The 271874-nt window shown below is 36.7% G+C and overlaps 3 protein-coding genes and 3 pseudogenes across 13 annotated transcripts in view; 4 read left to right on the forward strand and 2 right to left on the reverse strand.

Moving 5' to 3' along the window:
• Positions 1-11330, forward strand: part of KCNG3 (potassium voltage-gated channel modifier subfamily G member 3) — a 33185-nt gene extending 21855 nt beyond the window's left edge. For both annotated transcript variants that reach the window (XM_039887297.1, XM_039887298.1), the window contains exon 2: positions 6023-11330. In XM_039887297.1, coding sequence (XP_039743231.1) covers positions 6023-6668 — 646 coding nt within the window. In that variant the 3' untranslated portion in view covers positions 6669-11330. The remainder of the gene's footprint in view (positions 1-6022) is intronic.
• A 2046-nt stretch (positions 11331-13376) lies between these two features.
• LOC120622278 (uncharacterized) lies at positions 13377-13495 on the reverse strand (annotated as a pseudogene).
• A 47288-nt stretch (positions 13496-60783) lies between these two features.
• Positions 60784-117010, forward strand: COX7A2L (cytochrome c oxidase subunit 7A2 like). Of its 8 annotated transcripts, XR_005658267.1 has the most exons (5): positions 60785-60963; positions 70642-70773; positions 85799-85927; positions 87069-87206; positions 90596-92875. XR_005658267.1 is itself a non-coding variant. In XM_039887310.1 (4 exons), the coding sequence occupies exons 1-3, from the start codon at positions 60892-60894 to the stop codon at positions 85901-85903; spliced, it is 309 nt and encodes a 102-aa protein (XP_039743244.1). In that variant the 5' UTR covers positions 60784-60891; the 3' UTR covers positions 85904-85927; positions 107178-117010. The 8 variants fall into 8 exon arrangements, 7 of the variants coding, with proteins under 7 accessions (XP_039743244.1, XP_039743243.1, XP_039743242.1 ...); XM_039887310.1 differs by lacking the exons at positions 87069-87206; positions 90596-92875 and adding an exon at positions 107178-117010 and having other exon boundaries at positions 60784-60963; XM_039887309.1 differs by lacking the exons at positions 87069-87206; positions 90596-92875 and adding an exon at positions 98769-102559 and having other exon boundaries at positions 60784-60963.
• On the reverse strand, positions 87475-220614 carry EML4 (EMAP like 4). Of its 3 annotated transcripts, XM_039887303.1 has the most exons (25): positions 220301-220614; positions 163583-163765; positions 147147-147276; positions 143641-143814; positions 141674-141799; positions 141167-141192; positions 140934-140966; positions 130898-131021; positions 130412-130561; positions 128159-128228; positions 126972-127082; positions 124951-125046; positions 120892-121026; positions 120650-120785; positions 114390-114541; positions 112763-112888; positions 112551-112682; positions 111760-111827; positions 102811-102899; positions 101329-101426; positions 93726-93813; positions 93175-93273; positions 90862-90992; positions 89828-90203; positions 87475-88431 (listed from the first exon to the last, which is right to left on the reverse strand). In XM_039887303.1, the coding sequence occupies exons 1-25, from the start codon at positions 220323-220325 to the stop codon at positions 88421-88423; spliced, it is 2889 nt and encodes a 962-aa protein (XP_039743237.1). In that variant the 5' UTR covers positions 220326-220614; the 3' UTR covers positions 87475-88420. The 3 variants fall into 3 exon arrangements, with proteins under 3 accessions (XP_039743237.1, XP_039743235.1, XP_039743236.1); XM_039887301.1 differs by lacking the exon at positions 87475-88431 and having other exon boundaries at positions 88476-90203; XM_039887302.1 differs by lacking the exons at positions 87475-88431; positions 140934-140966 and having other exon boundaries at positions 88476-90203.
• Positions 220615-224650: 4036 nt separating this feature from the next.
• LOC120621531 (E3 ubiquitin-protein ligase RNFT1-like) lies at positions 224651-233117 on the forward strand (annotated as a pseudogene).
• Positions 233118-237028: 3911 nt separating this feature from the next.
• LOC120622107 (high mobility group protein B2-like) lies at positions 237029-237819 on the forward strand (annotated as a pseudogene).
• The last annotated feature ends 34055 nt before the right edge of the window (positions 237820-271874 follow it).

Consider the following 271874-nt stretch of genomic DNA (forward strand, 5'->3'; position numbering starts at 1 on the left):
TCTTTTAAGTGGTTTTGCAAATTTATGCTGCAACCAGAAGTGTATGAGAATATAGGCAGAATTCTTGAGAGAAGAAAGATTGAAAGAATGGTGCATTCATTCTTGCCTTCTCTTTGCACTCAGAAAGGTATTGAACTGACCTCCTTTTGCATGTTGAAGTGAGGACTATGAACCCAGAAATGGTTTGTAATAATGATAATTATAGCCACAATTTATTGAGCACCTACTATTTCATATTATTTCATTTAATTTTTATAACAACCAGAGAGATATGTTCTATTATTATTATCACCATTTAACCAATGAAGAAAATTTAGGAAAAGAGACTAAATCGCTTGTCCAAAGTTCCACAGTCCCTAGTAACCTCCGTTCTACTTTCTGTTTCTATGAATTTGACTACTTTAGATAGCTCATGTAAGTAGAATCATTCAGTATTTGTCTCTTTGTGGCTGGCTAATTTCACCTAGCATAATGTCCCTGAGGTTCATCCATTTTGTAGCCTGTCACAGATTTCCTTACTTTGTAAGGCTGAATAATATTCCATTCTGTATATATACCTTGTTTTGTTTTTTCATTCATTTGCCAATGGCCATTTGGGTTGCCTCAATCTCTTGGTTATTGTGAGTAGTGCTGCTATGAACATGGGTTTGCAAATCTCTCTTCAAGACTCTGCTCTCAATTCTTTGGATATATACTCGGAAGTGGGATTGCTGGATCATACAGTAGTTCTATTTTTACTTTTTTGAGAAAGTAAAAAAAGTTTTTCATAGTAGCTACACCATTTTATAATCCTACCAACAGTGCACAAAGGGTCCAGTTTCACTACATTCTCCCCAACACTCGTTATTTATTTATTTATTTTTATAGTAGTCATACAAATGGGTGTGAGGATACCTCATTATGGTTTTGATTTGCATTTTGGAGATGATAAATGATATTGAGCGTCTTTTCATGTGCCTGTTGGCCATTTGCATATCATCTTTCAGAAACGTCTATCAACTCCTTTGCTCATTTTTTATCAGGTTTTTGATTTTTTGTTGAGTTGTACGAGTTCTTCATATAGCCTGCATATTAATGCTTTACCAGATATATGATTTGCAAATAGTTTTTCCCATTCTGTAGGTTGCCTTTCAACCCTGTCGATTGTGTCCTTTGAGGCACAAAAGTTTTTAACTTTGGCGTAGTTCCATTTGTCTATTTTGTTGTCTGTGCTTTTGGTGTCATATCCAAGAAACGATTGCCAAACCCAATGTCATGAAGCTTTTCCCATATGTTTTCTTCTAAGAGTTTTATAGTTTAGGGCTTACATTTAGGTCTTTAATCATATTGAGTCAGTTTCTGTATGCGATATAATTGAATTCAGCACCATTTTTGATGGCAGACTTCAGTTATACCTTAAAGGTTCCAGAAGAACCAACAGACTTCTTGTGGCTGTGGAGTGGCCATCCCAGGCCTTTGAGTTCTAGCAGAGCCACTTACAGGTGCTAGACAAACATCTGTTGAGCACTTGCTAAATGTCTGATGGGTTTGGAAGTGAAGGCAGGAGATACAAAGATGAATAAGTAGGGAACTCTCTAGGGTGATGTTAATGCTCTATACCTTGACAGGAGTTTGGATTATAGAGGTTATGCATTTGTCAAAACTCAGTGAATATACACTTAAGGTTTGTACATTTCGTTGCACATAAGGTTTACATCAGAAGAAAAAAATGAAACAAATACTGAACTCTAGTTAGTGATATGCACTCTGAAGTTTTTAAGGGAAATGTACTTATGTCTGCAATTTGCTTTAAAATGCATCCAAAAATTAGATTAATCGATGCAGGAAGGGGCGAATAGGTGATAAGCAGGTCTATTTAAACTATTGATGAATTTGTTCCATGTTTGAAATTTTTCATAATAAAATGTTGATGGAAGAGTATGAGAGGGTAACACTTACAGGGGGACTGATCCTTACCTCACACTGTTAATGGCCTCTTATGTCCTGTCCTAGTCTTTTTCGGGGGAGGGGACAGGTAGGAGGATGTAGGGGTAGATCTGGTTAACACTGAAAGCATTTGCTCCCCTTTGGAGGCTGTTTTGAAACCTCTGAGTCATTCCCAGATGTGCCTTCCATAGTGAGGGATCTGTGAGAGTAATTGTTGAGGTCCTCCAGTACCTACAGAAAGGAATACGTTTTACATCGTTACTTAGTATACAATTATATTTAACTAAAACAAAGTTTCATGAAACTATACTTTGATGCATTCTGATATTTCCTATTTAATTCTGAAAAAATGTCAATTTTGAATCATTAATGGGCTAAGAAATGATCGTTTGAAAAATGCTGCTCTAACATGTAAACCGTGAAAATCAAGAGATTGACATAGATCATTTAATATCAACAGTGAACAGTCATAAAAATTATTGGCATTTTTAAATGTTCCTTAGAGCTTCAAAGCCCAATATTTCCAAGTTTCATTATATGTGCCACTAAAATTCTTAGTAGTGTGACTTTAGAAAAGATGATTAACTTTTCATTCTCAGTTTTGTCATCTGTAAAATGGAGATAGTAGAGGAGCTACACACTTCATGGAATTCTTGAAAAGGATTAAATGAGATGATGTCTGAAGTGCTTAGCACAGTGCCCAAATGAAATGCCTCAGTAAGTGGTAAATATTTTTATTAGCCATGAATTCATGAACTTCTATATGTGTGAGCCTCAAAAGAAATCAGAATGGACTTCAGAAAAATAAGTTGTCTTTCAGTACCTTTTTTAGTTCTTTTTCCTTATTTATTTTTTTATGGAAGTAGCCATTGGGAGTACCCAATTGTTGGCTATAGCGCTCAGTAAAACAGTGCTCAGTTTTGCAGCAGTTGTCTGTGGGGGCATTGGCAAGAGTGTCATTTGGAAACGGTGGTGGGGGGGAGGGTGGATTTTGGCAGGCTTGGTGGTTTTTGCTGTTGAAGACTATTTTGGCATAATCCTAGGTGAGAGAGATGCCTGGGGCTTCTCACTGATCCATCCCTTTAGCCTGGAATTCTGAATAAGCCGAGTCTAACTTGGGGAGGTGGACAGGAAGAGCCCAGAGGGCTTTATTAAAGGGGAGATCACCTCTTTGAAATTCTCTTACTGAGGGATTATTCTGCACCATTTGGATCTCTTCCTTTTTTTACCTTAAGAAGTTTGGCTTCTGGTGAAAATAATTAAACAGAAAATGGTCTGGTATTTTGGGCACAATTAAAACTTTTACTCTTCTTAATTTAATAGAATATTAAGATTTTATTGCTGGAAGAGCCCTGAGGAGAATCAATGCAACTCTGCCACTTGGTGGGTGAGGATCTTCCTTCAGAGCCGGAGTAGCAGCGGGCCTTTAGGCATCAGGTCCAGTGCTCTTGATTGTGTCTGGCTAGAGAAGAGACAGTACTTTAGCTGGAGAACTGGTACATTTTAACCACAGCCAATCTAACAAACCTATTACCATTATTACTGTATGTTCCTGCAAATCCCTTTCGAGTGTGCATCTTACCGCTTACTATATTTACCAGTTTATTACCTAGGATAGCAACCCACTTAGAAATCTCAGTGGCTTAACACAACAAAGATTTATTTGTTGCTCACATATTATGTCCAATCAGAGTCAGGCTAGGGAATGTCTGTTCTCTGCACAGACAATCAGGGATTTGGGCTAACAGGGACCATGTTGTAGCCATTTAAGACACATGCTTTCCAGGTTGCCATGGCAGGGAAGAGAACTAGCATTCACTCATCTGTGCTCCTGCCCAGAAGTGATAAAGTCATTTTTCTCACAGCTTATCTGTCAAAATTGGTCATGTGACCCTGCCAAACTGCAAAGGGGCTGGAAATACAGGGGAGCATATGTAATATTTAATGAGCATTGCCCGGGAGAAGTGCTACATGGTAATATATATGGTAAAACTGTATATGGAAAAGAAAAGCCGTTTCCTGTCCTCTATATCTACCAAGTTTTATTACTCTCCTAGTTTTCTAAGCTTCAAGGTTCATAGAGGCCATCATGTCTTTTATGGATAGTCTGGTGGAGACAGGGAAGCTGCTGCCGACCACAGGGTAATGGGGTCCGTGAGCATAGCAGCAGATAAACACAGTGGAGAAATAGTGGGGGTAGGTGTGATTTCATCTGCTGGGTTTGTGTGGTAGGCTGAAAAATATTCCCCCTCTCCCCTCAAAGATATCAGGTCCTAATCCCTGGAACCAGTGGATGTTATCGTACATGGCAAAAAGGATTGTACAGATGTGACTAAATCAAGGGTCTTGAGATGGGGGATTATCCTGGAGTACCCCAGTGGGCCCTAAAGGCTATCACATGTATCTTCATAAGAAGGAAGCAGAGGGAGATTTGACACAGTGACAGAGAGGAGGAGGCAGTGGAACCATGGAGGCAGAAATTGGAATGATATGGCTATAAGCCAAGGAATGCCAGCAGCCATCAGAAGCTGGAGGAGGCAAGGAGGGCATTCTCCTCTAGAACCTTCTAAAGGAGTGGCTCCCTCCTAACGCTTGAGTTTTGGCCCAGTGATACTGATTTTGCACTCTGGCCTCTGGAACTGTGAGAAAATAATTTTCTGTTGTTTTAAGCCACCAAGTTTGCGGTAATTTTGTTATGGCACTCACAAAAAACTAATACACTTACATTCCCAGTTTCTTGGTGGTCAACCACCGTTCTAACCAGTGCCCTGAGGAATTGGTGACTGGAGCAAAGACTGAGAACCTGGGTGAGAATGTTCTCTTTTTTTACCTTCTAAATTTGAACCATGTGAATGTACTACCTGTTCAAATAATAAATAAAAATAATCTTTACAGCCCTGGGAATCCTACAGGAGGGGGACATGGTTAATTTTATGTATTCATTTCCCTGAGCAACATCCAGTGCAATCTGTATTCTGTGGAATGCACTTGGAGTAATTCTTTTCAAAAGGTTGCCCCACGGGCTTGCCTATGTCACCTACTCCAATCTTTCTCTCTCCATTGTATTTCTGATGTTTGGGTCTAGCTCAGTGATGGGAAAGAATTATGTGGAGAAAAATGAATGATGGTGTAATAATTATGTTATTTATATAAAGGTAATTTAAGTAAAAATGACCTCAGAATCCCCTGTCACTGTGGATCAAGGCTTCCTGACCGGTGTGGTAGCCAGAGTACCCAGGCTGGTGAATTCTGCTTCAAGAATATAACCCCTCAACACTAGTGTGCTATGTAAATATTATTATTTTCAATGTGTGCAGTGATGAGGAAAGGCTGGTAAATACTGCTCTAGCTAAAATGAGGCCATATATTTTTAAAATGTACGTTGAATAAAAATAGCCATGGAAAACAAACTAGTTGGGTCTTTGGGAAAGTCGTAGTGATTGTTTTGCCCTAGTATGGGACTCCTCAACCTTTCTTCCAGAGTGACACTCATGGGAGATGGTGGCACTCTGTTGGTGAGGACACTGGCACTTCTTCCAAGCCCCCAAAGCTGGCTCAGCTTCAATAACTTCCGCACAAAGCCTATAGGAAAAGAAGACAGAGTAACATTTTAGGGAATGACCTTGAGTTCACTCTTATTTACCAAGAAATAAATTGAAAACTTGAGTATGTCAACTCTATAGGAACAAAGTCCTCTGACCTACCTCAAACTGATGTCACAGTTGAGAACCATTGTCCTCACAGAGTAAGTACCACTTCATTTTGTGACTAGCTGAGTATAAGTTAATTTCAAACCACCAAATAAGAGAATCTTTTTTTAAAAAAAATATTAATACAATCAAAAACAATTTTAATGGTATTACGTGCAGTATGTAAATAAGAACTTTATCAAATTCAGCTTTCATTTAAACTGTACTATTTGTTGTTCTGTTATGTCCTAGTGGGTCTGATGATGTTGGTAATGCTGTCTGTTCTTTATGTTTTCTGGAATAAGTAACTGAATTAATATGTCAGTGTAGTACTATCTGAAAAACTCTAAGAGCTATTAAAATGTTTAAAAATAAAATGATCAATTCTTCTTTTGTTCTCTTGACAGGATAATTGAAGCTATCTGCATAGGTTGGTTCACTGCAGAGTGCATTGTGAGGTTCATCGTCTCCAAAAACAAGTGTGAGTTTGTCAAGAGACCCCTGAACATCATTGATTTACTGGCAATCACGCCGTATTACATCTCCGTGTTAATGACAGTATTTACAGGCGAGAACTCTCAACTCCAAAGGGCTGGAGTCACCTTGAGGGTGCTTAGAATGATGAGGATTTTTTGGGTGATTAAGCTTGCCCGTCACTTCATTGGTCTTCAGACACTTGGTTTGACTCTCAAACGATGTTACCGAGAGATGGTTATGTTACTTGTCTTCATTTGTGTTGCCATGGCAATCTTTAGTGCACTTTCTCAGCTTCTTGAACATGGTTTGGACCTGGAAACATCCAACAAGGACTTCGCCAGCATCCCTGCTGCCTGCTGGTGGGTGATTATCTCTATGACTACAGTTGGCTATGGAGATATGTATCCTATCACAATGCCTGGAAGAATTCTTGGAGGAGTTTGTGTTGTCAGTGGAATTGTTCTGTTGGCATTACCTATCACTTTTATCTACCATAGCTTTGTGCAGTGTTATCATGAGCTCAAGTTTAGATCAGCTAGATATAGTAGGAGCCTCTCTGCTGAGTTCCTAAATTAATGCACTGCAAATCAAGTCTTGCATACACTTTGATTGAAAAAGTTGATGCTACTTCATATTCATGTGTTTCTTGCTCGGCGAGCACTGCAGTGGTACTGTCATTATCTTGGTAGGGTGAAAATTATCCTTCCCAGCCGAAGGGATAAAGCAATTTACTTATTATGGAGTAAATAAAATTGAGACTGCAAAGGAAAGATACTGTTTCTTAGAGTAAATTTTAGAATCTTGTTTTATTTAGACTTGTCTCCTCCTTCCTTGCCTTGAACAATTAGACTTTTTGTTTTAAGGTATATTATCTGAACATTTTAAAATGGAAAGCTGTATTTTCCAAATGTTTTTCCATCTTATGAATTCAGGAGAAGCTTGGAAGTTAGTGTTGTTTTTTGTTGGAGAGTGACATTTTCATTTCTAAATGTTTTATAATCTCTCATATCAATGTCAGAAGTATCCTGGAAACATATGTCACATGCAGGAACTGTTTAACAAATACTTTAAAAATTTGGCTGAATTTAAACTGTATAATGGAGCTAGATACAAGCAAGGATAGTATTTGGAAAACGTTTCCAGCATATTTCTCAATTCTCTGACTTATTTTTGTTCCTATTATTCACCTTATTATACAGCTGCATGGAAGCTTGAGTATGTAGTCCCCTTTCCATTTTGCATTTCTTTTATCTCTTTACTGAAATGACTCTAAAGAGTATTTTAGAATGAAGAGAGTTTGTATTGTTTAGCATTTTATTGGAGTTCATTTTATTTGAATTCTTTGCTGTTACTAGGTGATAATTGTCCTAACATTCAGCTGTCCAAACAAGGTTTTGACATAAAAATCGATAATAGAAGTAGTTTGATGTTACAACCCATATTTATCTTCTTCTCTCCTCCCGCCACCCCACAAACAACGTGGGTTTAAGTCTTAGATGAAAAGATATTTATGTAGCCTTTTTGTACCAAAGTCAGATGTTGTCACTGGATTATCATAATGAAAGAAATGAAATATTTCCTTACTCTTGGTTGCTGTGTAGCTAAGCCAATTTTAAGCCTGCTAAAAGCAATGAATATATAATTATTTGATCTAATCTTTACCATCATGAATTATGGCTATACCAAATCTTCTTGCAACAGTATTGAATAATATGTCACATTAATCTCAGTAGATTATTAAGACTAGATAATGTAAAACTGTTAACTGTTTAGTGCTAAATTTTGGCAATGTGAATTAAGATCTTTGTTAACCACTTGTTGTGTATAGATTCATGATGTTGTACACTGTAATTTAGTGGAGGAGGAGGGAGTGGAGAGAGGGGATGACACCTTGATATATTTATCAGAGAAAAGGTTACCAGAAGTGTTTATTAAAGGAACTTTAGCCATCATCTAGTTCAAACCTCAACTAGTACAAGTAGAAAACCAGGGCAAGAGAGGATACGATTGTGGAGTTGGGGCTAAAACCTAGATCTCTAGAAACCAAGCCCAGCAGCTTATTCTTAATAAATCTCTGGGTTTTGAGAAGAGCTTTGCGAAGCCGTAATTCATTGCCATTGCCGAGGTAATAGCAAAACTGTTCCTTTTCCCTAATTCCCTTTCCTGAGTTTGATATTTTGGCCATTAAGAATATCACCCCATATTCAAAATAAAGTCTGTTATTTATTGTATATTTATTATATTTTACTATATTTGAAATAAATGGCATGGATTTATTTTTTCTTACCTAATTGGGGTAAGGCTTTGTGATTCATGCAAACAACATGTAAATGACAGTATCTCCGTATTACTTACTAAAATATGATAGCCATCCATTTTGCTAATACTGGGAACTCTTCATGGGAGTATTTCTTATCTCTCCAAGGAAATTATAACAACTATCTTGAGGACTGGACCCTCTTTCCTGCATTCACCTTGATATCTCCACAGTGTCTCAGACAGACTTGGGCACAAACTATTGATTGATTTTGGGGGAGAAACTTCTGAAGAGGCAAGGAGAAGGAAATTCCTATATGTGTACATGTGTGACTATACATGCACAGACTTTGAGGCTGCCCTTAAGTAACCAGTAAGAAATGTCTTATTGGTGATGCCAGACTTCTTAGGAAGGAGCATGTTGGATAAATTCTAATGACAGTTTAGCTGCCCTTTGCGAAGAATGATGACCAGACATGATAGAGTAGTTCAATCATGAGTGAAAAAAAATCACAGGTATTGTTATGTTTTAGAACAGGCATTTTCATAACTTTCCCTGAATGTCATTGCCTTTAAAAAATCATTTAGTAGGACTTCTTTCTTAGTTGCGCTTTTAGACATTTTTCATAACTCAGTCTTCATGGCAGAGATGCTTTCATTAGGATCCTTATTAGTAGCAGTAAATCAGATATTATCCTAATTAGAATGCCCCATGAGGAAAGAAGAAGCCTGAATGTTTTGTTCTGATTTTACCACACCTGAGATTGTGACTTGCTCTTATGTAGAACTTGTTTTGTATCTTCTAAAATGGGAGTATGTGTTTGAAAGTGAACATACTCTAACTCAAGGCCTTATTTATCTTTTGCTTTTATGACCCTATAGTTATTCTGGGTTGTTAATTGAAACATTGCATTTGCTTTGCTCAAGAGTCTTGCAGTTACTTACAATCACACCTTTGTAAGGTCTTTCTTACAAATATAGAAATATATTCTTTCACAGTGGCTGTCAGTAAGTCAAAGTAATATTTCCTATTTTTAAACTTTTGTCCAGATGTCTTGCCTAGGTCTCCTGTGATCTGAGAGTAGGGTACATGGGGATAAGTTGGATGTGGGTGTTGGGAGGATTTTCTTTGCTGGCTTGATATTTTCTAGAAGCAGCTTATTTTTCCTCTTTGCTATAGAAATGAAAAATAAAAAACAGAAAACTCCTAGCTCTGTTTTACTATTAAGCTTATATAACTCCGAACTTAATGCATAGCTTCACAAACTATCTCCAGAGCTCTCGATCCTTCATAAATATACATTCATTTATGGTATACACTATAAAATGCAATCAAACACAATGTAAATATTTCACAGGGTCATAGGAAATTAGAGCTAAAGGACCTTGGAGACCTGAAGATCTCTTTCCTAGGCCCTTTATCCCATCCGAATGTCAGCAGCCAGGGAACTGTGCTCCCAGTGGGTTGGAATTTAGCCATTAACACTCATAGGGAGACAAACTTGTCCCAATTGCCTGGGACCTTCTTGGTTTTAGCACTGGAAGTCCCCCATTCCTGGGAAATCCTCCTGTCTCAGGCATACTGGAAGAGTTGGCATCCTAGTATCAGGTCAGGCCCCAGAAACCTGGTTTCCAGACTTTGGGTTCAGTACTCTTTGGATATACTTCTTTTTTATTTTGTAACATCAAAAGGCATGAATGATTTCTTTTTAAAATATTTTCCTTGGGGCCCCTTTTTACAGGTCAAATAAAAAGCAAATGTTGCTTTTAGACACCCTAGGTGTCAGGAAGGAGGTCTTGGGACCAGTATAGAGAACTCAGATTTTCAATAGAGTTTTCGAATTGCAAAACTTTACAGTTGTGCATCCATTTACATATATACGAGTAAGTGCGTTCATAGTTATTGCAGTATTTAGAAAGTGCAGGCTGAGAAATGACATAGCTGAATGGGAAGTAACATGAGTTGACGCTCTAATGGAAAAGTTCCATTTTGGTCAGGAAAGGTTGCATATACTTCTCTGTTTAACATGCTTTCATTACTTCCTGTCTTCTCTGACCCATCTGCACTTAGAGGACTGGGCATATCAGTTTGGCCCCTGAAAGTAATTTAATGATTTACTGCCCCATACTGTGGAGCCTTCCTAAGATTTATGAAATGTTACCCAAAAGCGTGATCATATTGTCTCATTCTGTGATTAACTATTTTCCTTTTAGCAATTGACCACTTACTTATGCCTAAACTTTCAGATTTTTCAAATTCTACCAGACATTCCTAATAAATGAACTTTTGACCATTAGTGCAAGCTCAGTTGTCAATTTATTATTTGTCTGTTTAGAAAATTGAACTTGATAATCTGCATTTATGCTGTAATTTAAATTAATTTTAAGTAGCTTTGGTGAGAATCCTTTTATTTATATTTAAAAAAGCACCACTATATCAAGTATAGTGAAAGTATAAATGACCTTTAGTGGATGAAAGACAGAGGGAATAAATATTTGGATTACACCTTATAGGACTAAATCATGCTATGTCATTTCTATCTGAAGTAGTACTCTTCATTTATGCAACATTTTATTAAAACTAAAACTAAAATTTCCTATAATTTTGTATTAGGTTTTCTTTCTATGGATTTCAGTTATTTCAGTTGTTTTGAAATAATTCTATAACTCTGCCCATGACAGAGTAGAGGCCACTTGCAGGGTGTATTGTTACAAAGTGTTTTGTTTTGTTTTTTAAAGAAGGGAAGCATCAGTAAGGACAGGTATTTTTGCTGTATTACTATATAGTGATTTGTTCAACTTACATATTGCTTTTTAACTGTATGTTACAAGCTTGATCTTGCAACTTTGATGGAATTCCATGCTTTCCAGCTCTACAATACAGAGGGCATGAGAATTTCACTTCCTTAGTGGAGAGCAGTATTTGAGTTATAAATCCTGAATTCTGATGCAAAAGAAGTGTGCGTGTGTGTATGTGTGTGTGTGTGTGTGTGTGTTATAGCTATACATATATTTATTTTATTTTATTTTATTTTATTTTATTTTATTTTATTTTATTTATTTTATTTTATTTTATTTTTTTATTTTATTTTATTTTTTTATTTTATTTTATTTTATTTTATTTTATTTTATTTTATTTTATTTTATTTTATTTTATTTTATTTTATTTTATTTTATTTATTTTATTTTATTTTATTTATTTTATTTTTAGCCATACTCAGTCTTTCATATGAAACACTTGGAAGTAAAATGCAAAATCATGAAATTGATATTAAGGCTTAGCTTTCAAGTCCATGTGAAAGCTGTTTAGTTTATGAACAAATAAGACAGAAATGGAAAGTTTAGATTTTTTGCTTTGAGATAAACTGCCTAACTTTATATCTGTATTTTTTTTTAAGTAATTCTTATAATTTGGAAGGTTTAAAAAGATAAATAATACAGGTATACCCTTGAGAAGGTATGGGATCATAATCAGATCAAATTATTGAAAAACTGCTACATGTGAAATTAAATTTGAGGAATTATGATAACATTTGACTTAATAATGAGGATTTTTATCAACTAATATAAGTGTGTGGTTTTCTGGTACCCACAAAAGTTTTCTAAGGGGTAGCTAGGGATGGTAGATGGATACCTTCTTTTTATTACCTATTCTAAATCTTTTCTGCCTTTCCCTCTCTCAAATTAATGACCTACATCTTATTCTGTTAAAAACCACACAAGTGAGGTTAAGCATGCCTTTTGTTAGCATTGTAGTTTTGTCGATAAATTTTAGGCTATTTTGGAAGACTAGTTAGGGAATTTAAAAGTTAAACTAAATAAATAAGAAGTGACTGTACCGATGCATTTTTTTAAAAACTGAGATATAATTTTTACATACTATAAAATTTATCATTTCAAAGTATACAACTGTGGTTTTTAGTATATTCACAGAGCCTTGCAACCATCATCACTGTCTAGCTCCAAAATATTTCCATGTGCCCATACTCGTTAGCAGTCACTCCCCGGTCCCCACTCACCCATCCCCTGGTAACCACTAATCTACTTTCTGTCTCTATGGATTCACCTTTTCTGGACATTGCATAGAAATGAAACATGTGATCTTTTGTGTCTGGCTTTTTTCACTTAGCATTTTTTCAAGGCTCATCCATATTGTAACACGTTTCAGTACATTGTTCATTTTACTGCTGAATAGTATTCTAGTGTATGGATATACCACATTTTGTTTATTTCTCTGTTTGTGAACATTTGGGTTATTTTGGCTTTTTGGATGTTATAAACAATGCTGCTGTGAACATTCATGTACAAGTTTTGTGTGAACATATGTTGTCAGTTCTCTGTATATATACTTAGGAATGAAATTACTGGATCATATGGTAATACTATATTTAACTTTAAAGAACTGTCATACTGTTTTCTAAAGCAACTGAACCACTTACCATTCCTACTAACAATATATGAAGGTTTCAATTTCTTCATGTCCTCCTCAACACTTATTTTCATTAAAAAAAAAATAGCTATCTTAGTGGATGTGAAGTAGTATTTCATTGTGATTTTGATTTGCACTTCCCTAATGGCTGATGATATTGAGCATCTTTTAATATGCTTATCGATTATTTGTATGTCCTTTTGGGAGAAATGTCTATTCAAATCCTTTGCCCATTAAAAAAAAAATGGGTTATTTACCTTTTCATTGTTGAATTGTAAGATGTTTTTTATATATTCTGAATACTAGACCCTTAGCAGGCACATCATTTGCAAATATTTTCTCTCAGTTTGAGGGCTGTCCTTTCACTTTCTTACTGATATCATTTGCAGCATAGTTTTAATATTCAATGTAGTCCAATTGATTTTGTCTCTTGTCTCTTGTGCTTTTGGTGTTGTATCTAAGGAACTCAAGGTTATGAAGATTTATTATATATATATATGTATATATATATTTTTTTCCTTAGGTGAAGCAGCCCTTGGTTGACCTCACAGATTGCAAGGACCTTGTCAGTTTACAATCCCTTATTTTGTTATTTTTTATGCCTACAGCACCTGGTCTTCCTAGGTGGTCTCCCATCCAAGTACTAACCAGGCCAGGCCCTGCTTAGCTTCCAAGATCAGATGAGATCAGACTTGTTCAGGGTAGCATGGCCGTAGACTTCTCTTATAAAAATTTTGATAGTTTAAGCTCTTACTTTTAGGTCTGTGATCCATATTGTGTTACTTTTTGTATATAGTGTTAAATAGGGATCCAACTTCATTCATTTAGAGGTGATATCTAGTTGTCCCTGTACCATTTGTTGAAAAGGCTATTCTTTTTTTAAATAATTTTTTTATTTTTAAATTATGGATGGCATATGATATTATATTAGCATGAGGTGTATAACATAGTGATTAGACACTTATATAACTAACAAAGTGACCACCCAATAAACCTAGTACCCACTGACATTATACATAGTAATTACAATATTATTGGCTTTATTCCTCATGCTATACTTTACATCCTCGTAACTATTTTGTAACTACCAATTTGTACTACTTAATCACTTCTCTTTTTCACCCACCCCCCCTCCTTCCCATCTGGCAACCATCAAAATGTTCTCTGTATCTATGAGTTTGTTTCTGTTTTGTTTGTTTGTAACTTTGTTCTTTAGATTCCACATGTCAGTGAAATCATATGGCATTTGTTTTTCTCTGTCTGACTTACTCCACTCAGCACAATACCCTCTAGGTCTATCCATGTTGTTGCAGATGACAAGATTTCATTCTTTTTTATGATTGAATAACATTTCATTGTATATATGTACCACCTCTTCTTTATCCGTTCATCCACTGATGATTGCCCAAGTTGCTTCCATAGCCTGACTATTGTAAATAATGCTGCAATGAACATATGGATTCTTATGCCCCTTTGAAGCAGTCTGTTAGGGTTTTTTGGCTACTCAGAAGTGGGATAACTGAGTCCTTTTTTGGTCTCTTGTTATAGCCTTTGTTTTAAAGTTTATTTTGTCTGGTATAAATATTGCTTTTTGTTTGTTTCCATTTTCATGAAACTTTTTTTTCCATTCCTTTATTGTCAGTCTCTATCCTTCAATATGAAGTGAGTCTCTTGTAGGCAGCATATGTAAGGGTCTTGTTTTCTTATTCATTCAGACACCCTATCTTTTGACTGGAGCATTTACATTTAAGTAATTGTTATACATATGTAATTATTGCCATTTTATTATTCTTTTTTTAAAAATTTTTTTCTTAAAGAAGTCCCTCCAACATTTCCTGTAATACTGGCTTGGTGGTGATGAATTCCTTTAGCTTTTTCCTATCTGGAAAGCTCTTTATCTGTCCTTCGATACTAAATGATAGCTTTGCAGGTTAGAGTAATCTCGATTGTAAGTCCTTGCTTTTCATCACTTTGAATGTTTTCTGCCAATCCCTTCTGGCCTACAAAGTAGAGAAGCTCCAGAAATCAGCTGACAGTCTCATGGGAGCTCCCTTGTAGGTAGCTAAATGCTTTTTTCTTGCTGCATTTAAGATTCTCTTTGTCTTTAACCTTTGGCATTTTAATTACGATATGTCTTGGTGTGGGCCTCTTTGGGTTCATCTTGTTTGGAACTCTCTGCACTTCTTGGACTTGTATGTCTATTTCCTTTGCCAGTCTAGGGAAGTTTTCCGTCTTTATTTCTTGAAATAGGTTTTCAATTCCTTGCTCTCTCTCTTCTCCTTCTGGTATCCCTATGATGTGAATGTTGGTACGCTTGATGTTGTCCCAGAGGCCCCTTAAACTATCTTAATTTTTTTGGATTCTTTTTTTCTTGTTGCTGTTCTAATTGGATGTTTTCTACTACTTTGTCTTCCAAATTGCTGATTCAGTCCTCTGCTTCATCTAATCTACTGTCGATTCCTTCTAAGATTTTCATCATTTCAGTTACTGTATCCTTCATTTCTGACTGGTTCTTTTTTTGTTTCCTATCTCCATTTTTATGTTTTCTATCTCTTTGTTAAAGTTCTCACTGAGTTCATCTACTCTTTTCCTAAGTTTGTTGAGCATCCTTATAATCACTGTTTTGAACTCTGCATCTGGTAGGTTCCTTGTCGCCATTTGTTTAGTTCTTTTTCTGGAGCTTCGTTTTGTTCTTTCATCTGGGACATGTTTCTTTGTCTCCCCATTTTGGCTGCCTCTCTGTTTCTATGTATTGGGTAGGGCTGCTATGTCTCCCAGTCTTAGTAGCATGGCCTTATGTAGTACGTGCCCTGTGGGGCCCAGTGGCACAGTCTCCCTTGTTAACTGAGCTAGGTGCTCCAGGAGTGTTCATTGTATGGGTTGTGTGTGCTCTCCTGTTGTAGTTGAGCCTTGGTTGCTGTTTGCATGTCAATGGGAGGGATTGCCCCTTGGGCCGATTGGTTGTGATGACTGGCCGATTACAGTGGAGGAGCTGTTATACAGGGGCTGATTCACTTTAGCAGGGCTCTCGTGCCTGCCTAGTCTGCCCTTTGGGTGTGTCGTCCTCGGATGTGGCCCCAGGTTGTGCTCTGGCTCAGACTAAAGCTGGTAACTTGGCATGCTGGCCCCAGGGCCTCCTGGGAGGGGTCCTACCAAAGGCCAAGTTCAGCTGCAGCTTGTGCCCTGCCCTGGGCCACCTAGCATGAGCCACCAAACAATTCATAGATGGCTACCACCCACACTGGGCTTGGATGTGCCTTGAGAAGCCAAGCTGCAAACTGAGGCTGGCTGTCTCTAGTACTGGGCTTGGGGCTGCTCAGCAAGAGGTATGGGACACACTGAGGCCAGATGCTACTTTTTAAGGTTTTGCAAATCTTTGAGAGAGTTTAGGAAAGTTTGCAGCATGAGCCAAGACAGGCCATTTGTATGGAAAATCCACTAGAAGTGGCCTGAGTGGGCCCACAAGTTGGGTGGGGCAGGGTCTCAGGGAATCACCTGGGCAGGACAACCAGTGTTAGCCAGGCCGATGAAGATTCAATATGGCAGTCGCATATGTCTGCACACAGGGTGTGAGGAGGATTCAACAAAGGAGTAGTGGCCTCCACCAGCACTTCTGTCTCGAAGAAAGTTGCCCTTTCAACTCTCACCCTCAGAGCGAATGAGTCCATCAGTGAGTAAGTCCATGTGTGGGCCCCTTGAGAGGCATGTCTGTGACTCCAGCGGCCTTCTATCTGGTTTTCACAGCCGAAAATAGTGGAGACTTCTCTTTCCAAAACTGGAACCCTGGGTTGGGGAGCCTGGTGTAGGGCCAGGACCCCATTCTCCTCTGGGGGGACCTCCACAGCCAAGATATTCCTCCTACTTCTTAACTGCCACAGGTGGGTGTGGTACTAGCCCATTCTGTATTTTTGCCCTACTACCATCAAGTGACTATAGATGTATGGATTTACTTCTGGACTCTCAAGTCTATTGATCTATATGTGTATCCTTATGCCACAACCACACGGAAGACTATATGTAGCTTTGTAGTAAGTTTAGAACTCAGAAGGTGTGATTTCTTCTTTTATAAGATTGTTTTGACTATTCTGGATCTCTTCTACATGAATTTTAGTATTAGCTTGTCCAATTCTGCAAATAAGGCAGTTGGAATTTTGATAGGGATGGCATTGAATTTGATAGGGAATTTAGATCAATTAGAGAAATATTGTCATCTTAACATTAAGTATTCCAATCAATGGATATAGTGTGTGTTTTCATTTACTTAAGTCTTCTTTCTTTCAGTGTTTTATAGTTTTCAATGCACAAGCTTTGCACTTCTTTGGTTTAATTTATTAAGTATTTATTCTTTTTGATGTTATTGTAAGTGGAATTGTTTTCTTAATTTTATTTTCAGATTGTTCATTACTAATGTATAGAAACACACTGATATTTGTATGTTGATCTTGTATCCTGCAAGCTTATCGAACTTATGTATTAGTTCTAATTGGTTTTTGAGAAATTTTTATGGTTTTCTATGTATAAGGTTATGTCACCTGCAAAGAGAGAGAGTTATCCTTCTTCCTTTTATGTCTTTCTCTTGCCTAATTACCCATCTAGAACTTCTATTACAATGTTAAATAGAAGTGGTGAGAGTGGACATCCTTGTCTTATTCCTGATCTTAGAGATAAAACTTCCAGTCTTCCACTGTTAAGTATGATGTTAGCTGTGGATTTTTCATAGATGCCCTTGATCAGGTTGAGGAAATTTCTTCGTATTCCTAGTTCGTTTGAAGTTTTCATCATGAAAGGGTTGTTGGATTCTAATGATGTGTTTTCTTGAAGAGATAGACGGATTTTGTTATGAGTTGAGTCGTTGTACTGTCTGTGTCAGGAAATACATTTTGTTGAAGTGAGTTTCTAAATCTATACAAGATACTAATAAGATTGAAGCCATAGAAGTGCTTGTTGATGGTTTTTACAGTTTGTCAATTGATATACATTTAATGGATTCTAAGAGTATTAAACTGATTCTCTTCATTAACCCAAGTTAATTTGAGTTTGTGTTCACTTGCCTAAAGATGCAGAGACACACATGTACAAAAGAGATAAGATCATTTGTTTCTGTTGGTTGCTTTATTTTAATTCCTGTTTATTACCTAACCTAGCTTCTCACACTCAGATATTCCAGGAGTACTAGGAGAATACCAAACTGTGGATAAAGGCAGGCTTCATCAAGACCTGTGGCATCACTGCAGGAAATTTTTTTTTATTTTTGTTAATCCTTTGTGTGCATGGAGTAGGAACATTTGCCTAATAAGTGTCACTGCTGTGCTGTGCCCTGTGGGGTACACAGAGATGATCATCGGCTGGTTTTGCCCTGGCAGATACCCTTTGAAAAACCCCTCCTATTCTGCCCCAAAGTCCCATTCTTTGATTTAACTTGAGGGTCCTTTACACAAATACTAAACCCAGAGTTTTTAATGTAATCTCTCGCTATGAAAATAATAATTCTGAAATTCCTCTAGGAAATTATGTCAGTAAAATAATTGGAGAATAGTTCAGTGTTATCTGTAAATAATACTTCCCCAATGGGTTTGGAAAATCACCTGCAAGATCGAGTTTTCCAGTCTGACTTTTGTTTTAAATAATATTTTTTATTTTTAAATTACAGTTGACATACAATATTATGTTAGTTCCAGGTGTACAACATAGTGATTAGACATTTATATAACTTACAAAGTGATCACCCTGATAAATCTAGTACCCATATGATACCATACATAGTTATTACAATATTATTGACTATATTCAATCTGACCACCTTTGAATGGATAGAGCCTTACTGGCAATTTTTTTTTTCATGAGTAATATTGCTAATGTAGTATTTGACTGGATACTTACAGTTTTCTGATTTTGTACATACACTCCAAAAGCCTATGGCTAATGGTTATATTTCAAATAAATTTCATGAATGTGCTGGGCAAATGTTAACAATCTTCAAACCTAGTTACCACCCAAGATTTGGAGTATGCTACATTTGTAATGTTATATTTTTACAGCAAATATTTAGGAAAAAAGGTTTTAAAGAGAAGTATACTTTGCTACAAATGTAAAATAAGTATTTTCAGTGCTATTCATAGCAACTATTCTTAGGAATAGTAGGATTCCCAATTACTAGTCATTGAATGCTTGAATAATGGCTACAATTTCTAAAATCTATAGAGTAATGAAAATTATGGCAACTTTTTCATAAAAAATAATGTACTCTTGTTTTACAATTCTTTTATTTTTGCTTAATGCTTTTATTAAGTAATCTGAAAATAAATCTGACCCTAATTGGTCATCCAAAAAACCAAAATTTGCTGAGGAAGCAAAATGTATAACTAGCGGTAACTCAAAAATACATCATTTTTTTGTATTTATAGGTTCATTTGTTACAGGGAATATGTAGGTCACCAGAGGCAATGGGCATTTATTATAAAGACACAGCAGCAGCTGCCTGACGTCTGATGTCTCTCTTCCTGCCTCTCGGAGTTGGCATCACTTTTGGCAGTGTGGCATCTCTGCACCTCCTCCATTATCTTTTCCACTTGACATCTACTGGTTGATTCTCTTTCTTTTTCCTGTTCAAATTCCAGAGGAACATTAGCTTAACCTTACCACCACCTGAATTGAGAAGCAGTTTTTCAAGCCAGTCCCCCTGGCTTGGGGGAAGCAATCTTTTTGAGGTGGGGAAATCGTTGTGGGCAGGGCAGTTTCCTTTAGAAGGAGATGTTGGAAGTGCCATTATGCGGTCTGCAGAGACAATGCACAAAACCACACCCTGGGCCACCACATTTATGGTGTGTTGCTGATTACGCGTGAAGAACAGGAGGTAGCAAGTTCTTTGTGCTTGGCCTTGTCTGGTATACTCAGAGTAGAAAACTGATTTACCCAGAGCTTCAAATTGCTGTTGTGATTAGCCACAGTTACAACAAGAGTGACTCATTCAGTGGGCAGAAGCTGTGGCTGATTTGTGGCTGTCTCTAGAAGTACGGGTGTTCGAAGTCAGTGGCCTATTCAGTTAATTACTAAATAAGCAGATTTCTAGATTGCTTGAAATGAAGAAGCACTTGGTATTTAGACTTATGGCTCCTCTTTTCCCTCCCCCACCTTTAACCAATGTTAGGACATTTTTGCAAAGGAGCAACTATCTGAGTTTGGTGCCAGTGAAAACTTGAGGGTGCTCGTGCCTAATCCGTAGGAGTCAGCAGGAGACCCCACAACCCGTAAGCGCACGATGCCTGACATCATTATAGAAGCGGAATTTGGGTTGTGGATCTACTTCTGTACAGCTGTTTTAATGGAAACTTACATTCATCCATCTACAATCTTAAGTTCCTTTTCATCTTGTACAATCAATAATGAGGTTACCAAAAAGTTTGCTCTTGAGTTTTCCAAAGTTTGGATTTCATTTGTCTCTATTGTTATAATTTATTCAGTTACATAGTCTAATCTTCTGAATCCCATTTTGTTTCCCTTATTTTAATCTAATTTGGAAACTTAATATGCAATTTCTGCTTAACTTCCCCTCAGAACAGTATTTTTCTAGAGTACTTGATTAAATTATTAGATGAACATATTTACAGTTTTTTTCTCTTAAAGTCACTAGAAGTTTCGCAGAGGAAGCAAGTGCAGTAATTGTCAAACTTTTCAAAAATCTCCCTTGTCACTAGTTTTCCTTTATATTTAGGCATAATGAATACTACCTATTTTCATTTTAAGAAAAACATTTTTAATGTGAGTATAATTAGTAATTGTACATTTTCACTGAATGACATTGCTATCAAACCGTTCAATAACTAAAAATACACATTGACTATAAGTTTTTGGACTAGAGCAGAAATTTGGGGTATATTTTTTCCACTTTCTGTAGTATCAATCATTTTTCACTTTTAGGACCCAAAACGGATGGCTTACATGTTAATGTACCTAATGACCTATGACTTAAATTTATCTTTTCTTTAATTCTATATAGCCATTGACTAGACATATCCAAAGATAAATTGTTAAACTGTTTCTAACTTGAAAGTAAAGAATAGATCTACTTTTGTAAAGGTCACAGAATGTAGATTTTTAAATATAGTATACATGCCAAGTTAGGGATTATATTTAAATTACTCAGATAAGGGGTAAATATGTCTGTTTTACACTAAAAAGTACTTTACACATTCAAACATTTTTATGTCACAATGGATCAGTTTTATGGTGAAATATGATAAGAAAAATTTTTATTTGATGTGTTTTAAACTTTGCTTATTGCCTTGTTTCAATTTTGCTCAATAAACTCATCTAATGTTACTATCTCTCATGAGACCAATTCCTCTCTCTTTAGTTTAGAATAGCTTGAATTTTGGCACACATTTTTGCTGTTTTCAGGAACCAAATTGAAGTAGCCTTATATCAAAGGTTAGCCTTATATATAGAGCCTTACTGCAAAAATTTTAGAGTATTTAATTTCTAGTATATTTTCTAGAATTCAGAGTCTCGGGTATTTCTGGACATATAAGAACTTTGAGAAGAGTTCTCTATTTAGTTATGAGTAAAATATGTTAAGTACCTTAAGGATGTCTTTATACTTTCTGACATTTGTATTTATGTTGTTATACCTCAGTTTTTTGTTGAATTTTGTACTGTCATGTGATAAAGTTCACTAATGGATAAATTGCTATGTATGTATATGATAAAGATACTTGCCTTAAAATAGAGCATTTGTGTTTTGCAAACAGTCAATGGTTAAATTGTCTATCCAGTTACTCACGTTTCTGTGTGTCCAGTGAATGCAGGCCTGCCAAAGTCCGTGAAGGTAAGAATGAAGATGAACGTTTTTTATTGTTGATGATCTGAACCTGTATTAAAAAGGGTTTTTGACACGTAAAGATTTTATGGAACAAATAATATGTGTGTTGTGTGGCATTTACTGCTAACGATAGCAAGCGGGTGAATAGATAAAATGTGTATTGTTTTTAACCATTATTTTTATTGACCTTATTCTCCATGGGAGTAGTGATTCAAATGTGTGTATGATTAGTTCTACTGCTTCCACTATGTATACATAACTACTGCTAGTTGTCATCATTAATCACCACTGCATATATCATGGAGGGATCAGATGTACTGTATCAACCAAGATAATTTGAATGGTAAAGATTGTGTTATAGCTTGAGATTTAAGGTAATAACTTTATTGTTTGGAAGTCTTTTAGGAATAATGATTTAAATGGACGTAGCTTTTATCTTCTAACAAAAATATTCTTAAAATCTGCTCAATTTATGTGGCATAATTTTGTTTTCTACTTTAATGTGGGATAGATCAAGTATGCAATTATAGGGGTCATAGCTTTTTTTTCTCAGCTGTGTGACTTATGTATTTATGTCAGATCTTTAATAATACCTATAATGTATATCGAATATTTAATTAATTGGTGGTTGAAGCTTTTTAGCATCTTTAGTCCTTAAGGGAATAACATTTTATAAAAAATTAACTTCATTATGATATAAATATGTTGTAAGTACATCTGAAAAAATCTGTACAGCTTGAAATTTGAATAGTTAATAAATTTTGACTTTGAGAACCACCTACTGCTGATACTAAATACACGTTACTATCTGTTGAGTTGACTACATTAATTAGTGTAATTCATTCCTGGTGGACTTATTTCCCCTTTGTTCTGCCAAAACTTCACTTTGCAATAAACTAATGGTCGATGAAGCATAACAGGTGTCTCCTGGCTGTGACAATACCTCTGATGGTCGCGTGGCTTTGAATCAGTCATTTGATCTTCCTCTGACCTGCTTTCACATTCTTTTTCTCCCTTTTTCACTACTCCTGTCCTCTGTGGTAAGAACATAATCTTCAGGAGGTAAGTTTCTAGGCGATAATGATGGGTGGTACCTATAGACAAATAACATGTGTTGAGTTGAATCAAAAACCTTGGAAATTGTACCTTCTAAATGCTGTTGCCTGTGTACAGTATGTTCTCAGTAACACACATGCCTGCCAGACCCTTTCAGTTTTCCTAGTGAAAAGGCTGCGCGACCCTCCCATCCTTCCCTCCATCCCTCATCTTTTGCCACACTCTACATCCCTGACTTCCTGGAGGAAGTGAATTCAGATTTGACGTTCTTGTACTCCAGTGGCTCTTTAATTTGCATGATGTTTCATCCTCACTCTCAGAAGCACCTTGCTCTGGCACTGCCGACAGCGTGGTAGAGTCATCCCCAGGATGGAGGCCAGTGGCACATCAGGCAGGGATTTCTTGCTTGTTCTGATTGTCTCAGTGGGCCCTGGCAATAGGCTTAATTGTGATAAGAGCCCCTCCAGGAGTAGATGCAAGGACTTCTGAGGGTAGAGATGTAAGTACCTTCCTGGACAGCTGTTGAGCCAGGATCCAGTGTTTCACTCCAGGGTCTCTGCTGACTGAAGTGGAAAGTGGTCCAGTCTGTCCAAATGCTGAGGCAAGATTTCCTTTTATTTATTGCTTTTAAAGTTATTGCTTCAAGGGTTGGGCATAAACTCTAGAGCAGTAGGGATCACAAGGAATTTGTGCTAATTACATTTAAGATAGGAATCCATTCGTCAGGTAATACTTATGTGCTGTTAATTAGAGTGATGATTTCTAAGCCACAGGGTTTGCTTTTCAACAGAGTTTTTCTTTATTTTTGGAACTAATCAGGATTTTGTTTTAAGGAAAAATAGTAACAAATGTCAGACTGAATATTACATGGTTGGATTATTTTTCACAAGTTTAAAAGAATTACAAGCCAATGTGCATGATTGAAATTTTTGATATCTGAAGATGTTTTGGTAAAAGAAAAAAAGAAAAGAAAAGAAAACAAATGAAGAATTTTCAGAGGGCTTTTCACCCCCTATCTTTCACTGATGCCTCAAGTTGAGAAGGTGATATAGATAAATCATTCAGAAGTTCCATTGTCTCCATCCTACATAAATCTTACGCAGGTTCTGTGAATGTACTTCTTCATTTGTGTTAGGCTGTGAGTACAGTGAGGTTCTGATGAATGTTTGGCCAAAAATGGGTTTTGGCACTCAGCTACTAGAGCAATGTAACCTTTTCAAGGCCAAAGAATTTTTTTGTGTGTGGGTGGTCCTTCTGTCTACTAAAAGTGTTGAAGTAAGTGTTTCTACTTTGCTAACTTCTAAAGAATTTGTGGAGCTTGAGGTGGGGGGTCTTGAGGAGCCAGAGGGGCCTGGGGAGAGAAGAACTTAATTTCACTTAGGCAGTGAATTCTTTTATTAGAGCTATGTAGGAGAGCTTGGACACAATTTAAAAATAAACAAATTTTTTAAATGTATAAAAATAGTGTAATCCACATAGTAGAGAATATAGAAAACAGGAAGAGAAAAAATAAGCACATGCTTCTCTATCAGTATAACAATTTACTGTCACCATTTGGCTTTATTTTCTTCCTCTTACCTCATGTCTCTTTGTGTTGGGCCCTAGACACACATGTGGAAGACATATTCTCTGACCTTACAGAGCTCCTGGTGGGGAAAGAGACCCGAAAAACCGTTAAAGAGGTCTAAAGGTGGGGTAAAAGTTATAAAATGGATCCTAGAGGACAGTCATTTCATTCAGCTCAGGAGTCAAGGAAAGCTTCCTGGAGGAGTGATTTTTAAATTTGGTTCAGGGAGACAGACACTTAAGGATTTACAACACTTACAGGGTTCAGTATATACCAGAGCAAGAGAATGTGGATTGTTCTGGCAACTGCACTTGGTTTGTCCTTTGCCCAGAGAAGAGTGTGTGAGGACCAGATTAGGAAAGACCTCATGTACCAGCCAAGGAGGTGAGCTTTACATTGAAGGCAGAGAGCCATTGTAGGACCTAAGTCAGGGGAATGACCTTGGCAGGGGTTTGTCCTTGAGGAGGATCACTCTTTCAGCTAAGTCAAGGGTGGAGAGACTGGGGACAGTGGGACCATTTATGAAACTATTGTGGTCATCATCCAGGTAGGAGGAAGTGATGAGAGAGGATCTAGTATCAAAGAGGTACAAAGAGAGAGTAAGTATCTTTTGGTGGGAAAGAGTTAGTTCCATTTGAGACTTACTAAATTTGAGGAGCCTGGGCAGCATCCAAAGGGAAATATCCAGCAGGCTAGTGACTCTGTGCCTTGAGCTCTAGGGAGAGGTTTAACTTAGAGTCATCCAAATGGTCAGGATTTGGAAATCCTTGACACACAGATGGAGATAGAAGCTGATGTGGAATAGGATATGAAAGAAATTCCTCTGCAAGAGAGTACTAAGAGAACAGATGCAGTAACCTGGGCTCAGGTCTAGGAGACTACCAAATAGGGCGAGAGGAGGAAAGGAGGTTAAGGGGTCCAGCAGGGAGGAGATGTTAAATGCTTTCCCACAGTCAGGTGATTGGAAGACTGAAACATAATCATTGTATTCAGCAACTAGGCTCCCTGGTGGACTTTGGAGAAAGCCACTGTAGTGGCTTAAGACACAGATGCAGGTTATAAGCTTCTTCATAAACATGGTTGTAAGTGCTGTGGGTGTATAGAATGGCATCAACATTAGTCTGTGACCTTTCCTCCATTATTGTCAAATCATAGTCATGACTTTTGACATCTCCTTATTAGTGTACCAGAATTTATCTGTTTCCTTAGGATAAGGTTGCCTATTTTTATGGCTTCTGTAATACACTGCTGTGCTGATTTCTGATTGGGGTGTACTGATTTGCAGTGTTATCATCAATGAACTGATGGGCTCAATTTCACCACACCCTCATGAGCATGGGATTTTACCTCATTAAATTATTTTCCTAATGTAATCGATGAGCAATGGCTACTCACTGTTACCAATTGCCATGTCTCATAGTCATTTTTAGTCTATAGCCAATCATATCAAAAAACACGTATTAGAGGATTGCAGGTTTCAGAATGAAACAAAAAACAGACTTGTCAAATCATTCTGACTGGTGCTGGGGGGCTGGCTACTCTTGCAGTGTTTTCCTAGTTAAGATGCTTCATCTCTCTGGGTCTGTTTCTGAACTAAGAGAGTTTGTTGATGTTTCTCAAGGTTCTTTCCAATTCTTAGATTTTGGGCTATTTAACTCTGTTCTCCTTTTGCCTCTTCCAGTGCCTAAGAATATAGATAAGGCCTGCAGCTGGCCTCAAATAAATACCAAACTAAAACTTTGGTTATGATCAGAAAATGTATTCGGCCTCAGAGTACAAAGATATTACCAACAGAACAATAAGGACTCTTAAGTATGTTCATTAAGAAAAATTATAAATTATAGATAATCAAAAAGAAGAAAATCAAAATCATCTATATTGCTGTTACTATTCTTCTGCCCTTCTCTCCAGCTAACTCCCACTTACCTTTAGGTGTTAGTGTAAATGTCCCTTTCTCAGAGGGTCTTGTTGACCCCTGTAATAGATTAGATTCCTTAGATGTACCATCATCCTATTGGCCCTCCTTTATTATAATCATTTCTGAACTATATATGCGTCATCAGAACAGTGACCTTATATGGGTCATTAATTACTGTATCACTAATACCTAGCACAGAGGCTAGATCAATATTTGTTGAATTCATAAACTCAGGTAATTCTTTTTTAAAATATTGTGGCATTTTCCTTTTGTGCTTTTTCTCTGTGTATATATATATATATACCAAGATGTTTTTTCTTTCCAAAAATGAGATCAGTTTACACCACTGTTTTGTTGTTTTTCACTCTCATCGAGTCATTTTTGCACGGTCGCCTAGTTTTGTGATGACCTGCCCTTATCACAAAATAGTCCCTTTGTTTCTAGTAACACACAGTTGAGCAATGGCTGGTCTGAGTTAAAGCTGAGACTTAAAGGATTTAACTAATTGGGCATTCAGTTAAAAAGGGTCAAATTGTCTAAACTGATCAGTTGTTGCAAAGGTCAGAATGATTTGTCACTGTGGATGGTGGTCCCACAGGGTCCCAGATCAAGTGACCAAGGAGTAAGTATAATGATAACCAGCCTTTCCAGTTCCCTTTCACATACATGATACTGCTCTGTCTTTGCAGTGATCCTGTAAGGTGGGCATTATTAAGCCCCTTTTCAGATACAGAAACTGTCTGAGGGTAGTTAGATAACATGTCCAAAAGCACACTAACTCTTTGTGGTTCAGCTAAAATTCAAAACTAGATCTAACACCGAATTCTTACTTTATGTACACCGCCACATAGTAGTGTGGGAATCCCTGGTTACGATGGCTGGCGGCCTCTGCTCTTGTGAGTCACGTTGGCCTGGAAATCAGTTCTGGGATGTAGCCCCAAAGCTCATGACTGTTGTCTCCTCAGTGCTGCTGTTGGAGTAGTCATTTATACTGTTGCCACTTTGTCCAGGGAGCCAAGAACATGAAATAAATGGGTTACCTTTTAATCAAAGGGCTGAAAGTTCAAGTTGTATTGAATGGAAGCTAAAAGTAGCTGAGTGCTAAGGCCAGGCTTTCCAACTCTGATTTAGCAAACCTTTGATTCAGAATCTCCATTTCCTTGAGTCTAACCTTTTCAAAGGATATTAAGAAGTACCATTTGAACTTTATTCTAATCACCTGGGAAATCGCAGCACATGAGAACTTCTGTGGGCCTGTCAGGAACAGTGTTACACAGTTTGAACAGCTAAAATCACAGTAGCATTTTCAATTAAAAATCAAGGGCTGATACACAAAGATGAAGCTGAAACTGAGTGTATTCCTAATCACATTAAGAATTGGGAATGTAGCACTGTAAGAAGCTTAAGCTTTGTTCAAAAAAGACCTATTACTAATAATCATTAATCATTATGAGCCATAAAATCTGATACAGGAGAACTAAAAGAGAAAAAAAAATGATAATGTTTTGTGTAAGAGTCTTGGTTTAGTTGTTTACAGCTTCCTGCAGTGTGATTTTAATTTTTAATAAATACTCTTCATTTATGGAGATTCTGCAGCTGACTGATTAGGGGAGCCACCCTAAGTTTTCACTAATTTTTAAAAATGCATTTGCAGTGATTCATTATATCTCTTCTTCATCCTCTTTTTATCAAGAGGAAGTATTTATTTTAAGCTCTTTATTAGCTTAAAAATTGCATTAAAATTGTTATGACAAATTTAAATAATGTAGGAATATATAAAATGAAAAGTAAAATTAAATTAGACCTAAAGGCACCTACTGGCAGTGGTTCATTGTGTAATATTTCAGGCCTTTTTCTATAATAGCAAGTATTTGGCCACTACTCGATCAAGAAAGTACAGTGATAAAAGCCAGGAAGGTAGAAACATCTCAAATGTCCATCAACAGATGAATAGATAAACAAAATGTGGTACACACATAAGGGAACATTGCTCGTCCTTAAAAAGGAATGAAATTCTGACACATGCTACAACATGGATGAACCTTGAAAACATTATACTAAGTGAAATAAACCAGACACAAGAGGACAAATATTGTATGGTTCCACTTATAAGAAGTTCCTAGAATTGTCAAATTTGTAGAGACAGAAAGTAGAATAGTGGTTACTGGGGACTGGGGGTGAGGGAGAGAAGGAATGGGGAATTTTTGTTTAAGGTGTAGAGTTTCTGTTTGGAACGATGATGTTCTGGAAATGGACAATGGTCATGGTTGCACATTTTGAATGTATTTCATACCACTGGAATGTACACTTTAAAATGGTTATAAGGGCAAAGTTTATGCATCTTTTACTATGATAAAAAATGGAAAGCACAGTGAATATGTAACTTTCACATCTTTTACACACTTAGAAATGATATAAAATACATGATAAAAGTATTTTTTAAATGTAGTTTAAAGCTTGTATCAGTCACCTTGGACTAAATTATGCAGCGATGACTAACAACCCCCAAATCTTATTTTTTTACAACCACAAAAGTTTATTTCTTGCTCGCATTACATGTCTTTCACAGATTGGCTATGATTCTATGCCACATCCTCTTCATTTTGGGGTGCAGGGTGAAGGAGCTGTTTTTGTCTGGGATGTTGCTATTCTTGTGTCAGAGGAAAAGGAAAAGATGGTGGAAGCATGCAGACTCTTAAAGTTTCTGCTTGGAAGTTTCACGTTTTATTTTTATTCCACATTTTATTGACAATGCTAGTTATATGGCCCAGCCTGACATTATCGGGGTGAAGAAGGTGTCAGAGTTAGTTGCAGCCATGGCAGAAGCTGGAGTCAGATGTCTTGGGCTAGTCACAACTCAAGGGTTGGGAGGAAGTTTTAGTAGTGGCTCCCTGACCCTGGGTTGCTGCCATTATGATGTGTTTTTTAATTCTATTGTCCCTGTGGCAGCATCTGGCTCCCCTCCTTCCTGATGGTGGCATAGTTTGCAGTTCTTCCGAAGGGTCAGTTCTAGACTGTTCTGGGAGTCATTTCTGGGGGACCCATCCAGCTTACTCCTCCAGCCCTTTCAATAATTTTGTAAGCACCAAGTTTTCTTTATTAAAGCAGTGATTCCTATTGCTCACACTCAGACACAACTGATGAAAAGAATACTATCAAGAATTCTATGCCAAGAAATTTGAAAACTTTGGTGAATGGATAATTTTTTAGAAAATACAAATTACTAAAATGGACCCTAGAAACAATGAAAACCTGAATAGACGAGAATAATGAACTGAATAAGTAGTCGAAACTGCCAGCTTGCCTCTCAACTCATGCCAAGGCTACTAGGCCTAAACAGTTTTATGGACCAATATTTCAAGGAAAAGAGGACCCTCGTGTCATGCAAATTGTTCTAGAGAGAAGAAAAATAGGAAAAGTTACTTCAACTCGTTTAGTGAAGAAAATAGAACTGAATAAGGAGAGGACAAGAAAATTAAAGTCCAATCTCAAGAACATAGATGCAAAAATTCTAATTATTAGCACATTAAATCTACTATTGTATTAAAAAATTATTATGCAGGGTTTATTTCAGGATAATACTAGAATATTAATTAATATGTTCAATAATTAATAGAAAATATATTAAAATTAATTCATAGATTTTTTTTGGTGCTAATTTTAAATAGTTTTAAGACATCACATTTTCTACTTATAATACAGTGCTTATAAGGCGCAACGCTGTTTACTTTCCCCGTGCACATATTCCAAATTAAAGTATCTGGAATGCCCAGTTACTGCCAGAGCAGTTCATCTTTAAAACTGCCATGGAATTTGCTACAGATTTAGATCTTTCAAAGTTTTATTGGGTGGAGCGAAGTTAAATCTGTGCTCAGAGTGGCTTAGTCAACCTCTTCAGCAGTGGACGCAGAGGGGGCACCACCAGGCAGTAGAGCTCCCCTTCCCCGCCTGGGAAGCCCCCCTGCATTCCTCCCGGCCTGTCTGTGCTCCCTGGTGCAGCTTGGTAATGAATGAGAGGGTTGCAGACTTTCTCCAGCTCTTTCTCCTGATGTTCAAATTCTTCCTTCTCTGCAGTCTGGTTCTTATCAAGCCAGTTGATGATTTTATTACGCTTGTCAAGAATCTTCTGTTTGTCTTCCTTGTTGATCTTGCCTTGAAGTGTTTTATCTTCAACAATTGTTTTCATGTTGAGTGTATAGGATTAAGTGAATTCTTGGAAGACACTTTGTCCCGCTGCTTCTCATCTTCGGCTTTGTACTTTTCAGCTTTCTAGACCATACACTCAGTGTCTTCCTTATGGAGAAACACCATATGATTTAAATAGATTCAGTAAAGGCATTTAGCAAGTTTCAACACCCTCTCATAAAAACATTTCTTGGCAAACTAGGAATCAAAGGGGGCCTTCTTAACTTGATAAAGGATGTCTACCAAAAAGCCCATAGCAAACACTCTCTCTGGTTAAACTTTAGCAGCATTCCACTAAAGTCAGGAACATGGCAAAGATGCCTGTGATTATTGCTACTATATGGCAAGCACTGCACTAGTGGTCCTAGTCATACGATATTACCAAAAAATCCAAGAAGCCAGGAAAGCACTAAATGAGGGTTTTTGCGAGTTAGCTGAATTCAAGCTCAACATAAAAAAAGCAATAACATTTCTTTGCATGAGAAATAACCAATTAGAACACACGTAAAAAAGAGAGACACCATTAACATTAGCAAGATAAATAAGATACTTAGACAAGAAATGCAAACTCCCATTAAAAAACTATATAAATGCACTTAAAGGACACATAAGAAAAACTGAATAAATCATGTTTATGGGTGGGAAGACTCAGTAATCTCAAAATGGCCATTCTGCCCAAATCTATAAATTCAATGCAACCCTAACAAAAATTCCCAGTAGATTTCTTTTCGTGGCCCTTTGACAGACATTTCTTGAATTCGTATAGAGGATGAATGGTGATGACACACCAAACTCAATTTTGAAAAAGAAGAATAAATACCAGGAGTCCAGGCAATATACGTCTAGCGTAATTTAAATGGTGGATATAGATGCAGGAATAAGCTAGCAGATGAGTGAAAAAGAACAGAGAGCCCATAAACAGAGCTCAAGTACTGTGAGGTGTACTGTGAGATCTCCGTGTGTGATAGATGTGGTCTCACAGTTATAAAACGTGGATGTTTAATAACTGGTAGCAGAAAAATTGGTTTTCTGTAAAAAGAAAATAAATCCCTATTCCATACCAAACATAAAAATAAATTCCAGATGAATTAAAGATCTAAGCAAGAAACAAAACTTAAAACTATTAAAAGCAAAGCATTTCTTTAAAAAATACAAAAAAGAAAAACATTAAGGAGAAAAACAATAAATTTAACATCGAAATGTAAAACTTGTAAAAAAAAAAAAGTTTCTGCCCAGCAAGGGCTCCCAGAGATCGGGGCAGCCTTTGTCCTTCCTCTTTAGACAGTGTTGTTCATAGCACTATGTGTCAGAATCCCTTTCCTATTTCTCCAAGAAGCTCTGGGATCCTAGCGCAAGCAGGATTCCCGAGGAGCTCTCTTGTTGGCTTTGAATCCCCAGAATGAGCCCCCTCTTCTGCCCCCATGACACATGGGAACCTTTCCCCCTCCATATCCCATGTTTGTGAGCATGTCTGCAGTTTGTTGGCATATTGTAAATCCCTCACTTGCAGAGCAGAGGGGATAAACCTTCTACTGTTGTAAATTGTAGTGTTACAAGGCCATTTCAGAATTAATAAGCAGAGCACATGTGTCAAAAATACCCACTGTTTTAAATTGTAATGGGGTTTCCTTTGGAAGCAGCTGCTACTTTATTCTTTTTCTGTGGGGTTTTTTTTTTTTTTTTGTCCCTAAAGGTTTGAATTCTGCTGGAAGATTGTTTATTTAATTTGGAAGGATATAATAATGATCAAAGCCATTCTGAGTCTTCCATAATGTTGTGTGTCTCAAAAACTTGTGGTAGAAGTTAAATGTGTCATTTGGCAAAACTAAATGTCAGTTCCCAGGGCTCCTCCTGGGGGATGCAAGAGATGGCGATGGACCCTCAAGGCTGGACTGAGCAGAATAAAGGCCACCAGAATGATGGCAAAAAGCCATGGCAAAAAGCACTAACCTCAAGAGTCCAGCTCCAAGTGGTATTATTATCTCACTTTGATTTTTAAAGACAATATCTGCTTCTTAGAGTTGTCCTGCGAATTAAGGACTGGATATACATACAGGTAAACTGCAGATGTTAAAAGGGCCATACAAATGCAAGGTTTCCTAATACATAGCAGTTAGTCGGCCACGTCTTCTTAAAACTAGATTCTCTTTTTTTTTTCCCATTATTAAATGAATTTAGTCATGAAAGAGAGCTTTGAAAATATAAGCAAGTAGAAGGAGGAGTCCCACAATCAGAACAACCACATAGCACTGTAATGTATGTCCTTCATTCATTATTCTATGCAAAGGCTTGAGCTTATTTTTCATAGTGTTATAAGTATATGGAACATAAGGTGTTGCGTGTCACCTTTATACCTAATATCACAGTACTTTCTCGCGTTATTTAATTCTCTGTAAATCTATTTTTTTCCTTTTCAATATAATTTTTTTGATTCTGTAAAGCATGATTACAAAGTCGAAACTATATAATAGGTGTATATGTATGTGTCAATCCCTTTCCTCTCTACCCTGTTCCCTCCTTCCACCATTTGCAGCCATTTTTATTTGTCTATGATTTGTCTTTCCAGTGCTTACATATATTAGTACTTTTTACTCCTTCCCACCTGAAAAATAACATACCTTGCTTTTTTTCCCATTGAACAGTGTATCTGGAGACTATCGCATATCAGCATTTACAGTTTTTCCTCATTGCTTTTTATGGCTACCCAGTACTCCATTGTGTGGCTGTCTTTTAGTTTATTCAACCAGTTCCTTAAACAAGGGACATTTAATTCCTTTAAATGTTATACTATCACAAATAATGCCCCAGTGAATGACCTTGTGTAAACATAATTTTGAATAGTTACAGAATGTGCCTAACCTCACCTGTCATCAGTTTTTAAAGCAGTTGTGTGAAATCTCATTCTGTATTCTTCTGCTCTGAATTCTCTCTGCTGAATCATGCCTCAGTGACCCCAACCTCAGTCTCCCTGCTCTGAATTTGAGGCTTGGGCATGGGCTCTCCAGGATTAGAATCTTGACTTTCCCAGGGATCTCAAATTGGTTCTTCCCAGCTCTCACTACCCACTGTGGACTCAGATAGAAATGCCTGCAGGAAACTCCCTCCCTCACCAGCTTCCTTCTGGAGGAATTTGCAGAGGTCACACCACAGGGCTTTTTTTTGTTGTTGTCATTATTGGATTGTTTTTTTTGCTTGGTTTGGTTTTTGGTTTTACTTTTTATTATGAAAATTTTGAAAACACAAGAAAAGAGAAAGAATAAGAATGAAAGCCCAATACCTTCCCTCACCTAGATTAAAAAATTGTTAACATTTTGCTATATTTGATTCATCTCCGTATACTTTTCCTGAGCTATTTTAAATAAAATTATAGGCATTATATGCTCCACATCTAAATACTGCTGCATACAACTAAAAAAAGCACATTCTCCTACATAAACACCATTATCACACTTAACGAAATAAACAATAATAAAAAAGTAAACTAATTTCCTAGTTTCCAATACCCAGTCCATATTCAAATTTCCTTACTTGTTCTGAAAGTATCTTTTTAACTTATTTTGTAAACCAGAATTTAATCAGGTACCACAAATTCCGTTTGGTTGTTATGTCTCTTTGTATCTAGAACAAGTACCCCTCACACCCCTTTTTATTTTGCATCAAACTGACTTGTTAACGAGGCCTGGCTAATTGTGACGTGTCCCACACCCTGGATTTGTCTGATTGTTTTCTCGTGGTGTCGCTGACATTGTTCCTTTATCCCTTGTATTTCTTTCCTTTCTTTTCTTTTCTTTTTTTTTAATTTTGTTCACCCAACATGGTCTCAGTTTGTTTTGCTCTCCTTCCTCTGAGAGGTTTCCTCTAATGATCCCTGCTGATTGTTTGCCTTTCTGTGGGTCTTGTCCTTGCTGGCTGGGTCCTATCCTTAGATGTCCCCTGATGTCAGTAAGTCTCATTCCCCAAGAAGATGTGTCCAGTTTCCTGCCTGGAGGGTATACACCTGAGAGCCAGTGGGGGAAGAAGTTTGGGGCTTTCGACATTCAACACATAACCATTCTTCAACCCCCTGTGTTCCAACTGAAAACATAGTGCTTGTCATTTCTCAGACAAGAGGCCCTTTATTCTCTCCAGAAAACAAACCTCTAGTCTTCTGCTGGGGTAGGGGAGAGATTCCCATCTGAGAAAGGGGATCTGGGGGTTGAACTGCTTCAGCAGCCTGTCCTCAAATCCTCCTGCTTTCAGCTTTCTTGGAATCACCTATATCACTCACCTGTATCACTTTTCCATCTACTTTCCAGCTCCCCAAATTTTGTTCCTATTATCTCTTCCCCTGTCATCTTTATCCTTGTGGGTTTGTATACTTTACAAATTCCTTTACTGATGCTTTAGAAGAGTGTGAGGAGGGATCAGGAGTAATACAAATATTCATCCACCAGCTTTATCTGTTCTCTTATTTAGAAGAATGCTTTCTTTGGTCCGATGAGCATTTTGGTTGAGAAAGACTTGCCCCCAGCAATAGCAGGGCCCCTGGGCACTCATACAGGTGAGGGCATTGCCAAGGGGAAGCTGAATGGCCCAGCATCACACTGAGAAGAAATTTGAATTGCTGGAGAGAAGTCTGAGACTAGGATTAAAGAGGATAATGTGAGACAGGTGCAGGTATGACAAAGATCTAGAGAGACAGGAGCTAAAGTGATGCCAGTGAGTTAGTGCACAAGGAGGGAAAGGTAGCTGATAAAAACTTTCCTGTGCAAAGGTCTGGCCATGAACTTTGGAAAAGGCAAATCTAATATTCAACTTTAGGTTGTTTGTTGTGCTGTGGTGGTGTGGCAGAGCCTGATATCTCTCCCTACATTAACACTTCCCTTTCTTTTTCATGGTTTTTAGCTGGACATATTATCACCTGGAATAAAGAGCACATTTCCAAGCTCCCCTTGCAGCAAGTCATGACCATGTGACCCAGTTCTGATTAATAAGTTATAAGAAGTGTGACCAAGTTCAGGCCAACAAATATAAGCTGAAGCGTTAGGTCGAAATCCTAGGAAGGCTAATTAAAGGGGAGCTAACTCAGCTGGGATAACTTCTTTTTGCCCATATGCCTCTCCTCTTTCTTTTAGACTGCGATTTAGATGCAATGAATGGAGATCGAGCAGTTATCTTGTGTTATGAGGCAAACTTAAGGAGGGAACAGAAAGATAGGATTCTGGGTCTAATAATACCACAAAGCTGCCATACCAGCTCTGGACTGCTTACCTTTGGACTTTTTTTTTTTCTTTTTAATGTGAAAGAAAACTAAAAATTTGGGGGTGTTTCCTCTTGTTTTATGGTAACAATCAGGTATCACATGCCAAGTAGTGTTCAGAGTGCTTGGGTTATATACTAATTTAATCTTTATACAACCAACTCTATAAGGTAGGTATTATTATCTCTGTTTTACAGATGAACAATGAGACACAAAGAGATGAACTAATTGGCTTAAAATCACATGGCTAGTAGAGGCTAGTCAACTAGACAGTAAGCCACCCCCTCTCCAATACCCAGTTCCCACCTGTCTCCCAGTTACCTGTCCCCTGATGCTGGCCGATTTGAAGACAGGAGACCCTGGAGTTTCAGGTTGTGACTAGGATGGTGTGAGCAAAGGCCCAAGGAGAAGCAGAGACTGTGAGTAGGAACCAGGTAACCTGGAAGGGCAAGGAGATGTGGGCTGCAGCATAGACCAAGAGCAGATTTCCCCAAACACATTAGAGGAAGGCAGTAGAGACACTCGCATTCATGCCCAGAAAGCATTTCCAACATTTAGCATCATTTCCTCAAGACCGATTCCCAGGCGTGAGCTCTGATATATCTTGACTTCATCTGAATTGAATCGATGAAAGAATTCTTCAGCAATTTTAGATGTTCAACTCATTATGAATAAAACGATCCCCACAGATTCTGCTGTATTATCCCTGGTAGGTAAAATTAGGGGCTAAATTTCAAGATGCTAATAAGACCGCACCATAAAGTCATCTTTATTGATCGAATTTATCAAAGACAAGAGATATAAAGTGTTAAAAAGAGATATTCACTCCTTTGACAAATGAGGAGGCACAGAGGTACAGTCTTCCTTCCTTCCTTCCTTCCTTCCTTCCTTCCTTCCTTCCTTCCTTCCTTCCTTCCTTCTCTCTCTCTCTCTCGCTCTCTCTCTCTCTCTTTCTTTTTGAGGTATAGCTCTCTTAGGAAGCCGTCATGAGAAATTTGGGCTGTTCATGTTGCTGCCTTATCTCTCTGAAACTTTCAGTACTCAGGGGCATAAGTTCCAGTCCTGGGTCCCCAAGCTGATTTAAGTAGGCCAACCTTAAGGACAACTTTGCAAGCTAGAAGGTGCTTAGGACTGAGTTTGAAAACTCAGCCTAATTAGCTGCGAGTTTTGGGGGCTGAGTTAGGTGAGTCAGTTTGTCCCGGATCCTTAGGCAGATCTCAGGGGCTTATCTCCTGGTCACAGAAATGAGGAGAATTGAGGAGGGTGGGCTTTCAGTGAGGGATGCCATAAGGAGGATATAGGGTCAATAACTCCATCTTAGAGATGCTCTTCTGCTCTGATTTCCCCCTCATTCTTAATAAAGACACAAAACACAGTGAAGCAAATAGGCCCTGCATTTGGAATGTAAAACACATCTGGTAGAGCCACTCTGGGAGAAAACAATGGTTAGCAGCTCTCACCAGAAGAGTCCTAGAGGATTCCCCAGGAGAACTGTGAGCTGGGCCCACAAATTTCCCTCTGAATGAGGGGGATGGCAACAGCCTGGGGGGAAATCCTAAGCCCAAACTGGACTGCCTGGAGAAATGAATAGGTGTCCCCAAGGAGCCTTGCTGAAGAGGTTCCAATTTGGACTCTCAGAGAAAATGAAAATATAGGTGAATCAGTCACGGTTTCAGATATATCTGGAGTTTAGAAGACAACTAGGCCTACAAATGCTGGTATAAGAGTTGCCCTAATAGCTCACTAAATATTTTGAATCACTTCAGAGAAAGGGGCCTTCCTAAAGAAAGAATAGATTTTCAAATAGGTAGTTCTGAGAAAGGAACAGAGCTGTTCCGCTAGATCTTATTCCGGGGAATATGATAAACAGCTCAGCAACCTTCTCTTCCTCCTGATCATTCTGTATTTCATGACTTCTTGTCCTTTCATTCACTTTTACCCCTGGGGATGGAGTCACGGAGTAATCAGGGATACATCCAGGCACAGATCCTTGTTCCGCATTAAGGAGAGCACATCGCAGAGCCATGGAAAATGAAGCAAATCATTCACCTAGGACAGCTTGGAACGAATCATTCCCTGAGCTCTGCACCCACCATTCATAAACGAATCCAGAGCCTTTCTACAGGAGCTTAAAAGATTTTATTCCTAATTCATTTTTTCCCCCAGAGCTTTGGAAATATGGTTCTATAATTTAATGATTGCAGGAGATGAGCAAAAGAATGAACTAAATAAGACAGCATCAGCCTGCTTTGTAATGAAGGGCCAAATTTTCCAAATATAGAGCAAAATCCAATTGTGGGGCTGTTTATGTCCTCGCATTACACTGGCGTGAGAGACCCTATGGGAACACACGCATGCCCTTTCCCACATAAAGGGCCTTCTTCTTGGCTCTTTATAAAGTTTGGGGAAATAAACCATAATGGCCAAATTCTCTAAATCACCCTCACTGCCCTGTGCAACAGTAACTTTGTTGATAGAACAAGCATAGGCTGGAGCAAGTCATGCCCTGAAGCAATGAGCAATAACCATTAGTTAGCATTAGAGACAGCAATCCTCCATAACACCAGGGATTTTCCAGTGGTCGATAAAAAGTAAGATTTAGAAGTGATGCCACATAAAACACAATGCAGTGTCCTGGATGGAAATCTGGAATAGTGAGAGGACCTTTGTGCAAAAACTGGTGAAATGTGAATAAAACCTGCAGTTTAGTTAACAGTAATGGACCGATGTTAATTTCTTATTATATTTTGATGAATGCACTGTTGGTTGGATAATACGTTAATTGCAAGAGAAATGGTGGAGGACATATAGACACTGTCAGTATTCCGTACTATCGTTGCAACTTTTCTGTAGACAGACATTTTTTCCAAAATAAAAAAGTTTTTTTAAGAAAAAAAAAGTGAGGCAACATTTTCATTTGCTATTCGTGGGAATATAAATGGGTACAAATATTCTGACACTACTCGTGAAAGGCTTTAGAAGTATACATGCCCACTGACCTATAATTTCACTCCCGGGAATCTGTCCTAAGGAAATTGTCGAGGACACTCATCCCAGCTCCTTCTGTAATGGGGAAAGTTGGCTATGAACCAAAAGGCCAAAATTAGGAACTATAGGAACCATGATGTAGCCACACTGAAGAATTTATGAAGTTACTAGAAGCAATGTTGGAGAAGTAAATTTGATGATGTAGAAAGATGGTCACCATATATTAAGTGAAAAAATCAGGTTGCAAAGTATTCCTCATGGTATGATCTTTTTTTTTTCTCTCTCTCTCCTTCTTAAATCTATGTACTTAGAAGAACGGGAGAAGATATAACAAAGTATAAAGAGCAGCTTTCTCTAAGTGGGTGAGATTGTGGGTGCGATGGATTGAATTGTGTCCCCATCAAATTCGTAAGTTGAAGCCTTAACTCCCAATGTGACTGTATTTGGACACAGGGACTTTAGAGAAGTCATTAATGTTAAATGAGGTCGTAAAGATGGGATCCTAATCCTACAGGACTGGTGGCCTTATAAGAAGATTTCTCTCTCCATGCGCATGCATTAAGGAAAGGCCACACAGCGAGAAGACGGTCATCTGCAAGCAAGAAGAGAGCTCTCACCAGAACCCAACCATACTGGCACCCTGATCTCAGACTTTCGGCCTCCAGAACTGTGAGAAAATGAAGTTCTGTTGTTTAAGCCACCAGTCTAGGGTATTTTGTTATGACAGCCTGTGTTGACTGAGACAGCGGGTATTTTAAATTTTCTTGTTTTTGCCATCTTGCTTTTCTGTAGTGAATATGAATTGCTTAATTATTTGACGAACAATAAATGTGAACATTTTATTCTTAGGGTTTCACTTTACTATTGACAGAAAGAAACACAACTCCCTAGGTCTCCTTCAGAAACAGTCTCTGAGAGGAGATAGTAAAATCACCCAGAGATCATTTTCCTCATTGAGTCAGCCTCTGGTCGGGCTCCTCATGTCCCAGGTCCTCAGGGAGGGCATGGACCCCTTTATTTCTGTCATGCCCAGTAATTTATGTTGTTTGTACATGACTTATAGCTTTAAAATGTAAATATATATATCAACTTAGTTGACTACCACATGTAATAAGCAAGGCAGGTAATGTCACCTCCCACGAGTGAGGTTTGTGGAGGTTACGGGACTTGCCTAGGTCATATGCCTAGTGGTGGTGGAGCCAGGACCAGGAACTTGGTCTCTTGATTCCAAGGCCAGTGCTGGTCTCTGCTATCAATTATTCCCTGTCTAGCTCTTTCTTTTGTGGCAGTCCTGGGCTGTATCATGAGTAGGATTCAGAGAGCTGGCTCAGTCCTCCGGAGTCCCATCCCAGGGCAAATTCTGGTTCTCATAAATTTCATATTAGAAATAGAAAGATGTTACATTCTCTCACTTCTGTGCCAACCACAAGCAATTTCTGGGTCATGTGTTTTCTAGAACCTCAAAGGCTATGCAGGCTTTGAAAGAATCTTGAGCAGCCAGGCTGGATTTATCCTGTGCATCCACCTGGCTGCAAGGTGAAGCCTGAACCCTGGGCCCCAAAAGGAAGTGGCACTTTCTGAAATGACTCTACTGGATCTGGAAAAGCCAGGATCTGTCAGCACTGGGATCTAGCTTCAGATCTATCTATGTATTTGTTTTGTTGGCAAGGATAAGCTTGGGTAAACATTTTAAAATTCTCCTAGGGATTATGCAGTTTTTGCATTAGTGAATGAGAGCAGTTGCAGACATCAGCATTATTTGCTAGATTTCTTAATGTTCAGAGAGTTAAGTAAAAATTTAAGTGACTAAATGGAAGAACCAAGGAGAGTTTATATTGGCATGGGATTGCTACCTCTCTCTTTGACTGTGGAACTTAAAAAGTCAGTTTATTTATAAAGTAGGAAAATACAAAGACACCGTACTGTATGTGCATTCAACAGACATATTAGTGCTTGAAATGTGCAAGGCATTGTGCTCAGCTTATAGGAGATGCAAAGCTAAACACAAACTTAGTATCTGCTCTCGAGGTGCATGAAGTTCACTGACAGACATGCACAGGCAGTCGGGTTTTCAATACCAAAAGGTGATTGGAAAAGTGAGGGGGATTACTTTATTTATTTATTTTTAAATGAGATTTTTAAAAATGGAAGTATAATTGGCATGTAATATTATATTTGTTTCAGGTGTCCACATAATGATTCAACAATTGTATATATTGTGAAATGATCACCACAATGAATCTAGTTAACATCAGTCACCAGATGTAGTTACAAAATTTATTTGTTTTTGTGATGAGAACTTTTAAGATTACTCTCATAGCAATTTCCAAATCTGCAATCGAGTATTATTCACTATAGTCACCATGCTATACATTACTTATTTATTTTATAGCTGGGAGTTTGTACCTTTGGACCATCATTGCCCATTTTGCCAACCCTCTATCCCCTGCCTCTGGCAACCCCCAATCTGTTCGTATCTATGAGGTCAGGTGTTTGTTTTGCTTCGTTTTGTTTAGATTCGACATATATGTGAGATCATGTGATATTAGTCTCTTTCTGTTTGACTTATTTCACTTAGTATACTCAAGTTTACATCCATTTTGTCCCAAATGGCAAGATTTCGTTCTTTTTATGCCTGAATAATATTCCCGTGTGTGCGTGTATTACATTTTCTTTTCCATCTGTACATCGATGGACACAGGTTGTTTTCATATCTTGGCTGTTGTAAATAATGCTGCAATGAACATGGGGGTGCATACATATTTTCAAGTAACTTTTTTATTTTCTTCAGATAAATACCCAGAAGTGGAATTGCTGAATTGTATGGTAGTTCTAATTTAATTTTTTGAAGAAACTTCATACCGTTTTTCATAGTGGCTTCACCAATTTACATTCCTACAAACAGTGAATAGGTTCCCTTTTCTCCACATCCTTGCCAACACTTGTAATTTCTTGTCTTTTTGATGTTAGCCATTCTAACGGGTGTGAGGTGTTATCTCATTGTGGTTTTGATTTGCATTTCTCTAATGATTAGTGATGTTAAGAACCTTTTCATGTACCCCTTGGCCATCGGTATGTGTTCTTTGGGAAAAAGTGTCTAATTTAGATCCTCTGAAACAGATTGGGGTTTTTTTGCTATTGAGTTTTATGAGGTTTTTATATATTTTGGATACTAACCCCTTGTCAGATATATGATTTACAATTATTTTCTCCCATTCAGTAGTTACCTTTTCATTTTGTTGATGGTTTCCTTTGCTGTGTAGAAGCTTTTTAGTTTGATGTAGTCTCACTTGTTGATTTTTGCTTTTTTGCCTTGCTTTTGGTGTCAAATCCAAAAAAAAAAAAAAAAATCTTTGCCAAGACTGATATCAAGGAACATACTGCCTATGTTTTTCTAGGAGTTTTTATGGTTTCAGGTGAAAAGGTTTGTTTTAATTGTCGTAGTCGCTAGGGGTCATCTCTGGCATTTGGGCATTCAGAGATGCTGAATGTCCTGCAATCTTGGGAAGAATTGCTTGCAACAAAAGTTGTCTGACTCAAAATGCTGAGAGTGTCTTGAGTGAGGATCTGGAGAAAGAACAAGCACAGGGCTGGGAGGAGAGGCTGAAGCTTCTGGGGAGAGGACACTGAGCTGATGCCTATAGGCGGTTAGGGTTCTGAAAGGCACATATGGGCACGGGGATATTCTATGTGGAGGGGCAAAGCAAACCAAAGCCAGAAGTGAGAACACACAGGACATAGTCTCAGAATGAGAGGTAGCTCAAGGTTTGAGAAGTGGAAATAAGACTGGGAACATATAACAGGTCTTGAAGTGCCATGCTAAGCAGTTTGGATTTTATTTCCTGGGGAGTCGGTAAACTCAAGAAGGAAGGTCACGAATAAGAGGAGGAACAAGAGCAAAATTGTACTTAGGAAGGATGAATCTAAGCGCAGTGTGTGGGACCAGGTGGAGATGTCTGCTCCACCACTTCTGGGGTCTATGATTTGGGCAGCTCTACTTCACCTCTCTTGGCTTCGGTTGTCTCATCTGCAAAATACCTAGCACGCAAGTTGTTGTAAGGTTTAAATGAGACATAATGTATATAAAATGGCCAGTACACATTGCACAAGCCCAGTAAACAAATGGTGGTTGTTACTGTTTGTGGCTTTGAGTTCATCGGTTTCTGTAGCTACTACTACCAGCTACTGGCCAATAAAACTAATCAGAGATGTGCACATCGGTGTGTCTTGGCACACAGGCATGTTAGTGGCTTTGAGAGGGCAATTCTGATCTTGACCTTCCTTCCTATCGGGGAACTAGAAGAGGCAGTGCCAGAGCCCATACCCTGTCCTTGTCCCCAAATGGGCTGTCCTTAAATCATGAGGGAGTGCTTGGAGTGGGGCAAACCTCAGACGTCAACTTGCTCAGCACTCTCATCTCCAGAGGAAGAGATTCAGACTGGAGGGGAACTGGCCTGGTGTCACACAGTGGGGCAGTGCGATCAGAGGCGGGAATGAGTCAGATGTTGGAACCCATGCCTCTGTCTCCCCTGCACTCTCCCATGGGAGAGGAGAGAGCTGGAGGCTGAGCCATTGGTAAGGCAAGAAGGCCTTCAGCAGGATGGTGGCGGGGAGACTTCAGTCAGAGAAAGCAGGAATTATCTGATGGAGGCCCTCCCCTGCTCTAAAACTCCCCGTGGCTGCCCAATATGGCAGAAGCAGGTTCAGTGCGGCCTGCTAGACCATTCCCGAGAGGCCCGACCTGAAGACACAGCCCATCTCTCCCTGCTCCTCTCCACACTGCCTGCTAGCCTTCCTTAAAACCCTCCTGCATGTTGCTGACGCTGGGACTTTCTGCATCCCATTCCTGTGACCTCTTTTCCCGGCTGAAACACTGTGCATCTTTCTCGGTCCAGCTCACATGCCTCAGTCTCCATTAAGCTTTCCTAGTCCCTGTCTTGGGAAGGGCTCCCTCTGCTGCCTCCCAGCACTTGGCCATGGCCCACCCTATTCTGCCTCGTGTCAGCGGGTCGACTAGCACCTACCATTTGTCTCTGGGGCTGTATGTTCTTTGAGGGTAGGGACTGTGTCTTTTGTCAGCATCTCAAAGGCAGATCTTGTGATGGAAATTTTGGCATCTTCAGGGTCAACCTCAGTATCTTACATATCCTCAGTAAAGATAAATATTTCTTCACTGGGATTAAATTTTTCTCTCCTCCACTGTATGACACTTAGTAACTGGCCAACAAATCTTTGTCGAATTGATTTGAGGAAGGAATGAGAAAAGACAGGCATTAGGGAGGCATTTGTTCCCTCATTTACAAGAAATAGCAGAGACCTGAAGTTATAAATGACAACTGGCAGCCCAGCTGATGGTCCATGTGTCCCAGCTTTCTGGAGTGGCAGTGACAGCCTTGCTAAGGACCACACTCCAGAAACTTCCGACACTGACAAGGCCGACACCCTGCCGGGATGGAGAAGGGCAGGTGGGCAGGCGGGGGAAGAAGCCCTGAAGAAGCACCCAGCTGCTGTATTTTTGGATGGGAAGTGTGCAGCTTAAGCTTTACGACAGACTCCTGCGACATTTCCTCTCATAAAGCCAGTAATAGAGTCATTAATGATGGATTTTAATCTAGGCAGTCCCTTTCACCGGAGCAATTCTGAGGTTAAATGACCAGTGAGCTGATGGCTTGGGAGGTTGCTCTAAGAACTTTATTTTTGCAAAATGAAAGAAAACGGACCCTAAGAACTAGATGGTTGTTTAGACAAGCTGCAAAGTAGGTTTAGAGTCAGACCAGACTTGGTGCTCCAACTCCAGCTTGCAATTCCAGGAAACCCAAAAGGCTGCTGTGGTCTGGAGGTTTAAAAGCTGTTGTCATATATCCTAAGAACTAAGAAGCATCGTGGTGTGCCTTGTACCAAATTCTCAGGCCTTCGCCCTTTCCCGGGACAGTCTCCAGAGAGTCCCTGAGGAAGAAACTCTGTGTGGTCCTTATCCCAAAGTGTCAGGCTGACAAACACTTTGGGTGGTGTTTCCATTGGTGTGGAAACACAAGTCCATGCCCAGCCCTTTATTGGTGGCAGGGATTCTGGGTTTATGAAGCCAAGAGGAGCTGACCAAGGCTTCAAGGGTTTCAGGATCCATTTATCTGACAAATTGGCTCCACACTGGCAGTGGAGAAGAGAAATGGGTTTAGGTCACAGAAATTGTCTTAAGTCACCAAGAGGTGACTGGAGTCACTGGAGACCAGAGAAGAGACTTGAGGCTGGAGAGGGGAGTGTGACTTCCAGCCTTCCTTCTCTAAGGACAGACACAGGGCAATGACAGAGCCATTGAAGTCTACCTTTAAACATCACCACTGATTTCCAGGCCAAACTGGCCTCTGCCACACACAAAGCTTGCCATGGATGGTAGCTGCATACTTCAAGGCTGTAAGAAAAAGTCATTTGTTCTAAAAAACAATAAAAATCTCTTTTTTTGAAGACTGCAGTGCATGCTATCGCCCAGGGCAAGTCATAGAACAAACGGGGTCTTTGGGCTCTGTGTCAGGCCATTAACTTAATGGTTTGTGGAAGCTCTGCTGAGGATAAGTCACCCTGTTACAAAAACATATTCATCTGGCAGAAAAACGTGTGTTATTGTTTTCTGAGTAATGGTCATTTTAAGTAATGCGTGTGTTTCTTCCCTTTTGATTGTTGTGAATATTATTTAGGCTCCTAATGGCCCCAAAAAGCTCAAAGAACCACAGACTTTCCTTTCTACCCAGTCAGATCGAGTATTGTAATCATTTCGTACCGGTTGAGGAAAGTACGGGGCCATCACTGCTGAGAAGATAATTAGGAGATAATGTCAGTGGCAGAAGAGTTGTCGAGCAAAGTGGTCTCCCACCCTCTCAGAAGGCCGAGTGTGGACGCCGGAGGCCGGGATAGGCGGGGGTGGAGGGAGAGGAGAGAAATCCTTAGTGGAAGTAAATGTGGAGGAAGAGCCAACTATTCCTTTGCCTCTGTGGAGATGATCATTTTGCAGCAATATTCTGCCAACAGCAAATTCTACCAAATGCCCAGATCACCCTCCCTTGGATAGATATGGCCAGGGTGGGTGGCGTCGCTGATTATTACAATGCACGGCTAAGGTAAGGGGCAGCTGATTGAGGAGGCAACCAGTTTTGTGCCAAAGCTTAACTTCTGATTGGTAAATATTTTACACTTGATTCTCATCCCCTGAAAACTGAATGCCTAATTGTTTTTGCAAAGACAGATTGTGCAGTTCAAGGGCAGAATGATGGGCAGTCAGAGAAGAGCTGGCAGGAACCCCAGACCTGGGCTCTAGATTGTATTAGTGGGTTGGCCTGCTCCCCTTACTGCCAGGGCCTGATGCATTGAGAGACACACTAATGACAAACCACGGCCTTCGAGGCAGGCTTTGTGATGAAACTCTAGATCCGAATTTAGATTTGCCAAGTTAACAAAGATGCAATACTCCTTCTCCAGTGTATGTGACGTGACGAGCTAGTAGAATATTCTGGTGTGTGTGTGTGTGTGTGTGTGTGGTGCTTATTTATAGAAACACCGTGCTCCTTAAGGTTTTAGATAGTATGCGATACCAGGTATTTCCAAACTTTGTCAGTCACTAGCGGTCAGCAGTCGGCTGTGACTCTAATGTTTCTTTTGGGTGGGGATTATTTCTCCCCCTCTCTTTTCTCTCTGTTTCCTCCCCACCCTTATTTGTTCCATTTTGGAGCTGACCAGATAACATCCCAGGCACCACATATTTTATTCCTTCTGGGAATAGTAATTCACATTTAATCTTTGATTGAGCATTTATCACAGTGCCTGACCCATAGTAGATGCTCAATAAGAATTTGTGAGATGAATAAGTGAAAAAAAGTTTTCTGTATTCTTCTTTCTCTTTAAGAAACTAGACAGGAGAGGTGATTCCAACACCTTTCATTTGCAATGCTTCTGATTTGATTCATGAAACCCTTATCCACCAAAACTGGGATGTCTCAGGAAGAGTTGTTATTCTGCATTTGCACCTAGAAGAGGCCACAGGGACTGCTAGCTTGTCCTCGTGGACCCCAAGGGGTAGCATTCCACTGCTACAGAGCCTGGCAGTTCGCTTGAGTTCTTCATACTCAGCAGGGTCTTGTCACTTACGGCACTAGTTTGACGGCCTTTTTCTTCAACCAAGAACCAAGGAGTGAATGCAGATACTCAAATAGCCAAGTCCCAGTGTGGGGTATTCATTGTCTGAAAACAGTCAGATTAAAAAAAAAATTAATTATACCAAGAAAATAAAAGAAAAAAAGTTCATCCTAATAGAATGAACTCTATGAATTTATAATTACTGAGATTTATTTTCTTTTGAGAAGAGACAATTAATTATCAGAGATGGACTCTGATGAACTGTAACTGGAAACTGAAAACTGTATAAAGATCATGCCAAGTGAGGGGGTGGGGGAGAATGGAGAATTTCAGTTAACCAAAGTTAGAAATGCCAGTGGGATCTTTTCTGTACATACATGAGACTAGCAGAGTCAAGGTGGCAGCTGTCTTGGAGACTGAAAACCGGTCATTCTTGAGGGGCCCAACCTCAAAGTAGGACCTTAAGGGATGGAGAATGTATATTTCTTATAATTATCTATATTTTTTTATGAAATGGAAATATTCCTCTCTTTTGTAAAATTTCATAAAAAATTTAAAATAAAGTAGACTATGAAACCCCATTTGTAGTAATAACCATGTGGAACAGACAATGTTGGTTTCCTACCATGTCCTTTTGGGGCCACCCCCCAGGTCACCTGTGACAAGTCTCATATGCACAGCCCCAGCAAGGGGCAAAGAATGTCCCTGTAGACCCATCTCTGCCGGATAAGTCTGAGGGGCCCACCTCCAGGAGGTGGAGCCCCAGGTGCCCACAACGCCCATCAACACACCCTTAGTTGGCTTTCTCCCTTCCAGTCTAATTACTCCACTCCCTCTCTGTGCTTCCTGGATCATCCCCCAAATAAAGTGCTTGCACCCAAATTCTTGCCTCAGGATGTGCTCGGTAAACCCTATCACACTCCTAACCTCCTCCTAGATTTACACTGTCTGCACCCAGGACCCAGGGAAGGGCCAGGGTTTGGGGTACTCCTGTCCTTCTATCTCATTCTTTTCTCTCCTACACAAGCCGCTCCTTCTGCTGCTCAGCTCTTTGGTGCAGAGACCATCTCTCTTCCCACCAAGTCACGTTCCCACTCATCATGGCTTTTTCTTGTTTATTTCCATAATGTAAATACATTTTAGAGTCACACCCTAATTTATAATTCAATATGTATTCAGTCATCATTTGCTAAAGCGTGTGTCAATCATCATTGTGTCAAGAGCAGGGCCGACTAGATGAATAGCTCTTGTTTCTAGCCTCAAAGCAAGGGAGTAGGGAGTCAGAGACAGACATTTGTAAAATAGTTACAGTACAGTATGCCAAGTGCTATTATACAGATTGAAGAAAGAAGTTGGTGTTGGAGTTCAGAACTCAGAATGCCTTTTGTAATAGAAATAATGTAATATGTGATAGTTGCCAGCCAGGTGTAATAGATTGAGTCCATGTCCTAATCCCCAGGATCTGTGAATATGTTACTTCACATGGTAGAAAAGACAGCAGACGTGATTAAATTACAGATCTTGAGATGGAGAGATTATCCTGGATTATCAAAGTGGGCCCAATGTAACCATGAGTCCTTATAAGAGAGAGACAGAAATGTTAGAGGAAAGAGAGAGAGAGAGAGAGCGAGAGAGAGAGAGAGAGAGATTTAAAGATGCTATGCTGCTAGCTTTGAAGACAGAGAAAGGGGCCATGAACCAAGGAATGGAGGCATCCTTGAGAATCTGGAAAAGGAACCAGCTCTGTCAACACCTTGACTTTAGTCCACTGAAACTGGTTTTAGACTTTTGGCCTCTAGAATTAAGAAAGAGTAAATTAGTATTGTTTTAAGCCACTAAATTTGTGGTAATTTGCTACAACAGGAATAGGAAACTAATACAGCTAGTTAATAAAAAAGTCTGTTACCAGATAAAATACAGGAGACCCAGTTAAATTTGAAATTCAGATTTGTATGAGGTGAGCTACAACAAGACTGCAAGCATCTTACGCTTCTGTGGTCTTCCCTTGGGCCACCTAGCCAGCCCTGGGGCAGGTGCTGGCTGTTTCTGAACAGAAAGGCAGATATAGTCAAGAGTAATTTCTTCTGTGCCCTTGCCACATAGGACATAATAGTTCAGTGGATAGGTTTCGCTTCAAACATTAATGGGTTGTATCGCTTGGTCCTTGCTCCTTGAACTTATTAGCTTATGAAATTAAACCTAATTGCAAATGTTAGCAAGGTTGTTTTTAAAAAAAAAAAAAAGTTTGTTTTACAAAAGCAACACATTTATTATAGAAATGTAGAAAAATACAGAAAAAAACAAAAATAATTCCACCCCCTCTTATCTTCCCTTTTCATGAAACTATATATAAAGTAACATAGGAATAGAGAAGATCCTCCCGCCATCCCAGAGCTTGACTTTTGTTTCTACGCTTATCATCTATCTACCTATCTTGATAGAAAGACAAACTTTTATTCCCCTACTCTCAGCAGTTCTTGTGCCCAGAACCCAGGAGTTTCTGCCATGCTCTCCCTTTGCACTTGATATCAAAAAGCTCTGTGGAAGATGAAAAAACGCCCAACATCACTAGTCATTAGGGAAATGTAAATCAAAACACAATAAGATATCACTTCAGACCCTTTATGATGGCTATTAAAAAACCAAACAAAATAACAAGTGTTGTCTAGGATGTAGAGAAACTGGAACCCTGTACATTGCTGGTGGGAATGTAAAATGGTGCAGTCACTGTAGGAGACGATATAATGATTCCTTAAAGAATTAACATGGAATTACTATGTGATCCAGCAATTCCACTTCTGAGTCTATACTCAAAAGAAGTGAAAGCAGGCACTCGAACAGATGTTTGTACACACCCATGTTCCTAGCAGCATTATTCATAATAGCTAAAAGATAGAAGCGACTTAAGTGTCCGTTGATGGGTGAATGAATGAAGTAAATGTGGTCTACACATAAAATGGAATATTACTCAACCTTAAAAAGGAAGGACATTTTGACATATGCTAAAACAGGGCTGCGACCCAAAGACATTATTCTAAGTGAAACGAGGCAATCACAACAGACAAATATTGTGTGATTCTTCTTAATTGAGGTTCCCAGAGTAGTCAAAGTCATAGTGACAGAAAGTGGAATGATGGTTGCCAAGGGCTGGGGTGTAGGGGGATGGAGAGTCATTATTTAATAAGTACAGAGTTTCAGTGAGAGAAGATGAAAAAGTTCAGGAGATGGATGGTAGTGATGGTTGCACAACAATGTGAATGTGCTTAATGCCACAGAACTATACATTTAAAATGGTCAAAATGTTAAATTTACATTATGTATGTATGTTTTACCACGTGTGTGTGCGTGCGCGCGCACACACACACACACACACACTCAGCTTTGTGAAGAAGTCATCAAGGGTGATGTTCTGTTCCACAAAGTGCATCTCTTCTGGTAATACAATCTAACTATTTTTGAGCATTCAATATGCGTTGGGCACCTAAGTAAGCAGTTTATATGCATCATTTTATTTTCTTCTCTCAGCAACCCCGTGGTAGGTACTACTATCATCTTCATTGCATAGAGCAGGAAACTGAGGCACGAAGAGGTTTCAATGACTTGCCCAAAATGCCCAGCTAAGAAGGTACAGTCAGGACTGGAACCCAGAGGGGTTGGCTTCAGAGCCCGGTCTTTAGCCCTCGTGCTAGACCTTTTTTCTAACAAAGGAGAAATCTATTGGCCTAGCAGGCCACTCTTGGTAAGGGGCGAAATGCAGATTCTGAAAAAGTGAGCACCAGTGGAGTCTTGCATTCACAAGACTTGGATAAATCCCAAGCATTTCTAGGGGTCCCAGTCCCTCCAAAGGGAATTTTTGGGCAGAGACAATGGTGGTTCCCTGTATTTTTCACAGCACACTATGTCACTAGTGCTGCCATTGTGGCCCCCCTCCCTTCTCTTAGAATCCACTGCCTTTTTGACATGAAAAATGTACTATAATGAGTCTACTGGCTAATTAATTAAAAGGGAAAAAAATCCCAATCTTCAAATATGAAATGATTAATTACATAAGCATTAACGCCTCTGCACACTCAGAACGGCACGTCTTCAATTTAAAACTTTCCAGCACATTATTTTCTGCCAACGTGTGTGTTTTCTGCTCATACGAGGCCGATTTCTCATACACCCCAGTCCATTTCACAGCAAATGGTCCCAAATAGTGTTTATCCTGCTCATTAGGAACCTGTATCAACCAAGCAAGCCTGGCTCAGCCTCCTGTCCAGGCCCCCATCTCGTGGGCCAGCCTAATTGCACTCTTCACATCAGAGAGCTGGCTGGGACATCCCATGACCCTCCCCACCACTTAGGGGCCCTGGTGCTTTCCACAGGCCCAGGGCAGAGCTCTGACATCAGAGAGTGTTGTTGTGCAGTGTTTGCGCTTTATGGATTTTTAAAAGCTTATCGTCTGGCTCAGACTCGAGGCTCCAAGCTGTGGACTTACTGGATCTTTCAGTTGTTTGCTTTTAACTAGAAGAGCCTCACCCGCTCTTATCCCATTTCCCAGCTTGTGCCCTTCTTGAGACACCTTTGTTCCACCTCACTCGTGCTGCCTCTACTTGACTTCTGCCCCTTGTAAGGGGTGAGGCCGGGACTTCAGAGCCTGCTTCACAGGGACTGCTGGGAGCTTGCTCCAGGGGATGGTGGCCGCAGGGAGGCCCATGTACTGTCTCTTCCCTGGTGCCCACTGTCTGTGTAGGCAGAGGCCACTTCATCCTCAGGGGATTTGCCCAGGCCCGGGGGTGGCACTCAGATCCAGGACATGAGCTGGTTGCTGAACCACAGTCAGTGGCATGTGAAACATTTCTCAGAGGAATAAGTTATCACTTCACAAGCAGAAATGTTGAAATGCAGTGAACTGTCGGATGGCGTGGTTGTCTAATTCAGGGTGGGAAACCTGACCTCTCATTAGCAATAGCTCTACGTGGCTAGAAGACAGAGATTTTAAAAATGATGGGCACATTTCCAAAATGGCACTGCCATTTTCCAGAAGCATAAAATGATATTTTTCCCACCAAACTTACGAAAAAGAGAAGCTATTATGGTTCAATATTTAGACAGACGTTAAAGCATTTTCAATACAAATTGAAATTATTTTTTCACTCCTGCAGCCTGAATTCATTAGCAAATGAGTTGGACTTCCCTCTTTAAGGACTTGGACAGAAAAGGAAGTTGTTGTTCTGTCTTTTCTCTTTCCCACCTTGATTCCCTTAAACCTATGTAATACCAAAGCCACTTGCTGTATGTGGCTATCAAAATTAAAAGTAAAATGATATAAAATTACAATTTAAGGTCTTCAGTTGTGACAGCCACATTTCAAGTACTTGATAGCCACACATGGCCAGCATAGACAGTGAATGTTACTGTCACCGTAGAATGTTCTATTGCACTGCTAATCTACATTTATTATCAAAGTTAATTGTGCATTTTTGGGTAATGTTTATTGAATAGTATTTTTGTATCTTGTAAGTAATTTAAATAATAAGTCAGTGAAACACTTTGGATCCCTGCCCTCCCCACCCCCCGCAAATCTCTTCTTCCCTAAGCCCTAACACACACAGACCCCACCGCTCAATGCCCCAGCTACATAGCTACATGAAGTTGTTTCTTTCTTATGTGGCCCTTCTTACACATAAAAAGTTCCTCTTGATTTTCTAAATCAGAGGTCTACAAGCCCAGGAAAGAGTATAAATGTCTGACGGCAGCAGACCAGCATCTGGCCATCCCTCAGCCACCGCTGCTGTCCCCCTTCCAACTGTCCCAGGAGCTACCAAAGATCCTTCTCAGTCTGACTCCACCCATTTCCCTGGGGACCCCTTCCCTTATTATTAGTGAGATGGTGTCAAAGTGGCTAAAACTCGGCCTGAGCAACCTGCTCAGGCTATAAAGGCGAAACTCCATTCGTGCCCATGGGGTGCTGCTAAATGGCTGCGGCCAACTCAGGTTACACATGGCTTCGTCATGGAAATCTAATGAAAGTGAGTTCTTCTCTGCAATATTTGCAATCAATAGAAAAGTAGGTTTGGTCTTTTTTGCTTTGTTTTAAATTCTGGAGCACAAAATCTTCACCAAGGGTAGTTATTCTTGCATCATTTAACTTAGAATCCTACCGGGCTGCTGGCCCTGAAGCTTGCAGGGTAAATGGCACTTTTACGACCCACCGGAAATTAAGTGTTGGTTGACCGACAGCATTCCAACTCTCTTGGAAAAGTCTGTGACTCTCATTTCTCTAATTTGACCAGCTCCTGGAGTGGCCCGGCTGGGGATGGGCAGCCCCCAGCACTCCCAAATCTTAAAGGAAAAAGGCCCACTGACCCAGTTAGCATTCCTGTAATTAAGACCTTGTTCTCGACACTGAATGTTGGCTGGACAGGCTGCAGAACAAAAGGCAAAGTACCTCTGTGGTTCTTCCTAGGGAGGGAAGGATGTGGAAGTCCATGACACATAAGGGGCCTCCTAGGCCTTCTCCAGGGTGGGCCCTGGTCTTGCTTCGCCCCTACCCCCAACCCCTTTCCATTTCTGGGCCGGGGAAGCTTTTCTATACCTGCTTGTGTTGTGGGTAAAGTCTTTAAACCCCATCTCTGGATGAAAGCACTCCGGAAATGCAGTCTCACTAGCCTATTGAAAAGTAGTAATATTCTATTATTTCTGAAAGAATCCTTGCAAGTAGAGCAGGCAGAAGAGAAATTATTATGGAATTAAGTTATTAGATCTGTTCCATGGAACATTTTCTTAAATGCCAAGCTCATTTTCCTGAGAGAAAATTTAATGCAATCTCTCCCTCTTTTAAAGCACCTAATGCCACCATTCTCTTGCCTCTAGCAGCAAGCCAGCTACCCAAAACAAGGGGACTTTGCAGTGATGTGCCACAGAGAACGTGTCTTGGGGGCGTGTGCCAGGTAGGACAAAGCCCAGAAGCCAAAAACAAGGAGAGAAAGAAACAGTAAAGTAAGACACACCCAGAAGGTACACACAGCACCAGAGTTCAACAAGCACACATACATCCCTTCTAGAGTTGGGGTAGTGTGGGGGGCAGTGGCCAAGCAGGTAAAGTTAGAGGTAGGCACAGCTAGGGTTGTTATCCTCATGATAAGTCTGAGAGCCACTATTTCTTGGGTATTGCGCTCTGTGCCGAGGTTGGGGAGGAGTGTATCAGACAAAAGGATTTGGTAAAAGCCTTCTCCATCCTTCTCCTGGCCCTTACCGCTGTTAGTAATAACAGTATCTGCTACAGTTCAATAAGTACTTACTATGTTCTAAGCATTGAATCCTCACAAAGTGATATTGTGCCCTTTTTGCAGATAAAGAAACTGAGGCACAGTGAAGTTAAGTGTAATTTTCTGCAGCAGGTGCATAATCCACTAATTAAATCCTGCAGAGAATTAGCACCACGGAACTTTCCTTTTAAAAAATCTTTAAAAATGATTTCAGTTACAGTTAACATTCAATATTATGTTAGTTTCTAGTGTACAGCATAGTTTGCAATCCAATACCTATTCGACACTATACATAGTTGTTACATTATTATTGACTATATTATTGGCTATATTCCCTATGCTGTACTTTACATTCCTGGCACCACAGAATTTTCAATTCATGGGTTAACAAGGTCCTCATTGCACAACAATGGAAAAAGGGAAGTGATTTTTATGATTTGGGAGCAGTTGTTACGAGCTTTTTAAACAATACACAACGTTCAAATTCAATTGTTACCTGTGTTATTCATATTACTAAAACGTTTATTTCAATTGGGTAAATAGAATTGGTTTAGAGAGACACTTAATGTAACCTATTCTTTAAATTTATGGAGATTTTTATGAAGCTCTCAATATTTCTTTTTATTGGGTGTGGGAGAGCTGGGGACAGGAAGGAAGGTGGGGTGTTAAAAGGCAAACAGAAAAGATTCTTCTTAAAAAGAGAAAACACATCTAGAAATGATTGCTCCATAAACAAAACATGAGTGCACACAGCAATTTCATGTTCTCGTTCCACCCACTCGGTTGTTCTTAATGATTCAAGAACAGAACTGCCTGGGCAGATTTACAGGCTTTGCGTTCCTGACATCTGTGCCGAAACAAGGTTACGTGTATTTGCAGAGTACTTGCTTTTGCTCAGGGGAGAAAACACCAACACCTTGATTTGATTTTTACCTTTACCGTGAGTTAAATTAAAATAGAGGCAGTCATTCTCCAATATCCATCCGTAGGCTGTTAGGATGTAAGAGTGGGCGCCAGGAAAGAGGACAGAGTAGCCTGGAAGTTTGGGAGTTGAATGAGATGTGACGATCGCACAATTAAAAAAGCCAATAATCATGTAGCCCCCCAGCTTTTCCCACTGTGAGAAAGCCAGGCTTCAACATTAAGTCTCTTACTGGAAGGCTTTGGGTTGTTTGGATTGGTGCTCTAGCAAATTCTTCTCCTGTGTCAGAGTCATTGGAGGGCGGGGCTTGGCTGGGGGGATGCCAGGCTCAGGGCCAATGCCACTTGACTTGGGCTTTCTGAGTTTCTCAGCTGTGGTTTTGGGAAAGTCTTATGCTCTCCAGTCCCCCACCCCCTTTGTTTAAGGGGAGAGGTTTGCCTTCTATTAGACACTTTCCCCTGAGTAATAACTTCCTCCTACCCTTTTTACCATGGCCTTCTTTCCCAGACTATAATAGTGATAGTCACAGGCCTGTCCATTTCTCAGAAGAGGACTCAGGCTGACCTTGCCAGTCCTCCTCTCCAAGTCAGCCATTCTGCAATCATCTGGTATGCTGAGCCCAGGTACTAGTGAACACGGGTTAGTACTTTATGAATCTCTCATAATACACTGATAATCCTGTGATTCAGAACCTTCATTTCACCTCTAAGAAGCAGAGTGGGGAAGTAACTTTTCCAAGGTAACTGGGCTTGTTGGTAGGAAGAACTGGGATTCAAACCCAGGCTGGTCTGTCGTTACAGCCCACGTACCTGTCACCCTCTTCAGAAGGTGATCTGAAGTTAGAGCTATGACTTTGAGTTTCTATGTAGCATAACTAAAGAAATGCCAAATCTCCACTGTATAAGAATCTGAGGCGGAAGAAGAGGCCAGTAAAATTATAGATCTGGCATTTGAAAGTGATGTCATTTTTTATTTTACTATGGATGCTAAAATGTTGGCTATTATTTTAATGGGACACTCGACTCCTCTCTTTGGCCTTTGAGCTTTAAAGATAGATTCCATGTCTTTGGGAGCTGTTTTCATGCTGGCTTCTACCTGACAGCTCTGGTCCAAACTAATATTTACTACTCTTGGGGAAAGGAGACAGGGAGAGGGAAGAGCAAAAGGGGCAAAGGGTTGGGGACTGAGGAAATGAAAAGATTTTTAGGTTACTATGTTTATTATTACCAGGTGACATTACACAAACAGAAAATCGAATCGACTTATGATTCTAATGCTTTATATCAGGCTAAATTAATTTTTGGTTTCTATCAGTGATTATAGATCCAGTTTTACTATTTTTACTGAATATTATTTCCAGATAGACGTTCATATATTTATGTATTTTCTTTTATCTTTTCAGTACATATCTTATTTAATCCTTACAATCACCCTGTTAAGTTGAAAATTTTATTCTGCGGCTGAGAGAGGTTAAGAAACTAGTCTAAGCTCACAAATCTAGTGCAGGGCTAGGATCTGGACGTATGGACTTTCAATGGCTATGGAGCAGCCTACGTATTGATACTGAATAGAGTTCAATAGGTTTTTCCAAAGACAAAAAGTTCTACTACCTCAAAAGAAAATGATCCATCAACATTCACCTTCTTGAAACCCAAGTGTATGGTTCTTAATTTCCTTTTCCACTTGATAACCAATTTTCATGGAATCAAGATAATCATGTAAATAATTACCCAGGATGGTTGTTTATTTCTCACAGCAATGTGTAGAGATGATGTTCCTTTGTCATTTGTTCGTTCATTCATATCTGCAGCAGCCTGGTGAAGAACCACTGGAGTGTTAACTCTGATAGACAGAGGGCCCCTTGATTGACCCTTCCTGTGGCTTAACACTTGGAGACCATCACTCAATAGGCTTCTCACATCTGCACAGGGGGTGATTAAAGAATATTCTAAATTAATTGGTAATTTGCGGTATAAGAATGTGGAAACATTTTTACAATTCTAATTTTTATGCCTTTTGGGGATTTTGTATTATTTGAGTTATGAGTATATGGATTCAAAAGTCACACATGCTCATTGTACAATATTCCAGTACTGCAGACACGTGATGCAGAGAGTGAGAATCTCCAGTAATGAGGAACCACCTTCTGACGACCCCAAACTGGGGAAGGCCACTGCTAATCTTTCATTCTATATATAGGACAACATTGCATATACTATATTTTTATAGATGATGTTAATGTAAAATTGCGTGACTCTTGTACTGGATCTCAACTTTTTTCTAAGCATAATTAAGTGTATTTGAAACGATTTAAAATAAATTATGACTCATACCTCAGCCTTTTTCAACCAGTGAAACGAAATGTGATGTGTCAAAATTGAGTTAAATCCATAATCTCTGTGGATGTGCTTTTGACTTGCACATAACGGAAAGCAGGCAGCAAAAGTAAGCCAGCTTCACACACCATGTTGACATTCAACAATGAGAAGGTCAGAGGAGGGAGTTGATGTCAATATGTTCATCTCATACTGCAATAAAGCTGTCCCAGAAACTGCAGTCCCAGCTGCCATTTCCCCTTCTTTGGCTGAGAAAAGCACCATTCAGATCCTCAGCTCCTTAGCTATGAAAATATCATTCTGTAACAAAGGTTTAATTGTTTTTTAATAATATTGATAGAATCTAGATTGCAGGTTCAAAGACAAACTTAATATTACCACACCAGATAGGGCTTTGTTTGACAAAAAGACTAAGAAACGACAGCTGAGATTTCTAATTCTCCCACATGAAAATTACCAAATAATTGCACGACAGGTGCCATTGTTCTGAGCATCATAAAGCGGGTGTAGCTCTCTATTTTGTTTTAAGATATTTTATTGGGGGTGCTTTTCTTGGGGGATATTACCAACAGTTTTAAATGTTGGGAAAAATGTTTTCCCTCACCTTCCTTTTTGCCAAAGAGAGGGTAGACACAAACCACAATAAAAAAGGTAACACTGCACTGTAACATGACACTATTATAGTCTGTTTTCCATCACAGAAACTACCTTAGAATGGGCAGAATCCACATGCACAAATGTGTTTCCCTAGGTTAGGAAAATTCTTCAGTTTGCAGATTTGGCAGCAAAGAAACAGTAAAAAGGGAGAAAGCAGGGCTTCTTGGAGATGCCTGCTGCATTAAATTAGCTCACTCATATTTCTGCTTCCAACTTGTGACACCAAAACCAGGTGATATATGGGCCCTTCTAAGGACAAGGAAAGATTGAAGGAATCAGAAAGACGAGCCCACAATGATCTCAGCTGCTACAGGGCCTACACACTTTAACTCTGTCAGACCCATCAAGCATCAAATTTTTAAGTCAATTCTGAGAAAATTGGAGAATTAAAAAAAATTAAGAACTATTTCACAAGAAGACAGTTCCTATCTATGCTCAGTACAACCCGATTTAAAATTTATATTGGTTTTCCATCCGTTCCCAAGTGCTCTCACAGAGAGGCCTGCCAGAGGCCAATTAGCACACAGCCCTTGTAAATGGAGAAGCGGCAGCATTTGCATTCACTGGAGCCAGGCTGGCATTGCACTCACACAAATCATATGGTGATTGACAGGCTTCTCTACATTGTGAATTGTGGTCACCTCCCCTCAGAATTGGATCTAGAGAACGACCTGAAGGGATCATAATATAAAGGAAGATCATACTTTGATGTTGGGTGGGATATGCAAATAAGAATGAGAATAGGATGCTTTAGTGCTGTCAGAGCGTGCTGCGTTTTATTTGGGAAATGAGACAAAATCTTCCTCTGATCAGCCACTCCATGTGACATCCCAACCCACACTCTGCTACTGACATTTTATCTCCCACTGAACAGCCCGACTGTTGTAACATTTTCAGGATTCTTAATTTATGTCTTGCAGGATCTAAAATCAGATGGCAGAAACTTTAAGAAAATAACCAGTGTTGACAGGCACCTTTATATTTCAAGAAGCTGGTACACCTTGGTGCTGCTAAAAGTTGGGTAACATTCTCTACTTTCTTCATCCAAAATATGTCTAGAAGACAGTGAGATGGAGATAGGGAGCTGTCCTAAATCATTTAATTTCTTTTTCAATTTAAACTCTATGAAAGAACTTTCCTTCCCAAGAGTTAGCAAGCTCATTAGCTTTTCTTGGTTTGAGTGATTCCAGCATTTAATTAATTCATTAATTAAATTAATTTAAATTAGAGTAACCAAGAAAAGTTAACTGAGATTCTTACATATAGCCCAGAACCATGAAAAAGTAAAATGACTCAAAGTAAGATCAGCAACGTAATATTTGTGTAAGCTTTATAACCTACTGAACCGGTGAGGGGCGATATTATGATAATGATGATTCCTACTTTATAGCAGAGACAGCGAGGCTCAGAAAATGGAAATGACCAGTTACGAATCACTCAGCCTTGAAGAAATGGCGATCAAACCCAAATTGTATGTTCTTTTCATTATATCACAATGTTATTTTGTATAAACAGCGACTTTGGATTGGCCGATCATATGAAGAAGCTGAAACTTTTGCTCTACAGAGCATTGGTAGTGCTGAACATGCACATGGGGCTCTTAGGCTTACACTTGACAAAGCTGAGATGCTGGTGTATGCCCCGGCTCTGGTGTACTCAGCTTCCTCTTCTCAGAATGGATTTATATTTATTTATCTATAATGTAGTACTTAAGAATACAGACCCTAGAGCCAGATGACTAGCTCTGCCACTAATAGATAACCTGGGCGAGATACTTAACTTTCCTAGGCCTCATTTTCCTGGACTGTAAGATGGGGATGATAATAGCATCTAACTCATAGGACTGTTGTCAAGATTAAATGAGTTTATTTATGGAAAGTGTTAGTATCACCCATCAGTTTGACACATGCTTTCATAAATGCACTATAAATGAACCTATAATATGCTGTGAAAACTTCTGGTTAGATGATAAAGCTAAGAAAAGCCTTGCTTCATGCCTGTAGATAGGAAGCTTGTATACTCTTTTTTATACAGTAACTTGAACATAGTGGAGGCTCAAAAAACATTTTTAAATTGAACTGGAGTGAATACTACTTGAACTGAAAGTTGTAGTCCTGAACATTTCAGGCTCAAGGTCCAATTTTTTCAAGTATTTTTAGTCCACTGTCCTCACCTCCCCACCTCATTTATCTCAAAGGGCAGAGGCTAGAAAAAGGATGAGTCAGGTAAGAGTAAAAAATATTTCTGAAAAACTGAAAAATTTACATCAGGTGCCTCAAGTTTTAGGTGTATTTTTTCTACACAAAGCCCAGGATATCTTTATATCATTGGAGTGAAACCCTTAACAGTCCTCGTACCAAACAGCTGTTAGTAGGTGCTTTCAAATTTTATTTGCTCCTAACTCCCAGGTTGCCAGAGGAGCCCGGCCGATGGGTTGATACTCCTAGTCCGACTCCGTACGAGGAGGTAGGTAGGGGAGGAAAGAAATAAGACTATGAGCAAGTTAAATATTGTAAAGAAAGAGAAACCTTCAACCCAAGGAACCAGGAGGCAGCCCTGCAACACTGGCTCCCCCTGCCACACTAGACTACTCACCCGCCCCCCGCCCCGCCTTTCCGCTCCCGGCCCCACCCTCCCGCTCCCACTTCCCGGTCCCGCCCTCCTTGAACGCTCCCAGAGTCCGCCCTACTTGACCCCCGCACATCCCTCAGGCCCCGGCGCGCTGGGCGCTTGCGCATTTCTTAGGGCGTCTTGGCACTGCCTTACTCCAAATATAGGCAAAGCGGTAACCTCGTATTTTCTAAAGACCCCACTACAGTGGCTTTTCGCTCTCTCTTAGAGACTATTTCTCCTTTCTTGGCGCTGCGCACCTGGCTTTTCCTTCTCTTATGTGACTTAAGAGGGCATATTTTAAGTTAGGCGGTCATCGGGCAGCCCGTCTCTTGGCGCAGGGTCCTTGGGCTGAGCCTGGGGGCGACCGCCGGGAAGGCAGGGTCCTTCTCTGGGGCAGTCGCGCAGGTAGCGGCTGCGGAAAGTCAGACACGGGGCATCATGTACTACAAATTTAGTGGCTTCACGCAGAAATTGGCAGGAGCATGGGCCTCCAACGCTTATACGCCACAGGTACGGGTAGTGCCGCGCCGGTTCGGACAGTGGTGGCGGCCCAAGCCTCTGCGCCAGGCAGTCGCGGCGCCGGAGCCAGCGAGGCTTCTGCCTGCGTTTTGGTTTAGTTCGCCCCGCACCTCCCGGCGTCCTTCTTCATCCACTTACGGCGGCCATAGAGTCTCCCAATTCTTTAGTTGCTCCCCCGGTGGGGCTGGTTCGGTGCGGAAGTTGGGCCTGGAAGTCAGGAGGAGTCAAGGTGACCCCGAGCTCCTTGCTTGTGGGTCATGGGGTGGCTCGTGGGGTCTGCGGGGCCCAGAATGTGACCCGACCGAGTCTGAAATTAGGTCCTGTCCATTTTAAGGAGGTCTGGCTTTCGGTCTCCTCAATGCCCATTGTCACCCACTGCCGCAGCTCAAAGGCAGCCTCATTCAAGCACGAGATTGGAGAGCTGGGATGACGGCACTGAAGGAAGGCAAAGGGCGAGGAGAGGCTGTATGATCAGAATTGGGAGAATTAACGGGTTCCTTGAAATGCCCCGGTGAGTGTGAACAGTTACATGCAACGAGCTTACACTTTCCTAACTGTAAAGTGGTTGACGGATGCCTATTATTTGAGTTGTCTGAAAAGTATTCGGATATCACTCATTTTGCCAATTGGAGTTTCAATTTCCAGCTTGTGTCGTAGAGATGAGACCCATACATTTAATTTGGGCTCAGATCTGGCTTTGGTGCTTTATTTTATGACCTTGATCAAGTTGCTTTATTGTGAGCTTAGGGCAGCGGTAGTACAGATTAAATGAGGTGTGTGTCAAGTGATTAGTAGGCTTTGGCGGTTGTTGGACACTGGATAAAGTGGTAGCTATTCTTCAGAAGCTGAGTCTGAGATATCACCGTATTTACTTCTCATCCTCGTAGTGGTGTGGGAAGAGTTGATAAGATACGCAGACTGGAATAGTAAGGGGCTCAGGTAATGTGTAAAGGATGCTCCATTGTTAACTCCTTTTTCTGTGGGACACGGCAACTTGCCCAAGGGGTGGGATAGTTAAGAATGATTTCAATCTAAGATTAGATGTGCTATTAACTAGGATAATGGAGGGCAAGAAAGGCAAGTTTTGAGGCAGGCATGGAGTCGGGGATTAAGGATCTAGTTTATAAATGTTGAGCTTGTAATATGTCTGGTGGCAGCCGGATTTATGAATATGGAGTATACTAGACCTGGGTATCTTCAGCCCATAGGTGGTAGTAGAATCTGTGGTGGGAATAAGATTACCCAGAAGTATATAGGGAGGAAAGATGGGAATATTATTAGGCTACAGATACATGGAGGGAGAGTGGAGGAGGAAAATCGATATCAAAAGAACAATCCAAGATTGGTGTCACTGAAACCAAATTGGTGAGGAAGTCTAAAGAATTGTCAACAGTGATTTTTTTTTTTACAGATTATAGGAAAATTTCTATCGTATATGCTTCTACTATAAAGTATATTTTTCAGTGCATGGATCTTAAATGTTACAGTTTGTTGAATTTTGACATGCATACACTTTGTAACCTATACTCTTATTAACATTATAGAATATTACATCGACCTTAGGAAGGTCCCTTCTTACTCCTGCTGTCAATCCCTGTCCACCTCCCTGTTTTGACTTTTATCACTACAAATGGTTTTGCCTATTTTTGGATTTCATATAAATGGAACCATACGGTACTCTTATGTAAGGCTTAGTTCTCGATATTTTTGAAAGTGCATGTTACATATATTAGTAGTTTCTTTTATTGTATGGATATTTAACAATTGGTCTTTTCTGTTAGTGGCTGTAGGTGTTCTTTTAGTAGAGTTTATCATAATCTAGGTTCTATTAGCTAGTAAGGAAAAAGTGAAGTTTTAGACTAAGACTAACATATATTGAAATTAAATTGGCACTCTGGGCAGAGATTACCCTGAGTTGCATTTGGAACAGGTAGGGCTTTCAGATTTCTAGCACCTCTTGAATGGTTTTTCTTGAGAATTTGAACTTCATAGTTACTAAGGACTTCTTGTTATGTTAAGTGATAACATGTAGGCTTTATATGATTTGTAGATTTCACATTGATTGTGGTAGGCATCCCCCAATTCAGGTGTTCTGACCTTGGTAATTAGGAGTACTTCAGTTTTGTTGGAAACATTAGCACTCTGGAAAATGTGGATGTTTGTAACTTTCAGTGTTACATAAAGTCCACTGAATAACCTAACATGCATCAAAGAATCTAATGTGGAAAAGCTAGTTCTCTTAACAATAGGATAGGTAGAGATTTATAAATCAATTTGATGGCAAGTAATTGTGGGAAGGGTATTTTCCAGTGGTTGATTGAAAAGCATTATCCTTACTTTCACATGCAGTGTCCAGTAAATTGAGGCCAATAAACATGTGAAGAAATAATCAGTATCATTAATCATTAGGGAAATGCAAGTCAAAACCACAATAAGATATTAGTTTACACTTGCTAAAATCAAGAAGACAGACAACAGTGTTGATGAGAATGTGGAGAAACTGGAACCCTACTACATTGCTGGTGGAAACGTAGAATGGTGCAGCCACTTTGCAACACAATTTGGCAGTCTGTTAAAAAGTGAAACTTAGTTTTACCATTTGACTCAATAATCCCTCTCCTGCTTAAACTAGTAGAATGATATTCTAGGTAAAGGGGACTGTGAGAGTGGGAGGAGGCCAGCAGGGGAATCATTGAATAAGTTTGGCTGTGGTGCATGGAGAGCGATCATGAAGGGCCTAGATCATAGGACTTAATTTTGTGAGAAATGAGTAGGAATTTACGAAGCAACTTAGTGTAGAAAGTTGTGATAGAGTCTTGTCCAGATGTTGAAACAAGGACATGCTTGTTACTTTTAGTTTCATGAAAGATTTATGATGGAGGAGCAAGTATCATGACCAGAGCTATGCTTTAAAGGATAATCTGTCTGGGAGAGACCAGTGCCAGGGATTCTTGTAACACATAAAATAGTTCAGGGTCTTCTGAGTAGGAATGAAGAAAGAGTCAAGAGGTCTGCGAGGTAAGGACTAATGACTGATGAGGGAAATTTAGGGACTTCAAGATCACTAGTTGATGGGAAGACGGTAGTGCTTTCCACAGAAACTGGGAGCCTCCTGAGTAGGCTTGTGAGAAACTAGGTGAATTTTGGCTGTACGAAGTGTGAGGTGTCAGGGAAAGATGGAGGCGGTGATACCTAGCTGTCAGTTAGAAATGAAGGGCTTGAGCCACCGTGGATTGAAACTTGTTTCTAGTCCTAAATCAGGGTGAAAGAATTCATAGGTTTCTGTCATCTAAAATTTAAAAACTTTTCACATAACTTATTTCTCCACCTTCCTTCCTCCTCCCCAAACCTAAAAGGTAAGAGAAGAGGAAAACTTTGGACCAGTCAACTTTGATGAGGAAAAAGCATCATGTTTACTTTTTTTTAAAAAAATGCTGGAGCAACTAAAACAGACTAGAAAATACTCAACTACTAAACGTGATTACAGTTTAATGGCTCTTAGTCAATTATAGAGGTAGTGATTGTGTAAAACAGCTGAGAGATTTGATATTAATAAGCAAAACCTGTGATTTCTATTTAGCCTACAGTCCACTTATTTTAAGAACAACTTTCAGTTTTCTCATTGCTGTGGGAGGTGTGGGAGGCATGGGAGGCTCAGCCATCAAGTGCTGATTTACATGACTTTGGTTCTGAAGTATTCAGATGAAACTAGACTTCCTTAGCTTATTTATATATTCAGTAAATACTTACTGAATGCACTCTTTGTGCCAGTTGCTTTTCTGAGTCTTGGGAAAGAGGAGCAGTAAACAGAGCATGCCAAAATCCTGCCCTCATGAAGCTTCCATTGCAGTAGGGGGAGGCACAGGAAACAAAAGTAGAAGATAGTATATTGATGGTGATAAGTGCTGTGGAGAAAAAGCACGAAAGGGGATAGGTTGTTAGCAGGTTAAGCGGGGAGGACATGCAGTTTTAAAAAGGGTGGCTAAGGGACAGTCTCACTGAGAAGGTGACATAGGGGTAAAGATTTGAAGAAGGTGAGAGTTCAAGCCATATGGATACCTGGAGAGGAGCATTATAGGCAGGGGGAATATGCCTGGTGCTTGGGAGGTTTTAAGGCAGTCCAGAGGCCTGGGGCAGAGAAAGGGGATGATGTAAGGTGGTAGTGGTGGTTGTGGGAGAGGGGTTGAGGGGTACATCTCATAGGGCCCTGAAAGCCATTGTAGGAACTTTATGTTTTGCTCAGATTTGAGCTGAGTAGTGACATTCTTTGTTTTAACATAATCACTGATTTCTGCATTCAGAGTAAACTGCAGGACAGCAAGAGTGGAAGCTGGAAGAGGCGTAGATGAAGGGATTTGCTCTAGGTCCCTTCCTGTAAATACAGCTTCCTGGTCAAGTCGACGCCTGAGAACCTTAGTGCTACTCCCATCCAGCTTGCCTTGAATCATTGGAAACATTGACCGCTCTTAATTTGTTAGGAGGTTTAATGAGGGGTAGGTGAAGTACCTTCCGATCACATTCATTCCTTTTACCTGTGGGGCCAAGACAGCTGAATTGTTGATAGTATGGTATAAAAGTGGGTTTGAATCCCATCTTTTGGAATCTCCGAAACTTTGTTTCAGTCATGTGTAACATGGGCTGATAATACCTCATTTATAAGGTTGATTTGAAGAGTAAATTTAGTAATTAAGATTGTGTAAAAATCTGAAAGAAAAAACTTATATTTGAAAAAAAGCAGAATGTAGGATTTCACATAACTATAAAGATATTAAATGTGCCTATGAAAAAAGATAGGAGGAGAATATACAATTTATAATTTACGAGATAAACTAATGAGATGATAGGTAACTTTAAAATTCTATATTCTGAACTTTTACAATATTATAAATGGAAATATGAAATTATTTAAAACTGTTAAGATGGTTGATACTCCTATTTTCATATGTTATTGATCAAAAACTTTGCTGTAGTTTTGAATAACTTAATGGGTGAACAAACAAAGCAATTAAGTATAATCCCTTCTAAAAATGCTTTCCCATTAGTCCTGTCAAAACATGAATTCAATTTCAAACTGTCTTTGGAGATGCTTGCTAGGAAGTGTTTTTTAAATTTTGCATTCTTTAGGAGAAAATGCAAATTGCAGATAAGGTGAGTGTCTAAAATTCTCCAGGTCAAAGAGAGGTCCTTTATTAGGGCCCCCTCTTCCCATATCAGACTCCTTCTGAGTCTTTGAATGTGTTATATATCAAATGTAGGCTAACAGCTTACAGACTAAACTTTCTCTTTAAGTGGATTGTTGTTTTTAAGCAGTAGTTGAGAACCAGTGGCTGAGACAGGTAGTAGAATACTTAAAAGCCAGGGCTCTGGTCTTATAGAGAGGCTTGAGTTTCGACACTTGGCTCTTTTTGCTGTGTGATCTCAGACAAGTTACCCTTTCTGACCCATCCAGTTTACTCCTTTCTAAGAAGAGACTAGTCATATTTTCCTAGGGTTGCTGTCAAGATTAAATAAGATGACAAGATATGAAATACTTAACATGTTGCTGGGCACATAACAAGGGCTCAGATATTAGCTGCCGTTATTTCTTAACATTAATATCCATATTAGCAGAGATTTTATCTGTCTTAATCATTGTGCATTTTCAGTGTAGAGTAAGTACTCAGTAACATGTTAATGTGTAAATGCAGTACAGAAATCAGTGATTCAGAACCGTTTATCGGACTGTGTCCGAGGAAATAGAAGCCAAGTTTAATACTTTTTTGTTGCTTTGTTGATCCTAATGCCTTCCTGGTGGGAGTAACATTGAGGTTTCAATATTTTAGAATAGGTTTTATCAGTTATAGGTAAACTTGAATTTTTTTTTTTTTTTTTTTGCCATGGTCCAGATGGGCCACTCAACATCTGAAATCCTGCGTCTGACACATAATCTGCAGGCTGCTAAGCCTGGGACTGGGTGGTTTTTCATCACTTCTGTAATGTGCCCTAAGAGTGTTTTAGCAGTTTTATTGAAGTACAATTGACATAATAAACTGCAACATTTATATTGTACAGTTTGATGTCTTGCCATATGTAAATACCTGTGAAACTATCACCAAAATCACATAATGAAAATAACCTTTACTTCCAAAGTGTTCTTCTATTCCTTGATGATCTCTTTCACACTCCCCTCATGTATATTCCACTACCTCTAGGCTTCCACTGATCTACTTTCTGTCACTACAGATTAGTTTTCAATTTTGAGATTATTTGGAGATACATCTATGTTGTTGCTTGTATCGACACTATTATTTTTGTTTGTGAATAGCATTTTGATCTATAGATATATTATGATTTATCCATGTACTTGATGAACATTTGGCTTGCTTCCAGTTTTTGGCTATTACAAATAAAACTGTGGACATTCATATACAAGTCTTTGTGTGGACTTAAACTTTCAGTTCTCTTGAGTAAACATCTGGGAGTACAATAGCTGGGTCATAGTATGGGTGCATTTTTAATTTTTCTAAGAAACTCCAGTTTTCAGAAGAGATTATACCGTTTCCATTCCTACCCATAGTGTATGAAAACTTCAACTGCTTGATATCCTTGTCAATACTTAGTGAAGTCATTTAAAAAAATTTTAGCAAATCTAATAGATATGTAGTGGTATCTTGTGGTTCTAATTTGCATTTTTATAGACTACTGATGTTGAGTGTCTTTTCATGTTCATATTTGCCATTTGTATACTTTCATTTGTCTGACCAAATCTTTTGCTTATTTTTTTAATTTGGTTGTTGTCTTATTATCGACTTTTGAGAGTTCTTCATATGTTCTGGATACAAGCTTTTTTTCAGATACGTGATTTGTGAATCTTTTCTCCTGGTTTTTGTCTTGCCTTTCCATTATCTTAACAGTGTTTTTCAAGTGCAGAAGTTCTGAATTCAATGAAATCCAACTTATTAATGTTTTCTTTTATGGATTATCGTTTTGGCATTATAACTAAGGAGTTGTTGCCTAATCCAAGCACACAAAAATTTTCTTTTGTTTTCTTCTAGAAGTTTTACAGTTTTAGGCTTCACATTTGCATATAGAATTCATTTTGAGTTAATTTTTGTATATGATTAGTGTTATGAATTAAAGTTAAACATTTTTTTGTTTGAGCATCATTTATTGAAGACTACATTTTTCCTACTAAATTGCCCTTAAACACTTTCAAAAGTTAATTGACCATACATGTATAAATCTACTTCTGGACCCTTTGTTCTGTTCCAGTGACTTTTTCTCTGTACACCAACACTACATATCTTGAATACTGTAGCTTTATGATCAGTCTTTTTACTTTTTTTAATTTTAAGTTTTAAATATTTTTAATTTTTTAATTATAGTTTATATATGATATTATATTAGTTTCAGGTGTACAACATAGTGATTAGACATTTATATAACTTAGAAAGTGATCGCCCCAATAAATCTAGTACCCATTTCACACCATACATAGTTAGTTATTACAATATTGGCTATATTTCTTATGCTATACATTACATCCCCATGACTATTTTGTAACTACCAATTTGCATTTCTTAATCCCTCCCCTTTTTTACCCACCCTCCCAACCTTCCTCCCACCTTGCAACCATCAGTTTGTTCTCTGTATCTATGAGTTTGTTTCTGTTTTGTTAGTTTCGTTCCCTAGATTTCACATGTAAGTGAAATCATACAGTATTTTTCTTTATCTGACTTTCTCCACTCAGCATAATACCTTCTAGGTCCATCTGTGTTGTTGCAGATGACAAGATTTTATTCTTTTATTTGTTTATATTTATGGCTGTGTAATATTCCATTGTATAAGTGTATCACCTCTTCTTTATGCATTTACCCATTGATAGACACCCAGGTTGTCTCCATATCTTAGCTATTGTAAATAATGCTGCAGTGAACACTTGGATGCACATAGCCTTTCAAAGTAGTATTTTGGGTTTCTTCAGATAAATACCCGGAAGTGGGAATACTGGGTCCTGCTTTGTCTCTTGTTACAGCCTTTGTTTTAAAGTCTATTTTGTCTCATATAAGTATTGCTACCCCAGATTTTTTTTCATTTCCATTTTCACGAAATATCTTTTTCCATTTCTTTACTTTCCGTCTGCATGTGTCTTTTGATCAGAAGTGAGTCTCTTGTCAGCAGCAGGTAAACTTAAATTTCTTTGGAAGAGATCAGACACCCAAGGGTCTGATAACTATTAATTTGGACAAAGGATTTCCTTTTTCATATGTAAAATGGAAGAGGCTGGACTTGAATGCTACTTTCTAACTTTAAAATTTTATTTTTCCTAGTTAGAATTTAATATAAAAGGATGTGACTTTATTGATTTGGAACTCTAAGTTCCTTATTTTAATCTGCAGGTTATTTTGGAGAACCATCTATGTATCTACTACCGTAGGTTCTTATAGAAAATCAGAGTTCCCCTTAGGTTCTTTTTTGTTAATAACAGCTTTATTGATATATAATTCACATACCATATGTTCACTCATTTTAAAGTGTACAGTTAAATGGTTTTTAGTATATTCACAGGTAATGTGCAACCATCACCATGTTAATTTTAGAGCATTTTTATCACTTCAGAAAGAAACCTATACCTTTCAGCTCACCCCCCATTACTCCAGCCCTAAGTAACCACTAATTTACTTTGTCTCTGAAGATTTCCCTATTTTGGACTATCATATGAATGAGATAATATATTATGTGCTTTTTTTGCGACTGGCTTCTTTTACTCAGTGTAATGTTTTCAAGGTTCATCTGCATTGTAGCATGTATCAGTATTTCATTTTTCTTCCCTCTTAGGTTTTTTTCTTTTAAGCCTGTGTTTGTCCTTTATCCACGTGGCTAAGGGAGCTGCAATTAGTAAACCTGTCTTAACCCCTAAATCTCATTCAGTTTATATTTATTGAATACCTGTGTGTGCCAGATGCTACTTTAGGCATGTATTATTCTCATATGCAGTCCTTTCAGTGGTAGATACTATTATTATATTCATGTCACAGATGAGAACACTGAGGTTCTCATCTTTTTTATTTTTATCCACTTAAAGCATTTTTTTTTAAACTTAGGGGTTTATTAATAACAGAAAGTTCAGTTACTCTATTTTTTTTTTTCTTTTCTAATTCTTAAAAGGCAGTCTCTTAACCATTTCTGGCTCTTCCGGATTGAGATATTTGATTACTGTGTGTCTGAAACGTTTCTGAAGTCCTTTCTGGGGTTAGAGATTCCATGTTAGTACATAAGCTCACCAAGAGGAGAAAAAGGACAACCGAATTTCTTTTTAAATCTACTCCAAAATTCATACAGATCATACATGTTTTACTGTTTTGATAACAAGATAGGCAAAATAGTTATTTCTACAAGTTCAGATTGGGCCTTTGTTGTTGTTTGCTCCTCTCTCCCTCCCCCATCTTAATGGCAAGGAGTTCTTGACAGGGTTTGCCTTGTGAAAGTGGATTAGGTTGTTTTGTTGGAAGTTTAAGGACTTTAAACCTTAAACTTAAAAAAATTAAAGGCCTTATAATGCAGAGTTGAAGAGACTTCTCATGTGGTTGAATGACTTTCTCAGCTATTTCTAGACAGCCTGCTTCTTGAAAGTCTTGTTCAGATGTCCAGACATTCTTTCAACCTGATATTTTCCTTTTTTTCCTACAGGGATTAAAGCCTGTAGTTTCCAAAGAAGCACCGCCTATCATATTTGCCACACCAACTAAACTGACTTCCGATTATACCGCATATGATTATGCTGGGAAAAACAAAGTTCCAGAGCTGCAGAAGTTTTTCCAGGTGAGAGAAGACACTCTAGAACAGAGAAGCCTATGAAATAATAGGTTTTAAAAAACTCTATGAAACCAAATCTTAATCTAGTTTTACTATTCACCTTCTCTCTTTTTACTTAAATTGAATTCTCTGGTTTTTAGTTTGAGCCCTAAACTAGTAGAATTTTATGTAGGTAATTTCCTCATCAGTTTTTGAGGGTATGCAGGTTTTCAAATTGCATATGAAGCTGTTGATCATCCATTGGATGGAGGAAGCAATGGCATGTATAATATATAATATTGTGAATAATCCAATATATATTTGGCTTTGTGACACATGCAGTGACTTTTGGCAATGAGTTTTCTTTTAATTGTTCTTTGCTTGCTTGATATTAAAATTCACTGAGCTGTTGTTACAAGTGGAGGAGACTTTCTTGGGTTTGATGATCAACAGAGAGAAGCCAGAATTGGATTTTAAAATATTAACGTTAATGTACATACAGATAATTGAGAGGTCATTGACTCAGCTATGTCTCAGGTTCTATGGGAGTGGTTGTGTCTGTTACTACTGATGCTGGAAGACGGTGTTCCCTTCCTCAAAAACAGTCCAGATTCAGGACCGGCTTGGGAACTTTTGATCAATTTAATTACTTTTTATCTGATATGTAAGACTTGAGTGGGTATCCGGGTTCTTGCATTGGCAGTGGGGAGGGATTTTGGAGACTACAAAATAATGGATTATATATTTTACGGAGGCTTATTAAATAGGTGTTTAACAGTTTAATGGACAGGAAGCAGTTGAATACAAAATGGATTTGAACCTATTAACTGACCCAGTGTGCTCAGACTTCATCCACTAATGATCAGGAAGTCATACTGATTGTAGAACTAAATATAGAGCATTTCTTGTGCCTACAGTTCTATGTTTAGCTGCTAATTACCTTTATGTTTTGAAGAAATTCACCAGTGCTTTTTTCCTAGTTGAGCAATGTGATAAATTCCTTAGAAATTTGAAATTTGTTGCATGCATGTTCCTGAGGCTGCATTTTGAGAATGACTTTGGACTTAAGCTTTAATTACATTTAGAAGAAAATATAGCAGTATTTCAGTTAGCATTTTAATGGATTAGGGCTTTTTCCATTGCAGTGTGTTGATGGATTAGATACAGAGACATTTGTTCTTTATTAGCCTAAATTGTAAATCTTTTTCTCATCAACTGTGTCCTTGATAATTCTTTCAAGAAATCCGATGGTGTGCCCATCCACCTGAAACGAGGCCTGCCTGACCAAATGCTTTACCGGACCACCATGGCGCTGACGGTGGGAGGGACCATCTACTGCCTGATCGCCCTCTACATGGCTTCACAGCCCAGAAACAAATGAGTTAGGCTGCAAAGGACTGGTTTACTTTTTGGCATAAACCCTTTGAATTTTTACTTTTCATTGTTTCTGTAAAAAAAATTTTTTTTTTTACTTGAATGGCCTACTTAACATTTTATAAAAAAAAAAAAATAGATATTAAGGCAATATTTTGGTTTGTTTATGAACTGCACATGGCCTGTCAGAGCTCTTTTGACAGTTAAAACTAGTATTCATGGAAATGTTGCTGTTCTTCCAGTAGGGCCTCTTGATTTCCCTGGAGGTTTTGGATGAAGGTTGCATACAGGCTCATTAATGGCAGTCTGTGCTGAGGTCATTGGGGACTTACGGTGGTATTTTTGAGCGTGGGGTACAGAAGCTTTTCTGGATTTGGATGTGACTGAGGAAGGAAGACAAAAGCCCAGGCCAGGAGCATAAAATGAAGGGTTTGAGTTAGTAGTTACTTTGGGAATTTTTCCATCTTGCAGTAAATTGTTAATAGAAATTATTTGCAGCATGCCTCTATTTATTGGGCAGTTTGTTTCAAAGGATTATTTGCCTCATCTCAGATTTTTAGTGAAATTTTATGTGTAATTGTTATGTATTTATTCCACCATGGGAACAGAATACCTGTTTAGTGCTGTACTTTAGACCGATGTCTGTTTTATTAATGCACAGTCTCCTTTACCTTTTAAAAATGTTATGGCTTTTAAATTATGATTTATTTTGATTGTGGAATAAATACATGAATGAAAAATCTCAAGTTTGAAGTCTTTTTAAGTGATCTTTCAAAATAATTTCAGAATACCAGAGATATCTTAAATCTGAGTGTAATTTCTTTCTTTTTATTTGGACACCAGATAATCTTTACAAAACTCTTCCTCAAAGTCAAGTAATAGAAGGCTGATGGCATATTGATGATTACCATATGGTTCCTTATATGAAACCTGCTTGCCCCTTACTGAAATGTGCCCATAACACACAGTTCATATAGACATTAATTTCCTGTGCTGTCACAGTTGGTAGACTTCATGTACCCTATATTGTCTTAAAAAGATGAAATTTCATTATTTAAGAAGTATCTTAAATAAAAGGTCTGTATCTTGCCATAGCAAAGAACAGTGACTTCTTACTGAGGATAAATATGGTGTTTGAAAACAATAGCATTTTCACAGGCTAGGAAGCCCTTATTTGTCTAAACAAGTCTAAACTTTATTCTTAGGTATTTCCCCCAATACCATAGTAAGAATAGTATAATACACACCTGTACATCCTTCACTTAGATTACCAGTTGTCAATATATTGCCATCATTTTCTTGCTTTCTCACAAACATAGACACACAACTGTGTACATACACACATTTGGTTTTTGCTGAAATTTAAGATTAAACTATGAAATTATTGATTCAGTCATAAATACTTTAGCCAGTATCTCCTAAGAATAAGGTTATAATACAGTTGTTAGACCCAATTTAACTGGTAACAATACTAATATCTAATATATAGTCTCTATTTAATTTTCCCCAAGTATCCTGATAATTTGTCCTTTGTAGTTGTGTTTTTAAAAATAATAGCTTTATTGGGATAATGATTCACATACCATACAATTCACCCATTTATACATTTCAGAGTTTTATATTCAGGGTTGTGCAACCATCACAAATCAATTTTAAAGCATTTTCATAACCCTAAGAGGAAACCCTAAGCCCTATTAGCAGTCACTTCCATTCTCCAGCCCACTTTCTAGCCCTACAGAACTACTAATCTATTTTCTGTGGATTTGTTTTTTCTGGACGTTTCATATAATTATTATCATACAATATGCAATCTTTTGTAACTGGCTTCTCTCAGTGTAATGGTTCATCCATATTGTAGTACATATAAGGATGTTCATCCATGTCGTAGTATGTATGTATTTCCTGTTTATGGCTGAATAGTATGTCATATGGATATATACCACATTTTGTTTATTCATTTATCAGTTGATGGATATTTGGGTTATTTCTACTTTTTGGCTATTATGAATAACACTTCTGTGAACATTGATTATAAGTTTTTGTTTGGACATATGTTTTCATTTTTCTTGGGTATATATCTAGGAGTGGAATTGCTGGGTCATATAGTAACTCTGTTTAACTTTTTGAGAATCTACCAGACTGTTTCTAAATCAGCTGTATCATTTTATAGTCTCATCAGCAGTTGGTTTTTGTTTTTGTTTTGGCTCCAGGGTCCACTCAAGGGTCATACATTGCATTTATTTGTCATGTCCCTTTAGTCTCCTTTTATTCAGAACAGTCCCCAATGTCCTTTATGTCATTGACCCATTTGAAGAGTTCAGGCCAGTGTTTTGCAGAATATCCTTTAACTTGGATTTATCTAATTGTCTCTTTATAATTGAATTCAGGTTAAACATTTTTTGTCAGGAATTCTTCATTATGGTGTGGTATCCTTATTATATCAGGTGGCATTTGATACCAGTTTGTCTCATTACTGGCAGCTTGAATTAGATAATTAAGATATTGTTTGCTAGATTTCTCCCTTGTAATTAATAAGTAATCTGTGGGGTGATAGTTGAGACTGGGAATATGCTATCTTCAGTAGCTTTATACCCAGTATTAATGTTCATTGGTGATTCTTTGAATCATTTATTACTAAGGTGGTTATAAAAAAGTAATTTTTTATTCTGTCATTCCTACTATATTGTTGACATTTTTCTGTGATGATGAGTACTCCCCCTTTAAAAAGTTTCAGTGTAATTTTCTCATTCAATGTAATAACGATCTCTGTTGTTATTTATTCTGATGCTCAATTCAGCCCAAATTGTCTTGTGTCCTGTTAACATGCCCCTACTAGTCTTTGAGCATTCTTCACTTTCTGACACACGAGATGCTTTCCATGCTTATCTTGTGTTTTCTCCATCCCACTTTCCTCTTGTTTACTTTCAGGTGTGTGCTATTCATATACATGTACATGTATTTTCCTTCTCTGCCTGCTTTATTTTTGCCAAAATGCTACTGTGCATTCCTACTACTCATAATTTGGATATTGTTCTCTGCCTCATTTTTCTGCATTGTATTCCATTTTATGAATCCACCATAGTTTATTTAACTAGTCTCCTTTTGATGGGTATTTAGTCTTAAATTTTTTGCTTTTACAAACACTATTTAATGTATAATCTTTTCATGTCATTTTATATATTAAATGTATTTGTAGAATAATTTCTAGAAGTGAGATTTATAAGGCAAAGGAAACGTGTGTTTCCAATTTCAATAGCTATTCCTCATTGAAAAAGATGGTGCTGATGTACATTCCTATCTAGCTGTGATGAGGGTGCCTGTTCTTTCTCCCCTTTGCCATCAGAATGCATTATCAAACTTTTTCATCTTTGCCAGTCTGGTAAGTGATAAAATTTCTTTGGTTTAAATTGCCTTTCTATTGTAATTAGTGATGTCGAATATCTTTTATTTAAAATTTATTCTTATTTTTTTAAATCTTTTTATTTTTAATTTTTAAAATCTTTTAAATTTTATAGGTAAGTTCTTTTTTGTACTTTGTACAGCTATTCATGTACTTTGCCCACTTGTGTACAGGTACTTTTTGTTAATGCCATAAGTGTCATTGTTCCATCAGGTTGATTTCTTCAGGAACAGTCTCTACTGACTCTTGTCTGAGCCAAACCTCTTTTGATTGCAGATCCCAGAAACTCATTAAAACCATCCTATACAGAAAGGGGAATTTTCCAGAACCCAAGTGCAGCTGGGCATTCCTTACAAGGACTACCTCTGGGACCAAGGTGGTGGTTCTTTCTATCACTCATGGCTGTGTAGTTGTTTAATTCTCTGTTTCTGTGGACCAGCTTTCTCTGTTTATTGTTGCACACAGTAGGAAATGGTGGTCTAGCTACTGGAAACCAGCCCCAAATTCCAGGAGAGAGAATATCATTGGCTGCCTTTTGGGTCAGGGGTCCCCCACCGGGTCAGTTAGCTGTTTGGTGCCAGGCTGTGGAGGCATGCAGAGAAAGATGTCAGGCTAGTCTGTCCCTGGGCCTGAACTGGTGGCTCTGAGCCTTTTGCTGTATTCTCAGAGGTTTATTCCACCTAGGCATGTTACTTTGCACCCTTGTCAGGTTGGTTGAGTTTGCTCAGAGGGGGACTATTCTCCTTGTCAATGCTGTTTGGATGAGAGGCTGTTAACAGAGGGACATTCACTCTCCTCACCTCCTCCAGGCCAGTTGGTTAGTCTTTACAGTACTGATTTGGGCTCACATGCCCCTGGGAGTAGGAAGATTCCACGGGGTACCCAGCCAAGGATAGTTTTAAGGGAATCACTTTTTAGTTCCTCAGCTTCCATTACATTTGCTAAAATTGAGCAGCCTGAGAACACACCTGGCTCAAGGGCCCTATAATCTTTTTCCCCTCACCCATTTTAGTCAGACCATGGCATGTTGCCCTGGAGTATAAAAACCATCTCTGAGGTGCCATGGGGATAATTCCAAATACTGGTAATGTTGAGAATGTGACTCTAATGACTAGGTAACACATCTTTTTGCAAGTTAAAAGTTTTCTGAGTCTTTGCTTTTAACAAAATTGAAGGAAGAAACAATTGTGTTGTCAGTTGGTCATTAAGAATAATTCTGATAATTGACATGACATGACTTTTAGTGTTTAACTCGGGTTCATAGAATTCAGAGACATGGCTATTAAAAAACTTACATTCCCATCTGTTTATGAGAACAAGTTTTCTTAGTGCTTAATATCTGTAAAAATAAAAAATAGGAATGGAATTAGTGCTGAAACTGCCTTTAACAGTCGAGAGGATCATGCATGGAAACATGAACCAGCCCCCTCTAATAAAATGTTGTTCATATTTTATAGCTATCAATATTTTTGTTGTTTTGTTCAGGTATGTACTAATTATAATGCAATCTAGAATAAAATATTTTTTAATACTTACAGCCTTATGGTCACAGGAAATTTAACCAAATTTAAATTGTAATATGTTATAGAGAATTGTAAGTCTGATCAGTAAGAGATTTTTGAGCCTAACAATATGCTACATTAGGGTAAAGTTTTGGGAGTAAATTCTAAGTGGAATGGAAATACAAATTCAAAATTGTAGAGTGAAATGGAAATACAAGTTCAAGAAGAAATTTCTGACTGTAAATAGAGATTTATAGTTTTAGCTTGAAGAAGTTACACGTCCAGTTGGGATGGCATTTGCATTCTACTGGATACATTTATAAGAGCGACTTGACAGTTTAAGCCATTATTTACAATATACCAGAAACTACTATTTTAACAGTGAAAAGTTTTAGATGTTAAACTTGTATCTGCAGAAGGGTACACACAAATTTTCAAAATTATTTTAGGGTGCACAAGAACAAGAAAGGTTGAAAATAACTACTTTACACTTCTTTCATTTCAAAGAAGTATCCACTTATACCTTTTTTTTTTTTTCCTATGTCAGCCAGATTCCCTTTTAGGGTTTGACTAGCTTTCCTTCTTCCTAGTCCCTCATCCAGTATGACTCTGGTTTGCAGCTCTCAGTGGCAGGATGAAGTTGGGAGTGGCTTTTGTAACACTAGCTAGCTTTCTTTGATTTATATACTTTTTCTCTCCTTTATGAGTGTGGCTCTGGGCAGCCTGCCCGGTTCTCTGGACCATTGATCTTCAAAGGCTAGAGGATACACCAGGGGCAGTAATGATTGATTGCTTAGAAATTCTGATACTATCTGGTCCCAGTGATTTAATACATTTATTTGACATTTGACTGCACATATCATGGGTTGGCTCACTCTAATCTGTCACCAAAGGCTGGCAGTGTAGGGTTGGTTGAGAAGTGGGGTCCTGTCTTTAGTGCTCCTCTAATCAAGTTCTTTGGTTGTCATCCTTGGTCATCCAGGGCCTCTTCTGACCCATCGTCATCAAGGAGTTCCACTAATCCTGTTTCTTCCAGATATTTACTTAATGTGCAGGGACCCAAAGATGAATCAGATAGCTTTGCCTTTGTAAGCACGCACTCTGATTATTTCAAAATTAGGTATTATTTTTAAAAATTACTTTAAAAATTATTTCTAGGTCTTTTTCAGGGTGTCTCATCTCTTAGGGTTGGTAAACCATTTGGCCAAGAAACTTTGTTATGGAGGAATTCCGCTATTACCCCTCACTTGTCTCAATTGGGGAGCTCCTTGGGACTGGTGGGGTTTGGTTACTTTAGGATAGGTTGCCCCTGGCTGGATGTGGATAGAGGAGCCTGGCTGAGGCTTCCGTTCTGGGAAACATGTCACACCTTGGCAGTGAGCAGCATCAGCTGACTGTTTCATTACATGAATAGACTGGGGTGGCTCAGCCACCTCCTGAGGTGGTATTGGAGTGAATGGGTCATTGCAGTCTCCTCTGCCATTAGCAGCTGTCTCTTGCATAAAGCTTGAATCAGGAATCCTGGCCTTGGTGTGGCTCCAGGGTGCACAGGGTGCTTTGCTGCTGCAGGATGTGTTGTGGTGGGTAAATTGAGACTAGATACTGCTTGCTTAGGATCTGGGGTCTGTGAGAGCTGATTTCTAAGGAAGCTGCTTCATGGCACCGATGGAAAGACATGAGCAAGCAGAGTGGCTAGGAAAAGCATTTTTTAGATAATATATTTTTCCTTGAGTGCTGACACAGCTACCCTGGGACATCGTGCCTATTCTTGCCCCGACCTTGTCTGTGACATGGAGCTTTGTCATGGTCACATGGCTGTACCTCAGGGCCAAAATACAGGCCTTTCACTCTACCCAACATATACTAGCTAGATGGGACTCTGCTAACTCCCAATACCACACTCCAAGGAAGTTGGCTGAACCTGCCCCAGGCTGTAAGAAATGACGGGGTAGCCTCCCTGTCAGCAGGGAAAAAGTTTTAGAAGCAGAAACTCATTGCAGAAAGGCCTTGGTATGCCTACAAAGTACAACTGACAAAGTCATGGACCTTGGTTTTCAAAGGCAGAGAGGAAGCGAGCCTGGGACCTGGGAGAAGTGCCAGAAGTTGGCTCAGACATAGGGGTGTTTCCTGAGGGCGCCTAGCTAGGCAGAAAGGCTGCACCAGGGCTCTTCACACATTTCAGCATCCGGGAGAGAGAAGTGGGAAGAGGGCAAGTGGGCAGGAGTAAAGCAGAGGCGCTTGGGCAGGGCTCTGCTGGCCTCAGGGCTAATTTCAGGGTCCAGCTGTGCCAGGCTTATGCTGAAGTTGTTGAGAGAATGGAGCCTGAGCCCAGGACTGTGGGAAAGCCAAGGAAGGAGGCGGCTTGGTTGCTCAGCTCAGCCCAGGCCCCTTTCCTTGGGGACGCCCCGGCACAGGTTATGGAAGTGCCTTGCCACTGGAGAGGGTGGGGAAAGATGGAAGATGTTCTAGAATTGGTTAAACCGCCAGGCTCCAAGTCCATCTTCCTCTCCCCCAGAGCTCTCCTGCTTAGGCCACAAAACCTCCATGTTAGACAGCAGATTAATTTGAAAATTGAGTTGCAGCTATGAGTTGATGTCAACTTCAAAGTTCAATGGCGTTTAATTAAAGCCATCCAGGGACTAAACCCGCTCTCAGGAAATTATTCTGGCCAAATAATTAAAGAGAATGAAGGTTAGATTTGAGTTTCTGGCTAAGTCTGTATTGTGTTTGGCATCACCAAAACATGAGTTACATTAAGCTTTCATGAACCAACCTTTCATGAACCAACCAACAGTTAGTTGTCAGTCTAATTAGAGTCACACAGAAGAGCCTTTTTTTATACTTGATATCGGTTCCCTTTTCTCCTGGAGATATGTCCTCTGGAAGAAACAGTCATTTGGAAAATTGATTTATAACTATATGTGTCTGCCCATCCCTCCTTTAGCTGGGTCCTGTTCATTGAGCATCAGAAAGAATTGTGCCGGAGGGAGTAAGCCACAGATGCAGCAGGAGGGCTCGGGTAAGTCACTCTTAGTGGTTGGGTTGAGGCCGTAACTTGCAAAAACGTGTCCTGTGGCTGTGGGAGATTAAGGAATAGTTAAGGTCGCCCACCCAACCCAGGCCAGCTTGGGCAGGCCTTGGGGGAGGTCCTAGGGAGCTGAGGGAAGTCATGGTCTGCTCAGGAGGACCGTGTGGTCGAGAGCGGAGTGTGTTGCCCTTTGTCATACTGTGACCTAGCTGTCATTGAGCCTTATGCCTTGAGAGTGAGTGGCCTTGCTCCTGCCAAATGATGGATCAGAGTCCTCACCCGGGCCTGTCTAGAACCACAGCAGGAGAGGAGAGGTAGGGGAAAATGGCAGGTAAAGCTATGTGTCCCTGCTATAGCACTTACCAGTACCTTGTCATCCAGCATATGTTTTCTATTTTTCTGAGTGATTGTGGATATGATGTATTAAAACCCAGAAAGAATTTTTAAGCCAACTCAGGATTCCTCAAAGTGGACCATCCCAGGCCCCCAGAACTCAGGAGATAGGGAAAAGAGATCTGCTTTCTTCAGCTCCAGGTTTGGACAAAGGTCAGAGGTGCTGGTTATACCCTTACTTGTATATCTTGGGAATGTGAGTTTGTGGTGGCGATACTTGCTGGTCTTTGCAGAGTTCTAGGCCGTGCTCTAGGCCTAGAAAAACCTCACTGTGGTCTGGAATCAGGGCCAGGTGCATTAAAAACAGAGCAGCCTGACTCCCTTTGTGAAGGTAGTCATGCCTTGGGCTTCATACCCAAGAGTGGTTTGGGCCTGGGGTTTCCTAGTGCTGTCAGCCAACCTGGGCACTTTCTGAACTGGGTCTTGAAGTCTTACTGGCCCTTATCTTTCTTAATTCTCTGGTGCTCTGGGCCATCTCTGGCTTCCTACAAGTTTTACTTTCTTCCCTTTTGGCCCATCAGGTTCCCTGTTGTCCTTTCCCATAGGGCTTTTCCATGAACAGATTTGGGGTTACCTGAGGATAGGCACCCTGTCTCCCTATCAGACTGGGGACTTGCCCCATATTCACCATCAGTAACCCTAACGGCACAAACCATTCATTCTGTAATCCCTGTGTGCCAGATTCTGTGTTGGACAGTAGAGCCCTAGAAAGATGACACTGTCCCTGGCTTCCAGAGCTCACAGAGTGATGAGTACAACCAAAGTGCAGAATTGTCCAGAGGCAGGGCTGGGGCTCATGAAGGTGAGGGGAGGAGTGAGGGGACTTTCTCAGAGGGGGCACTGTTTAAATTGCGTACGTATCACATGTGGAAGTAGTTTCCAGAAAAATACGGTGTGGAAGGACACTTGGCCTGAGGGAAGAGCATGCACTGACGTGTGAGAGAACCTTGAATGTGCGTGAAAGGATGGGGGAAGAGAGGAATGGCAGGACTCCGACTAGAGAGGGAGGCTTAGGCTAGCTCATGAGGCCGGGACTGGGCCAAAGAGAGCTTAGACTCTAGTAGGTAGGGTAGGAGGCAGGTAGGTGTGTGTGTGTGTGTGTGTGTGTGTGTGTGTGTCGGGGGTGGGCAGTGGGGGCAGAATCCAGTGTTCTTTTGTTTTTTTGAACCCCTACCAATATGGAGGACATACTGGGAGGGAAAAGGCTCAAGGCATTCCAACAGTTAAGAGTTATTAGAGTTCACTTGAGAGGTAATGAGGGCCTGGAGAGCATTGGCAGTAGGCCTGGAGAGAAAGGATAAATCCCAGGGAGGTTTAGAGGCAGAATGAACACAGTTTGACAATTAGTTGGACATTGGAGGTGAAGGTACGAAAGGTTTCCAGGAGTGCTCGGGATGATTCAGCTTGGCTTCTGGGTGAGTGGAGGTACAAGCCTAGGGGAACACAGGGAAGGGCATGTTCTGCTGGGAAAATGGATTGCCTGTGAGACCTGTAGGCACAGACAGAGTTCCAGTAGGCACTTGTGGCCTGGACTGGATAGATATAAATTTGAGAGTGGTAGAAATGATGGGTGTCTGTCACACTGTTAAGGAGTGTATGTAAAAGTGAGGAAGTAGAATGGGGGAAATACCAATATTTTCAGAGTGAGTGGAGAGGAAAAGAGTGTCATGGGGGCTATAGGAACGGAAGGAACACAGACATAATGTTGCATGAAAAAACCCAGAGGCAAAAGAAACTATTTGTATAAAAGTCAAAACCAGGCAAAACTAATCTTTAGAGATGGAGGTCAGAATAGAGGGAGTACTGACAGGAGGAGGGTTCACGAGGCAGACACAAGTGCTGGAGATGTTCCATGTCTTCATCTGGGTGGTGGGTGTGTATGCACATGCACACATGTACTAAGATTTGTGCACTTTGCTGTAGTTATACTTAAAAGTCTTTAATGAAGGAAGATGGCAGTGTAGGGGAGGAAAAAGAATTTTCAGTCTTTTGGATTCTTGGCTGAGACTCCTGTAATAAAAGACAGATTAATAGAAAAATATATTTACTAACACGTTTACCTTGTGTGTATGTGGGAGACACCCAGGGGAAAGTGAATAATCCCCTAAAGTGGCTTAGAATTTAAGCTTAAATCTTAATAGGGAAAGGGGAGAGGCCTTTTAGGGGGAGAATAAGTGGTTTTTGGGAGAGACAATTGGGCCCTTAGACGATGGGAAGTATGGCAGTTTGTGACGAAGTTTGGAATTAGTGTGGATTTCTAGTCTCCTCTCCTGTGATGAATCAGCCTTCCCTGGTTGATGAAATTGCCAGGGAGGGACTCTGACAATTGAGTTCCTTCTGGAGGATCTGTTTTAAAGTAGATAGGGAAAGTTCAGAGAAAGCTTCTCTCTGCATCTGCTGTTTCTTGGGTACCTACAGCTGAAAATAACCAGTATACCCAAAGTGGCATATTTTGGGGTGCAATGTTCTGCCACCCTTTGGAGGGAAGATAGAAATAAGGAAGACAGGAAAGAAGGAAAGGAAAGGAAAAGAAAGGGGAGGATGAAAGGAAGAAAGGATAGGATAGGGTTTTCAAAAAAGATGATGATGACTCATGTCACTCCCAGAGGTCAAGCCACTGGGCTGGCTCCATAGGGTGGCATAGGTATGGGCTGTGTCCCTGGAGGCTGCCCTGCCAGCCCTCCAATGTTCAATAGTGTATGTACCTAGTGCTGCTGAATGAGTGGCATAGAACAGACCCTAACATTGAATCAGAATGGGGAGGAGCGAAGATCCTCAGGTCAAGGGCATACCTGAGAAATATCCCACACTTTGTCCATGGCTCCAGCAGTACAAATGGTCATGTCTGTGGTTTCCTGAGTTCTCTCCCAGACAGTCCCTGTGTTTAAATTTGATAATGTTTAATAAAAAATGTACTTAACTACTGTAATTTAAAAGAACTTCCTTCTATTTTAATGTGAGGGTTCCCCATAGAAACCACTCAGCAGTGGCAGCTGTGAATGGCAGCTTTATTGATGGAGCCATCTGCAGGCTTTCCTAGTTTTCCTAACAATCTGTCGCACTGCTCATTGCTTCCAGTGCAAACATTGTTTATTGTGTTGAAGGCCTCAGCCAGTCATCTGGAGAAAACAGCCTTCTCTGCACCCTGATGCAAGCACAGCCAATCTCTTTCTCTTATGCTCCTTGAGTGCTGGGCCTTCACAGAGCAGGGGCAGGCAGAGCCCATGAGTTCACCAGGATGTCTCCCTGTGTATCAGGTGCTCTTGGTGGGCAAGGCCCTTATTCTCTCCTTTCAGACTGAGACCAGGAAGATGGGGCCCTGGGACAGCACAGATAGTACCTAAACCCACAATGAAAAATGCCTTTTTCATTGCAGCCCTTTGTTTTTTATACCAGTTTCCTTACTTGCCCCTAAGGAAGGCTGACCCATCATCACATGGGAATGGGGTTGGGTCTCACTGCTCCAGGGTCCTGTGAAGGCCTGAGTCCTAACATTCTTCCAAGAGAGAGGGGACTTTTGGCTCGGCTCAGAATTAATTCATATTCTAAATGGAAATGTCAAAGCCTGGCAAACAGCAGGCCACATAAAAATAGATTTTGTTGATGAAGCTGGGGGCCTGTCACTCTCATGGGAGAGAATTTGATCATATAACCTCAATTTTCCAGCAGTTTCATGAGGGCTCTGCTAAAGAGTGGAATTCTTTTCCTTGTCATTTTGTGAATTCTGAAGAAGGGAAGGTGATTTAGCCCAAGCAGCTGAGGGAAGGCAGCGGCAGGTGGCTTCTGGAGAGGTTTCCAAAAAAAGGAATGAGCACCAATGACACACAGAAGTGAAACATGTAGGAGTGAGAAGGGGACAGAATGCCCCAGCAAAGAGAGAGGATAGCAAGAGGCCATCAGTGGTTATATAGCAGGTACGTTTCAATGGAGGGCAAACCAACAGGTGATTTCTCAGTCCCTCAGGTTGTCTCATGCCCTGCTGTCCAGATGCTGAACTTTACAGCCACCTTTAACCAGCTCCTCTCCCTTGTCTGGGGCTCTTTCATGCCCACAGGAGAGCTAGAAATCTCTGACAGACCTCCCCCATAGGAGCAGAGCAGTGGCTGGAAGGGGTGTGGAGAGCATACAGTTTCACAATTGTTTTTTTAACCAATAGGTAGAGTACCTTATGTACACAAGGACAGAAGTTGTATAAACTTTTTTTGTATCGAGGCCCATTTTCTTTTCTACATTCTCTTCAAAAGAATAAAGGGAAGGTGAAGTTTCTACATTATTTTTTAAACTTTTAATTTTGAAGTAATTATAGACTCACAGGAAGTTTCAAAAATAATACAATTTTCTGGTGAACCCTTCCCTCAGCTTCCCCGAGTGGTGACATCTTAGATAACATATAATAGGACCAGGAGGTTGATGTTGGTACAATACAGTAACCTATACTGCAGACCTTACTCAGTTTCTTCCAATTTTGCTTACATTCATATGTAGTTCTATGTAATTTAATCCCATGTATATATTCATAGCTACCATCCCCGAGAGTTTCATACCATAAGGGAACCTCGTTGTGCTGCCCCTTTATAGTGATAACCCCTCCCCTCTGTATGTGTCCCCTGGCAACCACTAATCTGTTCTCTATAGTTTTATCCTTTCAAGAATGTTATGTAAGTGGAAATACAATTGTTAAACTTTCAAGATTGACTTTTTTTCACTGTGTATAATGCCCTTGTGCTCCCAATCCAAGTTTGCATGTATCAGTAGTTTGTTCCTTTTTATTAAGTAGAATTCCATTGTATGGGTTCTGCATTGTTTTTTGAATATCAAAATTTTACCTTTTGTATGTTATAGAATTTAAACAATGGATGGGTGGTCTCAATAGATGACCAATCTAAGATTCTTTAATAGGAATATTTTCACATTTCAAATCATACACTATTTATAGTATGTAGTTAGCATTTTTTAATTTTGAGGGAATTTGACTTTGCTATATTCTAAAATATACAAGATTGTCTTTACCAGGTTACTTGCCCCATGAAAGTAGGGCCTGTATCTTTCTCATCATTGGATTCCCCACTGAGCCCAGCTCAGCAACTTGCGTGAGGCAGGTTTGTAACATATACCTGATCAATGGATGTATTCTTTTGGATCCTAGTCCCACCAAAACTCCCTAGGATTCAGACTGGCTACCACTTTGAAGGTGTTGGCAGCATAATAGATTTTTATTGGAGAGACTGAAGTCTGCAGAAGGAAGAGGACCTGCCTTATCTGGACATCTGACTTAACAGTTGTTACTCGAAATAGAGTTCTACAGTAGATATGGTTAAGAGAATGTCAGCTTCTGGTTTTCTTGCCTCCAACTAGGTTTCCAAGTCAGCTCAAGCCAGTGTCGGCTGGATGTTACTGCGCAGAGGCAGGCTTGAGTACCCTGTGACCTTTCCCAGAATGCATTCTGGCTTGGCTATATGAACAAGGAGGAGACGGGATGACCAGGTATGAGGGCTTTGCTTTTTGTTATTTTTCCTCCTTGAGGCCATTTCTTCTAGCAACCCCTTTTTCAGTTACTTTAATGAGATCTGGTTAAACTGTCAGGAGTTGGATTTAGCCTCTGAAGCTGATTTCGTGTAATCTTGCTGAGATGTGTAGTCACATCTGTTTCTTGATCTGCTTTCCAAAATCTCCTAATTTCTACCCTCATCTTTTTTTCCTTGCTTTGTTTCTAAAGAATGTCTTTCTCCTGATGTAAGTGGAAGAAGCGCAAGCTCTGAAGTTATAAAATATGAAGTCCTAGCGTGGCCCTTTCTAAGTAAATGAATAGTTACTAAATCTCCGCCATCCGTCTCCTTGCCGACAGGGTAATACTCCCCGCATTGCTAAACAAGAGCCAAGGTGTTCCGGACACACCTGGCCGCACAGGTGCTTTTCTTGATCCATGTCCTACATAGCTGCTCATCAGCCTGTCGTCTTTGTCCTACGAATATTGTCTTGTCTTCACTCTCTTCATTTCAGTTTCAGCTAGAAGTTATACCAGTACCTCAATACATTTAAAATCAAATTCATAAATAAGTTATTTGTGTTGATCTTTTCTATTAAGAGGAAAAATCACATTGTTTAGTGGGTTTGCTCTGGTGCCCATTAGCCATTTTGTCTCAGAACTGGTGAAAGGAATTTTTAGCCTCTCAAGAGTTAGAACAAGCATATCTTGGAGCTACTGCAAGTTTAGTTCTAGACCACTGCAATAAAGCGAGTCACACAGTGTATATAAAAGTAATGTTTACACTACTGTAGTCTGTTAAATGTATAATAGCAATATGTCTAAGAAAACAATGTATCTACCTTAATTAAAAAATATCTTATTGCTAAAAAAATTCTAACCATTATCTGAACTTGTTGGCACTGACAGAACCTGCTTGATGCAAGGTTGCCCCAACCCTCAGTTTGTTTAAAAAAAAAAAAAAGACTATCTGTGAAGTGCAATAAAGCAAAGTATGTCTGTATATGTGAGTGGCTGTGAACTTATCATAGTCATCAAAGATGAATAAGGTAGTGATGAAAACCTCATCATTTCCATGACTGTAAAACGGGGGGGGTGTATGGAATACTCTAATTCTTCATAAAGAAAAATTTGTTGCAGCCAATTTGTTTCCAGTGTATACAGAATCCGTGTCTCTAAGCAACATAGGAGAAGTGGAGAAAGCAGGGAATACAGTGTCCTACTGAGTCCAAGGATTTCACAAAGGCTAATACGAGGGAGGCAGTGGCGTCGGGTCAGGTAGGTAACCAAGCTCACCACGATTAGCCAATGTAAACATTAGAGAAAGTATAGACACTAAATTTAAATGAAGCTATTCCTCTATTAAATGGAAGCATAAATCAGAAGTAATTTCCTCTAACATTATGAGATGGAGTTTGTTACTACCAGAATGGTGGTATCCATAGCAGTAGCCCTGGTCAACTGATAACTGTCATGTTTTCTGATGATTGGACAGTCAGTGGAAACTAGCAATATAAATGGAGATAAAGCACATTTAGAGACATGAAACATTTTGATTATTTTATTTAATCTTCAAAATTTTCTGCCATGAGACAGGAATGCATGATAGAAATGGCTCAACATCTTCACATGAAACACTTGGATTCATTTTCATTCACAAGTTTTTCTAAAAACATCTATAATTTCATAATCCCACCTACTTCCAACCATTATCACAGATTTAATCGACTGTTAAACAGTAGTTGCCAGCAATAGAGCTGGAACGCTTTCTGCGTATTAGTAGTGTCTTTTGAAACTACCACCCAAGAGTATCACGATTATAAATCTCGTATACAGCAACCCCAAAGTTGACTGATGTCCCCACATAAACTCCCTGCTTATGGAGAGCTGTGTCCCCCAGGTACTTGAAGAAATGCTTTTTCTACTCTTAGAACTACTTGTTCATCTCATAGTATTTTTCTTGAAGGAAATAGCATATGCTGACTTAATAATTTAGTCACCACTGCTAAAAGGCAAATACATATGCCCGATACTTACTGATGCTCTCTGATAATTATGTACAGAACATACTGAAAAAGATGGGTTGCTTGGAGTCTACCTCTTCTTTTGAAGAGCGCTACTTTGAGGTTTTTTTTTTGAACAGTTGTAAACAAAAGGAAAGAGATATACATGGACATTTATACACTTAGAGATATACACTGAGTATATTCAATGTGGCGCATATCTGCTTATATAGATACACACAAATAGAGAGTAAGTGTCTACACTCACCCTTTCACACATACCCACACCCTTACATACAGCATGTGAATATAAATGTTGTGAGTGTCCTAGGGAGTCACTGGAGTTTGTATATTACCAAATGATGAAATACCTGATTTGTATTACTCCTGAGAAGATACTAGAAGGGAATGACAGTTCTGATGCACTTTGGAATGACACAATCACGTAAACACTTGCATACTTAAGACTTCTGAACTCATCCAAAGTTGCTAAACATGATCTAACCAAAAAAAAAAAAAAAAGATATCAAAACAACGCAGCAAGTTAAAAAATAAAACAGTTTTTTATAATCTAAGTATAAACAAACATATAGGAAATGCATATTTATCAGTAATCATTTTAAAAGTAGGAAACACATACTTAAGAAACAGTCATCTGACAAAACTTAAACTATCCAATGCATAATACATGCATTGCCCAAATTAGCAGAGGATAGCCACATTAGAACTGCAAGGCGTATAGCAACTCCACCAGAGAAAAATTACCATATATAGCAAGTCTATTAAGTATGCAATTGATAAAAATTAGTGACTGTTCACACTTCTGTAAAAAAGAAATTGCAATTTGATGAGTATCTTATCCCTCAATATAGTTAATACATAAAAATTACAAATAAGCCAATGAACTTCAAGCACCAATTCCATTGTTTGAACTTACTGTATTTATATTTCTCCTATTGAGGGAACAAATTATTTTGAAGGCTAAGCTAAAATTAGCCAAGTAATTATTTCAGTTTAGTTTTATAGGCATGTGGTTTTTTTCTTTCCATTCACTTGAATGCCAAACATTTAAAAATGTTCAGACTGGAAAAGGAATCCTTGGAGGAATCTATTATTTCTGAGTATCAATGGTTTAATATACATTAAAAGCTCTTTAACAAACCACTGCTTTCTTAGTTCTAAGATAAAATAGATTTGCACACAAGAATTTAAGAGACTGTTCCTCATTATGACTTAAAAAAGGCAGCACCTATATAGTAGAGTAACGAGCACATTTGGACATTTACTGGTAGTGTAGGAAAATGGCATTATTCAAGGAGGCAACACTGCACTGCCTGTGGCAATACTGAAATTTTTCTTAACTAAAAAATTTCCACTAGACGTTTGGGGTGAGAGTCTGTCTCAGTAAGAGAATATATATATTTTTTTCTGATTTCTTTTTCTGCATCAGGAAAGGAGTAGCATAATCTGAGCCAGTAGATGAATAAGTGTGATGCCTCTGGTTGTTCCTGAAGAAAACATACTCAGATAACAAGGGGTTTGTTTTAAATCAATACAGCTGCTGTTTTTGTTTCCAGTATTTACATCCTACCACTTACATACACAGTAATTTCTGAGACATTAAGTTTGGTTAATCTTCAGCACACACCAAATTGAACCTTTAGGTCCACTGCATTTGAGAGGCTGAAGAAAACAGATCACATGGAAACCGAAATCTTGGATCAATAGTGATTCTTTGTCACTTCCCATCCTGTTATCTGAACTCTATCAAAAGACCACATGCATTGAAGTTCTGGTGTTAAGACAGGGGTGAAGGGTCTTGCTGGTCCTCGGTAAGAGTGGTTTCACTCTGCTCCTCCCTCATCTCACTGGATGGCTCTTCATAAACAGGCTCACCGAGGTCTTCACTGCCCCCTTCACTCTGCTCCTCACTGTGATCTTCGCTGGGCTCCATAGTCTGTTCCAGGCTGTTCTCCAGAAGTGTAGGAGAGTTGCTTATTCTGCTTTCTTCTTCAGCTGTCTCATTTAATGGCTGAGAAGGAGGCGGTGTGGGCGTATTAGATTGCATGATGTTTTCAATGGAAGAGATGGGGGCTTTGGTTAGACTAGTATCTGCTACAATCTCGTTTTGAGGCAAAGATAACTTTTCCACAAGTTTCCACTGAATAATGCTCATGTCTTTTCCACCAGTTGAAATCAGGTGACTGTCATTATGAGTAAAACTGACATTGGTGACATGGCTGCTGTGGGCACTGTACTTGTGACTCGGAGCCTATATGAAATAAATCAGACAAGAAAATTAAACTCATTCTTTACATGCCTGCTTACAGCAATGGAGGTGACTAAGGCAAGGGGGTAATGTAGCTCGTGAAACAGGTAATTCAAATCAAAGCCCCAAGTCATCAAATCAGGAATAAAGCTAGCTGTAATTTTAATACCTATTTATATGGGAGAAACAGAACATCATAATTAGACACTATACTTTCAGACTATGTTAAAAAAAATCTGTCTCTTCTGGGTGTCAGGTTGGTGTACTTAGTAACTATTCTATTGAGATTGCCACAGAAGAACTTACTAGGTTGGCAGGATTATAGGTGATTTAGGAAACAGTTCCATGAGTTTTATGTTGATCATATGTGTAACAAAACATTTTAATATGTTTAGGAGAAATTTTGAAACATCCCAAAAAATTCCAAATGGACAATAAACAAAACATCAGCTGCCTTCTATATCTTCTTGCCCTTAATGAGGAAAAGAGAAGACAAGTAATGCCTGCTTGCATGATTACAGATGGCCCTATTCTCCTCCTCCTGTGCATCGTAGTCTCATGGACAGTAATTAGTGACCCTACAAATATTTTCTTGCCATTGACAAAAAATTATCCCCAAAGAACAGCCCCATGACGCTAGTTTTGATTAAACTGATTTTACCTTTGCTTTGGAGCACGGATACTGAAACAGATGGACTTTGCAAAAGTCATCAGCAACAGCTATCACCTTCCTATTATGGGATCGCACTAGCGCATTGATATCTGTTCCATCGGATCCTTCTGGCCATACACCTTTAATATGGAAACACGGGTAGACAAATATTAGCCTAAAAAGTATAACTGTGATGCCAAATAGGTTTAATTTTAGAATCGTATTTTTCTCTGTGTTTGAACTCTTAGCTGCTAACATTTTCTTTACAAATTTCTTAATGGCTCAGTGCTTCGTTCAAATAGTTTTATCCAAAATCTAACAAAATTAAACCAGAATAGCCTCAAGATGGAAAGTTTAATGACCCTAAAGTACTTGCTGGTAACCAGCAGCTGGTGCTAAAAATAATTTGTTTTTGCTTAACTCACCTGAGCAATAAACTTCCTTTTTAAAGCTTCTAGTTGGAAGGGAAGTTCTCAGTTACTTGTATCAAGTGTAGAAACAAAGCCATATAGCACCAACTCTTCAAAGTGGACTCTAGGTAAGCTGCATAAAATTTACATACTCACCCCCTTCCCTTTCAGGCAGGCAATTCCAGGAAAACCTCGTAGAGTCTTAATGGAAATGCCATCCACTAGTCTACTATGCTATCCCATAGTATTTTCTTGTTAACTATTATTTATGTCCAAAGATAAAACAAATTTAACTATTCTGTATCATGAGGAGGCACTGGTGAACACAGCATAAAATTCTATTAGACTAAAATTATGGAATGTGTAACTGTTGAGATGTTGGCCTCCTGTGGTTCAGTACTGCTCTAGAAAACAAATGTTTTTGATAAATTTGCTAAAACAACTCAAAACACTTCTTAATTGATGTCTCATGTATTATATATTGTTTCATTAAAAAAACTAGGTAAGTTACCAGCTACTGGCCACTGCTTCAGTTTCACCTGGAATAATGAAATTGTTTATGGACTACCTGTTTTTAATTTCTTCTTAGCCTAGTAGGCTTCTCCTCCATCTGTACAGCAAGAAAAGTACTAACGTTTTGGTTTTTACTTTAGGTATTGGTAACACATCCATATCCATTATTCTAATTACTGACTGTAACATCTCTTTTTAATTCTTTGTAAACAGGGTTTTATTTTCACTTTTCCACTTATCTTCTAACTTTTTCAGAAGAATATCTACAGATTGGGAAAGGATTACAAAAATGTCACAGAGAACAGATTTCTAGAAATGTCCAAAGCATCAGATTAGGGATGATCCTCAAATTTTATCTTTAAATAATGTCCACTAAAAATGCCTTCATATTTCAACAAATGGTGCTGGGACAACTGGACATTTACATGTAAAATAAAAATAACTGTTCACAAGAATGTAGAGAAACTTGAATCCCTCCTACATTGCCGTTGGGAATGTAAACAAGCTCAGCCACTTTGGAAAACTGGCAATTCCTCAAAAGGTTAAACACAGAGTTACCATTTGACCCTGCAATCCTACTTCTAAGTATACCTCTCCCCCAAAATGAAAACATGCCTACACAAAACTGACACATGCTTGTTCATAGCAGCATTATTTATAATAGCTGAAAAGTGGAAACAACTCAAGTGTCCATCATCTCATGAATGGATAAACAAAATGTGGTATTATCCATACAATGGGATCTATTATTCACCCATAAAATGAGGTACTGTTCCATGCTACAACATGGACGGACACTGAAAACATTATGCTAAGTGAAAGAAGCCGGTCTTAATGGATCACATATGGTATGATTCCATTTATATGAACTATCCAGAGTAGCCCAATTGTCAGAGGAAGAAAGTAGATTAGTGGTTGTCAGAGGGTTGATGTGGGGAGTGACTGCTCATGGGTAGAGAGTTTCTTTCTGGGGTGATGGAAATATTCTAAAATTAGTGATGATGGTTGCACAACTGTGAATATTCTAAAACCACTGAATTGTACACTTTAGGTGAATTGTATGTGAATGCTATGTCAATAAAGCTGTTTTTTAAAATGTATTTATGAATTTAAAAGCTTCAATTTGCACTTGGAGGGAAAAAATAGAAAGGCAATCTGTGCTGTCATGCAAAATCCTTTTGTCTTCTATATTTATCAGAGACCAAGTCTGCTGGATTCTGTAGAGAACAAACCTTGTATTGGTTCAATCCTAATAACAATTAATTTCTCTCAATCTGGCATTAATAGTGATGACACAAGTGAACACATGTAAGACTTTTTCATTTAGTAATTTAGGCAAGTAATTATTACACACAAAACCCCAGAAACCATCTTTTCCCATCAGGTGCCATGTCCTTACCAAAGACTTGAAAGCCTAGTACACAGGTGTATGTCGTCCAATCGATGTCCTTACAATCAGATCGATTCCTGATTAGTTTGCAGCCACTTGGAATGTCCCCTTTAAATTTAGAAACAGGAAGTAAATGATATAATCCATATACCGAAAAACATTAAGACACATTTAAAAAGGAAGAGAGAGTTTAACAGGGTTTATGGAACTATGAACTGTTTCCCACAGAAGTTCTTTTTTCTTTAAAAAGCATAAATGTCCATCCATTATACTTCTTGCCTCGGGGAAAAGTTGTTAAATACAAAACCACTCGGAGCAGCAGCAATCTATCTCCCTGAGTAATTTCTTATGACTACATGTCTATACATAAAAATTAACTCATTACTTTCTTGGAGAAGTGAAGCACATCTGAGATTCTCATTCTTTAGCTCAGAGTGACATGCTTTCTCAGGTTAGAGAGGTCAGCAAGCATGCTCTCTGCACAATTCAAATTCCATGCAGCCTGTTCATTAGTGCCCCTGGCAGACACGTCTCAGCCATATGTGATCACTCATACTTACAGTACAATATTTCGTAGTCTCCCGAGTTAGACATTATATACTTGTTATCTGGAGACCAGTCAAGATGTGTGATATAACTGGAATGTCCCTAGGAAATAACAGATTAGTATTAGAAAGCATTTCGAGCTTTGAATAACACGTAGTTTAATAGTTAGCCAGTACGGTTTTCTGAGTAGCCATTCATCCATCTTAAAGTATAGAGAGCAGTATCACAACCTGTGGAACTGAACAGGGCTCACAGCAGGTCTTTAGTTCTTTTTTGCTCTATCTTGTTGGGAGGCGAAGATGCCAGCGATTCATGAAGATTTCTGGCAGAACTTTGGAACTAAAAAGTTCTCACCACAGTGAAAACGATAAGCACTTGGAACTTGGGAGTATCCTGTTGGCCTCTCCACTTAGATACTGGCAACAAGCACCTACTGCCTGTGTGAGAGACCTACAACCTCTTAAACCTGTGCCCTGAAGGACACTGCAAGAGGTACCACTCCCTCATGCCTTATTTCAAGTCACTGGTATCCCTGTTAGAGTAACTTCAGTTTCAAGAATGAAGTGTTGGTTCTGGTTTGTTCACAGAGTAAAATGTTCCTGAGCTGCTTCTTGAGTATCCATGGTATACCCCAGAGGCTGAGGGACATGGCACATATATTCCTAGAAAAACTCCTGTTTCCAAAGAATATTCTAGGAGAAAAGTCACCCAACAATGTACTCCAGCTGGATGCACTATAATTATCTGACTCCTTAAACAGGAAGACAGTGATCTTTTTCTGCTTAGTTTTTACTAGCACTGTGAGAATTAAACTACTAAATGCTATATTTTGTTGGCTTCACATGTAAGCAGTTGATTTCCAATAAACTATTTCAGATAAATTGCACAGGTCTTATTGGTTTACCAGAGCTAACGGAGACTCAAAATCACTTTCATCTCCTATAGTCAGTGGTAAAACATATTGAATTTCTAATATGCTTTTAAAATTACTAGCTTTCTGCACAAGTGGTTGTATTTTTTTAAGTTAATAAATTTAAAGTAGTTTAGATGTAGTTTTAATGACTTCTACCAAGTATATAAATTTAAAATATTCTAATTATTCTATTGCCCTTCTTTAGTCTTAATGACATGCCCTAAAACTTCTCTGGAGCTACGATCTCCCTGACACTGCTGCATGGCAAATATACGCATTTATACATTTAAATGAGTTTCGTGAATTTGAGAACTGTGATGCTTCCTGAAGTCACCAGAATATTAGGCGGTATACTGGAAAAGATGAGAATCACTTGCTAGGCACACAGGAGACCTACTAACTTAACAAGAAATTAAAGCCAGAAAGATGCATGTGGTTACTGGGTATTTTCTGAAGATGGCAGAACGATGGGGTTCACACAAATCCTTTTCATAGTGCACATGAATCTGATGCCTGGCTCTGGCACCTATAGAAGCCATGCTTCTAATATAAGAAAACTGTTACATGAATAACCAGATTAATCATGGCAAAGTACAGTCCTCTAAGAAGTATTCATCCTAACGTAGAAGTATTTAAATTACCTGAATCTCTGTGAAAAGCCTTTAAGAGCATTACTGAGATCATCAAAAGCACTATACATATACATAAAATTCATGTAACTCATGTCTGTTGGACACAGCATATTTAGAAGGTAAATCAATATTTCCTCAAAAAGGACTCCAGTAGGAAAAGTAAATTCATACCGTATGGATCCCAATAAATAAGCAAAGAAAAGATTAAATGCAACTGTTCGGGATCTCTAATCCTACCTTCCTAGACACCACCTCACAGTGCCCTTGCCCCATGCAACTCATAGGCCATGGAAGGTACAGGCATAGCTTGGGAGAAAAGAGCCTCAAACATCACCCTAAGGGCAGAGATACAGGAGCAAAATCCAGTATACCTCCTTGAATCTTACTTCATTATTGAAACACTGCATTCGTTTTTATGGGTTATTTTCTTGGAGATTTCTAGGTAAACAGTTAAAAACTATTTGACTCTTTTTGATATATATTTTCAATTACCAAAATCCTGGCAAAAGAACATTTTTTACCAGAACTCCTTGCCTATGCCATCAGACTTTGTAATGTTTAGTACATCACTTGTAACTTCGAGATACTATATCTCTAGGCTAGGATCTGAGTACCAACGTTAAAAGTACACAGTAATTTGAGTCAAACAAAAGCATTATGTTGCATTAAGGTGCATAATAAAATAGTCCTATGTAAAGAGAATGGAATCCTTAGGTCAGTCGTAACATAAACTCAAGGAAAATAAGCATTTCTTTGTAATTAGAAAACAATTTTGAACTTTCATAGATTCATGTTAAATGTTGAAAAACACCTCTAGGTACAACCCAGGGCTCATCTAGTTACTGAGAATAATGCTACTGCTGCTGGTAATAACACCTAACATTTACTGAGTACTTTTTATGTATAGGGTATTAAGTATTTTACAAATATTATGAACTTTGAATCTCATAGCAACCTTAACTGAGGATGCCCACTTAGTAGCAGAGAGAGATGAAGTAACTTTTGGAGTCACAGTCCAAAGAACTGGTGGAGCCAGAGTTCAAATCCAGGTCAGATGATTCTGGACCAAATTAAGCACAACATTTAAATCATGCTTATCTTCTACTGATTTCGATAACATTAAAGAGAGCAGAAAGCAATTTAAAAGTAGCATTGAAAGGGAATATGTAAGTCATCGAGACCTTTTCAGTACATTTCAAAACAGTACAGGAAAAGTTGAAGTAAAACCTTACAATACTTAACAGTAACAAGACTCAGAGATCTTTGAGAAGATCACCCAGCAGACTTCAAATTCTATTTAGCTATAAAATCCTTCTGCCACCTTAAATCTTAAGAAGCCCACTATGTAAAACAAAAACAGATCTATGCCAGCCCACCAGCCCAGCCCCACCTCCAAAATCCCAGGGCTTAGATTTAGAAAGAGCTTATGAACCCAAAGCCGCCTTAAAAGTTTTTCTATAGCAGCAGTTACAAAGTATCAAGCTGCTTATAGTGACTGTATGTCATCATGAACCCATAAATCCTATAATTTAGTCAAACAACTTTTTAAAATATTTACTAAACAATGAGAAGACGGAAGTTCTCATGGGAAGTAAAAGGAAAAAGATCATTTTAAATTATTTGATCTAATTAGGAGGAGCAAAAGGCCACAGATCAGGTCAAGTAGGTTTGCAGTTCGGCTGGAGGGAGACCTGAAGAACCTAAGGACATCGAGAAGGCAGTATGCTCTCAGGGGCAAACATGGGAAATGAGAGAGCAGAGTCAGGCCACAGAAGAGGAAATGAAAGGCTGTCATGAACAGCATAGAGGGATGACTCCCTTCTACCTCTCTTCTCTTCTATCCCTCAGCTGGCCCCGAGAGTTCAAGTTCATGAAGAGCAAATTATTTCTAGGAAGATCGCTAGGGTTCTTTCAAAGAGATGGGCCAGGACCAGCCATGTATAGTAAACCTGAGGTATTTGTGAGGTGGTATTTGCCACACAGTAGCAAGTACAAAAGTAGCTTCGGCAGAAAATGTTTATTCACTCTTCTTAATATAGATCTTTGAGGGAACCACATGTGAGCACTAATCTGTAAGAAGCAAATACTGAGCAGTGCTCTATCTTATTACTGCTTTCTTACATATTGAGATTTATGCCTTTCTGTGGAATTTGTGATTGTCATACTGCTGTTTCACAAGCAATGTCTTAATAGCTATAGTCCAGTGACACAGAGTGGCTACACTAAAATACGGGCCGACACCAAGCTTTAACGTACATGACAGAGAAAAAAAGTCTTGTTGGTATACTGGGCTATCTGCAGAAATAAGAGGCAAATGAGGCATCTTACTCTTCCTTTCTGTACTACTCCAAAGTCAAACTCCTTTTAAAGTTGGAATGTGTTTACTTCATACTGCACCTATTTTCGCTTTGTTTCTAACAAAACAACGATTGTCTTAGAACTAAATGCAAAGGTTAGAAATGGAAGAGAGAAAAGGGAAGAGACAGAGTATGTGGAAAAAGCTCTCAGCTGGACTCTTCTAGCATATGCTGTTTCAGGGTTCTAAGGATCAAGCAGAGACACATCAAAATTTTAACTCAGTCTTTATCACCTTTGGAGACTAGTTTATTCATGTACTTATACTATAAGGTAATCATGTTATTTGAGATTGGTTTGATCAGAGGAGTTAGAACATAAAACAAAGAAATGGTGATAAAATGGTGATAAACGAGCTCCTGCTATATAGCTGCCTCACTTTTCTTATGCATGAAATGAAGTTGACCAGATAATACTCCCTTCTGCCCTTTAAATGCTAAAAATTTTATCATTCTAAATGAGATCAGATTTAACATTTTTAAAGAACACCTAGAAGAGAGGCTACATAATAAATCTCCAAATTTAGAGTTTGTGCTAAGTTTTTTGAAACACTGATATTTTAAGTGGGTAAGGATAAACCAGGAAGATTATGAAAGATGTTTGGGGTCAGTAGAAAATGGAAATAAGTTTCAATGAATGGAAGAGCAGGTTGTGTGTTTATGAAAACTACAATGGATGTTCCCTCAAAACCTCTGAGAGTTAAACTTTAGAATTAACATAAAATAAATTAGTGCAGAAAAAGGCAAAGTAAGAGTCACAATAGCTCTAGGGCCGGCAATTCTAGAGTACAACCTGACTGCATGTATGAATCTACCCAAAGAAAGGGTTATTCAGATGGGGTTGGGGTATGGCGGTCTGCAAAGAAAAAAGAACAAAGGCAAAGGTGGATAGCACCCACTTGCCTGAAGGGAAGTACTGGCTAGAGGATGCTCATGTCCTGTCCCCTTGGCATTTATATATCTGCTTTAAATGAATAAGCTAGTATTCTGATTATGAGTTGGTTTCCTGAAGCTTGCTTATAGAGAGACAACTTACGGGATTCAGTCCCTTGCCAGTTAATAGCTCTTGTCGCAAACTGATGTTTTATAAACCAGCTTGGGAGAACTTGGATGATGTAAGCCTCTCTCTCTAAAAATGGATCTTGTCTTGTTTCTTAGCTTATGAGATTGTGAGCAAGGCCTTGGCTTGTAATGACCATGCCACTGATTGATTAGCCAGCTGCTGTCTACCAAGAAGTGCTTCCTTCATGTGCTTGGATACCAGTCATCTTCTCAACTGACATTTCCACAGAAAGTGAAGAGGCACAGGCTCCAACTGCTTGATTAAAATTTGCTAGAGGGACATTTTCTAAAGTTTGAAATGTGCTTCTGAGCAACGGTGGTCACTTAAATATTGACTAGTAACAGGAAAGTATTGGAAATAGAATAGAAAACAGCATTTGTAGTTGGAACTCTGACAGTAGTTCCAGTTGCCACATTTTAACAAAGACCTAATCTTCACAACAATCCTATAAAGTAGGAACTATTATAATCTCCAATTTTAAGATAATAAAATTAAGAATCAGAGAAGTTAATTAACTTGCCTAAAGTCACAAATTAGTAAGTTGCAGAGCCAGCATTAGCCCTGTTTTGTCTGTCCTATATCACAGTAGACAACACACAAAAGCAGTTAATATGAAACTGTAAGACCAGCTGGTGGAAATAGACAGCAAAGGAGAAGTGATAGCTGGAAGCAAAGCAGAAAACAGAAGATAATTAGAAAAGCAGAATAATTGAGCCATTCATTATAGCCTCAAATAGTACTATAAACTTTAACAGTTCCTTAGGATATCTCAAAATAATACCTTCAAACACTCGAAAGATAAAAGCTGCCTAAACTGGAGAAAGCCAAGTCTCATACAATTGATAAACTTGCCATTTCTCAATACTTCCAAAATCATTTTCATTATTCAATGTCACACATTACTATTTCTTCTCTGAATCAGTTGCTGTACTGTAAGAGCATAATACAATCATATACATCTTGCAAAATCTGAGGCATTATTATATATTAGAAAGTTTGCTCTACTAAGAGGAGAACAGGGTTCAAGTCCTGGATCTGCCATTATGTGACCAAGATGTGACCAAGGACAAGTCATTTATCTTCTCTGAAACTCAGTCTCATCTGGAAAATGAGGGCTGAGTTAAGTGTGTGCTACCTGTAACTATTATGATCCCACAAGATTAAATTATATTTGATATACTCTGTTTATTAAGACATGGATTTTAAAAAAGGTTGAGGTAAAAAATAATTAAGAAAAATTTGGTGCCCGGTAGGGTAAACTTTAGTAATCTGAAAAGTCCTTTCTGTGGAACATTTAATTTAATCATGTTGTACAATGAGGAGTTATTATATTCTTACATATCACAAATATGAAAATAATTGACTTAAATATAGATTTACATAAATTAATGGACAATGATTTATAATTGTCAAGGTAAACCAAAATATTTTGGATAAATTCTAAAACCTTTAGGTTGCTTGTAGACTAGTTTATAGGCTGGTTTTAGCATATGATACAAAATATGGGGGGGAAAAAAAGTCATCTTCAAATAGTAAATGAATGGTCTTGTTTTGGGTTATGTATATGCTTCTAAAAACTAGTTCTTTTATTTATTCCCCTAAAACTATTTTGTGATAAAGACTTAAAAAATCTGTGCCACTAATCACTAATTCACTAAGTGATTTGCTATAATCTTAAATTAACTTCCTAACACCATACATACCAAGCTACCTCATTTTTCTATAAATAATAGTTAACATATATTGAGTACTTATATGCCAAGCACTATTCTAAGTATTTTATATGCATTAACTTGTTTTAATTCAGTGAAGTAGAACCTGCTATTGTCCTTATCTTGTAGATGAGAAGACCTGAAGTAGAAGGTTTAAGCAGTTAGCTCAAGGTCATACTAGCTTATAAATGGTGAAATAAGAATTCAAATCCAGGTAGTCTGATCCTAAGGCTGTGCCTTTAGGCCACTGTACAATACCACATGCCTTTCTTGTCCTGTCCTCAGCTTGAATGTGTACTTTTCAAGGACAAGGAACAAATCTTATGTGTACTGCCAGTGCCTAGAACATTCTCTAGTTAGCAGAATACCTGCCATGAGGTAAGTACTCAGTATATCTATAGAAGTGAATCTAATCTTTATCTTATGGTAATAATCTAGTGAATCAGAAATGGGCAACAAATTAAAGGAAATACATTTCTGTTAATTAATGAGACAAATCTCTATAAATTATTTTAGTCCAAGGGAGGTGATACAGGAAATTGCAGAGTGGGCAGAAACATGGGACGATGGGATTAAAGGTGAAATACCCTTTCATTTCTGAGTCACTCCATTTTCAAAATGTGTTATTCTATGGCTTTCTCTGTGGAAATAGCTTTAAGAAACCACCTTAAAATTAGAGACCAAACTCCCATTAGAGGAGAACCCTTTCAAGAGTACAGGGAACTATAATATTCTCTGCTGTCAGGTAGTCTGTTTTCAAAGATAGAGATTAAAGTTTAAAGCAGCTAAGGATACAGAACAATGTTTTCAAAGATAGAGATTAAAGTTTAAAGCAGCTAAGGATACAGAACAATGTATACGTCAGTGTAAACATTTAACTCTTTTTTTAACAGAAGTAAAATTAACCGTTTTACAACTTAATTTATTTTAATTCACTACTTACAGTGCACTTTCCATATCTGCTATATTTTCTTCCATTTTCTGAGACTACATAGAGGTAAATAAAGTTGTCGTGAGATCCTACAGCCAAGAAGGTGCCATCTAGAATGAAACAGGAAAAAGTGCTGACTAGAGAAATATACTGGTAGATTTATTCACTGTTATTTTATTCAACCTATACTAAATGATATTTTACAAATGTTAAATCTCATCAATTTTATTGTTATTTGGTTATTTGATGAATGAATCCTTCCATCACTATGCACATCTGAAAAACAAATGCTCATCAAGTCCAGTACACAGTCCCTTTTTGGAGATACTCATACGCCTTGGACTCTACCCTTGCTCTAGCCTCATCCCCTAGTTTAGCTACAAACTGGCCCCAAGAAGGGTAACCTGCTTTTATGGGCCTAAGTACACAGTATTCATACCGCAAGTTGAGTGTGCAATTGCTCATTTCATCTGAGTACTACATATGACCTCTCCAACTACAAGGTAGGTTTCTCTTGGGAAGAGACCTAGTTCTCTTCTTTATGGTCTCCCCTCCCCTATCACATTTACCACACAGCAGATGGTCAATAAAGTCCAACTGATCTGTGGATTCTAATCACTACATTTGCAGTAGTTATTTATTATTACAGCACTGAAAAAAGCCAATCCCAAGTAGAAAACCTTTTCTGCTTCAACTATTGCCAGGCTTATAGCTTGAAGCCAAACACCTTTCCTTACTTTTCCAACTCAGAGGACAGTATTCGGTGTTCCCTTGAAACAACTTAAAATCAATAAAAAAGATCCTTTGGATCCCACACTGATCCAACAACTACTGGAATATATTTTTGAATATAAGCAAATGTCACTCAAACTAACTCCAGGGAAGATAATATGAATCAAAAACATAATAATAAGGGAAAAGGAAATTGGAATACTATGGAAACAATATTTTGAATAAAGTAAAAAGAATTATTCAAACAAGGCTAAACAAATTTATCAAATTCTTATAATGAATTGCTGAGTATTTTATCTAATTAACCATCACTGTATAACCACTAACGATGTAACTAGATTTTAAAGAACATGAAGGGTCTACAAAATTAGTGTATTTTGAATAGTACCATTTCCTTTATATTCTCTTACATACAAAGAAAGGTTGCTAAAGAGATGTTCAGACTGTTACCTATTCAGAATTCGAAGTATGTGTAGTTCCAAAAAAAAAAGGGAGTTGACTGCACTGTATTCTGCTTGCAACTGCAAATGCAGTTGCAACAGTTTGTTACAAATCTATGTTTGCTTGATGATTTAGAATGCTGTTTAACTTTAGCAAATCTTTTGCAGTTTTCTGCAGCAGAATTTAATCTGATGTTGGGGAAACATATTAAATACTTGACAACTCTACAGGGAGTAGAGAAAAAAGTAGCTTTATTGGAAGTGAAAATGTGCAATTATGGAGAAATGCTGCAAATGCCAGGGTGGGGATAAATCTGCCTACCTACTGAGTAGCGCATCACAGAGAGCTGTTCATTCCCATCTGTGTGGATAGAAACTAGATCTCTGGTTTCTGCATCCAGAACAAACCACCTGTTAAGAAGTAAAATTCAAAATATTTTCCATATATTAGCATTTATAGGAAAAAGTGATTACTGACTTTTCCCTTTTAATTTTTTAAAATTAATATTAATAATTCCCTTAAGTATGACATGTTTCCCTCTTCTAATGAGGATAAATTCACTTTGCAAAATGTTGCTAGAGACAACATAAATATACGGGCCTGGGCATGTTCTCATTTCTATTTAGGTAGTCACTGAATGTCAACAGTGTCTCTTTGCTAGGCACTAAAACGGAGTAAGAGGACAGGATCAGTGTTCTTGATGATTATATTAGCATTGAGGAAAAGGAAATGAGCCAACTGAAACAAATTAAATGACAATCTTGGTGATGGTGACTATATATAGAGAGTAGAGGAACTCTCATAAGGAAAATGAATGGAGACAGACACAGAAAAACCTTTAGGGAGGAGGTAGGATATGAGCTGAGCTAACCACAGGGAAAAAAGCACAGCAATTCAGGCAAGAGTAAAGCTGCACAGCTATGGAGGTGGGAAGGAATATGGACAGAGTGAAGGTAGGGAAAAGCAGAGGGCCATTCATTTGGTGTGATTTCAAAAGAACCAGCAGAGGGCACACTGCCTCTTCAATACCTCCAACTAAATTGAGACAGTTTCTCATTCACATTTACGTAAGTGAAAATGTAAAAGTCTCTTGAGAGGTAAAACAATGCCTTAAATCCAACTACATAATAAATGACGCTTATTGGGCCTTTTTCTAAGAGCGCTTGAAGAAAGGGATGGTGTTTCTGAACATGGCAAGATGAATGACTAAAGCCTGGGTAAGTGAGAGGAGGCAGGATATAGGCAGTATGCATCACTGGTCGGAGGAGTTTAGAGTTGAGCACCGCCTGGTTCAGATTAAGCACTAAAAATATTTGTAGAATGAATCAATGAACTTAAACATAAATCTTGAACATGATAAACCACAAGTGTTAGTAAGAATTACTTAACAGGAGTGCAGTGTGCAGGAAGAAATGTTTGGGGTGGAGAGAATGGGACAAGACTACATAATAAAATCACTATCCTAATCTCATATACCTGGATGGGACAAGAACGGCTTTTAAAAATTATTCAGATGGAAAACATTCCACCAGTAATATAAGCCAATAACAAATCATGACAGCTCCTCTTAATACTGAAGCTAATTTTATAACATCTAGAAAGAGACCACATTCAGACTAAAAGAAATACTATTTAGGAGAGGAAAAGGCTTTAACGAATTTTTTTAAATGGAATGTTTAGTAGTGTGTTTCACATGCTTTAGTGTTCTCAAGGTAGGAGATCAAAGACTAAAAGATCCCAACTCTATATCAATGAAATCCCTCTCTACTTAACCTACCTTTTCTGTTTCTATAATTACATATCAGAGGTTAATTCTTCTACTTTTGGGAAGTAGTTTTTAGTTTTAATGACAAAGTTACTGAATTATAAGTAAACAACTTCCATATGGACCACCCTTAAGAGTTCTCTTCATTGCATGAGTTATTTCTATCTTCAGAAAAGATTTTTGGGCTCAGGACCTCTGCCTCTAACAAAGGTATGGAGAAGAAAACAAATCCTGTAGCAAAGGGAATTTTCTAGAAATAAATATTTAAGTTTTCACTGCGTTGAACTTATTCTAGTCTAGAGTATATACACTGGAACCAAGCTTCTGCTTTAAGTTAATCTGGAATCATGATGGGGCTCTAAGGACCTAATGGCCTAGAAGACCTAATGGATCCTTCCAAGCGTAACTGCTTAGCATTCACAATGGGAGATCTTTGGTCATATATTTAAACTAATCTGATTTGTGAGTCAAATATCAAAATGGAGCATCATCATTTAACCTGATGACTTTTTAAAAAGATACTGTATTGATTTCATTAGTGGCAAAAAAAAAGAAAAGTATCATACTTTAAAGTCTGTAAATGAATAGATAGGTTCATAATGAGTTAAAAAAATATTCATCATAATGTAAAGTGTGTCCTTTAGGTGGCAGGTCTGTAACTTTCACCCCACCTTGCTTTATGATCTATTTAAAAGAACATGAATGTGGCTTTATAATCAGAGAAACGTAAAGTTAAAAACAAGGAGGAAGAAGAGCCCATTTCAACCCTCATTTTACAAATAAGAACAATGAAATTCTATGATGTCAAAACACCTGACCAGTCATCAACTGACTAGTTAGTGGCAGAACCAGGATAAATCTGGTCCTTGTGCTTCTCACTGTATCACACCAGGGAAGGGTGTGATCCCACCGAAAGTGTTTCCTGTCTTTGAAATACACTAATATTTAGAGATTTAGAGAAGAGGAGTCAAGAAAGGAGGCAGAATAGTTCATAATCTAAGTCGGGAGAAAGAATGAGTTAATAAAGTGGTAAATAGTTTGAAGTAATATGAATTACACATATAATAAGGATTCTGAAGTTTCCGAGGCAGGGAGTAATCACTGAGGATGTGGGTGATCTAGGATTTCATCACATCAAATGTGACAAGAATAGGTGGGACATAAATTAGTGGAGAGGAGTAGCTAAGAAAGTACAAAAGGGCTGGAGCATATATAAAGAACAACAAATTGACCATTCTGGCTGGAGTGGTGAGGGGAAAGATTTTCAAAATCTTTTAACGGGCTTTAAAGGCCAGGCCAACAAGTTTGGATTCTACTGTTTAGGTACTGAGGAGCCTTTAGAAACGTTCTTGTCCTGAATTCAGTTTCTTGAGTTTGCTCAGTCCATTCCTCTTGCTTGATATGAGCTCACTTTTCATTGCCTCTTCAAGATCCAAGAACTTCAAGGCAGCACCAATCCTACCGCCTCTGTGAAGTGTTCTCTGACCAATCAGGCTCACAGTGATTTCTCTGTTGATCTTCAAGCATTAGTGCCTGTTTATTCAAGTAATACTAAACTACTTATGTGATATGATATCTTTTATGATAGGGATCATATCTCATCCTTCTTTGTGCCATTCATTGCATTTAGTACAGTGCTTTACAAGTTATAGGAGCTCAAAAAGCATTTGAAGAGTGACTGAGAAATGGAGAACTCAAGGGAGATTCATGCTGATGGAGTTCAAAGACACTTCTGTACCCTGGGGAATGAGCTAGGAATACCCATGGGCCAAGTTAACGAACACCAAATTATAGAGCTATTCTTTTCTAATTAGACGTTTTCTCTATAATTTGGTCAAAAAAAAAAAAAAGTCTCAGCTAGTGCTATTATGACTTTGACATCTTCATTTTGAAGAGAAGCATTTCTTATGCTCAGAACCTTTATAATCAGCAGTATCTGGCTAGAATTTGCTAACATCTAGCTATATCACTGGCTTGCCAAGGTTACAGTCACTATCAAAACTGATAAATTGAGCTAGATCATTTAAGTCTCTCCAGGTCTAGGGTCCTCTGATTCCACATCAAAAACAAAAATTCTTTACTTACCCACTCCAGGCTCATTTTCCCAGCTTGCTTCCCTGTCAAAGCTATCTCTATCATTAGAGACCAGAAACTTTGGGGTCTTTGAAGTCATCTCTCTTTCTTTCCACCCTTACGTTATATATGTAATATGTTCTGTATTCTGACTCAATTCTGTAGATTACTTTCTTTGAAACAATTCCCAACTTTAACTTTTGCTTTTTATTTCTCCCTATCTCAAGCCTATTGATTTCTCTAATTCTAAGTGTCTCACTTCCATTTACCAGCCTATAAAATGATTATGGCAAAAACTCCTTCCTTAAATACTATGTATGTTAGAATTACTTTATGTTGGTTGGAAATGGAACTAGGTCTAACTGAGACCAGAATAAGGTTTCATGTAAACTGCTTGGAGAATTTTGTCTGAGCTGATATAGACCTAACATCCTGATGGGATGATAAATATATATGTGGTTTCTCTGAGGTTTGGAGGTGGTATAAAGATTAAGTGTCTCTAAAAACTGGTTTTAAAAAACAGGAAGGGGAAGGATGATTAATTGAGGTCTTGAAAAAAATCAAGCAAAATGTATTTCTACCAGTAATTCAGAGATTACAAACTTTCAAGTTCATGGTTTGGGTTACCATGTATTAGGAGCTTTATGAAGAACTTTAAATCCTATCAAGAAACCCAAATTTTAAAAACTGAGAGGTTATAGTTAAAAATCATGTGTAGTATGCCTAGCTGTAATTTTTTAAATAGTTTAGTCATTGGTTCAATAAATCTAATATTTTGGTAACTAATGATTAATAATTACTAGTATATACTAATTTTTATCCATTTGTATGCTTTAAATCTTCATTTTAGGAGATATCAGCCTTATTAAAGTTCTTAGTGCCAGTACTAACTACCCTGATACCAAGACTGGACAAAGACATCAAAATATAATTACAGACCAGTATCTCTTATGAATATAGATGTAAAAATCTTCACCAAAATACTAACAAACTGAATCAAGCAACATATAAAAAGGATGCTACAGCATGACCAATTAGGATTTTTCTCAGGAATATAAGGTTGATTTCACATCTGAAAATCAATTAATGTAATACTCCATATTAATAAGGGACAAAATCCATGCTATCTCAATAGACCAGAAAAGGCATTTGACAAAATCCAACACCCTTTCATGATTAAAAATTAAACTTAGAAGAAAAATTCTTCAATATGACAAAGGGCATCTATGAAAAACCCACAACTAACATATTTACTGTGAAAGGCTGAATGCTTTCCCTCTAAGATAGAGAACAAGATAAGGATGACCACTCTTGCCACTTCTATCTGATATTGTGCTGGAGGTTCTAATTAGGACGGTTAGGCAAGAAAAAGAAAAAGCATTCAGATTGGTAAGGAAGAAAACTATATTTACATATCATATGATCTTATATGTAGAAAACTCTAAGGAATCCACTATTAGAAGAAGCGAATTCAGCAAACAACTTGTCTTGAGCGGGACACAAAATCAGTATACAAAAACCAGAAGACTTAATATTGTTAAGATGGTGACATGCCCCCAAATTGATCTATAAAGAAAAAACAATCCCTACCCAAAATGTAGCTGACTTTGTGGAAATTGACATACTGATCTTAAAATTTAAGTGGAAATTCAAGAGCCTGAACAGCCAAACCAACCTTGAAAAAGAACAAAGTTGAGAGGACTCACATTTCTTGATTTCAAAACTTAGTGCAAAGCTACAATAATCAACATTGTGGTACTGGCATAAAGACAGACATATATATCATGGAACAGAAATGAGAGTCCCGGTAGAAACCCATACATTTATGGTTCATTTATTTTTGACAAGGTGTCAATAACTATTCAATGGGGGAAAGAATAGTCTTTTCAACAAATAGTGCTCTAACTGGATACCCACATACAAAAGAATGAAGCTGGATATCTACCTTACACCATATACAAAGATTAACTCATGATGAATAAGAAACCTAAAAGTAAGAGCTAAAACTACAAAATTACTAGAATGAGTAAATCCTTATGAAGAGATAAAAGAATAGATAAATTGACTAATGAAAATTTAAGTCTGTGCCACAAATGTTACCATCAAAAAAGTGAAAAGAAGCCTTGAAGTGAGAGAAAATACCCGCAAATCACAGATCTGATAAGGTACTGTATTCAGAATTATACAGAATTCTTACAACTCAACAATAAAAAGAGAAAACCAACTCAAAGATGGGCACAGGATCTGAACAGACATTTCTATAAAGAGGCGAAATAAGCACCTGAGAAGAGATACTCAACATCTTTAGCCACCAGAGAAATGCAAATCAGAAACAAAATGAAAAAGCACTTCACACCCATTAGGATGGCTATAATCAAAATAGACAATGACAAGTGCTAGTGAGGATGTAGAGAAATTGGAACCCTCATACTTTGCTGGTGGAATTATAAAATGGTGTAGAAAACAATTTGGTAGTTCCTTAAAATATTAAGCATAGAGTTATCACATGATCCAACAACTCTACTCCTTGGTAGAGAGTAGAAATAACTAAAATACCAATCAACTGATGAAGCAGGTATATCCATACAATGGAGTATTATTTGGCCACAAAAAGAAATGAAATACTTATATATGCTATACAACATGGATGAACCGTGACAATAACATGTTAAGAAGCTAGTCACAAAAGACATGTTGTATGATTCTATTTATATGAAATGTCCAGAATAGGCAAACCCACAGAAACAGAAAGAAGACCAGCTGCCTACAGCTAGGAGGAAGTAGATGGGGATAACAAGGAGTGATTACTAATGAGTACAGTAAAGTTTCAAATTTTGGGTTAATGAAAATGTTCTGAAATCAGCTTGTTATGATGGTTGCACAATCCTGTGAACTTACTAAAATCTCTTGAACTGTGTACTTTAAATGGATGAATTTTATGGTATATGAATTATAATTCAATAAAACTTAAAAAGAATCCTTATTATGTGAAGATAAGCATGTTAAGGAAGTCCACTTAGGGCTATGCAATTACTTTTTTTCCCTTTGAAATTATATAAGCAATACATTCTTTTAAAATTATAATTTTATTTATCACTATTTATACATGTACTTATTTCTTGATTATAAGAAGTAGAATATTTCTAGATATGGACATGAGCCATCTTTAAACATACTACTAGTCACTTTTTATGAATCATACACAATTAGACATGTGTTGCTTTATACCAAAAAAAAATTCCTTGCCCTAAGTGTGACCGTTTCTTCAGGCTTACGGTCAGTGATAATAATCTGAATAGCTAAGTTGAGGAATTTTCAGTTTTAGATGATATAGCCAGGTATTCACAGACCCATGTTAAAAATAAAAATAAATGAGAACGTTGAGAATCATCAGAATCTAATCAGATGTGAAACCAAAGACAGGAGTTATGTACAGAATGAACTCCGATAACCATATCTCCCCTAAATCCTAAATATTCCCCTACTCCACACCAGAAAGGACTGACTGCCAGCACTTTTTACTTAGTTGTCACGTCACTCTCATTTATAAGTGTCTTCTACTCACAACTCCAAGAGGAAGTAACAGGCTTAATGCAGGCTTAAGTCACTTAAATTGAGTGACTTCATTTTAAGCTTGTTAATAATGACTTCAAATCAGCATAATGACTTCAAATCAGCGACATATATGTTAGAAAGTAATTTCAGTGAGTTTAAATCAAAGCAGTTTTTCCTTAAAAATTAGGGCTCAGGGTAGAACCTGAGTTCAAATCCAAGCTCAATTACAAGTGATTGAAACTCTATGGGTCTTGGTTTCCTGTATGTGCAATGGAGAAATTAATATTCTGTTCAGCTTTTGTGATGGTTTAAAGTAATATATAAAAATAATTTAGTATAAGATCTGTCATTGGATCCTGACTAAATGTTAGCTCTTACCCTTATTTCACTGACTTTAGCATTTGTGATATCTGTTCAGCTGAACTGAATTCCTTTGAGTTTTCTGAAAACCAGTTCAATACTGTAACTTCAGTTGTTATGTGCTTAAGACTAATTTTTTTTAGGTAAAATAGAAAATAATTTCCTCCAGAGTGACCTGTCATACACCTTTTTAGTCCACATCTAAGTAATACTCTAGTACTGACATGTAGTTTGAGGAAATCTGAGATAGTAAAGCCATCTATATTTGCAAGTTATTCCCAATTCTACCCCAAGCAGCCCAATTCTAAAATTCAGTTATTTCACAACCACTCAAACAGCATCACTAGTTCCACAGCCACATTTCAGTTTATCTTTACTTGAAAGACCTGTTTTTCCATGATTCTGAAAGATTTTGTAGCACTATATATATGTAACACTATATATGTGAAATTTGAATGTTTAGACTGTCCAAAAGTGTTCATTTGTGTCCAACAGCCAAAGAGAAAATTCTGTTACCAAAAACTCTAAATGACTAAATTTAGTTAGAATTAAATGAACTGGCTGATTTAAAATATTTGTCGCATAAAGAAAAATACTTATGTAAGCGTGCTCACAACAGTTTCACCTCATTAGAAATCTGTTTATTAACCAATGTCACCCCAATAATTTTAATTAAAAAAAAAAAAAGAAATCTGCCTTTCACATTTTCTATGGGTTTAACTTCCGGACACTGACTTCATATTTTTCCTTCGCCTCTTTAAAAAAGAAATTAAGTTATTTGTGATGAGCGCTAATTATTAGCAGAGGCAATAAAAAGGACTCAATTAAAAATATACAGGTAATAAATGTTACTCAGTAACCATGGAAAGGTACCATAGTAGGTCTGCGAAGACAAGTAATTAATAACAATTTCAGGACATATACCTTCATTATCAGTCTGTGTAGCATTCAAAAAGACAGGATAACAAAGCTATAGCACAAACTTATAAAAGCTCAACTGGGTTATTTCAGCTTTAATTCCCTTCCCTAAAAGATAGACATTTTCTGATACTACAGAAAATTTCACAAAGGAGAATAAAGTCTCTTGAATGATCACCTCCCCAATGAAGCCTACCCTGACTACCATATATATTATTTTGCAACTGTACCACCTCCCAATCCCTCTACCACAACCATGGCTCTTAACATTTTCTAGCTTAATTAGTGATAACGTTTATTTTTTATTCTGCCTCCACCCCAACACACGGTAAAATGTGGGCTCCACAACAAGGACAGGGATTTTTGTTTTGCACTCTAATGTAGCCTGAATGCCCACAATAGTGTCTAACAAATGGTAGGTGCTCAATACATAATTATAGATGATTGAATGTATATATGTAACAGATAAGAGCAATAAGCATATCAGTGTGCCACTTAAAAGATTAATTCTCCAGCTCAGAGAGAGAACATCCCTTCACAACAGTTAAACATCCCACCACTTTAAATTACTCAGCTCACATTTCCCTTAAAGACCCTACCTGCCTGAGTGCGTTCCTATGGCCACCACTGTGCCACTTGGATGAAAATCTGCACAGTGTCCTGGTTCCTAGAAGAGAGACAGACAGCTGTTGGGGAGTACATGAGAAAGTCTCCCTAGATCTGTGGGAACAGTGGCAAAAACTTATTTGAAAATAACTTGTTTCATATACACATGGAATTCCAATCAACTTCGTTGTAGCCAGTGGGAAATATCACATGGATATGAGAGGAAAAAGAACTTCAGAGCAGGAAGGGATATGCTGGCAGAGTGGTGAGGGAAAAAGACAGCCAGTTTGTGGCTAGGCAGTGAAATAATAATAAGGATAATTTGACTTCTTTAGAGTCTGCAAAGAACATGTATATACCTTTTGGGCTAGAAAAGGTGGATACATGCAAAGAACATGTATATACCTTTTGGGTGGAGTAGGGTGAAAATACAGTAAGAGACCAACTCGAAAAGAAGACAGTAGAGTCTAGTAGTGAGCAGCACTTACGGAATCCAACAGCACCACTACCAGAGGCCCAAATATTTCCATAACAATTAATACTCCATAAATATGTGAAATCTTTTTGATTTTTACTATTGAAACTGACAGAAAAGTTGAGTTTCTGCCTTGCTAATTTGCTTCTTCCGAGTGGGTTCATGTTATACTTTGTGACTAAACACTCTCCCCATTTACTCTAAACACTCTGTTTTAACCAATGCTGAGTTCTTTCTCCTTTGCTGCTCCCAACTGCTAGTCTGGGGAGTTTCTGTGGGAAGACTATGATCACATTTTGCTTTACTCACATCTACGAGCCTGGTCCATTCCAGCCTGTGCTCTACTGAGTTCCACATGCACACTTGTCTGTCCTGAGCACATGTCAAGAGCAAATCTTTGAAGGGATGTGTGGCAAGACCCCAAAGCTCATCTGTATGACCCTGAAGAAAAAATACACCTATTGTTATAAGAACCAAAGGATATCATCAAAAACATCAATGGTTAAAATCACACAGCTTACCTGTACTTCTATTTGGAAGCCATCATTAAAAGTTCCCCGTAAAATAAAGTTTCGTGATGTGCCCACTAAAAATTGATCTGCCTTTCCTTCCGCTACAGCTCTGATTGTTCCATACTGATCAGGAACCTAAAAAAATAAATTTGTAATGTCACCATACACATACTAATATGCATTAATTATTACCTCAAGACTGCATTTATAGATGAAAGCAATTATGAGGAAATGATAGGATTCAAAATTTGAAAGTAATATGGTAATCTTATGCTAATAATAATTTATTTGTTCAATTATATTTTATTACACAGAAGTTATAATGTATTATTATCAACATTCTTTGCTTAGTCCATTTTAAACATATTTTATGTGATTTCAAGAGTTAAGGGTTAGGAATAGAAAGAGTAATTTCTATTGGATTACATGAAGGATGTGATCTGGTTTTGTTACTTACTAGTTATGTTATTTTAGGTAAGTCGTTTAGTCTAAGAAAAATTTCTTTCTATGTAATATGGGGATAATAATACATGTCCTACCTACTCTTGAGTGTTAAAGATCAAAATATAAGCATAGTGCATATAAGATTTCTCTGTAAACTAAAAAGCAATATATTGTAAAGTGTTATAACTTTTATTAATAGGACTCCTTGAGAGAGTGATCTCATTTAATCCGCTACCTGGTATACTCTCAGCGAATGTTATATTAATATAAGCAGCCCAAAGAATGACTCTTTCTGAAACAATGTAAGTCTTTCTTCTTTATGAAGTAGGATCCAAAATTACTCCTAAAAGCACAAAAAACTGAATTCTAAAAGCCAAATTTATGTTAGAAATGGCAAAGGGAGGATGAACTAGATGGTGCAGCTTTTGAATAAAAGGGTATGAAATAGTATGAACTTAAGCAATTCTTATCTATCTTCTCAGAAATAAAACTCAAGAGCAATACTATTAGGATCCTTTTTTTTCCCTTGAGATTTTGTTTGGGAAGCATGTTATCTGTGGAAAACACTAAGCACTAGTTCAAACTTTAAAAGTCATCAAAAAATAGAAGCAATATTAAACTCTTTAAGATTTGCCCTTGCTTTGAGAATTACTGATCTAAAACACTATTTGTAACCATTTCACTTCCTGAGACCTCAATTCAATTACCAACCTTTCACTGAGCACGCAATATCTGTCAGGTTTTATGGATACACTTGGTCCATGCCATGAAGCAGACGCATGGTAGATAATTAGTGATTCTCATTAAGCCCATTGTAAAAAAGATTATTTTTAAGTTTTAAAATTAAACTGGGCATTTCGTATATCTTGGAGTAGAATACAGTACTGGATGAATGCTTGTTGAATTTTAAGTTTGCACGATTTTATTTTTTGGATTACTAAAAAATAATCTCAGAAATACATAACAAGCAAGTTAATTATTCTACCTAATCTTTTTTTTTATTCTTTCAAATTATTTTGTTTAATGAATGGTCCTTTATTTGTTTTGTTTTGTTTTGTGTTTTGAGGAAATGATATGACAAGGACGTGCACCAATTTCCCAGAAAAGTGTAAGCTATCTTAATGTGGGACAAAAGACATGAGTTTAGAAGATTTACTATTTAAAAAATTTTAAGTTCCATTTCCATCCTTACCTCAATTTCTCTTTCAGGGTTCAGATCATGATCCCACAGAATTACTTTTCTGTCTTTTCCTCCTCCTGTTAATAACATCCCATTTCTCATCTGACAAAGTGTGAACACACTGCCATCATGAGCTTTGATTTGTTTGCTGATCTGATAAACACCTAATATGATATGGGAAAAATAAAGACTAGTGACAACATTTGCCATCAGACTCTAGGGGATTTTTGGAAGAAAACTTTAGCAGGACTTATGATGAGGTTACGTCCTGATAAACCTACAGTGAGTTGAAATTGAAAATGCATTTACTCTACCCAACTTACCAAACTGGCTTAGCCTAGCCAGTTTCTTCTAAATACATACAGCGTTAGAACCATCATAAAGTCAAAAAACTGTAAGTCAAACCGTAGTAAGTTGGGGACCATTTGTATAGAGTGAATAATCAAAAGCTCCTATGATTCAGCAATCAAACTATTTTCAGCAAGTCTTCTGCAACATAGGTAGTGAAGCTTAATATGATCTTTTGCATTTGTATCAATATTTAGTTACTCAGAGTATTTCAAAATACGTTCTTACAAAAAGGTAAGTTAAAGTAGTGATAATAGATAACAGAACTTTACTATCTCTTATAATCATCTTATATGGTAGTTAGGGTACTATTACTTTTCTGATTTTAAAAATGAAGACACAGAAGTATAGAAGTGGCTTAACCAATACCACAGTTAGCTAGTGACAAAGCCGTGACTGGGACTAAAGTCCCTTTCCTCAATGTTCCTTTAAGTTTGCAAAAAAAAAAAACCAAAAAACAAAAAAAACCTTTATTTCCTGCTGAGGTGACAGCTGTGATATTTAACATTTAGCAACCACTGCTGACCTATTCTGCCATGGACTATCCCTTTTATTTGCTGAGATACAGGGGACCAGGGAAGGTACTGGGGCAGAAATGAGCGCTGGAGGCCTGGAGCAACGGCTTTTGACAAAATAGAGAAGTATTTTGGTATTTTAAAAACTGGTATAGCTATATATCACTGTGATAGTTGAATGACAGCCCAGCTTTCTTATATGTTTACAGCACTTTACAAGTAACCAGGGAGGGACAAGGCAGGTACATTAAAAATATTTTAAGTAAAGTCCATGTGGAGATTAAAACACACACGTACGCATGTGTGCGTTCCAGACCCTTTTTCTTAAAGGTGAGGATATATTTTAGTACTCAAATCTTTTATCTTTGGTATTCATTATGCTGTACTCAGAGCTCTTTATCTGGCTAATGAGGCTGGTAGTGTGAGTAAAGCTTTTTGGAAGATGACTATCTTACAGAATTAGTTACCAGGGAGAATCTTGTTTAAATATGGCCAAAGTCAATAAATAGACCTTAGATCCTTTGGAAAAATATAAAAAATTACAAGTTCAAAATTATTCAGTGGGAGAAATGGGTAAAAGTGGTCAAAAGGTACATACTTGCAGTTACAAGGTAAAAACAAGTTCTGGAGATTAAAGGCACAGTATGGTGATTACAGTAAACGATATTGCATTGTATATCTGAAAGTTGCTAAGATAGCAGATCTTACAAGTTCTCATCACAAGAAAAAATTTTAACTATGTGAGGTGATGGATGTTAACTAAACTTGTGGTCATCATTTGACAATATATACCTGTATCAAATTATTATGTTGCATACCTTAAACTTATACAATGTTATATGTCAATTATACCTCAATAAACTTGGGAAAATATTCATTTTCTAAAATTGTTCATCAACTGATGAATGGATAAACAAAATGTAGTATGTCCATACCATGGAATTCAGCCATAAACAGGAGTGAAGTACTGGTACATACTACAACATAGATGAACTTTGAAAACATTAAGGTTCAAGTGGAAGAAGCCAGTTACAAAGGACCACATATTATATGATTCCACTTATATGAAATGTTTAAAATAGGTAAATCCATAGAGACCAAAAGTAGACAAATGGCTGTCAGGTGTTGACTGCTAATGGGTACAGCATTTCTTTTGGGGTGATGAAATGTTCTGAAGTTAAGTAGTAGTGATGACTGTACAACACTGTCACTATATTAAAAACCACTAAAATGTACATTCTAAAAGGGTGAATTTTATGGTATATAAATTATATTTCAATAAAGCTGTTAGTGAGATTAGATTGTTCATTTTTCATTATCTATTTGAGCTGCCATTATATTTTTAAAATTAACTAAAATTTGTAGAGTTTTGGTATCCTTAAAAATTGCTATAGCTGACTATAAATATTACTCAGTGTGAGGGTGCTAGTATACAAATACTTAGTAGATAGGTATATCTGGCAGGGTGGAAGGAAAAGGCTTGCCTGATTTGGAGTAGAGCTTGCCCAGTTCAGCAGAGCTGAAATCAGAACTCCAACTAACTTGCTATTAAGGTCAACTGCTTCAGCTCACATCAATATTCATCACTTAAAAATACTTTAAACATTGAGCAATACGACTGTGTTCAGTAGGGTAGCCAGCGAATTATCTATCATGGCTCTGGTGTAACCAAGAGAGAAAGGACATCTGAGAGAGATAAATTTTCTGAGAATATTCTTGACTTTATTTGAGCATTTAAAAAAAAAAAAAGAAGCAAAGGGCTTATTTTCTCATGCATGGTCAAATTAAGAAGAGTAGTCTGAAAATATCATGGTACCATGTACAAAATTACAACAAGCAGAGGTATGGAGGTTCATAGATCCCATCAGAATGTGGGAAAATGAAATACAGTTTTTATATTTTTAATTCAGTTTCCATACTTTTAAACATGCCAAAAACCTTTTTAAACACTTAAGATCTTTCTAGAATGCTGGAATGTTAGAAAATAGAAAATACAACTGAAGAACAAATGCTTCATGAAGAATAAAAATACTGTAAAGTGAGATTCCCACTTTACCCTTCACCCAGGAAAGTTATTTCCTAAGGAGGACCTATTATTAATTTAGCTAAAAAATTTCTGTGCTTCAAATTTATACAAATTAACAAAGCTTCAGATAGTATTTACCTATAAAAAAAATTATAGTCAAAGATTTCTTTCTCATGGGCCTGTATTTCTGACATTCCAATTTAAGCCAAGTATTTGAAATACCTGCCATGAAAAATAATTACCCTTGAACTAAAATATCTACTATACCTCTAGGGTTAATCATGGCCACATCTATCCAAGCATAAGTACAAATCCTCTCTTTCTTCTCATCTCTAACAGAAATGAAGTTTCCATAAAAAGCAAGTTTACACTGACTGCCAAATAAAGATCACTTTGATGGGGTTTCTGTGCCCATTTAACTATAGAATCAAATGTCAGGGAGACTTTCAAATTTATGTTGTATTCTTAGCAACTGGGCAAATGGGCCCATGTTGATTATCTGGAGAGCAGGCAAAATGATGGTGTTTCTTAGGTCCTTAAAGGAACTGATTTAAGAATGATCAACATTTTAATGGTGTTGTGGATACAATCAACTTCCCCTTCCCACTTAAAAAATTATGAATTATTTCATATAAGAAAAATTTTGAACTACTTCATATATGTAGGAAATAACAAATACCTTGTATCCCATAAGAAAGAAAAATCTGAAACAACCTGAGTCCAATAACAGAGAAATGAGTGAAGAAAATGTAGTGTGTATGTGTATATTAATTAAAAAGGAAATTCTGCCATTTGCAACAACATGGACGGTTCTTGTGGACATTATGCTAAGTGAAATAAGCCAGACAGAGAAAGACAAATACTGTATAATCTCATATGTTCATCTAAAAAAAATGAACTCATAGAAATAGACTGGTGGTTGCCAGAGGTGGGAGTAGGGGAAAGGGGTGAAGGTGGTCAAAAGGTACAAACTTCGAGTTATAAGATGAGTAAGTTCTGGGAATGTAATGTACAGCATGGTGACTATAGTTAATACTGTACTGCATATTTGAAAGCTGCTAAGAGAGTACTCTTAAAAGTTCTCATCACAAGAAAAAAAATGTATCTATGTCAAGTAATGGAGGTTGACTTGTAATCATTTTGCAATGTATATCAAATCATTACATTGTACACCTTAAACAGTGTTATATGTCAATTACAATTCAATGAAACTGGAGAAAAGAGAAAATACTAATTACTTTGAAGGTTTCTGTTAATTTACATTTAAGGTATGGAAGTGAGAAGAAAATATACAGAAGACCTTATGTGGCATAAAATATACAGTTATGGTTTGTTGTCTTCTACTTACCAGAGTAAAAGGATTAGCTATGATATTATGCTTCTGCCATTCCAAAATGTCCCTCTATCAGACATGATACCACAGTAAACTCAAATTTTAGTTAAGACTGCCATATTAGAAATGTCATATTAGGGAATATGCAAACTGGATCAATCTATTGCAATTTTTGGCAAGAATTTAAAAATGGAAACAGAGCATCTGTTCCAATCTGGGCATACACATTTCACTGAACTCACCAAATCCTTCCCAGCCATATCTACAGAACTGGAAACCCCAAATATAAAGGAAAAAACAAAATTCTCTGCAAATTTGCCGATAATAGGGTCAGTCACGCAGCAGAACACAAATTGGACTATTTCATGTGCCCAGTTTACAAGATTAGATTTCCTGTTTCTTGTGTGTACATATGCAGATTTTTCTTTGCAGAAGTTTTTCAGACAAAAATCAAAATAAAAACAACCTCTGAACCTTTCCCTGCCTCTCCCACCTCAACACACATTAAGCTAATGAAGGGCATATTTATACCCAAACTCTGTCAGAGGATAACATGTGAATATTTTAAGTCACAGTTTTGATATAGAGTGCTATTCCTGGCTATTTCTGATACTAAACAAATGTGCTCAGGAAGAAAAAAAAGAGAGGTACGTGGGAAAGGTAGTTGACAAATACAGTTGCTCTAACTTTCTTTTTTCTTAAGAATCCTCATCCCACTGCCATCCTTTTCATATGTGAATTTTGAACCTAAACTGAATGAAAGAGGCTAAGAATGCATGGCCAATGACTGAGATAAAGGTCATTGGTATTACAATTTAAGGATTATTTTGTTAACTTCTAAATACATCAAATTCAATTCAACTGCAAAACTTAGAAATTTAGGTGAATGGATACAGAAAACACTAATGTACTGTATCTCCTAAAAAATATAGCATGACAATCTTCACAATAAGACATCTGCAATGCTAATATCAAGTTCCGCATTTCAGTGAAAAGAGTGAATCAGTACCACTCAACCCTTCTACACTGATACCCAAAAGTAAGATTAAAGTCATTTCCTTAAGAAATGTTTAACAAATAATTTTCAACAGCTAGTACCAAATGCCAGACATTGTGTTAGTCCTGGGAAAGCCCATCAGGGACGATAGATTTGTAAACTGGGCCTTTCCTTCTGAGGGGGGTGGGACAGGATTCCCTTACTCAGGGAGTCACACGTGGTTTCTATGGTCTGATGCAGACTCCCCAGACCGAGGGGAGGAGATGTTTCTCTCTCCCCAGAACCCCATCTTATTAACTTTTTTTTTTTTTAGTATCTCACTTCTGTAATCCTTGCAGGCTCTTTTCTGTCATCTAACTGTGGGATAAAGGATCCCTGACCTCCCAGCAATTTTCTCTTCCATGGTAGTGCAACCACTTTTAAAGATTCTTGTGGATAACTCAGAAAATCTATACCTTTAACCCCTACATGAATTTTCAATGGCTTAGAATATATTAAACTGTTCAGAGAAATTACAAAACACTACTATTTTTTAAAATTGTATATCCTTCAAGTTGGTTACCTCCTGTTTGTTATTACTTTTACATGACAAATTTATACTACCACGAATGCCTCACATTCACATCTTTCTGCCTTTGCTTATACTGTTTCTATAAACTGGGATCAAGGTTCCATATTTCTTGTAGTCTTACACATTAATTATGGCTTAAAGACCATTTTTTCTGTGAAATCTTCACAAAACTCAGAAGATCAGGATGGTTTCTCTCTTAATCTTTATACTATTTAAATTATCATATAGCTATATCATCACTAATTATTTTATATTAATCTCCTAGAAGGAAAAGTTCAGTAGAGCAAATAAAGTTTATATATGCTTAACTGGATAAATAATTTTAAAAAGATCATCATGAAAAACCTTAAAAACATAAGGTATATATTAGTGGCTCTCCATGTTTCACTGCAGCTCTCTCTCCTGGTCTGGGTAAGATATAAGATTGCACTAGCAGTATGTGCAGATTAAAAAGGAATGACTTTAATCTGGGAATACTGTACCTTTGGGCCCTTTCCCAGGTGTCGGTTCTACAGTAGTTTTACTCCATATAAGTATGACTCCACCTGAGTCTCCAGTAAGAACATCTCCATTCCCCATAAATGCTAAACACTGCACAAATTTCGGTTTTTCATATTTCTACAAAGAAACAATGAAAATTTTCAGTCTTCCCTTTAGCATAATGACTTTATATTTACTCAACAATTAAAATTTTATAGTGAACTTGTAACATTCTGATCCTTACCCCAAAAATTCCCTGTTTCCTTGTTAGTGAATTACCACTCCAGGTCCAGAAAAAAATATGAGATTTACCACATGTTATTATGATATTTGCATCTGTTGGATGGAACTCCACAGCCAAAACAACTTCATTTGTTGTCTGTGGAAAGAGAAATAAAGCTTTAGATGAACGTATATCCTTATCTCCATCAAGTACCAATTACAACTACTGATAAAATCTTTTAGGAAATGCCTCTTCTTCCAAGATCTATTTTCCTGAAAAGTTTTAACAATAAGTTTTTATAATAATGATTTAAATTTGATGTCCTTATACTATATCATCTTTTATGCTATTTATATAACTTTACACTAAAAAGACATTTATATGAACTACAGTTTTAGATTATTTTAGTTTCTTGTACATTCAGCAAAAAGTACACTAAAACTATCAAATGCAAAAAGCACTGTACATTTGTCAGTCTTATCTTTCTTTGTACTGTTATTACTGACCATTCACTTAAAAAATATTACTGATTTAGAGATTCATCTTCAGGTAAAATGCTTAAAAAGTAGATATAGAATGGTCACTACTGATTCATATAAAAATGAAAAACAAAAAACGAAAAGCTTTTATGCTATTTCCTAAAACAAAAAACCAACCTAGAAAAGACCGGAGTTAAATTTAAAGGAACGGGAATGAAAAAGGGAGAAAACAGGCATAAGAGTCATAAGGGAATTAGAAGTAAAGTTTTTTTCATTGAAATTACTGAACTGAGGATGTTTTTAAAACAGTATATTTCAGTATGTTCAGCAAGTCATAACTGAATTCTTACTAAATTGATGTTTATGGTAAAAGCACCTACTCGAACTTAACAGTGAGGTGAAATCCATGTGCTTGTAAAGCCGTTTATTGTTAGCTTGTATTCATCTGCAGGGTAATTATTAATCTCCATTTTTAACTTAGCAAATAACTTTATATGAAAGCATTCCTTATTGCAAACCAACATGGTAAACATGGTAATCTTATGTACAACGTTAGTTAAAGATAATCCATTTTATATTCTAATAATAAAGTGACACTTGAAAGAATTGACCTAATTTTAAAAATTTTCCTATGGCTCCAATATTTCTGCAAATTTTACATTTCAAATACTAACATATGGGTTCTATGGCCTTGTATAGGCACATAAATAAAACTTAAATGGTCTAATTTGAAGGCTTTTCCCCCTTATCAGGTTACAAAAAGAAGGAAAAGGACAGTACCTTCTTGTTATAGAATTCTCCACAATGTTTGGTATGGAACTATATATACCTAGCAGGTCAAAGTAAATTTTAAAGATAATGTGTTAATAACGAAGCAAAAATTAGTTATTTCTTTTCCAAAATGATGTTGCCTTTTAAAAATTGAACAGTACTTAGTTTTCACTTTAGACAAAATCAAAACTACTTGACAGCTAAATCTTATGCCAAACTGATTAATCAAAGGTTATAAATCAAAGGTTATAAAATTAACTACAAATATTCCAAGTATACAGACCTGTGGTGCTAGTAATAAGATATTCAATACATAAACTGATTTATGAAATCACTTTGGGTATGAATGTAGCCTTATAGGATATTTTAACTTTTTATTTATGTGTATTATATAAACAGAAATGTTCACAATCCTATGTAGCTTGATAAATTTTCAAAAATTGAACATGCCCCTGTACAGCATGTAGAGCAAAAACTAGAACATTACTAACATCCCAGAAACATCTCAGATTCCCTTTTCTAATCACTATGCTCTTCCCCTTCTTAAGTAACCATGACACTAATTTGTAGCACCATAGATTAGCATTGTATGTTTTATTTAAATGGGATCACACAGAATGAACTTGTCTCTGGCTTATTTTATCAACATTACATTTGTGAGATCCATTTCATGCTGGTGCATGTATTATAATTTGTTCATTCTAACTGTTGTATACTATTCCTTTTTATGGAAAGACCACATAATTGATTTATTTATTCTAATATTGATGGGTATCTGAGTAATTTACTTTTACAATTGATTACTTGCCTTTTGGTCAACACATATATTTACTTCTGTTGGGCTGATATGTAGGAGTGGAACAGGATGGGTCAGAGAGTATGCATATGCATACAGAATGTACATACACAAATCCAGTTTTCCAAAATGGCTGTAACAATTTATATGCCCAGCAGCAGTGTACAAGAGTTTCAATTACTTTACATCCTTCATATGTTTGTCTGTTTTTACCCATTCATATTTCCACAAATACTGAGCTTGTCAACTTCTGTAAAAATCATGCCGGATTTTGACTATTTTGGACACACAGATCAATATGCAGAAAAGTGACATCTTTATAATACTGTCTTCTATTTTTACTGTATATTACTCCATTTACTTAGGTCTTCTTTAATTTCTGCCAATAAGGTTTTGAAGCTGCCTTACTGAACTTTAAACTTAAAAAAATCAACAAGTTATGTATCAATTTCCCCAAATCCTTATGACTTAGCCAAGAATAGAGCTCATCTACAGTAGAAAAGAGTAAGGTCAACACACAGGGAAAAGCTATGAGGAGAGACAGAGAATCAGTGATCTAGCACCGGAATTATGTCATTCCTAAGGCAAAATTCCCTTATGACCTTGACGAGAGGTTTTCTTTTTCTCTCTAAACATGAATCAATAAATTCTATTTAAGTTAGCTTTTGTCGTTGTGAAGTCACTTTGCTAGCTGACTGGGTGTGAGAAGCGAGGGACATGATTGATGCCCAAGTATCTAGTCTGGGTAAGTAAGTAGAATATGGTATTAATCACTGAGAGGTGAAACTGGTTGAGGGCTAAAGATGATTAGTACAGATTTGGATATGTTGATTTTGACTTGCAGAGCTTCAAATAAAGCGGGCAAAAAAAAAATGTAGGTGTAAGTCTGTGAGAGAGACCAGGGCTGGAGCTAACTGATGTGGGACACAGCAGATAGTAACTAAGGCCGTGGTAGTGGTATATGGTATCAGTGGAGGACATGGGATATAACCCTGAGGAATGACAACTTAAGGTCCTGGAAGGGAGATCAAGGAATGGCCAGTAGGAGGAAAACCATAAGACATCATCTGGTAGCCTTTACTACAAAGGATCAAAATTCACATATTTCACTTCTGTGTAATTTCCTGACATCTTATATTCCTTTCAACAACAATCAAATATACTCTATTTCTTTCAAAAGATTAACTTACACAAAAAGAAATTATCTCTTTTGACCAACACACTTGGTATTGAAGCTTGAAGCTTATACAAAACTGCTGAAAGAGGAGGAAGGAGTAGGGGGGAAGAAGGAGGGAGGGAGGGAGAGAGAGAGAGAAAGGGAAAAAGAGAGCGAGAGAGAAAGCATGAGTGAGAGCAAATGAAGAGGAATGGGATGTTATTTAAGAATACAGCAAATATGTCATAGGCTTTTTTTAGTCATCCTGTCACTCTGAATCCCTCTGAAAGCCTGTCAGAATGAGGCCATTTCTGACCCATGTGAATGCAGCTGCAATGTTAACCTTACATTCTTCTCTTACGAATCATAGCCTCATCCACACAAAGGGATCAATACTATTCTACAGCAACTATAAAATATGCTGTAGCATTTTATATACTAATCCCACAAACATAATTAAGACCAAATAGCTTCTCATTACATATGCTTTTCAGTTATGTCAGCCATACTCCTAAGGTTGAATTTTTCCTTTAGATTTTTAAAGCTTTAAAGATTGAATGAATTAACACATGTTGTTAAAGCAGCAGCAGCCAAGTAGAGTATTCAGTCTTAATTTTGCTTTAGACACCCACCTACTTTGGCATTTTCGCAGCGCAAAGTGTCTAAAATAACACTGAAATTGGCTGAAGCTGCATGACAATCTTAAGAATACTGTAAGAATTGTATTCTTAATATCATAAAAATGATGACAAATCAATAAATCTGATGAATCTGGCCAGTTGGTATACTTTGCAACTTAAATATGTGCAATATACTTCCAAGGATCTGCAAAACAAATACTGTACTCTAAAAGATACTCAGAAATTTTTTTGATTTACCTTTATTTCTGCACCTTTTGATTTTTTCTGCCAATCCCACACAGTAAGCATATGCTCATTGGAGTCATCGATAACACACAAATGAACACCTGAATCCTAAAAAAGTCAAAGGCATTTTAAAATTTTTAGATAAGGATGATTTTCTAAGAAGAAATGGCACATTATTAAAACTGCTCCCACCTCCCAAAAAAACAAAACCTGCCAACATTAAGATAATCCAAAATCCTTTAAACTCATGGCTTCTTGAAATATAATGAATCTACTACTAAGACTGTATTTTCCTTAGAAATATAATAAAGATTCTTTTAAAAAATATGTTCTATTTTTAATTTTTTCCCCTAGGTTGATTCCTACTTGCCATCTAGCTACTCCTATTATTCAGAGATAGCAAATAATTCATTTTGAGGATACCCTAGTCTCTTCTGCATCTTATGCTTCCTTCTTGGCTCCTTGCATTTAAAGCATATATGTCCTCCGCCCCAATCACTTTTTGGCCTTTTGGCTAAGATCAAACGTAAAGTATATGCCCTTGAGGTAGGCATGAAGTGTACATAATTTCATGACATAGCTCTTGACTAAATTTTGATAGTTTGATGGAACAAGCTGAATTTAATGGCTAAAGTCTGCCAATTTCAGTTTCCTATGATATACCTGATTTGTATTAATATGACTACACAAGACAAATAAAACATAACAAAATTCCTATATGTTTTTCCAAAACCATTTTCATTTATATAGTTTAAGCCTCCCAGTTTAATAACTATGGATAATATTAAAGATTTGTGGGGGTTTTTCCTCTAGTAGCATTTGCAGTATATGCTTTAGATGTCTCTGGAACAAGGAAATACTGTGGTGAAGAGAAGAGGTACCAAGGAAGGGCAAAGCTTACTCTCTTCTCTTTATCTTTCTTTTAGCCTATTTTGGAATGATTACCTAAATTAGGAAAAGTTAAGAGTATGAAGCAATTGGAAATAGTCTTAACATTGTAACAATAGTATCAACAAAATGACAACAGTTCCTGCTACTGAGATTGGGGGTGGGGGTGAGTGGGGGGGGTAGTAAAAGAATTTCCTTTCTGTCCTTTTATCTCCTTTTCTAAATGCCTTTCTCCCAATTCCTGACTCATTTGACCCTTGACATTCAGTGCCTTTAAGCTAGCAAAGCTGTATAGCCACCCAAATTTATCTTTTTGATCTAAAAATGTCCTATCCTCTTCCATGTGCCACAAGACTCCCATAATCCAGAATATAGCTGCTGATAGTTAGGAACTGAAGAGAGAACATGAATACATAAATATATTCTAAAATATGAATGACACCCAATAAAATCTGGAGGAATATTTACATTTTAAATTAAAAATTGTAAATTCTAAAACATAGGTCTCCTGTATACTCTATAATAATTACATATAATTCAAGAATAAATAGAATGTTTAAATGAGTAACATCTTGTTTTATTTTCCCCTCCGAATAAAGCCTCCAGGTTTAGGTAAGATTGCTAGACACTGAATTTTAAACTCATGTTGTCATCAATTCAGAACCAAGATAATTCATGATTTTAATGAATATAAAAGGTTTGACTATTTCTTTTGCTCTAACATGACATTAAGAAAAGACAATATTTGTGCAGATCAGGCCAAGTTTCACAGCTGTGAATTTTCTAAATAAAACAGATCTCCATTATTTAAGCTGAACAAAAGCATGTTTTATTGATTGTTTCTTTTTTACTATGCTATGTATGTATTCTTCTAACCATTTCCTGCTACTACAATGGAATTCTATCTCAGGACAGAACAAAATTAAGTATAATTAAGTGCAATATCCTGGATCCTATCTAAACAAAAGTTCTTTAGTTCTTAGGTTAAAATACTGGCCATTGCTAAGCAACAGCTAACATCTCATTTTTCAATTGAAAGTTATCACTTTCTTTGAACACATACACACACACAAAACTGAGCTTAACTTCTTTTTTTGCTTCTTTGTGTAGCATACTTAATCACTCCTTTAAAATTTATTACTTACTGCTTTTGAAAAATCAAGGCATCCTACTCCACGCTCGAAAGTTCCAAGTCCAATAATTTGCAGTGTGGCTAGACTAACTGAATCCCACACTCTGACATGGGGTTGCAGAGGCTGCAAAAACAATGGGTAAAACACAAGATAGCAGGACAAACTGGTATATGTGTGGATGCAAATGAATATCACAACACAGAACTGTTTGCTGTCTTTAAAAATAGGGATGGATAAATATCTAATAAAAAAATAGCTACTATATTTAGACATGCCCTTAAAGAATCTTGAACACGTATTTTCTTCTCATACTATGAAAATAAGGAAATAACAACAGTGACAATAATAGTAGGAGTACTTACTAAGTGCCATATAAAATTCTAAGTACTTCGTATGTATTAATTCATTTAATCATCATAATCCCAGAGGTATGCAGTATTACAATCACTATTTAATGGAAGAGGAAACTGAAGTACAGAGATTTAAATAACTTGCCGAAAGCTATGCAGCTATTAAAAAGTGTATTCAAGATTCTAACCTAGGCGAATTTGCTCTAGATACCTGTTTTTAGCCTTGCCTTATTCCTGAGAAAATAATACTTTTTAAAATCAGTGTTTAATTAATTGCTGAGCAAACGGTCCTTAAGACAGAATGTGAAACTGGAAGAGGTCTTACAAGTCATCCAATATAACCCCTCCAACTCCTTTTTATTAAAGAAACTGAAACCAGAGAATGTCACGAGTACAGTCAAACACTGCTAATCAGTAATCATTAATATTCACTGCCGATCCTTACAAATAATGGACTTGTTAAGTAAGCCTATTTAATAATATTGAATAGTAACTAAAAAATTTTAAATGTTATCAGTTCTAACCCATATATAAAATCAAGGGGTCTACAAATTTAGGGAAATCGCAGTACCTCTGGCAAACATTAAGTTATTCTATGTTAAAAAAAAAAAAAGTAACAAGTTTATCAGTTCTTTCCCATTTTAACAAGTAAATAGTTTCTTTAGGGAAAATTTTTGTTTTGTGGACTGTTCTTATATTCTAATATATTCTAATATTTTCTCCCGGGCTTATACTAGAAATCTCTTAGTAGTTAAATTTTAGAATAAAATGAGGTATTAAAAATTACCATCAATTCCATTCTAACAGCAATGTCACTAGGTACCGAAGGTATAAAACTGTGCCACTCACCCTTCCATCTTTATCCACTCCAGCTATCTGTCCAGTTGCAATCCTAATTTTGTCAGGATGTACAGCAAGGCTAAAATGCAGTATTAACAACAATGTTACATACAGGAAACATGTGAAACAGCAGAAATATGCCTTAGTACGAATATTTTAAAAACAAATAGTTTTTAATCATTAAAAAATCTAAATGACCTATTTATTTTCTTTAGCAAATCAAATAAACATCAAATATCAAAAGAATTCTAAGTTTTCAGCTGTACTTTCTTTGTTAAACTCAATGGAAATTAATGGAACACTGTATGAAGAAAATATTTATTCACAATTGTGGCCTGATAAACTTTTATTCGTTCAAGTTCCTTTCTAGTCCTGCACCTATGTTCATGCGCAAATTCACATGGTTTTATTATATTGAAGATGCAATACTGCACTGTATAATTGTAATCTATTAAAACATAAGCATTCTCCCATTTTGCTACATAATCCTAATGCATATTATTGACTTAACAGCTCTTTCAATCCTTCTTCTTTTCTACAAAGGAACATAGCAGTGACCATCTTCACACCTAGTGCCTCCAACCTTTTAATTAGTTCTTAATGTGAAACTCTCATAGATCAAACTTGGGGCAAGGAACTTTTCTTTACAAATTGAACACAGTGCAGCATATATGCCCACATTTCTAATGATAAATGTTATGAGTGACTAGCAAGAAATTTAAAAAGATGTCTTCATGTCCATATATAGAATTTTTCTATATCTTGCAACCAAGGAGCAAGCTCGACTGAAAATATAAGGTTTTTTTTGTTCTTGTATTTGCTCATTGCTTTCCAGAGAGCAGTTATCAATTTAAATTGTCGTAAGAAATGTTTCACTTTTTAAAACATTTATAATTTCCTGATTAAGAATTACATCTTTTAAAATGCCTTGACAATTTGATTTGATTACTAAAGAGGCCACAGTTTATCAATGTTTCTTTAACAAATACTATTTCCTCTTACTTAAATAGTTTATGTCCTTTATTGAGATCAACTACACATTAAAACTAAAAATCTAATATATTAACATTTTGTCATTCTTAATTCAGATCTTTTAGAACACATTTTAAAAAGTAAAATTTCTGGATTAGGTTATTACATTTGCATGGTTCAACTATCAAAAGCTATAAAAGACATAAGAAAAAGTCTCTTTCCTACTCTGCCCTATCTGCTAAGATATCCTCTACCTCTCTACAATTCCCAACCAGATAATCACTATAATCAGTTTCTTATTAATAATTCTGGACAATCTTTACATATGTGGAAGCCAAGATAAGTATTTATTTTCCACCTCCTTTTTTACAAATGGTAAAACAATGTGCACATTTTCCTGCTCTTTAAATTTTGTACTTGGGAGTATATATAAGGATCTTTCTATATTAATATATAAAGAGCTTCCTTATTCGTTCTCTATACTTGCTTGGTAACCTATGAGTACACCACAAGTTCACTGGTTCCCAGCTAAAGACATTTCGACTGTTTCCAATCTTTACTATCACAAATAATGTTGTAATGAATAATTCTGTACATATATTATTCTTCCAGTGTAAAAGGCAATATTTTAATCATCTCTAAAACTTTAACAATAAGTAATATTCTAATAGTCATATTTTTTTTCTGATATACAGTTGCCTGAATAGTACAGAGAAGCTTTTAAATGTTAGAAAATGAATTTAAGCAATAAATGATTGAACTTAAGAAGTAGCAAACTTAACTGAATAATTTAAAAACATGCCTAAGCATTGAAAAGGTATTCTCACATTTTTACAGTTTACATCCTATGGGATACTTATGATCCTTATTCAGCCATGATTTCTTTCTCTCAAAAAGAAAGCCTCGAGTCCAAATTTTATCTGCATAGATTAAATCATCGATAAATATTTGGTAACTAATAATCATTCTCAGATATCTGTAAGTCTCGTGTATCCCACATATATTTGATACTATAGGCCGGAATGAAATGACCATAAAAGATCTGAGAAAGCAAAACAGGTTCCAATTGAGATTTACATGTGAAATGTTTTATGGCGGCTGATACCACAGCAACCATTTTGGTGGCCTGTAAGTCTTTTTTTCTTTTTAAAATATTTTCTACAGAATACTCATAATATCCTTAAATTCCGAGCTCTCTACAAGAAATCATTTCCAATAAAACCCAAATTAAAAAAAGAGAGCATGCAAAAAAAAAAAAAAAAAAAAAGAACAATGTTAAACAATACCAACCATTTCACACAATCTGTATGACCCAGGTAGTGTCGTTGAGTTCTCTCCTCATAATTAAACAGTACTACTACTGATGCTATGAAATAAACTATTTCCCCAGTAGGAAGAAGGTAAACATTAGCTCGGCAGTCCTTTCCTCGATAACCATATCTTAAAAGAGTCAAGGTTTTTAATAAATATAATTTTCAAAGTGTTAAATTTTTTCAAGGATACTTCAGGGAATCAAAAAGATATAAGTGGGACTGAACTGGAACTACTTTACTACCTGCCATGATGATCAGATTGTTTGCCCTATTCGAAGATATTAATTTTGGTGATTTTAAATTGCTAATAGCAAAATACATATGATATGTGAAAGAATCAGATGTGGCATCCCCTTACTTTCTCAAGTAGTTGTTATGCTTAATACATTTACTTTACTTTTTTGGCATACTAATTTTTCTTAAATGAAGCAAACAAATTTGCTGTCATGGTACAGAAGGATACGCCCACTCCAGTTTGAGCTTCTCAGGAGGCAGTTCTGTTCTGATGTCATCATAGTTGTCAACATCAGAAGGAATAAACATTGTAATTGGCCGACCTCGCATAAACATTTTAACATATTCTCCTTCTGTAGAAACAAGAGACAAAAGTTAAGTCAGATGCCTTTTCTGAATAATCATAGAAAAGTAGATTATTAATGTGATACAATAAAAATGATAAAAAATAGAGTTCTCATCTCATTATATATCAGTTTTTTGTATAAAGACCTAGTCCAAAACATCATAGGAAAAAACTACTGGTCATTTTCTTAAAGGAGAATAACTACTTTCATAATTAAAATATAATTTATCTGTATCAGTTGACACATTTCACCACAGCCAGGAAGGATGAGGTCGAAAAATGCAAAAGAAAAGAATTTTATGATAGAAGTTTCTCTGATAGTTGAAAAGAAGAGAGATTATCAGGGTAGACAACAACCACGTCTACCACACTACTTGATCAGCCCACAAATGTTGTAATGACATACAAAGAACATGTCCTGAGAACACACCACAGGGAGAGGAGTCAAACACTCTCATGTCAGGCTGGGGAGAGAAACTAAGAGCTCTGCTACACATAGCAGTGAGCAGAGCTACTAGGAAAAGAGGACCAACCAATGTCCCTCACTTCACAGCTGTGCCTATAATCGGCAATTAAATTTAATTACAATACACTAACATTTTAAAGACAATACTAGGAAACGGTTTCTAATTAGCAGCATAGGTCCTAAAACATCTTTTATTTACAGAAACCAATAGCTGTTTATAGGATGTGCAACAATCTAATACAAAAAATGTCAAAAAGACAACTCTAGAATCAAATCAATATACATCTTTCACAAATGGAAACAATACTTCACTTAACAATTGAGATTCTTATGCCTTAAAAAAGAAACAAAACAAACAGAACCAACAAAAAAACTTCCGAGCTATCACTGGCCACAGTCTTTCCAACCACCTACAGATAGGTTTAATAAATGTTGATAGTGTTTGTAAAATGGTTATAAAATAACCTAAAAGAGAAGGAGAAATTAAGAGACTGAGTGCTATCTAGCACTTGCCAACCTGTCTGGCAAAATATGAAAACAGCATTAGAAACAGACTGAGAATGTGGTCATCAACCAGAGGCTGATACAACCCTTAGAACCTCTAACAATGACCTAAACTACTAAGAAGAGTACATAATAATAGTTTATATAATACAAACCAACGGAACAAGAAGATAAATTACTTTGCTGAATGTCTACAAGAATTTCTTCAGTTGGATTTAAAAACTGTGCTTGTTATGGGTGAGAAGTTCGAGTTATTTTTATTATTATTACTCACAGTGTGCTGCTCAGCCTCTAAGATCTAAGAACAGGCTAATACCTCCTACGGAATGTTTTTAACACCACATGATGTATGTCTTTATTACTTCTGAATCTAAGAGTGGGCTCTGCTTCCTGATGATTTTTAGCATAGCTGAACTTTGATGATAACTAAATGATTACCAGCTGCAACTATCTCCCTTCTGCAATCATCTTTATCTATATCTCATCCTTTTTTGTACAGTTTACTTTCTTATAGGTGTTAATTTGTTATATTATTTTCATTCCAGTTTTTTTTTTAAGAACATAAATTCTCAAAGGCAGATATCCTGTCCTTTGGAATTTCTCCCAGGACCTTTGATCAAAGATGTATATCATGAATGCTTTCTGAATAAAAAAGTAAAACATTTATTAGATGCTTCTACCGCCACTTAGAAGAGACTGTATGTCCAACAAAGGGAACAGGTTAGGGATAGTATCAAAGAAAAAAAAAAATGTTTTCCTTTGCTAACAGAGACAGCTTAGAATACAGCATTGATTTATCAATTGGCAAGCAGTACAAGCAACTAAGTAAAGGAACTATCTTCTGCTTGTTAACTTTTCTAATATAAAAATGGCAATGCATGTTAGAATGCAAATACTTTCCCTGACTGTAAACTGGCAGTATATACACTGGAGACCAAGTAAATAATCTAGGCAAAATTGTAAACAATTCCTGGGACTGACAGGGAGGCAATACATTACAGCAGAAAGGACATTAATTTTGGAAAAAGACTGATTCAGATCCTTACTAGCTGTGTGATTTTGGCATCTTTTTCTCATTATATAAAACAATAATACTACTTGGAATTATGATTGATTAAATAAGATACCATACTGTAAAGTATAATATGAGGTCCTTGATAAATATTCATTCCTTTCCCTTTGAGAAGAATTTGTAACCATTCTAAACACTGTCCAGTGTTTATAATATACCATCTAACACACTGTACTACCTCTTCATAAGCTTTAAAGTAACTGGCCACAGAACAGCAAGGGTAGGCAAATAAGCTCGAATTCTGCTGATTCTATCATGTACATTTTAAAACGGGTCACAAATTCAGATATCTATAGGCCCAGGCCAGAAATGCAAAATGAAAGAATACAGGATGACAGGTTTGGGTGGCAGACCCCATACCCCATCTTAGGGAGGCAGCAGCTAGCCAGCTCCATGAAAGATGTAGGCCCAGTGTTGCCAGATCTTCTCATTTTTCAAGAGAAGTAGGAAATCTATAATTTACTGAAAAATTTACAATTTTAAAATGTTTACTCCTTTGCCAAGAAAGGAAAAATAGCATATAAAAAGAGTGCATACAAGGTCGCTAGTTTGCAACCTCTTTTTTCTATGATAGCCTTTGCCTTGGGAATAAGGTAAAATATATAGACAAAGAAGAGCCTCTTTTCTCCTCAATCATTGTTGATCCAAATTCTCACTGCAGACTGTTCCCTGAAGCTGTCAGTCTTCTTGATCTTATAGTCGAAGGACTTAACAATTTGTTTTACCCCAATGCTACTTTCTAGCTGAGATCAGTACTATTAAAACAAAGCTTGGTGGTCCCGAAAAAGAATGTGAGGAAAAGAAATTATTAAACTATCTCATGATAATTAGTAAACACAGTGGAGGGCTATTAGTATTCAGAAATAAAGATATTGCTTACCAAAATGTAATTAATTTCAACATTTTATCTCCCACCCCAATACCATAAAAATTCCTGAGATTGAGAAGGAGGTTACACAGTAGAGAAAACACAAACTTGGTGATAAAGACAGATTTCTTTTTGAATCACAGCTTTACCATTCCATTTCCTAGCTTATGCTCAAAGCAAACAAATATCCTTAATTGAATCTGGTCAATGATAGCTTAATTATAAAAGAAGAAATTCTGTGGGATACTATTAATAAAAATACCATAAATGCCATCATTCATCTTTCTAGACACATAAATGTTGGAACTGAAAGATATCCTAGAGCTAGCTCATCTAGTCCAACACTCCACTTTTACAGAGGGGGAAACCAAGGTTTAGAGGGGTCAATTTAGTTTTTAAACTGTACTCCGAAATTTTGTCTATTATTTACAACCTGGGAAACATTTTCGTCTAAAATTATGCTCTGTATCTGTCCAAAGTGATACCACTGGTTATTGAATACTTAGAATGTGGCTAATTTGAATTGAGATATGCTGTAAGTGTAAAATACACACCAGATTTTGAAGACAGTATGAAGAAGGTAAAATAGCTCATTAATGATTTTTTAATATTAATCACACATTGAATTAATATTCTGGGTTAAATATATTAAACTTAACGTTACCTGTGTCTTTTTACTTTTTAAAATGTGGCTACTAGGACATAAATCACTTATGTGTTATACATTATATTTCTATTAGACAATACTGTTCAGACAATGGTGAGATCCTCAGCCTAGTCCATAGAAATCCAATTACCTGAAAATACAACTTACTTATAATCCAAATAATACTAGCTTGAACTCTGGACCCAACAGTAGGAAATCAGAGAGCACAACAGAAGAGAAGATGATCTTTCTGCTCTACTATCTTTGAGCGAATGCTAGGCAAAAATTTGAAATTCTTAATGTTACTTTCCTTTCTACGTCCTTTTGACATAACCTCCTAGCATTTCTCCTTCAGTATCCTCAGGTTTTGTTGACCTTCTACTTCACCATCTCCCCTAGACTCTCCTGTTCCCCAAAATAATTTTCATATTTCCTAATTGCAAAATGATCTTCATATTTCCTAATCCAAACTTTGTGGAATAGTTATCTCAGGTGTTCTAAAAAAAGCAGTATTGCTGAAATTATTCATACTGATGTAAATAACTGATTAAAAATCTTTTGCAGACTAACACTTCAGGCAGAGTGGAGAAGGAAGTTAGTATGGGGCAACTCTGCTCCAGGATTAATACTTCCATTTTGTTCACAGCTTGCTCTATTTCTAGACTTCGGGGGGAGCAGGGGGGAAAGCCTTCCAAATGCAATGGCAGAGCTTCAGGGGTTTGGACTATTACTGTACTTACTGGCATAATGGGTATTACTGTAGAAAGCCTTCTGAACTTTGGGAATGCCTGCAATTTACAGCATTTTTCTCCCCCCAATTTTTACTTTCAAATCCATTTTTGTTTGTTTGTTTGTTTTAGTTTTACAATCTTTAGAACTAAAGAGCCCACCAAAACTGGAATTTGAATTTTATATTTAACTAAAATGTAGCATGTGGGGTGTGATACTATCTGATTTCAGCAAACAGAAAATTAAAGAATCTTTATTTAGTTTGAGCTTTTTCTCTGCTATTACCAGTTCTAGTTCCCCAAACTACAGTTATATGATAGGTAAACAAGATCCTAGAAATACTGACTATAATTTTACAGTAGAAAGTGACAAAGACCATTTTAGGTAGGCTAAAATCCGTTCTAAAAGAATGTTTTTTCCAAACAAAAGATTTCAAGTCCCAGTTAATGATCCAGCTCTATTTTAGTAATAATTTACTATTTTAAAATTCCAATGAAACAATGTAACCTATAAAAATCTTTGGACTTTGAACAAGGAATTTGATTTGTACTATCATAGTCAAAATTTCATCCCTTTTCAAAGGGCTAGCTGTTAAAATAGATGATAAAAAAAAAATGTAGATCCCCAAATTTTAAAAATGAGAAGTAGTGAATTCAGGAGAATATAAACTAATCTTATTTTATAGATTTAAAAATTCCTAGTTGTGAGACTTGCCAAATATTATGTAGTTAGTTTTATTAGCTAGGACAAAAACCTGGGTCTGAAAATTCTGACCAAGTATGAAAACACTGCATTAATTTTCTTGGTTCTATAGACAGAGTTCAACTGGCTGGTAAATTTTATTGAATTCTTAACTACATGGAGGTGGGGGTGGCGTGAGAATGCACAATGAAGATGTAAAAGATGTGAACCTAGCCCCTTAGGAGCTTACAATGGAGACATAACCAAGTCTTACACATCAGCTAATCAATTCTTATACTAATTACTATAATGAACCAACCTACAGTTAACTACTTTCTTGAATCCAAACCTCAGTTAATCAGATTTCTCTTTGCTGTTTTGTTTACAGCTGTGATTGTCATAAAATTACTTGAAAATATCAGATATGGGAGTTTGCTTAAACATTTTAGATTATTTTTACTGCCTAAAAAAGTCTTTCTTTGGGAAAAGATAGAAATCTATTTCAACAATATAAGACACACAAAACTTTTAAGAGACTTGCTATAATTGGTATAGTCACTATAAAAAAGTTTAGAGGTTCTTCAAAAAATTAAAAATAGAACTACTTTATGACTCAGCCATTCCTCTTCTGGGTATTTGTTCAAAGAAAACCAACACACTAATTCGAAAAGGTGTATGCACCCTTATGTTTGCTACAGCGCTATTTACAATTGCCAAGATGCGGGAGCAACCTAAGTGCCCATCAACAGACAACTGTATAAAGGAGATGTCGTACATATATACAATGGAATATTACTCGGTCATAAGAAAAATGAAATCTTACCATTTGCAATGATATGGATGGACCTAGAGAGTATTCTGCTAAGTGAAATAAGTCAAAGACAAATACCACGATTTCACTTGTATGTGGAATCTAAAGAACAAAATAAATAAAACAGAAACAGACTCATTTCACCCCTAACTAGGTCTAATAATTATCCTCTTTCCACTATACCACTTTGCTTTCCTTTCCTAAGCCTAATGAAGCTTCTATTGCTTAGAATGAATCCGTATTTTATAAATGTAATAGCTAACAAAAACAAAATTGAAGGCGCACTATGATAAATGACCTCTTCGCTGTTGCTTAACACAGCAAGAAAGTGCTTGCTTGTCTCAGGGTTTACGGACTTTGTTTTCTCTGCTTGTGAAATTCTTTTCTCCAGATAGCCACATATTTCACTCACTTCCTTTAGGTAGCACAAATATCACTTTGTCAGAATTGTCTTCCCTAAACACTCTCTATACAATAGCAATTCTCTACTCTCCTTATTCTTTGCCAATATGCATCACTTCTTGACATATTATGTATTTATTAAATGTTTTTTACATGGAGAATATAAGTTCCACTGAATTCAGACATTGCAACTGCTGAATTTGGGTGCCTAGGACATGTCTTGACAAAATAAGCACTCAATAAATATTTGTTAAATGAATGAATGTTTAAAGTGTGTATCTGATAAAGAACAATAAAGAAACATATTAGAACCATGATAGCTTTTAAAATGACAAGATTATTTATTTTTCTCCAATTCTGTAAATGATTTTATATTTTTTGGTTATTTGAACAACTGTTTGGTTACAATAAATTACCAAAGGATTTTGGACAGTATGTATTTCAATGTGACTTTTAAGTATTTTTCATTTGAAGCCATTTTTAGATGGGTAGCTAGGTAGCTAATAAGAAATAGTCATTTACTTCTCAGATTCTAAGATATTATGACAGATATTCTTCCATCTAAATAGACCTGTAGTAAGCAGAAGAGTATGATTTGGTTGATTGATGAGTTCCCTTTTCCTCAATTAAGCAGGCTTCTCTCCAGTAGGGATTTGAGTCATTCAGATTCTCAACAATGATCAATTAAATTACGTGCCAGTTCTAAACAGCACAGGTTTAAGATACTACAAGGGAAAAATAATTTAAGATTATTCAAATCTTTTTGGAAAAAAAAAAACCCAAACAAACCAAACAAACCAGTAACATGTAGTAATTTGAGGGCATTCAGGTTCTGCCCTAGAAATGAGGACATGTGACACTTATTTTCCATATTTAAAAACTGTCATATGTTTGATAACTTAACAGTTAAGGAAGAGCTTATTCGCTGTACTCATTTTGCTTATTAAAAATTTGTCAGACTGTTATTTATTTTGCCCAATAGATAATTTTATAAAAGGTGCTTATAGTCCCCCAAGTTAGTTCAAAAAACTTTCTAATCAATAACTTACCAAATAAATAGTATTGTACTAGAACCTAACTGCTACATCTAACAACAAATAGTCCTACAGGAAAAATTCAGTTTAACTTGATGTGTTAAGTCTTTATTTCTCCCATGATGACAGCAGATCCACTAGAACTAGGGAAAAAAGTAATGAAAAGGGTTTAGACTTCTGGGATTTGAATGTAGATAAAGATCTAAGTAGTAAGAGCCTCTTTTTAGTGATATAACCTGTCCTTCCACCCACACCCAGCCTTAGAAATTGCCTTGTGTACATTCCATTATACCTCCCATTGCTTTTACCCATGCTTTCCTTTCTTCTGCCTAAGTGTTGATAAGAACATTCAGTTTTACAGCTCTTCTCCTACTCTATTGTGGCTGAAGGTCACAGGCCCTTGAGGTAAAGTTTTTCCTCCTACCACTCACCTAAATGTACCAAATGTAAACTGGCTTCTTCCCAAATCAAAGCAGATGGCTGGGAGTAAGTCACACTTGTCATTGTTAAAAAAGAGCTAAAAAAATCAGTAAGTCATATTTTTAAAAGACTCTCCAAAAGTGACACATACATATTTTAGATTAATAAAGTATATAAAAAATGTGTTGTGAAATGAATACCAAACTTTAAAAATATATCTACAATGTCAAATGAAGATCATCTATTTAATAATCATCTTTCATCTTCCTCTACACACTTGAGTGTAAGGTTTTACAGCCAGACTCATATATCAAATTTATTTGTGCCAGAATTATGTTTAAACATTTCATTATCTTTATTTTTTACAGTAATCTTTTGAGGATTTATTATTGTCTCAATTATAAATGAGAAAAATAAAAGACTTAAGAAAGTAGAGTAACCTCAAGGTCACATAACTAAGTAATGGTGAATCCAGTCTCTGGATTCCAAAATACATGTGTTTTAACATCTGCACTATGTTGCTTGCTACACATCTCTACAAGTAGATTAAGTCTTATAGACAACTCAAGTATAACTGTCCAAAACCAAACTCTTATTCTTTTCTATACATCTACTCCTCCTCAAATGTTCTTTATTTCAGTAGATGCCTCTTACCTATTTGCTCAAGCTATCCTTCATAGATTCCCTGTGTTCCTTATTTCTTTACCTCACTTATCTCCTAAACTATCCTTACCTACCTAACAGGCTGAAGCACAAAGGTTCTCCCTGAAGGTATACTCTAGCAATAAGAGCCTGCTGCAGATAGAATATAGCTGATTAAAATGGCAAAAGAACAGACTCAAAATCCAAAAATAAGGCTAAATGCAAGCAATATTCGACATTAAATTCCAACATCTGGGACAATCTTTTTGAGTTAAAATTCTCAAAATAAGTTAAGTAGAATTTAACTTATTTTTCTATAACCTTTTTCAGCTTTTCTTTCTTCCTTCTTCCAAGACACAGGCTAAAGTCCTGCTTCGTGATGCGTCCGTAACAAGAGCCACTCCTTTTAAAAACATGTGTTTACCTACATACCTGAATATTTTTGAAAACTGTCACCAACACAAACCACTCACTTATATACTAATCTTAAGTTCCTTTTTCCTTCCAAAAACTATACCACAATATGAGAAAGAGGCAGGCAGCTCTTTCTCATTTACCCAATATTCTCAGATTAGAAAATGCTCACATTGTCATTTTGCCTAGGTCACAAGACTATTATCTAGAAAAGCCAGGACCAAACACTAAACACAGAGATTCTCCATTCACTGCTCTTTCCATACATATCACTACATCTGTTTTTTTAAAAAAATTTTGATATACCGTAGTAAGGGTTGTTTTTGTAAATAAAATCTCATTTTTTCCTTAAAGTATTTCAACCATTATTTGACGTATATTTAATTATAAAAGAGGGAAAAAAAATAAGATCGACTAAAGGAGAAAAATGCCAGCTAAAATCAACTTCATTAAAAATTTCTATGTAAAAATAAATAATTCAAAGACGATTATAAATATTTTTCTTATTAGAACCAAAGGAAGAAGGAAAAATCCATAGGTATCAATTTAAATCTCCAACAAAAATTTTAATCACATTGTTAATATATAATAGCCCAGAAAATAATTATGACAAATAGAAATGAACTGTAAAAAGCATGCACAGAAAGAACATGCTTTCATTTAGACAGCATGCTTTAAATTTGCAAGCAATCCGAGGAGAATGTAAAACTAATGTATAAAACTTACCTACTTTGCAATTAAATTAAACACACATTTATAGAAAGTCTGCTCTCCTTCTTTTGGTCAGAACAAGCCAACAACAGCAAGTAGCCAAAAATTACAATTAATATAAAAAAAAATTTAAGAGAAAATGGATTTGCTAGACTCATTATATTTTCAGTCTAAGCTTCAAGAAATGAGTGATTATTTGCAATGAAGTTGGCAAGACAGGAAACTGAGTTAAAATTTATCCATCTTTTAAATGGCTTTTCTAAGTACAACTTTTATTGTTTTTAAAAATGGAGAAATTCCCTTTAGTGTTTTATATCTTTTTGTAATAATGTATTTATTTCTACTGTTAACTCTGAATCTTCAAAACTCACAGAAATAAGATAAATTTTTAGAAAAGTAGTTGGATTCACTAGTTCAAATTACCATATTTCCTTTAGTAGTATCAATAATGAAAAGCCAGATAAGAGATCCAGTAAGAAATTAACTTAGAAGGCAACCAACTGTGTAGCTTATTCTTACCTTGGCTGTTTTTTTCACGGGTTGACATTTTTGCTGGTTGAGACAAAAATGACATATCTTACAATAAAAACTGGGCATTTTCTTAAATGAATATAATAATGTACTTCTCTTTCATTACTATGAGCTAATAAAGTATACTGAATAAAAAGTCAATATTCTTATCAATCAGCAAAAATTTAACTGAAGTAGAAAAGCAACATAAATATTTTTTTAAAAAAGCATTTTTCATTTACCTTGATTGATGATGACATCTTTATGCCTACAAAAGGAATTCAAAGACATTTATTTTATAATTTTATTTGGGTGACCATTAGAACCACCTAAAGTTGTAAAAGCTTCAATGCCTAGGCCATAACACAGATAAAGCTCTAGAAGTGATTTTAAAAGCTTTAGCATTTTAAAGTTTCTCACTAGTCTCAACTACTAATATATACTATTTTATAAAACAATGCATATTCCATAAAATTACATAAGTAGTGAAAGCACAGAAAGAACTTATGAAAGGAAAAATACTCAAATCTTATGGGATCAACGAGCTTTATTATGTAAGTCGAGGAGCATTAACTCCTGGAAGACACCATCCTTCTTAGAACTCTTAAAAGAAAAAAAAACACTGAGAAGATAAATTATAATATGGGTTTTTTAAAAAGAATGATTCAAACCAGACATTTAATTGTACATGCAAACATGGCAGTCACATAATTAATTTTTAGTTTTAACTGAGAAAGTCTAATACTTACTTGTCTGTATTTTTTATAACTCTTGATATTAATTTTGATGTTGAAACTGCTTTCAATAATTTATTACGACTATCATCTGAATTTTCCCATGAATTATGAGACTTTTCAGCCGTTGGTCGTTTTATGCTGCAAGAAACATATCAATTTCTTAGAGAAAAATTCTACGAGTGACGGTGACATATAACTGACAGTTTAAAGAGAACATAAAAGCAGCAATTAACATTTCCTTAAAGCTAATCCAGAAAAGAAGGAAAGATTAGTTGAAAGGTTCTTCCTGGATGAGTGAAGGAGTTAAGCAAGGCAATTACTGTTTTATAATTTTCACTATATTCACAAGATTCATTAGAACAAATATTATTTGATTAAAAAAATTTATGCTTTAGTTGTTAATAGAAAAAAACCCATTTGCTTAAATCTCTAAGCAACACTATTTCTCATAATTTGTGACACTGTGTGAATCTGTGAAAAAAAAAAACCTGTGCTTTTTTGTGTCATTAAAAGGCTATTATTTTCATTTTTTATGTCCTCATTATATATAGTACAAATGATAATTTCTAACTAAATTGTGGGACTAAAACTCTTGTTTTTACCTTTTAGAGACAATTTTACCCATGACCAGACTAATTCCACATATTTACGACTGAAATTTTTTGATTTATAAATGAGTTTTTGGCTGCATTGCTAATTATCCTACAACTCATCCAGTCTTCAAGACTTCTTGCAATAGTATATCCAAAGAGCAATTTAGAATGACAAGCACATTTCCAAGAGACCTTAAGAAGCTGAAAAAAAGATCTCGGACAAAGAAGATATCAAGTCAAATCAGAACCTTAAAGAGATTGATTATACCAAAAAAAAAAAAGCCACCTTTAACCATACACACTTCAAAGTTGCATAACGTTAATGAGCTACATCCAAGAAAAACTCCACATGAGAACAGGCAGGAGAATTACAAACCATTTAGATAGCATAAGAATCTGCGTGAAAAACACAGACAAAGCATTTTAAATGTTAAACATGCATCAATGAAATGAAGGGTTGTTTTGTTTTCCCAAATTTCCATTAGAGATTTGAGACAAAATAGTAAACTGGTCAAATAAAAATATATTATAAATCTTTTAGGAATGGTTGTCATTTATTTTACTAAAATCCTAGCCAGTTCTGGGAATGGTTTAATATTTTCCTAAGATTTCAAAGTGGAAGTATGGTGATAAAACATATCTATACCTAATCATCCAGCTGTAATCAGGCTAATTTTATTAAGCTGGTCTAATATTTGATTAAAAGGCAGCTGTAGCACTGAACTCTCAGCATGCAGGTTTAGATCCCCAATTTAGGCTCACACACATTGTTAGAATGTCTCCCTTCTCCCCCTCTCACAACTTTAAAATATTAATTATTACAGACACAGAGAGAAGCCCTCAAGCAAGCCTTTAGCATAGAAAAGACCAGGTGAAATGGATTCATTTCTCTACTCAAGCAAGAACTTATCCTCCCAAAACCCAAAATTGAAACTGAGACGCAGTCACAATGAAGAGCCATTTGTTGAGAGGGACCCTTGCAAGTTGAAGGTTGTAATGATGCCAAAATACGGAGAGGATAATTACATATGGCAATTTTCTACCCACGGCTATAAATTCGTGCATAGTTATATAGAAATTTTTAAAATTCTATAATTTATCATAAAAATATTGTTTTGGTTTTAGAGTAGGTTATTTCTGCCTTCCTTTCATCAAACTGTTTATGATTTAATTTTTTTCCCCCAGTTTTAACTGAGGAATTTTGACTTTAGATCTTCACCTCCCAATATGCTAAAAAAAAAAAAAATAGATTATAGCAACAAAACGGGAGGAGGGGAAAAAGCCACCAGGCTTTCTCTTAGACTCCATGGACAGCCAACTTTTTCTCACAGAATTTAGGTATCATTACAACTGTTCCCTAGCTCTGTACTTGGGATCAGTTAAAACCTTTTGGTGGGAGTAGAATTCTTGCTTTCTTGAGTTTGTCTGTGTATTTGGAGAGGCTGTGAAGAGGGCTGGGGAGAAGGTGATGCTCGAATTTGTGGACTTTGATCATTAGAATGAGATTCCTCTTTTTTTTCTCTCTGTCCTTGTGGTTTTTCTTTCTTTTTTTCTGTACCACTGTAAAATAAAGTATAACATGGAACAACATATATTTCAACAAATAAAAAAGATAATATCAAATGATGGAAAAAGTAATTATTATATAATTCAGAAATCCTAAATCATACGGCTAATATAACTTGTATTGCTCTCGTTCAATAATAAAGACATTTCTCTGAAAATTCTGGAAGCTGTTAAAATCTTCAGTGAAGAATTTATAAGAATCCTAAGGTAAATGTATCTATGAAGATTGCCCCTAAGGACCAAAAAGACCTCTAAGGCAGGGGTCCCCAACCCCGGAACCACGGACCCAACCAGTACTGGTCTGAAGTCTGTTAGGAACAGGCCTCACGACAGGGGGTGAGCGCCTTGTGTGTGTGTGGGGGGTGGTGGGGCAAGCAAAGCTACATTAGTATTTGCAGCCGCTCCCCAGCACTATTACCGCCTCAGCTCCACCTCAGATCATCAGGCATTAAATTCTCATAGGAGCACTGCTCTCTGGTGCCAAAAAGGTCGGGGACCACTACTCTAAGGCATTTGCCATCTTGGTAGATTTGGGGGGACAACAGATCTCTTACTAACTTCAACCTACCCAAATCAGAGCATTAGTGAAACTTTCCATTACATCTGTTAAATATACTGACACCCAAAGCACACTGAATGCTCATGTTTAGTAGGTTATTCTCTACCTTCTGTTTCTTCTATATATTTCTGCTCCCACTAGTTGAGTATTAAACTTACCAAGAGTCAACTGTGTTTTCTTCCCTGAATCTGTTTCCACCAGTTGTACTTGTTATTTTAAGTTAATACAAAGAAAATTGACAAAACATACATAGAACAGAGAATTATAATTTCTATGACAACTCAGTTGAATGCTCTGGAAAGACTCCATAAAAATGAGTTACTAAAAGAAAATACTGTTAAATTTTGTGTACATGAGACAATTATAAAAGGTTGGGGGGAAAAAATCAAAGAGAAAGATATGGGTATTAATTCATATTGTTGTGCAAGCATTTTAAATTTCTTACTCTCTTAAAAAATGAAACTAAAAATTATTAAAAAATGATTTTATGGGTGTATTTTATGCAAGATAGTCTAGGAATAGCAAGGAATCTAATCAGAGATGCATACTTAGAAGGTGATGGGAGGCTCATTCAAATTGACAAATGAATATATGTGAATATTTTATGTTAAAACAAAATATTTAAAATATTTATGTATAAATTCTTGGGATTCCGCACTTTGACTCTTGATTAATGAAGCATGTACCATTCTCAAACACTGGATAAGAATTTCACTGGATAAGAATCTTTATGTTGCACAAACACTTTTGACAATACTACAAAGCAGATGGAATCAAGACTTGAATTCCAGAGTTGAAAAGGCAGAAAACTACTGCCTACACTTCTTAATCAAAGGACATTTTGTAATCTGATTATAAGGTGCATAATCTACAAGGAAGTATGTTTAAGAACATTTTAAACAAATATACATAGTATATATACAATTTATATAATAGCTTAAAATGTTAAATTATAATTTTGACAGTGATGTTTCTTAATTTGATTCAGTTCTGATACCTTCAGACTGGCCCTTGACTGTCTACTTCATGTTCAATTTTTTAAAGTCTGTACCAAGAAGTACAGTTCTTCCTCAAAAATATCAGGTTAACTTTGAAATTTATAACAGTTAAATTACTTCCTGCTGTTCTTAAACTATCCTGAATGCATAGGTCACTAGTCTTATGTGGGCTCAGAATAACCTAAAAGAATGTTTCCTCCTAGGTTAAAAGCATAATACTACAAGCTCCTGCATCATAAAATAACAAAATCAGTTGGTTTCAGACTGTGGGTGGAGTCATTATCATGCATAATATCGATCACAGCACAGAACTACAGCTATGTAAGAAAATGGTCTGAATCCAAACTGTTACTGGAAGTTGATTAAGAACTGTATTAAAAATTTCCACCATGTATTTGTTTTCTTATAATTTGTCCTTTCTTTTTTTTTTTTTTCACTGAAAGTAGAGCAGGTAATAAATTTTGGCATGCTTTAGAGGAGAAAGTCTAGATCCTGTAATGAAAATGACTTCAAGGACTGAATTCTAGTAGGGGCTTTTCTTCACCATTTCTGTGGCTAAATGTTTGGTTAACATCTATAAATCCTCATTGATAAATAATTCAGTCACTGGCATTAGTTTATTGAGGCAATCATTTTTCATCAGTACATTTTAAATATTATTCTATTACTTAAGGTCCTCAATCATTCTTTGAAAACAGTTATAAGATTAGCAGTTGATCTCTTGTGGTCTCTCCAACTCCACAATGGAATAATTTGCTAGGAATTACACTAAAACAATTTTGCTTAAACAGAAGATTAAATTAATTAATTGATAAAAAGAACATATAGAATGTAAATCTATAATCCACAGAAATTTTTATATTACTGTATTTTCACTGCCTTCCTGTCCTCCATCCCAATACACATACACACAGCACAGTACTATATTTTGAATTAAGTCTTAATTTTACAGTCACGGTTAAAGAATAAAAGTCATAATAGTGTTTAACCTCCCATTAATGTAGATGTATATCAAAGATTGTATTTCTTCTTTAAAAATGCTGTATCAGAGAATCACAAATACAATGATTATTTCACTTTTATGTAGAATTAAAAAAAAATAAAAATAAAAACAAGACTCATAGATACAGAGAACAATCTGATGGTTCCTAGAAGGGAAGAGGGTGGGAAGTTGGGTGAAAAAGGTGAAGGGGACTAAAAGGTATAACTTCCAGTTACAAAATAAATCACAGGGATATAAAGTACAGCATAGGGAATACAGTCAATAATGTCATAATAACTTTGTACAGTCACAGATGGTTACAAGACTTAATGTGGTGTTCATGTCCTAAGGTATATAAATATCAAATCACTATATTGTACATCTGAAACTAATATAGTATTATATGTCAACTACACTACTTTAATAAATAAGTAAGCAAACAAGCATGCTATATCAAATATACCACTTGCTATGGAAAATTCACTTATGTAATTTCATTAAATATAGTCATGCTTATCTCATCAACAAATGCTTGTTAAAAAGAAACAAAACCAGGAAATGAAACTGCTTTCTTTAGTTAATAACCAAAAGCTGCCTCACACAACTCAATAGGTACAATGAATGTAAACTGTGTGAGGATAGGCTGAATGTGTCTATATTTAAAGTTAAAGAATTCAAAGGACATGCTCACTTGAATTCCATAAACTCTATTTCATATTCATTTCAAAAGGAGACTGAGTTATCACATTCAGACAATTTTATAATGTTGCCCCGCGCCCATGGATACCTTTTAGCAGCAGATGAAAGAGTTTCTTTTCTTGCAATTGAGACAGATGTGGTATGACTTGGTTTTCTGTTCGCACCACTTCCATTGGTTATACAGGACATGGAAATAGCTTCTCGAATGCCTGGTTGGCCTAAAAATGGTTAAGAAAAAAATTTTACATCGAACTTCAAAATATTTCCCAAATACTGGAGTTTAAAAAATTAAGCCCATCAGTTTTTGGAACTAGTAAGCAAATTGCTCTCCCTGGCATACAGCATACAATATTATTGTCTCAAAATTGAATCTCATGAAAACAGACTTATAGAGAAACTAAGTAGCTTAATAGTAGCCAGACTCATTCTTTACCTAAATGATTCGCTTTCCACACAAAGCAGCTTTAAAGCACGAATCAAAGTCGTACTTCAAATTAAACCACAAATCCCCATGTCATTGATTTTTAGAAATAGCTCGAGTTCTGTTGAAATTTAATTTGTAATCCAGAAACCATAAATGTTAAATCTTAGCATGATATTTTATATTAGTAAACCGTAAGTATACAAAGTAACCTCTGTTTTCTTAATTTATACATTAGAAGGACTGCAATAAATATGTGATGGGTATGTTGGAGTGGTCAGGAAGATTCAAAGTCACAAGATAAAACAGCCACATCTATTCAAGGGGCAAGTTTATTTAAAGATTTAGCAATAGATAAGTTCTGAATTTTTGGATTCAGTTTTCTCATACGCACACAAGAAAATCTAACTTTTAAATTTGGCCGATCTCATGTTTGTTTGCTTATCTTTATAAAAGCACCAAGTAACGCTTTTATGTACAGAGCCTAAAATATCTGGCATCCTAGAGTGTTTCATACATGATGGTATAACATGGCATTTTTAACATGAATAAGTAAAACTGGGGGCCACCTGTATCATAATTATCTTAAACGCTCTTCAATACAGAGATTCCTAGAACCTACCTGAGACCGAATGACTCAGGAGAAAGGATGGGGGAAATCTACTGTACTTTTTTTTTTAACTTCCTAGGAAAATTTTCACATATTACAAAGCACAATACTCCCCTCACCCCCGATTATGCTAATATCACTGGTCATCAGATGTAGTGCTAGTCTACCAAACAGGTGACTTCCTGTTGTATTACAGCTTAAAAAAAATTGCGTTAAAATACTCATAATGTAAAAAACTTACCAGTTTAACCACTTAAAAAGGAACAATTCAGTGGCATTCAATATGTTCGCAATGTTGTGCGACCATCACCATTATTCAGTTCCAGAACACTTTCAGCACCCTAAACAGAAACCTTGTACTAATTATTCAGTCACTACTCTCCACTCCTTCCTTCCTCTCCACAGCCCTTGTCAACCATTAATCTGCACTGATCTCTATACATTTGCCTATTCCAAATATTTTATATACAAGGAATCATACAAAATATTCTTTGTGTTTGGCTTCTTTCACTTAGCCCAATGTTTTCAAAGTTAATCTATGTGGCAGCATGTATGGGTATTTTATTCTTTTTATGGCTGAATAATATGAATATATTACATTTTGTTTATTTATTCTTCCGTTGATGGACAATTGGTTGTTTCCACCTTTCGGCTATTTGCGCATAAGCTTTCATTTGAACATCTCTGTCAATTCTGTTGGGTATATAACTAGGAGAACTGCTGGGTCACATGGTTATTTTATGCTTAACTTATTGAGGAACCAATAAACAGCAGCTGCACTATTTTACAATCCCGCCAGCAACGTATGATGGGTCGTTTCACCACATCCTTGTCAACACTTGTTATTTTTGTTATTAAACAAACATACAAACAAACAAAAACTTATAGCCACCTTAGTGAGCCTTAAGTGCTACCTCACTGTGATGTTTGATTTGCATTTCCTTAATGAGACTCTTTTACTGGATTTGTTAGCCATTTATTATCCTCTTTGGAGAAATATCTATTCAAGTCCTTTGCCCATTTTTCAATAGGACTATAGGATGGAAATTGTTAAGTCTTCCTTCCTTCTTTCTTAGTCATTCTAGCTAAAGGTTTGTCAAAGTTTGATCTAGTAAAAACTTTGGGTTTCATTAATTCTTAATTCATCTCTTCATTTATCTCTAATCTTTGTTTTCTTCCTTCTGCTAGCTTTGTGTTTAGTTTTTTTTTCTTTTTCTATTTCATTAAGGTTAAAGTTAGATTATTAATTTGAAATATTTGTTCTTTTTTAACACAGGCACTTATTGCTTTTGCTGTACCAACAGCTGGTTTTTGAAATTAAAAAAAAAACACAAAAAAACAAAAAACTTTTGTTATACACAAAAACCATTAGCCACTACATAAAAAACATATAGTATTCAATTTACTTCCCATGCTCTCTTCCAGTGTCCCAAACCTCATCTCAAAAGAGATCAATCACACCCATTAGGACAGCTATTATCTAAAAAACAAACAAACAAACAAACAAACAAACAAAAAACCAAAAAAAATAACCCCACAACTCCTCCCCTAATAACACATGTTGGCAAGGATATGGAGAAACTGGAATCCTTGTGTATTTCTGGTAGGAATGTAAAATATTGCAGGTGCTGTGGAAAACAGTATTAGCTGTTCCTCAAAAACTAAACATGAAATTATCATGTGATCTAACAATTCCACTTTTAGGTATATTATATATACCGAAAAGAAATGAAAGCAGGGAGTGGAGGTTATTTGTACACTTGTGTTCATAGCAGCATTATTCACAATAGCCAAAAGATGAAAACCACTCAAAGTCCATTGACAGATGAATGGATAACCAAATGTGGTATGTACATATGACGGAATATAATCAGCTTAAAAAACTGAATAAAGTTGTGAAACATACTATAACATAGATAGACCTTAAAGACATTATTCTAAGTGAAATAAGTCAGACACAAAAGGACAAATATGGTATGATTTCAATTATACCAAGTACCTAGAATAGTCAAATTCATAGAAATGGAAAAAAAATGGTGGTTGCTAGGGGCTAGGGAGGGGAAAGAGCAAATGTGGAATTATTGTTTAATGGGTACAGAGTTTCAGTTTGGGAAGATTAAGGAGTTCTGAAGATGGATGGTGGTTGTACAATATGAATGTATTTAATGCCACTGAACCATACATGTAAAAATAGTTAAAGTGGTAAATTTTGTGTTATGTATATTTTACCACAATAGAAGTTTTAAAAAATCAACACATCACCAATGTTTCCAAGTTCTGCAGTTTACTGTTTAATTCTTCAAATGCTTTCAAGTTTTCTATAGGAGGATTGTTCATCTTCACTATTAAATGGCAGTGTATGTCTCATAGTTTTGATCACTCTAAGTAGACTCTCTATTCTCATCCTAGATATTTACTCTAAAAAGACATCTTTTGACATCTTGGTCATTCAAGGACTGTATACAATGACTTTCTTTTTATTATTCAACATAAAAGTTTCCAACTACTGAGAAAGTTATGAAGTTTACTCAATAACATAGTAACTATAAAAAAATGAAGTGTTTGTGCAATTATTTGAAGATTTTGTTTTGATTAGGGTCACAATTTGCATTAAGAGTAATAAGTCTTCTGTAACTCACTTGGAGTTAAATAACCTGTGGGTCTTCCATTCACTAAACACCAACAAATTACTGGCACTGTTCAAACCATATGTACATATTTCTTTATATATGTATAATTCATGAATACATAATCTCTGCCTTTCGCATGTAATGGAATTGTTTCAGTTGTGTTTAAATTTTCTGCATTCTCTTGAACGACATATAAAAAATAACTACCATTCTTTTACCAATACCTCAAATGGCATATCAACCTCAACTTACTATGTCTAGAAATTACAAACCTAAATTAACTTATATTGATAGTGATGTGATTGATACTGTTGTTACTCCTTCCTCAGCAACTTCAATGTTATGGTGAAATTTTAGTTACTGATTATGAAATATACTTTTCTGAACTTTAATATATTCTGAAAACTAGTCATTCTATAACCGTTAACTGAACATTACTTAAAGTGCCACGATGTAGAAAAAATTAAAAACTGATCAACTAAAACTTTGCAGAAGTGTTCCCTTCCCATCCTGTTCAAATTACACTATCCTGTAAGAACTGCTGTCAAGTTTATCATTAAAGGAATACAAAGGAACTTATTCAGCCTTTATCAGAAGCAAAACTCTCTCTGAACATATCCCCACTTCCTCCCTCCTAGAAGTTACCATTTAGTTAGGGGGCTTCTGATTTGCAATAATAAAATCACCAAGCATAGCATAACTTTCTGAGTACTGCTTGGCTATTACAAGCAGACAGTTATAGCCATCAAAGAGAAAGAATCTGAAAAATGGTTATAAGAGGGTAAAGAAAGAATAGCTGGTGAAACAAGGTTTCTTCAGAAGCCGGTTGGGGGTGGGCCTTAGCAGTCCTGAGGAAAGACTGGTCTTTGCCAAAGATGTAAAGGTGGGTTGGGATGAGATGAGCATTGATTATTTGCATCAATTACAAGGTAAATTGCATCTAATTACTCTTATAAACCAAATGCTTCTGTCTCTCTTCCCTAAGCCCCAAATTCTGTGGTTCTTCTTTCTGTGTCTCTGAATTGATCTCCATCTTTCCATTCTGCATGATCAAGGCTTACACTTCATCCATAACCTTGCCTTGCTTCTATGCAACTGTCAGATTTATCTTTCTGAGATATAGATCTGATCATGTGTATTTATTTCCTTAAGTTAAAGCTTTGATGAGAATAAGAAAAACAGAAATCTACATTAATATGGTAGAACTGTAGGTCACTTTTTCTTTTTAAAACACTTTCAATGTTGTTAAATTACTTGTATAATATTAAAAATTTGAATATTTAAAAGATTAACTCAAACAACCTTGGTTAATTCCTGTAGAACTTAAGTTCATTATCTCACTCAATGCTGAGTATTTGATCCTGACTCATCTTTATACCTTTGCTGTACCTCTGTTTATCTTCTTTGTTTAAGACCAATCTTGCCTTCTTACTACCAAGACCCACTTCAACCTGCTTCTAAAGGAATCTGGTTTTGCTGATTATTCTTTCTTTTTCATCTTTTAACCTGTTTTGATCAATGTGGGCTGCTATAACAATTATCAGAGACTGAGTAGCTTAAACTACAAACATTTCTTTCTCACAGTTCTGAAGACGAAATCTAAGATCAAGATGGCAGCAGACTGAGTTCTGATGAAGACCCCATTCCTGGTTTACAGATAGTTGTCTTCTGGTGGTATCCTTAAAATGGGGTGGGGGTGGGGGGCAGTGCTAGCTCTCTTCCTCTTCTTTATTAGGACATTTAATTCCATGACAGGGGCTCCACTCTCATGACCCAATTACTTTTCAAAGGCCCCAACTCCAACTACCATCACATTAGGGATTAGGGTTTTAAACACAAATGGTGGGTTCCACGGCACAACCCATTTTCAAACTCTCTCTTTGATGCCTCTTTTCCCTTGGCATATAAGAAAACATATGCTTACAGATCTACCTTATACATACATACTCAAAACAACTCCTTGATCCTATATTCCCTCTAACTGCACCTTCTCTGCCCCATGTGTACCCTATCCCGCACCCCCACTGCCATTCCAAATCTAATATTTAGAAAAGATCCAGTGGTCTAAACTTTCCTACCTGCACCTCAACCTTCTGCAATCTGGCTATCATCTAACTAGTTCACGAAAATTTTTCTTGCCAAGATTACCAATGGCTTCTTTGTTACTAAAATTCAATGAATGCTTTTTGGTCCTCATCTTGCTCAATTTTTCTTCAGCATCTAATATTGCCGATCATTTAGGCAAGGACAATATCCTTAGCTTTTAGGACACTGCCCTTGTCTGAATATCTTCTTAGCTCTCTGATCATTTCTTCTCACATTTGTTAGATCTTCTTTTCTTGGCTCAGATTTTATATCTTGACTCTTCAGAGATTTCTTGACACCATCATATCCCTCTCATAATTTTTTATATCTGTTATTGAACATCTCCCCATGAACTTTATGTCCCTCCTCCCACCAAACAAAACTGCTACTCTACAACATACCTTACTCATGGTGAAAGACATTACTACCCATTCACTGTACAAACTAGAAAACATAAAATCAGCTTTGATTTCATTTCCTTACCACCAACATTCAAAGGTGACTAAGTCCTTTGATGCTTCTATGACTTTTTATTTTCCCCCAGTTTTATTGAGATATAACATACAGTAAGTTGCACATACATGACATGTTCAATTTACTGCATTTTGACATACATGCCTGTCAAAGAATCACCACAATCAAGATAGTGAACATAGCCAACATTCTCAAAAGTTTCCTTGCATCTTTCTGTAATTCATGTCTCCCTCTTTAACTCTTGCCCTCAGGCAACCACCCATCGACTTCCTATCACTATAAATTAGTTTTCCTATCACTATAAATTAGTTTTGCATTTTCTGGAATTTTATATAAATGGAATCATACAACATTTATCTTTTTTGCCTTGCTTTTAACATTCAGCATAATTATTTTGAGATTCATCTGAGTTGAAAAGTGCATCAACAGATTATTCCTTTTTACAGGCCAACACTATCTCAGTATACAGACATACTGCGATGTTTTTATTCATTTACCTATCGATATTTCGGTTGTTTCCAGTTTTTTACTATTAAAAATAAAGCTAGAATGAGCCTGAGTATACAAGTCTTTGTGTGGACATATGCTTTCATTTCTTAAAGATAAATACCCGGGTTGTATAGTAAGTCAATGTTTAAATTTTAAGAATCTGCCAAGTTGTTTTCCAAAGTAGTCATATTATTTTACATTCTCATCTGCACTATATGAGTTTCTAATTGCTCCACATCCTTGAAAATACTTGGGATGACCAATCTTTTTAATTTTAGCCATCCTGGTGAGCACGTAGTGGCATCTCATTGTGGTTTCAGTTCGCATTTCCTTAGTGTCTAAAGGTATTAAATATTTTTTCCTGTTTGGTAGCTTGCCTTTTTATTTTCAAAACAGCTTTAGAAGAACACGATTATTAAATTTTGATAAAGTTCAATTAATTGACTATTATTATTTGTACTTGTTTGTGTCCTATTTAAGACACCTTAGTCAAACCCAAGGTCTCTAAGATTTTCTCTTATATTTTCTCACAGAAGGTTTATGGTTCTAGCCCTTACAATGAAGTCTACAACGCATTTGAACTTAATTTTTTGCATACAGTATGGGATAAAAGTCAACGTGGATTTGTTTTTTGAGCATATGACTAAAATCTTGAATTTAATTTTTCCTCCCTCTCCTTTCTTACACCAAGATTTTTGCATCTGGCTCTTCTACTTGGAGAGTTGTTCATCTGGAAGGCTATCCTCATTTTTTAAATTTCAACTCAATACCACTTCTTCAAAGAAGGCTTTTATGATCACCTTATCTAATGTGCCCCTACTAGTTTACTCTCTCACTAACCCTGCTTTACTTCCTTTGCAGTCCTTATCAGCATTTATAATGATCTGTAACTCTATCCAGAAACTTTATTTCTTTTATGATTCTTGTATGTATTCCTCATGCTTAGCACTGTGCTTGGCATATAGAAAGCACATAATCAATATCTAAATGACTAAATGGATGGCATTTTCACCTCTACCACCTCAAATTTCTCTTCTGGATTATGTTCATTTTATCTCTATACTCCCTTCTTACAGTTATTATTCTGCTCTTAAGGCATTCTCTACACGGTGCCAGAATGACCTTTATAAAACATGCTGTATGTCTTTGAATTTGAAGTGTATCGTGCACCATTATTTTGAATGCCACTGGAAAGAAATGTTGCCTATGAGAACTATAAGACACAATCAATTATAAGATGCACTGCAGTTTTCAGAGATATTAAAATGCAAGTAATACGGTCATCTTAGAATTATTGGAGTACTGTAAATCTACCTGTCACTCCTCAGTTTAAAATTCTTTAATGGCTCTCCAGTGCCCTCAGGTTAAAATCTATATTCCTTACCAAGGCATAAGAAAACCTTTCAGTATGGGCCCTATCTACCAGTCTAGCCTAATTTCTTAACATTCCCAACCTCACACCTAATGCTTCAGTTTATTCTGAACTCCTAAACTAAGTACTGTTACTCCTCTGTGCTTCTGCACCTGGACAGTCCTTCTCTCTGGCATATGCTTATCATCCCTGCTTGCCTAAATTAACACATAATCATCATCCCTCTACCCATCAAATATTTATTCAGGGCCTATTATGAGCCTAGCCTTGTGTTTTACAAAAGAGTACAAGATAGGCCACTGGCATCTAGGAGCGCAAAATCTTGCAAAAGAGTCACACTGGCAAAAAACGAACAAACAAACAAACAAACAAACATGTGATAAGTACAGTAACACAGTGATATGAACAGAGTATCATGGACATACAAAGAGAAGACACAAAACTCTGTAAGGATGATTAGGGACACAGAGCTCAAGAAAGGCTTCCTAAAAGAAATGCAGAACTAAGTCTTAAAGGATAAGCAAGAGACAGCTGGGTAAAAGGGAGGTAATAAGATACTGGAATCTAATTCCAGTATTCATAAAGGAACAGAAAGAATATAAAAGCAAAGTGGGGTGTGTATGTGTGTGTAGCATGGGTGGGGGTAGGTGTAGACAAAAAGCTCTTTATGTGGTGAGAATGCAGAATAAGAAAGGGCAGAGTCCAAATGGGAGAGGTGAGTCCAGATGGGAGAGGTAAATAGGAGTTAGATAATGGAGACTTTATCTGTTAGAAGATAGAGACCACTAAGGAGTTTAAGCTGAAAAAAGGACTTAGGTCGATTTACATCTTAGAGAAAATGCTCTAGAGGATACCTGAAGAGCAGATTTCAGGGCAATGGTCTAAGCATAAGATGAGGGGATCTGAAACAAAGCTAGGTAGCATGAATGGAAAGGAGGTAGTTTTAAGAAATGTTTAGGGCTTAAACGATGATGAGGTCAGTTTAGAGACATTTTACATTTATGAATTCTGAAGGACACACAAGCAGAACAATATAGTAAGTAGACAGACAATTCTGAAATGTTGAAGTCTAGATATAGATAACAATTTGGCAACTGGTAACAATAAGTTGCTGTTAAGACCATGAAGGCAGATGAGTGCTGATGTCACTTCCTGAAAGGAACCTTTGACTCCAGTTTGACTTAGATTTTTATCCTAGGTGTTCCCACAATATCCTAAATTTACCTTTTTAATACTAATTATCGCATAATTTGTACTCATTATCTGTTTTCTCACTTCACCTGAAGTCCTTAGGGGGCAAGTGCAGTGTCTTTTATTTCTTTAAACTCCAGGACTTAAAACTGCCTAGTATGAAGTAATATTAATTATCCAGCACTTGCTATGTGCTAGGTATTGTTCTAAATACCTTATAATTGTTACATCCTTTAACCTTCACCATAATCCTAAAAGAGACTTACTATTATCCCAATTTTTCTGATGAAGGAACTAAAGCCTAGAGAGATTATTAACGGCTCAAGGTTATATTGTAGTAGGCAGTGAAACCAAGATTTGAGTCCAGGAAGAAGGAATTGTAATTAAGTAGAAAGGAATAATTCTGCCTAGTGGAAAGCGACATTTTGAGCTGCGCCAGGATAACAGATAGGAATTTATCAGAGGGAGTAGGGAGAAAGGAAATATCTAAGCAGATAATAGTAATAAATCATCAAGGTCCCCAGATACTTCAATAAATAGCAAGGAAAGATCAGAAGATTTTCATGGTCACTTTCAATCTAACAGTTTAATTTGAGATAACTCTCAATAGTGGGAATCCTTAGTATTTGGATAAAAGAGAGAATGCTCTCCCCAGGTACAGGTAATGAGTTAAGAAAAGCAGAGGCAGAAAACAAAAAGAAACTGTGACTGATGGCTTATTTTTCAATTGAGAAGTTTAAAGTGTGTTCTTTGAAATTTAGAATACTGGAAACTTAACTGGATGAAAGGAACATAAAGATGATTATTGCAGTTATAAAAATTCATGTCTAAAATGCCTCATTAGCTATATACATACATGTATGTATATAGCTGTATGTATATATACAGCCTTCTCCCCCAGTGCTTGGGCATTATAAAATCTGAGCCATAATCCTCTCAAAGATTAGCCTGCAACACTAGAAGCAACAATGACCTTTAGTACCCAAAGGTACAAGAGTAGTTTTATTTTGGAGCAGCAACTCTGCTGACATAAGAGAAATTTAGGCTAAAAGTCTATAAACCAGGAAAATATCAATTCAGTTTTAATCACAGTGAAAATCATCATAATCCTAGTGTTGAAGGCCGACAATTATTTTTATACTTTATCTTACTTTATATGACATGAGAATACTAATCATATGGTTGTATATTCCTTGATGATAATCTTAAGCAGATGACTTTTCTGATATCTTAGCCTGACAGTTCCGTAAATACTAATGAATTTCACTCTGCTCTAAAACTTACACAATAAAGTTATCACTAGGAACTGTTGCATATTCAAAATCTCAAAATCTGAAATCCTTGCTACCCTTATCCCTATTATCCTCTTATTCTTGCATCTATCCCAATCCTTCTCTCTAAAGCAGTAATTTTTTTTAAAACCACAACTTCCTGTTTCTATAATTTTCTTCTTCCCACATTCAATTTAACAAGGACTTATTACATCATTCCAAGCTATGTTAGTAAGAAACTGTCCCTGCCTTCAAATAGTTTATAATCTAGCAGGAACAACAAATATACAAAGAGACATACAAAAAATTTTAAAACAATTCCAGGAAGACACAAAAAATGGAAAGATAATTATCAGGAAGTAATTTGAGGCCTTAAAGAATGGAAAAAATTTTGATTAGGAGAAGGGTAAAAGTGGCTCATGGAGAAAGAACTCTAGTTGATAACTCAAAATCTTTTAATCTCAAATTCCCTATTACATGCCCCACAGCTCTAGACACAGACTTCTATTTTCAAGCTCTTGCCTTTTTTTTTTCTTTCAATCTCTGTCAATTATTTTGCTTCATTCTTTGAGAAGACTGAGGACTACATATACTCCTTAAAAAATATTTTTTTTAATTTAGAATTTTATCTGTATACTTCTCCATTCCTCTTGTCTCTCAGGAAGGTGTTGTGAGCAACTTACTTCCTGATCACTCATTTTTAAAAGGTATGTTTTGAGGAGAAATGACCAAAGAATGATTTGGCTCTTATACAGAAATGGAATTCTATAAATGGTAATTTCTGCCAGGTCTGAGGTTATATCTACTCATATACTTCTATATACAAAGAGCAACTTAGAAGTCTTTGATCTGCTGTCAAAATAATAAGAGACTCTCCCATCCCCTATAACAATTATGAGTCATTTTAGCCCAAAGGCCTCACCAAGGAAATTCATACCCTCCACATGATTAATATAATTTACTTATAGCAAACCTATGGCAAACCCTGTCTTCTCTCAAATGACACAGATCTGTGCCCATATACACTATCCCAGATTCCAAATAATTAGAAATGTTTCTTCTGGAGAACTGACATCTCTACATTTCAATTTTCCCTCTGGGTTCTCTCATTTCTCAAGTGGCAGTTATAACGCTTGATACTTATGGTTTACCGGCAGTTTGATTTAAAATAACTGATTCCCACACTCAGATAAATCTGACTCCTTTGTGTACTAACAGCTTGTCTTCACAAAAGCCACCGGCCTGTAATCTCAAATTACATTCATTCATTTGGTCACCCCAAAAAGTCTTAATAGGTTTCCTAGGCACCAGCTGTGACATGATTTGTCTTCCTAACAGTTAAAACTGCCAAAGTGTTCCCAATTTTGCTCCAGAGTACAGGTAATTTTTTTTTCTTTTGGCAAGGAGTCAGTTGCAACTGGTGCATATATTATGAACATATGCTGTCAAAAGGAAAGAATTCTGACAGAAGACAAGGTATATGATGAGAAATTTAAATAACTGGCACCTTAAAAACTACCAGGAAAATAGGAAAAATTCTCCAACAGAAGAGAAGGTAAATGAGAAATTTAAATGACTGGCATCTTAAAAAATTATTGGGGAAACTTTCTACCTCAGTTAAGTTTCTGGCAAATATACTCAAGAAAAAATGGGACTTAGCTTTTAATAGTATTCCCTTACTTGCAGTTTCACCTTCCAAGGTTTCAGCAACCCACAGTCAACCGTGGTCCAAAAATATTAAATGGAAAATTCCAGAAATAAACAATTCTTAAGTTTTAAATTGCATGCCATTCTGAGCACCTTACTTCATCTCATTACAAAAGCACTGTAACATCTCACATCATCACAAAATGAAGGGTGACTACAGTACAGTAAGATATTGTGGGAGAGAAAGCCCACATTCATGTAACTTTTATTACAGTATGTTTTTATCATTGTTCTACTTTATTATTGTTATACTCTCTTACTCCTATGTATGTATGCATGTATGTATGTATGTATGTATAGAAAAAAACAATATATGTAGGGTTCGGTACTATCTACAATTCAGGTATCCATTGGGGGTCTTGGAACACATGCCCTGTGCATTAGCGGGGACCACTGTACTGCTGGCACACTGGAGAGAATAAACTAAAAGAAGAGAACTAAAAATATTAAAATGCCTAGTTAGGTGTGTATCTAATTGTGGTAGTTACTGAATGGCAATATTACTATGAAGTGACGTAGGAGAATGTCATTAGCCACTAGCATACACGTCATTCATATTTAGTTTTAGCCATACCTGAAGCCAAGCCACCATTTAGCAAAACTTTACAATAGTTGTCTTCATCAATAAGGAAGTTGACTTATATTTTTAACCAGTTTCATAAAAAGGTTCCACCCTATTTATCCATGGGGATTTAGCCTTACCTCAAAAGAAAAATCTTCTAGAAAATGTAGATACCTTAAGAAGGTGACAGCGATTCTTATCCTATCAGTAGATTATGTAAAATTGAATACTATAAATTCTAATTTCCCAGGGGACTAAAAAATTCAGACAAGATAAAATTTTCCACTATCAGAAATGACTTTACTTTTAAATCGAAGAGGAAAAAATACAAAATCCCTCCAAAATAATTTGTTCTTTTTAAAGTATTTTATGAAATATTTCATTTATTAGAAAAATTCTAAATATTCATAACATTAATATATTAGTCCTGTTTAATGTCAAAACTGATAGTTCATTTTTATTAGGCTATAAACAAATGCCGATAATGAAGAATCACAATAGTTTTTCCAATTACTTTCTGTAGCCTACTATATACAAACTCCAAGATAAAGCTGTTTGAATTGTCAATAAAGTTAATAAAACTTTAAATATATATCTCTCTTGATGTTTGCATATCAATACTGGAAAACATAATTGGTAAGTAAAGCAAATTTTCCACTACAGGGATATAAAGTAATTCTTAACAATGAATTATACCCATCTCTAAAATAATATTTCCGCAAATTATTACATAATCAATCCCGTCAATCCATTTTTATAGAAAGCAATTCAAAATCTATGTTTAAGGTAATGAAGTAACTTTAAGAATAATCACTAGTGAACCCCATTTCAGAATGTAACCACGTTAGCACAAGTTATAAGAATAGAAGTCGAGGTAAACTTATGAAGTAGAATCTATGGAAAAGAACTTAGTAACTCTCCAATTAATAATATTAGTAATAAGAATTAAGAGTCGGTACTATGTAGAAAGAAAACGTTCCAATGTAGCCAGCTGCAGGTGGCTTTGTGACTCCAGAACTAGGTATGTCTCCACTACAGAACTTTCAATAAAACTGATCTGAAATTCACTTTAGAGACAAAGGAATTATGAATAAGGACAACTAGAAAAAGTCCAGAAATGATGTCTTACAAAAAGTACGTTCCTGGGTACAGGAACTACAGCTTTTTAATTTTAGTTATATTTTATGACACTGAAACAGGTACATGCTAATAAGTAACTGTCATACAAAATACTTTCCATATATCAAATTTTTAAAAATCAGTCTTTAAATTTCCCTATAAATATTCCTTTACTGAAATACTATGATAGAGAAAACACTATTTAAATTTTTCTCACCACAAATTACAATGTACTCTTGTTTTAGCATAATAAACACATTTAATTTTTTTAGACTAATATGAACTATTTAAAACAACCTTTTAAAAATGTTATGGATAATAACCAAACACTGTATCATTTTCTCTTACATCGTTTAAAATACAGAGTCAGAAGCTGAGGGTACATATACCAATCATAGATGGGAAATCTGTTTTTTTCTCTAAGCCAAGTTTACCTTCCCTGTAAAGTCCACATACATTAATTGATCTGGCTCTTCATTCTACTCCAGAATCTTCTTATAAAAATAGATTTATAACCTGCTGTGATCTTCTTATAAAAACAGATTTATAAATTACCTGCTGTGATCCTGACAGTTCTCAAAGTTGGTTCTCAAAAAGTTAAAAACGCTATTTTAACATTATTAACCAAAGTGGTTCAAGTCTTTTGCCAAACTCTCAAGTCCCTCACCCCTTGTCATTGACACATTTATCTTACTAATCACTAATGGAAAAAAGATCAATTCTGCCATTTCTAAGTCTCCACTATCAACATATAGGCCCAGCATGCTTGAGAGTGGGAGGTATAAGAAGAGGAATCACAAAACCAGGCAGAATGAATGCCCTCCCACAGTATCCCACCTCAATGCTCTCAAGGTCACTCAGCATTTCATTCATATATCTATGGTCTTCCGTTTTCTACCATAACCATTCCAAACATTTATTCCCCTTTTATGATTTCGCCACCCAGGAACTGTCTTACTTTGTTAAAGAGCTTCAGGAAGCAATGATAAGGAATGACTTCCAGCCCTAATAACTGTGATATATGGCAAAGTTCACACATTTTTATCTTTTTCCATGTTATCTCAGAAGTCGCCTTATTTCTAAGACTCATAGTTTCTTACCTGCTCTAAGACCTTTTCAAACTCTCAGGAAGCTTGCTTCACAAATTACCACCACCCCTCCCCCACCAATATCACCTTCCTCTCTGCTGCCTTTTTGTGCTCAAATTTATAACGTCTTAAAAAATAAAATTAAAAAAAAATAGAACTGGCATTAAATTTAGCATCTTCTAGCTACTACCATCTTCCCTTCTCAGGTAAATTTTTTTGAAAGAGTAGCTGCTCCCATTTCCATAATTCTCCTTTATTGCTGCTTCTCAAAATACTGCAATTTGATTTGCAATCCCATCACTCCACTTAAATTACTTTTGGAGAAGTTTCTAACAATTTCATAAATGCCAAGTCTAATGGTCATCTCTCAGTCTTTGTTTTATTCGACCTCCTTGTTTAAGCTGGCAACAAGAATCGGTCTTTCTTTGCTATGTTGAAATAATGGGGCTCCCAACAGAACTATCCTGAGCTTTGTTCCCAATTTATATCCTCTATGGCTTCCACTATCATGCATGAGATGAACATTTCCAAAAGCTTATTCTAGCCAAGACTAACATGAGCATTAAACCTGTAATTCAGCTACCTATAGGTATCTATTCTATACACCACACATATCTCAAACTCAACATTTAGAAACTGAATTCATAATCTTCCAAATTTGCTCATACCCTGGTTAACTATATTCTATCAAGCAAAGAACCTAGGAGTTATGTAAGACTTAATAATTTGCATTGACATATTGCAGTAGAGAAGCAAGCCAATGAATATCCACACTTTTCCCACTGACAAAATGGGGATAATCCTACCTACTGTCTATCAACTCTACTAAGAAATCAATAAGACATATAAAATGAGACGTTCAGTTACTTAAGGTGATTGGGAGAGGGGAAAGATCATGCTATATCTGCTCCAAATTCAGAGAAACAGGGTCTTAATAACTTTCTTTCAACCTGTGAAAATTCTTAATGACTAGAAGTTAAAAACTCCCATTGTACTGTGGAGTTAGCAATAAGTTTCAGAGCTTAAATTCTTCAGGATTCTGCTGACTAATGACCACAGAAGACTTAATGAATGAAGCTATAATAATTTTAATCATTTGTCATAAAAGGACTGATTTAAAAAATATATGAGTGCCTACCTGCTATGTTCAAGATACAATGCTAATTACAATGGGAAACGCAAAAAGAAGACTCAGTTCCTGTCCTCAGTAAATTTGTTATCTGGTTAGAAGATACTAAATTGACACAAATGCTATGACTTAAAAGCCTTTAAGTACAATCAGTGGTATTACACAAAAATTCCTAATTTAAAATAATAAAAAATAAGCTTTCAGAATTCGTTGAAAATGAAAAGGAAAAAAAAAAACTAAAATCACAAGTAATCCAAAAGAGAAACTACAGTTTTATATTGTCAATTTTAATATCACTGATAAAATACACCAAGTTTTATATATTACTGCAAAGAAAAGTGTTGCAAAAAGCAAGACGCTTCTATTTTACAATTACCTTTATTTGGGACTGATTTCTTCACTGAGGCGACATGATCTTCTGAGATTGCAAGACGCCTCAAAACATCAGCCAAAGCTGCCTTTAGTACAGTGATTTCATCCTCTTGTTGTTGAACTCGTAACTCAAGAGCTGAGAGGCGATCTTGAACATCAGAAGTACTTGCAGCAGATATACTATCATCTATAAAATAAAGAAAATATGGAAATTTTAAAAGTAAATTGCTTAAGAATCTAATGATATATAAGAATAACTATATCAGAGAAGTCTTTTAAAAGATGAGGAAAATTAAAAAAAAAAAACTCACTATTTTTACACAGATTAACCTCTACAGAAACTTTTAGAGTTATTTGAACTAATTTAAAATAATATAAGTTAATATATCTGACAAATAATTATGAAAAATTTCCCCGAGGTAAAATTTTCCCAATTACTATATTATCACCTTAACTGTTTTATTCACCAAAATGTTTCCTAAACATGTCATTTCATAGACTTTTGGAAACTTGCAAGAGAGTAAACTATTCAAAGCATCTTTTTTAATTACCACATCATTATCATACTTCTCTATGAAAATAAAAAGTACAAATAACTTCAGTTTTGCTTTACACATAAGAACCACTCACCTCCATCATCAATGACCAAAAAAAGCACTCTTCAGTATTATGCTCCCCAAACCCCACAAAATACTGCTATATAATTAGCAAAAGACTCTCTGCCGTTTTTCCCCCCCTAATGCCCCAATCTCTTGAAGAATGGGTATGGACCCTATATAGAACATAGCTAATATTTGCCTTAAGTATATCACAACATAAAGCCTATTCAAAAGCTTAGCTATAACATAGCGATTATAAACTACTTCCAAAGCTATGTAACTTTAAAAGTATACTGCTGGGTTAATCAGAATCCATGTGTATAGAAAGATGAACTGTTATTGGCTAATTCACCATATGCAGAAAAATTCAAGAGGGAACTTAGATCTTACATAAGAATGGTTTGGAACAGAATGATATAAACTGGGTCAGTTATTCACACAATAAAGCAGAGTGTGCCATTTTTCTCATACTGAGATAATGTGCTATACATCTTCTTAAAAAAAGGCAATTTAACTCAAAATTTGAGTTAAAATAAACACAGCATTTAAAAAGCAAACCTATCGACATTTATAATGGAGTAGTCAATATTCATATTTAAGATCATATATGCCTACATACCTCTGAGGTATACATATATACTCTCTTCTACCTTTAAGAGGTATTTCAGTGACAATCTTTGAGAAGTACTAATATGGAAGGAAAAGTTGGGTTTATTCTTCAACTTAGACTTCAAATTCTGGTTCCATATAAATTAGTTGTATAATCTCAGGCAAATGACCTCTTTGAACCTCAATTTCTTCATCTTTAAATAGGATTATTATGAGTAAGGTACCTAGGATGGACATGTTTGACATTCAATAAATATTTAACATATAACAGCAAAGTACAAAAGGTATAATTTGAGACCTTTGGGAACATTTGTTACATAAAAAGCAGATCTGTCAGCCTCTGAGATGCTTAAGGACTAGCTCAGCCTCTCACTTTAGAGATTTTCATATTTGAGGTCTTTTTCATTTCCACAGTGGTCTAGCTAAATTCTAGCTGATCCATATTCTTTGTGTTATATTATGGTCACTGTTTTGTTTTGTCTTGTTTTTGTTTTGTTTTGTTTTCTGTCTGCCTAGAATGCTTTCCCGTTTTCCTTCCTCTGGTAGGAAGAACAGCAGCTCTTCTCTTTTGTGGAACTCCACTGTTTTCGGAGGTCCCATTAGGGCTAATCTACGATGCCTCACTCTCCCCTCTACTACCCCACACTATTGATAAGTTGAACCATGTGAAATGGCCTTTTTAGTTGGCAAAAATGGCTACTGGCAATTTTATATGGTTCAAGCTAATACTACCACAGGGGTGTGGTTGTGAGATATGGGCTAGGCCAAATGGAATCCTCCCTATTTCCCAGAAAGGACGGTGTAGCCCATCCTTCTTGGTTTGCCAGCTATAAAGACATAAATCTAAGGCTATAAGGGATAGAGAGAGTCTTGACTGCCCCAAGCTCCAGTCCTAGTCTCTAAAGCCCTGGACCTTCAATTCTGAAAGCTGTTCTAGCTAATTATGTAACCTAATAAATCTCCTTTTTGCAAGCCATCATTGGTAAGCCAAAGGTCTTAAGTCAGTAAGTACATGAACATGCTTTTCTAAATTGCTCTCAATTTATGAAGAATGAGTTATGTATTTAAATTACAATCACAGATAAAATTTTTATGTGATTTTAATAAAGTCTTATTTTGGGAAAGCAGCAGAGTCCAGTGGAAAGATTATCAGATTATAATGCCAAGGTTACAGTCATGGGTTTTAGTTAGCTTTTACTTGATTTTTATGAAATCTGATTTTTAAAAAGTGACTAAGGTTTTTATTTTGTGAAACTTGTTACGTGAAAGGTGGTTCAGCTTGTAAAAACCCTACCATTATCTGCTAGATACTGTGATAAGACACAGGACAATTTTTCAAAGTTAACTATTAACAATGTCCTGCATCTATAGTGTATCTTTCATATTTATTACCTCACTCCCTCCTCATACTATCTCTATTTTGTATTTGAGAAAAACAGATTTGAAGCTGAATAGCTTGCCCAAGGTCACCAAACTACCTTGATATCTGAGACTCAAATACAATAACTCTTGACTCACCATTTAAATGTTCTTTACTCTAAAATAACCACAGGAGGGCAATTTTTTTTCCCCCCCACGAAGCCACTGAAAAGTTTAAACTACTGAGTGATCTAGTAAGATTTTTGTTTTAAAAAGGTCATTTTGGCTGCTGGGTGAGAATGGATTGAAACAGGATAAGAGCAAATGCTAGGAGACCAAGTAGGATGCTACTGCAGTAATCATATGAAAGGTGATGACGGCCTACATTAAAATTTAAGTGTCTATGTGTCTCATTTTGTCCAGGACAAATAAGTCTGCTATCTCAGTATAAATATTATCATAATGCTCCTTCTTCCACTCTCAAGTTTCCCAGTTTGGATGATCTACTGGGTTACAATGGAGATACAAAAGAGTACAGTAGTTGATTTCAACAGTTCCTTATAGCTCTAAAATTCTATAACCCGTCCTGTCAAAAATCTTACCTTTCAGGGGCAAGAATTTCTTTGGAAAACCAATAAAAGCTGGGAAAACCAAAAGAGAACAGTATGTGAGCTGTAGTGTTACACTGCTTGAGTAAATTTGTTTGCTACTTAGCAGCTCTTGGATTTCCTCATGTGTAATTTCTTCATGCTAATTACTACTTACCTCGAACTTGGGATTGTTAGATGAAATAATGCACAGCACTGCCATATACTGAGGATTCAATAAGTTATTATCTTCTATGGTGGTGTTCTTTACTATGCTCTTTATTATTGCTACAAAATGGGAAATGACCTAAAGTCCATGGATGGGTCAATAAACTATATGTTCGCACCAAAGAATACCATGTAACAACTAAAAACAATGTGGTAGGCGTATAAACTAAAAATTAGAAAGACCTATAAGACAACTTAGGAGGAATAAGCAAATTGCAAAACAATATGTGCTGACTTACTTCTAAAAATTAAGCAAAAAACTTCATACTTATATATGTATATAGTGTACACACAGAAAAAAGTCTAGAAACATAAACATGAAACTGGTGATTGGGTTACTTCTGACCAGGACAGTAGCATTGGAAGGATGGAGTAAAGGGAAATTTTTGCTTTTTAATACAAATATTTCTACGTTATTTGAATTTCACAATAAAAATGTATAATAAGTTACTAAACTTACATTTTGGCTAAAATGCATTGCTTCTGAAGCTTGATTTTTTTTAAAGCAAGTTTCCTCCAGGCACAGTGTTCCAATTTTATAAAGGAATATATTTATTAGAGTATAAGGCAATTAACTTTGCACTCGTCTATTGCTATGGCTAGAAAAGAGACTACCTTAAAGAACAACAACCCTTCCTGCCATTTTATAGATATGTAAGCTAAGACTGGGAAATTAGGTGAGTTACTCATTGTCACATAGCAAACTGGGATTAGAGTTCCCCCTCCTCAGAGATGCTACAAAATTCAACTCTTACCCTTTCCAGCTTGTAAACTTTGTTCTTTTTTTCCCTCTCCCAATCTCTAATGTGCCACACTCTCATTCACAATGAACTTTTTAGGAATATATCAGTTATGAAAATATATCTATTTTCTTGGGGCTTTTTACACTTCCTCTTTTAAATCCAAGTATATGAGTTCCTTTTCCTTATTTCTCTGTTCCTAAAAATAGCTTCCAGATTTAAGGGTTAAAATATGAACTATAAGTGAATTCTCAAGGGTTCTCAAACACATTAAGGGGGAATGGAAGAACAACAAAAGGAGGTTGATAAACCTTTATCCATAAGTCTACTCTATTATCATAAATAAGTCTCTTTTATTAGAAGTGTAGGCAAATTTATATGTAATTAGTAAACTTTAATATTCAATATTATAGTTTTAAAACTACAATAATAGCTGTTCATTATGCTTTTCCTAAAGTAAATCATAGTCTTCTGAATTGTCAAGAAATATGTGTTACCTCTGCAGATACACTGTATTCTAAATATAAAAAAGCTGGCAATCTAGCATATCTGAACAAAACATGCCTATAATATTTTGAATATTAATGACTTTATGTAAATCCTTCTAAAATAAAATATTTTGCCTTCCAAATAAGGACATATAATTATAATGCAGTCACTTCTAAATGACTAAGTCTTTACTAAGAACATTAATTTTGTGCTGCAGCACTGTGATCAAATAATGCCTTCGAAGCTATTATATTTCTAACTAAATAACTGAAAGTATCTCATTTTCAAATTTCTAATCTTTCGTGCAACTTTTGGTTTCTCTCTTTGCAGTTAGGATTAACTATGCCAGTCTATAGCGACACCGTTTTCCAATCTAATTGCCTACATTATAGGATATTGGACAACCAAGCTTTTTGAACTGTTTATAAGAAGAGAAAATAACTTTCGAAATTAGGACTTCTTCTATTTAAAAAATATATTATGTATATTATACACACATACATCACACATATGATGTATACAATCTACAAAGAAAGGGGGAAAAAATGAACACAGCTTCAGGGCTAATATTGTGTCACTGGAGTCCCAGAGGAAAAGGAGAAAAAGCATCTAAGTGAAAACAAAAGTGAAAAAAAAAGAAAAATGAAGAAATAATGGCTGAACTTCCTAAGTTAAATTAAAATTTGAAAATTCATTAAAATTAAGTATATACTGAAGGCCCTATCTCCACCACACACAAAAATCAAATTCAAGTACATTAAGAAATTAAAAGCAAAATTATAAAACCTTTAGAAAATAACAATATTCTCATGTCCTGTGAGAGGAGGTTCCTAAATAAGATGCAGAAAGCACTACTCATAAAAGTAAAGACTGATTATGTAATTACATTAGAATTAGAAGTGTATGCTCACTAAAAGACACAATAAAGAACAAAAGCAATTTATAAACTGGGAAAATACTGCTGTAACATGTATAAGTGGTAAAAGATTAGTATCCTGAATAAAGAATTCCTACAAATCAATAAGAAAGACAATTCTATAGAAAAATTGGCAAAGGCCTTGACTAAACACTTCTGCCACAAACTGGCAAAAAATTTAAGGTGTGACGATATCAAGTGTGCCCATGGATACAGAGCACACTCACATGAACTCTCACACATTATTTATAGGAGGTAAACTGTTTCAATGACTTGGGGGAGGGGAGGGAGAGAGACAATTTTGGCATCATTTGGTAACACTGAAGATGCACACATTCTATGACCCAGCAATTCTATTCCTGGGGTGGGGGGGGGTGTGGGTGGTGGGTGGGTGGGTGTGTGTGTGTGTACACACTTTGACCTACTGCAGGGCTGGCAATCCTTTTTGGTAGTAGGCCAGATAGTAAATATGTTAGGCTTTGCAGACCATATAGTCTCTGTAGCAGATACTCAGATCTGCCTTCATTAGACAAAAATGGCTAAAGAAATATGTAAATGATTGGGTATGGCTATGTTCCAATAAAACTTTATTTATAAAAACATGTGGCCTGCCAGGCAGTATCCCAACCTCTGCTCTTGCACACACACCAAGAGACATGTTCAAGAATGTTCACAACAGCATAGTTCATAATAGAAACAAGCTGGAAACAACTTAAATGTCCACCAACTCTAAATTGGATAAATAAATTGTGATATAAACATTCAAAAGAATACTACAGAATGGTAAAAATAAACTAGGGCTATAATGCAACCATCATATATAAATCTCAGGAATATAATGATGAGTGTAAAAAACAAGCCAGATGAACTTTTTACGAAGTTCAAAAATATAAAAGTAAATAATTATTGTTTACAATAAAACTACAAAGCAAGGAAATAATACATACAAAATTTCTGGCAACAGTTACTTGAGATGGTATAGGGTAGGGGATAGTATAAGGCAGTGTCCACAGATTACAGAACATCTATGTAAGAAAAATAATTAAAACACACTGTATTATGCTTTTTACAGGGGAAAGGAAGTTGAGTGATTTTTCTCTTCTGAAAGAAGTTGGGGGACAAGGATGACTAGCCTACATAATTAATTTACTTACTTTATTTTTCTGGAGAACATGAAACCATTTTTGCAAATTAAATTCCAAAATAGATTAAAATGGAGTTGCCTTTCCAAAGAACACTGAGGTTTTATGTCACAAACCAAATGACTTTTATGATAAACTGGAGGGCAATGGTATGACCCTAAGAATAGTTGCTATCTATGAATATATGAGAAAAAAAATGGTCCATTTCAAAAGAGTATATGATATAAAATATTATCCAGAAAACAAATATTTTTTAAAAATTTTTATATGGTCTCTGATCTCCCCTTCCAAAAGCACTTGTGTTAAGACACTGGGCAGGCCAATAAGATTATATGTGGAATCTAAAAAACAAAACAAACAAAAGAGAAACTCACAAATACAGAGAACATTTTGATGGTTGTCAAATGAAAGGAGGCTGGGAGGGGTGAAAAAGGGGAAGGAATTAAGAAGTACAAATTGGTAGTTACAAAATAGTCGTAGGGGGTGTAAAGTATAGCATAAGGAATATAGTCAACAATACTGTAATAACTATGTGTGGTATAAGATGGGTACTAGATTTATCGAGGTGATCACTTCCTATGTTACATAAATGTCTAATCATTATGTTGTACACCTGAAACTAATGTAATACTGTATGCCAACTGTAACTGAAAAATAAAAATTATTATTAAAAGTAAAAAAAAAAAAAAGACATTGGGCAGGCCTTATTATGTAGAATAACAATGGCACAGGATCAGAGGGTTAGAGGAGCTAATATGGCTAAAGACCCATGAGAAAACAGCAACAATACTGTGCACTGTTTATAGTTTTTTAAAGAGCAGTAGCCTAAAGGACTATTAAAAGGCAACTGATTAAGTAAGTGGTTCTACTATGGTATACTATGTAGGCCTTAAAAAGGATGGTGTATATTTATAATCATAAGTTTAGTAAGAGTGACAACATACTATGGAGAGAAAAAAACTGCAGGGCAACATTTACTGTATATTCTATATCTGTAAAACTGTAATATCCAGAGGTATATATACACCACGCAGTGTATAGAGAGACTGGAGGTATGTCTCTGAGAAGTGAGATTTCAGGATTTTTGCTTCTTTATACTCTTTTAGATGAATTTTTACAAAATAAAATTCTTTATAAACAAAATTAAATTTCCTCGGCAAAAAAAAGCAAAGCTAACTTCATTTGTGATGTAAACCTATTAGTAATACACGCAAATTTTCAATACAAGTTTGTTTAATTTGTAGATTTTTGTGCATAGTGAATGGAAACATTTCTGTAAAAATATAAGTATCATGATGTTCAAAAGGGGTATTCTCAGGCTAATAAGAGACACAAAAATCAATACAATACATCCAAAGGAAGACTTGGTCTTTAAAAAGTATTTCTTCAAAACACAAAGCAGAATTACAACTGATTGTCACATTAGATTCACATCAGAAAGCATTTAGCAACTTAAATTTTTTTGTTTTGTTCTAAAATTAAATTGGTTGTCTTCAAGTACTGACGTATAAAGGCAGAAATATTTAAGTACTATATTGTCATTGTCATGCACTATGTATTCCACAATAGCTAAAATTTGTTTTTGGAAATAAACCATAAGAAAATATATTCATAAAAACACAGCAGGTCATATGAAGATATATTTATATGTGTGCAGGAATTAATGCTTTCCTAATCAAATTTTTCTCTCAAAGAAATTTTAATTAAATAAGACATTTTAACTGTTAAAGCTTGGATTTTTATTTATTTAGTAAATAACAATATTAGTTACCTCCAGTTAGCAATATGATTATGTGAAAATATCATTTTTGGCTTCAATGAAATGACATGAATAATGTCATTGACTTATTTTCTATTTTTAAAAACCAACTTTGTTTTTTCTAGTAAGATATTCTTACTAAAAACTGACCAACTAGCATAAAGTAAAAGAGTAACTGTATTAAGTAAAAAAAAATTTTTAATACTGTGGTACAGTACTCTGAGCATTATGGCTGGTCCCAGGACTTAACTTCCTTTTATAACCGGAATTCATTCACAATTAAAATGGTCTTTTCCCATTCAATACAGAATTAAAAACAGATATTCACGTAATTCTGCTTTTGATGAGGTTTTTTCTTTCATAGAAGCAAACACCAAGCTTAATTACACAATTTCTGATTTGCTATTATATAAGAGAGGTGCTTTTTTTTATTATTTTCCATTAAAAGCTGCTGTTTTAATTTCTTCCCTCAAGAATAGTATAAAGGCCAACTTTTGTGGAGAGGGCAGGGAAAGAACAAGTTGAGCAAAGTCCACTCAAACCTCATAACAGGAATATATTTGTTTATATAGTGATTACAGTCTTAAAGAATTTATGAAAGTATGTAAGCAAATATTTATGCCAGTATTGACACACATATTTAAAGGGAGAAAGAAAAACAAAAAAGGAAAGGATCTAGAATTACTCCCAACTCCTTAGACTCCTTTTGTCACGAGTAGTAAAGCTTGTGAGACAGGTCTGAATTCCCAGGAAAGGACAGATACATTACCAGTGCAGAAGTTCATAAGTGTAGAGGAACCATACACTGAAGCAAGACCAGGAAAGCTGTCTTCCATTCTTGCCATCTACATTACAAGCGATATAAACCAGTTCTGTCTACGTTTCCTGCTGCCTTCCCAGTTAGTTTCAGAGCAAATCTCAGCTCTCTAAATCTCACGACATACTTTACATTCTGAGGAAATCCTCCAGTCCAGATGGCCTACCACAAAGCACTTCTATGTTGGCACAAATAAAAAAACTCCTTACGATAGCTCTTCTCCAGGCCCTTTGCTCTCTGAACTAAAGAAAAGTTTTCTACTTATTTATAAAGAGAGACAAAGAAACTGAAGGAGAGACAGCAAACAGAGCACGCAGGCAAAAGGGGGTAGGATAAGACAAAAACCTTGGGCTGCTTTGGGGAGTGGCTAAACTCCAGGCGTAGGCAGAAACACATGAATTAATGTACCACATGAAGATTCACTACAATAATTTGGTTGTCCTCCGGCACTACTTTTCTGATCTTCTTTTACTTGGCTAAAAGTAAGGTACAATTGCTTCAAATACAAAAATAGTTTTTGCATTCTGAAACTGAAACACCAAAACGTACTAAATGGTTTCTATAAATAAGAGTTAAAGCCCCCAAAGGAAATATTTTCTCTACTAGGAAACAAACAATATGCGTGCAAAGTGACAAGTCTTATTTCCTTTTTCCTTTTGCTTTTGTTTAAAATAAAATGAAATCCATATGAGCTGTAAAGAAATTGAAAGAATTATCACCTTTCACTGATTTTTAAAACCTAAGTGTTAAGACTAACATGGCTGATTTATTACCATTTCACTAAAGATAATTAATGTAATTAAGAATAAGAAGTCATTTTTAATTCGCTAACTTTCCAAATTATTTTAAAATAATACGACTGCCCTACTAAGTAACCCATAATAAGCAATTTACATCTGGTTAGCTATTCCAATTTTAAACCACTCATTTAAATTATTTTAACTGTATAGGGTAATTGAAATTATAAATATCTTGAGTCTTACAAAACCATGTAAAACCAGGTGAAAGTTGATGAATGCAACATGTATTTACTCTTTTGGTAACTACTGCTAAAGCTACTTTTAAAGCTAATCAAACAAATTCATGGAGGTAAGTGTCAAAACAAAGCTACTGACAGTTTATTTCCTGAATTTGTTGCATTTAAGTTTTATAATTGAGAAAAGCAAATTTAAACCAACCCAAAGTAAAACAGAAACATGACTGCCAAAAATACACCAAAAAAAATATTGTGAAATGGATGAAACCTAAATCAATTTGAACACTGAGTTGTGCTACAAAGATCGAGATAGAATAAACCAAAACAGCAAAGTTGACAAAAGACGGGAAGCAAATGATCCAAGTATTTATTAAAAGCCTTTATGAAAAAAAAAGAGTGTTCTTCAAGTGAGACTTGAGAAAGCACTTCCCTTTTGATTAATGGTACAGTTTCATCAAAGTATAGGTTGAGAAATGTGCAATGCGTTTGAAACAAAGGACATTTAGGAGAGACCACATAGGTAAAAGCTGCCAGAATGGGAAAAATGATAGAAATGTGGTATGCCAGGCAGACTAAGAATGCATTCATTTTCTTGTTGATTGGTGCGAAGCCATGAAGCAGATTGTGCTGTTTTTCTATTCAATCAGCAGACAAATGTAAGATGTAGTTTTATAATTCGAGTGTCAACTACTCTTCTTTATAGTAAATGTAGCCCAGTTAAATGATTGCTCACAGCCTCCTAAGGTTAGAAAGGCTGTCAAAAAGTTATCAAGTTCTTTCTAACTAGTAAGTAACAAAAAGGCTCCTGTCACACATCACAATATACAGGACTTCTTTTCACCACACCCATTGGTAGAGTACTACTGTTTTGTAGATTACACAACTTGGGCATTCTTTTATTCTCAAATCAAAATCTGATTTCAGGCCAGAAAATGTGTGATTTCTATCTCAGCTTCGTTTCTATGTTCAAGAATCATTTTTTCTTTTTTCTATTACAGTCAAATATCTTTCCCAAAAGGCCTATTCATCCATTCATTCACTCATTCATTCAAATATTTGAGTTCTAATATATATATATAGAAAGTTTTCAGGATGCTGGGGAGAATCAAAAACAATTTTATTACCAGAAATTTACCCACTAAAAATTAGAAATGTAAGGACTGATTTAAGAAATACTATTCTAGACAGAACTAATGAAATACAGTCGTTTTTTTAGATGAGGGAATGAAAAGTAGAATTCCTATGTTTCTACTTGGATGACTAAGTAAATGGCTAGGTAACATTCACTGAGATAGGGAATAAAGAAACAAAAAAACGAGGTGGGAAATGAGAAAGTAGACTAATGAGTGGTTTTGGACCTGTTGAGTTTGAGGTCACTATAAACAAAAGTACAAGTTTTCGGCTTAAGACAGGTCTAAACTAGAGATGTACAGCTGGCAACTATATTAGGATATAACTGACAGCTAGAGTAATGAGAACTGATGACTCTAAGTGAGAAGAGACTAGGGCCAAGATTATATTAAGGGCAGCCAAAAGAAAAGGAATCTGCAGAGAATATAGAATAAAAATAGTCAGATTCATGAAAAGAGACAATATTTCAAAGACTGCAAAGACATCAAAAGACAAGGACTGAAAATGGTTCATTGGATTTGGCAATTATTATGGAACCTTTACAGATTGGTTTAAGGAGAGTGATGGGGACATAAGAATGACTGCAACACACTGAACTGTAACTGGGAGGCAAAGAAGTCTTTTAAGGAATTTGAAGATGGAAAAGGAAAATAAATGGGATGAGTGGAGGGGAGTGTGTAAGACTGATAGCAGATTTTTTCCTCAAGATGGAAGAGCAGTATAATTACAAGGTCTGGGGAAGAAACCAATGACAAAGTGATTTGTACTAACATGAGAGGGCAGATTAGTAGACAGAGCAAATCTCTAGTGTTAAAGATGTGAAAGGCTAATAGAAAACACAGGCCAAAGAATGGGCCTTGAAAAGGGACACTGTTTTATCCAAGTATCAAGGGAAGAATATATGAGAATAGGCATAGATGTTTCATACCTAAATTTTACTATGTGAAGCAGGAGACACAGTTGAGTGGGGGAGATAGAGATGTAAACAAATAAATATTATACAACAGTTACCCAGTTATATATACAGAAAAGAGTAGGACCCAAAGAAACAAGTTAGCCAGGTTTTAATGGGAGGGAAGAATGAAAGCCTGGCTTCGAAAACAAGCTATTTTTCTGTTAAAAAAATATTGATAAGAATTTTTTTTAAGGCAATTGCAATTGGAGAGTTCACTACGTATGCCTATAAAACATCAGACAAAAATATGATTTTTAAACAAGATTACAGATATAACCTAAACAATATAATATTGAATATTAACTTTTAAATGGTAAGCCCTAAGGACATAATGCCTATTTTAAAAAAGGAAAGAGGAGGCAGGGAGAGCAAGAGACCCAGAGGAAACATATTAATTAACCACCACAAGCTGTATCTAAAAAACTCATCAATTTAATTCCTAAAATTATGTAACTGAAGGGCATATGTATTGTAATATGTCATACAAAATTGAGTATTTGGACCATGAGCAAGTTTAGGGTTTTCTTGTTGGGGAGGGCTAGTAAAAGGAACAGCCTTAACAGGCCCACATGTATTCTGAAAGCAGGTCAGATATAATTCTTTAAAAAATTAGGAGAGAAGGAACATTATTTCATATGTATGTAAAACTGAAAGTGGAAAAAAAACAGTAAAAGATCCAAGACAAATCTTACCTTCTTTTTGAGGGGATTCCCTTTGTTGAACCTCAGAGAAATTTTGTGGGCTCCTGATACTACAATCAAAACTGTATGTTTATACAGCTACCATCCATCACAGGCCAAGTGTTCTGGCTGAAAATTATGTGCGGATAGGCATTTTATCTCAGAATATAAGTGTATCCAAAAGATCTAATAGATTAATTCTTCTTTAAATGATTTTCAGACCAAGCCCAAACTGGCTTTCTACCTTTCTAATCCATTTGCCTAGACATTCAAACAATAGGGGAGATCCCATACACTATTAGAGAACCATAAAGGTACAATTAACACATAACTCTGCAAATCATTAGGACTCATTTGTCATTTCATTTAGGTAGCATTATTTCTTTAAAAATGTTTAGATTTCCACAAAATAATTATTCATTTTACATTTTACTGAGTGACTAGTTTGTCAGGTACCATGTTAAATCCCAAGGCACAAATTCAAAATCAGTTCTTTGACCTTCAAAAAGTAAAAAAAATTAAAGGCACAAATTGGAAAAAGATATAACATATGATATAACTATTGATATAACTATTGCCTACAGATGAGTAAGACATCAACCTAATGGAAAACATGAAAAAGACATGAATAGACAAACATCTATTTGCAGGTAAAGGACCTGGGAGGGTGAATCAACCTCACTAGTAATTAGTGGCATACAAATTAAAATCAGAAGCTACCATTTCACATCCATTAAATAAACAAAAACTGTAAATTCTGACAACACTAAATGTTGGCATCAGAACTTTCAAACATTTTAAGTGTACATTACTAAACTACCTAGGTGAATAATCTAGCAAGACTTCCTAAATATGAAAGTATACTTATTCTACAATCCAGCAATGCCACTCTCAAAAATAGGCCAAGGACTTGAATAGGCTGCTCTCTCAAAAAGACATACGAACTGCTAATATTGCTAGAGGAAATGTAAAATCATGTAGCTTCTGTGCCAGACATTCTAATGGTTCCTCAAAAAGTTAAACATACAATCTGGCAATTCCACTTCTCGGTATATGTACCCAAAAGAATTGAAAGCAGATACTAAAACAAATACTTGTACACCAATGTTCATAGCAGCATTATTCACAATAGTGAAAAGGCAGAAACTACCCAAATGTCTATCCACAGATGAATGGATAAACAAATGTGATCTATACATACAATGAAATATCATTCAGCCTTAAAAAGCCATAAAATTCTGACACGTGCTACAGCATGGGTAAACCTTGAAAATCTTATGCTAAGTATAATAAGCCAGACACAAAAGGACAAATATTGTATGATTCCACTTTTATGAGGTATCTAGAGCAGGCAAATTCATAGAGAAAGCAGAACAGAGATTACCAGAGGCTGAGAAGAGAGAGGAATGTAGAGTAATTTTTAAATGGATAGAGTTTCTGTTTGAAACGATAAAAACATTCTGAAAACAGATAGTGGGGATGATTGCATAACACTATAAACTATATCTAAAAATGCTTAAAACAGTAAAATGTAATTTTAGGTACATTTTATACGTTTAAAAATTCACAAAAAACAAATTCATAATAAAGCGCCACTTCACACCCATCAGGAAGGCTATAATCAAAATGACAAAAAATGTTGGTGAGGTTGTGATAAAAATGAGCCCCTCATACACTGATGGCGAGAATGCAAATGGTGAAGCCACTCTGGAAAACAGCCTAGAAGTTCCTCAAAAAGTTAAACACAGAGTTACCATATGACACAGCAATTCCCTACTAGGTATATGGCCAAGAGAAATGAAAACATGTCCACACAGAATCTTGCACATGAATGTTCATAATAGCATTCTTTATAAGAGCCAAAAAGTGGAATTTGGTCTTTACCCTCAAGGAACTCTCGAAGATGCAAAAATCCTCAAAAAAATTAAATAAAAATAAAATAAAGTATTAGCTAACCAAATGCAATAATATATTTAAAAGACAATAAATCAGAACCAAGCTGAATTTATTACAATCAATGAAATCTATCACATGAACAGAAAGTAAAATCATGTTTATGTCAACAGAGAAAAAACATTTCATAAAACTTAATATCCAGTCAAAACAAGTATGTTAAGTATTATGATAGAAGGGAACATTCTTAATCTGATAAAAAGGCATCATGGCAGATCATATTTTCTGCATTTCTCTCTAGCTAGACACACACATGTAAGTATGTATGTATGCCATCCTAAGTACTCTTCTTAAAGGAGTGACTGATAAGACACTCCTTTTCACCAAAATGCAGAGTCTATGTTCCCTTCTCTTGTATTTGGGTGAAGGCTTCTGACTACTCCAATCAGGGTATGGCAAAAGTGATGCATATTTGACTTCTGAGACTAGGTTGTAAAAAGGAAGGGTACAGCTTCTACCTGGCTTTTTCTCTCTTTGGAAATGCTTGCTTTAGGAGAAACCAGCCACCATGCTGTGAAGAAGTTCACACTAGCCCACAGGAAGAGACCACATGGAAGGACTCCAGTGGAGAGGAAATGAGGCTCCCTGCTAAGGGCCAGAATCAACAACATCAATATGAGTAAAGGAGTCTTCATATGATTCCTTCCCAAGATGCCTTTGCATCTTGCAGCCACAGCCTCAGACAACAGAGAACAGAGAAATGCCTTCCATGGAGTACCCTATCTAAATCCCTAATCCAAAGAATCCATGATCATAAGTGATTGCTTTATGTCACTAAATTTTTAACTGGTTATGCAGCCACAGTAACTGGAACAGGCATATGACAAAAACAAACAAACAAACAAAACAGTACAACATCATATTTAATGTTGAAGTATTAAAAGCTTTTCTTTTAAGATAAGGAACAAAAAACACTCACCACTTCTATTCTGTGCTACAATCCTATTCAGTTCAATAAGAGAAATAAAGATTAGAAAAGGAGAAATAAAACCACTCACAGACATATATACATATAATTATGTATATAAAAATCCCCAAAATATATAAACAGTTTATAAGAATTAACGGCAAGTTTAGCAAGGTAGATGAACAAAGGCCAATACACAAAATTAACTTTTACTATATCTTATCAATGAACAAAAAAAGAAAAAGCTTTTAAAGATATCTTTTACAGTAGTATTAACAAATAATAAATATCTAGGAATAAAAATAATAAACAAAGTTCAAGACCCCTAAATATAATACTAGTAACTGTTGTCAAGAGAAATTAAAGACCTAAATAATTACATATGCTATGTTCATTGATTGAAGATTCAATGAAAATATAACACTTTACCAAAACTCCTTGGAAATTTAATGCAATACAAAGAAAATTCTGTGTCTGCATGCATGTATGTATGTTTTGGTGTACATGTGCATGGAATTTAATAATTTATTCTAAAGTTTATATGAAAAAAAACAAAGGGTCAAGAATAAACTCTCTTGAAGGAAAAAGGTAGACACCGTTGCACTTTTAGTTATCAAGACATCATGAAACGATAGTAATTAAGACAAATAGACTCATGGAACTAAAAAGAGAACCTCAAAATAAACATACTCATATAAAGACCAAAGGTGACACTTTGGAGATCTGGGGAAACAAGAGTCATAACAATAGATAATGCTGGGTCAAACGGCTCTCCATATGGAGGGGGGAAAAAAAGAAACTTGACTCTTACATCACAGCATATACGACAATCAGTTTCAGGTGAATTGCAGATTCAAATGTGAAAGACAAACAATAAAGCTTTTAGAACACAGTTGAACAAAACTCAGAAATCGCTACTGGTAAAGGAAAAGATTGATAGCAGAATCTATCTTAAAATTGAGAATGTCTACTCATAAAAAGATACCATTAAGAGTGAAAAGGCAAAATACAATAGGGGAAAGTAGTTGAAACATCCTGAATATACAAAGAATACCTACAAATCAATTACAAAAAAAGCAGTCCGATAGAAAAATATTTTCATTGACTTCAGGGGGAAAAAAGGATAACCCACTACCATACTACTAACTAAAATTCAAAACTCAAATATTCTTTTGTCAAAGTAAATCATCCTCAAAATTTAAAGGAGCATCCATGCATTCCTAGTATGGAATTTTATTATGCTATGTGGATAAGAACCAAGTATAAAAAGTTGATACCAAAATAAACACGATGGGACAAATTTCATTCTTTCCTTCATCCTTCTATTCTCTTCAGACAGGTTTAGGAGGATCCATATAAATGAGATTCCAAGGAGTAATTCTCAAGTATAGAATACATGGGATATCCTAGAGCCTACACTGTAAACAGAGGAAATACAATCTTCTGGGATCACCCCAGATCTGACTCAGACCCATAAATTAATCCCAGGATCAATCTAACTTTAGAGATATTTTCCAAAAGTGAGATGATGAGAGTCCAGATCAAATTCCCCATGTCTTTCTCAAAGTAAATCTACACATTCAAAAGTCAGCAAATCCAGACCATTTTCTCTAGTGAGACATTTTGCTATAACATTTGTTGATAGACCTGATACATGCACAAATGTTCTAAAGACAATCCCAGCAATTAAGCAATGTAGTTCAAAGTACCTAATTGCTCCTTAAGACAATGAATGTATGTACGCAACGAACATAACTAAATGTAGTCCAGAAGCATATTTTAAAAATTCTCCAAAGAGCATCTTTTTCATGGGTAGAAAGTGCTGTTTAAGTCAGTCTGTATTATGTAAATAATTTAATTCAAGCATGGTGAAGCCTAAAAAATAAATGTTAGGTTTCAAGTAACTAAAGTTACTATATGAAAAATAGTAACCACAGAGAGCCATCAACAAGATAAAATATAGTCAATATATAACAGGAAGAAAGAATGTAAGTTTTCTTTGACAGTAAAGGTTAATTTATTAAAGAATGAACTATGACAATCAAGAACTGCTTCCTCTGAAAACTCTTAGTAAGAGGCTTGTCTTGATATGTTAAGTATAATCCTGTAGGAGAATTCCTAAATTACCTTCCACAAGACATTGTATCCCTATTAGAAAATTCAATTTGTTTAAATATCCCTCTCTAATTAGCTAATTATGCTCAAACTAGGTGAAAAATTTGAAACTACACTTATGTAAGTATATATTAGCAAGTGATAGTGAACGAACTGGTTACTGCTTCTTAGAGTTCACAGTTACATAGCAAATAGGAATAAAATTCATTAGACATGTTAATAGACATATCTAGTTTGTACTTGACACAAAAGGTTTCTAATATGCTTAAATTTACAGGTAAACTTTAAACAGGAAATTTACTCAGCTCAACTCTGCCAGAATACTGGTAAAACGAAAATTTACTTGATAAAAATGTTTCATCAAAATTGAAAATATAATTTTTTTCTAACTTCCTTATTTGTTCCAGTTTTAAAGTCAACCAGGACTGAAGTTGACCTTCCTTCCAACTCCTTTATTTTTCTGCTGTTTCATCAATTTCAACTCTTATGATTGGGTGAGTCAGAGGGATAGGATAAACTTTGCATATAACCAATTTCAGACAAAAAGCAATTACATTTCATTGGGTTCAAAAGCTTTTCTCAATTGGAAAGCAACATAACTGTCCAATAGCAGCATTCTTAAAAAATAGTGGTCCAGACATCCAGTGAAAAATCAAACACTCATTAATTATCAGGCTATAATAATCCAAAAACTTCACCTATTTTTAAAAAGATTTTTAACTATAAGCACTAGCAATAACTATAAAATACATGAAATAGAAAAATAGGGAACATATAAATGAGATCAGTTGTGCTTATACTGAGATTATGGATGATTGTTTTTATAATTTTTTAAAAAATGATAGCTGCTCCTCCAAAAATCTTAGTGAGACTACCAGGAGTAAGAGCTGTAAAAAACTAAACCAAAGTTTAGTTGAATAGGTCATGAATAAGGCAGGCTGAAAAGTTCCCAATAGGTAAGTTCTCAGAGAAGATACAGTAATAGAAATCCTTTATTTTCTGACCATCCTCCAAGGTAAAAAGGTGAAAAAGTAATTTAAATCTATATCTGAGTACCTGCAATTTATTTTTAAATTCATCAGAAAATAAGACAGATTGACAATGCATAGACATGTGATAATACAAGGATAGCAAAATGTTAATTACAGAATCTAAGTGGTAGATATGTACATGTTCACTGTAAATCTTTCATCTTTTCTGTATATTAAATATTTTTCACAATAAAACTGTATCTGAGATAGACACACTTCTAGGGGAAAATATAAATTGTAGAGTACTCTGGAAACTTTTTATAGGAAAATAAAAATATTAATGTAGCCGAATTTTACAAAAATCAGCTTGAATTATATGATCTGAATACATTCTATTAAAAAAATAATAAGTTCTATATATACTAAGCAGAGTTAGACTCTTAGATCCTGCAGTATAGCTAGTCTCCAAAGAGGAATTCCATCCCACCTCTGCGCACTCCCTGCAAAAAATAAACCATGCTTTGCAGTATTCATGCCTTGTGTTGCCCTCTCCTTTGAATCGGGCTAGCCCTGTAACTTGCTTTTGACCTACGGAAGATGCCTAACATTCAGGACTAGGTATTAACAAGTCTTGCAGATTTTAAGACTCTGGTTTCTTTCTCCAGGAGTACTGAGCTGCCATTTAAGTCTACTCTGAACCACCATGCTAGAGAGGCCACATATATGTACTCAAGTTCGGCAGCCCCAGCTAAATCCAGCCTCTGCCAGCCATGTAGACATGCATCAGACATGTAAATAAAACTGCCTGACCTTGCAGTGGAAGATCACCAGGCGACCTTAATAGAGAAGAACTGCCTAAACTCTGCCCAAATTTCTGACCCACAATAATGTGAAATATAACATGAATGTTTTAAAAGCCACTAAATTTTGGGTGTTTTTTTTAAAACCAGAATAAGGCAGGTTAAACAGTAAATATTTAGTCCAAATCTTTCACTTTTAACTGATCCATTTTCAATGAACTGAAAAACAGAAAAGCACCCTGTAAACTCTAGGCTAAGCAGGTGAGAATAAAAAGATAAAAGAAAAGGCTAAATCAGAATAACTCTGCCTAGCCTATTCAAATATTCAAACTCCACTGCATATATTAAAAACTCAGCCATGCAATAGGTAACAGATCATTTCTTAAACCATTAAATTTTTACATTTTGGGTGATATCTACAGAATAAATGTGTTAGATATAATTTTTGCTATTTAAGTTCATACTGAATCCACTGTCTGACATTTTGTCAGTGATCTGTGACTCCCACCCAAGTTTCTGCCGTATTAAAGAGTTACTGTAAGAGAATGAACTGAATCTAAAATGATAAATGTCTGAAGCCTCTACATTTGGTTTTCATTGACTTACTGGGAAAAATTTTAGGAATCACAAATTTGTGTTATCCACCATTGAATACAACACTCGATATAAACAATAAAGCAAAGTTCTATGACTACATACATTACGAGTAATTCAGAAATGTGGATGAAATATAAAAATCCTACACATTCAGCTCATATAATTGTGAGAATGTTATGAACATTAACTTAATGTATCTAAATAACAATCTAGTCAATAAATACCCTTAATTTTATACTAGTTTTAAGAAAACACAAAAGTACCTTGTAACTAGTTATAAAATAGGAATTAAAACTGGAATTCCTGTATATGTCCTAGAACTGAAAACTTAGAAGCTATTTATTGCCCTTATTAATCTTTTATTTCTTTTACATGTATGCGTTAAAACAATGATCAAACTATTGCTTTCTTCCAATAAAGGCAACAAAGATTTAGACTAATTTAACTAAACTCAAGTATCCATTTGTAACTCAAATGATATATGAATATAAATTGGAAAGAGTCAATCACTGATGATTAAAAAAGCTTTCAGAAGTTTTAACTTTAATGTAGTTCAATTTATCTTTTTTCCTTTTTCAATTTACTTGTTTTTTTTCCCTTAAACTTAAACTTAACTTTAATATAGTTCAGTTTACCTTTTTTTTTTTTTAAATCCAACAGGGCATTGGCTAAATCAATTATATATTTATAAAAAGGAACTCCACTCAGCAATGAAAATCAACATACTACAGTTCTACAAATCTTCAAATATAATGCTGAGAAAAACAAGCCAAACACAAGATGCCACACTGAATGATTTCAAAACAACCAAAATTAATCTACAGTGATAGATGTCAAGATAACAATTACCCTCAGACAGGGGAGAAACAGAAGTGACCAAGTCATCTAGGGCTTCTGGGATTCTGGTAATGTTTTATGATTTGTGGTACGATCTGTGTACCTTCTCTGTACATATGCTATACTTCAATTAAAGTTTACATTAAAAGGAGTGGAAGCTGTAAGATTTTAACATTTAAGGTATTTCAACAATTCGTTCTTGATATTTTACACTAACATGCTGACTTGTTTGCAGAACCATAGCATAAAACAACGTAACTATATTAGGTGACTTGGAGATCAAATAAGCCAAGTGAGAATGCAGAAACTGAATTCCAAGGTTATATAACACAGAGCAGAGCCAGAACTAGAACACAGGCCTCCAAACTCCTATTCCAGTGCTTTACTACACAGTAATTCCAATTCCTTTCTCCAGGAGCTACTTAAAAAATATCTGCAGATATGCTTTTCTATTCCCAAACCTTGAACAATACAATGGTACAATGCCCTAGAAGAAACACTGGAAAATGTTATGAAGATACAGAAATGCATGAAAGAAATAACAACTTGCTTTACTGTAGTACTAAAAGGATCTGTCAATATCATGTTAGTATAACGTTAAATGGAAAGAAAACAGTACTAATGAGAAGAAAATTAACATAGAATTTATTGCAGTATATTTTTAAATAAATATATTTCCCTTTTTAAAATGTGAAAGTTAAATAAAAATTTTAAATGGTATTGAAATGTAAATTTAGAAGTCTATCATTTAACTCATTTAAAGTGACTTTAAATATACACTAGTTCAAATTTCAAACACCAAATATCACTCTGTATGTAAAATATGCAATTTTTCATTAAGAAATTAAAACAAAAACATTATAATCTTAACAGATGATCAAAAAGGCCCCAAAGTAATCAAGTGCCATGATGACTCTAAAGAAAGCCATTATATATATTTACATACCATTTTTAAGTGGGTTATTATGTGTCTGGGAAGAAAATATTACTGTTTGCTGCCAGCCTAAGTTTATATTACCCATCAAGACAAAGGGTAAATCTTACCCTACTCAGAACACTGGCAACACATTATGCAGTACCAGGAGCAGTTATAAAACTTAAATTTCATGTTTCAATGAGAAAGTATGCAACCTCCCTGGAAGGATAAAGATTTCAATATTTCTAATAATATTTTATTTGCAGATTTTAACACCCAAGTTATTTAATAATTAGAACTGATCCCTTTAGGCATGTCATACTTTAAACAATGACTTTAAACCTTATTACAAAAGACAGATGAATTAAAACACTGGTTTAGTTACTTTCAAACTACTCCAGTTCATATCAACATGAGATTCCATCCAAGCCAATTTCCTCATTGTTGTGCAGATAATGCTCATTCAGCTCCTTTTCCGGTCTGAATTGACTTCAACCACATTCCCAAATCCTACCTTCAGGACCCACACTATAGGTCTCACCTCTGCGAAGTTCCTCTGTCTATTCAACATTGAACCCTTTCTTTCTTAAACTCTTAAAAGCTTCACTTTTATCATTTAGTACTTAAAACCTATTCTTTTTCATGGCCAAGTAATATTGCAATGATTGTTTTTTTCACATGTCAATCTTTTATTTTTTAAACATTCATGTAAACTTAAGTAACATAAAATATACACACTCTATAACAGAATAAGAAAGAATTATAACAACCAAATCAATGCTTTTGCAGCTGGTCACTCTTCTGCAGCTTGTATTTAAGACTACCTTCATCCATTGCCCACTAAATATTCCCTTTGCCTTTGGCAAGCACTTGAGCTGGTTGTGGTTTTTGCTTGTTTGAATGACCTTGACCTTCATTTCTAAAGGGTCAGGGCCATCTGTTTCTTACAATTTTCCATCGACTTCTTTAACACTTTTTAAAATTTTTCAATTACAATCGACATTCAATACTATATTGGCTTCAGGTGTACAGCACAGTGGTTAGACATTTATATAACATGCAAAGTGATCCCTCCCCCCGCCCCAGGTAAGTCTTGCACCCACTTGACACCATATGCAGTTATTACAATATTACTGACTATATTCTCAAGCTGCTTTTACATCACCATGACTATTTTGTAACTGCTAATTTGTATTTCTTAATCCTTCCCCTTTTCACCAGCCCCCAAACTCCCTCTCATCTGGCAACTATCATTTTGTTCATTTTGTTTTTGAGAGTCCACATATTAAGTGAAATCATATATTTGTCTTTCTCTGACTTATTTCACTTAGCATAATACCCTCTAGGTATATCCATGTTGTTGCAAATGGTTAATATTTCATTTTTTTATGAGCAAGTAATATTCAATTATATATATGTACCACTGCCTCTTTATCCATTCGAGTTTTGACTGGAGCATTTATTTACACTTAAAGTAACTGATATGTACGTAGTTATTGCCTTTTTATTGTTTTCTGATTGTTTTTTTGTACTTCTCTGTGCCTTTCTTATTCTCTGCTCTCTTCTCTCTGTGGATTTTCTGTAGTGCTGTGTTTGGATTTCTTTCTCTTTATTTCTTGCATATCTCTTGCAGAGTTTTGGTGTGTGGTTGCCATGTGTTTCATATATACCAAACCACGTTTACAGCAGTCTATTTTAAGTTGATAGCTGCTTAAGTTCGAACAAATTCTAAAATCACTATCATTTTTACCAACCCGCTCCACATTTATGTTTTTGTCTTTTTTTTTTACTTTTGTGTTTGTTTGTAACCCCTAATTTACTGTTCTAATTACGAATGCTCTTCCTACTTTTGAATTTTAACCCATCTACTGCTTTTATTATGTTTTGCCTTTGTTAGTGAAAATTCTTTTCATTTGTGCTATTTTCTTATTCATATTTTTTACTTTTTCCCTTCTTAAAGAAGTCCCTTTAACATTTCTTGTATTATTGGTTTAACATTTTTTGTAATACTGGTGGTAATGAACTCCAGCTTTTTCTTGTCTGGGAAGTTCTTTAACTCTCCTTCGACTCCAAATGATAGCCTTGCTAGGCAAAGTAATCTTGGTTGTAGGTCCTTGCTTTTCATCACCGAATATTTCATGCCAAAACCTTCTTTCCTGCAAAATTTCTGTTAAGAAATCAGTGTACAGTCTTATGAAAAGTTCTCTTGTAGTTAAAACTGCTTTTCTCTTGCTGCTTTTAAGATTCTGTCTTAAACCTTTGGCATTTTAATTATTATATATCTGGGTGTGGTTCATCTTTTTTGAGACTCTCTGCATTTCTTGGACTTGTAATGTCTATTTCCTTTGCCGGGTTAGGGAAGTTTTCAGTCATTATTTTTTTTCAGATTTTCAATCCCTTGCTCTCTCATCGTCTTCTGGTACCCCTATGATGTGAATGTTGTTAATGCTTGATGCTGTCTCAGAGGTCCCTTAAACTATCCTCATCTTTTTCCTTTTTGCTGTTCCAACTGGGTGTTTTCCTCCACCTCATCTTCCAAATTGTGGAATCCATCCTCTGCTTCATCTAATCTGCTGTTAATTCCATCTAATGTATTCTTCATTTCTGACTTTTTTTTAATATGTTTTCTATCTCCTTGTTTATGTTTCCAATCTCTTTGCCAAGTTCTCACTGAAATCTATTCTTCTTCCCCTAGTTCACAGAGCATCCATCCGTATAATCAGTGTTTTGAACTCTGTATCTCCCATTGTTTCATTTGGGACATGTTTCTTTGTCCCCTCATTTTGGCTGTCTCCCTGTGTTTGTTTCTATGTATTCAGCAGATCTGCTACGTTCCCAGTGTTGGCAGAGTAGACTTATGTACTGGGTATCCTGTGGGGCCCAGTAGCACATTTTCCCTGTTTACTTGAGCCAGGTGTTCCAGGGGTGTCCCTTGTGTGGGCTGTGTGTGTTCTCTTGTTGTAGTTGAGCCTTGATTGCTGTTGCACATCAGTAGATGCGACTGACCCTCAGGCTGACTGGCTGTGAGGATTGGCCATGACTACAGAGGACAAGCTGTTATGCGCGGGCTGGCCACATGGAGCGGGATTTGCTTTAGCAGGGCTCTGGTGCCTGCCAAGTCCACCCTCTGCCTGAGGTACCATCATATTAGTGATTTAATTTTTTATTATTGTAATTTCTCATTCCTTTTATAATCAGATCATAATGAAGATGCATTTTAAATACTTTTTTTAAAAAAGAGTAAGACTAAACTCTAGTGCCTACAATGAACACTTATGAGATAAAAACTGTAAGGACAAATGAAAGTGATTGCTACAAAAGTCAAGATTGGTAGATAACTTCTGGAGAGAAGACACTGTGATTGGGATGTGCATATGTAGGACCTTCCAGACTGATAAATTTCTATTTCTTGTTCTAGATTGTGGTTACAAGGGTGTTCACTTCATAATTTGCTAAGTTCTACATCTGTTTTATGTGGTTTTCTATATTTGTTTTAGTTTTACAATAAAAAAGTAAAAAAATAAAATAAAATAAAATACAAAATAAATATGTAGTAAAGAAAACTTTAACAATTGCAAATACAAAATCTCAATTATAAACCTTAGTTCTTTGATTATAAACATATCTACAAAATTAGTACCTTAAAATTTTCTAGTTCTAAATGATGTGAGGCATAACTACATAAGATCCAAAACATGTATGAGAATAAAAGTTTGCCTCAAAATCTGAATACTCGCTCTATCATTTACTAGCCTTATGTTCTTAAAACACTAAACTCTCAGAAAATAAGACTTCCCTCCCAGAGTGAATAGGAAGAATAGAATAAGTACACAAACATGGGTTGAAAATCTAAGTGGGAGATTACAAATGTAATTTGTACCTGCCCACTGAAGACATGAAATAGAAAATCTGAGTTATCATAAAGCAGGCTCTCCCACACTGATGTCTGACTTCAGGATGTGTCAATACCATAGCATACCCATTTCCAAATACTGCCATTTTCAGAGGGCTCTTCATTAAAAATCTGTATTGCAACAATTAAGTTAGGGAAAAACTTCCTACGAATAAGATAACTGTAAATCAAATATGTCTAAAAATAAAAAAATTAGGAAATTATTTACTCATCAAGAAAGCAAAGACGGAGCATTTTATTTTATAATATGCCTAATTCCGATAGAAGTTTTTTTCAACTTCAACCGACCAGAATTGAGCCACCAGAAGATGACCAAAAAAGGAGCTCATAACAGTCATAAAGTTAAACCATAAAGTTAAAGTACTAGGTATGAAAACTACTTATTTTTAGGAAGGTTCCTCTGGCCCTCACAAGCTACCACTGAACTAAGTCTATTAGAAGTACAAATCAAAATAATTTGGTTATCCAATCCATAGAAAATGAAAAGCAATAAATTTAAAAACGGCTCAGGTAAAGCTAAAGTAAGCAAGAACTACTCAGCAATAAGAAAACAACTATTTAAAAAAAACACAAGAAATCATAGCATAGGGTCCAATATCATTCAGTGTCAAGGCAAACCAACCCGAGACTTTTCAATCACCTCTATGGCATTATTAACATTTTATAAATTCTTTATGTGAAAATTAGTTATACCAGATATTATATTACTATATATATTTGGAGATTGTGTGTATACAAATGTATATATATAGCTATATATATTTATAAAAATTTTGGTTATGTTTGAAAATTACACAAAACTACAAATGATAATATCAAATAGGAGGTATTATATATCCAACTTGAAAACAATTATTTCATTTTAGAATGTAATGAATAATCATGCTGATATATTTTTGCTATTTTAATAGAACTATATTGAAAAATAATATATTGCTAATGTGTATTGAACATTAATTTGGTGCTGCACGCACTCATTTATTCTTCACAAACCTAGAATTATGAGACAGACCCTATGAAACTGCCAAATGCAAATGGTTTTGACTTATAAAAAGGTATTTAAATTACCTGTATATTAGAGATTTAGAAATTAACCAAAGAAAGGTTAAGCCAAAGTTTACATAACCAATGTTTGGTAGGTCCAGAATTTCAACCAGACCAGTCCTTTTTTTTCTTTTTTAAAAATTCCTGGAAGTACAGTCTTTTTTTTCCTCAGTCCATGTAACAAATTCCTTTCTACTCAGACTAGCTAGAGAAGATTATGGGTTTTTGAAACTGAGTGTGCCAGACACATTCTGGTCCTAATTACTTTCCCCGTATATATTAACTAATCTATCTTCTTTCCCCTAATCTAAAATATAACCTTCATCATATGGCAAATACTTTATATATTTGAGTCTGCTCTTTTAAAAGTTTTTTTTCCCTAGTTTATTCAATAGCCAACACCATACTTTTTTGATTACTATAGCTTTACAGTGATCTTTAATGCGATTGGATAAATGCCCAGGCATGTCTTGATCACTGTTATTCAAATTCATCAGTGACTATTATAATTCATTACAATGATTCAAATTGTATTATTTACTAAACAGCAGCTGATCTCTCTCAAGTTAATGCAGGTAAAGCCCTCAAATATTTTTTATATATTAAATGGCTCCACTGTAGGAGACTAGGCTCTGTTAAGAAAAAGAACCACTTTAACCAAGTGATCAAAGAAAACATCACAAATGGAACATCCATTATGTACATCCTTACATGATGCACTCTAAGGAGACATCACTTATACAGCATGTTAAAAATGCATATCCTAAATCTAATCATGATGACACATCACACACACCCAATTTGAGAGACATTCTTCAAAATAAATTGCTGGTATTCTTCAAAAATGTTAATATAAAAGGAAAAAAACACTTAGGAATGGTTCAGTTCCAGATTCAAGAAAACAAGAAGACTAAAGAAACATAAAAAGTAAATGCAATGCATGACCCTGGATAGGAAAATAAAAAATAATGCTATATGGAACGAACTGGTGAAAATTTAAATAATGCCTAAAGATTTAAAAATAGTATTGTACAAATGTTTATTTCCTGATTTTGATCACTGTACAATACTTATGTAAGTAAATGTCCTTATTCTTAGGAAATGTACACTGAGGTATTTAGGGATAAATGGGCATTATATTTGCAACTTACTCTCAAATGTTTCAGTGGGAAAAAAATAGAGAGAGAAAGAATGATAAAGCATATGTGGCAAACTTCCAGTCAGATGGCAGAGTAGGTAAACTGTGCCTGCCTCTTCCCACAACCAGATCAAAATTAAAACTTAACTACAAAACAACCATCACTGCGAATTGCCTGAAGTCTAGCTGAACAGAAGAAAGAAGTCTTACAACTAAGCCACTTTGAGACTGATAGGAGGGGTAGAAAAGCAGAATGGACTGGTCACCATACCCACGGTAGTAGTTAAAAATTGGGAGGGCTATCTCAACTACAGAGGTCCCCTCTGAGGAACAACGGGTCCTCACCGTATCCCAGGTTCCCCAGCCCAGAGTTTCAGTGCCAGTAGAGAAGTCTCCACAACTACTGGCTGTGAAAAAACAATGGAGATTGTGGTTCAGTGAGACAGAGGGCTGGAGTCCCAGGGTATCTGTGCATGGACTTACCTGCTGACAGATTCACTCGCTCTGAGCTCCAGCAATTGGGGCAGCCACTCAAAAAATATCAGGAACATATAAGAAGGAACTGAATTGTCTTGTTTCAAGGTGAGGGTTAGAGGAGCAGCTTTCTCCCAGACAGAAGTGCTAGAGGAAGTCATCATTCCTTTGTTGAGCCACACTCCCAGTGTGCAGGCGGCCATATCTGAGTCTCCATCAACATGACTAACACTGTTCACCCCACCTTGGTGATTCTGAGAGCCCACATTTGTAGACCAACCCAAGCCACTCCCAGTGGCTTTTCCATATAAATGGCTTGTTTTGGCACATACTTCAGACCTCCCTAAAATTTCTCAAAGGTTCACAAACCCCAAACAATCAACATCTGGCCTCTGCATGCCTTGTACATCTTGCTAAGCAACTCAAGCCCAGTACTAGCTGCAGCCAGCATCAGTTTGCAGCTTAGCCTCTCCCAGGGACCTCCAAGCCCAGTGACGGTTGAAGAAATCTGCAGATTGCTTTGTGGCTCATGCCAGGTGGCTCCTGTCAGGACACAAACAGCAGCTGAACTTGGTCTGAGGCAGGGCCTCCTGCAGGAAGCCTTAGGTTGGTAATGCCAGGCAGCCAACTACACACTGCGCTGAAGTACCACCCAGCACCTCCAGAGCCCTGCTAACACAGTCCTGCTCCAAAGGGTCAGCCCCTGCACAACAGCTCCTCTCCTGCAGTCACAGCTAGTCCTCACAACTAATCGGCCTGAGGGGCGATCCCTCTCATTAAAGTGCAAACAGCAACTAAGACTCAACCGCAACAGGAGGGCAAACACAACCCACACAAGGGACACACCTGCAGCGCCTGGCTCAGGTGAACAGGGAAAGTGCATCAGTGGGCCCACAGGACACCTAATATATAAGCTACTCTACCAAGACAAGAAGACATAGCAACTCTACCTAATACACAGAAACAAACACAGGGAGGCAGCTAAAATGGGCAGACCAAGAAACATGTCCCAAATGAAAGAACAGAACAAAGCTCCAGAAAAAGAACTAAACAAAATGGAAACAAGCAATCTACCAGATGCAGAGTTCAAAACACTGGTTATAAGGATGCTCAATGATCTCAGAACTTCAACAAAGAGATAAGCAACATAAAAATGGAGACAGAAAACATTAAAAAGAACCAGTCCGAAATGAAGAACCCAAAAGCTGAAATACTTCAGAGGAAATCAACAGTAAGTTAGATGAAAGAGAGATCTGAACCAGCAATTTAGAAGATAAGGTAGCAGAAAACACCTGATCAGAACACCAATGAGGAAAAAAAATTGTTTTTAATAAAAATAATTTAAGGGGCCTCTGGGATAACATCAATTGTACCGATACTGGCATCACTGGGGTACCAGAAGAAGAGAGTAAGGAACTGAAAATCTATTTGAAGAAATAATGATGGAAGACTTCCCTAAGTTGGTGAAGGAAACAGATATACAAGCGCAGGAAGTACAGCGAGTCCCAAACAAGATGAACCCAAAGAGGCCCACACCAAGACACATCATAATTAAAAAGCCAAAGGTTAAAGACAAAGACTCTTAAAAACAAGAGAAAAGCAGCTAGTTACCTATAAAGAAGCTCCCATAAGACTGATTTAAGCTGATTTCTCAAAAGAAACCTTGCAGGCCAGAGGTGACTGGCACAAATTATTCAGTGATGAAAAGCGAAGACCTACAACCAAGATTATTCTACCCAGCAAAGCTATCATTTAGAATCGAAGAGCTTCCCAGACAAGAAAAAGCTAAAGGTGTTCAGAATTACTAGAAATGTTAAAGAGACTTCTTTAAGAAGAAGAAAAAAAAGATCAAAATATGAATAATGAAATGGTAATAATTACATATCTACCAACGAAACTTCCAATATAAATGGATTAAATGCCTCAATAAGAAGACACAAGATATGGAGGGAACCTGGGTGTCTATCAGTGGGTAAATGGATAAAGAAGAAGTGGTACATATATACAATGGAATATTAAAATATCATCCATAAAAAAGAATAAAATCTTGCCACCTACAGCAACATGGATGGACCTAGAGGGTGTTATGCTAAGTGGAGTAAGACAAAGGACAACAAATACCATATAATTTCCTTTATATATGGAATCTAAACAACAAAATAAATGAACAAACAAAACAGAAACAAAGTCATTACGGAGGACATTTTGATGGTTGCCAGCTGGGAAGGAGTTTGAGGAAAGAGTAAAAAAGGGGAAGAGATTAAGAAGTACAAATTGGAAGTTACAAAATAGTCATGAGGATGTAAAATACAGCATAAGGTATATAGTCAGTAATGCTGTAATAACTATGTATGGTTTCAGATAGGTACTGATTTGTCAGGGTGATCATTTTGTAGGATATATAAGTGTCTGATCTCTGTGTTGTAAACCTGAAACTAATATAATATTGTATGTCAACTGTAACTGAAAAATAAGTTATTTTAAAAAGCATATGTGGCAAAATGTGAACAACTGTGCATCTGAGTGACGAATATTCAGGAGTTCCTTGTTCTAGTCTTATAACTTCTCTATTATTTGAAATTATTTCAAAATAAAAGTAAAAAATAGAGAAATAATGTATTTTAGAAAAATTTTTCCATACACATAAATATGGAATTCATAAAGTTTTAACTTTTCTTCCAAGTTCTAAGATACAGCAAAACAAGTACAAGATATGATCTCTATTCTCAAGGAGTGTTACATTTAGCTGTATAAATAAAGCGAATATGCATTATTTTTATAAGAAATGTCACAAAGCAGTGTAAGAGTAACTACCAAAAGAGTGACAGAGGCGATAAATGCTAGGAATTTAAAAGGGAAAAAAGATCACGATGGACCAAAGCGTTTCTGTTGAAAGAAGAGAGATTTGATTGAGATCCTGAAGTCTGAGTGGAAAAAAGAAAAAAGAACATTCTAAATCAGGAAAATAATTTGTGGATAAATAAGTGAGTAATAAAGATTGACTACAATCTGTTACCACTGGAGAATGAAAATCAAGGCTGTACAGGAAGGATGGAACCAAATTATGGAGGGCTTTGAATCCTATCCCCCCCAAAAATGGATTTCATACTTTAGGCAATAGCCAACCATTAAATGATTCTGACATGCCATTCACACAAATAATTTCTGTCTAGAATCTGACTGGTTCACTCAATTGACAATTCCCAAAAAGAACTTTCTTTTGTACTAACAGATCTTTTGATTCTTCCATTTGAGTGCTTGCTGATTCAGACCACACCACACAGATTTTATCAACAAACATTTATTGAGTGCTTATTGTGGATTAGGCAAGCCAAGGAAGCTGACTCAGCATCAACCATATAGTCCCTATAAAGGACTATTTAATTCAACACCATCTACAGCTATAGCTGTTATTGGTCAAACTGGAATTAATTTAGTTTTAGTATATCTCTTTTCCTTACCAAATATTAAAATATAAACATTTGCTGATCAACTTCACTATGTATAGGGACAGATTTTTATTAGTTTTGATTTGTCAACACTAAAAGTTTTCATTAAGCATTTTAATTCAGAATCATATATCAGCAATCACATCTGGAAGTATTTTTTGTTGCACATAAGCCAAACTTATAAGAAATTCACTCTACAAAGTCGTTTATAAATGAGAAATTGTAATCTAAGATGCCAATTTTGTAAATTCTTCATGAATCTTTTATGAAACCTTTTATTATATTTCCAACACCCAATTTCCCTTACCAGAAGAATCAAATTACCTCAGCACCTTATATACAAAAAAATCCAGTATCGAAGGTTTTTTGATAATTACAGAATAAATATAAACGACTAAAAGTTGAATATTTATGCTTTCTAAAAGCATATGGTGTGATAATAGGAAGAAAATAATAAAGGGTCTCATAATCTTAGAATTTCATGAATATCTGCTCAGAAGCACATTTACCTAGATTCATTTTTGACTTATAACTGTATCTAACCAGTTTACTCTAAAAAACTGTAAGAAGAATTTTCCATTTGTTATCCTTGGTGGGGGAAAGAACAATTACAGCAAGTTATTTACCAGGGGTCAGCAAATTACTGCCCACAAGCCAAATCTGATCCCACCACCTGTTTTTGTAGGGCAAGTAAACTAAGAATGATTTTTTACATTTTTAAATAGCTGAAAAACAAAAAATAGTATTTCGGGACCCACAAAAATTAAATGAAATTCAGTGTCCATAAATAAAGTTTAACAGAACACAGCCCCACCCATTCTTCTAGGTATTGTTTATGGTTATTTTACAAAAACAGTAGAGCTAAGTAATTCTGTCCACCAAGTCTAAAATATTTACTATCTGGCCACACAGAAAAGTTTGCCAACCGTTGCCATATAGCAAAGTAGACCAGAGATTCAGACCAACCTGGGTAAAAAAACCCATCTATGCCACTAGTTATATAGCTTCTCCAGTCACTTAATGGCTCTAAAACTCAGATTTCTATTTCTAAAAAGGCAGACAATGTTATCTATCTCATAAGACTGTTGTGAGGATTAAAAAGGATAAACACATTTAAAATGCTTAGCACTATACCTAATACACAGTGAGCACATTAGATGATGTTATATTTTTATTTTTATTATCATCATCACATAGTTACAGAGGAATCTTTCTCTATCATACTGTTGGGGTGCAGGTCTTTTTCTTACTATGTACATGACACAAAAGTATAGGACCTATCTGTTCTGATTTCGTCTCTTTTTATTTCTAGACAACTAGAACTCACACCAAAACATGTAGAAAAGGCTTCTATAAAACACAGACTTTTGTAAAGTCTGGAAACATAAATATATAGAAATGATTTATAATATTAATCCATGATTACAGACTTTATAGTTACCTTGTACAATTGTTTCCATAGGCAAGGATACCATCCATTGTACTATAAATAAAATCTATATAATGTTCAGGTGAACTTTGTTATATTAACTTTAGTTACATCTATGTCAAGAGATTTGGTTTGCTTAATAATGACAAACTAAATTTATTAAGTCCAGAAAAACTATACTATATATAATATAGATTCAAAAGGTTATTTCAGATGCAATAAGCAAAAAAGGCTACAACAGATGGAAAGATAAACTATGTCTATTAGACCATGAAGATAAAAAATAAACTTACTTTTAAATAATATTTATAAAAAGTGGTGTTATAGCATATTTATAACATGTATTTTAAGTATCCTAACTTCATAAGCCAAGTTAAAAATTGACATACACTGAGCCTAGCCATGTGACCCTTGGCAAGTAACTTTTAACCCAAGCCTTACTTTCCTCATCTGTAAAATGGGTATAATACTAACTCCTTCATAAGCTTATGGTGAAGACTGAATCAATACATGTTAAGTACTTGAAATAGAACCTAATACACAGTGGTGCTCAATAAATGTTAATTATTATTACATATTCATTTAATTAAATAGCTAGATTTTGATGGGAATGCTTTCACAGTTATAATTCCTATCTAGGATGAAGCCAAGAAAAACATTCTGTAAATTAGCACAATTCACAGAATCTTCAGAAATTCAACTCTACTGATGGAAATTAGAATACAGGTATTCTCCACTTAAAAGGAATTCATTTATATGGACTTCAAACTTTAAACTTTAGTCATAAATCTAAAGACAGTCACCTTCCAACCCTGGGAGCTTTGGGAAATACTATACCACTGCCATGTTGCTGCTGCAGTCAACAATTAAAGGACGCAATTCATTTTGTTGATCTGAGTCATCTCTAGGAGAAAACAGTTGGCAATCCAAGGAGAACTGGGGAGGTGGCAAAGACATGGGGTAAACTACGATGTTGTAAGTTTGTGGGTGAGCCCTCATTTCCTGCCTGTTTCCCCTACAATTCCCTGCAAAGCACTGGAAATTTCAGTCCTTTGCTTTATGTGCTATTTTTGCCCAACAAACATTCAATAAAAGACATGCCAATATTATCATACGAGTGTCTGTGAAAACTCTAAAAATGCCAAAGAAGATTTAAAACATTCCTTTAGGTCTGAATTTAGAATTCTTATGATGTTTAGAGCCAAACTGCTAAACCTGAGTATTATTGTCTCTACAAAGAAAATTTATGAGTCTATATTAGTGCCACAATTTCTGAAAGTGTCTTTTCAACTACAGAGGCAGCTTTTGATTTCAATGATCAGCAAATAAAAAATATGTATTTGTTGAATGAATTAAATTTGCCTGACAACCACAAATTAACATTTAACCACATGAGCATTTACACTGAATTCACAAAAAACTGCTGCTTGTAGCCACAAGTGTAACAAAGGCCGTAAGTAATTAATTACCTTTGCAATTCTTACTTCTTATTCATATCTACAAAATACTGACATTTCTATTCTAAAATTTAGCAATCTTATTTACCTAGCCATTGTTCATCCCACTAAGAAACAATACCATATCAAAATTGTTTTTTTGAGACTAGCTCAAATGATGTTCCATATAATACTTATCACCATCTCAGAGCAAATGGTCTTTTGTAACACATAGATCATTTTTGTTGCCTAACACATCCACCATCTGATTAGATGGCAGACCCTGAATTCTGTAAAGCTTGGGTCCTCATCTTTCCTACCTGCCCTCTCTCCTGAAAGGTTACTCTCCTTTCCAACGTTTTTCACTATGCCCTTTGCAATGGTGCTTCTTTTATAAATAAACGTCCCTAAATACTTTACAGCACCTCACTTTACCTATCTTTCTCTATACCTCTCATACACTAAAACAGAAAATATCAGCATTTTATCTTCTTCCCTTTAGTGGCACACACAATTACTCCAAAAGTGTTCCGTTACAACCTTTCTCCTTTGCTTGTAATTAGGCTCTACCTAACTTCCTAGTCACTCTCCAACTTACATAGAAGTTTTAATGCCTGTCTTACTATCCCACTTGCCTTTTCAGTCACCATCAACCTGGATAACTTGCAGATACATGTGAACACCCTAGCTGCCTTTCCTTAAAAGTGACGAGATAGCCAACTACAATGGTCTTTAACTCCAATACTCAGTTGAATAATCCACCTCTACGACCACTCATATTACAAGTATAGATAGTCAAATTACAAGCACATATATTATTCCTCTAATTTTATCTCATAAATCCTGGCTAGAGGAGTGGTAGTGCAGTGGGTGAGGCACCTCTTAAATTATTTCCAGAACTGTAATCTTTGTCCATAGCTAATGATACACTTAATGGCTTAACTGACATTTATCCACTATTCTGATACATGTTCACTGGTTTCTTCTGAAGTGCCAGTAAATGATTACTTGCAAATTTTTGTTTAAGATAAAATATCAACTATTACAATATATTTTTTATATATTTAAAATTACTTATTAAAGATTTACAATTTACATTGAGTTTATATTATTTAATTCCTTTCTTTCTAGAGACTACTGTTTTTGACTTACTAATGAGAATTTACATTTAAAAAAACTGCATTATTTGGTTAAGCAGATGTCTTAAATATATCTTTGCAAACAGAACTCGTATCACCTCTTGGCAACAGATGACTTGTGATTCTATTGCCTATGTTTATCTATTTTGGTATTCTTCACCATCAATCATTTTTCTATTAACAAGTTAAAAAGACACAATTTACTTCCTTAAGCCAACATCTGCTTAGATTCCTCCAGTGTGGCTGCCTTTCATTTTTGCATAGCTCTTGTACAAATTTATTGTATAACCTACAAAAATACTGTTCATAAATAACTGGAATTTATTTTTTCAAAGTAGGGAGGCATTCATTCTAATCTCACATCGTAAAGGTAAAGAATGGGACTTCCCTTCTCTTTCTCACAGAGGAAGGAGTGGGGCAGCAGGCAAGAGTGGTATTGTATTAGGTGTTACAGAAAATTTCCAGTCTCTCTACTCCACAAACTTATGCTTCCTCCTGGGGAGGAGGAGGAGCTACGAATTCGATGGGTTAGGGTTCAAAGCTTTCCTTGGATCTAATTTTTAACAAGAAGAATTGAGGTTACTGAATAGAAAACAGGGCCATCTTTCCCTTTCTCACTCTCGCATGGGCTCTCCATCGGGCTGCTAACTAGGGGTGTGAGTCAGGCCAGTAATCTAGCTAGCTTCCTGGTAAGTGTATTCAGAGTAGGCAATGCAAACTGAATTATCCCCACAGGTGAGTATTTGTTAACAATAGCAGCCAACTTCCAACTTGTCCATAAATCTATGTTGTGTTCTCAAATTCCAGTATTATCAGAGAGCCTAAATTTTAGAAGGAAATGGGGGCATTTGCTTTACACTGTGTCCATTACTTATTTCTTATAACCTGGGAAGAGGACAGCTAAATGATTGGCACCCCTAATCTCAATATTTACTATGAGTTAGTGTCAGCAAATGATAATCTTAACAATACTACACTGAATTAAGCACATAGTAAGTGCTAGATATTCTTTTATATGCCTTTTTAATCTTGATCTTGCAAGGTAAATGTTTTTATCCAAATTCCTTAATGAGAAAACTAAGGCTCAGAGAAGTTAGTAATCTGCCCAAGCTTCCTAAACTTAGTAACTTTTATAAGATTCAATCTCAAATCTCTATGATTCCAAAATTCTCAATTACAATACTCAAAGAAAACATTTCAACTAAAGTCAAAATATGGTATAAAGCATGACCAATATTTAAACAATGATCAAAGATACATTTATCTGCCATAAAGAAGAAATAACTGATCCCATAATATTTGGTTAATGAAATACTAGGTACTATAGAGAATTCAGTTATTGGAAAATAATTAACTTTAATAACACTTGATACAATAAAGATTGGAGGAAAAAATCTCTAATGATCTGATGCTCCATTTCCATCCAGGCTTCCTGTAGTAAATATGCAATGTTGCAATAAAGCTCCTTGAGAAATGAGTCATTTTGAACCAAACATAATTAACAAAATAATGATTAACCAAAGGCTGGCATAAATGTACCAGAGTAATAGAATTCAAATTCAGCTTCTTAAAAGATAACTCATGTTTAATACTTATGTTGCATGAATGTAAGCCAATGAATGATTGGGTTTATGTAACGTCTATATATCAACATAAGCATATGCAGACCTATATTTAGAATTTTGCTGTCTTATATTTTTATAATTATCATCATTTACCCACAACACCTAACAAGAAATGAATTTTATAGTGTCTTATCTACATTTCCCATTCTATACAAAATTTGGGAAACTTAGTTTCTAATGTTTACTAGAATTAATGTATTTCTGCTTATTTTAGTAAGGCATAAAAACTGACCATGCACATTAGGCATTATATTTCTCTAACTACTATACCCTTTAAAAATGTAATAATGTACTGTCTTTCACACAATATTAAGTTAGTGAATTATCATGTAGGACATAGGCTCTAATGTTTCATCTGGTAATACAACGGAGTTATTCTACACCCTCTTACTTCAAATCAATCAAATAATTAAAGCAGGTTAGAAATATATTCTATGCCCACAAAACAAGGCCAAGTTAACTGGATCCTGAAGAAATGAACCTATAATTCTGACCTCAGAAGCACAGATTCTATAACCAATGAGCTGAACATGTAAATACTTAGGGACCTAATCATTTTATAATGTAACATTTGAAACATAATTGAGAAGTACAGCAGTCTTTAACAAAGTGCTATTTGTTATTATTCATAATGAAAAAATTAACTTTAACCTTTACCACGTAGAGAAATTAATTTGAAGTAGATCATAAACCTACAAGTAAAACCTCGAGCACTAGGGAACAAATGGTAAATCACACTTCATCAAAAATTTTGAATTCCTACTTATCAAAAGACACCATTTAGAAAACAACCAGGCAAGCCAAAACATGGAGGGAAATACTAACAGCACATACAGCTCACAAAGGATTTGTCTTCATAGTACATAAGTTCAACAAATCAACAATAAAAATATAAATAATCCAACAGAAAAAAATGTGAATTGAAAAAATAAAATTGAAAAATATATATTTTGTTTAATTTTATTTTTGAAAAACTTGGTTTTCTTCACCAAATATTGTAGGATATTCCAGTTTTAAATACATCACTAACATTAGAAAAGAAATTTATGATGACATCTTTTTGTATGTGTTTATGTAGACTAAAAATACATTACAAATATAATTTAAAATGAGCAAAACATGAATTGCCTTAAAAATAGTAAAAAGGAAATTCTACAACCATCTGACGCATTCAAAAATAAGAGTGCACATAATGACTCTTAACAGATTAATAATAAGTGAAAAAATTAAAATGAAGTATATCAACAATGTCCCTTTAAGAAATTTCAGAGATGAAAAAAGGCCAAAACTTAAAAGAATTTAAATCATTTTAGTTCTCATTATAGCATTAGATTGAGTTTGGCCCTAAGAAATGAAACTGGAACAGCAATTTCTTTTCTAAGAAAATTTTCCACTGTCAGTCTGAATACTTACACAACAGACATAACTCTAAATACTTTCTCTCTGTTCATTCTTCATCCCCAAACCACATTTATTAATTTTTCCTTCAGGAGAATAAATTGTGTGACCATTATGTAGTATTTACTATGAAGTATCTGATGTACCTAAAGACTAATGGATAGCTAATGAATCCAACCAGTCAAACATGTCAGTTCTCAGAGCCTCTCAGACACTGTCCACCATGTCAGAGCCTGCAAACTAATTCTACCAGTGTTGAGTTTCACCTATCACTCCTCTAGATCAGCAATAGTCTGAGTACTTTTTACAGATGTACCCAGAATCTCAGGGTCTTTAGATAAGAACTGGAGAAAACTGAAAATGATGAAATGGAACACAGGCAAACTCCCTTATTATATATTGTCTATGGTTGCTTTCATGCTACAACAGAGTTAAAGAGCTGCTTTTTAAAGTTTGCCAACCCCAATACAAGACTGTAAACACACACAACAAAACATCTAAAATGACAGTTTAGGAAAATAGGATCATTAAGTAATTTCACCTTGTCTCTACCTTCCAATTCTGAGATGTGATATTACTTTCTATAAAACAAAAACTTTAAATTAAAAAAAAAACTTGTAAAAAGGCTATAATAGCGTCTATCTGATTTCCCTTCCCCCACTGGGTAGCTCTTAAAATTCATGTAAGTCTTCCCCACACCAAGTAAATAATAGCACCAAGTTGATCAGGCTAAAAAACTAGGAGTTATCCGTGATTCACTCCTTTTCTTCATCCCTTACATATCTCCATCAGCATATCCATAGTCTCTTCAAAACATATTACAAATGATACCACTTCTTTCACCACTACTACCCAAACTCCAGGTGTCATCTTTTACCAGTACTTCTGCGAGAATCTTGTATGATCTCAGGTTGTGGGGGTTTTGGAAGGAAGAGACTTAAGGCAGTAAGTTTGGCAACAGAAAAGGAGAGAGATAACTCACACACACTCAAATAGTCTACAATTTAATTATTCTCGTTCTCATTTTGGAAAAAAAATGTTCTCAATTCTTAAAGCAGATTTTTAAAATGGAATCTTTCAGCTCTCATTTAACAAATCTTGCTGCCTCTGGTTGTAAAACACACAAACAAAAACTAAATAAAGCCAATTTTGACTTTTTAGTGTGTCTTGTGATGTTGGTGACCAAGATAAATGAATTCACTGTTCTCCAAAGCTCTATACTTTAAGTTTAGTGATTGAAATTTTCATAAAATACTCATTTTCCAATATTCAACACAAGAGAACAGTAGTAAATGAAAGTGTGATACATACTAGATTTCTGAAGGCATGACACTTGGGCTTTAGTTTCTGCTTCATCACACTAATTGTGTGCTCTCAAACTTAGTCCTCTTAAATCTTATAGGTCTCTCATTTATAAAATATTGATACCAGTGTCTGCTCTAATTCCTAAAATTGTTAGTGAGTCAAGAGAGATCATATTCTTAAAGTAATTTTAAAAATAAACTCTAATACAAATATATTTGTTAATGATTACCGACATTTTGTCAGTGTATAAAGTTTTAAAGTTAAATTCATTTCCTCAAAATTATTTTTCAAATAAAAATATTTTAATTGAAAACTTTACCATACATCTATAGTAATCAAGACAGTGTGGTATTTATTTGCTCCATGATAAGCACAGCAATTTATGAAACAGAATACAGAGTCAGAAACGTATCGACATATAGATGGTCTTACTGATTTTTCAGCAAAGATGCCAAGGCCATTCAACAGAGAAAAGCTAATCTTTTCAACAAATGGTGCTGAAAAAAAGGTATCAATGTGCAAATAAATGCTCTATAAACTAATAGGAGAAAATAGGAGAGAATCTGTGACATAAATGTTTCATTTCTGTCCCTAGTTCCCAGAATAAAACTAAAACCCTTGAAATTTTCTGAATAACAGGAATGAGAGGAACCTCTTTTATCCATACCTGAGTTTATGCTAAAAGGTGACTTCTGGGGGACAGGAGGTGGTTGCCAGAGGAACCAATCATGTTATTAGAGGGCTGGAACTTTCAGCCCCACCCCTCAACCTCTGGGGAAGGAAGAGGAACTGGCGACTGATTCAACCATTGGCCTATAATTTAATCAATCATGCCTATTTAATAGAACCTCCACAAGAATCCTAAATGATGGGATTCAGAGAGCTTCCGGATTGGTGCTGGAAGGTGCTGGAAGGGTGACATGCCCAGAGAAGTCATGGAAGCTCCACATCCCTTCCCACAGACTTTGTCCAAAGCACCTCTTCTATTTGGGTATTTCTGCATTGTATTCTTTATAATAAGTCAGTAATCTAATAGTAAAATGTTTCCTGAGCTCTATAAGCTATTTTAGTAAATGATCAAAGCCCAAGAGGGGGCCGTAGGAATCCCTCACTTAAAACTGGTAAGAAGTAGTTGAGGCCTGGACTTGAAACTGGCATCAGTCTTGTGGGACTGAACCCTTAAACTGTAGGATCTGCACCAACTCCTGGTATAGAAAACCCACATTTGGCATCAAAAGTGTTGTGATTAGAGGAAATAGTTATCTTTTAGAATCTTTGTGAGCTTAAGTTACGCAAAAATTTCTTACATAGGAGACAAAAAGTATATGCTATAACAAAAAAATGATAAATTAAACTTCACCAAAATAAATTGATAAATTGGATTTCATCAAAATAAAAAACTTTCACTCTTCAAAACACACTGCGGAAGAAAATGTTTACAAAACATATAACTGATAAAGGACTTGTATTCAGAGTATATAAAGAATTCTCAAAACTTAGTAAGACAAACAACCCAATTTTAAAAAAATCAGTACCAGACAGGCAAATCCATAGTCAGAAAGCAGGTTAGCGGTTGTAGGGACATGTATGTGAATGTCCACAGCAGCTCTATTCAGAAGAGCCAAATGTCCATCACCTGGTAAATGGATAAACTAAGTGTGGCTTATTCAACACAATAAAATGTTGCTCAGCAATAAAAATAAAACAAACTACTGAAACACATAACATTGATGAATCTCAAAAGCATTATGCTAAGTGAAAGTCACAAAACACCATAGATTTTAAGATTTCGGTTATATGAAATTCTAGAAAAGATAAAATGTAGTGACAGAAAGCAGATCAGTGGTTGCCAGTAACTGGGGGAAGAGAGAGAGGACAGACTGCAAAGAACAAGGGAACTTTGGGGGGTAATGGAAATATTCTGTATCTTGATTATGGTAGTAGATACACAAATATATAAAAATTTTCAAGACCCATTATACGCTTAAACTTGGCATATTTTACTGTAGGAAAAGCATAGCTCAAAGCTGATTTTAAAAATTTGAAACCTCAATACTTTCATTTTATTCTTTTTCATTAAAATCGAGATATGATAATGAGGTACTGTGTTTTAAGATAAATGACTAAGAATTTCTATCAAGAATGCATTTCATTTGATAACAAAAATGCCACATAAATAAAGAAGTCCAATGAAGTGTGACAAAACAGACTGGCTTATCCAGGGTTATACAAAATGTCAGTGATGAGTAGTTAAGAAAAGATAAGCAGACAATTAAGCAGGCGAAGAAAATTAACAAAACCTTATTCTAAAGACATTTTCTCATGCAATGCTTAAAAATGTCTTTATTTTATCTGCTGGTTTTCATTTTCCATAGGACATAGGGCAGGTCTGTCAATATCTTGTTATATATTATATATTACATATAAATAAATTATATATAATGGTATAAGAAGAAAAAAGGTAGCAACATTTGAGGCAAGAAAAGGGATACTGAGAGAATCCACATAAGATTCCAAAAATAAGGGGGTTAGTAAGGGGGAAGGCTGGAAAGGTAAGGCTGGAGTCAGGTGGCGGGGAAGCTTGGATACCAAGCAAAGTTTATCTCATATTGATTGGAAATGATAAGTTTTTAACCTGGAAAGTGACAATAAAAATGTATTGAAAGAATAATCCAGTGTCTATATGCACATTAAATGAGTAAGCAAAGATCAAATGCTAAGAAATTAATTTCTAGATATTAAAACAATTGCCCAAAGTGAGTCCAAACATTTAAAACTATATCAATGGTTTTCAAACTACCGAAACAACTTCTCTGTTACTGCTGTGACACAGTCACATTCCTGTGCGTCTCATCCAAAAAAACATCTAACATCATCTCATAGGTGCTACTACTAAGCAATTGTTCAGAGCACAGCAAATAGACCAAACTGCTTTTAAGTACCAAAGCAGGTGTTAAGGTCCGGAAAGAAAGAGGGCCAGACGGTGAAAGAGGTGACCTCATCCTGGTCATGCAACCCACTGTTTGCCTCTACCATCACCACCACCCACAAACAGCTGTTTGGAGATCTCCACAGCATCCTGGAAATTCTCCTAAGTGACTGAATAGGGATCCTGAATCCAGGTTGACAAACAGTGAGTGACCTATAGTAACTGATCTGCAAAGAGATAAGATTTTATAGAAATACAATCAAATTCTTCCATAAGAAAAAAATATTAAAACTGAAAGTAATACATGTCCAAACATATAAAAGTAGTCTAGAAAACAACTAAATCTTAAAAATGAATGATGAAACAAAAAGACAAATTAAGAATCTAAGAATGAACACCTAAGAAAGTATATAGATTCCAAAACCCTATCATAAGTAACAAAGTAGCCTTAGCACCTTTGTCAGTTTTACCTACCTGTTTTTGCATCCCCAAGATGATCCCCATTACTTTTCTCTAAGCTTATCTGACACAATCAAACCTCACACATGTTATATCACCATCTACGGTATGAAAAAAGAACAGTATGTTTATAATTGACAATGTAGACATCAATGTTTATACAGGAGTCACTGATGTTCTAAGAGTGAATAATTTAATGAAAATTGATTATTGTCTATCTCCCCTCTCTATAATATAATCTTCAGTAGAGGAGAGATTTTCCTTTCTTTTTGTTCCCTGATATAGTCCCAGCATGAAAACAATTCCTGGTGTGTAGCAGCTGCTGAATAAATATTTGCTGAGTTATCAGATTTTCATTCTGGGAGATATAGTTAATTCGGTCACCAAAAAGCTGTCACAAACATTACTGTAATCACCATCCCCATGTGAAGGGTTGTAATAAACAACTTCAATCTTATTCAATCAACCTAACAGTTACCTTCGACGGTGTTTTTTAAGCTGAAATTAGATGTTTTGGGTCCTTTAGAAAGTTATTATGTTTAATTTATGTAAAGTGTTACACAGTTCCTGAAATCATAGTTGAATAACTTAGTGACTTTGCCTCACTACCCCTTTTCAAAAAGTTATCCATTTGAACCAAATTTCTTGAAATGCAGTCTATAAACCACAGTATCAATGACTGTTTCCTAAAGCAAGTATAATGCACATCACAGACTAAACAATCACAGGACTCATACTCCATCAAAGATATAGCTAAAGCAAATATATTTAAAAAATACCACTTAAACAGATAACAGAGAGAGGACAGAAGTTATTGAATTCACTGCCTTAAATTAGAATGACACCAGGAAGGCACAGATGACAACAGCTACTCTTCAGGTAGAAAAAAATTGCAACGAAAGTAAGCTCCATTGGTAGTTTGTCATTTTCTCAGGTATCTGGAAGTAGGGGGAAAAAGTGAATGATACCTCTTTAAACTGTTTCCAAAAGTTCCATTGTGACCCGACCTCTATTTTTCTGCTTATACCCTAAACAAAGACATGCATTTGGAAAAAAAAACAACAACAACAACACATAAAAGACTAAACAGTGAAGGCTTATTAAGGTAGTCAGCCCTCCATGATTCTAAAGCTTCCTATACTTCACCATCACAATTCTTACTACGCTGTATTTTAAAAGCCGACATTATAAGCTTCATAAGGGCTTTGTTTATAGCTGGAAGAGTGCTGAGCACATACCAAGCATTCGATAAATATTTCCTGAATAAATAATGCCTGAATCCCCCACATAATTATAAGCTTCATGAGAGCAGGGATTTTGAGTGTCTCATTCATCAATTTACCACTGCACTTAGTAAGTATATAAGGAGTGTGATCCAAAGAAGCTAATTAAAATCCATTTACTTAATGAACGTGTTTATGACCAAGAAACAAAAAAAATAAGTGGCCTGTATGAACCTCTAACCCATAACCTGAGTCCCATCATAGTATAACTAAGAAGTTTCAGTGTGCAAGTATCTGCATGAATATAATTATAACTCTCATTCACAAGCAAAAATTTCAAGAAAAGTCAAATATTGATTACTTTCCCAAACAGCTCTTTATTCTAAACTTTGTTCCCCAAACCTTACCTCAAATAATTCAAAATATTAAGTCCTAAAGTTCAAGAAATTGTTTGTGCCAAAAACATTCAAACTATAACTGTAGAGGATTAAAGATGAATGCCAAGAGGTACTCAAAGCAGTCAAAGAAAATCAAAAACTATGCCCCAACTAAACTGAAAACAGGATATCCTTCAAAGTTTAAAAAAAACAAAAACCTCCCACTTACTCATCAACAAAAGTCAGTTATGACACTTTTCTGGAACAGACGGCTCAAAGAAAAATACGAACAAATTTTGTCATTTACTCTGACATGTCAACTAACGATCAGTATACTGTCACTTAAAGAGCAGCATAAGACAGTCACTTTGAGACCAGTATGCAAGTGTAAAAAATGATTTAAGGAAAAATACCAGATATCAACACTAAACAGTTGTTTTAAAACAGGAAGTCATCAATTTTGGAAAGTCAGAAAAAGTACATTCACAGAAAAATATTTTTAAAAAGAAAAAAGGGCATCCTTATTATGGAATATTACAAATATAATACAGCATAATGTGACTATACTAACATTTCACTGATCCAACATTTATTTTAAGAAACAAAAGGAAAATAACCTTAACAAAAGAAAATACAGGGAACATAAATGGTCTATAATTTAAAACAAATATGTAGCATCAAGTTTGTGAACTAAAAGCTCATGCATTTTATTAAGGGCCTCATTCAGAAATCTAATATTTTACTCTGAGGAACATCTGGTATCTTTTTATTCACATTACCACCAACATTAGCAATATTTATTAGGTATGCTCCTGTCCCTGTAGGTGTGACACCATACAACTTAAATAGGCGAAAGCCTTGAAATCTGGGTTTTTTCTTTTTGAGGTTCAAAACACAACATAAGATTTAAGTCAAACCAGCTTTGCTATCCGGTTTTCCAGATCACAGCAGATTTAAAAATTGGGGGTGGGGGGAAGCTAGATTAGAAACAATAACTAATTTAGTAACAATGAGCACCTCTAAAGTCTAGAATATCAATGTATGTTCAAAGAACCAAAACTTCTTAGAGAAATAGCTGACTGTAGAATTGAAGCAGGAAGTATAAAAGAAAAGCAAGCATCTTGTCACATCAGAAAGCAAGGAAGTCGTCAAAGATCACTAGGATCAGGACTCAGGAGTCAATTTGAAGATGCTCCTACAGGCCCAAAATGGGAAAATCTGAGCATCAAAAAGAAGAGTAACAGTAACAGACAGAAATACATCAAATATATAAAAATCTATAAGTTTCAACTTAAAGGTACAGAAGACAAAGAAACATGTTAAATAACACCAAAGCATACAATCAGCACTTGTATTTAAAAAAAACTCTAACAAAAGGTCTAGTTTCTTCAACAAATTGCAAAGAAAAAAAGGGGAATTACAGATTAAAAGACGAGACATAGCAGCCAAATGCAATGTACGAATCTGTTTAAATCCCAATTTAAATAAACTACAGAAATGACATTTCTGAGAAAACCAAGGATATTTGATTATATATTTGATATTAAGAAATTACTGTGAAATTTTAGGTCTGACAATGAGAGTTCTTTCAAGAGATAAAAACTCATATTATGGGTGAGTTTTTTAAAAATAATAGAGAGGAAGGGGTAAAGCACACTGACACTAGGTGACAAGCAACAGTAAGGACAGTTACAACTGTAGGGTCATTTAGTATACATAGCAAATAGCCCTACACAAATAATTCTTGAAGGCAGCACTGTATTACAGCACAGAACCATGTCTAATGCTCATAATAACCAACATCAGTCATCAATAACAAGTTAAATTATGTTCTATATACACAGCTTAAAAAGACCAGATGTTCAAATAATGGAATATGATACATTAAAGTTTATATTTATACTTCTGAAAAAGATAACAATATTTTAAGTGGAAGAAAACACGGTTGATCTTGTTGCTTAAATATATTCTTTTACCCAACCCCCTCACATACCACCTAAAAGTACCTTGCTCTAAGATAATTGCTGATTGTTTAAATATAGAAATATGACAGCAAAAAAATATAATCCTGACAGCAAACACCTTAAAATTAATTTACATTAATGGTCTAGTCCATGTGTTTAATACAATGTTTAACTGTAAGATAAAATATGCAGTTACAAAATTACTAAAGAACCATAAAAAATATTCACTAACTTAAAATTACTTAATTCAAATCTGAACCATTTTAAAATTATGTAAAATATATATGCATGTTATTATGGGCTGAATTGTGTACCTAAATCATCTCATTGTGTCAAAAAGAAAGTCCTCAAAAAATAATGGGAACATGTCAAAAGAATGCAGAAGCCAGAGTGAATGGGCACCCAGTAGCCCAAACGGTGCCAATTTGAGCTTCAAAATAAATAGCAATGGATTGTACTGTGTGATCTATTGAAAAAAAAAAAACAAGATACCTGAGTCCATACAGATATAAATATACCTGTAAATTGAAGGCCTGATGAGGAACAGAATATCTATAAAGTTTAAAAGCACCACTTACAAAATACTTATTAATTACAAAGATTTTTTAAAAAGGTAATTTTACAGTAGAAAAGCCTGGCAGACACCACCTTAATAAAATAATCAAAATGGACATCACAAGTAACAGGACAAATCAAAATTGTGTGGCACCTGACAGGATACAATGAGACAAAACACAGCTTCGCTTATGTGGCATTTGTGCCAAAGGTACATAACTTGAATCTAATCAGAAGGAAACATCATATTTAGGAAAGGTGTACAAAACAACTGGCCTGTAATCTTGCAAAGTGTCAAGGTCATGAAACCCAAGGAAAGACTAAGGAACTGTTCCATATTGAAGCCAACTAAGGAGGCATGACAACTAAATGCAACATTTGATTCTGAACTGGATCCTTTCGCTACAAAAGACATTAAAACAATTAGCAACACGTGAATGGGTCTGAGGATTAGTAATATCAATTTCCTGATTTTCTTGGTTGTAGTATGGTTAGGCAGGAGAATGTCCTTGTTTATAGGATAATCACACTAAAATGTTAGCAGGTGATAGGGCATCAGTTCAGCAACTTAATTCTGAAATCATTATGAGCATTAAAAAAAGACACTCCCATCTCTTTAGCTAGGTAAAGGCTGCAAACGTATGCCTACAGAAGCCAAATAGTAAAGTAAATACCTGAAACAAACTAGGTATTAGGTAGGGACTGAGGCTGCTTACCTGAAACACCACTTAGTGAATATATACATCATCTGGAATGCAAGCCCAAAGTGGCAAGATCATTCCATTTTTCAAGAGAAACCAAAGATCCAGATTTTTATGTGAAATTTCCCAATTTTTAAAACACTCAAAAGGGCCAAAGAAAACATGTCTGTTGGCTAAATTTGAACCACAGCTGCCTCTGGCCCAGAGGCATGTTTCTCAAACTGAGACCTAAGGATAAAAGGAAACCACATGATATACATGGAACATATTCTTGGAGCTACAGTTTATCCAAAGAGTTTGTCTGGCATTTTCTAGGACAGCAGATATTTCTATATTTTTTAAATGCTGTATTATGGAATAGAATGCAAAGTTATGATTTTAACAACTTTTCATTTGAAAATAATTTCAAACTTACAGAAAACACATTAAGAAAAAGAATAATACAATAAAAATCCACATAGTTCTTACCAAATCCACCTATTAACATTTCACGCATTTATTTGTACATGAGGATCCTCCCAGCCTCCTTTGCTCCCTCCTTCTATACATATATACATATACGGCTACATATACATACATACATATATATGTACATATAAAAAACACATATACATATTACATAAATTTTCCTGAACCGTATGAGAGTAAATTACATACATCATGGCCCTTTATCCCTGAAAACTTCAGTGTGTATTGCCTAAGAATAAAAATATTCTCTTATATAACCTTAAGATAAGTATCAACTTCAGTAAATTTAACATTGATGCAATACTTTTCTTTAATCTACCATGCACATTCCATTTCGCCAAAGTGATCCAATAATATCTTTTAAAGCATTTTCCCCTCTAATACAAGATCTAGTCCAGGAACAGATATTGCAAGTAGATGTCATGTCTCTTTAGTCTCCTTTAATCTGGAACATTTCCACAGCCTTCCTTAGTTTTATAACATTAACTTTAAAAAAAAAAAAAAAAAAGTCTCCCTATCCTTTTAAAAAATAGGATGTTCTTCAATTGGAATTCAATGTTTCCTCATGATTAGATTCAGGTTATGCATTCCTGGCTGGAGAACTACATAAGTGATGTGTTCTTGGGCATCACCTTCAAAGGCACACAATGTCCACTGGTGCTATTTATTTTGATCATGCACTCAAGGTGTTATCTGATTTCACCACTGTATAGAGTTACTATTTTTTTCCCTTTGCAACTAATAAGCAATATATAGAGAGATATTTAAGACCATGCAAACATCCTGCTTTCATCAAAATATCTCCCTAAATTTAGCATCTATCAATGATTCCTGTCTGAACCAATCCTTATTATAATGGCAGCAAAATTATCATATGATGTTTTAAGTTAAACAGACTCCAACTTTTGGCTACACTCCCAGATCCCTTAGGTGCAAACCTTCTCCACTTTAGGAGCACTACAGTGCAATGGTTTTCTGTCCAAGACTAGAATAATCAGGCGCTTCTTCCAGGAAAAAAAAAAATGTACTTGAGCCATGTCTTAAAGACTAGATAGATTTTACACAGCTAATGAGGTAGAGAACCAGTCGACACAGACAACTTCATCGCAAAGCTAAAAACACAATATGGTAAATCCTTTTGCACAGTAAATGACATACTCTAGCCTATCACCAGTTTTATAAAACCACATTTCTACATGTTGAATTTGCCTCAACTACACTGATTCTAGAACTACATTATTTTTGTTGCTACCGATATTAACTAAAATCATATTCAGATTCTAAAACTTTCAAAAGCAGAGCACACAATTTATTATAACTATTTCTGATTTATCCACCTTTTCACGTATATGTCAGCCTCCCACTCATCTCTCAAAAATAGGCATTAGCCACTAAAAATGTATCTTTCATCTGATTGTGACCTACTGTAAGAGATAAATTCTACGTTGCAATACTAAGGCAAACATATAAAACTAAAGTTTCTTGAAGCAATATCATATGAAGCACCAATATTTTATAATCTTTCCTCTTTATTATTTTTAATGTTGGTCTTACCCCAAATAAATTGATTTCTAAATCCATAATAAAAGGTCATGGACAAGTCCTGCACTTGAAAAACACTACCCTAGAATATGGCACAGAGCTCTTTATCAGACGTCTAACACAATCTGGAATAAAGTTTCACTCACTTCAGGAGAAATGAGAAAACTAAGAACAACGTAATGAGTTATTTAATTTTTTAAAGGACTCTATTCTGAAATTGTATATGATAATTTTTTTGGTCTTCAAAAGTTATTTCTTCCATGAATTAATGGTGAAAGTGCAAGTTGTCAGGTTGATAATTTTCTACTGGTCCACTAATAGCTTCCCCAAATTTATTGGAGTATGAAATCTCCACTGCTCTACTGTAAGATTTCAAAGTGTAAATCTTCAACGGGTTTATAATTTGGCTGGGGAATAAGACAATTTTAAGACTTATAATAATTACTTTGACCTTCTAAGAAGAGATTCTGTGACAAGTGCCCTAAGAATGCTCCTATGTTAAAAGTTCAAGGGTAAATACTTTGGGCTGGGAATGAAAGAGAATAAGGAAGGATGTGTAGATAGGCATATTTGAGTTGGGCCTTGAAGGGTACTGAGAATAGTCACAGGGATGAAAATGTACCAACAAAATTCAGGAAACAATTTTAAGTAGAACATGTTAAGAGTAGAAAGAGATAATGAAGGACCTTGGGAACAAGGCTAAAGCGTTTGAATGTAGTTACTAAGGAAATGGAACAATCTGAGAGAGTGAATGGCACCATCAATGTGCTGCTTTAGGAAGGTTTTTTCCTAATTTTAAAAAGTCACACACTTACACAATCCATGAAGTGATCCCCACCCTGAATGCTTTAGGAGGACTAATTTGAAGCCGCCCACCCCCAAATAAATTGGACAAGTGGAGGTTCTTGAGGCCACGTAATAATCCAAACAGGGAATAGTAAATATCTGAACGGTGGTGGTGAAAAAGGAAAGTAAAGGATGAGAAAAGGTGACAAGAACTGACAAGTCTTAGAAGAGATTTTAATGTGGCAGGCAAAAATGGCAAGGAATCAAACATGATTCGGAGATTTCAAAGCTGAGTGATACTTACAGAGAGTGGAAAATAAGGAAAAGAAGCTGATTTAGAGGAAGAGTAGCTCGGATTCAGGTATGTTAGATTTGATGCACCAGCTGGATTGTGAGGAGTCAGTAACAGGGCAGAGAAAAGAACACTGAGCTCTATCAGAAATACCTGAGTTCAAGTTGAAAAAAACTAGGATCCAATGAAAAACCCAGAATGCACATTTATATATAGCATGATTTTAACTATGTAAAAAAACTAGGCATAGAAAAAGACTAAAAACATGTATATCAACATGTTAATGTCAGATGCATACAGGTGAGCTAGAAAAATGATAATGCATTTTTCTTTCCTCTTTTGTACTGTATTTTCCTTTTTTTAAAATATGGATACAAGCCTGACAAGTTAGGCTCCTCAACAAAACAAAAAACAAAAAAAAAGGAAAAAATCTGGATTCAAATAGTCTTTTTTTAAAAATGGCAATCTCTCTGAACGTCAGTTTCCTCATCTACAAAAAGGGAATAATTTCTTCTTTCTCCAGGTTAGTGTGCAGATTAAATAAGATAAAGGTTTTTATAAACAGCAATATACAAAGTTAAGGCATTTATAATCTGTGACAGCTCAAATTATAGGACAAAAGATCATACACAGATGTTAAAATATAATACAGATTTGGATATCTCCACACTGAGGTAATAGATGATGAAGTAGATTATTTTCCTTAGACTTTTTAAAAGTCTTAAAATCCATTTATTTTAAAATAAAAATGTTCTCAAATTTCTTATGAACATTTAAGTTTTATGTTATAGAAATGAACTCACATACATAAAATTAATATAGTACTTTTTCCACGTTACTGAAACTTAAACACAAGCAAAAAAAAAAGACCTAGTAATATTACTCTCTAATATTTGAACTGCTAAATAAATAACTTCATTGTTTTAAAAAAGCCAGGCTCTACAGAGATAAATTTAGCAATCTGCAAATGTTCTCTCACAAGTTACATGCTTAATACATTGCATGGTATTCTAAATGGTGCTTTCCCCCCACTCCCACTCCCACTCCCACTCCTGGTACTTTACTTATGCTTAAACATCTCTAGATATCTATTTAAAATCAGATCGTAAGCTCCTAAAGGGTAAGAAGTATGTCTTATATTTGTCCTTCCTATAAGAACAACCAAGTACAGTACTGGCCACAAAATAGGTGTTAATTCATATATATGTTAAGAAATACTCTAACTCATGTTATAGATGCCATAGTAACCATTTAAGAGTTATTATTCATGTCATGTTATATAACTTAAGCCTACCTTGAGCCCTACGAGAGACAACCAGTAAGAAATTAAATGGTAAGAAAAAATTCCCCAAATGTTATTACATGAGAAACATTTTATGTGACTAAATATACTAAGAATGCTTTAGACTAAATTAATATGTAAAAATCATACATTGTTCTTTTAAGAAAGCAAGAGTATATATATAAGAATTATGGTTCTACTATTGTGATGTTAAAAACTATTTTCTTAAAATAGTTCATAAATTGAAGCATACTGCTACTATTTGTTCATATATCTTGCATGCAGAATGTTATGTTTCTTATAGATACTAACCCTACAGTTTCATTCATTAGAATTTTTCTTTAAAAAGTTTTTGAATTTTGTTTTGGGTTTTTTTAAACCTTCGAGCAGAAAGTTAAAACTGAAATAGTTAACTGTATGCTGCTTCCTTTAAAGTGTGAACACCTACTAACCTCTAGGTGAATTCTAAGATAAAAGTCTTAAAATTAAAGCCTTTATTATGAAAAAGAGACTGCTGAGATGAAGCCTGAAATGCACCTAACCCCTGCCTTATGAAACTGCGTTACTAGTTCCCCACTTTGCACATATACCTGAGATTTAAAATATATACTGTACGTGTGTGTATGTGTATACTTATATAGTGATTTGGAGGCAGGACATCAAGATAAGATTATTTAGGGTACTTTCCCCCAATTAAGTTTTTAAAAAGTTGTTTCCAAAGTGCTGTTAATTATCATAATTCATAAACTAAAAGATACTAGCCTAAGGGAAATTCCAGAGTATAAGCACCTGCCAGCCAAGTTGCCTGAAATTCACCAGCTGCAGAGATTAAAAGCATCCTTTAGTTGTTTTTATGTAAAACAAAATACGACAGGTATATAATTTCAATGTGGCCCATATAACATGACCAATCACTTAACATTCCTCTCAGTGATTTCAAAAACCACTAACAGTTTTAATTGCCATTAGAGAGCTTATAAAATGCACATTACAGTGTTTCCCTTATCTAAACACTCATCAAGGGTACAGTTTAAAAGTTTTTCACTTACAAAGTGATTCACCATAAGATTCTCTTAAATAATCAGTTTCTCTAGAACCATTCCATTTATAATACACTCAACTTTTCTGCTTATAAAAATATAGTTTTCTCACATTTTTTTCAAGAACCCATCTAGTATATAAAAGAAGATACACATGTACAGTTCCTTGAGAATAAACACTTTCAATACTTGTAACTCCAGAAGAACTACACATATTTTGAATTCTTGTTTGGTTCAATAATAGTTTTTAAACATCTACTAGAATACAAGTGCTTGCCTTTACATTCATGGCTCTCTTGATAAAATAAAGATCAATATAACTCTAAGCTCTAGACTAATGAACTGCAGGGAACACAAACAAGCAATCTGGCAAGAGCTGAGCAAAGCTCTGCTTGAAGGCTACCAGTAAAAGACACCAGTACTACCCCTCCCCCACGCCAACCCTTTAAGGTTTCAATTAAGATGGGGCCTAGCTTTACTCTTACAAGGGGGACAGAAAGAGAAAGCACAGAACTCCTGCTGAGAAGTATCTTCATCTGGAGTAGCTCCAGAAATACTGACAGGAATCATTTCTTTCCTTCTCTGCTGACACAGGTTCTTCTCTTTAGAAATCAACATCATCTCTGTTCCTGATTAATAACGTATGTAAAGAAAGTAAAGGTTTCATTTATATACCACCCAAAGGATGGCATCAAATGAGTAAGAAAAAAATTCAACATCAGCTCTAACACTTTATGAAACGTGGGCACCCCAACTGCAATTCATCTTCATCTTTCAGTCTCTCAGATAAGCTGCCTCATGAACTGGATAAGAAGGGATAAAGTTATTTAATAAGGCATGTCCACAAAATAAATTTAAGTGCCTCCAACTGTTAAGAAGGCTCCCTCAAAACACTTAACAGAAGATGAAGCTTTGGCAAGCCTTCCAAAAGTCCCCAAAACTAACAGAAGAGAAGCAGAACAGCTGATTCTTTGAGTAGTGATTCCACCACTCCTATAGGCTGAGGAGCCAACAGTGCAGAGATAGCTCAGCGTCCCCCCTCCAAATCCCGACACTCCAATTTTTGCTCTAGTATATGGTCACCCATTTGTGATCACATAAGACAAGTCTTTCAGTCTGATATAACTGGCAAATAAATCCAGGCATGAGGCTAAAAAAGGGGCAGGGGGGTCAGTGAAAAGTTGATGCCTGTTTAAAAGGAGCCCAAGAATGAAACAACCTCACTATGTAAGGAATTATAAGACATCAAAGGTTAGATAATAGACAACAGGTGCCTTTGGGAAGGAAAGAGTAACACTCAGCGTCCTATTTTAGGATTTCACGAAGCACTCTAATGTGTTTTTTTCTTCCCAAAGAAAGGGCCCAAATTATGGTTTTTACTATTTAATACTTATAATGTGTCCATTACTCTTTGACCTACTTTTTTACTTTAAAGATTCCATCTAATCCCAACATGTCTGAATAAAGTATGGCCTCTGGCCAGATCATGTACTGATCCATGAACATGAACTAGGGATTTTTGTCAAGAAATGCAAAAGCAAAGTGTGTGAATACAAACCACCTCCAAATAAAATACTCAAAATACAAATCCAGCAGCAGGTATCAAATAACTACAGTATCAGCCAAAGCAGAAACTGTTTCTCTCACCATCCGTAACAGTAAACTCAATCTTTAACAGATTTCAAGGGCCTCAAAGAATAGTAATTCCAGACACAGGTTATGGGGCCCTGAGTTCCAGCCTCAGTTCTGATTCCCTTAGACAGTTACAAAATTTACTACCTTTATTTGGGTGAAAGGGAACACTGAAAGGATACTTCAGCCTACTTAATAACCTCTTCTCTTTTCCATTCCATAAAGACAACATATTCCAAAAATGGAGAATCTTTTCTTTCCCCGACAGAGGCCCCCTTTCCTATGGATTCCCTGGGCAGGATTACTTCTCCCCAGAATGCTTGCAGCCAGAAAATACTTCTGCTTTCACTCTTCTTAGAGAGGGTCCCCCAACACAGACGCACCTCTTCCTTTCCTGTATTAGGCAAATGATGCTTCAATGTTTCTGGTTCTCTCCACCACTACTAAATGTTCAGAGAAGTGGAGAGAGTGAAAGGAAGTCAGTTACTCTAAAAAGTACTTAAAAGAAGTCTCCAAATTTAAAGTAAAGACTGGGGGGGGTGCCCCCTTCATGAAGAGGGAATGGGGGGCTCTATACTAAAAAGGAGCTTCTGCGTGGGTAAGGGATATCCCCACTCTGAGAGTTCGGTATGTGGAAAGGGGAAGGAATGCTGTACCCTGAAAAGAGGGGTGAGGGTTTGAGAAAGGGATGTCCCAACCATGAAGGTGGGTTTGTGGGGGGAATCCGAGAGTGTACGGGGAGAAGTGTACCAGCTATTGGGGCCTCTGAGAGAAGGGGTTTCCATTTGGGGGAAAGAGGGCCAGGCACTGAAGGGGGCGCTGGGAGCAAAGGAGGGGCTTGCTGAGGAGGGCTGGGCTAGGGGGGAAGGGTTCTGAATCCACCGGAGCCTGTAGAGGGGCGGCAGCCTCGAAGGGAACATGTGCAGTGGAACTAGTGCCATCCCGAGGGGCAGGGTGGAGAGCAGGGCCTGGGCTGTATGTAGAAATGACAAGGTTTCCATCCTGCGCAGGAGAGGGAGAATTCCCCAGCCGTACTCACCGAGGCTGCCGGCGAAACCGTCCATTTTGCGGGGAAAGCGCCGCGCTCGGGGCTCAGCGGGGCGGGCACTTCATTCAGCGGACCGGCAGAGTGGCTGACGCTGAGCCTGACCCACTCGTGCTTCAGGTCGCCTGGCTCGACTCCCAGCCCCCGCCTCAGTCGTCCTCCCGTCCGTCGGCCCGTCTGTCCGCCCCCGGACACTTAGCCGTGTCCGCCAGAGCCACTTCCCCGTCAGGTTGAGAGCCGCGCCGATCCGCCGCCTGCCCGGCCTCCCTCCCAGGCAGCAGCCGCGAGCACCGCACCGCGCCGCGCCGCGCCCCGCCCCCGCGCCCGCGCGCAGCGGAGCTCCTCCCCCGCGCACGCCGTCACGTTTCCGACTCCGCCTCTCACGTGACGGCACGGAGGCGGGGCCTTGAAGACCCTTCTCACCTTGCGTGGGCTTTAGATTCCTCCTACCTCGCGCGGGCCGATGTCTGCGCTTGCGCGGTGGGCCTACTGAAAGCCTGGGACTTGGGTCTGGAAACTGGTTCCGAATGGGCTGGAATAAGGGGTGGTCTCTGCCCTGGGACCCTTAAGAGCATGGAAGAATTCTCTCTCATCGCAGCGCTTGGAGAGGCCACGGAGGCCCAGAGGAGCCCAAGTCTGGGCCGCTCCCTTGACAGGAGATGGGCACCCCCGCGTGTACTAGGAGGACACAAAAGAGACAACCAAGTCCGGAAAGGGATCCTTTCTTCCCCGGGATCACCCTCTGCCCCACTTGGGTGAGGGACAAATAGGAGCACGTCTTCCTGACTAACTTAAGGCCACCACTGCTACAGCTACAGGACCCAAGACAGACCAGTAGGAAGGAATGTTAATGCTGGACAGGACCCAGGAGTTCATCTTGTCTCCCCTGTAGGGAGGACACTGAGCCTTAGAAAGGGCATGACCTGCCCAAGGTCATGGAGCCTCGTAGAAGCAGAGCAAGAACTCAGGCTTCTTAACACCCTCTGATGTTTTTTTCCACCAGGAACGCAAAGCAAACCCTTATAGGGCAGATCAGAGGACTGCCTACTAGGGAACTCTAACAAAGGGTTGAAATGAAGTAAGACTGAGTTATAGGCCCAACTCCATGTGACTCACAAGATGAGTGTCAAGTCGCTAAATTTATTTGGGCCTCACTTTATTCATTTGCAAATGGGAAGACTGGACTTAAAACACATACATATACACAGCCTTCATCTTCCTCCTCCCTCCCCCACCCACCTCTGTTCACCATCCTCCTAAAGACCTTGTGGTTTCCAAAGTCCCTCCTGGGACTTGGTTGTGTAGATCAAAGTAATAGTTAAAAGAGGAGAACTTAAAATGATCTGTGCAATAAAAGAACTCTAAAATGATCAAAGTAATAGTTAAAAGAGGAGAACTTAAAATGATCTGTACAATAATAAAGAACTAAGCTAGGGAGGGGAGAATAAGTCATTCTAGAGAGAGTTGCAGGAGAAGAAGGACAGTTGAACAAGGGAGACGAGAAATATGAGGTAGCAATAGTCAGTAATAGGGACTGAGAGGAATTATATGGTTATATGGTTGAAAGGATTGTTAAACATTTTGTTGCTGTCTTGCAGTATACTTTTCCCCTTTGGTACCTCTTTTAAAATCTTTCCTAAAAATCTAAATTATTTTTCATTTCTTCTTGGGATATCAGATCTGTGTCTTCCAAATACCATACTATGTGAAGACTGGCCATAAGGCAGCCAAAATATATTCAGGTTAGAGACTAACCTACTTCAAAATTAAATTACTTACCCAAAGTTTCCCCTGCTATGGCCTTAAAAGTTTTGATTCTGACAACTGCTCTTCTGTGTCTGCATGCAACACTCTGTCTTATGTCTATTAAAATAATTGGAACTTGTATTGATATATTGGTTACGTATGTATATTTTTAACTCAAGAAGGATCCGCAGTTTGTGGGGCCTGAAGCTTTTATAATTGTGGGGCCCTTTTGAGAAAAATTAAAACAAAAATTACAAAAACAAAATAACATTAAATGGAGTATTTATTTAGACTGAGAAATCACAACAGATTACACATTTTTAAAAGCCTGCAAATACTACAAACATTACAAAATGGAAAAATATGACATTTAATTAACCACCCAACATAACTCCAATACTTTTTTCCTAAATTTCTTGGCTGCATACTCTTTGATTATCTCTTCATATAACAATGATTTTTTTTTTTTCTTACTAGATATCCTTTGCTGGGATCCTGTCATATAGCAGGATTTGTACCCAGGTGCTTTTTACACATAAACCCATTTCAGTGTCATAGCAAGCCTATGAGATCAGTGTTATGAATATCACAGTGATTTTTTTTAAAATAACTTTTTAATAGAATACATAGATAACTGTTTTTAGTTTCTAGCATGGTTGATCAATTTGTCTTTATTATTGATAATGCGGTGCATAAAAAACCACTTCACACATATAGTACAGGCTGTTTGTAGTATTGCTCCAGGAATTCTGATTAATTCTATTTCATATGATTCACATTCTAAAAAAGGAAAGAAAAGAAATTAATTCTATTTCATGTGATTCACATTCTAAAAAAGAAAAGAAAGAAAATGTATGGTGAATTTAAAATTATACATGCTGCATTTTAAGTATATTCCTGGAAGGAGAGAACTTCCACTGTGGTTTGACATCAGTGAGAACCAAATTTTCCACTTATAATTATGCATATCAGATGATTAGAAAAATTTTCCTTAGACTAGCTTCTGCTCTTGATGTTTCAAACCTTGTTTCTCCTAACTACCTATACTTCCAGAGCCAGCTATGTATTCCTATCACATTATGACCTTTAGCCCTGCACTTCCATGACAGGATGTTGGGAGTCGTAGGAATATTCCTGGAATCTATTGCTAAATAAAGGCAGCCAGCAATAACTTAATTAAATGTAAAGACATTGTTGTGGAAAGACACACTTTTCTAGAGTCTTGGAAGAGACCCCGGGAACTTGTTTCATTAGCTTCATGATGAATCTGCCTGTTTTAATTACTCTTAATTACTCATCCTAAGTCATGAAGCCAACCAAAAAGTTTTTTTTAAGGCAAAGACAAGAAAAAAGTGAAATAAATGCTTGATCAGAATAAGAACAAATAGCAGGAGAAATACAATAGTCAGTTATCCATAGTAATTTCAGAATCCTGCTAGGATAGGTATTAAGAAGGTATTCTTCACTTAAATCTACCTTGCTCTTCTTTCCAAGGATTCCCTTGTCCACTGTACTCCATGACCCCTGGCTTCGCTATTCTATAAAAGCATGTTGGGAAATATACCTTCCTCATAAGTTGCTCATTTTGTACTGATGCAAATATGAGATCCAAAAGTTACTTTCCAATTCAAATAACCAAAAGATTTGTTTGAGAACATGACTCCCTCAAAAACTTGGTAGGCCTCTGATCTGTTTGCTTCCAGTCAACAACATGTGCCAATAACCACACCCCCAGTTATTTCCTACACATAATTCTCAAGCACGATTTACATCTTTGTTTTTCTTTCCTCAGTTTCTCTCTCTCTCTCTCTCTCTCTCTCTCTCTCTGTCTCTCTCTGTCTCTCTCTGTCTCTCTCTCCCCTCTCCTTCTTTCTCTCTCTCTTAAATGGAGGCTACCTTCAGGTGAACAGAATTGGATGAGAAGACCACACTCTTAATCAAATCTCTGCTGCGAATCTGGTTCTAAATGCACCTTTGTTACTCAAAGTTTTTTAATATTTTGTTTTCTGAGTGTCTAAAAGTAGCCAGCTTTCTAACCTTTTAGCCCCCAAATTTCAGGAGTTCCTTTAATTCTCTTTTATTTTTGCTTACAAACCAGTCAATTCTTGCTTGAACTTTTCTCTTTCTTGAAATACTTTACTAAAATTAGCAAATAGTGGCCAACACAAACTATTAGTCTAACTCTTTCCCAAACTTCCTCTAGAGCTATAGGCTTGCTAGGCAAGTAGTGCCTTGCCTTCCAAGTTATCATAAGCAACAGTTGTAGCAAATCTTTGCCACGACATAACAGGGCTCTCAAGTAATCCAACCTCCAGTATCTGTTTCCACACCTTTCCCGACCTAATGAAGAATTGGAGGTCACATGTTTCAGATCTTTTTTCCTTACAACTGCATTCAATTTCAAGATTTCATTTTCTGTATTAGTCAAGATAGACTAACTGCTAACTGCCAACATTTCAGTTGTCTTATTATAATAAAAATTTTTCACTCTTATTAGTATCCAGTACAGATCATCAGGGAATTTGGCTCCATAAAGTCATTCAGGGATCCAGGCTTTTGTATCTTGACTTCCACTCCTTTCAGCCATAATTGGAGAACATGGAGGATCAATCAGTAAGCTTTTATGTTCTAGGCATGGAATTGTGTACCTCACTTTTACGCACAGTCCATGAGCCAGAACTTAGTTGCATGACCACACTTAATAGCAGATGAGGCTAGAAAATATTATCTAACCCTGTAACTAGAAGGAAAAGAGAAACATTTTGGTGACAATGAGAAAACCATTTCTGCCACGCTCCTCTTCATAGTACTTACAAGAGTTATAAATTTTCATTTACTTGAATATTAATAAGTGTCTCATTCATTATATTGCATACTACAAAGAGAGTTTTTAGAATATAGAAGAGATAATAAATACAACCCAGTGGTTAAGAGTGCAGACCATGGTTTTATACTGTCTAGATTCAAATCTCAACTCTACCATTTACTGGTTATGTAACATTGGACAAATTACCTAATCTCTCTGTGCCTCAGTTTTTTGTCTGTAAAATGAGGATGATACCATTTCTATTTCCTAGAGTTACTAAGGGGATACAATGAGATTATACATGTAAAGTCCTTAGAATAGGCCTGTTATGTTGTAAGAACTCAGTAAGTATTAGCTATTTTTATTATTATAGGTGGGCTTTCATTGTGTCTGTTTTTGTTCATCATTATATACCCAGTGCCTATTACAGAGTAGCTGTTAAATAAATATTTACTGAATATTGAACAAACTTAGAACTCTGAAAACTACTCCATCTGAATAGATTATTTCAAAGAGTGCCCAATTGTTTTTAAAGCAGCCAATATTAACTTTTCAGCTTTATGTTTATAAAATTAGATCTTATAAACTGTTTAATAATGGCACAATAAAATGGAAGATTTAATATAAATCCTTCAAAATAAAAATATAGCTGTACATGATCATCAAACAAATACACATAAAAATCCAAATATACTAAACAGTTACAAATTACTGAGTAGTTATTTAGATTCTTCACTGAAACAAAGGAGTTATGTCTAAATTATTTTCAATACAGAACTCCCCTTGCCCTTCACTTCGAGCCTTTAAGTGCCATTTAATTCAGGCATATATATATGAATACCATTTTTCAGGAATCCAATTATTGCAAAAGGCTAAATATAGCCATATCAAATAATAAACATTTAAAATGTTCTCTTCATACATAGAATCTTGACTCTGTGCAGTTACTTTCCCCTTTATCTCAAAATGAGTTTATTGTGAGAGGAGTTTCAGAATACTTGTAAAGATATACAACACCTCTTGTCAAAGCCTTGACCTAAGATTTGGAGAAAAATTAAATTCCTGTACTGATTTCTTTGTTTTGCTCTTATTAACTAGATGACCTTGAAATGTAACTATAAACTCCTTTTTGTCTTCTTGACTTTCTCTCCCTCAGACATTTTAAAAGTGTCGTCAAGAGTAATTAGGCTGGGTTGTTTTTTTTTTTTTTTAATTATGCTGGGCTTTCTGTTCCTTTTATTTCATTGTCTCAATGTTATTTTGAAGACTAAACCCTATAGTCATGGAACTGTGTATATTAATTATATAAACCTATAGTCCACATAAGCATAAATATAATAGAGAAAAAACTTAAATGTTTTTCTTTGGCCTTTAAAATCAGAAATTAATAATATCTGAGTGGAAAAAAAGGGTTCTTTGTATTTATTTGTATTTATTATGTTTAACATAAGCAGTGTATGAAAGAGTTCCAAAATCTGTAAGAGGCTAAATGGCAATGTTATTCTACCTCCTAAGCATAAAGAATGCCTAAGATAACTTTAAAATTATTGCAAGAGAAAAAAAAGTGTGAGAGGGTATACCACAAAGTGTTAAAAAGTAATTTTGCCTCTGGGAAATGAAATCGAGTGAGGGAAGAAAAAGATAGGGAGAGATATAAGAGATTTCACTTTTATATTATTTTAATCATATCACAAGCATCTGTTAATTTTTAAAAACCATTAAAGATGCAAAAACAAAATATGTTGTAGTGCATATTAATTCACATATTCACCCACAAACTGTATCTGTAGAGACTGATTTAAAATATCAAGCTTATTAAAAAACTGTTTTACCAATCTTGGCATGATTGTTATCTTTCACCTAAGACTTTCCAGACTTACTGACCTCAGAAAAGAATCAAGCAATTAGTAGTGCTGTAAATTCTTGGCAAGAGCTTATGAAACTGGAATCTACCCTGTGGGAATCACAAAACATGCTTCATTTAGGGGGATTTGCTGCGTGGATGCATGAGTGAGTGAATTAATGTGGACTCAGGTTAATTTCAGTAGCTCTGTTGGTGCCATTCATGACTAGCGGAGAGAAGATACCCAGCCTGGGCTGCAGAGCTGAGTTTTTCCAGTGCTGACCCAGAATTTATACCATGAATTGGGGCTTAAACTTGTGAGATTGTAGAACTAATAAAATTTCTATGTGCTAGAGCTTCACCATATTTACTGGATGTCAGACAAGCCTTAGAAATAATAACTAATAATTTTCATCTGTCCACCATAACAGTATACTTTGTCCCCACAAGGAATTCATAGCAGCCTCTCAAAAAATTGAAATTCTACAGGGAAATACTATAAAATATCAATATTATAATGGAAAGCAGCCAATCAAGGAAATTCGACTCTCAAAATTAATAACACAGGAAGTTCTCTATTTGCAAATAAAATATTTCTAAAAGGTCATTCGTAAGTCACCTGTTTGAAATTAGAAGCAATGCTATAAATGGTGGTTAGATTGCCACTTAGCCCCCAAAACATGTAGCGTGCTGATCTCAACCTGCCTGTGTTAAAACTACACTGATGACAACCTTACTTAAAGTTTTGAACCAGAGGGATTTATAACTGAATGTTGTCCATTATAAGCATCTGTGAGTTAATTTTGCAAACTAAACAACTTATAATACTATTCCAACGTTTAAAGAGTTGACTTACAAATGCCCTAGGAAGTAGGTTTTATTATCCCTATTTGTCAGACAAAGAAAATGAGCCTCAAGAGTATACAATTAAAATTGGTACAGCCACTATGGAAAACAGTTTGGAGGTTCCTCAAAAAACTAAAAATAGAACTACCTTATGACCCAGCATTTCCCCTTCTGGGTATTTATCTAAAAAATCCCCAAATACTAATTCGAAAAGATATATGCACCCCTATGTTCACTGCAGCGCTATTTACAATAGCCAAGATATGGAAGCAGCCTAAGTGCCCAACAATAGACAATTGGATGAAGAAGTTGTGGTACAATGAAATGAAATGTTACTCAGCCATAAAAAAGAAAGAAAGAAAGAAAAATCATACCATTTGCAACAACATGGATGGACCTAGAGGATATTATGCTAAGTGAAATAAGTCAGAAAGAGAAAGACAAATACCATATGATTTCACTTATATGTTCAATCTAAGGAACAAAATAAATGAAAAAACAAAATGAAATTAGACTCATAGATACAAAGAACAAACTGATGATTGCCAGATGGGGAGTGGGGTGGGTTAGGGGGTTGGGTGAAAAAGGTAAAGAGATTAAGAAGTGTAAATTGGTAGTTACAAAATAATCATAGGGATGTAAAATACAGCATAGGGAATACAGTCGATAATATTGTAATAACTATGTATAGTGCCAAGTGGGTACTAGACTAATTGGGAGATCACTTCATAAATTATATAAATATCTAACCACTATGCTATACACCTGAAACTAATATAAAATAATATTGAATATCAACTCTAATTGAGAATAAAATTTTTAAAAAGAGTATACAATATATTCTTCGGTAGGAAAATCAGGGTTTGAAACCATATCAGTCTGCATCTGAAGGTCCAGCTCTGTTCATTGCACTGGTTTGCCTCTTAGTCTCATTGGAATTCTGTTGTGAAGATCCTGGAATGCCAGGATAAGATGTCTATCAATAATATAGTTTTATCAGTAAGTGATATGATCAAAATGTTGCTACAGAAAAATTCACCTGTGGGTGAATAAATTGAGGAAGGCACTGGAAGTAGGAAATGCAGTTAGGAGGCTGCAATGGAGTGGTAGCCGCAGAAAGGTCCAAGAAGAAAAGAATTGAAGGAAAACAACAAAAAAATGAACAAAAAATAAAACCCTTGTAGATCTGGATGACTGATTGCCCCAGAAGCTAAGAGAGAGGAGGAATTAAAAGAGGTTATCCAGGTGCAACTCCCAGTGATGCAGAGTGATGACAGCATTAAATGCAAATGGAACTTAAAGAAATGAGATGATAATAGAAAAAAGTACATAGTGCTTAATTGCCATATTTTGGTTGGCCTGTATCAGAATCCCCCTTTATTTCTGTGGAAAGCTCAAGGGAATCAAAGGTCATCTTTGGCAGCTGGGGCCTCAGGACATGATCCTGATCAATTAGAAACTCCATCCCAGGTCTTTTAATCTGGGAGGAATAACACCAAAACTATCAGTTAGGGACCACACTGGAAGGTATTTGAGTAATTAAAGAGGAGCAGTGATCATGTGTGAGGGAAGGGGACAACCAACTCCCAGGCATTATCCTCTATGGACTCCTATGGGGTGTACTTGGCAGTGCTCTCTGTGCCCTAGGGTTCTAGGGTTCCTGCCCGTTTTCCATGCTTGGTTCTCTGGCTTCCCTGTCAACTCAGTGAGATATCTGATATCCTCAGTGAGATATCTGATATCCTCCCAGTGAATTCATTTTCTGTTGGAGTTACCCAGTTAGTGGATTTCTGTTGTGTGCAGTTGAGAACCCTGTGTGATACAAACACTGCCTTTAGTTTTAAACAGATTGTGCTGGCATCATGACCAGATGCCCAGATGGAAGCCTCCAGCATTCAGTTTGAAATGTGGGATTAGAGTCTAGGAGAGGACTGGGTCTGGGAATATGGATTTAGGATACTTCTAACCAGAACCAAAGATTTAAGCCAGGAGAGATCATCTAGGGAAAAGATCTGAGAGAGAGAAAATAGAAGTAAGCAAAGTGAGCAAAGTGTAGAACTTGAGGGGCCACCCATATTTAGGAGGCAAGAGAACAGATCAAGGAAGAAGCAGTAACAGTAGTAGGAGGCAAATCACACTACTGCCATATCACAGAACCCAAAGGAGTTAAGACTTTAAAAAATGATGACGATTGGAAGCTATTAAATGCTGTAGAGTCCAGAGAAGATGAGCACTGAGAATGGGTTACTCGATATCATAATTAGAAGACCACTGATCTTTAGAAAGCTGTTTTATCATGATGGTGAGAAAAGAAATCAGATTGCAGGAGGGTAGAGACTTAAAGAGTGGTGTGAAAGCAGGAGAAAATATAGGCTATAGTTTAGAGAAGTTTGGCAGGATTTTATCTGTCTTGTTCACTGCTGTATTGCCAACTCCTGGAAAAGTACCTGGCATATGACAAGTTCTCAATAAATATTTGTTAAATGAATGAACAAAGAAGAGCAGAAGTAGAAAATTAACTTGAGTTAAAGTATGATAAACAGGCAAGTTTCTAAAATTGAGGTTCCCAAGTATGTTTGCAAGTCAGGGTTACCAAGTCCTCTGTCCCACTTCCTCTTTGGGCTGTAGACTCTCCATTAGTTACGCCCTAGATGCTTCTTCTCCAGTCTACTATCGCCTTCTTCACTCTACTATTTAGTTTGTTCGTACGATAAGCTAATTTAATGACCATTCCTTAGATAATTTCTCATCCTAATTTATTTCTCATTCTCCTCAGAATATTCTATTTCTTCTACTAATTATGTCCCACACAGAGCTAAGTCACATATTCTTCATCCATACTTATTTTGTATTATACCACAGTAAAACTTCAAAAAGCTGTTGTGGATAATCCAATAAAACTAAGTCTGATTAACTAGAAACTGTATTTCAGGTGTACTATTACATGGTATCTCAATTGCACATTTTAAGAAATTCACTACTCTATAGTCCTTTAAAACACCAAATTTAAAATCCAATAACCAAATGCCCAAATACAGTATCAAGACATTTTAAATAAATCTTGTAAAAGCATACAATTTAAATAGCCTCTGACTAAATAATAATAAACATAAAAAATAAGATTTATTCTTTTTATTTTCAATCTTTCCCTCTCCAAATGTCAGAAGTCTATGAGTAAAGAACAGGCATTAAAAAAATAAATTGTAACCAGAAATTTAAGAAGTCATCAGTGGTTCTTAAGTGCAATACACTTGGACTACAATAATAAGATTACAGACCTAGAGGTTTCTCATCCTTAGTTTACGGTTCTTCATAGGTGCAATTAAAGCATATAAAGCCTTTCTAATGGGTTTAAGAAGCAGTTTTCTTTTTGCTTGCAGACTTTAGGGAGGCAATCTTCAAGTGCCTGTCATAGGTTTGTCAGAGGAGTAAGCTATCTAGGTGTTACTGTATTAATTAGGCAGTCTAAAATTATTTTTGGAAAAAGACTGGAAGAAATACAAAATGAATAATTTGCTTTTGATCATGTCATTCCCTTTAGTTTTTTTCTTAATAATTTTATATGCATGTACATGCAAACATTGCATGTATGTGTATATGTGTGTGTGTCTGCAGATAGGTGGTCAAGAAACTCTTCGTATCATTCCTCACCCTCCTCCTAGTCTAAAATTTGGCTTTGCCAACACTGAGTGCTTGATCAAGGTGTGACCAGTCTGTAACAGCAGAGTTTTTTCAGTTGCATAGGCCAATGATGTTCATCATCAAAATCCTCCCAGTCACAATAGGGGTTTTTCATTCTTGGGTATGTGGGGACTTGCACTTAACTGAATGGTCATTTCCAGATTAGGTCTTCTTGCCACTCCACTCCACTTCAATTTAAAATGTGATGGTTGAAGTTTTGGGAGGATCTAGGAATCTGTTAATCTATGAACTAAATGATATGAGATTACCTCAGACCTGAAAACCTTCATTCCAAAATGGCATCATTTTTGCACCAGGCTGTGTGATGAGACATGACCTAGGTACAGACATGCATGGTATGAAATGGGCCTCTTACCCACAAGCAAGAAGCCATTCCTGTGGAAGAGCGCTGGGGTCCTCCCAGGGCCAGAGATGTGGAAAAGCCATCTTCTCATCAGTGCAGAGCAATTGCCAGTCTTAGTCATACAGTATTCGGCACAAAACCAGGCTCACCAAGTTGGCCCAAATGCAAGTCGAGAAATGTAGGCACAGGGCAGGAGTTGCCAGTCGTGGGGTTTGAAGGTGATGGCCCTGATTGAGGGCTGTGAGGCCATATCTCCCATTCTTCCTATATTAGTTTTCAAGGCCTCTGTCCATTCATTGCCATGAGAGGAAACAGAGCCCTAAAGCAAAGAAATCTGGATCACAAAAACTATTCAAGGGTAATGAAGCCAACTGTAGTCAACTGCACAGTCCTCTAAGAGCTGCAGGCAATGAGGATGCCTCAGCCTCCCAATGTGTCCACACAAAATTGATGAAAGGTTCTTGTCTTCATTCTAGAGATGAGCATATCCAGATAAACTCCATCCCTAATGAATGTGCTGAAAATCCAAGCTCAGGAAATATAAGGTCAGCTGTACATAGCTGTGCCCATGGATGTGTACATAGTCACTTAGAAAGTCACACACGTCGTGAAGCAAGGCAGCCTGATGATGCTGCCATGGAGTCTGGAGATCAGAGAAGTAACTCCTTCTCAGAATTCTGATATTTCTTCAGGTGGCTGCAGAGAAGCCTTCCATACAGTTTGATTCCGGGCGTCAAACTAGTTATGCAGCATGTAACAGGAATTTGTCTTGGAATTGGGCTGCTTACACCTTTTTGGTATGCAAACAAAAGCATTGTAAATCGGGTTTTTCTAAGAGAAAGGTGCTCAAAGATTCAGTGTGCTTGGTTACTGGTACTCTTAGCAGGATCTTCTGTTCTTTTAGATTATACCTTCCATTCTTGGTCACTTTATTACAGCTTAATTTTTTTAAAAATCTTACTTTGGACCATTTGAGCTTCTGGGAAGTACTTTGGATTGTTGGAATTACAGACTTCATTCTGAAATTCCTCTTCATAGGCTTAAAATGCCTTATTTTATTGGTGCCTTCTTTCATCATGCCTTTGAATCTAAGGGTTACTGGCATATATTTTTAGAAGAATTTTTGTTCCCATACCAGTTTGGTTTTGTTACCTTATAAGCTATGGGGAGTTTGGTAATGTAACTAAATGGAGTTCTGGCATATTGCTTGCTTTCCTTTACCTCATATTACAATTTTTGGACTTTTCTGAACATCTAAGAACTTTCAGACAGGTTTTGTGAATACTTTTTACACGACGAAGTTACGGAGTGGCTGCCAGCAAGAGATGTGGATGATATTTGTTCGATATGTCAAGCCAAATTTCAAAAGCCAATTCTTCTCATCTGTCAGCATATATTTTGTGAAGAAGGCATTGCTGTGTGGTTTAACAGAGGGAAAACATGTCCACTGTGCAGAACCGTGATTTCAGACCATATAAACAAATGGGAAGATGGAGCCGCTTCATCACACCTTTGAATATATTAAGTTGTATGAACTATTAAGGCCACAAAACACTGATTTCATTTAGTTACAGTGAGTATTGATAAAGACATTAGAATGGATTTTTAGGGCTACAAGTTAAGGAAAATGTTTCCAAGTGGTTTTAGAATATTATCATAAGACTTAAATGTTGTAGTCCAAATTATCCTAAGATTAATTGAAAGAATCTTATGTTTTAAAAATATATATAAGTAATGTTCAACCTAATGCATATTCAACATTTATTTTATCCTAATTATTTAACAGGTGATTGCAGTGTTAAGTTTTAAATGTATTTTCTTGTTGATTTTTTTATCAAAACAGCAATTGGATAACTAGAACTAGTAGTTCATAGAGAATCTCAGGTATTCTTTCCTGAATTGTTTTCAGAGTAAAGAATATTTTTCATATTTTAAGTTTTATAAAAAAGAAATGGAGGCACAGCAAAAGACAAGAACAGGCATTTCACAAAGGTAGAAATACAAATCACTGATAATTCTGTATAATAACAAGAATAATTAAAAAGCAGTACAAATTAAAATGAGAAGATACCACTTGTCAGAAATCAAATTGGGAAAGTTTTGTTTTGTTTTTTAAATACTATTTAATGTAGATGAGGAGGCAGGTAGTTTTATACACTGCTAATAGGTATGTAAAATGGTCAACATTTCTAGAGGGAATGTTAGTACTATTTATCAAAAGCGCTAAAACGTGACTACTTGGCAATTTCACTTTGAGAAATTAGCCAGCTCAAAGGAAATAATCAGAGCTATGTGCAAAGATTTTATCTACCAAAAAGCTCCTTACAATATTATTTTTAATGGTGTAAATAGACATCACCTACAACAAGCAAAAAGATTGTAAAATAATGCTGTATGATCTCAGGATCACAAAAGAGATGATGGCATATAGATAGATATATAACTATGAGTAAAGGAATGGGGGGAAAAACCTACCAAAATGTTAACAGTGGGATTATGGGTGATTTTTATTTTGTTCTTTGTACTTTTTTCTATATCTATAATGCACATGCATTACTTTGGCAGTAAGTACAGTCTTGCTAAAAACAAATAAAAGGAAATGTACAGCACTAGTCCAGAGTTTTTCATGATTTAATTACGATTCAGGAGATGCAACTGAACTTCCTGCTTAGTTTTCATATCTGCTCAGTGGGGGATTTGTGATGTTAAGTGCTTAGACTGTAGAACAGAGCTCAACTGTTATAGTCCAATTTATCAAAAGATTAACTGAAAGAATCCTATGTTTTAAAAAATACACAAGTAATGTTCAACCTAATGCATATGTAACATTTCTTCTATCCTAATTACTTGACAGGCGATTTCAGAATTAAATTATGTGTTTTCTTGTTAATGTTACCAAAACAGCAATTGGTAACTAGAACTAGTAGTTCTTCAAAGAACTCAGGTATTCTTTCTTGACACTGTTTTCAGAATAAAGAATATTCTAGAGAATGACTTCCGTGAATCAATGAAGGCAGAAAAATTGAACAGCTTGCATAGATGTCTTCCCTCACCTATACTTCCCCATTTGGGAGCAGGGGCAGCAAGAGGGTAGTACTTCCAAGTGGTCTGTGCCCTACACATTCCTGCCCATCTAGGGTGCTGGGGACACTAAGCTGCTCATGGTATCCTTGAACTGAGGAGAACACATAAGGGAGAGCCATGACAACTGGTGTGAGCACATCACTTGTAATGTTTCTCTCATGGTTATGACATCAAATTTGCCCTGAAATACTTCATGTTCTAGATGACATTAGATAAGTTGGTCTGGTCATGTAAGTGGTCTCCATGTCCCCGTTACATTTTTCCATTAATATTCTCCATACTGATATTTAAATTCATGGTCACTGTAGGTATGTTATGAAATCTAGTAGTCATTTACCTAGAGCCAGGATGCCTACTTGTAGGGGTAAACTTGAGAGAGTCAGAGACAAGGTTTTCCTTCAGTCATGCCACCGGAAGATCATTTTACCTTGCCTTCCAAGTAGAAAGGGTAGAATTAAAAATAAGTTCCCTTTAAGGGATGCTGGTAAGTTCTTTCCATAAAAATTATTGATGTTTCCTCACAGCCAAACCTGTTAAAGAAAAACTATTATGGAGTTAAAGAAAGGCAATTCTTTTGACATAGAAATTGAGCCATATTTTCTTGGTGAAATTCCTTAGTAATAAGCAAATGCCTTCCTGTGTCTGTCATGTTCTGTCTCTTTAAATGAGCACAGCTCACCCTCCAAATATGCAAGTTACCCCGTGAAGATGGGGTGAAATGAACACTCATCCAGTTCTGGGAGGACGGTGGCCACAGTGGTCATGGAGTTTTTCTGGGTATGATCTTTCCAGCAGGCAGTTTGTTAATCTATATAAAAAATAGCTAAAATCGTTCATACCATTTGCCAGAGAACATACTCTTCGGAACACTTATGTTGAGAAATAATTTGTAATATTCGAAGAATATTTAAGAATGTTCATTGCTATTTACAAAAGTGAAAAACCAAAAAAAAAAGTCCAATAATTGGAATTTGTTAAATAAATCATAGCATAATCACACGATAGGGTACTAAGAGGCCATTATTCATTATATACTTGTTATGTCCTTGAATAATATGGAAGGATATTAAGAAAGGTACGTGATATAAAGATAAGTGAAAACATATATATTATAAATCCAATGTTGATGTATATTCTATAGACACATACACACACAACACACATTTGTGTAAATACATGTGTATTCACCACTTTTCTTTTACCTAAGAGCTACATTAGTACCAGTTTTCAGTAACCAAAAGAAATCCAAAGAGGATTTTTGCTTTTACAAAAAAAAAAAAAAAAAAGATGAAAAGTGCTAACAGCTTTCAGCATTTGTTTGGCAGTGAGCTGTTACAGAGGCAGCACGCATGCATGCGCGAGTGTGAGAGTAACTCCACCAGCTTCCTTCTGTAGGAACTACACTCCGCATCGCAGCATCGAGTGCCACAGTCATGGAATGGCTCGTGGGGTCGGAGAGGCCCAGAATGTGACTCTACCAAATCTGTGAGCATCTGTGCTTTGTCTTGATTTATTTTGTGCATCTATTAGCAAGATGTGTCCTAAGGTATCATAAAAGCCTAAGACAGCTCTTAAGAGTGTCACTCATAGCGTAAAACTGGACGTAATTAAGCGTGTTTGGTATAATTTGGTAGGTTATTTTTTGGGTCTGGGAATGCTAAAAAATTTTTCCATATAAATTAGTGATAATTGCCTATTTGCTTTATGCCATTTTAGCTTACAAAAGGTTTCATAGAAATACTCTACTTTTGGATAGCAGGAGAAATCTAGATATAGACATAGATAGATATAGATATATAAATAGAACTATATATCTATATCTATCTATCTATCTATCTATCTATCTATCTATCTATCTATCTATCTATCTACCTACCTATCTAAGAGACTCCAGATTTTCCAGCCTTACTGGATAACATTCATATTCTATAACTCTATTCCCTATTTTGTATGACCACAAGAAGGTCTATCTTCTTTTCAGGTATTCTGAACACCTCCAGCAAGTGTTTACATATTCTTCAATCCATCTTGGTTTCCAGTGTCACCTTACAGTCAGCAGGCCTGCTCCAGAACTCTCTCCCAATTACCTCTAGCTATCTCATAACAGCTTTTCCAGCTGGCTGTCACTCTAATAACTACCTTACATGAAATGTGAAGCATTCTATTTCCCAAGAGCAGTTTACATAAGGCTGCAATTTTAACAAACTTTATGAAGTCTTGAGGATTACATAAGAAAATTATAGTGCAGAAAAAGAAAACGTAAAAGTGGGTATCAGAGAAACCAGTTCGCACTGGAGCTCTGTCAAGGAAGCAGCTCTGTGGGGCTCTGAGGAGTAGACACTGTCTGTCACCATGAGTAAAGGAGACCCCAGCAAGCTGAGGGCAAGATGTCTTCGTATGCCTTCTCTGTGCAAACCTACCAGGAAGAGCATGAGAAGAAACACCCAGACTCTTCCATCAATTTTGCCAAATTCTCCAATACATGTTTGGAGTGATAGAAGATCATGTCTACAAAGGAAAAGTTCAAGTTCGAAGATACGGCAAAAAGTGACAAAGCTCATTATTACAGGGAGATAAAAAATTATGTTCCTCCCAAAGGTGATAAGAAAGGAAAGAAAAAAGATCCCAATGTTTCTAAAAGGGCTCTATCAGCCTTCTTCCTATTTTGCTCTGAACATTGCCCAAAGATCAAAAGCGAGCACCTTGCTTATCCACTGGGGATACTGCAAAAAACTGGGTAAACCGTCAGCCAAAGATAAGCAGTCATATGAACAGAAAGCAGCTAAGCTAAAGGGGAAATATGAGAAGGATATTGCCGCTTACTGTGCAAAGGGCAAAAGTGAACAGGCTCCAAGAAGAAGAATGAACCAGATGATGAGGAGGAAGAAGAAGAAGATGAGGAGGAGGAGAAAGATGGAGATGAAGAATAAATGATTATCCTGTAATGTGTGTGAAGTGTGAACGTGGGCTCAGGCAATTGTTTTGCTAAGAATGTGAATTCAAGTGCAGCTCAATATTAGCCTCAGTATAAAAACTATACAGGTTTTTGTATAGCTGATAAGATTCTTTGTAGAGAAAATACTGGTTATAGCTTTTTAAGGGGCTACTACATACAGTTAGATTTTAAGGCTTCTGATGTTAAATATTTCTAAATAATGATTTCTTTCACTTCTTGACTTGTGTATGGTAGCACAGCAAACTCACAGGAATTAGTATCAATAGTAAATCTTGTGTTTGTTTTTTTTTAGAATTTTGTATTTTTAAATGTTGTAATAAAATTATGTATATTTTTTAAAAAGTGGATATCAGATATCATTGCCCCTAAAGTTCCCCCATACGTCTCTTTCCAGGAGCCTTAGCTTTCAGCATCGCCCTACTCTCCTGGATGGGAGTCTCCCCTAGTAGTCCTGGGGCCCTAACTTATTTCTGACCATCGACAGAGGAAATGAGATGTTGCAACAATCTGGACAGAGGTATATCTGCCCCCAATAAAAATGGCTCTTTGCGTTATTAACAGAAACCTCAGCATCTCCATCTAAAACATCTGTATTTGGATTCCCCCACAAGTTCAGGATGTCCCCCAAAACAACTGGTTGCCACTTTTTTTTGGATCCTCTAGAACATAAAAAGAACATAAAGGCAAAATCCACCTTCTATCCTTAGAACATTTGAGAAAAAAATTCAAAAAATTTGGAATGCGATTTCAGATACATAGTAACAAATAGTTAATAAGTTCTCACTATGTACCAAATACTGAACTTACATTACATTAATCTTCATAAGACTCCTCTACCGTAAGTGCTATCATTAATATCTCCATATGGATGGGGAAATTAAGACAGAGAGCAGTTAAATAATTTGCCCAAAGTCACAAAGCCAGAAAGTGGTCAAAAAAGGCTATAGCCAGGTAGTCTCATTCTACAGAGATAACCACTCTTAGCTACAACATTATACTGCCTCACAGGATGGGAAGAAGAAAAGAAATGGAAAGTAAAGAAAGGAGGAAAGTACTGCAAAATGGTGACTTTTTTTTTTTCCCGTATTTTTCGAATTGCCTAAAAGGAACTTTACCTTTAGAATTAGGAACTAGAATTTCTATATCTATATATTGTCTATATCCACATCCACATCTGTGTTCTGCAGCTGTGCACTGCATAACAACATTTTGGTCAATGATAGACGCATATATGACAGTGGTCCCACAGGATAATGATGGAGCCGAAAAATTCCTATTGTTTAAAGACACCATAGTTATGTTAACTTCACAGCACAATGCATTACTCATGTGTTTGTGGTGATTCTGGTGTAAACAAACTCACTGTGCTGCATTTATATATACTGTGTAAAAGTATAGCACATACAATTACGAATAGCACATAAAACTTGACAATAATAATAAATGACTGTTATTGGTTTACACATTTACTATACTGTACTTATTTTGTTATTTTAGAATGTACTCTTTCTACTTATAAAAAATGTTTACTGTAGAACAGTGTGCTATTTTGCCACCAGCAGCCTCATATATCTCATGTTTACTAAGTCTATTGATTGCATCATTTTCTCTTGTGCTTGATATAATCTGGTGTTGTTTCGTACAGTGACATGCAATATAGGCTTGTAGCCTAGAAGCGATAGGCTGTACCCTACAGCCTAGGTGTGTAGTAGACTCTACCATCTAGGTTTGTGTAAGTGTACTTTATGATGTTCGCACAATGAGGAAATCGCCTAACGACCCATTTCTCAGAGCATATCCCTGTCATTAAGCAGCATAAGACTATATGAAGAACATGACTGTATATCAATGAATGTGTTGGAGAAACAAAAAGCTTCTCTAGACATGCACATTCATCTCCCTAATTCACACTGACCACTATGTAGACATCTTTTCTCTAAGAAATACTGCTTACTTACATGAATAGGCCCCCAGGGGACTATGTTTATATTCTGTGACCTCATGCACTGGCTTGAGTTGACTAATTAGGAGACTACCTGACTCATCTTGGGCCAATACAATTTTCTTACCTAAAGATTCCAATCAGAATTGAGACTCACCAGTCAAACTGAGTTAGTCTTTTTGTATAGAGGACAAATATAGTCAGAGTAGGTTAATTGCTATAACAATCAATCCTCAAATTTCAGTAGTTTAAGTTTATTTCTCAATCATATCACACAGTTCAGTGTAGGTCAGTGGAGATGGGAAAATGCTCTGCTCCACAGATTTTTATCAGGTACCCAGGCTCCTTCCATCTAGTGGTTCAACTATTCTCTAAGTCCTCAGTCAAAGGAAGAAGGAGAGGATGGAGGGAGGCAGAGTAGGTTTTTTTAATTGGTCAGGCCTAGAAATAGTATGCATCCTTTCTGCTCACATTCCACTAACCATAACTCATCACGTGACCATGCTGAACTGCAAAGGACACTGGGAAATGTAGTCCAGTTGTATGCCCAGAAAGAAGAGAAAATGGGTAGATGACTGTCTACTTAGTCTGTATTACAACATATAAGTTTTAAACTGTGAGGTCCATAGTCTGTCAACTTGAATTAAATTCAATAATATTATTTACAACCTCAAGAGCCTTAACAAAGTCACCTACCACTGTTGCTTCTGGTTTAGACTTTCCTGATTCCTCAGTCCCCTTTATTTTGGCTCTATTTTAGCGGGCCTATTTGATAATGCTTTCGGGTTTTTGTTTTCGTTTTTTGTTTTGGCTACAAGTATCAGGCATTCATTATACTCAGCTCAAGCATAAGAATTTTAAGAAAAACACATGATAAGGTAATGGAAGCTTTCGGAAACCCAAGAACAGGAACCATAATGAGCTGGCTTCAGAGAAACTAGTGCTAAAATCTAGTTCTCAGTCTGAGGTGATTGTACAGACCTCCACCAATAGAAATTCACAGGTGTTCATGGTATTTCATCATTATAAATACAGTTCAGGCATACTCCTTTCAGTCCCAATACTATCTAACTGGTAACTTTTCTCTTTACTTTCATGCCATGTCTCTGAGAGAGAGACTCTGATTGGCCTAGTGTATCTTTTCCAAACTGGCTACAGGTCATGGGAATCTAGTCAATCTATGGATTGACTGCCCTGGAATCAGGTACCCACCTCTGGTCCAATCAGCCATGAGAAGATCAGAAATCAGAGAACTGAACCATCTGATACAAAACATGGCTGCTGGATCTACTTCTTCGGCAGGAACCAGAAGTTAGAGCAGTTCACACTAGATGCTACCGGGGCAGGGGGATTGATTTTTTGTGTGTGCGATAGATATTTTTCATGAAAAAAAGTGAGTCACCTCTTTTTCAATCAACTTGTTTTTGATCTTAGCAATTCTGCCAGGATATAATTTCCTATATCCAATCTCCAGCTTTCTGAATTATAATTAAAGTTAAGACAAGCCCATGGTCCCATCCCAACCCAGTCCAGTCCTTGCTCAACTATCTCCCTGTGAGAAGAGTTAGACTAGACATGTGGTAAAGGCATTTTGTCCCTTGGGTGGTGTGAAGAGTAGGAGTAGGAAAAAGTTCCTGAGAAGATTCTATTTTCTGTTCCCACCTAGAGCTCCCTCATTTCCTTCCTATCTTCCACCCTATTTCTTAAACTATAAAGAGTTAGAGCTACAGCAAAAGCTCAAAAAGTATAGCAAGTTGGGCATAAATGCCAACTCTGCTTTCAACATGTCACAGCTGGAACAGGATAGGAAACTTCTTGAGCCAAAACTTAAACTTCGCAATGGGTAGCAAACTGGCTTTAAGTATTTTTTTCTATAAGGACAAAACTCAGAGATAGAAGTTTATTTATAAAAGGAAAAATGCAAGTTTTAGTATATTGTTAGAATGAGCAGTAACTTTTTTAATGAAAACTTAAACTCTTACTAACAAAGTAAAACATTTAAAAACCCCATTCGGTTTTATGAAGGCTTTCATTTGGAAAGATTTCTAAAGAGGGTAGGCCCATGGTCTGCCCTAATTTAATTTCTTGTTTCTCTGTTTCATTTCTTTTTTCTTTTTTTTTTCTTTTCTTCTTCTTCTTCTTCTTCTTTTTTTTTTTTTTTAAATATGCTTCCCTGTGGTGAATGTCAAGTGTGGATTTGCCAGATTGTTTGGACATACTCCAAAAGAAATATCTCACCCATATCTTTAAAGAAAAAGGCATTTAGTATACACATGTCTAAAAGCCCAAGTAGCTGGAAGGTAGGGATGGGACAGTGAAGGAGGGTAGAGGCAGGGTTTCATATTTTACTAGCAAACTTTTGACCAGACTTTCTGAACCTTAGCATTTTAGAAATTTGAGTTGGCCAAGTCAGTTGTGAAAGACTTGTACACAGCAGGAACCAGAAAAATAGAAGATTATTTGCATGAGTTTTCCACCACCTAATTAGATATGCACTGTTCCATAACCTGGCACAACATAAACATGTTTGTTTATTTTAAGGCTGTCTGCTGACATGCATTGTGAGTTTTCTCAGGGATAATGTGGCACAGAGAGGTAGAGTTGACGGCCTAGACCCAGAGCCTCTAAAGGCAAGTGCTGAAATCATCACTTGAAGGGGTTTCTCAAAGCAGGCTGGCTATTGTCAGGAACAGTCCTTAGGCACGCTGGCTCTGAGTAGTTAAAGGAGTGAGGTTGGTTTAGCAGATCATGTTGCCCTTTAGATTACTTGTATATTCCTATGTATATTGCAAAGAGTCTGAGTTCCCACCCACAATATAGGTGTAAAATGTGACAAGATGGGCTCAGGGTCTTATTGAAGTAATGCTTCAATAAGTAATGCAATAGAACAAATAAGAGAGGTGAAGAGTGTGTACAGAAAAGTTAAGAGTATGGACTTGGGAGGCAGACTGCCTGGGTTGAACTCCCAGCCCTCCTTCTCTAGCCATGTTATTTTGGGTAAGTTACTTAACCTTGCTGTGCCTCAGATTCCCTGTCTATAATATGAAGGTTAAATAGCCCTTACTTTAATAGAGTCATTATGAGTATTAAATGAATTAACACTTTTAAGGTCATTAGGACATTGTGTAACCTGCAGTAAATGATATATGTGATTGTTAAATAAAGTGGTGAAGCTTGTATTGATGGACTCCAGAACTCTGTATTCTCAGATAAGAAAGTGTTAAATGATAGAATAAACCCATATTGGGGCACGTCTAAATAAACTGCAGTGTGGTTGGTCTATGAAACACCATACTAGTCACTTTTAAAAGCATATCTATACATACTGCTGCATGTATTAGGAATAATCCCTAAGAAACGCTGTTAAGGGAGAGAGCAAGTCCCAGTACAACATATGTAGAAATAATTATGAGAAGTAGCACTTACTATTTTCTTTGTATCGGGCATTGTTTTAAGAGCGTTACATATATTAACTCATCTAATTTCCATAACAAGGAGGGTACTAGTTTTTTCCCCATTGTGGAAAACCAGTCTAAGAGAAGTCAGGTAATTTGTCTAAGGTGACCCAGTCAGTAGGTAGATGAGCTGAGACTTGAATTCAGATAGTCTTGCTCCAATGTAGATTTATTAATCACGATGTTAAACTTTTCTCCTAGTAGTATAATCCTAGTTGTGAATAAATAAAACTACATACATATAAAGATAAATACACATTTTAAAAAAAGGTCTGGAAGTGTAGACACTAACTATTAACCCTTAAGGAGAGGAGTGCGATTGAATTGCGGAAGAGGAGACAGATGCTTAAGGTGAAGGGAGGCTTTCACTTTTTATTATATATACTTGTATTTTATTTGAATTATTTAAGATAAATTATTAAATTACATGAATATGAACTCATGTATTGCTTTTGGAAAGAAAAATAATTGTAAAATAAATGAATTTATTTTATTTACATAATTATGAAGGACTTACTCTATGCCAGGCAGTATTCTTAGGGTTTTACAAATATTAAATAACTTGATTCTCTTTTTAAAAAAAATCTCCATTTTTGCAGATGAGGAAACTGAAGTATGTATCACACTGTTGATAAGAGGCCAAGTGGGATTTGAACCCAGAGAGGCTGGCTATAGATTCTGCGCTCATAGTCACTGTATTATATATGTATACATGTGTGAGCTGAACCCTGAACCCATGGTCCTCACACATTTTCCAATGCTAGACCAACCTATTACCCACTCTATGCCATGAGGAACACCTTTAGTTGGGTGGTCAGGAATACAGGCTTTGGAATCTCACAAACCTGGGCCTGAATTCCATCTCTACTAGTTACTAGCTTTGTGACATTGGGCTAGTTATTTAACAGTTTTGATCTCAGTTTCCTCTACTGTAAAATGGAGATAATAACTGTCACTATCTCAAAAGGTTGATATGAGGATTAAAAAGCATTGGTATACATAAAGTGCTTAGCACAGAATCTGGCACACAGCAAGAAATAAATCAATCTGAATTACTGCCATTAAAACAATTAGTTTATTGTCTAGGCACCCCCTTCCCAACTCCCATTAAGATTGGGGGTAGGCTTTTACACCCACCTTTATTAAGGATACAAAGGCACCTACCTATGATATGGCAATTATATTGTAAGGAATTTATCCATAGACGTGCTGGCAAAAAGTACACCCAGCTTATAATGATGTTCATTGAGATGTTTGTTCAGGCAATAAACTGGAACCACCTAAATATCCATCATTAATAAAGTGATTAAATAAGTTTTGATATATCCAAATAAGGAACAAGGGTTGGCAACTCTGAGTAGGACCAATAAACAGCAGCCTTCTTCCCTGCTCAGATTCTGAACAGATTGAGAAATAAAGGAGTGGCAGATGAAGGCCTAAATGCCCCTGATGAAAGTCAAAGTTGGATGTGGTTCCATGTACTATCTCACATGCAGTGAGAGACAAATAGGCTTCTCACTACTGAAACCCAGAATTGGGCAGGCATTCACCAGTTATGCTCACTTCTGGAGGAGCAGAAGCACACCTCCTTCAGGCAATTCAATCCTAAGAAGAAAGGGCAGAATTGAACCTAGCATGTTTAGGTTATTCTTCCAAACTTGTTAGTCAGCTAAGTCACTCTGGACTCAGGGAGTAGAGAAAGTAAAGGGACAGAAAGGGGCCAGGAATTATATTAACTGAACACTATTCATTTGAAAGGCACATTCTCTTCTAACAAAGACTGCACAGATATTAAAAGCAGGGTGTATATCTGCAATGCACATGGGGACAGATCTCTAAGACAATATTTTGGGTAGAAAAAGTAAATGCAAAATAGGTATAGTAAGATCTCTTTTATGTAAAATTTTATTAAAGGATCTACATAAATACATAGTAACAAGGACACACAAAAATAATAATAGTAGTTATATTTTGGAGAGGGACTCAGGGACAGAAGAGGAAACTTTTATTTTACCTCATATCTCTTGTAATTGTTTTAATTTTCTTTCTGTGTATATATTACTTTTTATTTTCTAAAATACGATTAGGGGTTATCTGGACTGTGGGATTAATGACCGCTATTGTTTTCGTCTTTATACTTCTGTGCAAAAATAAGTTATAATACATGTTATTTATAAAAAATAAAAACAAGGCTGCATTAAAAAAAAAAGTGCCTTCTAGCCTCAGGAGTCCTAATGAGCTATAATCATAGAGACGCCAGACTAGTCAAATTTGGAAGAAAGAGCTATAATCACAGGAAAAGAACTCTCTCCACAACTTGAAGTATCCCAGAAAAAGCAGCAGTAATGGCAGCAGGGCTGACTTCAGGAAGAGCAGAGACGAGAGGAGCCGGAGCAGGGTTTGCAGTGGCTGGCAGGGGTGATAATGTGAAATGACATCAGAAAACAAAAAGCCCAGGGCCTCAAGAAAGAGAGAGACTGAAGGGTCTGAGGTATAAAATAAACAAGGAGGAATTTAGGGGTAAGAGCTAAAGTAATTATGGTCTGATGGTCCTTAAGACTTGAGTGGCCTAGGAAAAACTGGGTCATAGTTGTGTACCCAAGGCATTATGATGGAGGAACGTGATAGACAACTGAGTCCTTCCGCGGCATCAGGTGATCAAAATGAGGTCAGTATGACAGATCCTGCAAGGAGGCAAGATAGGCGCCTCAAACAAGTATTTCATCTTTCTTCCTTTTGCCTGCCAAAGCTCTGCCAGAGAGAGGTGCATCATTACAGAAAAGCATGCATGTGGCCTAGTTCCTCATCACAGTCCTCTGTCACTAGACCAGACCCTGTAAGAGAACTGATTTTCATGAGGACAAAAATACAGTAATTCATGTTGCAGTCTCGCCCAAGTCACTGAACAAATACCCTAAGACCCAAATTCCTTAAAACAGTTTTGATTTACCACACACTATATGCTCCAACTAGAGTTTGAAGTGAGTGTAGCTGCCCATGTGAAGCCATTTCTCAGTGTTCTCTGGCAGTAAGTGCTCAAGAAGAAAGATATTTCTTAAACTTCCTTTGGTTCTCACAAAACAAAAGGAGCTGTTACATAACAAAGCATGTAAACCGCTCCATGGGTTAAGAAGTCCCCAATGTTTTTCCTGCCTTCAGTCATTTTCTTTGTTTAAAGTATTCAGAAACAGTGAAAGTTCATGAAGAAAAACCGCGTCCAGCAGGAAAATGAGTGTGAGAGTTAGTCAGCAGCTAAACTCACTCATATGTCCATGAGGTTGTAACTTAATCTTGACAACATAGTCTTTCCTGGAAGAGATTTGAGCAGAGATTTATCATTTTATAATTTGTGGTTTAAATTTGAGCCTGTAAACCAAGCAGCTGTATTGATTTGAGGCACTTTTGAATCTTTTAAAAACCCCAGGAGGCAGGAAGACAGCTTCAAACTGGAGGCCTCAAACTCTCGGGGTCTAACTGAGAGAGCACAAAAGACAAGGTTTCTGTACTCACTCTCTTTTCTTAGGAAATGTATGGAATGCAGGCCTTTGTTTGTTTTAGACTAGGGGAAAAAGCAGACTTTGATAGCTGGAGCCATGAGCTGACCCCCTCATATCTGAGTATGGCGGGTTTTCATATGTTCCAGGGTCCCCTGGGAAATGAGAAGCTGGAAGTTGAGAGGGGGGAAATGGGTGGAGAAAGGGGAAGCAAGGGGGAAGGGAGGAGTGCTGGAGGTAACTCTGCTGACTTCACAGTTTTCCACTGGGGCCTGCCCTGCCTACCTCTGTTGACATCAAAGCTCTAAGTGCTTGCTCAGTCAGCCCTGCAGGGAGAAGGAACTGGCTGGCTGTTAGCCCTAGGACGAAATTTCTGATATTAACTTTGTCTTTAAAAAAAAAAAAAATTATCTCTGTGTGGCAACTCTGGATCACCTCATGCTTGTGTTCAAGCATCCACTAGGGAAAAAAGACAGCTTTTGCAGTGGTGTTCCAGAAACTTGGGCAGCTCCCCAAGGTGTCTCACTGGTTCTGCAGCAGTGTTGGCCGTCTGTGGGCTGATGGGTGTGGCTTTCCCAATCATGTTAGGGCGCCCAGATTTGGGAAGACTTGCGTGCTCTCCTCGGAACAATCCAGGGCATCAGATTTTTGCTGGCAGCTGAGCTCCCACATCTGTTACCATCCTCTCGCCTCCCGGCTTGGGATTCACTAGTTTTGCTTCCCATCTCTCTTTTCTCTGGAGTCTTCTCGCCTTTCCCCAGGGAGGAAGCAGAGGAAATAAGATGATCATCCTGTCTGCTGTCACTTACGACCTTCAGATCTGCTTATTATTCTAAGGCCGGGACTGAAAGAGTCGTGGCACCCTCTCCAAACAAAAACAATCGTAGACTCCGCAACTTAAAACCTAGTTGCGCAGTACAGGTTTAAACCATGTATATATGTGTATGAGATTTCACAATTCTCTCCTTCACTAGTTCCAGGTTGTACTGGAAGTGTTTGCTTTAACCATCATCTCCTGTTCAACATGAATTTAAAGATTAGACTGGACTAGAAGTAGTACCTTGGAAATCTAGCCACAGCGACACTGTAAGCAGTTTAGAAGATTCTGTAACTGGTTACCAATCGTAGTTACAGGTCAAAGGATGCCAGCGTTCTCTCTGGTCTAACTTTATCACTGCTAGCCCTAAGTCCTGGCTAAGAATTTTCTTAGAGGAGTCTGGCTTAGGCTTTCCTGGAATACAGCCACACTGTAGGCTGTCTGTGCCTGCGGTGTCCAGCTTTGTACTTGGATGGAAGAGTATATTGAAGAAGAACATATGATTCTTGTCCTTAAGGGGAATAACAGAAATGTCACATTTTAGATAGGAAATGGTGAGCAAGATAGTCCAAACCCTCTATTTTAAAAGCAGGGATTTTGAAATTGGGAAATGAAAGCATGGATGAGTTAGTTAAGAGATTTGCCTAAGGTAAGGTTTCATTGGCTCATCCCACAAACAAGAATGAGAACCAGAGTCAGTCAGTATGTAGCATAAGTTTCCTTGTGGCCCCCAATTCAAATATGAGTGTTACTCAAAACCAGCCTTACTATAACCCATGCACAGAAGTTCTTTTATGGGTAAGGTAGCTGATGGTGAAACCTGCCCTTGGTTTTCTAGGTTTAAACTAACCCCACCCACCCCAGTTCTGGGGTTTCGACCAAGTATTGTCATTGCATTTGAAATTGATTCGATATGCTTTCTGGAGAGCCATCTCAGTTCAGCTTGCAGGCACTCTCGAGGGCCCCCTTCCAAGGAGAAATGAACTGGCATTCTGTCTGGGCTATACCCAAATCAGGCTCTGCCTGCCTGGGAGTGTGTCCTCTCTGTCTTTGATAGTCTGATGGCTAAAGCTCCAGGCTCTGGCTCTTCAATCAACACCACCAAATATCTGCAGTGTTGGCTCGACTCATAGGCCTTAATCTTCAGCTCTCACATTGTTGAGACAATTTTTTAAAGAGACATTAAAGATACATTAAGTTTCTCTTCTCTGAATTCTCTTTCTCAAACTTCCATCATCATTCTTTTACTACTATTTACTGAGTACCCAGTATGACGTAGGTACTGAGGAAAACAAGGCAGACTTGGTCCACACCCTCATGGGATCTTTAAGTGCCATGGGTAATCATCGTATAACCAAGTTAGAGATTAAAAAAAAATAAACTATGATGGACAGCCCACAACCTTCTGTCTCACAAATCTTGCATCCACTCCACCTAACAAAATGAAGGATCCAATAGTCAAGTTCTTCAGAGTTCTCTTGGCTCACTTCCCAGCTGTGGTCAAATTCTCTGCATGCTCATTCCTCCTTTTCTGGATTACTTGTGGAATTGCCAGGAACGCAGAGGCATAAAGAATGCAGGCAGTAAAAAGCATCTGCAAGCTATCGACCAAAACCAGTTGTAGTTGGACAAAGTCAGGATGCTTATTTGTAAGCAAAAGAAACAACCTGTACTGCTACCACCTTCAGCCCGAGACGCTGGATACCACCATGAGCACCACTGCCTCGGGGGCCTGCGTGTTTCTGTTGCCCTGCAGCCTATTCCCAGAAAGAATTCTTCAGTGTCCCTATTTCTTTGTGCCAATGACATCTGAGTACATGTGGAGCAGGTGAACCTGATTGGCCAAATCTTGGCTGTGTGTCCATGTCCTAGCTGCAAAGGAGCCTAGAGAAGAGTATCTGGCCTGTGGGGCTCTTTCTTAGGCTACCAAGATTTATAAAGTGGTAAACATCCTAAACATGGAAGGGAGTTCAGATGCTGGGTAGCAAAAAATAACCCTGATTAAACCCCCTTTCTCTAATCCCATGTGAAGGGAAAGACCTGGGTCAACACTGCTGGCCTGCCAGAGAATTGAAAATGAATCCAGTATACACATTCCAGCACTAAGGCCAGTATCCACTGACCTGAGAAGCAAGCCCCCTAGGCAGCAAGACAGCACAACTCCCAGAGAAGGGAAAGACTTCTCCCTGGCTGTCTCTCTCCCTCTAGTGAGGAGAGGAGAGGAAAGGGAGCAGTTGGGAGCCTCCCTGGGAGTGAACAGAGCAGCTCAAGCAGCCTCTCCACCTGCACCTGGATTGGCTCGGCCTACTCCAGCCATCCTTTCCCAACTAGCAGAAAGGAAACAGAGGCTGCCACCATGTAAAAGCAAAAGATCAAAACTTGTGTCCAAGGTTCTTATTTTTGGCCTTGACCTCTCATCCCAGACATGCTGCTTAGACTTAGCTATGGATTCTGACATACGGTGATTCATCTTGATTTTGTCACTGCTAGCCACCAAACCCAGGGGCTGGAACTTGTGTGTGTGTATGGGGGGTGAGGGGAGTTAAATCTGCAGTTTATTTTTTGTTCGTTTGTTTTAGTCTCCCACTATTTAGGGAGTTAGTTAAAAAAAAAAAAAAAAGCCCAAAATAAAACCAAAAAAAGGAAACTCTTTTTGAGTCATCTAATTATTTGTTTTTTGCCTTTAGAAGAGAAGCAAGCAAACCCCAAAGTGTAGCACTCATTAAAGAGTAATATACAGGATCAGGCAGGCCCTCTAGCCATTCTCAGGATCACCAAGGGGTGGGCCCTTGGTGACACACTGTTTTCCTTTACCCCTTTCCTGGGGATGTGGCTGGGAAGTACCTTCTGGGTGGATAACTCCAACTATCTGATTCTAGCTTGAGGGGAGGAAGTCAGGGTGGAAAGTGAAATGTGGCTATTCCTAGCCATTCTTCCTCTACTCATCACCGCAAACCTAGTTCAAGGCATCTCCACCTTTTCCTTTAGGCTGTCAGAGCTCCTAGGGGAGCCACACATAAAGCCTTCATAAAAGCTCTGGGCAGTTAAAAACTTCTGAGTGTTCCTTTATTAATCAGATCACTAGAAACTAATAAATTTAGAACATATTAGCTTACTCCTTACAAAAATGCCTTCACTGAGCCAAGGTTCAATACTATAGTTCCAAATTTCGTACAAGGCAAACATAAAAAAATAGAGAAAAAAACCCCCGCATTTTTTGAATCTCAGTTGAAGACATTATTCATTATGCTCTTCAGCATCCTTTTATGATCAATGTAATAAATTTTACTTAGAATTTAACATGAGGAAGAAGACTAAGTTTCTTCATGAGCTAATATTCCTTTTTTTTTTTTTCCGAGACAGTAAGAGTGATGTAATTTTATGTTTCCCTTTTTGCTCTGTCAGAGAGCCCAGACTTAAGTTTAATATCCATTTACAAAACTATCTTATCTCTGGTTCCTAGTGTTCCCCTTCCTCTTTGTGGTTGCTCATTGCCCTTTTCATCTTTATTTTAACTGCTTCACCTATCTGTGCATCTAATTTCAGCTACAACAGAGTTTTTAAAGAAGTAAGTTAAGTGTAAGAAATAACAAAACCAACCAACAAATCAGTGACAAGATTAAGGTCATCCAGGACTTGATCTCACCTCCCTGATGTTCTCAGGCTAGCTGAAGAGACTAACTCACAAGCTCGCCACATGTAACTATTAGAAGAATACATTCAAGTTTTAAATGAGACAAATAATGGTTTTAGGGGTTGAGGAGACAGACTCCTTCAGGAAGCCTTCCCTGTACAGGCTTCCTGAAGGAGGCAGTACTTACTGTAAGTTTTGAAGGCTTGGAGTTAGTTTCAGGGGTTCATTTCATTGGTCCAGCTGTATGCTTTTGTTGGGTTATAGGAGGCATTGGGGCAAGTACCTGGGACTTTGTCTGGTTAGCTCTTTCATGGGGGCAGTTTCTGATCTTCTCTGAGTAGCCAGTGCATTGCTTTCTAGAGAGCAACTATGTGAAGGTGATAGGGTTAGTCCTCAGTAAAATGATGAAGTAGGTGGGACGGTTCGGGTGCTGTTGGCATTTTAGATGAGACGATTCTTGATTGGCACTTTTCCACCTACTGCAGTATGTTTCGCATCCTGGTTCACACCCACTAAATCCCAGCAGCAATCTCCAGTCATTGGGATAGCCCCAAATGCCTACATATTTTCCACAACGTTCCCTGGAGGGCAGTAACCACTCAGGTGAGAGCTACCATTCTCTCAATACCCAAGATTCTCCTCTCCAGCTTGCTATCCACAACTAGGATTTCCAGATTTAGCAAATAAAAGATGGAACACCTAGTTAAATTTGGATTTCAAATAAACGTGAATCATTTTTAGTATAAGTATGTCCCAAATATTACATTATTTTTTGTGTATTAGAAATTTATCTAGAAGCTCTACTCACAACTGGTCACCACCACATACTGACCTGCCTCTCCGAAGTTCTGTTGGTTAGGTCACTGTTCTTTGTGCCAAACTAGCCCTACTTCTTCCCTGGGACACCCATCTTGTCTGCATTTCAGCTCCTCATGTTCCTTCTCTGTGCTAAGTCTCAGTGGGATGGTAAACACTTCGATCAGGTGAACAGATTCTTCTTAATATGTAGGCCAGTTATCCCATCCAGATAATATCTTATCTTGACCTGGTTAAAGAACATACCAGTCTGCAGAAGGCCCTCAAATTGAATGGTGGTGGGAAGGACGACCGTGGAAATAGGAACCATTCTCAGGGTAAACAGCTGATGCCACGGGACTTCAACATTTCGATGATTCCCAACTTTGCACGATGGAAGCTTTAAACACTATTGATGTCTGTCTGGTCCTACCTTCAGAGACTATGAGTGAATTATTCTGGGGTGGAGCCAGGGCCTGGGAATTTTTAAAGCGTGTTGTCCCTCCCCTCCTCCAAGGTTGAGAATCACTCCTCTACTTTCCGAGAAAAGTGAGAAAAAGGAGAGAGCAAGATAGGGAAAAAGAGAAAATGAAATCTGGTTTCAGGTGCTCTGCTTGGCATTGGTCATTGAGGAGATCTGGAAGAATCCAGAGCCAAACACATTCCACTCAAGCAGAGAGAAAAAGTTCAAGAAAGTAATACTCTGAATGTGTTCCATTTTGAGCAAAACAGATGTGAAAAAGAACTTCTGAAGAATCCAGAGAGTGCTTCATTTTGTGCCAGACACTCTCCTTAGAGATGCCCCTTACAAAAAAAAAAAAAAGTCCCTAGAGAGTCTCATTTTTTTTTTTTCCCCTAAGTGATTCTAACCAATGCCAGCATCAGGTTCAGAGCCCAGGCTGCTCACACGCATGGTTTTGCTGGTGTTGGCTAAGGAGCAAGTTTCTGATGTCACCATGGGCACCTCTGTGAAAGAGGCTCCCCTCTCCACTCCATGTGGGCTGTGAGCCCAGGGTGTCAGTCCCTGTGCCATCAGTACACACCAGCCTCCACCCTGACAAGTAGGTCAGCATAGACACGGATGGCTCAAGCCTCCACAGAGAGGTGCTTGCCGCTGGCAGGAAGCTGCTTCTGCAGAATTAAAAACCATCAGAGTAGATCAAAGGAAGTGCAGGGTAGGCTGGCGGGCGGGCCAGATCCTAATCTCTGCTCCTGGCCTCACACATCACTGCACATGAGTCACCCCGCTGAGCTCAGCGGACATGCTGTTTGGATTAGGCTTTTACAGGCAAGGTTTGCCAAGCTGGCCTTTGCCAGCTCGCTGCACAGAGCAACTGAGAGGCAAGGGAAGAAGGTGGGGATGTGGGTTAGATGCGGTTGCCCAGGTGCAAGGCAGGAGGTGGTTGGTTCCCCAGGTCCGCACGATTGTGGCACCAGGGAGTGCTTGTGAGTCCTACTGTCCTCAGCCCATCTTCTCAGCTCAGCAACATCAAGCCCATCAGGGGATCCGCGGAGCCCACACCAGGCCCACACATCCTTCCTCTCCTGCCAACTCTCCAATTAAGATATACTATTACAGGACACACATCTTGCCTTCACTCAACCATTTGCCTCTCCACGAGCAGGAATTCCTTTTCGCAAAAGCAGGCAACACTTCACCACTCAGGAATCTTGCTCAAAAGCCGAGGAGTCCAGCAAAAAAAGGGAGGGGAGTCAGAAAATAAAAATTTCTAAATTAAGAGCTAACCCATAAAAGCAGGGCTTCCCCTAGTGCCTGGCTGGTATGACATCACCAGGAATTACTCAATGAAAATGGTGTCAGAGCCGCGGCTCGATTATATGTGGAAAATTTCCTCAAGAAGCAAAACTCTGCAGAAAATAGGTGAAGGGTAGAAAAATCTGACCCGGCACATAGGTCTTTTGGGGATTGCCTCTGGAAATGCTGATTTCCCTGGGCAGAGAGCAGCATGGGATTCTCTTCCAAGCAGCACCTAGCAGACTCCTGTGCTTAGCAGTGGTAACCCGGTGTAACCAACCCAGTGGGTTTCTTTTTCTTTTTTCTTTTTTGCTTCCTTCTGTGGAACCAATGGCAGGAACAAGATCAAAATCCTTTGTTTCAGATTCTGCCAAGTTTTGCTTCTGGGCATGGTAACTTGGGAAGCAGCAGCCCCCGTTCTTTTGTAAGCCAAAGAAGGATTCTTGGCTTGTCATTTCTGCTGGGATTCTCTTTAGAGTATTTTGGACTCGTTTATTAAAGGCATCTAAATGGAGGTGGCAGCTCTCGACACTTTCAAAATAAATGTTGCCACTAGTCCCTACACCGCTCTTGAATCTAGATCCTAAGTTTCCAAACTTACCATTGCTCGATTAGCTGTAACTCAAAAGTATTTCTTGTTCTTGGCTTCAGGTTTCTTCTCATCTCTCTCTCATTTTCAAGGTGGTCAGATTTGCTCATAACATCTGTCTTTTCATTCCTTTCTTCCTTTACTATTTTCACTTATAAATGGAAATGGAGATGAAATTTACCACCCTGGTAGCCTTCCATTTACTAAACACTGCTCAGCAGCATAGCAGAGCGGTTAGAGTCTGACGGGCAGGTAACTGTGTTTCAGCCCTGGCTCTGCCACCAACTCGCAGTATAACCTTGGAGCAATTTTGTTAACCTCCCACCCCGCCCAGTTTCAATTCCTCATCTGTAAAATGTGAGTAAAAATAGTCCTAACTTCATTGGTGAGGACTAAACTAGCTAACAATACAGGAAAAACATTTAGTAAAATTCTTGGCACCTAGTAAATATACAATCGATGCATTATATTGCAATAATTACTCTGCAACCAGCGTTATAGTATAGCTAATAGGGGTAAGCTAAATGAAATCTATAGCTAACAGTTCTTCCTTCTGAAATTCCTCAGTGCCCAGGGAGTTAACATTTGCTTTAATCAAATGTATTTGCTTGCTGGTGCCTATGCAACCTTCCTTAGGAAAAGACCATAAGAGAGGAAAATGGAAGGATCATTCATAAGTGATTAAAAGGAGGAACTTACCCTTCTTGGGGGTTCCTTTTTATAACTAGAAAAATTATTGTTAAAGTCTCATAACTCTTGAGGGCTTGCCATGAATGGGGGACAGAGGGCACAGACTCACTTCCTCTACTATTAATAGAAGAAGTGCTGGGTTGGAATTTGATGTGGCTCAATATATCAAAATAACATATATACCCAGCATCTACCAATGAGGATGACAGTAATGAGTGGAGGTCTTTCCGTTTACAAAGGCACAGTGATGGGCAGCATTTTTGGTGCACAGGTAGGCCCTGAGCATAGTTTACAGGTGGGGGCTGATAAAAGGGGAACTGGAGCTGCTCCGCATAACAAAAGTGAAAACCTGTCCTTATTTAGTTGGGCAGAATATGTTGCCTTTAGGAAGATTCTTCCCTCCCCTCCTTAATATGGATTTAGACTGAGACCAATGGTTTGTCTTTGGGATATGTGCCATGTGTGTGATCTAAGAATTACTCACAGGAGATCAGAAGACCACAGGAAGAATAAGGAAAGGTATCTTGACTTCATGCTGATAGAGGAAACCTGAAGAAAGCAAAAACTGGAGAAATGAAGCCTGCCATGGATCATTCTGGGAGTCAGCTAACTAATATGGCATGATCCCTAATTGAGTAACTCGGACATTGAGAAAAGTATTGTTGTGGATTATCTCTAATTACAGATTAGCCTATTTGGGGTAGAGGGTAAAAGTTGGGTGGATCATGTTGGGTAGAAATATCATGCAATGTAAGCACTGTGATAACTTGTATGATTTCTCTTTTGTGTCCACTGTTCTATTTCTAGCATTGAGAACGGTGCCTGGGACATAGTAAGTACTCAGTAAATATTTGTCGAATGAATGAATTTTGCCACAGAGAAGGGAAAGCAGGCTTACAGAGAAAAAGGAAAAAAGAGGGTGGGCTTTGTGGCTGGTCAGCAAGGCTGGGAAATGGGGTGTGCCCACAAACAGACCCTGATAAGGGTTTTTCCTTATCTGCCTTGAGCTCTAAAAACAACCATATTTAATACCAGGTTGTGTTTTGTTTTGTTTTGTTTTGTTTTGTTTTGCCTTCTACTTATTTCCAAACTTTCAACGAAGTGGCTTACACATATGTGCTAGAGGTATGTAGAATTAAGAAGCATGACAATAAAGGCAAACGTGGCTTTCCCGCCACATTCCTTGTTTCACTTGCCTACAGCTGGAATAACAAATTACCACAAATTGAGTGGTTTAAAGACACCGTAAATGCATTGTCTGACTGGTCTGGAGGTCAGAAGACCTAAAATCAAGGCTGTGTTCCTTCTGGACGCTCTAGGTGAGAATCTGTTTTCTTACCCTTTTTAGCTTTTGAAGACTGCCTGCATTCCTCGGCCCCTCCTCACATCCTTCTGACCTCTGTATCCATTGGCACATCTCTTCTCTGACTCTTACTCTCCTGCCTCCCTCAAAACAACCTTACGATTACATCTTGCTTTCACCTAGGTAATCCAAGCTAATCTCCACATCTCAAGGTCCTTAACTTAATCACATCTGCTAAATCCTTTTGCCATATGAGGTAACATTCACAGGCTCCAGGATGTGGACATACTTGGAGGCCCTTATTTTACCTTCTGTACCCCTGAGGCCTTATCGGACTCATGTCAAGGGAAGATGGCAGCCCCAGAGCACAGGATGGGACTCACACTACAGCGAGCAGAGACCTGGCTGAGTGCGAACTTTTGGAGCAGGTGAAAGCAGAGAAATACGCTGCAGCCTGGACTGGCCTTGGAAACGAGAGACCAACTCCCTCTCTGCTAATATACTGGAGGAAAGTGGTTCTTGGTGACAGAGGCAGAAAGATAGATTCTGCTATTATGGATACTGGCAGCAGATACTCAGGTTACAGCTCTTTTCTAGTTTGGGGGTTAAGAATTTGAGACAATTTGTAAGGTGCAGTGCCTGGTTTATGGCAGGTGCACAATTCAGTAAGAGTCATCTATTATTAATACCAGAAGGAGAGGGGCCAGGGGGGTTCCAGAGCCCCAGCTGTCTAGGGAGGCAGGTCACACGTAGCTCTACATCCCCAAGCAACAGGAAGACCTGTCAGAAGGGAATAAGGTATGAGGCAGGTGGGCAGAGGTAGAGTTTCAAATGCTCTTTATCTTAACTTCTTCCCACACAAGCTAGGAGGAAGCATCTGGCCAGTTCTTTAATGAAACTTGGAACTCACTGCTGTAGTCAAGAAGGAAATATTTTTGTGGTTTTTCTGTGGGAGAAGAAAGTAATAAATCTTTCTGTTGTTGAAGGCATACCTGTCAGTGGTGTAGCTCTGAGAGGGACATATTATTCTTAAAGTGTACGTGCTTGAAAGTTTGTTAGAGTCAGGCCATTGGGAAGCTCCACATAGACCCTGAGGGGTAAGAGTAAAGTATGAGCCTGTGGTCACAGGCTCTCCAGTAGTCACAAAGGACACAGATTTAAGAAACAGACATTCCTATTAGAACAGCTAGGTTTTTTTGGGCTGAGTGTTGATTCTGTACCTCCTCAAGCATTTCCTATGGAACCCTTCTTTGTCATCAGTGCCTGCTTTGCTGAATCATGTGTGGCAGAAGACAAGGTCTTGCTCTTAAGGACATCATCATTCTGCACAAATGTGTTGAACCCTTGCCACATGCCTGGTACTGTTCTGAGTTCAGGGAATACCACAGTGATCAACACAGACAAAACAAAACAAATATGTGTCAGGTTGGGATAAGGGGTACAGACACGAGGCAGAATTAAGGGCTTGAGAGTGGCAGTGGGTGTGCGCTATTTGATGTAGGCGATAGGGGAAGAGTACTTATGCAGAGACCTGAAAGAAGTGAAGGTGACCAATGGGCAAGTCACACGGACACCTGAGGGGTGGTCCAGGTGGAGGGAACATCTATCAGAGCATATGAAAACAGCTCATTTTTTAGTGAGTACTATTTACAGTGCTGTCCCTCTCCTTATGCATAAGCCCCCTACCTACAAATGCAGCTCCTGGCAGCTTCTTTGTATAGCATGTCCCGATCTCCAGCCACAGCTGACTGGATCTAAGGAGAGCATCCTATCCAAACTGGGTCAGTCAGAGTCCAAGACAGATGAGGTAGTAGTAATTAGCAGTAAGCAATAAAAACCTGGAAGAGGGCCATAGCAAGGGAAAAACATGAGTACTCTATCTATGGAGGCTGACCTGGGGTTTTAAGCATAGGAGACTGTAATTAGAAGGCCTGGCCTCAGGCAGAAGCCCAAAGCCTGTGTGGGATCCTCGTGACTGGTGACTATGAGCAGGTTTATCAGGCTGTCCTTGAGGCAAAGACTCACCTAAGGCTAGGCTTATGCAGTCTCCACCTTTACTGGGGTAGGTCAACCCAGTGTAGCTACTCTACCTAAATCTCCTCAGCATATCCAGGTGAGGTGCAGAGATTGCAAAGAAAGAGTACACAGCAAACAGAAATACTTCTACTGAGGTCGATTTGCGAGAAAGAATATTTCCAATCCGCTCCCTTATGTCTACACAATGATGAGTAGAGATGTAAATTAGATTTTCAAAACTTTTGCTGAATGATGTCTTTTTAAAGGTACAACTTTTTCAAGGAGCACAGTGTTTATATCTTGACAATGTAACTTCAAGTGGTAGGTGTAAGGTAATTAAAAACAATAGGCAGTTTTCAGATGAGGAAGCAATGTCCTTTTAATACCTTGCATACCCAGTGAGGATGGAGCAAGTCAGGCTCTGACAGGCCTCTTGTTCCAATCTCTGCCAGCTCCCAGACTGCAGCCTTCCACAGTTCACCTCAACTTGGTGGAGGTGTTTTCTTTATGAGCAAATAGCAATGTTTTTAAGGCCAGGGCTTTTCTTCTTTCTGGGGAGTCTGTGAATTTCCAAGGAGTTTCTCTGTTGGCTGAGATTTCATGAAATAAACTGTGTAAAGTCTTACTGTAATACTTTTCACCAAATACTAAATGCTAAACAAATACCAGTAGTTACTAAATAGATTCTAGCACCTATATGTCAAAAAAAAAAAAAAAAAAAAGTCCTTGTTAGGAGATGGCCATATACTCTATGAGGAAAGGGAAAGAGGTTCATTTCTTTTGCACCTAAAAAAAAAAAGCATGCATATCTGTGGGGGGATGGGAGTGGGGTGGGAGTGGGGTGGGGGGTGCTAGATGAAACAAGACTGGTCCATGTGAAGATTGCTCAGGCTGGGTTAAGGGAGATATGGGAGTTCACCATTTCATTATTTTTCATTTCGTATGTGTTTGAAAATTTTCATGATAAAAATGTTAAAAGACAGAGAAAGAAAAAAATAAAGTCTGTGTCTGATCTACTCTCTTTCCTCTTGAATCTGTTGTTGCATAATTATCAGCGGGGATCCTAATGTGGGAAATTTGACTATGGGAGTTTTCATAGTATGACTTCAACAAAGAGAAAAGTTTGATGGATTATTTCTGGAGAGTGGAGCAGTCAGGGTTTCCAAGAAAAGTGATGTTGAAATGAATACTGCAGATTCCCTGCTCAGTGATGCAGCCTGGTGGGCTCATCAAACTTTCTGGGAAATCCTTGGGCTGGTGTTGCCCATGCAGCTCGGCACTTACTTGTGTAATATAGGAAAGACCCACCTATTCCTGCAGTTTCGCTCAGTCCCTCGAGGACCACAGTGGTGGGATTTACTTGTACCTCCTACCCGGGGCTATCGCTGGATCATGCAGCCGTCTCACGTCAGTCCTGCATCCTGTCTCTCTGGACATGACCTTCTCAGAAGCCTCTCTGTCTTCCAGGGTGGGGATACCCTTGAGGGAGGTGTGTGCTATGCAATCAGGCAGTTGCAGCCAGTCTCTGGCATTCTCACAGACATTCCCACTAAGCTGAGAAAGGAGGACTGGAATGCAACACGGGAAGTCCTCCCTTCTCAGTCTGTCACTGAGCCTGTAGGGTGGGGTGGAAACTGGCCTCTGGGTGACCACACCCAGCTCCCTATCCACTCTGGCCAGAGACTTTACATCCTCAACAGCTGCTGTCTGTGTTTGGCTTTCAACTCGGCTGCACTGACCTAGCTCTCAGAGACCAGTCTTCAGGGGACAACTGTGACACTGGCGTGCCAAGCATATCTGACCTGCACCCCCCTCCCCGCTGCCTCCCTGCCACACACACTGTATGCCTTCGTTTCATTTCTAAGACGGGATTTATCTCAGGAAGTGTGTTGATGATTTGCCCCATGGTTTTGTTCTGGAGTTTTTAAAGACTTATTCCAAAAGCTCATCACTTAAAATGTGGAAGGAATTGGTTCTTTTTTAGTGGGCTTCAGAGTACTATAGAATAAAGTGATGGAGATACATTCATCTCACATTGCTTGGACCCCTCTGTGAGATGAGGCTGAACAGTGAGTGATGCTTTAGTATCTTGGCCCTTCTGTATCATAATTAATTTAAAAAATCTAAATATGACATGGGCTATGAACTTTGTGGTACTGTCTTTTTAAGGGCTCATCCTCCATCAAAGTAATTCAAATCCTTCAATATAGTAATAATACTCCTGGAAATGTCCACACACACACACACACACACACACACACACACAAAAGAAGGGGGAAATCTTTATATGTACTTAGATGTTTATGGTAGGATCACTTACAATAATGAAAACTGGAAACAACTTGATATACAGCAGTAGGAAGATGATTAATCAAATTTGGTACATCTAAGGAACACAGTGTGGCCACAAAAAATGATAATTAGGAAGACTATGCAAGGACAATATAAATGTTATTAAGCAATATTAAATAAGAACACAAAAATTATATGAACTTTAACATTATAATTATGTAAAATATTTCTATATTTTACTGAAGACTGGAAGGAAATTTGAGAGAAGAGAAAGCGGTTGTCATGAAAAAATGAGTGTTGTTTTTCTTTTTAAATACCTTCAGTGTTGTTGTAGATTTTTTAGTAATAAACAATTCCTTTTTTAAAAAAAGAATGATCAAGCTCTCTAATTTGTTAATAGTTTTACTTTAGGCCGTGAGAAAACATTCAAAACAGAGGAAGTCACATCAGCAACTATCAAGTCTTGAGCTCGGAATGTGACTTATTAATAATGAAAGGAGTCAGGTGAGGGCAACTGAAGATACCAGATACAGAAAATAGGTCCAAGAAGGCAGTTTTGGGGAAGGGATTTGCATAGTTGAATATTTATAAAAAGGAACAAACTCATCAATTCATTAGTCTATACTGAGGCCAATAATATCTGAGAACAAAAAATAATAAAATAAAATAAATAAAATAAAATAAAATAAAATAAAATAAAATAAAATAAAAATGAGAGTGTGAGAGGGAACACTAAAGAGGCTTTTCCTTTGTCTATTTATCTCTTTGGAATGTATATTGTTTCTAAAATATTAATGGTCTCTATATATATTTTTTGACTGATTCTTTCCCTGGAGGCAGCTGAGCCATTTACCTGGAGGAATGATTCAAATCATTCCTTAATTTTAAATATTAATCCTTGGCCAACTTAATTAACCATAACGTACCAGCACTTGGAAGTACTCAAAACAAAAAACTTTACACACAGGAGATGCATCCACCCCAAGCTGTTCTTCCCTCATAATCTTGCCTGAAACTTTTGTGAGTAGCTCAAGGTAAAATCTGATCTCTGGCTGCTAATGTCATGTTTTAATGGAGTGAAGCGGGCTGAAAATCTGCAGCCTGAGAAGGTTTTTGAACAGCCTGTATGTATGTCAGGGTTAATTATAGCCTGATTTAAACCTTAGGTTGTGAATGGACCATGAAAAAGGCAGATTGATGACTACTATGTGGTCAGATGAACTTAGATACTTAGATCTTTCAAGAGGAAAAAGAAAACTTTAGAATCTTCTCCAGGGTACAACCACTGTGGTAGGTCCAATGAAAATTATAAGGTTTGTGTTAAACACAGCTCTTGCCCACAACCTAAAGCATTGTATTAGGAGGACCAGATAGAAATAGACATATCTCACATAACAAAATAATAAAAAAGCAATTTGAGTTAGGAAACCTGGATTTAAATCCCAGCTAGGCTCTCTGATTGACTGTGTGATCTTGGACAAGCATCCAAGACTCAAATTCATTTTCTGTAAAATGAAAATGTGTGATGCCTACCTCAAAGGCAGGTATGAAGGTTATATAAAATATTGCATTTTAGAATCTGTTGAATCCATAATGTGGACTGCAAAAGGCAGTGGATCGCAAACTTGGCCACACATTGGAATTACTCGGAGTTAAAAAAACACTGATGTCTGGGTCACACCCCCAGAGATTCTGAATTAATTGGTATCATGTGTGGCCTTGGCAGTGGGATGTTTAGAAGTGTGAAGCAGAAAGAAAACAAACCTACAATTATAGTAGGAGATTTCAATATCTTTCTCTCAGTAATTGGTAGAACAAATAGACAGAAAAATCAGTGAGGACTTGAACAACACTATTGACAAATTTGACTTAATTGACATTTTAAGAACATTTCACTTAACAATGTCAGAGTACACATTCTTTTCAAGTGCACACAGAAAAATTTCCAAGGTAGACCATATTCTAGGCTATAAAATAAGCCTTAAGAAATTTTAAAATATTTAAATCAGACAAAGTATATTCTTTGCCTAAAGTAGAATTAAGCTAGACATTCACAACAAAAATATATCTGGGAAATATCCAGTTGTTTTGTAAACAATTTATATACTTCTAAATAATCCACAGGTCAAAGAAGAAATCAAAAGAGAAATGAAGAAATATTTGGAACTAGGCTAAACCATATTTATAGGGAAATCTATAGCCCTAAACACTTATATTAGAAAAGATAGGTCTCAAACCAATGACCTTAGATTGCACCTTATGCAACTAGAAAAAGAGCAAATTAAACCTGAACTAAGCAGAAGAATGTAAATAATAAAGATTAGGGAAGAAATCAGTAGACTAGAAAACAGAAAAATAATATAGAAAAATCAATGAAACCAAAAGCTGGTTGTTTGAGAAGTTCAATAAAATCAACAGACCTTGAGCCAGACTGATCAGGAAAATAAGAGAGAGAAGACAAAATTACTAATATCCGAAATAAGACAGGTGATAGCACTACAAATTTTACAGATAGTAAAGGTATTATAAGGGAGTAGTAAGAAAACTTCATGCCAATAAAATTGATTAACTTAGAGTAAATAGAGAAATTCTTTGGTAGACTCAAATCACCAAAGCTTATTCAAGAAGAAATAGATAACCTAGATAGCTCTGCATCTATTAAATTGAATTTAGTGGTTAAAAGTCTTCTCACAATGAAAATTCCAGTCCCAGATAGTGAATTCTATCAAATATTTAAGGAAGAAATAATACCAATTCTATACACAAACACTTTAAGTAAATAATACCAATTCTATACACAAACACTTTAAGGAAGGAATATATCCCAACTCATTTTATGAAACCAGCATTACTCTGATACCAAAATCAGACAAAGACATTACAAGAAAAGAAAACAAGAGACCAATATCCCTCATGAGTATAGATGCAAAATTTTGTAAGCAAATATTAGCAAATAGAATCTAACAAGATATAAAAAAGATAATAATAACCAAGTGAAGTTTACCCAAGGAATGCAAGGTGAGTTTGATATTTGAAAAATCAATCAATGTAATTCACTACATTAACAGATTTAAAAGAAAAATCATACAAATATCTCAATAGAACCAGAAAAAAGATTTGACAAAATTCAAGATCCATTTCTGATTTAAAAAAAAAGCAACTCTCAACAAAGTAGGGAACTTCTCAACTTGAGAAAGTACACCTATGAAAAACCTATGGCTAACATCATATTTAATGGGAAAGACTGCTTTTCCTCTAAGACCAGAAATAAATCAAGGTTGTCTGCTGTTGCTATTTCTATTCAACACTGTACTGCTTCTGGCTAGTTAGTGCAGTAAGGCAAGAGAAAAAATATAAGAGTCCAGATCAGACAAGAAGAAGTAAAACTATCTTTATTTCCAGACAACATAGATATGTAGAAAATTTTATGGAGTCTACAAAAAAGGTATAGAAATAATAAATGAGTTTAATGAGGCTACAGAATACAAGATTGATATCAACTGTATTTAATATAGTTGATATCAGATTAAATATCAATTGTATTTCTAATAGTTTCAACAGTTAAAACTGAAATTATAAATATTAGCATTTATGAAAACATAAAAATATCAAATACTTAGAGATAAACCTCACCAAAGAAGTGTGAGAGCTACATGCTGCAAAAACATTGCTAAGAGAAATAAAAGAAGACCTTAATATATGGAGAGATACATTGCGTGGATTGGAAGATTCAATATTGTTAAGATGTCAGTTCTCTCCAAACAGATCTATAGATTCAAGCAATCCCAGTCGATATCCCACCAGGCTTTTTTAACCCAGAAACTGACATCCTAAAATTTAAGCTTATTCTAAAATTCTTATTTTTCTTAGAAAAAGGATAAAGTTGGATTTCAAGACTAATAATAAAGATACAGTAATCAAGACAATGCTATGTTAATATTAAGATGGATCGATGGAATGGAATAGAGAATTTAGAAGAAGCCCGTAAATATATGGTCTGTTGACTTTCAACAAAGGCACAAAAGAGGTTCAACAGAGAAAAGTCAGTCTTTTCAATAAATGGTGCTGGAACTATTAGATATACATATGTAAAAAAGTAAACATCATTCCAAACCTTGCATCATATATAAAAATTAACTCAAGATGGATCATAGACCTAAATACAAAACCTAAAACTATAAAACTTCTGGAAAGAAACATAGGAAAAAAATCTTTGTGACCTTGGGCTAGGCAATGACTTCCCAGATATGTCACAAAAGAAGAATCCATAAAAGTAAAATTAATAAATTGTACTTCATCAAAATTAAGAACTTTTGCTCTCTGAAAGACATCGTTAAAGGCTGAGAGCAAATATTTTGCCAATCATACAGCTGACAAAGCGCTCGTAACCAGAATATATAAAGAACTCTTAAAATTCAATAATTAAGAAAATAAAACAAAACCTGATTTTAAAAATGAGCAAAAGATTTGAAAGATTCCTCGTCAAAGAAAATATAAAGATGGCAAAAATATACACGAAAAAATTTTCAACATTAGTAGTCATTAGAGAAGTGTAAATGAATACCTTATGGGGATACCAACGTCTAAAATAAAAAATACTGACAACACCAGCTGCTATAGAGGATGCAGACCAACGGGAACTCAGACATTTCTGGTGGGCAAGCAAAATGGTACAACCACTTTGGGGAACGCATTTTTTTTTTTTTAACGTTAAGTGTTTTCTTATAGTACACACTTCTAAGTATATATCTAGAGAAATGAAAAGTTATATGCTCATACTTGTACACAAATGTTTACAGCAGTGTTATTCATAATTGCTTAAAACTGGAAACAACTCAAATGTCTTTCAATGGTAAATGATTAGAAAAACTGGTACATCCATTCAATGGAATATTAGTCATCAATAAAAAGGACAAATTGTCAATACGACATCTCAGAATATTATAGAGTGAAAGAAGTTAGACCTAATAAACAGAAAAGAGTATGGTTCCAGTTATGTAAAATTTTAGAAGAGGGAAAATAACGTATACGGGCAGAAAGCAGATATGTTGTTGCAGGATAGGGGGAGGGATTGCAAAGGAACACAAGGAAATTTTGGGTATGATTAGCTTGATCATGGTGATAGTTTCACAGGTATGTAACATATATCAAAACCCATCCAATTATACACTTTAAATATGTGCAGTTTATTGCATGTCAATTATACCTCAAGAATGCTGTTTAAAAAATTTTATTCAGATGATTCTGATGTGCAGCCAAGTTTGAGGACCACTGAACACATATATAACTATCTTAAATCCTTTAGTCTTTGGCTTAGAGGTTGGGCTGCTAATGCAGGAAGGAGGCAAGAGAACTAAAATGTTAAATCAAGCTATATTCAGAGTCTCCGATATGTTGATCTGCCCTGCAGCCAGACCACGAGGGAACTCAGAACAAAGGGAGATTTCTGCTGGGATTGCTAAGAAACCATTTCCCCACACCGTGATGGGAAACTAGAAAATGAGTCTTTAAGTGGCTCCCTACACAAAATAAAATCATTCATTCCATATGGCTAAAACCATGGGGAACCTATGATCAAAGGCTGGGAATTGCCAGCCAGCCTTTCATGCTACATATTCTTACCTTTTTGTGCTACATACTCCTATCCTCTCATACTGTATTTCCACACCATCAGAGGAAAATGGGTAAACAAAGTCTTTAAACAGAAACAAAAAATGATATGTAAACTGAATTCCTTGAACTGGGGGTGGGGGTGGGGTCCCTCTCAGCATCTTTTTCTCTTGGTCCCTTTCAATGTCTTTTTTCAGTCTTCTGTTTTACTCTGTCCCTCTCACTGTCTCTGTTTCTCTGTCTGTCCCTCTGAGTCTCTCTCAGCCCCTCTCACTGTCTCTGAGAGGAGACCATGCACTATCTATTGAGCGTTATCCCTTCTCTAATAAACTTTCCTTTTGACTAACACTGACGTGCGTTTGAATTCTTTCTTGAGTACAGCCAAGAACTCTCTCTCGGTGCAGAGCTTGAGTTCCTCCCACTCGGGGAAATTTGCCCTGGCCTACATCACTGCCATTAACCCACATTTTTCTATTGTCCAGATTCCAGATCTGTTACAAATCTGAAACCTAAAGGATAACTGCAGAATGAGCATGAAAATCACCAGATAAATTCACTTTATTGTTCCAGGGACTTTATGTTAAGCTGCAGAGAAGTATTAGATAAAAATTACTAATCTGAAATGAAATACAGCAAGAGACTCAAGCCTTTAAGCTTCCAGGGCTAGAAATCACTCACAAGCAGAGACGATTTGGGAACTGGTAATTTGGTGAAATTGCCCCTCCCATCCCTCATAGACACAGCTTCTGTACTATCCTTACTTTATCAGAATTTGCTGTTTGAACCCATTCCATTTTCTGCTTCTCTTTCCTTTGACCTAATCTGCAGGGTTTCCAAGAATAGGTAATGTATTGAAGAAGTTGCTAAATTTGTTATGCTATGCCAAGACTTCCTTAAATGAGTACATTTCCCCTTTCCTGTCAATGACTCAAACATGACAAACTATAAAGGACCTGAAATTGGTTGAATGATACTGGTCTATCTATTGTGCCCAGTTCTGCTCAGAGGCATGTGACCTCAAGTGCCATATTTTCACCTGCAATGTGCATGTGAATCACCCGGGGATTCTATCAAAATGCGATTCTGAGTCAGTAAGACTGGGTGGACCCAGATTCTGCATTTTAACTAGCTTCTCCCTGGTAAGAAAGATGCTATTGGCTGGGTTTCAAAGTCCTTTCATCCCTGGGAAGCAAAAATGATTCTAAGAGGGAAGAGGTCATTCAAGTCAAAGGGAGAAACACTGTTAACATTGCCTTTGATGACACTCCCCAAGTTATGAAACCCCTGCATTACAGAAATGTTTATACATCTGGTAAGGGTAAAGATTCATTTGTTGTGAATAGCTCAGAAGGTTTTAAAAATATTGTTGATTGAACTTTTCTCAACTTTTTCTGCAAAGGATTTACAATAGAGAGGATGGTGTTTGTAGGTTAGAGTTAACCCAACCTAACCCACCTTATCACTTGCATCCAATCACCTCTTGTGTGTGTGCTTTTTTTTTTTTTAAACAAAAGATATATAATATTGAGGTATGAAACTAATGTTTCATGTACTACATAGCTGATGTTTTCTGTTCTTATGACAAATGGGTTGGTTTCTCTCTTAGACAGTGAGAGGATTATCTTGCATGTCCTGAATGTTCCTCTTTTTGAGGCAAAGATAGTCCTGGTAACAGCAGTAGTTGCTTCTATGATTTAGAGTTATAGCAAAACCTGTTGGAAAGAATTGCAGGACAGTATTGAAGCATGGTCATGAATCTTCTAGGAAAACTGGCTGCAACTCTTGGGTGGATCTTTCTCACCCATTACTTACTTTCATCCCCCTCTGCTTTGTACATCAAACTGCAGGAATTTTTTCCAAAGCAAATTCTTGATTTTGGGGAAGAAATAGTTTAGTTTCGCCTAAAACTGACACATTTAAGAAAAGATGTTTCAAATACATGTGAACTTGCAGTTTAAACAAAGTATCCTTGATGTGCTCAAAACCAGGCTAGTCTATATTTTCATCACAATTCTTATTATGGGTAATTTTCCATCTCAGTTTACCTTGCTTTTTAAATTAGTTCATCGTGATTTTCACTGAAAATAACTGAGAAAAATACATCCATAAAAGCTAAGAGGAAATCCTTATTCACAGCTCTATATTCTTTGTCCAGGATTCCTTATTAAGTGATTATAAGAGCAATTTTCTGTCTTTCAAGTCCATTTCTGCAGAAGAATTTGAATCACCACTGGAATGAATGTGGTAACGAGAGTAGTTCTGTCAACAATATGTGACACTAGGGAGGAGAGCATAGAAACTGCACCGTCTGGATGATGGTTTTGGATGAGGTTTGGGATTTTTGTTGTTGCCAGAAAACTCAAAGTTCAAAGAGAGTAAAAAAGCGTATTGATTAGCTTTGGAGTGGTCAAAGACTAGATTTATATCTGAATTTTACTAATGTTTTACACATGGTCTCCTTTGTGTTTAAAAGATGTTGTACCCCGGGTTATTTAAAGACTAGGGCCAGCTGAAAGCAATTCTTCTCCACCTTTCCTCCAAATCATGACCATTTAATAGGTAGGGAGATATTAAATCTCTAAGATCAAAAGGGATTATGACTGGCACAAATGAACTGTGATCTTTAAAGTTCCCACTGGCGCCAAAAGATCTTCGTGACTTATTTTTCTCCCCAAACCTCCTATTCCAGAGGCCACGCTCACGGAGATATCTGGAGAACCAAGCTGACCACTTGCCCATCTGCCAACTCACCTTTCTTTTGACCAGCTTATCAAAGATATTTGGATCTGCTGATGTAAAAATTTCAGTCCCATCAGTTAATTTTCATTAAAAAATTATGTTGTTAACATTATTGAGAGCGTCGTGCTAAACACTTTATGTATATTATCTTATTTAATCCTCATGATACCCATTTTACAGGTGAGAAACCTCAGACTCAGGTAGATTACATAACTTGCTCAAGTCCTCAAGGCCGGGATCCAAAATACAGACAATTTAACGCTAGGCACATGCTCTTGACCACTGTTTATCCTGCTTCGCTCATTGGTAGATTCTTCTAGCACTCGGGAACTAAAGGAGTTCGGAAAAGCGACGAGGATATGAACTCCTAATGAAGTTACTTTAAAGCTTCATAGTCATCCATTCACTCTACAGTAGTGTGCTTTTGCTCAACTCTTCCAGAAGCGTACTTTCAATTAAAAGTCCTACTATCTTTCTATAGCAGACACTTTTTCCTGGTAAGTGGCCCCCACACTAATACACAGGGCAAGTCTTCTGCAGCCATGTTTGTATTTTAAAACCTGCTCCTCGAGTCAGAGTGGAATGAGTCCCAAGCTGGGTCAACAGGATTCTTTCTACTAGAAATCTGAAGTTGGGAAGGGGAGATGGAGAGTAGTTTCTGATATGCAAACCTGTGTAACATGCAAACTCAGAAACCGTAGAGAAGCGATTTCCTTCCACAAATGAGAGAGGAGAGAGGGGAGGGAGGAAAAGAAAGGAAAAAAGAGAAAAAAGAATGAAGCGGAAAGGAGGGAAGTAGAATATAAAGAATAGGAAGCAGACACGCAGAGAAGTTGAGACCTGACAGACAGGGGCGTTTTTGCCAGCTTTCCAGGACACAGATTCAGTTCTTCATGAAGCATCCATATTTCCTTAAAAACACACTTTTTGCGTAAGCTGGTTCAAGCTGATTTCTGTCCCTTGCACTCAAAATCTTGATTAATCCTCATTCAAACTCCTATAAGACCCAGGAACTGACACTTTTGTATACTTTTGTATCTCCTCGAGGTCCAACAGAAGATTCTGCATTCAATCAATGCTTTGCTCTCCATTCTCTGCTCCAGAATGCTCCAGCTCTCCCCACTTACCTTCAGTATGGATTCAATCATCAGATTGTATTGCCTGAAAACAGGCTCTTTCCTCTCCTGTTCACTTTATATTCTACCATGAGACTAATCTTCCAAAACTTTGTTTTCCCCCATGTGTTGCTTTCCAGCACAAAAATCTTCAGTGGCTCACTGGCCTCTATTTGTGTCTCATGGAACATCAGCGGAGATATTCCATGATAAAAAGAGTTCCATGTCAAGGACTCTTGGGAAATCTCATTCCCTCTCGACTTTGCCACATATACAAGCAATAGAAAAGGCTTGAGAAGTTCTACTTAGAATTCATACTCACCACTGCCAAAAAATAACGAAAACAATAAACCCAGCTTGAATTTGATTTGACGTTTCCTTTCTTGGTGTAACGTCTCCAGTACGAGGGGAAATATCTACATAATTAGGGCCAAACATCTTTTTGGCTCTCTGCCCATGCGCCTCGTATATGAGTTATCTGATTCGATTGACCATTCCTCCCTCAGCTGCAGCCAGATGAGCCTCATTCCTGCCTCCTGTTCTTTCTCCCCTCTGGGCCTTTGCTCCAGTGTTCCATTCACATGGCATCGTGCTTGCGCGCGCTGCCTCAAGCTCCACCTCCTTGGAGTTTTTTCAGACCACTCAATTCCACACTGTGCTTCATACAGTAATTTTCTCACTCCTAAAGCCCTTGTGATTTGAACCAGATTTAGTATTTAGTCAAACACGGTCTATGTTTCTACCTAACTCTTTCATAATTATGTCTGTCAACCCAAACAGCTTGCAGACCCAAAGAGATTGTAAGTTTCTGCAAGGTAGCATGAAAATATTTTTTAAGAATAATGCACTGAATGAATTAGGCCAACTCCCTGACGTAGAATGACAAATGTTTTCTCTCCATCTGCTCAAGAAAGGTCTGGCTTTGGTATTTAGAGGTAAGGATACTCAAAGCCTAATGCCAGGCTTTCTCTGAAGAACATAAGGACAGCTATAGCATGTGAAGAGTTACTTCTGCCTTAGCAGGGTTCTATGGAGTAGAGAACTTTAAAGGCATCCTTATCTGCTTGTAAGCGATGAAAGTCAGCATGTCTGAAAATGGGTTGTGTAGATAACCTTGCCACAGTTAAAATTCCATGCTTGAAAACAGCCTAAATCCTTGTTCATATGAGATGGGTTAAATCTATGAATGCATGTCCATAGCACAAAACCATAAACAGCTTTAACAAATCATATCATAGAAGAACATTTAATGACTTGGGAAATATTTATGATATATTAAGTGAGAAAAAATTTCTAAAAGTATGTTTTTAATTTGATTTTTTTAAAAAAGTTATGCATTGAAACAACGTTGGAAAAGTAAGCTGACATGTTAACATTGATTGTATCTGGGTGGTGGCATAACAAGTTTTTTTTTATTTTCAATCCCTTCTTATAGTTTTCTGTATTTTCCTGTTTTCTACATTCAACATATATTACTTTTGTAATTAGAAAAAAACCCTACATTTCCATGTTTTCTCTCTTCCTTCAGTTCCTGCCTTCACATTAAATGCTTCGACCCAGGTCCAGAGGTCCAAAAAATCCTCTCTGTTTTGACTTTGTGCCTTAACCTCTTGTCTATGTGGTCAGCTTTCTTTTTCTAACATAGGAATGTCCCAGCAACCACTGATAACCTGGGCACTGTCCAGTGTAGGCATCTGAGCTGAGTATAAAGAGCAGATCAAAATAACCTCTGCCTCCTTCCTTCCCCACACATGTTCTGATTTCTCTCCTGTCTCCCTATCTCACTCTCTTTTCCTCTCTAAGGAAAACGCTGATGGATGTGGATATTAAAATCACCTTCTGGGGGCTAAAAAAAGACATAGAAGAAAGGCATAGGATCACATGATAGCCCCCCATGAGCATGTGCTGCTTTACCTGACTGCTGACTCTTGTTTAGCAGGTCTGCTACTATACTGATCAGACTAACAACCTGGAAAAGCTAAGACCTCAAAGAAG

This window comes from Pteropus medius, unplaced genomic scaffold, assembly GCF_902729225.1.
Source record: "Pteropus medius unplaced genomic scaffold, Ma_sr-lr_union100, whole genome shotgun sequence".
Lineage (NCBI taxonomy): Eukaryota > Metazoa > Chordata > Mammalia > Chiroptera > Pteropodidae > Pteropus > Pteropus medius.

What these genes read in the sequence shown, in the direction of transcription:
- COX7A2L (XM_039887304.1), top strand. Translation starts at nt 60,892, where the DNA reads ATGTACTACAAATTTAGTGGCTTCACGCAGAAATTGGCAGGAGCATGG. An exon ending in CCAACGCTTATACGCCACAG is followed by an intron (nt 60,964 to 70,641) that starts GTACGGGTAGTG and finishes TTTTTCCTACAG; the next exon opens with GGATTAAAGCCTGTAGTTTC. An exon ending in AGCTGCAGAAGTTTTTCCAG is followed by an intron (nt 70,774 to 71,986) that starts GTGAGAGAAGAC and finishes AATTCTTTCAAG; the next exon opens with AAATCCGATGGTGTGCCCAT.
- EML4 (XM_039887301.1), bottom strand. Translation starts at nt 220,325, where the DNA reads ATGGACGGTTTCGCCGGCAGCCTCG. An exon ending in CTTTCATCTGCTGCTAAAAG is followed by an intron (nt 143,815 to 147,146) that starts GTATCCATGGGC and finishes TTTATTTTACAG; the next exon opens with TGGTACAGAAAAAAAGAAAG. An exon ending in GAGTGGATAAAGATGGAAGG is followed by an intron (nt 127,083 to 128,158) that starts GTGAGTGGCACA and finishes TTGTTTTTGCAG; the next exon opens with CCTCTGCAACCCCATGTCAG.